Source organism: Nyctereutes procyonoides, unplaced genomic scaffold (genome assembly GCF_905146905.1).
Source record: "Nyctereutes procyonoides isolate TBG_1078 unplaced genomic scaffold, NYPRO_anot_genome, whole genome shotgun sequence".
Lineage (NCBI taxonomy): Eukaryota > Metazoa > Chordata > Mammalia > Carnivora > Canidae > Nyctereutes > Nyctereutes procyonoides.
In genome coordinates, this window is record NW_026575049.1 from 56,032,383 (window position 1) to 56,320,740 (window position 288,358).

Consider the following 288,358-nt stretch of genomic DNA (forward strand, 5'->3'; position numbering starts at 1 on the left):
AATTATCTTCCAAGGCATTTGACAACAAACAACAATCCTTACCTCTCTACTGATTTTTACTTCCCAGAAACAGCCACTTTCTACCCTTATGATGATAAATGTACTTTTAAGACTCACCTCCACATCTCAGAATCACACTCATGTTCAAATTTTTCTAGCTTTGGCTTTTAGGAGCTCTTTCAGACTGGCTCATGTGTCCCTTTTGTTGACTGAGCACTCCCTTACTTTCTGGTGCTATACTTACTTTTCTCCAAGCTCAGCTTGTATTTTACCTGCCCAGGCCCTAGAATCAGCCATCTCTCCAGGGAGCTCTGGTTCTTTCTACTGGAGAAGAGTTTTTAGAAACCAAGATCTGGGCACAGGGGTGCTTATTGCTGATGGTGGGGAGGGGAGACACTGCTTTTAGACTTTCTCAGTAGACAGAGCTAGGAAATGTATACATGTATTCCTATGTATATACTCATATCTATAATAATCTATTTCCCCATCTATCTATTCATTGTATATTAAATTAAACATGAACTCATACTAATGTCCTCAACTCTAACTTGGTATCACAGGATTTATTCTAGGCTGTCCTTTTGTTTATTTGTAACCATTTCCTTTAACTGTGAGGAAACTGGCCCCTAGTATCTATTTTTTAAAATAAATTTTCCAGCATAGACTAGCTTAGACATGAAGTACTTTCAGAATCTGTGTAAGAGATCTGTATCTGTGTAAGAGATCAATTTTCAGACTAGAGTATAGTGTTTGTATATAATTCTTTTTATCTTTAGCTTTGTAGTTTCCAGTCAAGATACCATTTTCCAAAAGTATTTTAGATCAGCTCCTTACCCACCCCTTTCAGAAAGGTTATGTCATGCATTTGTAATACAGTTAGATTCATTTCTCCCAGTCTGCACTCCATTCTAGGACCTTCTAACATCCTGGTTGATTTTTTTTTAATTTGCATACATAAAAGTTCATCCTTTGTAATATACAGTTCTATGTGTTTTTAAAATATTTATTTATTTATTTATTTATTTGATTTATTTGCTAGAGAGAGAGAGAGAGCACAATCAATGCGAGCAGCAGAAGGAGGAGAAGCAGGCTCCCTGCTAAGCCGGGAGTTGGACATGGGGCTCAATCCCAGGACCTGGGATCATGACCTGAGCAGAAGGCAGATGTTCAACCAACTGAGCCACTTAGGAGCCCCAGTTCTACATGTTTCGAAAAATGGAGTTATGTATATACCACCCCAGGGCGGTTTAGAACAATCCTGTCACTCTAAAAATTGCCTAATCTCTGATTCAACTTTTGATTGCACTGTCAAATTCCTTTAAAGAGCTGTTGTGCAATACTGTATCCCCCATCAGGGGGTTCCACTGGTTTACACTAATGAGGCAGTGGAGCTATTTCTAAATATCCCATTGAAAATGGCTGGAAGGATGGGTTGGATGAGAGTTACTGGGAAGTTGATGGAAGCAGGTGGCACATGGGGACAAAATAAATTCTAGGGGACATCAGAGAGAGCAATTACCCGTAGAGGTCTGACTGGATGGAGGTTTTCAGCCAGAGAACGTGCTGGTTATCAATTTATTGCTTGTTGGTTCCCTTCATGGGCTAATGTGTTAAAATGGGTCTGGGCCCTTTAAATATTTTTCCTTTGGCAGCTGGCACGATGTTTTATCGGTAGAGGGCGCTGGAGAGAGACATTGAAGGAGACCCGGCTTTTCTGGCTTTTCCTTCTTATGGCTCTTAGGCTTGGTGGGAGCATGCTTGCATTTTCACTGCGCTGCCCAGGGCTAAGTGCCTGTAGCTTTTGCTATGTGTTTTGTTTTTTTTAAAATTTTTATTTATTTATGATAGAGAGAGAGAGAGGCAGAGACACAGGCACAGGGAGAAGCAGGCTCCATGCACCAGGAGCCCAATGTGGGATTCGATCCTGGGTCTCCAGGATTACGCCCTGGGCCAAAGGCAGGCGCCAAACCGCTGCACCACCCAGGGATCCCTGCTCTGTGTTTTCTTGAGCTCCTCTCTTAAACAGCAGCAGTGTGGCTGGGAGCCCCAGACAGCACAGCCTTTACCCCGGGCCCTGGTGTTCTGCATGGACACGGTGGGGCCCTCTCAGGCCTGGCTGTCTAGCGAGCTGGATGTTCAGCCTTTGTCTTATTCAGTGGCCCAAGGCTGCTCTGGTCCAATCCCCATGCAGAGGCACACTAAGTTCTTAAAGAAGGAAGCCTCTGTGGGTCCCAGTCCCAGCAGTGCCCACACAGCACCCTCTCTCTGTGCACACTTCCTCCACCCCCTATTAGCTTGACCTCACCTGTGTCTCATGACTATCCTGACATGGGCACCATGCATTTCAGGCCTCATATGTGCACTGGCCTGCTCTCTGCCTCTCTCTCTCTCTCTCCCTATTTCCCTCTGCAGGCCCAGACTGCCCACCAGCTCTAGCTGGTCTGTGTCCAGAGGGTTATTTCCACTTTCCTGGCAACTCTGTGCCATCTCTGGCCTAGGCAAATTCTCTGCCATCAAGTGGGCTGTGTTCACACCTTCTTCAATGAACTTTGAAGTCTGACCTCCTCCAAGTTTCTTTTTTTTGTTCTTTCCCTTAGTTCTTCATTACCCCTTGGAGCTCTCCTTCCATCTTTATAGTTACTCTCCTATCATTGCTCAATAATTCTTTATATTAAGCTTCACCTGCTTAAATTATTCTATGGTTCTTGCTCTTGATTTGACTGTGACTAATTAAAATCTATTCTCACTCGGAGAGGGCACAGGTATTCTTGGCCTGTTGTTCAATCTCATTTAAAGAAAGAGAAGAAAGCGATTTCCTGTCAGGAAACTTGATAATACTGGCCCAGGCTCTCTGGGTAGAGCATCCAGTTGGTAGAGAAATCCCAACTGTACTCAGGCCCCAGGTCCTAGGTCCTGGCTTGTAGCTTAAAGTAGAGTTCTTCTGAGAAAGGGAGTTTCCTGCATGATGAAGGGACAACGCTGAGTACATGTCATAACCTGAGCTGTTGAAGATTCAAAATGTATGTCAGACATCTGCCTATGGTGGAATATGAGGAGGTATTCTGGGAACAATAGTACTTAGATGTAAAATACAGATTCTTTTCATTGAACTTGACTCTTAAAAATGGCATAATAACCATATAGTTACTAAGTTAGGCATGTTTTAATTTAAAAAAATGGGAGAATTCTTCCTATGCTTCTTTTTGATTCCTGCCAATAATGCATATCTAATTTTTCTTTAAAAATTTATTTATTTGTTTTATTTTTTTAAAAAAAGATTTTATTTATTTATTCATGAGAGACACAGAGAAAGAGGCAGAGACACAGGCAGAGAGAGTAGGACTCGATCCCAGGACCCCGGGATCACAACCTGAGCCAAAGGCAGGTGCTCACTCACTGAGTCACAAAGGCATCTGTAAAAAAAAAAAATATATATTTTAAAGAATTTTAAGTAGGCTCCACATGGGGCTCAAACTCATGACCCTGAGATTAAGAGTCACATACTTTACTGACCAAGCCAGCCAGGCACCTCATCTAAATTTATCTTTTAAAGAAAATTTCTGGGGGCATCTGGGTGGCTCAGTTGGTTAAGCGGTTGCCTTTGGCTCAAGTTGTGATCCCAGTGTCCTGGGATCGAGACCCATATCAAGCTCCTTATGGAGCAGGGAACCTGCTTTTCTCCCTGCCTGCCTCCTTCTCTCTCTCTCTCTCTCTCTCTCTCTCTGTTTCTCATGAATAAATAAATGAAATCTAAAAAAAAAAAAATTTCCTGGGTCTGAAAAGGAAGTTTGAAGTTTTTATAAGATTTTGCTGACAGACTGATCTTACTTTAGATTTCTTGAATGTTCTGTTTCTCTTATTCTGTATAGTTTCTGGTTTTTACCTGGTTGTGGTTTGAACAGTCTTGTTGACCTAGCAGTATTGTTTGTTAGCCATGGTCTAATTAAAGAGTCAAGCTGAGATCGTCCAATGTTCTCTATTTTTTTCAAATTTTTATTTAAATACTAGTTAGTTAGCATACAATTCAATATTGGCTTCAGGAGTAGAATTCAGCGGTTCATCACTTACGTATAACACCCAGTGCTCATCACAAGTGCCGTCCTTTTTTTTTTTTTTTAAAGCATAGTGGGTTTTTTTTTTTTTTTTTTATTTATGATAGTCACACACACAGAGAGAGAGAGAGAGGCAGAGACGCAGGCAGAGGGAGAAGCAGGCTCCATACACTGGGAGCCCGACGTGGGATTCGATCCCGGGTCTCCAGGATCGCGCCCTGGGCCAAAGGCAGGCGCCAAACCGCTGCGCCACCCAGGGATCCCCACAAGTGCCGTCCTTAATGCCCATCACTCACCCACCTCCCTCCATCCACCCTTAGTTTGCTCACTATCATTAAGAATCTCTTATGGTTTCTCTCTCATTTTCCCCCTCCCATATGTTCCTCTGTTTTGTTTCTTAAATACCACATATGGGTGGAATCATTTGGTATTTGTCTTTCTCTGACTGACTTATTTCCCTTAGCATAAATACTCTAGGTCCATCCTGTTATTGAAAATGGCAAGATTTCATTCTTTTTGATGGCTGAAAAATATTTCCTTGTACATACATATATCACATCTTCTTTATCTACTCTCAGTTGATGGACGTTTGGGCCCTTTCCATAGTTTGGCTATTGCTCATAATGCTGCTATAAACATCAGGGTGCATGTACAACCTCAAATCTTATTTTTCTATCCTTTGGGTCAAAACCTAGTAGTACAATTACTGGATTGTAGGATAGTTCTATGCTTAACTTTTTGAGGAACCTCCATATATTTTCCAGAGTGCCTGTACTAGCTTGCATTCCTACCAACAGTGCAAGAGGGTTCCCCTTTCTCCACACCCTTGCCACATCCTTGCCAACAGCTGTTGTTTCTTGTGTTGTTGATTTTAGCCATTCTGACTGGTGTGAGGTGATATCTCATTCTTTCCCTGATGATGAGTGATGCTGAGCATCTTTCATGTGTCTATTAGCCATCTGGTTATCTTTTTTGGAAAAATGTCTGTTCATGTCTTTTGTCCATTTCTGGATTGGATTTTGTTTGTTTGTTTGTTTTTGGGTGTTCAGTTTGATAAGTTCTTTATAGATCTTTGACATTAGCCCTTTATCTGATGTGTCATTTGCAAATATCTTCTCACATTCCATAGGCTCCCTTTTAGTTTTGTTGATTGTTTCCTTTGCTGTGCAGAAGCTTTTTGTTTTGATGAAGTCCCAATAGTTGATTTTTGCTTTTGTTTCCCTTGCCTCCAATCACATTTCTAATAAGAAGCTGCTATGGCCAAGGTCAAAGAGGTTGCTGCCTGTGTTCTCCTCCAGGATCTTGATGGTTCCCAGTCTCACATTTAGGTCTTTCATCCATTTTGAATTTATTTTTGTGTATGGTGTAAGGAAATGGTCCAATTTCGTTCTTCTGCATGTAGCTGTCCAGTTTTCCCAATACCATTTGTTGAAGAGACTGTCTTTTTTCCATTGGATATTCTTTCCTGCTTTGTCAAACCTTCAATGTTCCTAAAGACCTACCTCCTTGGCTAACTTGACGACATCTTATAAATCTCTGATGATTGTATCAGGTAGCAGTCTTGCTTGTAAAACAAGGTATCTAACCGAGATGAGATGATTGCTCACAACCACACACCTAAGGAAGGAAGGAACAAAAAACTCATCTGAATATGGGAGACTTGTTTAAAGGACTTGGCATCTTTCCCATTGTTTTTCTATTTTGTCCTCATAGTACTCAAGTGAGGTAAGAATTACTTTGGAGATAAGAAAGCCAAGCTAAATAAATTGGGAAGATTTGTCCAAGAAATTGTTAGTGTTCGCACTTATCTGGAAGCTGTATTCTAACTCTCTGGCTGGTATTCTTTACTTAAATATTTACTAACTTTAGCTTCTCCTCAGTATAGGAAAGAGCTGGCTATGCAATAACTCATTTTTCTTGAATGGGATAATTTCTTTTTTTCTAAATCATCTGTCAGGAAAAGTAAAAATTAAGTATTATTTATAATAATAATGATGACAATAAAGATAAAGCAGTAATACTTGCATACGCACCCACCATTGTTTATAAAGAATTCTGATCTATATTATCCTGTTTCTTTTTTTAAAAAATATTTTATTTATTTATTTGACACAGAGAGAGAGCCCAAGCAGGGGGAGCGGCAGTCTGAGGGAGAGGGAGAAGCAGAGTCCCTGATGAGGAGAGATACTGACACGGAGCCCAAACCCAGGACCTCAGGACCATGACCTGAGTGGAAGGCAGATGCTTAATGGACTGAGCCACCCAGGGGCCCCATATATATAATCCAATTTCAATACCTCGAAAATATTTGCTAGGTAGGTAGGAAAAGTACTTTTTTATTTTATAAAGGAAAATTAGAGGCTCAAAGTGGTTAATTGACTTTCTCAAGGATATATAGTTCGTGTTCTGGTAGAGGTTGAATCTGAACTCAGATCTGATTCCTATTCTCCTAGTCATACTTTCCTCCATATATTACATAATAGCCAAAGACACGTTAAGCATATCTGTTGTTCAGCAAATTATATGCAGCCAGAGGCGTAGTCTGGTTGAGAGAACAGAGCTTCTAAGTGTTCCAGGCATGAGTCTAATTCTGAAGTCAAATAGAGAAAGAGTGGGCACAAACTAAAATTAAATATGATTCTATAACATGTCTTGTGATAAACACACAGGCTTATAATATGGATATAGTACCCTCAGATATAGTACCCCCACATGTAAAATGTAGATATTATTATTTCTCTCATTTTATATACATAGAAACAGAAGCTCAGAGAAGTAAATAATCTAAATTCAGATCCCTCTGATTCCAAAATGTGTGCTTTTTTTGGATTAATGTAACTGACTTCAAGAGAGATATTCATCTGGGAAGTTTCTTCAGGGAACAGGGAGAAAGAGCTGGCCCTCTTCCACCCGCTCGACTATAGAATGAGGCCCTTCTTTGAAAAGGATTAGTATATTATTAGAGAGTGGAAACAGGGAAGCCACTGGTAGAACTAGTCTTCTGTTGATCTGAGAGGCAACAGAGAGGACATCACCACTCATGGCCTTGTAGCATGGGCAATGCTTCTGACTTCTTTGTCCATGGGCAATGATACAATGGGGGAAAACAAAACAAAGCAAAAAGCATACATTCTTTCCAAAGGTTTGTCAACATCAATAGACAAATTAAGTTAGATCATATCCATTAGCACGAGCACCTGGTCATTGAGTGTAGCAGAAGCCTAACTGGCTATACTAAATACATTTCTGTTTCTCTTTGAAAAAAATTGCCGAGAGTATGAAGTTGAATTATAGGTGGTTAAATGAGCATAAAATGGGACCTTGTATTCTTTGGTTGAGTGGTGTCTTTCCCCATGTTTATAATGGGGATATTATATATTTCAATGACACATTCTAGATTTTCTGGGACAGTTTCTGATTTCAAGTTACTTATTGTTTTTTCCCTAAAAGCATTTCTGCTTATCTGGGTCTAGATTTTTTTTATTCAGAAGGTAGTAATATATTGCATGTTGTTCCCCCAAGGCATTTTAGTTGCTGTCCTTTACCTTTACTTTCAGTTTTCTGCTATATCATCTGTTGATTCCTGCATTAAGGATACAAGGGAACAGGGACACCTGAGTGGCTCAGTTGGTTAAGTGTTGACTCTTGATTTCAGCTCAGGTCATGATCTCAGGGTCCTGGGATCAGACCCCTGAATGAGGCTACCCGCACAACAGAGAGTCTGCTTGTGGATTCTCCTTCTCCCTCTGCTGGCTTGCTCGCTCTCCCTCTCTCTCTCTCTCTCTCTCTCTCTCCCTCAAGTAAAGAAATAAATAAATAATATAAGAGAACAGTGTATGACAAGTAATTTACCAAAAACTTCCTTAAGATTAAATCAAACTTAATTAAAATTAAATGGAAATTGGAGCTATTATCCCCCAAAATCCAGCAACTAGCTTTCTAGTGAGTTCTCCCTCTCCCCCAAGTATATGAGTACTGGGGGAGGATATATGAATTTTGGCTTGAACTATAATATACACCATCTAGGTTTATTAATCTCATGAGATAACTATGCAATCTGCCCCTGAGGGTTTCCTGGTGATGAAATTTTTCTTACTGTTTTCACATTTTGCTTTGCATTGCACCTATACATTTCTCTCTCTCTCTCTCTCTCTCTCTCTCTCTCTCTCTCTCTTTTCCAAGCTAGAAATCCATAAGTACCAAAGTTTATTTTTTAAAAAGATTTTACTTATTTATTTGACAGAGAGAGAGTGTGAGAGAGCATAAGCTGGGGGAGTGGCAGAAGGAGAGGGAGAAGTAGACTCCCTAGGGATCCTGACTCAGGACTTGATCCCAAGACCCCAGAACCATGACCTGAGCTGAAGGCAGACAACCATGGGAGCCACCCAGGCACCCCAGTACTAGAGTTTATTTTTAACCAAGTCATGAATGTGAGTTGAAGAATCATGGACAGAGAGGGGCACCTGTGTTAGTTCTGATGTATTGTTAATGTAATGTATATGTATTTGTTGTTTGCAAAAATATATACGATACTCTTGTTTATAAAATACATTGACACTTTATAAGGTGAAATGTAGGAATTACTCACATAAACTAGGAACTGGAGCAGAGAAGGCCCTGAATGATAAAATGGAGTCAAAGTCTTAGAGGGGATTGAGGGAGAGCCAGGGAGGCTTTTCATTTGGTTATCAAATGCCAAACAGAGGTGTAGTCATAAATATGGAGAATAAATGAACCTTCGGAAAACAAATATTTTAAAATATTTCATGCTTTGGGATATTCTCTAATTGCACAGGAGAAATAGGAGAGAACATTTTTCCCATTGTGAGTAATTCTTTAGAAATTCAAATACTGGTCTTTGAGGGAGACAAGGCATATGGAACCATGAGCTTTTTCTAAATTCAGCAAATGTTCAATCTTTGAAGAGAATTTGAACTAAACAGAGTGTTGGCATTAGTGCACAAGCTAAAACATGAATAATCTGTGGATTTATTCTCATTGATTCTTTTCTTTAGGAGTAAAGTATAAATTTTTGGTTTAAGGATTTTATTTTAGGGGTGCCTGGGTGGCTCAATCAGTTAAGTGTCCAACTCTTGATTTTGGCTCAGGTTGTGGTCTTGGGGTCTTGAGATGGGCCCCCATGTTGACATCTGTGCTGAGCTTGGAGCCTGCTTGGGATTCTTTCTGCCTCTCCCCTACTCTTGCTCCCTCCTCCCCTAAAAGAAAAAAATAAAGATTTTATTTTCTTAGATTTTATTTTTAAGTAATCTCTATACCCAACATGGTATTCTGATTCACAACCCTGAGATCAAGAGTTGCACGCTTCACAGACTGAGTCAGTCAGGTGCCTGCAGTATAAATTTTTTATTTATTTTTAATTTTTTAAATTTATCTTTTTATTTTTTTTAAGATTTTATTTATTTGTTCATGAGAGACAGAGAGAAAGAAACAGAGAGGAAGAGACATAGGCAGAGAGAGAAGCAGACTCCATGCAGATCGATGTGGGACTCCATCCTGAGACTCCAGGATCATACCCTGGGCTGAAGGCAGGTGCTTACCACTAAGTCACCCAGGAATCCCAGTATAAATTTTTTAAAACTAAGATTAGACAAAATATTAAATAATACTACGAAGCTTATATTAAAAAAAAAAAAGCTGTGTCTTCTCCCTCCCACAGCTGAGGCTTTTAACTTTTTGGCAGTTTTCCTGATTAAATTATGCCTATAGCTAGCTGTACTGCTATTTCTTGGTTTATGAATTTTAGGCTTTATCTGTTAACTTCATACACACATATACTTCCTTTTCCTTCCCTTCTCCCCCACCCCATCCTCTTAATGTAATCTAATCTAATTTCTAGCTAATTCAGTATTTAGTATTTACATTATTATATGTAAGTGTTAGTCATTGGTAAGCCAAGTAATTGTGTTTGATTACTTTTTTTTCACTGTACAACCTTTTGTTTTCTTTAGAATTAAGAATTGCCTAGTTTTTCATCTTATCAATTTTCTGTCAATCCAATCAAATGTATCATTGGTTTTTCAGATGATTATCAATACAACATTTAACATTTCAGATAGTCTATTGATTATCTCTGTCCTCCTGCTCCTATCTGGACTGGGTAATGCCTAGTCATCTCAGGACTGACAATCTTTACTGGTTTTGTGTGACATTCCCTGTTTCCTAGCTTTTATATTTTCTTCCTTTGGTCGGGGACCTCATTTTGTTGGGACTCATCCTTCAGTAGGTTCCTGACAAAGAGCGTACAGGGCTCTTTGCATATTTACCCTCATAGGTGCTTGTTATGTAAGGATACAAATAAAATTTTAGGATGAAAATAGCTTCCCTTAGAACTGAAGAGGCATTTTCTCATTGTTTTCTGAACTCCATTGCTCTCAAGAAGCTTCATGACTATTCTGATTCCTGTCATTATGCCTTCCTGCAACTCTCTAGAAATTTTAAGTTTGTTCTTAGTATCTTGAAATTTTATTATGTGATTTGGGGTTAAGTCTTTTTTTATTCATTGGGCTGGGCATTTAGTGGACTTTTTTTATCTGAAATTGGATGGCTAAAATATCATGTTTTTCAACCCTGGGATATTTACTTGTTTGATTTATTTGATAATTTCTTCCTATCAGTTTATACTCTCATTTTTCTCTTTCCAGAAATCCTATTTACCAGATGTTGGACATTCTGAAATGATCCTTTAAGCATCTTATTTTTCTCCTCCTATTGTCCATCTTTTTTTTCCTTTTGATTTTACTTTCTAGATTTCCTTGCTTTTGTCTTCTAATACTTTTATTGGATGATTTTATTTCAAGATCATATTTTTAATTTTGTTTAATTTCCATTTAATTTTATTTTTCTTGTTCTGATTATTCTTTTCTTAAAACAACCACCCTTCTCTTGCTTCATGAATATAATACCTTCTTTTACCTCTCCGATGGTATCAGTTACAATTTTTAATAAAGATTTGTTCATCATGTTATCTTTTTCTCTGTGATTTGTTGTTGATGCTGGAAGTTTTCCTCAAATATCTTGTAGTCATTGGTTATCTACTTTTATTTTAATAATCTAACAATTTTCTTCAGAGATAAATAGTGTATACTAATTTATTTGTCCAAATATATTTTATACTTATTAGACAGATTTTATTAAATCTCTATTTGCCCACATTTAATAATGAGGTGTGAAATGCTTCTTTTTATGCACAAGAAATACTCATGCTTCTATGTCCTTGACCTTTCTGAATGTCTACAGGGTAAATTGTCTGCCTGCTTCTTGGTATCCACCTCCTTGGATATTTAGGGCTTAGCTTCTTTTGCTCAGCAATGTCTGTTACCATTCTTCCATCTGTTTCCTAGCTTTCAAAAATGTGTTGTTTTTCCCTCTGCTGATGTTCATTTCCTATTTGCCCTTCAGGTTTGTACCATTTTTGTTGTTGTTGTTGTTGGGATTCCCCTCGTTCCCAAAAGGAGACAAATACATCTAGTTTACCTGCCATATTTAACTAAAAGCTCCTTACTTGTTTTTGATTTTGGCAATCTGACTCATAGATATGAAGATGTCTTCAATGTCTCTGAAATATTAAATTAATAAAAAAATATGTCGGTTTTGACAGCCAGCATTATTTTCTTTCTTCCTCTGGTGAACACTTGGTTCATTATTTTGAGCAAACTGCCCTTTCTCTAATCCAGGGATTTTGGTGGGGCTGCCAGTCACAGGACCTCAGCCCCTGACCACAGGAATGGGCATGTGATCTAATTTGGAAAACTGGTTTTACTCTCATGGGAATATGACTCCTGAGCAGAGACAAATAGAGACAGAGTACACATGGTGCTGAGTTTTCTTTTTGGTGACCACTAGAGGGACGGCTCATGATTGGACTAGACTGGGTCCTTTGTCGGACTCAATGAAACCAACTTTGCTACAGCAGGAAAGGGATTTAATGGGAGCATATTGGTGGTTCATGAAATTTATAACATGATTTTAGAATCAGATTCAGAGAATAATCAGTTACCATTGTATTAGTCTCCCACTGTTGCTGTAACAAATTACTATAAATGTAGTGGCTTAAGGCAACACACATTTATTTTATTATAGTCTTGGATGTCCAAAGTTTAAAATCAAGATCTGTTCCTTCTTGAGTCTTCAGGGAAGAATCTGTTTTCTTAACTCTTTTCAGCTACTAGAAGCTGCCCCTTCGTTGTTGACACATTTTCTCTCTCTCTCTCTCTCTGATCTCCTGCCTTCTTTTTATAGACTCTTGTGATTCCAGATAGTCTTGGAAAATCTCCCCATCTCAAGAACCTTAATTTGATTACATCCTCAAAGTTTCTTCTACCATCTCAAGTAATGTATTCACAGGAGCCAGGGATTACAACATAGATCTCCGAGGAGCCATTTTTCAGCCCACCACATCAAGGAGACCTAAACAACCGTGAACACAGCTGGATTACACTGCAGCATGCAGCATGGTCATAAACTCTAGCTGCTGCCAACACTGAATATGCATAAACAATGCCATCAGCTGAGACGCCAGAGGTGCCTTGATTCCTCCTCCCCGCAAGCAGGTTCTGATTATTACTTTGTCATCTGATATCTGTTCTCTTCTCTTCTTTAGTAATAGAATTTTCAGACAGTCATATGACCAGTCAGAATAAACACTTTCCCAGACTTCCTGCAGGTAGGCATAGCCATATGACAAAGTTTTGGTCAATGAGTTATAAGTGGAATTGTCTTGTGGAAGCTTCTGAGAAACTTCCTAAGGAGATTGTTGGGATGTGCCTGGTTCTTTATCCCTTCTTATGTTCTGCTTTCACCTTGGACCATGAGGACCAGGGCCACATCTGAAGAATGGTAGAGAGTGAGTAAAATAAGCCTGGCTTCCAGAGAACTTCATGAAGTAGGCTGCTATGCCAACTCTGAATGTCTCACCTTCAGGATCAGTTTGTGTGAGAGAGAATTAAAATTCTATTTTGATGAAGCCACTGCTTTCTATCATGTTTAATGGAACTTAATCCTAAGTGATACACTGAGGCTTTCTTGTTCAGCCCCTTCTTCAATTGTATGAGCTGTTCCAGTATCCTTCTCATAAGCTTTAGCTTTTTTTTTTTTTTTTTTGAATTAGAAGGATATTGTTTCTGGGCCTGCTGGAAAGAATTGTACCAGCCAAAGGAAGGTTTAGAATGTCACATACTGATAACATCACAGTGATTCTATCATAGTCAGAAAACTGATTACTGAAGCCTCCAGCCTAGTAGTTGTCAACAGATGAGACACTATATGCCCTTGGGACTTTTAAAACATTTGTTGACCCATTTTGGCTTGTTAAAATGATTGGAGGATGTGCTGGTATCTTGTGGCCTGGAGCCAGAGATGTTCTGCAATGTACAAGACAAACTCACACATTAAAAAATTGTTCTTTGCATTGAATGAGACTTTTGAGTGCCCCACAGGACTTTCATGTATGTATAAAACTTAATTTATCTGTGCTAGACCCCAACTCTATTTTATTTTTTTAAAGATTTTATTTATTAAAAAAAAAAGGTGGGGGGGATCCCTGGGTGGCGCAGCGGTTTGGCGCCTGCCTTTGGCCCAGGGCGCGATCCTGGAGACCCGGGATCGAATCCCACATCGGGCTCCCGGTGCATGGAGCCTGCTTCTCCCTCTGCCTGTGTCTCTGCCTCTCTCTCTCTCTCTGTGTGACTATCATAAATTTAAAAAAAAAGGATTTTATTTATTTATTCATGAGAGACAGAGAGACACAGGGAGGAGGAGGAACAGGCTCCATGCAGGGAGCCCGATGTGGGACTCGATCCCAGGACCCCAGGAACACGCCCGGAGCTGAAGGAAGACGTTCAACTGCTGAGCCACCCAGGCATCCTGAACCCAATTCTATTTTATATGAAGCCTTATGTAGTTTTCACGTATTTCTCAAGATCATTGAATTTCCTAGGAATGCACCTGCTGTGTAAGCTGAGAGAAAATTGCACACTGTTTGCTGGGGAATGCAAGAGGTATTCTTGCATTCAATTTGAAAATGTATGTCCCTGACAACAGCACTGCTCATGGTGTTTGAGTCTCCAGTACCACATGGTATGCATTTGTGGTTGTTACATTCAGAGTGATTCTACCCATAGATGTAAGCTCTTAGTGTCTAAGAGTTTACATTCTGAGCTATAGATCAATTTATTGTAAGTGTATTTTATTTATTCTTTATTTTATAGTTGGATCATTATACTGGTTTAAAAAATGTTTCACGTAAATTATATTATCTATGAATTCCATTTCAGGAAAGTAGAGGAGGCATTACAAAATGTTTGTTATAAAAAGGGGGCATTGGGCCTGATAGAGCTCTGGCCAGTAAAAACAAGATGATGTACTAGTGAAAGTACCATCTGAGGGAAGCTGAGTCTGTTTCCCACAGCTGGTAGGTATGAGTTCTTTGGACCTGGGGACACTCTCTTGATAAGGCTCAGGGGCTTCTCTAAACATCTCTTCTAGCCCTTAACTTTGACTCTGACCATCAAGATCATGGATTACTCCTAACTCCCTCCAGTGGATTATTTTGTAACTGACCTTTCGCACCAGTCACCTCTGTTCAACTTCCACATCATTCTCTCTGTGACAGTAAAAATCAGAATTTTTAGATACTGAATCCAGATAAACCCACATAGAAAAAATAAATCTGGTTCCACTTTTACTTCCTGTATGGGATAGCATTAGCATATTTTCCATATGTGAATAGGGACTGTCGTGTACCATATGTTATTCATCATATGGCATTGTGCCTATTTCAAGGATATTTTATTTTATTTTTTATTTTTTTTTTATTTCAAGGATATTTTAATATAGCACAAAGGCAAAAGGCTTAAGCTGAAATGTGTGGTATGCATTGTGGTTTAAACTTTCTGGTTATCATGAAACCTGAGAAAGTTAGCTTTTTACATATATGCCATAGAATGAGCTCTCAGTAAATTACCTAGAAAGAATAACTGAGCAGGAGAATGTTTGGGCAAAATAAAAATAAGTTATTAGAATTTTAGTTTGATCTTGGAAGGGCCTCAGAGATTTTGTGATTATAGGCCATTTTACTAGGTAGGCAGAGCAGAAACTTGGAAAGAGCCTGGCTAACAAGGAAGTAGGAAGGCATAATTTCCCTATTGATAGTTATTAAAGGCTTAATAATCAGATTGTTGAAAGCACAATATTCCACATTGAAGATACTTTTATGAACTCAAGAAATATTTATTAAGGTCCGCTTGTGTGTCAGACACTTTGCTAGTTTCTGGGGAAACAATGCTGAGCAAAGAGAGACACAATCTCTGACCTTGAGGAGTTTAACTATAATTGTTTAATGTTCAAAATAAATTTAAAAACCACTTATGGTTATAATAGTTATAAATAGAGATAAATACTGTTAAGGAAAGGAACCTAAAAGACACTAACCACTCTGGCTTTTTTCCAGATGCACCTTCCATCTTTCTGACCCTGTTTTGTGCTCCAGGAGGTAGTTCTACAGCCTCCATCAACAGGCAACTCATCCCTCTGGGTCTCAGGTTGGTTTTGCCCAATCAGAGGCATGAGTGGGAGGTTAGAGGATGGAAGCAGAGTAGAGTCAGGCTATTTATTCTGTCTCCTTGCTAGTATAGATGGAGTTCTTTTTTTTACTGAAGGGTACAGCTATTCCCTCTGGATTTCAAACCCCCTTACCCTGCCGCCCCCAACATTTCCTTCTTTAGGTGAGGGGCCATAGGGCTTCCTGTTCTTGGTAGCCCAGGATGCTTCACCATAATTGTCTGGCTTCCTTTCACAGGACCTGTAAATGTGCCCCACCCCTCACTCCCACTGAACTCATCCTAACAGCACCTGGGCTGAAACATTAACATAGACCAAAGGGGAGTGGGGCTGTTGATGGAGTAGAGATCGCTGTTGGTAAAGGGAGGAGCTCTGGAGTGGATGTGTTGAAGAATGGACAGTGCAGCTGGAACATAGAGAGGGAAGGGGTGAGATGATGCTGGAGGGGGAGGCAAGGGCCAAATCCTAGGTCATAGGATCTATTGATCTTTCTTTCTTTCTTTCTTTCTTTCTTTCTTTCTTTCTTTCTTTCTTTCTTTCTTCTCTCTTTTGGCTACTCAAAATTTGATACTCCTTGTGTTTGGGGAATTCCCCAATTTAGGAGTATTGGTGGGGGGGCTGGATGGTTTCCCATTATAGAAGCTCACCTCCCGGTGGCTAGGTGTATTCACAGCCAATGAAGAACATCCACTCCATTTTTGGATCTGGAGCCAGAAGCAGAACAGCGAAGAATTTTCTTCTCATCTTGGCAGGTATGGCTGTGATTCCAGCAGTGCTTTCCAGGGTGTTGGCGGTGCAAGCTGTGGCATCCATTTTCTCAGCTTGGCCTTCAGCCTTCTGGGTGGTTCACATCCTTTTATTAATTTCTTTGTTGCCTGAATGGGCCAGAGTCGATTTCTTCCATGAGGCAATAGCCTTTTTTTTTTTTTTTTTTTGGCAATAGCCTTTTAATAAATTTCTTTGCTCCTTAAATTGGCCAGAATCAATTTCCATTGTTGGTAACTAAGAAACCTGATAACTAAGTACACTGTGGTAACAAGGAACTTTGTGCCTTCATGACCTCAATAAATGTTTTGACCTTTACCATAGAAACAAAGGGAAGCTATTTAAAGCTTTTAAGCGGCAGGAATAGAGCAGTAGCAGTGACAGATCAAGTTTGCATTTTGGAAAAGTGTTTTGGACTACATTGAAAAGGGTCTAGATTGGGATGCCTGGGTGACTCAGCGGTTGAGCATCTGCCTTCAGCTCAGGGCATGATCCCAGGGTCCCGGGATTAAGTCCCACATCTGGCTCCCTGCATGGAGACTGCTTCTCTCTCTGCCTGTGTCTTTGCCTCTGTGTGTGTGTCTCTCTCATGAATAAATTAAAAAACCTTAAAAAAAAAAGATGAGGGACTAGATTAAATGTAGGGATGCCACAAAACAGGTGATGTTGTTTTAGACCAAGAGGGGCTTGCAGTGGAGACAGAGAGAAGTACACGGACATGAGGATTGGTTAGCAAGCCTCTAATCATAAAGGATTAGATTACTATTAAATGTGAGGGAGTTTAAGGAAACGAGAGGCCTCAAAGGTAGTCCTCAGTTTTCTGCTTCCTGAACCAGGGTTGACTCCACAGCTTGAACTACTTTGTTTAAAGCCTTGATCCCTATCAAGGATGTAATCGTTGGTCAAAATGATTTTTTCATCCTTCTGTGCTTTATATACATGCATAAACTTGTTGGAGTTGGATAACGAATTGCACATAAATTGTCTTCAGATCCAGACTCTGAATTCAGACCATGTTTCAATGCTTGGCTATCACTGATGAGAAGAAACACAGTTGGTCTCTGAGTCACATTGTTAAGTAGTATTCAGTGCTGAGGATTCATCTGCAACACTCATATCAACATATCCTTGGGTTCTTATGAGTAGGAGGAAAACCTTTTTAGAGAAGCCAGAATTAGGCTGCCATCTGTTGTGCATGGGCTTTGCTTCTTACACATAACTGGTGAATAAAATATTTAACAGGTGGTAGCTGGAAAGTGATATGCAGCATCTTCATTCATGAGAAAACTCTAAATTTTGTTTTCTGTTTAAGGACATTGCTTAAATGCCCTTCTGGGCTTGTTTATACATCCTGAGTTGAATTAATTATAAAGTCCACTAGCATCAGCATTTACACCATGACCTGACATCTGGAAATAGAGAAACTGCTGTTTCTTACTGGTGTTCACAGCCTCCTTAATGAGGGTTAAGCCACGTTTAATACCTCTTCCAACCTGACTTTTTTGCAACTTTCCTCAACCAAAATAATAAAATTTCTTTTTATTGTGCACTTATTTTGTACCAATTACTTTGTCAACCACTAATAAATATATTTTTATACACCCCTCCCACAACATATATTTATATAATTCCCACTCTAACCATGTGAAATAGGTATTATTGCTGACCCCACTTGACATATAAAAGAATTGAGGTTCACATTTAGAAATCCTAATCTGAACCCACTAATATGTTACTGGGCCCATGCCAAATAACTATGCCACAAAATCATCTGACTTATCATTTGTTCCTCTCCTTTATTCTACATTCTCTCAACTGCTATCAATCCAGAATGTATTATATTGTTTTGAAATTGAAGACATCATGTTATGTATTCTTATATAGATAAAAGCATAGACAAGTTAATGAATAAGTAGAGTGAGGATTTAAAGAAGTAGTTAAAGGAATTGAAAATTTAACCATTTAAGGAAATCATCAGAATCTCTGATTAATCCAGAAAACTTGGTCTAACACTTTTCAATGGATTCTTCCATATGGCTCCTATAAATTGGGGTAAGAAATAGGATCAAAAGCTTTTTTTTTTTAAACTAAGTTATCTCTACCCCCAATATGGGGGTTGAACTCACAACCCCCAAATCAAGAATTGTGTGCTCTATTGACTGAGCCAATCAGATGCCCCTAGGATTAGAGGCTTTTTAAAACATCAGACAAGGGGAGCCTGGGTGGCACAGTAGGTTAAGCATCTGACTCTTGGTTTCAGCTCAGGTTGTGATCTCATGGGTCTTGGGATTGAGCCCACGTTGGGCTCTGCGTTCAGTGCAGAGTCTGCTTGAGACTTTCTCTCCCTCTCCCCAAATTTGTTCTCTCTAAAATATATAAATGCATTTTAAAGGAAAAAAAAAATGAAACATCAGACAATCTCTCCTACAATAAAGGGGAAATACTGGCCCTGGAATCAAAATACAGGATTTGAATCTCAGCTTTGAATCCTAGATTTATTTATTTATTTATTTTAATTTTTATTTATTTATGATAGTCACACAGAAAGAGAGAGAGAGAGAGAGAGGCAGAGACATAGGCAGAGGGAGAAGCAGGCTCCATGCACCGGGAGCCCGATGTGGGATTCGATCCCGGGTCTCCAGGATCGCGCCCTGGGCCAAAGGCAGGCGCCAAACTGCTGCGCCACCCAGGGATCCCTATTTATTTATTTTTGAATCCTAGATTTATTAGCAGTTGTGTAAACTTAAGCAAATCACTTGACATCTCAGAGTCTGTCTCCTCAGATGGTAGCACTTTTGTTATGTAACATTTGTGAGTATTAAATGAACAACATATACAGAAGTTATTTATCAATTATAAAGCATTATATGAATACAGATTATTAACTTACTTGAGGCCTTAAAGTTTGAATTTTTAGAAGTCAAGTCTAGGGCAGATATGTCTGTGTTCTTATAAACAGAGCAATGTTCCTAGCAGCAATACCAACCATCATGGCAATTTTAACCTTTGCTCAAGCTTCACATTTTTTTTTCTTCTTATAACAGCACTGTGAGGCATTGCCATTGTATAAAATTTACAGAACAGGAAGCAGAAATAAGTTCTCCAGTGTCAGAGAGAAAATCAGAAATAAAATCAGGATTTAATTCTGTCTTGCATTGTGCATTTCCCCTCTTTAGAATAGCTTTGCTTAAGACCATTTATGGGAAAAAAGCATCTGTGGTTAAATTTAGCAGATAATGTTGAAAAATGAGACTAGGAGAATATATTTAGAGAGATAGCCTACTTAATATGAATTGTTATCTGCTAGTAAAAAAAAAATGTTTCAGGTATTCCTAGAACTCAGCTTAGCAAATTATTCATTACTAAGGAGTCTACAGTCTGTCATAACTGTACCTAAATTTTTTTAAAGCATACCAACTTTGAATTTATATCTGAAAGTGATTTTTTTTAAATTTTTTTTTTAATTTATTTATTTATGATAGTCACAGAGAGAGAGAAAGAGAGGCAGAGACATAGGCAGAGGGAGAAGCAGGCTCCATGCACCGGGAGCCCGACGTGGGACTCGTTCCCGGGTCTCCAGAATCGCGCCCTGGGCCAAAGGCAGGCGCCAAACCGCTGCGCCACCCAGGGATCCCTAATCTCCATTTATATAACCCATAGGATTTAAACAAAACATTAAGGGAGAGGAAGCAAATGCATATTGTTTAGTGTGACATTTATTTTACAGGTATGTTTTGGCTTAGAAGTTGTTCAGTTGAATGTATTACTGAGAAGCTGGCTTAGCTTGTTCTTATACTGTTACTGATATTTCTATGTGGAGGGATATTGATTTCTTTAACGCTCTTGGGCTTTTCTATGCTTCTTTAGTCTTTTCATTCCAAGCGAAGAGGGATGACTTATTTTTTGTTGAATTTGAGAGAGGAACTGGGCTTGCATAGTCCTATCCATTTGTAGAGACACTATTTGGTATGTCTTCCTAGCTTACAAAGAACCCTTTGAATAATTCCTTACTGCCAGGAATGGGTTGCCAGGCAGCAGGATGCCCACCTCTGGCCACAGGTGGAGGTAAGGGCACTTTGGGCCAATAAGATTTTCTCCCTAGGAATTTGAATGAAGAAATAGTCAGTCTGGCCATGATACATATGTACTCAGGAGTTTTCCTCTTATAGGATCGAGAAGATGCTGTTCTGCTAGAAGGGGAGGATAAAACAGGTCCAAAGACAAGAACTACCTGCATTCTGATGGCTTTTCAGTCCTTATTTCCGGTTCTTTTCTGGGGCCTGGTTGAATTCCTGACATTAGATTCTATGAGACATCTGTGTCCTTATAATAAATCATCTCTTTTTGTTTTTGCTAAACATAGGACTAGCTCTTTTCTGTTACATGTGCCTAAAGTATCTTAAATGACACATTATTTAGTGGTCATTAATAAAATGGATAGTCTTACATAGGCTACTTGAAAAGGAGGCTGCTGGTACATGTATTTATTGATACAGCCATTTTAAGTGGTCTAACGAAATTTTATTTTATTTTATTTTATTTATTTTTTGGAAATTTTATTTTAAATATCCTTATTTAGTTTAATTGGTAACTAAAATATAAGGATCATAAGATGTAGCCTAGATGGGGCATATTTAAGCAAGCCTAGCCAGTTTTAGTAAATTAGAACATATGTCTAACAAAGGAGTGTTTTGTTATTGTTTTGTTCTGTGGAAGAAAACAATTGAATTAAATTGAAAACAATTAAATTGAAAACAATTGAATTGAATTAATGAGAACAATTAACCATGTATTGATCGATGGCACATAGTGGAGATCAGGAATAGTTAGTCTGTTCAACCTTGACAGTACTATCTACGAAATACTTAAAGTAAGCAAAATGAGGAAATAAATGTGGTATTGAAAGGTGGTTTTTCTAATTAGCTAAGGAATTATACAAAATGGCAATTCTTATCAAATCATAATATAATTTATTTTATGTTACAAACAAGTAGGTGACTTTTTGTCTCATTGTTAATTAACATGAGTTGCATTTGTGCAGGGAGTATAGGGATTACCAAAATGTAGTTCCTGCTCCAGAGTTATTTGAAGTTTCAGAAATCGGAAATCAGCTAAATTCTGATTTAGGATTCCATTTTGCTGTATTTGCCATTGCCAACTACAGATTCCCTGATAGTAACAGGTCAGCATCAAAATATGCCCATCGATAGTAGTCAGAGGGGTGAGGTATGTCTAGAACCAAAGCAAGACACAACGTGATTCAGGTTTGTCATCTATGAAAATAAGTAGCCTGACATTCCCCACTCCCCAGCTTTTCTACTTGTAGAAGTATCTCCCACTGCCCAAATGAAGCAAAATTTGGGATAAATGTAAAGATTCACATATTGCCACTATATTAGGAGCACACTAAAGGTGACCCGTTGATGAATATGCATGTAGACCACTAAGGTTTTGAATCTAGATATGTGACTGGCATTAAGTGTAGTTAGCAAGCTATATGTGTTTAAAAACAGTGATCGCTAAAATATACAGATTTTAACAAAAGATAGAGTAGATTGCGCTAGGAATAATTAATTTAGAATACTTATATGGGGATAAGTTAAAGATCAAGATGTTTTGCTTCTTGGGGATCGCTGGGTGGCTCAGCGGTTTGGCACCTGCCTTCAGCCCAGGGCGTGATTCTGGAGTCTCGGGATCAAGTCCCACGTTGGGCTCCCTGCTTGGAGCCTGTGTCCCTCTCCCTGCTTGTGCTCTCTCTCTCTCTCTCTCTCATGAATAAATAAAATCTTAAAAATAGTAATAATAATAAGGACAAATAACCCGATGGAAAAGTGGGCAAAATATCTGAATAGCCATTTCTCCAAAGAGGAAATATAGATGGCCAATAAATTACATGGAAAGATGCTCAATGTCATTAGTCTTCAGAAAAATGAAAATAAAAATTATAATGAGATATTATACCACACACGGTTGGCTACAATCAAAATGACAGACAATAGCAATAGCAATTGGTGTCAATGTGGAGAAATTGGAATTCTCATACATCGCTAGTGGGAATGTAAAATTATACAACTCTTGAAAACAATTTGACAGTTTCTCAAAAGGTTAAATGAAGAGTTACAATATGACTCAGCATTTCCACTCCTAGATATATACCCCAAAGAAATGAAACATATGTCCATATAAAACTTGTATATAAATGTTCGTAGCAGCATGATAGTAACCCCATAATAAACCCAAACTGGAAATAATCAAAACATCTATCAACTGTTGAATGGATAAATAAAATGTGGGATAGGCATCTATGGAAAATTATTCAGCAATGTAAGGAGTGGAGTATTGATATGTATGTCAACATAAATAAACCTTGAAAACATTACGAAGGGTGAAAGAAGCCAGTAACAAAAAAAACAAAAAACAAAAAACACATGTTGTGTGATTCTAGTTCTATGAATTGTTAAGAATGGGCAAAGCTATTGAGACAAAAGCTGGATTAGTAGTTGTTTAGGACTGGGAAAGGAGGGGACAAGTGGAAAGTGAGTGCTAATGTGTATGGAGTTTCTTTAAAGGTGATGAACATATTCTAAAATTGATTATGGTGATGGTTGCACAATTCTGTGAATATACTAAAAATTATTGAATTTACTTTACATCAGTGAATTGTATGATGTAAGAATTATGTACTTTTTTTATATGGGGAGAAGGGAGCTGTATTAGTGTTCTCCAAAGAAACAGAAACAATGAGATTGGTTGATTGATTGATAGATTGAACATAAGGAATTGACTCATGGTTATGGAATCTGGCAAGTCCAAAATCTGCAGGGTGGGCCAGCAGGCTGGCAATCCAGTGATAAGCAGAAATTGGAGTTCATATCTGAAAGCTGTCTGCTGCATAATTCCATCTTGCTCACAGGAGGTCAGCCATTTGTTCTATTCAGGGCTTCAGCTACGTGAATGTGTCCCACCCACATTATAAAGAATCTGCTTTACTCAAAGTTCACAAATTTAAATCTTAATTTCATCCAAAAAAACACTTTCACAGAAACATCTAGAATAATGTTTGACCACATATCTGGACACTGGCTCACACTGGCTCACGTCAAGTTGACACAGAAAATTAACACAAAGGTCTATTCTTCCCATTTTCTCACTGGTCCAGAGACTGCAAAACTTTGGGAAATGGCATTGTTAATTTGTCTAAAAAGCAGTTCTAGATATAGCTTGCTGTGTACAGGAAAAGTTCAGCAGATAGTGTATGCCTGACAGACTTATTAGGCTACTAATAGAGTAATAATGGGGTGATAAAGATAATTCTTTTTTTAAAAAAGATTTTATTTATTTATTCATAAGAGGCACAAAGAGAGAGGCAGAGACACAGGCAGAGTGAGAAGCAGGCTCCCTTCAGGGAGCCTGATGCAGGACTCAATCCCAGGATCGGGCCCTGAGCCGAAGGCAGATGCTCAACCGCCGAGCCACCCGGGCATCCCGAAAAAGATAATTCTTAATAATAAAATGATGTAGTATCTACTTCTAGAAGCTTCCTTTTTCCTAAACTTTTACACACTAAAGGTTTAAAATATGTCATTCATATTGACATTTCTCCTTTTTATTAACATATATTTTGTGAGTTCCTTGTAGCAGATATTGTGAACTTTGCATTTTAAAAAGTGTTTTTATTTTATTTTAATGATTTATTTATTTGAGAGAGAGAGAAAGCACGAGAGCAGGGGAAGGGCAGAGAGAGAGGGAGATTCCAGTCTGCTGGAATCTCAGACTCCACTCTGAGCATGGAGCCCTACTTGGGGCTCGATCCCAGGACCCTGAGATCATAACCTGAGCTGAAATCAAGAGTTGGCTGCTTAACTGGCCCAGGTGCCCCCAAAGTGTTTTGATTTTAGATGCAACAATATTTCTTAAACATTCGCCAGGGCCTAGAAATGAAAAATTTCCCATCTGGAAACTCTTACATTTATTTATTATTATTGGTATTTTTTATAAATTTATTTTTTATTGGTGTTCAATTTGCCAACATACAGAATAACACCCAGTGCTCATCCCGTCAAGTGCCCACCTCAGTGCCCACAACCCAGTCACCCCCACCCCCCGCCCTCCTCCCCTTCCACCACCCCTAGTTCGTTTCCCAGAGTTAGGAGTCTTCCATGTTCTGTCTCCCTTTCCGATATTTCCCACCCATTTCTTCTCCCTTCCCCTCTATTCTCTTTCACTATTAAACTCTTACATTTAAACACAAGTTATGCTCTTATTTCTTTGTAAAAGGCTGCTTAGTTTTCTGTATAAAATATTAAACCTGGGAGATAGCTGAAATAAATGTGAAGAAAGAGTTCTGGAAGGAGATATACTGAAGAGATAATAATGGAGAGATGAAAGGGGAATTGGGGTTGATAAAATGAGGGAAATTCAAAGTGGTCTTCAAACTTATCCATATTATATTTAAAAATGATATAAAGAATATATGCACTTATCACTTCTGTAATTAGCAGCGAAAAAATAATGTAAGTGATCTGATCCCTTATTTTGCAGATTGCAGAATGGTGGCTGGTCATTCTATTGGTAGCGACAGGACTAGAAGCGAGTTGTCCTGTTGCTTAGCCTCATGCTCTAAATCATCTACCCAGCCAATAAGGTACTACAAAGATCAAAACCAGCTTTTTTTTTCACATGTTGAATATAGAAAATATTAACTAGTCTAGAAGCTTACTAGGTTCTTTTATAGAGATTCAATTGCAAGATTTAAGTTCATGTCTTCCAGGGCCTTGGAGAAGGATCCCGAAGAACTGATGGGCCTGGAGATGAGTCAAGGAGGGAGAGAAAGAGAGTAGAGAGTCTTATGGCTATACTGGAGTGGGGCTGGTGCACAGACCAGGTCCCTTACCAGCAGTCAAATATGGCTCCCATGGAGTATGAAAAAGATAGCACTTAGCAGTTGACTTATATTATTGAGTCCTAAAAGTTTCCTTAGTGATTCTACACCTGTGAGCATGAAGATTTAACTATTTCTAGAAACCACTTCTATTTACCTCTAAACCTGAACCTGGGTCTTAAGGGCCTTCTAGCTATGTGTTATTTGGAAATAAAACAGTATTTAATTTTGAGGTGCCTGGGTGACTCAGTTAAGCATCTGACTCTTGATATCAGCTCAGGTCTTGATCTCAGGGTCATGAGTTCATGTCCCACATTGGGCTCCATGCTGGATGCTGAACCTACTTACAAAAGCAAAACAAAACAACGGTATTTAATTTTATTAAGCACACACATACACATATATAAATCTGGCTTTCAATAATGTGCTTTTCTTTGTAGACAAAGCTAATACAACCTATCCACATTTTGAGTTACTTTTTAATACATTATATTCTGTGTCTTGGTTTTCTTTCTTGTCAAAATTTAAGATGAATTTTCACAAAATAGAACAGTCAAAGCAGAATTAGAGATTTTAAGAGTTGGAGAAAGTCATAGATTCACCTAAGCTAACTTAGCTCTTCTGTAAATTTAAAGGCCAAAAGATGTAAGTTTATGACTTCCTTTTACTCTTACAAGCTTATTGGTGAATCTATCCACTGCTCCGTCAGGGCAAACTTGTTTTTTGCTTAACATTTTATCCCTAACTCTGTGCCTGGCACATAATAGGTGCTCAATAAATATTTGTGAAATGAATGATTTTAAGGCTAGTTGCAGAACCAGTAATAGAGGTTAAATAATTTTTAGTGCATGGAATATTGCAGCTTGGCCTCTGGAGGTGGGCAAATAATTATTGACAAAGGGCAAAGCCAGCCATGGAAAAGAGGCTTGTGAGCTGAGGAAATGGTAGTGACACAGAGAAATGGCCCATGAGGATACAGTGACTGTCAGAGTATGCAGCAAACTGGTCCTGCAGAGTAAGGAATACTTCAAGGAGCCTGGAAAGTATAGAACAGGGGAATGATCTGAATGATTGATCTATGTTGCAAGTAAACTAAGGTTCAGTGAGGTTCTGATTTTCCCAAGGTGTCTGGTAAATCAGTAACAGAGTTGGAAGAAACCAAGTCTTCTGTGATGCCTGGGTGACTCGGTGGTTAAGCGCCTGCCTTTGGCTCAGGGCGTGATCCTGGAGTCCTGGGATCGAGTCCCACATCAGGCTCCCTGAGTGGAGCCTGCTTCTCCCTCTGGCTATGTCTGCCTCTCTCTGTGTTGTCTTTCATGAATAAATAAATAAAATTAAAAAAATTCTTTTTTTTAATTTTATTGATTTATGATAGTCACACACACAGAGAGAGAGGCAGAGACACAGGCAGAGGGAGAAGCAGGCTCCATGCACCGGGAGCCCGACGTGGGATTCGATCCCGGGTCTCCAGGATCGCGCCCTGGGCCAAAGGCAGGCGCCAAACCGCTGCGCCACCCAGGGATCCCCCAAAAAAATTCTTATAAAAAAAAACAAAAACAAAAAACCAAGACTTCTGACTCCTTGGACTAATAGTTTTCCCCCTGTACCAGTTCACCTTCTTTAGAGACTATGAGACAAAGTCATGCAATGCTAGACTAGGCATGTGTTCTGTGTCTACTCTCTGCCCCCAGCCTACTGAAGCAATAACTATTGTGATTTCTGTCTCAGCTCTGACACCCAGAAGTATGTTGTCCTATGAGAGAACTGATACCTGAGAGCAGTCCTGCAGGTCAAAATGTATACATACTAGTACCTACTGCCTCTCACCCAGATGGGAAGTAATCACTGATAACAAACCCTGGTTGAAAGTGAAAATTCAAGGGGCACCTGGGGGGCTCAGTTGGTTAAGCTTCCAGCTTTTGATTTTGGCTCAGGTCATGTCTCAGGATTGTGAAATCGAGCCACGTGACAGCTCTGTGCTCAGCTCAGAGTCGGCTTGTCCCTCTCCTTCCTCTACCCCTCTCTGTCTTTCCTCTCCCCCTGTGCCCCTCTCTTGCTCAAGCATGGGTGCATGTGCTTTCTCAATCTCTCTCTCAAGTAAATAAATAAAATAAATCTTAAAAAAAAAGAAAGTAAAAATTCAAGTATACACTTTAGGCCCAAACCAGTCATTTACTAAAGAAGAAGTAATAGTAATTTTTAAGAACTGTAGCTTTGTACAACTCATCAGAAGCTATTCTTGCACTCTCTTGGATCACCTCTTCTGTTGCCATCTTTTTTTTTTCTTAAAGAGAGAGCATGAGGGGATCCCTGGATGGCTCAGCGGTTTGGTGCCTGCCTTCGGCCCAGGGCGTGGTCCTGGAGTCTCGGGATCGAGTCCCCCATCGGGCTCCCTGCATGGAGCCTGCTTCTCTCTGTGTGTCTCTGCCTCTCTCTCTCTCTCTCTCTCTCTCTCTCTCTCTCTCTCTCTCTCTCATGAATAAATAAACAAAATCTTAAAAAAAAAAGAGAGAGGGAGAGCATGAGCAGGGAAGAGGCAGAGGAAGAGGGAGAGAGAGAACCTTAAGCAGCTCCATGCCAGCATGGAACCTGATGCCAGGCTCCATCTCGCAACCCTGAGATCATGACCTAAACCTAAATCAGGTCAGAGGCTTAACTGACTGAGCCACCAAGTCCTCTATTTTTTTTTTTTTTTTTAGTATAGTCGACACATTCTTTTTTAAAAAATTAATTAATTAATTAATTAATTAGTTAATTTTATTTATTTAGAGAGAGAGTGGAGGTAGGGGGAGAGGGGGATAGAGAGAATCCTAAGCAGGCTCCATGCTCGACAGCCCAGTTCAGAGTCTGACATGGGGCTTGATCTCACAACCTTGAGATCATAACCTGAACTGAAATCAAGAGTCAGATACCTAACTGACTGAGCTACCTAGGCAAACTGACACACATTCTTTTGCCACCTTGAAGAGATATTTATTTATTTTAGGTATTTAAACATTTTATCATTTTAATTTCTCACTTGTTTAAGACACCTCAACAAGCTTTTCAACTCCTGAAGTCAGAAACTGCATTTTGCATCCCACTCCATAATGAGTATGCAGTATATGTATTTACTTATTAAATAAGTGGAGACTTGTGAAATTTATTGTAGTTTCATTTTTTTAAGTTTATTTGTTTATAATGTCTATACCCAGCATGGGATTCAAACTCATGACCCTGAAATCAGGATCGTATGCTCTTCCAACTGAGCCAGCCAGACGTCCCTGAAATTCATTGTAGTTTCTAAATTCACTTTATAGTAGTATCAAAATCAAATATCCCAAGCTCCAAATGGTGTTTTATTTATTTATTTTGGGGACCCAAGTTGTCTTTTAAAACAAAGAACTCACCCAATGAGGACAAGCTTGGGGAGTATCTAGTTCTTACTTAACTTTGTTTCCCTCATCTGACACTTGACATAGAGTTGAGTTCACAGTGTGTCCTAGGGAGATGACTGTGAAGCAAATGAGTCACCACCTCACTCTTCTCATGTCTTCCTTCTACTGGACATTGTATTTGTCTCTCCTCATGCTTCTCATCTTCACCATGCACCAGTCAGGAGGCTTGGGGAGGGGACTGACCCCTCCAGTACTCCTTCTTACAGTGGGTTTGTTCAGGTAATCCAAACCTTCTTACAGTGGATTTATTCAGGTAATCCAAACCTAAGTCAATCAGTGATTCAGAAAAGGGCAGGTAACCAATTCAGCTTAATAATTAGGGACTTCTGTTTTTAAAAGATTCTCATTTTTTTTGAGACAATGATGAAATCGGTCACTCTCCTTCTGATTGAAATGGAATACAGATGGGAAGTTAAAACTGCTGCAGTCATTTTGTCATAATGAAGGAAGCCAGAGTTAATATGATGCTGACACCACAGATGTCAGAGCAGAGAGGTGGAAAGACAGGAAATCCTTGATGATAGTGTTGAGACTATGTCAAATGATTCCCATCAAACTAACCTTGAAACCTGACCATGGTCAGGTATAGGTTTGAAGTGACTTCAAAGCTTATACATTGAGAGTTTAAGAGGAAGAATGCAAGATTACAAATGCAAAAGTAAGGTCAAATGTGAATATTTAATTAGAATGAGAAAAAAATCATACCAAACCATTTTGAAAATCTAAAGAATACCCCCAATCAACAGTCTTTTTGTTTTATTTCCTGCCTGACTTACCTTTATGGTACTTTTTGCTCCTACTCTTTGGGATGCATTTTTTTTTTTTGATGTCCTCTTCATAAGACAATAGCACTAGAGAGATTTTGTAGTTTTGAAGAAAGTCCAGTGTTTCCTCTTCCATGATCCAAATTTGTTTTGTTTAAACCTTAAACAAAAGTTTTTACAGCGTTTTTGTAATGTCATGCAAAGTGTACAGGTTTATCAAATTTGGGAAACCCTCTCTCATATTTCATACATAACTTACAGGATTTCAGCACATTTCAAATTTTCTTGAACAATGACAGTCTTAAATCTTACATCTCAAAGTGTAAAACTTTTTTTTTTCAAAGTGTAAAACTTAATGACTTTGAGTTGATCACATATAGTTATCAATTGTCCTCATGTCTTCTTTGTAGTGTAAGTTATGAATTTCATGTTAATGTCATTGATCTCAGGATCTTGGAGCAGCTACATATACATGGCTTCCCTTGGTTCTGTTTATTGTACTGCTGTAGTTTTTGTCCTAGAAGCACAGGAATTCTTTTTTATTTTATAAATTAATTTTTATTGGTGTTCAATTTACCAACATACAGAATAACACCCAGTGCTCATCCCGTCAAGTGTACCCCTCAGTGCCCGTCACCCATTCACCCCCACCCCCCGCCCTCCTCCCCCTCCACCACCCCTAGTTCATTTCCCAGAGTTAGAAGTCTTTATGTTCTGTCTCCCTTTCTGATATTTCTCACACATTTCTTCTCCCTTCCCTTATATTCCCTTTCACTATTATTCATATTCCCCAAATGAATGAGAACATACACTGTCCTTCTCCGGTTACTGTGGCCAAGTTCAAAAAGGGTGTTGCCTGAGTTCTCCTCTGGGATTTTGATGGAATCTTGTCTCACATTTAGATCTTTCATCCATTTTGAGTTTATCTTTGTGTATGGTGCAAGAGAGTGGTCCAGTTTCATTCTTCTGCATGTGGATGTCCAATTTTCCCAGCACCATTTATTGAAGAGACTGTCTTTCTTCCAGTGGATCGTCTTTCCTCCTTTATCGTATATTAGTTGACCATAAAGTTCAGGGTCCACTTCTGGGTTCTCTGTTCTGTTCCATTGATCTATATGTCTGTTTTTGTGCCAGTACCACACTGTCTTGATGAACACAGCTTTGTAGTACAACCTGAAATCTGGCATTGTGATGCCCCCAGATATGGTTTTCTTTTTTAAAATTCCCCTGAGAAGCACACGAATTCTAATAAGTTCTATCTCAAATCATTCCCATCATAATAGAAAGAGCCTGCTGCATTTTTATTTTATTTTATTTATTTATTTTTTAAAGATTTTATTTATTTATTCATGGGAGACACAGAGAGAGGCAGAGACGTAGGCAGAGGGAGAAGCAGGCTCCCTGTGGGGGGCCTGATACAGGACTCACTGGATTGCAGACCCTGGGATCACAACCTGAGCCAAAGGAGATGCTCAACCACTGACCCACTCAGGTGCCCCCACTGGTGTATTTTTACCTATATATATACTGCATCATCCAGTATATGTCTGACAGGAGAGAATTTCTGTTTCTGCTTACACTCACATATCTGATGATCTGATCGAGTTCCTTGAATCATGACTCAGCTCAGATGATTTCACTCACTGATGAGTATGAAGTAGCAGTCAACTGGCAGCTTGACTGGTCACTGGATGATCTGGGATGGAATCTCTGGTGACTGGTGGTTGGCTGGCCCTCAGCTAAGGCAGTGGGGAAGATTAGGCCTTGCATGTCCCATCTTATAGAAAGTGCACTTGGGCTTCTTTTTAGGGTCATCACTGTTCCAAGATCTATAAGAGAAAGCAAGCCCTAAAGCGTGACTTTTCAAGTCTCTGCTTCATGGATGGGATCACGAGTCTCACAAACCCTTCCCAATATTCAAACCCTGCCTTGGGCAGGCCTCAGGCTCTTTTCCCTGAGTCCTACCCCTGATCCAAAAGTAATTAGGTACAGGAATAGGGATATGGCCATAAAGGATCTTTAACAATGGAGCCAAATCAATTTTACTTATTCTTTTTTTTTTAAATATTTTATTTATGTATTCATGAGAGACACACAGAAAGAGAGGCAGAGGGAGAAGCAGGCTCCATGCAGGGAGCCCGATGCGGGACTCAGTCCGGGACTCCAGGATCACACCCTGAGACAAAGGCGATGCTCAACTGCTGAGCCATACAGGGGTCCCCAATTTTCCTTATTCTTGTCTTCTGTCAGAATATATAATTTGTACAATTTTTTCATAGTAAAAGTATTTTATTATTAAATTAGAATGTTTATCCCCAATAATCAAGTTTTAAACCTACTATTCTACATTATCATGGCATTTCATATTTAAGCTTATTTTATGTATTTGCAGCTTGAATGTAGATGAAATTTTCATGTACTTACAAACTTTCAGTAATTGGATTCTAGGTTACATTCTTTTTCTTGTAAGCAAAACCCATGTTCATATGTAGGACTGATAAGTAATCACTATCTTTTCAGGGAACCAGAGACTTGCATGCTGTGTTGTCAAGGCAATATCTGCCCATGTCTTCCCAGCAACAGGATCTGTTCATATGGTTATTGAAGATAATACAAATATTAGTCTGCTGCCACAGCCAGGGGTCGGTTTGTGAATGATGTCTTTCTTGAGGACTAATCAATAAGAACATTACCTTCCCAGAGACCACAGTAATGGCAAGCCATGTGAAGCTGACACATTATTTTCATTTTCCATTATATCTGAAGCTCTGATGACAGCGCACCTATATTTCTTTGTTCAATTACGTTTTTTTTGGTGAGCTGTAAAGATTTAAAACCCCATAGCTGACCCAGAATGTTCGACTGGGACAAGTCCTGATGCGTTGTTACTTTCAAGAGAAATCAAAGTCTAAGTTTATAGGGAATAGTCACTGGTAGAATGGTCAGTGGTAAATAGAGTAGTAAGAAAGAATAGTGAAGCTAGATGGATGAAAAGAAACAAACACATGTTATAGGAATGACTTTCTACATGAGCAAATTAAGTGTCTGGCCTGCTGTGAAGAGCTGACATGAGGGTCCAAAGTCCTGCGATAATCATAGGACCTCCACCTTTACAGACAAAAAAGGGCACAATCTGGACAGAATATACTCTCATACTTCCCTGAATCTTGGGCAAAAACACCTTAAAAAAAACCAACAACAATAACAAAAAAAAAAAAAAAAAACAACCCTGGGCAGCCCCGGTGGACCAGCGGTTTAGCACCGCCTTCAGCCTGGGGTGTGATCCTGGGGACCCAGGATCGAGTCCCACGTGGGGCTCCCTGCATGGAGCCTGCTTCTCCCTCTGCCTGTGTCTCTCTCTTTCTCTCTGTTTGTGTCTGTCACAAATAAATAAATAAAATCTTAAAAAAAAACAAACAAACCCAAACCAAATTGTACGTTCTAGGTGAAAGATGATTCTGATGAATAAGCCTCCCTTGCTGCAAAAATACAATAATGATTTCTATGCCAACATCCTTAAAAGCCTAGAGACCATACCCATTTAAGGACAGTCCAATGGGGAAAAAAAAAAAAGGACAGTCCAATGATTAGATTGGAATCTTAGTATTTGGTTTGTTTCTTAACTTATAAATAATGCAGATTTGATTTTCCTCTAATGGGTTTGCTGAAAGTACAAGTGAAAATCACAATCAGGGCAACCTGGGTGGCTCAGCGGTTTAGCACCTGCCTTCAGCCCAGGGTGTGATCCTGGAGATGCAGGCTCGAGTCCCATGTCGGGCTCCCTGTGTGGAGCCTGTGTCTCTGCCTCTCTCTGTCTGTGTCTCTCATGAATAAATAAATAAAAATTAAAAAAAAAGAATATCACAATAATTTAAGTGGGAAGTTTGATTATTCCTAACCATTTAGTAGGATTACTTATTAGGATAGGAATACCATGAGAATCAACAAAAATGGGCTCCAATCTCTAGGGACTTCACCATCAGTTGCTTGCCTTGCGCTGCCCCCTTCCTGCCATCCATGTCCACCCAGAGCAAGTAAGGACTTTGGAGGCTGGCGCTCAGAAAATCCCTCACTGGGAAAACTTAAATATAGACTGTATATGAAAAGATACTCTTAAGTTTATGTAAGTTTTCTTAGATGTGGTAATGGCATTGTGATTATGTAGGTGAATGTTCTTATTTTAGATGAGGCATGTGAACTATTTAGGGGTGGAATTTTCTGATGTCTGTAACTTACTTTCAAAAATATACATATGGAAAAAGAGAAAAAAAGGAGGGAGGCAGGAGGTGGGCAGATATAAGCAAATGCAACAAAAGTTAAAATGATTTGATCTCAGTAAAGAATGTATGGATGTTAATTGTACCAGTTTTATTTTCACTTTTTGGAAGTTGAAATTTTTGAAATAAAATGCTGGAAAAGAGACATATGTAAAAAGGAATTATAGTCCTGGCCTCTAGTGACTCTAGAATTTTCTTTGAATCACTTTAAAAAAAAAACCCAAAATCAAATTCTGCATGTTAAGTGAAAGGTGATCCTAATGAATAAGCCTCCCCTACTGCAAAAATATAAGATATATATATATATATATAATATATAATATAATATATAATGTCAACGTCCTTAAGACCCTAGAGACTATACTCATTTAAGGACTATCTGTCCAAGTTTCTTTGAATCAGAACTGGGAAGCTGGCACTCTATACCAGGCATCTGGGTCCAGGCATTAGTTAGTTCAGGCATTGTTCTTCCAAGAACTAGAAAGTAAGTGGGTAGGAGGGTTGCTTTGGGCAGAACTCCAGGTAGCAGAGGGAGGGCCTCGGATGCTATTTCATTGACTCACTGATCTTGTAAGATGTGGGAGGTGGGGGTGTTAAGCACAAAGTATTATCCAAAGAACAAACTAGAACAATCCTAAAATTTGTATGGAACCACAAAAGACCTGAGATAGCCAAAGCTATCTTGAAAAAGAAAAATAAAACTGGATGTGTCAAATAAAACAATTTCAGAATGCAAGTTCTATTACAGAGCTATAGTAATAAGAAAAGTATGGTACTGGCACAAAATAGACACATAGATCAATGGAACAGAATAGAAAGCCCAGAAATAAACCCACACTTATATGGTCAATTAATTTTTGACAAAGGAGGTAAGAATATGCAATGGGAAGAAGTCTCTTCAATAAATGATGTTGGGAAAATTGGACACTTACATGCAAAAGAATAAAACTGGACCACTTTCTTAAACTCAAAATGGATTAAGGACCTAAATTAGAGACCTGAAACCATAAACATCCTAGAAGAGAGTAAAGGCAGTAATCTCTTTGACATTAGTAATAACAACATCTTTCTAAATAGATTTCCTGAGATAAGGAAGACAAAAGCAAATTAAAATATTGGGACTATATCAAAATAAAAGTTTCTGCACAACAAAAGAAGCAACCAACAAAACTAAGACAACTCACCGAATGGGAGAATATATTTGCAAATGACATACCCAATAAACGGTTAATTTCCAGAATATATAAAGAGTTTATATAACTCAACACACAAAAAAACTCACTAAGACCAAATAATCCAATTTAAAAATCTGCAGAAGACACAGACATTTCTCCATAGAAGATATACAGATGGCCAACAGACATATGAAAAGGTGCTCAACATCACTCATCACCAGGGAAATGCAAATCAAAACTACAATGAGGTATGACCTCACACCTGTCAGAATGGTTAAAATAAAAAACTCAAGAAACAAGTGTTTGCCAGGATATGGAGAAAAAGGAACCCTTGTGCACTGTTAATGGGTTGTAAACTGGTGCAGCCACCGTGGAAGACAGCATGGAGGTTCCTCAAAAAATTAAAAATAGAACTACCATATGATCCAGTAATCACATTACTGCGAACTTACCCAAAGAATACAAAGACACTACTTCGGAGGGATTTATGCACCCTTATGTTTATTGCAGGATTATTTATGATAGCCAAATTATGGAAGCAACCCAAGTGTCCATCAGTAGATGAGTGGATAAAGAAGAAGTGAGTGATACATATACACGATGGAATATTATTCAGTCATAAAGAAGAATGAAATCTGGCTATTTGCAGCAACATGGATGAATATAGAGGGTATAACCCTAAGTGACATAAGCCAGTCAGAGAAAGTCAAATACCATATGGTTTCACTCATACGTGGAATTTTTTTTTAATTTTTATTTACTTAGGATAGTCAGAGAGAGAGAGGCAGAGACACAGACAGAGGGAGAAGCAGGCTCCATGCACCGGGAGCCCGATGTGGGATTCGATCCCGGGTCTCCAGGATCGCGCCCTGGGCCAAAGGCAGGCGCTAAACCGCTGAGCCACCCAGGGATCCCCTCATACGTGGAATTTAAGCAACAAAAGAAACCCACAAGAGAAAATAAAAATAAAAATAAAAAATGGGCTCTTATCTACAGAGAACAGAGGGTTACTAGAGGGGAGGCAGGAATAGAGGATACGGGAAATAGGTGAAGGAGATTAGGAGGCAGCTTGATGAGCACTGAGTAATATGTGGAGCAGTTGAATCACTGCACTGTACACCTGAAACTAATGTAGCACCGTGTGTGGTCTACACTGGAATTAAAATTTAAAAAACAGCAAAAAACATAAGGTGTTGAGATTAATATATTTCTTTTTTCTTTATTTTGCTGCATCATTTATTATGGTTTTGGGCTGAGAACTAGATCTGTTTCCCTGGTCTCAAAGAGCAACATTTTACACCAAAATGCAGGGAGTTTCTGATGTGAGCTTGTTTAGCTGACACATGCCCACGCCTATGTGAGTGCACCCATGTGCAGGCACGCAGGTGTATTTGCTAGGCATTTGAAACAATTGCAGACTGTATGTATCTGTCTATCTATCTATCTATCTATCTATCTATCTATCTATCTATCTATCTATCTAATCTTCTATCTATCTATCACAATCTCTACACCCAACATGGGGCTTGAACTCACCACCCCAACATCGAGAGTCACGTGCTCTACCAAATAAGCCAGCCAGGGGCACAGGGAGCATCACCTTTAAATCAAGTTCAGAATTTTGTTCAACATCTTGGACTGGAAATTCTAATTATGAATTAAGACTGTGACTTAAAGTGACAGTCACTTAAAGTGAGAGTGAATGATCTGTTAATTAAGATTGAGCTGAAAAGTTAAGGAGTCTGCCACTGTTCTCATTTCAGATCAGGGCAAGGGTTGTCCCTATTTAATTCATCATCAAGAGCACATGGAAGATAGAAGTAAAGTCGTGAGTCGTGTTTGATCACACATATCTCTGTTGCTCAGCTCCAGTGGTCACGACCTAACTTTCCCTCTGCCTGCGGTGGCATTATTTTGGAGTCGTGCACCTCACAAGTCGCGCATTTACCTGTCTGTTGAGTGTTAGATGATGGATAGATGAGAAAGTAAGGAAGAGAAGATAGTAACATTGATTGATAATGTTAGTTAACAGCACTTCTACTCTAACAATTCTCAGATGTTTCTAGAGGACACAAGAGATGCCCTGGAATGATGCAAAAAGGAGTTGAGAATGTTTGTCTTATCACTAGACCACGAACTCCTTGCAACAAAGGACTAGTTCTTACTCATCTTTACTTCCCAGTGTTTACTTCAATTGCCAGAACACAGAAAGAGCCGATAAACTACTCTATGTGGTTAATGTACCTTAAGTAATGTTACTAGTTAAATCAGTATTGTTGATTTATTAAATATATATTTAGGTAATATTAATGCTATTGAGTTATTACCATTTTTCAATGTGAGAATTTAATCTTACTAGCATATCATTTTAATACATTCCTCAAATCATAATTCAGCACTGTTTTTTTTTTTAACTGAATTGTAACTATAAAAAACTTTGTACATCCCTGCATCATTGCTCAGTAACTTTTAGTGGAGCCACAAGATGGGGAAATGCCAGGAATTCTCTTATTGACATTCTAGCCTGATTACACTCTGCTCTCACATGTCCTTGCCCCCTTCTCTCTTGTTGTTTCTGTCCACGAACCTCTTTTGCAGTCAAACTGAGCTACTTGGCATCCCAAAATGCACAGTGTTTCCTCCCTTCCTGTCTAATGATTTCCTTCTGCCTGGAATGCTCTCCTTAGTCCTCTTTGCCCTTTGCCCTGCCTACTCTTGCATCTTATTGGAGCCTTCATAACCCCCTCCCACCTTCTCTACAGCAATGTCCCGGGCCGGCCCAATACACAGGGATGTTCTCCTCTGACTCTTGGGGGATCTACCAGGATATATTACTTAGGAGGCATTAACTTGTTAACTTTTTGTGTGTATTTGTATAATTTGACCATCTGGATTTTGACGTTTTGAGGGTAAAGATGTTTTCTTTTTATTTTTTTAAGATTTTTTTCATTACTTAAGTAGTATCTACACCCAACATGGGGCTCAAACTCACAACTCCAATATCAAGAGTCCCATGCTCTACCTACTGAGCCAGAGAGGCACCCCAATTCTGTTTTAGACATTTTGATTTCCCTCACATTCCTTGGAGATAATAAGAACTGACATAATTTGATTGATTTAAAATGGATTTTTTTCTACTTTAAAATAGGCAGAGGAACTGTGCTAATGTTTCTCAAAAGGCAACACCCAGAAAAGGCAGCCTGGAATGATTGAAAGTGTGAGTGTTATTATATACCCTGATTAAAATTCTCAAAGCAATTCAAAGGAGTACTTATTGGGTGAATAAATGAGTAAAATAAACACTGAATATTGATTTGGTACATATGTAATATAACTATATTGGAAGATGGGGAAAGAATGTGTATATTGGCATGGGGCACAAGAAGACAGCTACATCTTCATCTTCCATAGTAGTTAGGAAATCAATATATAATTTCTAGAATGGAAACAATTCAACAAAGTAACAGTGTAAATATGTTATTTAGGATCATGGAAGTAAATAACAAAAGCTAAAAAAAATATAAAGAAATGTTTATTTCTGTAGACCTTTTATCTCTTGGGAGCACATTTCATTCTCTTGATTTTAAATAATACGTTTCCAATTCTGAATTTCCTAGTTCCTTTTTCTTTTTAAATCTTTACGATGTGTCCAGCTGAGTAAACAGCTTACAACTTTTTTTTTTAATTATTTATTTGTTTGAGAGAGAGAGAGAGAGAGAACAAGCGGCGGGAGGGAGAGGGAGAAGCAGACTCCCCACTGACATGGAGCTTGATCTCAGGACCCCAAGATCATGACCTGAGATGAAGGCAGACACTTAACTGACTGAGCCGTCCAGGTGCCCAGCTTACAACTTATTTGCTTAAAACCTGAGCTCATCTCTCTCCCTCCTACTATTCTGATGGGTTTCTACAACTTTGCATCACTCCCGGGGCATCATTTGTTATTCCTTCCTCTTCTTTCTCTAGTCATTGAACAAGTATTTATTGAATGCCTACTATGTTTCAGCCATTGTGCTAGGTCCTGGATAAGTAAGTAATTGATAAGTAAGCTCTCACGGTTGAGATGATTTTTCTCCAACGTTCTTTTAGTTTGCATGCTTTATTTTGTTTTAGTTTTTGTGGTCACTTCCCTAAAACAAAAGACAGTCATTGGTTCATCATCCAGGGAAAATAGAATTATTCATTCTTCGGCCACGAACATAAAATCTTGGCAGTCATCTTGAGGTCAGGCCAGAGAATACGGGCCAGTCAGCAAACATCAGTCAACACGGTTGGGAAACAATGTGAAGTATAAGTTCAATTGCTGGTGGTGGGTCGGGTGAATCATGTTGTAAGCAACATTTGTATATTTCACTCATTTATTCAATATATTTTTAAAGTTTTTTTTTATTTTTTAAAGATTTTATTTATTTATTCATGAGAGACACACAGGGAGAAGCAGAGACACAGGCAGAGGGAGAGGCAGGTTCCCCACCAGAAGCCTGATGCAGGACTCCATTCCAGGACTCTGGGATCACAACCTGAGCCGAAGGCAGATGCTCAACCACTGAGCCACCCAGGTGCCCTTCATTCAATGTTTTTTTGATTATCTGTTGTTTCTAGAAACTCTGAAAGTAATGCAAAACACTAGGATCACAACTGAATATAATACAAGACCATTGCAATTTTTTATATATTTCAGCCACATATATTTGTGTGTCTAAGGCAAATAATTGCACATAATGGGATGAGTGTCCTAAAAAAGGGGCAGAAGAATTGCAATGTGACCACGGGGGGAGAAGCACCTGATCCTACCTATCAGGAGAGTCATGGATGGAGTGAAGCAAATTTCCAAAGAAAAGTAGAGTCTGACAAGAGGAAAAGTGTGTGAAGGCATAAGGGTATGAAGGGGGTCTGTCATCTTTGGGCACCTGCAAGTGACAAGTGGGAGTGGGAGGGGATGCAGAGGGAGTGAATGGAGAAGGGGGAGGGACCAAGCTGTGAAAAGCCCTAAACATGAAAAGAATTTTAAGCAGTGAAATGAATGACATGCCTTTTTGAAAGATGTGGTATGATGTGGGTGGGAAGGGTGTAGGGGAGAATGGAGAAAGAGCAGTTGAGAAGTTTTTTATAAAACCAGGTGAGAAACAATGGGTCCCTGAGTAAAGCTAGTGACCGTGGGGAAGGAGAATGAGAATGACTTTAAAAGCCGTGTAGGAGGCACAATTTACAGAGCTTGGTAGATCTACAGGGGAGGGAGGTGGAGGTTATAAATCAGGTTCCCAGCACAGGAGCTGGATGGATGAAAGCAGAAGAACAGGTTTAGGAGTGAGAAAAAATTGATTTAGTTTTGAAGATGTTGAATTTGTGGTCCTAGGGGACAATGGATTGGAGCTGTATTAGAGGCACCTGTAAGTATGTGAGATGTGGAAGAGAGATGAACAGGGAAGGAAACCCCATAGGACAGGCAAGGAATAGTGAAGGGGTAATAGGTGCTGATCATCAGGAGAGGATGAGACGTCAGCTTCCTGGAGGGCACCAGGCTGATCCAGGGCATCTCTTCTTTCTCACCTGCCCAGTTTTGATGGTAAGTAGGCAATGCATCCGACCTAATCTGAGTAGAGCTGGCTTTTTTGACTTAGACCCCTCAGAAATGTAGGTCAAGGATTCTCCCCCCCCGCCCCCCCCACTCCAACTAAGCCATTTAGACCCGAAGAAGTGCTAGCTGAGGGGAGGGGAATCTGAAATTGGCAACAGAGAAGGGAAATGGAGTGTCTCAGATGGGGTTTTGAGAGCACCTGCAGAGGCAAGGGGTGTAACCTGACTCACCAACATTTTCCTACGTTTCTCCAAACAAAGGAACCAACCAGAAATCTGAGGGAGCTAATTACAAATAGAATGGACTTACTGTAAGAAGTAAATGAATCCGAGTGCTGTAGGGGTGAGTGGTGATGGATGCCATGGTGTTCTGCTCACCTCTCCAACCGCTTGAGAGCCAAGCTGTCCATTCTTCAGTTGTCAGACATATTGACTGCTGACAACCTTCCTGCAAGTCCTTTTCTGGAGAGGTTCTTAGGTGTCTAATTTTACATCGCCCAGCTCACATGTAAAGACTGCTCAATGGCGGGGTGCAGCACAGCAGGTCTCCTCTGTGGTTCAATCCTGTTACCTTCACTCCTCCAAGGGTTGTCACCAAAGCCTCCTGCACACAAATCTCTGACTCAGAGTCAGCATCCTGGGGGACCTAATCTGAGATGTTAGGGCAATGCAAATGAGCAAAAGCCTCCCTTTTCATAGGAGAAAGTCAGCAAATAATATGAAAGGGGATAAGATCAACATATAAAGGTGTGAGCATATTGTCTAGAGTTACCACAGGCAACCTCTAGAAGAACTAGAGATAGGAATGACGAACAAAGTAGCGTTCTTGTAAAGTCACTGTGGACTGCCTAGGTAGGAGGCTTGCTTTTCCTCCTCAGATTTTCTGAACTAATTCATATCACTAATTTCACGTCAAGTGCAAATAGTACTTTGATTCAAATCTAATTTGAACATTAAAAAGGACTCTTAGAAGCAACTGATTGTGGAGAGATAGTGGAGTGAGGTCAAGAAGTAACGTTTGCATTCAGAGGTCTGGAATTCAGACACTTTGTGTCTGGCTAATCTGGTTTAGAGCATTTATTCTTTCAGAGCCTTAGTTTTCTTATCTGGTAAGTGGGAATAATCATGATATTGAAATAAAAGCTATGCAAGAGTATTGTGAGGTATAAACAAAATAATGAAAGTGAAAACGCTCAGCAAAGCCAGATTAGTATGTATATATTATATGGGAGAACAGAATCCATGTTATGAGCCATGTACTAGAGAACACAAAAGAGCAGTTAATTCTGGCAGTAGATGAAAGACCTCATGAAGGCTGATCTCTTGAAGTTGTCCTGAAAAATAAAATAAGATTTTGATAGGCGCGGAAGGAAGACTGAGGAGGAGGGTGATTTGATTTGATTTTTAAGTTAATCTTCAATTCTTTTTATCAAGCTTACCCTACTTTATTCTTTCTAATAGCACTTATCCACTTCTGACATATTAAAACTTTTTTATTATGTCTATAGTTTTTTTTTTTCATTTTAAGTAATTTCTATTTCCCACGTGGTGCTCAAACTCATGAACCTGAAACCAAGTTGCATGCTTTTCTGACTGAGCCAGCCAGGAGTCCCTAAATATGAAACAATCTTGTTTGCTCCACTGCTTCCCAAACCCTATCACACTCTTCAGAGACACCTGCTTTTAAAATAAATAAATAGAAATAAAAACAAAATAGTCTGTTATTTTGGAAAATTTCAAACATATATACATACATAAAAGCAGAAAGAATGGTACAGTGAACCCCATGAACCCTGATTGTATAGTTATTAACATTTGGCCAGTCTTGTTTGTCTATCCTGCTGTATTTTGAGGGTATGGGAGGTTGGCACTGGAGTATTTTTTTTTAATTTATTTATGATAGTCACACAGAGAGAGAGAGAGAGAGGCAGAGACAGGCAGAGGGAGAAGCAGGCTCCATGCACTGGGAGCCCGATGTGGGATTCGATCCCGGGTCTCCAGGATCGCGCCCTGGGCCAAAGGCAGGCGCCAAACCGCTGCGCCACCCAGGGATCCCGGCACTGGAGTATTTTAAAGCAACGCCCAGGCATCATGTTATTTTATGTAGAAATACCTCATGATGCCTCTAACAATGAAAGTATTTAAAAATTTAACCTCCATGTCATTATTATACCTAACAGAATTAGTAATTCCTTTTATCATCATCTTATGTCCAAATCTTAATCATTTTTTTCAAATTGTTTTGAAATCATTCTAATAAGGATCCCAAATGAAATCTCCACATTGAATTTGTTTCATCTCCTAAATTTCATTTATGCTATAACTCATTTCTACCCCCATACCATCAATTTGTTAGAGAAACTAGGTCAAGTCATCTTGCGGAATGTCCCATATTCTGGGTTTGACTGATTGCTTCCTTGTGGTGTCCTTTAACTTGATCTCTGGAGGTAACTACTTATAGCAGTTTCTGTTTTTAGTTCTTTTCGTGATTACCTTGATATCTCTAGATGAGTGTTTCTTGATTTAGATATCATGATGTGTGCAAATTTAGCTTGCATGCCCTGCCTCTCTCCTCCACTACCTCTCTTCTCCCAAAATAATTTTGTCATGAATCTCCGTTTCTTCCACCTCTTTGATTTCAGATGATATTCTTGAATCTCTAGCTGACATTCCATCACCTAGGAGAGCATCTCTCATTGAGGATGTTCATGCTTGAATGGTCCTCTTCACCTGTTCTTCTTTCCTTTTACTTCCCAAACTATTGGCAGCAAATCTAGTTTTAAATTTTCTGGTTGGATAACATTCGTTTTTCTAGTCACAAGTTTATCTTCTGTGATTTGTCTATTAGTTTGTTCTAAATTGTAAAAATTAAATGTCCATTTACATTACCATGGCTTTTCAGGTTTAGTTCACTGCGGAGCCAAAAAATACCCTTTGATTTCCTCTTTATACAGTCAATGTTAGAACCTTGTACCAAAGAATGTCCTCCAGTGCCATGTTAAAATAGATTCTCCTTTTTTTATACTCCACCAATTGCACAAAATCATGCTACATGTTAACTTGCTTTGTATTTGGTACTCGACAGGAATGATATTTGAAACTGGTTTGGATTGACCATTCCATCATCGGCTTATTCATAAGGGACTATTTTTGGAACCATAATAGAGGAAAGTACCTAGTATCTTTTTAAAAAGATTTTATTTATTTATTCATGAGAGACAGAGAGAGAGGCAGAGACACAGGCAGAGGGAGAAGCAGGCCCCATGCAGGGAGCCCGATGTGGGATTGATCCCAGGATTCCAGGATCACGCCCTGGGCCAAAGGCAGGCGTTAAACCGCTGAGCCACCCAGGGATCCCAAAAGTACCTAGTATTAAAAAAAAATAGCCCCTCGTGAATGGGAAATGAGGCTGGAACAGTCAACTCAACCATGTAATGGAAGGTCAAGAATATCATGCCAGGAAGTTTGGATTTTGTAGGTTCTACGAGGCTTTAGAGGGTTTTTAAGGAGTGAAAGGTACTAGGGCTTAAGCTCTCTTGGAAGCAATTGTCCAAAGAAGGAGATCTAGCAGGGCGAGGGAATTTCCAAGTACCACTGCTGCCTTTAATAGCACTCCCTACATCAGGCAGCTTCGGGGTGACAGGGCCTCACAGGGCACCCAAAGAACCCACAAGTGGCTCCACGAGAGAGTCAGCATCTGAACCTTGCAGACCATCCTGAACTCTAGGTAAGAAGCACTGATCAAAATCAGCATTTTCTAAGACTACCTAGGAATTATGTAACCTTTAAAAACTGATGTATATTTGAATAGATTCCAGTTCTAATCTTTTACTGTAACAACTTTGCAGTGACAACTGTTGTATTCATGTCTTTGCATCCCTGTCCAATTTTTTCCTTGGGATAAATTTGTACTTGCAGAACTGCTAGGTAATGCATGTGTTAATTCTTTCTTTCCTTAAAAATTATGCACTTTACTTCTTTTTTAAAAGATTTTATTTATTTGAGACAGAGAGAGATAGAGTGAGAAAGTGAGAGTGAGAGAGAGAGAGAGAGAGAGAGAGTGCGCACAGAGGGAGAGGGAGAAGCAGGGAGCCCAACATGGGGCTCAATCCCAGGACCCCGGGATCATGACCCCAACCAAAGGCAGACACTTAACTGAGTGAGCCACCCAGGCACCCTGCACTTTACTTCTTATAGCAGTTTTAGGACAACAGAAGAATTAAGCAGAAAATATAGAGAGCTTTCCTATACCCACCTGCTCCCACCCAGTTTCCCCTATTATTAATATCTCACATCAGTGTGGTACCTTTGTTGTTAAGATAGATGAATGAATATTGATACTTTATTAGAAACTGATGTTCCTATTTTACATCAGGTTTCACTTTGTGTGTTGTGTTGTATGGGTCTCTGGGTTCTGGCAAATGTATAATGCTGTGTATTCATCATTACAGTGTCATGCAGATTAGTTCTGCTACTCTAAGGATTCCTTGCATTCCACCTGCATCATCTCTTTCTCTCTCCTCCAAGTATGTGTAATTTTTTAGGCTTTTGAGGTTGACAGCCAAATTATAAAATGTTTGTATCCAAACACTAGCTGTGTGTGAGAGTTTTTATTTTGGCACATCATCAATAATGCTGGGTATTATTATTTTTGATTTTAGGGAAATCAACATCTCAGTTATATTAGGACAAATACAAATAATATATTGGTGTGTTTGGCCTCTTGGTTACAATGACAGAGATTTAATACATGCTAGTTTAAGCAAGATATGAGATTTATTGCCTCATTCATCTGGATGTTGGTCTCAGGGCTGACCTGATTGAGGAACTCAGTTGATGTTTGAAGGGCAGGTTCTAGGTGGAGTTCTGTTCCCGGGTAATCTAGGGCAATCCATTAGATGTTCTGAGGCTATTTCCCTGTCTCTGAAATAGCCCTGCTGTGCTTAGTTCTCAGGGTTACTATAAGTGTCAAATAGGAGCTGGTATATAAAAGTGTTCTTAATAAGTGTAAATGTTACTGCAAATATAATTTAGTGTTCCATTGATTCACTCAAAGGGAAATCGTGCATATTCAATCAGCCAAATATGTTTTAAGTGCTGAATTATTGACAGTTTATTATATTCACCATAGTTATCAACCCTTTATTTTGTTATCAACCTTTTAAGACAAGATTTTATAAGTGGTAGTGAAAAATAAATCATTCTAGATGAAAAATTTCCATGTTGCAAAAAAGTTTTCTATGCTCAGGTAAATCAGCATCTTATTAGTATAACAAGATTTCCCCGACACACATGATCTTTAAAGGAAGTTAATTTAAAGGATGCAGCAGATGAGTATACTGTAAACCATGATGCCTCGTACATAGTAGTTCAATCAGCATTTACTGAAGGAATTTTGTAGTTTTGCTTTTCCTAAATGCCCATACCTAATAGTAATTCAGGGTCAAGATACTTTTGTATTTAAGTGATCTGTTGAGTAAGGAGGCCTCACAACACTTAAACTGCTTCTCATTTAAGGGTTCAGTACACACCTAAAAGTATTTTAGAAGTGTGACACTGATAGGAAGAGAACTTAGCTGCTCCTGACATTCCCGAAGGATTGTCACAACCACATGGCCTGCCTTGCCCTGGACAGATGGTAGGTGGCAGCAACAGATCAGAAATTGTAGTTAATTTAAACAATTTGGGCTTTGAAAAGGGTGCTTTTTAATTTATTATTTCATTAACTTTCTTTCAAAATAAAAACCACAGCTGCAAAGCAAGTAGACAATGAAAATAAATGAGCGTGACGTAACTCATTTACAGAATATGGATAGGGTGCCTAAATCTTTATGCTATAATCTCTCAACAGCAAGTTTTATTTTAAAACTCTAGGCTTAGTTTTATTACCATTCTTAGCTTGTTTTTTCTTACGTTTTTTTCTGCCTTCTCTTCGTAAGCACTGAAAATTTTAATGCTTCTTTATTGACAGGAGGGTGGGTGGTATTTGAACTTTCATTCTGCTTAAACTTTGATCTACGCCTATTGTGAAGATTTTGTCTCCAGGCATTGCATTGGTCATGGTTCAGTTACAGAAAAAATAATCCATTCTAGACAGTTTAAACAGAAATGGATTTAACACTGGGTATTAAATGGCTTATGGAGTTGCTGGGGGCGCTAATGAAAGAGTCTCTGGGTCAGTGGTTCTCAGCTTTAGCTTCAGACCTCAAGCATCTGGGTTGATTTTAAGAATATAGATCCTGGAATCTACTGCAGACATATTGAATCAAAACTTCTGGGGGAGCATGTGTATGTGTATAATTAGTAGGCTCCCCTGGTGATTCTAATATGCAGATAGGGTTGAGAACCACTTTGAGGCTGAGGTTTCAGAATTGACCCTCACTGCAGCACTGGACCACCAAGGGAGCTACTGATTCTTTTGCAATCAAGAAATGTGCTGAGGGGATCCCTGGGTGGCACAGTGGTTTGTCGCCTGCCTTTGGCCCAGGGCGCGATCCTGGAGACCCAGGATCGAGTCCCACGTCGGGCTCCCGGTGCATGGAGCCTGCTTCTCCCTCTGCCTGTGTCTCTCTGCCTCTCTCTCTCTCTCTGTCTGTGACTATCATAAATAAATAAATTAAATTAAAATGTAAAAAAAAAAATGTGCTGAATCGAGAAGCCGCTGGCTTTGAAATTATGTCTCCCCTGCCACCATCAAGAAGCTGCCATGGTCTAGAAACTGTCACATCCAGGGCATAGTGACTCCAGAACCTGCCACACTTGCTATGATATTCACTAGTAAGATGGATGTCCTGCAGTCTGCCTCCTGGTGCCCAAGAAGCTGCAGTCCCTGTGATCTCAGTTAACAACACCACAGAAAAACTAAACTCCTCTGTGGTTGTGCTTATCACAGAACCAGCAGCAGATGGCCTCCACCTCACTCACGTCCTCCCTCTGCATCTAGCACAGTACTTCCGATGGTTGATCCTCTATCACATAAGGAATCTGAATTGCAAGAATGTTTGTGGGATGTCGCTTAAACCTTTCCAGCTCTACAGAACAGGAAAGTAAGCTAGAAAGAGATGGGAATGGATGTTGTATACCAATCCAGTTATCTACCAAAGGCATCAGGAAATAGATTTGTTTTAAAGATAGGAGAGCGCCTTGATGTTACTAGCCCAGATCTGAGGGTAAAGGTGATTTATATCTCTCAGCGAATAAGCGTGTGCATGTGTGCACTTGTGCACATGCTTTTGTGGAGGGGTGTATATAAACTAAGGAGGAATCAGAAAGAATGTCTTGCCCAGATAGGCTCCTTGCTTCCTTCCTTAGGAAAAGCAAATCTGAGACTGGCTGAAGTCTGTGCTTGAGAAGTATTAGGAAGGGAAGGGCCTGTCCTGCCTACTTTTTTCTTTTCTTTTCTTTTCTTTTCTTTTCTTTTCTTTTCTTTTCTTTTCTTTTCTTTTCTTTTCTTCTTTTCTTTCTTTTCTTTTCTTTCTTTTCTTTTCTTTTCTTTTTTCTTTTTTTAAAATATTTTATTTATTTATTCATAGAGACACAGAGAGAGGCAGAGACACAGGCAGAGGGAGAAGCAGGCTCCATGCAGGAAGCCCGACATGGGACTCAATCCAGGGGTCTCCAGGATCACACCCTGGGCTGCAGGCGGCGCCAAACCACTGCGCCACCGGGGCTGCCCCGCGTACTTTTTTCTGAGTTAGTGTCTGTCCCCTCTCTCCCCTTCCTGATCTTGGTGCTATAGCTCAGAGCCTGGGCATACTCTGTTCAATACCTGGCTTTGCCATTTGTTGCCTCTGGAATGCGTCCAAGCAGCAGTATCTATGATTAGTTCTCTCTTAATCTAATCTTAACTGCATCCTTTCATTAGTCAAGACATACGGATGCGTATTTCCTGTTTTCTAAAGCATTCAGGGCTAAGCATAATGGCATTTTCCCAAACTGTTTCTTCACTTCTAGACATGTTCTTATGCATTTTATACATTTTCTTCTTCTGGAAGTGGACTATGTTTCTTTTCATTAATTGAGGGATTACTATATTTAATTATCTATTTGTGCTTCTTTATACCAGTTAAGATCTTATTTAGTGCTTTGAAAGTCAACTGTTTAGTCCTAGGTTAGCTTGACTTAGGAATTACAAAAATTTAAATCATGCGCCCATTTACTGAAATAGTTAAAAAAAATTTAAATTATTTTGTTCATGCACTACAGTGAGAAATTGTGTTATTATGAAATATATAACAGGATATTAAAATGGACTTTTAAAAACTAAATGTTTAGTTCTAGAACAGTTTTAGATATGTAAGTTATTATGCAGATAGTGCAGAGTTCTCCTATACCTTGCATCTAGCTTCCCCTATTATTAATATCTTGCATTGCTATGATACACTTGGCACAGTTTTGAGGAATCAATTATAGATACCTTACTGTTTCACTACAGTTCACACTTTATTCAGATGTCCTCAGTTTTTACCTAAATTCCTTTTTCTGTTTCAGAATCCCATCCAGAATACACATTACCTTTAACACAACATGCCTCCTTAGGCTCCTCTTGGTTGTTTCTCAGGCTTTCACTGTTTTTCATGACCTTGACAGTTTTGAGGATTATTGATCGGATGTTTTATAGAATATAAATGGACTCTTTTAAATTTTAAATTTTATAGGAGCACTTGGGTGGCTCAGTAGATGAGCCTTGGACTTAGTCTGATCCCAGGATCCTGGGGATCAAGTCCCACATCAGGCTCCCTGCTCAGCGGGGAGTCTGCTTCTCCCTCTGCCTCTGCCCCTTCCCCATCTCATGCGCTTGCTCTCTTTCTCTCAAATAAGATTTATTTATTTGAGAGAGAGAGAAAGAGCATGCATGCACGTGGGAGAGGGGAACAATGTAATGTAATGGTTACATTAACAATGATAATGCTATAATATTTAATAGTCAACTTGTGTTCAGATTTCCTCATTGGTCTCAAAAATGTCTTGTTGAACTTGTAATTTCAAATCAAGATCCAAACAGGTTTATATACTGAATTCTGTTGAGTTGAGAAATGAGACTTTTGTCTCAGATTTAGCTGAGACCTGAGACTAAAAACAATAGTTATACCCTCATTTCAAGATGAGGTACTGCACTATCATGCCATTTAAAAAAGGTTTTTAAAACCAGCTTTAAGATCTTTAGCCCAACTTCCACTCAGGCTTGAGAGGATTTCTTCCAGGAAAGTGATTGGAGAGCAATGGCTTTCCCTGTTCTCCCCTTTCCCACTATGGATAGAGAAATCACATGTCTACTGAGAGGGTCTTACAAGAACCCCCTTTTCTGAGAGCTTGGCATTTACTTGTTGGAGGTAGAAGGGACTGGTATTTGGCCCATACCTGCAGAAAGTAAAGAGGAAAGGCTGGTGATTCCTGAATGTTGCCTGCCAAGACCACAGAAAGAGGCAAATTCAGATCACACTGCAACTTCTCTCAGTGGTAGGGCCGAGATAGGAGTTCCCACCATTAGATGTTACTAGAACAAGGGATCTGGTCCCGTGTTCATTGTAAAAGGGATCCCACTCATGCATCCTTCTTGCTGAGGGGTAGTCTCTCAGCAGAAAGGGGTTGGAGGTATAGCATTTGATACAGAAGTTGGGATAGGGGTGTGGATGCACAGCTGAAGTGTAGGTATTGTCCATCAAGAGAGGAAAAGTCAGGAATTTCTGGTGAGGAAAAGCTCTGAGTCTCCCCCAGAAACATTCTTTCAAAAGAACTAATCAGCTGTGAATAGAATCACCAATCCTGGAGAGCCCAAACTGGATTCCAAAAGTATGAGTTCCTTCTAATTCTCATCTAGGCAGAGAGAAACTGAGGTAGGGAGGTATCAACCATGCCCTCTTAGGCAGCCCCAGTGGCAGTCTTGGTGGCTCAGCGGTTTAGCGCTGCCTTCAGCCCAGGGCCTGATCCTGGAGTCCCGGGATCGAGTCCCATGTCGGGGTCCCTGCATGGAGCCTGCTTCTCCCTCTGCCTGTGTCTCTGCCTCTCTCTGTCTCTCTGTGTCTCTCATAGATAAATAAAAATTAAAAATAAAAAAAAATGCCTTCTCCCCTCTCTAGCCTAAGCACCACCAAGCTAGGAGAGGGAAGTGATTTTAATGGCAAATGTACTTCTGAGTTTTGAATATCAAATTGGACTGTGATAAAGAAAAATTGGTTCAAACCTGGCACAGAATTTCCTTCTGAGAAGAAATATGCTTTCCTGATAAAATGCTTAAGCAATTTTCTGATAAATTGTAATGAGATTAAAGCCTCTTCTGGGAAACTAACTACTTTCTCATCTGACTAATAGTCTGGCCTCTAATGATCTTGAATCCAGTTGAGTAGTAATTGTCCAACCATTTCTTTGTCTATAAACTATTTCTTCCATGAGGGAATCATCAAGTTGTTTAGGCCTCTTTAATTGTGGTAGTTAACAGTTTGTATTGTTGACTTCTGCTCTTTTTTATTATTTTAATTAAAAATTTAAAATTTAAATTCAATTTGCCAACATATAGTATAACACCCAGTGCTCATCCCATCAAGTGCCCTCCTTAGTGCCCGACACCCAGTTACCCCAACACCCAACCCACGGCTCCTACTCTTTAAACATAACGATTATAAAACTATTTCAATGGTAGAAATATGTTGATGGATAAAGTAATTTTAAGTTGTCCCTGAAATTAGCTAGAACTTAATGTCAGATTTCTGAGAAATCACTCTAAGAATCACTCTCAACCGATCTTTTTTTTTAATCTTTTATTTTTTATTTTTATAAATTTATTTTTTATTGGTGTTTAATTTGCCAACATATAGAATAACACCCAGTGCTCATCCCGTCAAGTGCCCCCCTCAGTGCCCGTCACCCATTCACCCCCACCCCCCCCGCCCTCCTCCCCTTCCACCACCCCTAGTTCATTTCCCAGAGTTAGGAGTCTTTATGTTCTGTCTCCCTTTCTGATATTTCCCACACATTTCTTCTCCCTTCCCTTCTATTCCCTTTCATTATTATTTATATTCCCCAATGAATGAGAACATATAATGTTTGTCCTTCTCCGATTGACTTACTTCACTCAGCATAATACCCTCCAGTTCCATCCACGTTGAAGCAAATGGTAGGTATTTGTCGTTTCTAATGGCTGAGTAATATTCCATTGTATACATAAACCACATCTTCTTTATCCATTCATCTTTTCGATGGACACCGAGGCTCCTTCCACAGTTTGGCTATTGTGGACATTGCTGCTATAAACATCAACCGATCCTTTGTGATGATGAATTAGAGATATGTAGGTGGGATCTCCACAAAAGTCTCTGTTGGGGGTACAGAGACTATATTGTATCTCCCTAGGTCACAGGTTCTGGGGCTTGGTAATTTTTTACTCATATTATGCAGGCAGGATTTTCCTTTTCTGTATATTACCTAAAACATCATCCTACATCACACACAAATGGTCTCAAAGGGTTCAAGAAATGGAATGATTTTGCTAGGTTTTAACTTCACCCAGCAGTAACACAAAGCCTAGTTATTTAAAGGCTATTGCTCAGGTCACACAATGAAAACTTTTCTTCTAATTGAATCATGTATTGTATGTGAAGCACCTACTTAGATTTGTTTGCATGAGAAGCCAAAAAATCATACCCTCAGTGTTGGCAGTGGTATATTGAAATTGGTGCAGCCTTTTGAAAAACCACTTCGCAATATGTATCAAGAATAATACACATTTATACAGTTTGGGTATTCTAACTTCTATCCTGAGTAATTAAAAAATATGGGAAGGAAGCTATGTGCATGACTCTTTTCTTCACAATATTTTTTATAGTAATGAAAAATTAGAAAAAACGGTGTGTAACAACTGGGAATATGTAAACTTATGGTTATACTCAACAGAATATCATGAAATTAATAAAATATTAATTGGAAAGACTATAATATGGAAAAAGAAAGAATAAAGGTTAAGTCTATACTGATTTTAACTAATTAAAACATAAGTATAAGAATACACAAATGATGAAGATTATGTTAAGGGTATAGATGATTTTGTCCTATTTAAAAAAATTTCTCTGTGCGTAGATGTTTGTATTACTTAATATTAAAGTATTAGCAACATTTGCTAAAAATTTCTAAAGTCTTAGAATCACATAGTATTGGCGATCCATGCCGAAACAGTCCATAAAAATGTCTGTTTGCTAATGTTCTGTAGTTGGCAGACAGAAAATTTTTTAGCTAAGCAAATGTCAATTGTTGCTATAGCATTTCTAAAATTACAATAAAGCTACATAATAATTGGCAGGGTTACTCTTGGGTAAATGTGGAGAAAAATGTCAACGTCAACCTTATCAGTGATTAGATAGTGGCAGGATCTCAACCCAATTTGACTTTTACTTCTTGGGAGGCACAGTACTAGCAGGAAGCCACTAAATAATTAGGATGAAATCTGGTAAGTATTTGCAACTAAACAGGATAGAGGAAGATCTGGGAGTAGGAGGAAATATCCAAGACCAAAGAATTTTTTTTTTTTTAAGGTCAGCTTATGTTCAGAGAGCTGAATAATTCAAAGTGCCTTGACTATAGGTTACCTATAAACTATAGAATAACCTATAGATGGGGATAAGCAGGTAATAAGAGGTTAGTGGAGGGTGAAGACCTTCAGTTTTATTCAAAATGCAATGCGGAGACTGTGAAGAGATGTCACTGAAAAGAATGATGCTAAGATCTACGTGTATTCCAGAGTCTGCAGGGAATAAACTGGAAGGGAGGTAAGAAGAAGACATAAATTGTGAGGTCTCCGCAATAAATCAGGATCTTCATGACGTGAAATTACCTGGATTAGCACTTCCAGATTCTATTTTACTTTAAAATGTTTTAACCGAATTCTCATCCAAATCTTAGATGACTTTTGGTGTTCCCCAAAAGAGCTGGCACGTAATACTGAATCAGATTGCAGGGGATTATTTTATTTTATTTTTTTTAATTTTTTATTTATTTATGACAGTCACACAGAGAGAGAGAGAGAGAGAGAGGCAGAGACACAGGCAGAGGGAGAAGCAGGCTCCATGCACCGGGAGCCCGACGTGGGACTCGATCCCGGGTCTCCATGACCGCGCCCTGGGCCAAAGGCAGGCGCGGAACCGCTGCGCCACCCAGGGATCCCCAGGGGGGATTATTTTAACTCTGTGGCCAGATGCAGAGAAATACGCAAAGGTATTGAAGCCACCAAATAGGTTGAGAAATGCAAATCCTCACGAGCAAAAAGACTTGGAATTCTGGAAGGCAGCAGATTATCACGATTTGTCTCCAGATTCCTTGGAGTGACGGGCGGCTTTCCACTTGATCTTGGCCAAAAGGCCGAGAGGCGATGTGATGGGTTGCTTTTTTATTTTATTTTATTTTATTTTATTTTATTTTATTTTATTTTATTATTTTATTTATTTTATTATTTTATTTTATTTTTTTATTTATTTATTTATTTATTTATTTTTATTTATTTATTTTTTTATTTTATTTATTTTTATTTATTTATTTTATTTTATTTATTTTATTTTATTTATTTTATTTATTTTATTTTATTTTATTTTTGATGGGTTGCTTTAAACGAAGACTTCCTGACAGCTCACCAAGTGCCTGAACCTTGTAGGCAACTGGGATATTGTCGAACAATAATCAAGACCACTTGAAAAAAAAAAAAAGAAAAGAGCTATGGGAGTGAACAGCAGACAAGACTTCCTTTCCTCGCCGTTTCCACTAGCACAGAACAGGGTAGACTTTTAAAGCTTCGTCCCAGAAAATAGCACAATCCGCCTGGGAGACGGATTCAGGCCCCAAACCTTTCTGACCCCGTAGAAAAGGCGGAGAGGACGCAGCTGAGAATTGGCTTAAAACCGCCCAACAGACTTGGCAGTCGCCGAAACGCTGAGTGAGAATCCGCTCGCTGGCCCAGGACGCCCACGCCGCAGCCCGCGGGGCTTTCCTCTCACCACAGTCCCGCCGCTGAGGGGGCGCCGCCGCCGGCTCGGTTGGGCTGCGCCGAGGGCTGCGCCGCGGGGCCCACCGCAGGGGGGAGCGCGCAGCCCGCGCCCTCCGGAGCCAGCCGGTCGGCCCCGCCGCGGGGGGGGGGGGGCTGCCAGCGCCCGCGTCTCCCCCGCCGCCTCCGACGTGACCCCGGCGCGCTCGCGTCCCGGGCCGGTGACACGCGCGGGCCACGCCGAGAGGCCCCATGCGCGCCCGCCCTCCCCCGGCCGCCGCCGCCGCCGCCGCGTGCCGAGCCCCGCTCCGGCTCCTCCGCACAGGACTAGCCGCCGCCATGTCTGCCGCCAGGCCGCTCAAGTCCGTGGACTACGAGGTGTTCGGCAGAGTGCAGGGTAGGCGCCCGGCCCCGCAGCGGGCGACCCGGGACGCGTGAGGGGGGCGGGGGCACAGCGTCCAGGAGCGACCCCCGCCCCGCGACCCCCGCCCCCAGCCCGCACCGCCGCGGCCCGGACTTCCGCTCGGCCGTGACACAGCAGCCGCGGGTGGGAAGGGAGCGCAGCGCGCCTGCGCGGGAGCTCGGGGGGGAGGGGAGGGAGCGGCGACCGCAGCGGGAGGGGCGGGGCCGGGACGGGGACGCTGCGGGCGGAGGAAGCGAGGCCTTCGCCCTAGGGGTCCCCGTTTCGTGGCCCTGGAAGTCCTGCGCCCGACTTGAGTTTCAGAAAGGACATCTGGGTGATGTCTGAGGGTCGCCCTCCCGGAGGGGACAGTTCTTTTTTACGGCCCCATGTAGTTCTTAAAAGACCTAAGTTGGGGGATCCCTGGGTGGCGCCTGCCTTTGGCCCAGGGCGTGATCCTGGAGACCCGAGATCGAGTCCCACGTCGGGCTCCCTGCGTGGAGCCTGCTTCTCCCTCTGCCTGTGTCTCTGCCTCTCTCTCTCTCTCTCTCTCTCTATGTCTATCATAAATAAATAAAAATAAATTTTAAAAAAAGACCTAAGTTATCTAATTTTTGTTTCATGGTAACTTTAAGTTGCAAAGTATGTCATGTCTGGCTTATTTTTACTGTTGTTATTTCTAAATGAAAATGTTAAATCCCTCTGAAGTTTTATGCAGTGGGATATAAATATGCTAGTGATTTAATATTCACTATTATTTAAATTAAAGCTTTTTAACGTTGGGAGATTTTGCATCATGCCTTTTTCTCTTTGGGTTTGATTTCTTTTTTTTGTATATTTTTTTATTGGAGTTCAGTTTTTTTTTTTAAGATTTTATCTATTTAGTCATGATAGACATAGAGAGAGAGAGAGAGAGAGAGAGAAAGAGGCAGAGACACAGGCAGAGGGAGAAGCAGGCTCCATGCACCAGGAGCCGGACGTGGGACTCGATTCTGGGACTCCAGGATCACGCCCTGGGCCAAAAGCAGGCACCGAACTGCTGAGCCACCCAGGAATCCCCAAGGAATTAGATTTTTTGAGTCTGATTTCCATTCTACTTCCGCCACAGAATTTTATCCCATTGTTATGTGTGAGAATTTCTTATTGATCACCCTATCAAGCTGTTTTTGCAGTCCATATGGATAGTATATATGTGGACACATACACACATATACATTTAGATAGATTTTGAAAAATTCTCTTTGACTGTAAAGCTCTATTTTTTTCTCCCTTCTGGTTTGAGTTGCCACTGTCATTATTGGAACACAGTTCATGAAAATAATAAAAATACGTTTAAAGACATGATAAACATTATTCAACTTAAAAGGAAAATTTGTATTGGCGATTTATTTCTTGAGAAAAGTGGGGTGTTTATGGGACCTTGATTAAAGGAAGTGTGCTCTCTTTTGGTACTCTAGAGGTTTTTATTTTTTTTACTTTTATTTTTTAATTTTTATTTATTTATGATAGGCACACAGTGAGAGAGAGAGAGGCAGAGACACAGGCAGAGGGAGAAGCAGGCTCCATGCACCAGGAGCCCGACGTGGGATTCGATCCCAGGTCTCCAGGATCGCGCCCTGGGCCAAAGGCAGGCGTCAAACCGCTGCGCCACCCAGGGATCCCTTCTAGAGGTTTTTAGACTTTGGGGTGAGGTATAGGGTAAGCATAGAGTTGGGTAAGTGTATGCCTTTTGTAAACAGATGAGCCTTCCTTTCAAAGAATGGTTGTGAAAAAGGAGATAGGAAAGGAAAATCATTTCAGAACACAGGTGTTTTCTCAGGCCCGTGTCAGGAAAGAATACATGTGAATGTTGAAGATCTGGAAATTGATTTTCTTGAAATTATCCATGGCAGAAAGTGTTTGGGTACACCCAAGGATCTGGTATTCTGGATTGAAAACTGCCACAATAAGTCATTGGAAACACAGGACATAAAATATGGAAGTGGTGGCAGAGACCACCTGACAAAATCTTGGGACCTTTGGACAGAAATGGCAGTAGGTAAGGAGTGTGTGTCTGTGCACGTGTGCGCGCGCACATGCATATGCACATGTGTGGCGTTTATGGGGTACATTCCATGTCCTGAACATCTTATTATGGTTTTCTTAATCCTCATCACAGTTTTGTGAGGTCTATGTCTTATTCCTGTTTCCACAATCAGAAAACAGCTACAGAGAGGTTGGCTAACTTTGACAAGTCCTTAGTTGACCAATGGGATTTGATCCTGCATCTCTTAAATTCAAAAACCTGCACTTTTGGGATCCCTGGGTGGCGCAGCGGTTTGGCGCCTGCCTTTGGCCCAGGGCGCGATCCTGGAGACCCGGGATCGAATCCCACGTCGGGCTCCTGGTGCATGGAGCCTGCTTCTCCCTCTGCCTGTGTCTCTGCCTGTGTCTCTGCCTCTCTCTCTCTCTCTGTGTGTGACTGTCATAAAAAAAAAAAAAAACCTGCACTTTTCCATTATGCAGTGTTTTTCTGTTAATACATAATGTATTTCTCTTGATTTTAACAATATATTTATACTTTTGTGCATATGGTGATTATTTGCTATATGACGATCAATTTTGGGTAGCATTACAAATGTAAGAAAGAAAAATGTACTGCATATGAACAATGGGATTAAAAAGATCGGCTTTAGGGATAACTCCCAAGGTTTGCAGTTTATGAAATGGAAGAGTACATGCATACTATTCATTTATCAAGGCGTCTAAGTAGTATGTAAGACAATTTCACAATCACGTGTTTGCACACACATACAGTGACATTTGTGTCAAGCTCTGTACTCAGTGTTTAACATGTGTTGTCTCATTTAATCCTCAACCCTGCGACCTCAATATTTTCCTTATTTAACAGGTGGAGAAATTGAGGCATAGAGAAGTAACTTTCCCAGGTTACACATTGAGTTAAGTGGTGGCGCTGGGATTTGAACCTTAACAGTCTGACACCAGAGCCCATGCTTTTCATCGTTACAATCTATCGATTCTCCTTTCAGTACTTTCCCACCTTTATTTGTCTTCTTCCTAACCTATGCACCAAACACATATATACACTGCTGCAGGACATTTGGACTCAGCCATGTGGACCATTCTGGATAACCCTGAGGACATTTGTTTTTTTTTTTTTTAAAGAAATGTTTTATTTTTTTTTATTTTTTATTTTTTATTTATTTATGATAGAGAGAGAGAGAGAGGCAGAGACACAGGCAGAGGGAGAAGCAGGCTCCATGCACCGGGAGCCCGATGTGGGATTCGATCCCGGGTCTCCAGGATCGTGCCCTGGGCCAAAGGCAGGCGCCAAACCGCTGCGCCACCCAGGGATCCCCCCTGAGGACATTTGTAAGGTGCTTTTGGCTCCAGGGAAGTTTGACCTGGTCTGTAAGCAATCAGACCTCCCTATCTCTCTGTTGCTTGCTGACACTGCCACTATTTCTGTATCAGTATGTATCTCTGTCTCACAAAACTCACCATTTTCTCATGGATTACCTAAGAAATAAATACAAGCTATTAGCCTCTTGTCTGAGTCATAATGATTATGTAGACATGATTGACAATGATAACAAAATTTAGTTTTAATATAACATGGATAATAATTAGATGGAACATTGCAAATTTAACTTTTAAAAGAATGGAATAATAAAATCTTAGTGAAAACTGGCTTGCTAGAAATAATGGCTATGAAAATAAATTTACAATGGAAGTAGCTGTAGTTTTGTAGACTCACCTCATTTTCAAGGATTTCGGCAGTCTTGAGGAATACTTTGAGATTAGGTACTTTGTAGAAAGCTTCCCACTTGGGAATATTTAATGTGTACAAAACATAGATTGATAGATAAAATTGTAAGTAAAATATTTAAGTGGAAAATATTCCCAGTGAAGATCGTTTCAGTGAGATAAACATGAACATGGGAGATGTGGAAAATGATTTAATTGTCATGATGGATAATTGGTCAATGAATTAACCTGGCTTGAAGGAGCTTATGACAGAAAATATTTTCCAACCAAAAACAAGATTTGTTATATTTCTGTTTAGAATGTTTGAATTTAAGACATCCCTGGTGACAAAAGGCAGTCAGAACATTCTAGAGGCCAGGTACTACCTGCCTTATTCTCAGATACCCATGGCCTAATTTATAGATTGTATTCCAAGACTAGTTCATAATTTGGTTGTTTGAAATTCAGGAAAATACACTTATAGGAATGATATTACCAACAGTGGATTCACTTCTCAGGTGCCTCTGCAAAGTTTCCATATAGAGCCCTTGGTTGCTGTTGCTTTCCAAGGCTGCTTCTCTTCCTCTACCTTTAAAAAAATGTTTCATTTTAGAATAAGATTTATAGAAAAGTTGGAAGATGCTGTAGGGAATTCCTGTATACCCTACATTCAGTTTCTTTAATTAACATCTTACACTAGTATGGTACATTTGTCACAACTGGTGAGCCAATACTGGTACATTATTATTAACCAGAGTCTATATTTTATTCAGATTTTTTTTTTTTAGTTTTTATCTAAAGTCCTCTTTCTGTTCCAGGATTCATCTAGGATACCGCTTTACATTTAGTCGTCTGGTCTCCTTAGGCTTCTGTAAGCTGTGACAGTTTTGTAGACTCCCCTCATTTTCAGGGATTTCAGCAATCTTGAGGAATACTTTGAGATTAGGTACTTTGTAGAAAGCTCCCCACTTGGGATTTGTCTGGTATTTTTGTCACAATAAGACTGGGGTTATGGGTTATCAGGAGGAAGACCACAGAGAGAATGCCATTCCCTTTACACTGTATCAAGGGTACGTACTATCCCTGTGACTATCACTGTTGATGTTAACCTTCATCACCCGGCTGAGATAGTGTTTGTCAGGTTTCTCCCCTGTGAAGTTACTGCCCCTGCTTTCCATCCTCTACATTTTAATATCCATGTTCCCAAGAAGCTCCATGTGTTTCCCCCACCAATTTGTTAACACTGGGGGCTTTGGGATAAGGGATAGGGGAGCAGGGGACTGACCTGTGATTTTTTTTTTAATTTTTATTTATTTATGATAGTCACAGAGAGAGAGAGAGAGAGGCAGAGACACAGGCAGAGGGAGAAGCAGGCTCCATGCACCGGGAGCCCGATGTGGGACTCGATCCCGGGTCTCCAGGATCGCGCCCTGGGCCAAAGGCAGGCGCCAAACCGCTGCGCCACCCAGGGATCCCGACCTTCTGTGATTTTAGAGCAGTCATAGCCGTGGCATGGCTTAAAATGTTCCTATAAATCTTTAATTACAAAAGATCTGGAATAATCTGAAAATTTGAAAGGGAAGTTGATTAAGCTGTGTATGGATGCTTTGATGCTTTACCAGCTCTCGGGTGAATACTAATGACAGTCCTAGAAATGGATTGTGGCCATCTGTTGGTTTACCTGTGCTTTAGAAATTTAACAGTTTATTTTTGACGATATTAAGTCAGATTTAGAATAGGAGTAGCTTATTGGACTAGAGACATAAATACTTTTAAGATTGTTTACGATAAAAATCAGGATGAGTTATTAAATAGCTTTGTCAGACACCACATGATCTGAGTGTACACATTTTTTCTTATGTAGACGGGAAAAGCTGTGTTTTAGAGGTTGAAAATGTTAGTACCTAAAGTCCAGAAACATAAATATCGTTAATAAGCGAGGTCTGATTCCCTTGCTTATTTTTGTTCCTATAGCATTTCATTTCTAGTCCTGTTCTATTTCTTGTTTTTACTTCTCGTTTAATCCATTCTGCTTTCAACTACAATTATTTGTGTACATATCCGTGCCTCTTACTAGACAAAAAGGGTAGTATTTTCAAGGTCAAGCTGATGGCTTGTTTTTATAGCCTCTGCAGCTGTGCTGCTGGTGGGGACTTCAAAAGTGTCTTCAATTAAATCGAAGTGCTTGGGGATAGTTGGCTTGGAGAAGAAACAGTAGTGTGACGGCTGTTTCAACAATTTGAAAGATGCCATGGTGTGTGGCTCCAGGGGACAGACTGTGTATGGAAGGTGAAAGGTTAAAGGAAGGTCTTTCTAAAAAATAAAGATGTTCCAGGGCTGCTGTGTATGGTAGTGACTGGATGACTTCCTGCATTCAAAATTGACACATGCAGTCAGATCCCAGATGAAGGGGTACATTATAATGTAAAAATTTGATTTTACATGAAAGGATGCTGTTTAAAATTCATCATGGTTTCTTTTCTTTTAAGATTTTATTTATTTATTCATGAGAGACACAGAGAGAGAGAGGCAGAGGGAGAAGCAGGCTCCCTCCAGGGAGCCTGATGTGGGACTAGATCCCAGGACTCCAGGATCACCTCAGCCGAAGGTAGATGCTCAGCCTCTGAGCCACCCAGGCGTCCCTCATCATGATTTCTTTAAACGTCACTGTTTCTTTGTGAATTTTTTTTTCTTTGTGAATTTAAAGTAAGATTTGCTTTGCAAGTATATACCTCAGAGGTTCTCGCTGACACATCTTTACATAGTTGAGGCCAATTGAGCCTCAGCTCAGCAACATATTGTGTTTGGAACCTTTCAGAACTGAAGGGGCTGATGTCTGTCCCAGTTTCCAGGGTGGTGTGTATCTGGAAAAAACCTGCATTTGTCTTATCAGCTTCCCTTCTCTTTAACAAGTGAGGTGGAAGTGGTGCGGAGAGGCCATAAAAGCCCATAGAAGCATCTCTCCCAACACAGGCCCAATCCCAAGAAATGCTCTGTTCTAGCCAGGCCCGGTAAACTGCAGAAAATCCATCTCCATGTTTGCTTTTTTCTTTCTATACGGACTTTCCTCTCTTGCACAATGTGCTTCAAACTAGGGAAGAGGACTCTCAAGGATTCTGAGAAAATTCCTAGTGGATTATGGAGCTTTGAATGGGTAATTCTCGCACGGTTCACTGCCTCACAAAGTTAATGGGCTGGAGGTCCTGACCCGTCTTGATGCACATTCTTGGAAGGCTTTAAAATAAGGGTTGTGGTGAAGGGGCCTAAGAAATAATACCCCTCTCCATTATGTGAGCTATTGACAAGTAAGACAAAGAGGAAAGCAGAGTTTGGGGAACGTGGTATGAATCTGCAGGTAGGTGGACTTGACGATAGTCTCTGCTGCGGAATCAAACACACTCACCGGGGTACAGGAAGGGCTCCCCTAACAAGGGAGTGGGAAGGTGTGATCCTGAGAGAAACTCGCTCCCAGAAGGAAGAAGAGGGAGCACCTGGGCTGTGCTTTCTTCTCCTTGTGAACTCACCAATTAGATAAATCACTGCAGGTCCCTGAGGAGGAGTAGGGACAGGGTACGGTGGCCAGGAGTGTCACACTAATGGCTATTCTTCCTCAAAGAAGGAACTGTCATGGAGGCGAAGAAGCTTTCTCCTCTAGAAATAGGTTGTAAAGTCCAGAGAGAGCTCAACCATTTGAGTTCTTCCAGATGACCTGTTCCCCTAGAGTGTTTTTGTTGTGGGACGATAGGAAAAGTCAGAGAGGTGGTATGGTGACCGAAGTGGGAGATTGCCTGCCCCCATTCTACAGATAGAGGCAGGAGGGCCTACACCACAGGCCTGTCTTCGGCTTTCCTTCTTCTTTGCCATTTATTTATTTATTTATTTATGGTGATATTTTAAAAAATTGATATATAATTCACACACTATTAAACTTGCTCGTTCATTTAAATATTTATTTAAGAGACAGAGATAGCGACAGACAAAGCAAGAGAGAGAGCTCAAGTGGGGAGAGAGAAGGAAAAGCAGGCTCCCAGCTGAGTAAGGATCCTTGCATGGACTCAAGTCTCCATCCCAGGACCCTGAGATTATGACCTGAGCCGAAGAGAGATGCTTAACCCACTGAGCCGCACAGGCACCCCTAAACTCACCCTTTCAAAGTATTCAAAGCATACTAAATATACAGTGATTTTTTTTTCCAGTAGTCAGGTTTTTGTACCCATCACCACTATCTAATTCCAGAACATTTCCACCACCCTAAAAAGAACCCCTCTGTCACATTGCCCTTTAGCAATCATTCCTCATTCCCTTCAAGGGGATCAGGGTTGAGGCCACTGCGATGTCCTTGGCCTTTTCCTCATGGTTTCAAGAAGGCTGCTCTAGCTCCGTCATAATATTTACCCTATATGACATTCACCCTACATTCCACATATGAATACATGATATTCACCCTACAGATATACACCCTATATTCCGTTAATGAATGCATGATATTCACCCTTCAGGAAGAGGGAGGTTATTAGGATGAAACCACTGGCTGAGCCAGTCCTGTCAACAAGGTTTCCTGAAGCCCTCAACCAGTGACGTGGCTCACATCTTATGGGACGCTTTTCTTACAAGGAAGATGGGAAATCTAGAAAGGCATGTTGCTGCCCTAAGTAAAATCAGAGTCTTTTAAAAAGGTTAAAGGGAGAATGGATTTTGTGTAGGCAGCTAGCACTGTCTACCATCCATAATTCATATATTAAAGAAATTTAACAGAGTAATTATTACATTCATTCCCAGGTAGTAGGACATAGTTCAGGAAATCTTTGATCTCCATGGTTGTCAACCTCAAAACATTAGATCTGTAGCCAAGACAAGCTAAGTTTCTGTTAAGTCCGTATTGAATCTTTTCATACCTTATTTATTTCAGTCTTAGGCTTTTCATCCCTCTGTCACTGCCTACAGTCATGGGCATCACTTCCGTTTTCTACCCAGTTTGTCAAGCAGTATGCAGTTAGCCTAAAATTATATCTCTTAAATTTAAATGGTAGTCCTTTAGTTCTACTGTTTTAGGATTTGTTCAATAAATTTGTGTGTGCCCTTATCACTCATAATTATAAATAGAGCCACCAGATCCTGCTCCAGGCTTTTATCTCGAATCCTGTAAGTTCTATAAGATGACCAATTTAACCTTTTTGTTTTTCCATTCTTGTGGTTGTTCTGTCTTTATTTATAAAATATGCTGATATTAGTATTTCTGGTTTTGTCAACTTAGGCATGATCTAGTGGCTTCGTGCTATCCTTTATATTATATACTAAATATGTGTGTATACACGTACTGTTAACTTTAAAAGTAAAACTGCCAGTTATTTCACCAGCAAAAAAAGAGTTTATTTGGGAATAAAAGAGAATAAACAAGGTGGCACATAACCTTGGAAGAGTCGGGGCAACAAAGGAGAGGCATGCTTTTTTAAGGAGAAAAGGGGTATGTTGGGAAGGCTGTTATTATTATTTTTTAAATATTTTATTTACTTATTTGAGAGAGAGAGTGTGTGAGCAGGGAGGAAGGGTAGAAGGAGAAGCAGACTCCTAGCTGAGCAGGGAGCCTGATGCGGGACTCAATCCAGGACCCCGAGATCATGACCTGGGCTCAAGGCAGAAGCTTGACTGACTAAGCCACCCAGGTGCCAAGGAAGGCTGTTGTGAATAAAAGGAAAGTCCAGTAAACTGGACTCAAGTCTCCATCAAGACTTGGGATAAACTGGGAATTCCGAGTATGGTGGTTTCTCATTGGCTGAGCATTGTGGGGGTGAGGGGGACCAGGAGAGGCAGGGGGTGGAGGGAGGTAAGGAAAGCCTTTCTTCCTTAGGTTGGAGTAGTAGAGTAGGATCCATCTTCAAGGTCAAGCCGCTATAAGATCATGTCCCTCACTTCCTGTTGGGTATGCAGTGGACTGAGTCATAGGGTGTGAGAGCTCCTCCTGCTGAAACCTCCTGACTCCATTTTAGTAAAATTTCCCATTACTAATTTTTGTGACACTGTGTATTATCATTTACGTAAAGTTCTGCTAGAATCAACATAGAATTCTTGAGATTCCTTCTAGCTCTGGAATGCAATAAATTTATTATCGTTTTGAATGAGACCTAAAGTCTAATCAATATACTTATATGTATATTTGCAATATTAGTAATGAATTATTGCAGAAGAGTTAAATAGTTCACTTAAATATTTATCAGCTGGTTTATCTTTCATTCATTATTCAACAGCTATGTGCCAAGCTCTTATCTAGTTGCCAGGAACATGTGTTGAACAAGACAGAAAAAAATCATGCCCTAATGGAACTTATAGGGAAGACAGGAAATTTTAGAAAGTAAACAAATAGATACCTTGTAATGTCACATGGTAATCAGTACTTTGCATATATAGGAAACATATGGGGTGCATGGCTGTTTTAGATGAATTGGTCAGGGGACATGTTGTTACAGGATTTCTTTTCCTTTAGTGCCTACGGTTCTTGGTCATGCCACTTTGAAGAATGTAGAGGTAGACCAGAGGAAGAGTGGTGGGCAGCCGAGCAAAGCTTATGGAGCGAGACTAAAACAAAACTTACCTAGTGATAGTACAGAGCTCCTGAAGAGGGAGAGGACCCGAGAGGGTTGCCAGCAGAGTTTCTAAGTCGACGGCTTAGAGTTTATAGGCCTGTCGCAGGCTGTTTTAATCTGATTAACCTATGCGCCTGTCACCCAATCAAGTTTTTGTCATTTACCCATCACATGGGAAGGGGTGGAGGGCTCCTTCCAGGGTAGTGTAAAATCCTTTCAAGGGTGGTTTCCTCTTAGGGTGGGCCCCCTTGTCCCTGACTGGCTTTCTGCCAACTATCCATCATCAGTATTTCTAAGGAGATGACATTGTGCAGAGACATGAATAATGAAATGGAGTTAGCAGTGTGAGAAGAAGGGGAAAGAGCATTTCAGGCAGAGAGAATAGTACATGCAAAGGCTGTGAGACAGGAATATGCTTGGCATGTTGAAGAGCACGAAGCAGGCAAATTTGGCGAAATGGAGCAAGCAAAGGGCAGTCCTAAAATATGAGGTAGACTCATCAGGCGGGGTCCAGAGGCTGTGGCAAGTAGGATACCTTTTGGGTGCAATGGCCGGCCAGTGGAGGGTTTTAGGCTGGGGAAGAAGAAAGTGATAGGACATTACTTGAGAAAGGAATATCACCTTGGGTGTTTTATAGAGAGTAGACTGCAGAAGGGCAGAGCTAGAAGCAGGAAGGCTAGTTAAGGAAGCTGTTGAGAGTTCATGATAATTTGGACTAGGGCATAAAAACAGTATTACCCATTTTTCTAGAGATAGTTGAAACGGAATCAACTTCTTTTAAGTCTTAAATGAAGTTTGGGGCATTACTCATTTTTTTAGAGATAGTTGAAACGGAATCAACTTTTTTTTTTCTTTTAAGTCTTAAATGAAGTTTGGGGCTAGAAATAATTTGTAAAGTGAGTGTAGTGACACGGTTCTGAATATGTAACTAAGTGGCAAATAAGTGACCGGTTGCCTGGGCTGCTCCAGCACCAGGTCCAAGGAGGGCACAGGGGAGGGGTTTTTGCCTTTTCATTGTCTGCAGCTCCTCTCCTGTAGTGCTGCCGACTTGTAAAATAGGTGAGGGAACGTGATTTATTGCCAACATGATTGGAACGACGTCAACCGGAAATGCATGAGATCTGAGATACGCTACGAGACTTTTCCCTTTATGTTGCAATTCTTGATGGGAAATCAAGATCCTTTGCAGACCTTTCCCAGGCCTTCCATTAAGGTAACGCCACCCACTGGTTCTACACTTCAGTGGGCCTGGGAGCCACCTGGAGAGCCTGCGGAGACCAGATTCCAGGACTTCACCTGCATTTTCTTGCTCCGTAGGCCTGGGGTAGGGCCTGAGGATAAGATGAGCTGAGACCCCAGCTCTGTTGGCGCTGCCAGGCATTGGGCTACTTGTTGAATAGGAAAGAGCTGGACCAGATGTTTCCAATTTCTGTTTACTTCAGTTGCCTGGCCTGCTTTTCCTAATGCTGACATCATAGGGGGCTGCTGGCTGTTGAGGACCTCAGGGGAATGGGCACAGCTCATCCCAGGCCCAAGCCGTCCACCTTCCTGGCCAGCGTCCTTTGGGATCCTCTCAAGCTTGCACATAAAAGGCTGCACACTTTTCACAGACCTGCCTGTGTTCTCTCCTGTTCTGTCCCTCTCTCCTCCATGGTCGGCCTTAGCTGAAGTTGCTCTGGGGTTTTTCTTCCAGTTCCTTGCATATCTACAAGCTGCTGTCTTTCCTTCCATCTGTGTAACAAATTGCCTTTCTGACTCCCCTTCAGATCAATGCTTGCCACTCATCGTTTCTCCTCCTTTTACATGTATCTTTTAAAATATTTTTATAGCCCTATAAAAATTCCATTTGTGATATATCCTGTCTTTATCGCCTTACTCCTCTTTCTCTTCATATTCGTTTCATACCACAATATGCTTATCATCAGGAAACAGCTGACACCCCCTGTTATTATGGATCTGCTTACACGATGCACAACATTATCTGAGCCATCGATCCTTCTGGATCTTATTTTTAAGTAGGCTCCTCTGTTGTATGGATAGGCTCCATCTTTTGACCTCTTTGGATATTGGTTTGATCTATCACTTACGATTTCCCAATGTATTTAAACTTTTCTTTTTCAGTTGTGTAATTTAAGTTCAGTAACATTCACACTTTTTAGTGTACAGTTTAATGAGTTTTGAAAAACACATATAGTCATGTAGCAACCACCGCAGTTGAGATGCAGGGCAGTGCCTTCACTCCAGTAAGCTCTCTCTTGCCTCTCTACAGCATTCCTTCCCCCAGCCCTTGGCAACTGCTGATTCGTTTCCTGTCCCCATAGTTTGGGTTTTTCCAGAATATGGAATTAAAATAAAAACAGAAATGTTTTATTGCATTCAAATTTGAATTTAGTCCTTGCATTTAAAAAAGGAATTCTAAAAGCTGAGGATGGGTAAATTGTATGTCAAATATACTTAACTGTCCGTGGTAATAAGTATTTTGTTTTATTTATCCTTTTGAGAAAGAATGAATATGCAGTGTGGCTTTTCGTGATTCTTTGGTTTCAGAATATTACTAGGTTTCTGCAAAATTAGCCTTTTCTGTTTTTATTTTAAAACCAATCTTTTTTTTTTTTTTTAATTTTTTTTTTTAATTTTTATTTATTTATGATAGGCACACAGTGAGAGAGAGAGAGGCAGAGACACAGGCAGAGGGAGAAGCAGGCTCCATGCACCGGGAGTCTGACGTGGGATTTGATCCCGGGTCTCCAGGATCGCGCCCTGGGCCAAAGGCAGGCGCTAAACCGCTGCGCCACCCAGGGATCCCTGTTTTTATTTTAAAAGAAAATAATTTAAAAAACACTTTCTGAGTATGTACAGATATGAAAATTTTTGTTCATTTCATTTACTTACTATTTAATAAAGTAAATGAAAGTTAGGTCAGGAAATACATAATGTTTTTAAAGGTAGACAAACTGACATTTCTTTTTATTTCTTTTTTATACAGGTGTTTGCTTCAGAATGGTAAGTCAATTTTTCGCTATTTTTCCTATTTATTATTTCAATTTACAGAGATAGAGCAGTTTTCTATTTAGTGCTAGTCTACTGCTTATTTTCTATCCTTGACAGTAAATGAACTATTTGTATTCTTCCAAATTACTGCTTGAGAATTTTTTTATTAATGTTGTCTTTTAAAAGTAGTCTATCAAAAACGTTACAGCCTGCCTAGTTTGTAGTTAATGTTTTGTATGAATTTCAAAAGTACCTCTACTGGGATAATCAAATTAAACATTCTGGTTAGGTACGCTGAATATAAGATATGGGATCTGCCCCTTGTTCTGATGGAAGAAAACTGCCAGGCAAATGTCTATATCTTGAATTGCACAATGAAAAATGCTCATGTTGCATAAGGATGTGGTTCTCAGAAAAAAAAAAAAAAGAAGTGGTTCTCAGATTTTTAGAAGTTGAGACTCCTTATTGATTTTAACATTTTAATTTTGTTAATATACTCCTTTCCTGAAAGTAAAACGTCCACGTATTTTTCAGACTGAGCTGACAGTCACTAGATTAGCTCTCTGTTCCTAAACTCCGAGGATTTAGGATGTTCCCAACCATTAAAGTCTCCTCATTTTGAGATAGTCCCCTGCCTCACAGTTCAGATTGTCTCCTTTTTCGTTATTATTTTCAGAGCTAGCTCCTACATAAATCCTACATATAACCATCTCTGTTTAGTTGGGGCTATACAACGTATAGATTCTTGGTCACTCTGACCTCCAAGACCACGTTTTTAAAAATTTCCAGTAGACAGGATCCACAAGAATTTAGTATGATGTAGTTAAAATAGTTCAAAATCAAAATGTTGCTAGGTTTTTATTTGTCAGCATAATGGAATTTGGAACTGAGAAATTTTAAAAAACTGTAAAGAATAATAGGAGAACTAAACTTCCCTATAGACAATTATAACATTTGTGTGGCAAGTCCACAGCCAATGGAAGACATCAGAATCTTTTAATTGAATACTGTATATTGGTCACAACTCAATATTTTCCCTCAGTGATTGAAAATCTTGGAGTGATCATCATTTGGAACCCAGACAATGTAATTCAGTGTTAGCAGGTATAGGAGCAATGCGACTGAATTTTATGGATCCCAGAACACATTATGGAATCTGTTTTCTGAAGTAATTCCCACTAACCATTTATTTTCTCATAACGTGCTTGTCTTTGAGGAAGGAAGAATTTAATAAAAAATACCATTTAAGTGGAGGTTCTTGTAAACATAGGTATGATTATAGGTCAGCTACATAATTTTCAGCATAGACTGTAGGAAAAAAATTATCAGTTACATTTTTTTGATGCTGGACTTTGTTCCCTTATTTTCTCCTAAAACCAGTACACGGAAGACGAGGCTAAGAAAATAGGAGTGGTTGGCTGGGTGAAGAATACCAGCAAAGGCACTGTGACAGGCCAAGTGCAAGGCCCAGAAGAGAAAGTCAATTCCATGTAAGTAGCAAGACTAATAATGCACTCATGTGATTAATGAACTTATTTTAATATTTCACTGGACCAAAGAATTGTATCAATGGAACAAATTCAGTTTGTAGATTATAACTAAACCAATGTGCTTTTAGGCATACCAGCAAGGAAATCCTCAGATATGGGAATGGAATTTGTACATTTAGGATGGATTTCCCACTTGGGCAGGCCCTCCAAAAGAGCAATGGCGTCATTCTCCAATCTATTTGAATTGTGTTTGTCTCTTCTTATGTGGGGGAAACATCTGGGCTCACATATCTTTCATCCAAAGTGGTTGTGAAGAAGCATAGTGCCTTTGGATGGTTCTTGAAATTCTTTTAATTAATTAAGTTTTTTGAGAGAGAGCAATGGGAGCATGTGCGAGCAGGGGGAGGGAGGGGAACGGACGGAGGGAGAGGGAGAGAGGGAATCTCAAGGAAGCTCCACACCCAGTGTGGGGTGCAGCTCAACCTCACAATCTTGAGACTGTGACCTGAGCCGAAATCAAGAGTCTGACACTTAACCTACTGAGCCACCCAGGCGCCCTTGGTTCTTGAAGTTCCTAAAGTATACTTAAAGGCAAAGAGGCTGTCCTCTTCTTTTTATAAAGTATCTTATTTATCTCATTGTAATTTTATTTTTACTGCCAATTAAAGTGTGTTTTATGAGTTGTGTGGTTACCAAAACGAGTCCTTGCATTCCAAAGGAGACCAGGTTCAGTAGTAAGGAAAGTAGTGCCCTGTCATATTCAAAGACCTTATCTTTTCAGTTTCATATTCCACTGCTTTTGTAGCATTTTTTAAAATAAAAAATAGCTAATATTTGTTGAGTATTTGCAGCATTAGGCAATATGGTACACATTTCACATAGTTTATCTCATTTAATCTTCACAACATCTTATGGCATAGGTCCTAAGTCATACCCAATTCATTTTAACTCATTTTATTTTATTGTTTGCAATTTATCTTTGTTTTCATTACTTAATGCTTTCACATTTTAAAAGTAATACTTTTTGAAAAAAAGTAATACTTTTTGCTTATTGTAATAAGTGAAGTAATAAGATGCTGAGAGATAAAAAAGCAAAGCTATTAATCTGCCCCTTCCCCTCTGCTTCCCTCCCCTTGACAGAACCTGTGCCTCTGGCCTCTTGAATACTTTCTGAAGCTTTCTCTTTCATTTGAAAGTATTTAAGCATCTGTAGTATGGGCTTTGCTTGTTTTTGTGAAAATAGAATACTGTTTTAAAAAAAGATTTTATTTATTTATTTGAGAGAGAGAATGAGAGAGTGAGCATGTGCACACGAGCACGAGTGGGGGTGGGAGGAGAGGGAGAGGGAATAGCAGACTCCCCTCTGAGTAGGGAGCTGGATGTGGGACTAGATCCCAGGACCCTGGGATCGTGACCTGAACCAAAGGCAGACACTTAACTAACTGAGCCACCCAGGAGTCCCATATTGGATTCTTTATGCATATTTTTCTGTAACTAGTTTTTCATTTTATAGACATTCATCAATAAGTAAATTTTTAAAAATATTTTTAAATTTCTTTATAATTAAAATTTTAATTTTAAAATTAATTTTTAATTTTTTTCTAATTTCTTTACATGTAAGTACATACTTTGTGTATAAAACTGTACCCCTACTTGGAAAGTGGGATCTAAAAATTCAGTTTCATAAAATATACAGTAGCAGTTACTGAAAAACGATAATTTTCAGTAGGATTGCCACAAAATGCCAAAAAGATTATGAGACTTATGTTGTACAGAACTAAGTAGTTCAGTGGATGATAAAGTACCAAATGACTATGAAGTATTGGGAATGGGGGCTGTGAGGGAGGATAGATACTCATGCCTATCATGATATCCTAATCCATGTTGTAGCAGGTTTTTGATTAATATCCTTAACATAAATGTAATGATATCATCCATTCTGCCCATTTTTTCTGGTCAACCCCTGCACACTCCGTTTCTTCCTTCCTTTTTTTTTCTTTTTAAAGATTTATTTTTTATTTTTATTATTTTATTTTATTTTTTAAATTTTTATTTATTTATGATAGTCACACAGAGAGAGAGAGAGAGATAGGCGGAGACATAGGCCGAGGGAGAAGCAGGCTCCATGCACCAGGAGCCCAACTTGGGATTCGATCCCTCCGGGATCGCGTCCTGGGCCAAAGGCAGGTGCTAAACCGCTGCGCCACCCAGGGATCCCTAAAGATTTATTTATTTGACAGAGAGCACAAGTAGGCAGAGCAGCAGGCAAAGGGAGAGAGAGAAGCAGATTCCCTGATGAGCAGGGAGCCCAATGCAGGGCTTGATCCCAGAACTCTGGGACCATGACCTGAGCTGAAGGCAGACACTTAACCTAAGATTAAGCCACCCAGGTGCCTCCCCTCCCCTGTTCCTTCCTAGTAACACCAGTAATCTAGGATAGCAACTGAGTGGGCTTCCTCCCACATTTGTCTCCATATTCACTCCCCCCCCCCACCACATACATGCTTGGAGGCACATACAATTTTGGTTTGTGATCAGTATTTGCTTTTTTTTTTAATTTTTAATTTTTATTTATTTATTATAGTCACAGAGAGAGAGAGAGGCGCAGAGACACAGGCAGAGGGAGAAGCAGGCTCCATGCACTGGGAGCCCGATGTGGGATTCGATCCTGGGTCTCCAGGATCGCGCCCTGGGCCAAAGGCAGGTGCCAAACCGCTGCGCCACCCAGGGATCCCTGCTTTTTAAAAATGGGATCATAGTATATACACTTCTCTGCATCTCACTTTATGATTCAAAAATATATCCAGGAGACAAATGATCCAATTAGAAAATGAGCAGAAGGGATCCCTGGGTGGCGCAGCGGTTTGGCGCCTGCCTTTGGCCCAGGGCGCGATCCTGGAGACCCAGGATCGAGTCCCACATCGGGCTCCCGGTGCATGGAGCCTGCTTCTCCCTCTGCCTGTGTCTCTGCGCCTCTCTCTCTCTCTCTCTCTCTCGGTGACTATCATAAATAAATAAAAATTAAAAAAAATTTAAAAAAAAAAAAAGAAAAAAAGAAAATGAGCAGAAGACATGAATAGACATCTCTCCAAAGAAGACATCTGGATGTACAACAGACACATGAAAAGATGCTCAACATCACTCATCATCAGGGAAATGCAAATCAAAACCACACTGAGATATCACCTCATACCTGTTAGAATCGCTAAAATAAAAAAACACAAGAAATAACTGTTGGCGAGTATGTGGAGAAAAAAGAACCATTGTGCAGTATTGGTGGGAATGCTAACTGGTGCAGCCACTGTGGAAGAGATTCCTCAAAAAATTAAAAACAACTATCATATGATCCAGTAATTCCACTATTGGATATTTACCCAAAGAAAATAAGAACACTGACTCAAAGAGATATGTGCACCCCTATGTTTATTGCAGCATTATTTACAAATAGCCCAAGTATCCATCCATAGATGAATGGATAAAGAGAATGTTTTATATATAATATATATAATATATAAATATATATAAATGGAATATTACTCAGTCATAAAAAAGGATGAAATCTTGCCATTTGCAACAGTATGGCTGGGCCAAGAGAGTGTAATGCTAAGTGAAATTAGAGAAAGGCAAATGCCATATGATTTCATTCGTGTGGAATTTAAGGAACAAAACAACCGAACAAAGAAAAAAGAGACAACCCAAAAACCAGACTCTTAACTGTAGAGAACAAACAGATGATGGTTACCAGAGGGGAGGTGGGCAGGGAGATGGCTAGAATATGTGAAGGGGATTAAGGGTACAGTTACCAAGATGAACACTAAGTAGTATATAGAGTTGCTGAATCACTATATTGTACACATGAAACTAATATAACAACTCTGTATATTAATTATACTGAAATTAGAAAACAAAACAAAAATACATCCAGGAAAATCCATCAAAGTCAAATGGTAGAGCTTTAATTCATTCTTTTTAATAGCAGCTTAATATTCCACAGTATTAATGTACCATTATTTATTATCTTATTGCTGATAATTCATTTTGTTTCTCTCTTTTTTTTTTTCTCTCTCTCTTTTTTCCTAGTAAGAGCAATGCCATAATGGATATTTTACTGATGATTTTATTTTTGGGAGATAGAGTCCCAGAAGTATGGTTTGTTGGTTGACATGTCTGTGCACTATTAATTTAAAAAATATTTGTCAGACTGCTTTTCAAAACAGCTGTAAACAATTTACATTTTTTTTCCTCTTCATCTTGTGGGCAATTGGTATTATTGTCTCTAATTTTTCTTTTATCTGATTGGGTGTAGAGTGATGTATTATTTTTTCACTATAATTTGCATTTCTCTAATTACTGGTTGTTTAGAGCATCTTCATGCTTGTGGCTATGTGGATTTGTTCTCAGGAACTAATTCCCTTTCACATCCTCTCCCCATTTTTCTATGGAGATGCTTGTCTCTTGCCAATTTTTAAGAGCTCTTTTTATATTGGTAATGATTACTAACTCATTATCTGTTATCTCTTTTGCAAGTATTTTCCCAAATCTATCCTTTGCCTAGTCATTAGTTTTGTTTATTTATGATAGCTTTTGCAACATAAATTGTTTTTAATTTTTATAAGCTCAAATATGGTTATCTTTTCTTTCTCGTTAAGAAACAGATTGTAAGTGTTGCTCTAACTTTTTGATGCTTTATTTACTATATTAAGCAGTTATTCCATCTGGAAATTGTTTTTTATTTATAATATGGGATTGGGGTCTATTTTGTACCAGATGGATAGCCAGTTGTGCCAGCACTATTATTAAATAATCAATCCTTCCCCATTGAATTGAAAAACATTTTATCATGTATTGAAATATATAAACTGGATTTTATTTCTTGGTTCTCTGTTCTGGTCCCCTACTATATCTTTTTATCTATTCCTAGACTAATACTCCACATGGATTTAATTACAGCAGCTTTGTAGGGTATTTCCCTTTACTATTTTTTTCATGGATTTATTTGCTTTCTTGGACATTTATTTTCTCTCTAAACTTTAAGATAAAAAAAAACTTTAAGATACTCATCCGTTTAGTTGGAATTATGTCTGTTTTTAATTTTTATTATTTATTTAAAGATTTATTCATTTATTTATTTGAGAAAGAGAGCACACAGGTGTGTACTTGAGATCCAGCTGTGCTTTGGGCCCTCCACTCAGTGGGGAGTCTGCTTGAGATTCTCTCCCTCTCCCTTTGCCTCTTCTGTTCATGCTGTCTCTGTCTCTCTCTAAAATAAATAAATAAATACTAAAAAAATAAAATAAAATTTTAAAAAACTCCAACAACTTTATTTTTTAGAACAGTTTTAGATTTTCAGAAAAATTGTAAATGAAGATATTACCAAGAGTTTCTATATAGTTCTCACCCACTCTCCCCTATTAACATTTTACATTGGTATGATACATATTACAATTAATGAAGCAATATCAATGCATTAGGATTAACTAAAGTTTATAGTTTATTCAGATTTCTTCAGCTTTTACCTTATGTTCCTTTTCTCTTTCAGGAACCCATATTTTACTTGCTATTTAATTCCACACTTTTATGATATTAAGAGAATTGATATTAAATCTTCCCATCTAAAAATATAGATGTCCTTTCATTTGCTCAGATTTTTAAATTTATCCTTCAATATGGTTCTAGGATTATCATCATATAGATTTTGTGCTTTCTTTGCTGGCTTTATTCTTAAGTCTTTGTCTTAGTGTGGGCTGCTCTAACAAAGTCCTATAGACCGAGTGGTTTACAAACAACAGAGATTTATTTCTCATAGTTCTGGAGGCCGGAAGTCTGAGATTAGAGTGCCAGCATGGTCAGGTTCTGGTGAGAGCCCTTTGCTAGGTTGCAGACTACCAACTTCTCATTCTACCCTCATATGTCAGAAGGAAAGCTAGCTAGCTCTCTGGCCTCTTCTTACAGGGGCACTAATCCCATTCATGAGGGCTCAATACTCATGATCCAACTACCTTCCAAACACCCCACCTGCAAATACCATCACACTGAGGATAAGGCATCAATATATGAATTGGGGGGAGGTGGACACATTCATTCCATAACAATATTTTATCCTGTTTACATGATTGTGTATGGAATATTTTTCCCATTTCTATTTCTGTGTGCTTATGCTAGAATAGGGAAGCCTAATGACTTTTGTGTATTTATTATCAAATGTTCTCATTAATTCTGCTAAGGTTTTTTTTTTGGGGGGGGGGTAAACTGTAGTTATTGGATTTTTAAGTACACAAATATATAATTAGCAAAAAATAATGTATCCTTTTTTTCATGCTTGTTTCATTTGGCAGATCTACCAAGACAATTTTGAATAATAGGAAAGTGGGGATCCCTGTCTGATTATTATATTTGAAATGGTTTTGTTTCACCAAGTAGACGAGTTTGCTGTTGATTTTCATTAACTATAGTTTATCACGTTGAATTTCACTCTTGCATTCCTTGAATTAAGCTCTGATTAAGCTCTGATTGCTTAACTGGATGAGCCACCGAGGTGCCCCTGGATTTTATATTTTAAAAGTTTCTTTTGTATCTGTAGTTATATATTTTTTGAAAATTCCTAATCTTATATAATTTTATTTTCTCCTCTGTTATCTTAATCAGGTTCAGAAAGAATTTATCTATTGGTATATTTTAAAAAACAGCTTTTAGATTTATTGACCACTTCTTTTTTTTCTGTTCATTAATTTAAACCTTCATCTTTCTGATTCCCTCTTTATTTCTTTGTTGACCTTTCTCTAAGTCTTCAACATGAGTTGTAGTTTCCTTTGATTCTAGTCTTTTTAAGGTAATACTTCCTTTTTAGTATTTTCCTTCATTTGAACTGTTGGTGATGTGTTACTTCAGTTTTTGTTTCTGTCTGCACGTTTTTATTTTACCTTCACTCTTGAAAAATATCTTTGTTGCATACAGAATTCTAACATGGCAGTTATTTTTTTCAGTACCCTGTGGATACCATTACAGTGCCTAGCATCCATTGTTTTGTTGTGAAATTGGCTGCCAGTTTTACACTTTGCTTCTTTAAAGTAATTTCACCATATTTAAAATGGCAACAGTAGTAAAATTGCCAGTTTTTACAGTTTGTGATAATAAATATAACATTAAGCCTGTCAGTTGGTTTAGGTGATTTTTTCCAGTAATACTTAGTTCTCTGGGTACATAATGCGGAGGAGGCATGAAGTGGAAGTTCATCTAGGGCTGGTTGTTGCCATCTACAAGGAGCAGAAGTGAGAGAGTAGGGCTTGAGGGCATTTACAAAAGTGCATATAGAATGGTGAATCTGGGAATGTAGTTAGGACAAAATGAGAAACGAGCTGGTAGGAAATTGATGGACAGTGAGGAATGGTTGTCTTATTCAATTGTGGGTCTAAGGAATTGTGACAGCTTTTAGGAGCATTGTTGTGTTGCACAATGGAGTCTGGGAATCAGCAGAATCAGTGCAGAAAGGAAGGGCTGGAGTGGGGATGTGAGACAACTCTGATATTTCCTGCCCCACTGTGAGTGAAGTGCGAGTGTAGATGGTCTCTTTCACTGACTTCTTCTGTGCCCAATGGTTCTTTAACTGGACTTCATCTGGGTATTGCTAAATGGAATTTTCTCCAGCTGTCTGAAAAATTAATGAAATCTTGCATGTTTTGGTGTTGTCATGATTTTTCTTTCTTTACTGCTTCTTATTATGGGATTTTCAAACATATCCATGAATAGAATGAGACAATGGACCCTATGTGTCTATTACCCAGTTTCAGTAACCAAAGCTTGCATTCTTATTCCACACAGTCCTCCACCCTTTCTTTTGCGTTTCTCATTGTTAGAGTATTTAAAGCCAATTTCCTACATCATATTAGGCACCTGTAAGCTAGGTTGAACAATGTGAAACTGCCAGTGTTCTCAAAACTGCACAAGATGGCAGTTTCACATTGTTCAGTCTACAAGTTTTACTATTTTTCTCTAACAGAAACTCCATATACTATCTGTATATTTTTCTAAACCCACAACAATCTATCTCCAAATGTCAAAGTGCATGTATCCTGTCACCTGTCTGTTGCACCTTCCCTGAGGCTTGTCTTCTTCCCAGGGTAGGCCTACTGGACAGCTGTCATTCTCATCCTGATGCTCCCCTCTGTCCCTTTCCTGTCGAATGGGTTCCTGCTTTCTCAATCATATTTTTCATCATCTTTGATGTATTCCTTTTATTATTTTATTTTATTTTATTTTTATTTTTATTTATGAGAGAGGCAGAGACATAGGCAGAGGGAGAAGATGTGGGACTTGATCTCAGGACCCTAGGTTCACAACCTGAGTTGAGGCGGATGCTCAACCACTGAGCCACCCACGTGCCCTCCTTTGTTTTGTTGAAGCATAATTCTCCCTAAGCTTCCCTAGGAAAGATATGTGAGATAAAGAGTTTGTATCCTTGTCTGCCTTCATTTGTCATCATACTTGGTTGACTGACCAACTGGGGGGGCTCACTTGGTCAAGAGCTGACTCTGGATTTCCATTCAGGTCATGATCTCAGGATTGTGAGATCAAGCCCCGCTCTGGGCTCCACACTCAGTGGGTAGTCTGCTTGAGATTCTCTCTCTTCCTTTCTCTACCCCTCCCTCAGCTCTTTCTCTCTCTCAAATAAGATAAATAAATCAACCTTTAAAAAAGATTCTCTGCACCCAAATCCTCTCCCACTCAGAATTTTAAAGGCATAGCTCCATGACTTTTTGTGCTGCTGTCAAGAGAATTGATGTCATTCTCATACAAAGGAGTGGAAATTATATGTTTATTCCTCTCAGGAAGCTTTTTAGATATTCATTGTATCCCTCTTTTTCTGTGTTTCATGATCATCTGCCCTGGTGCTTGTTTTAATTTCACTTTCAATGCTGGCCTCTTGGAGAAGGAGAATTATCTGTCTCCAACAATTTCTTTCCCATTCTCCTCTTGGTTCTCCCCTGTTGAAACTTCCATGCGGGCCTGATTTTAATTTATTTTCTCACCGAGTTTCCAAACCTTTTTCTCTGGAAATTGTCTCACTTTTGTCTTCCAGCTTTCTGATTAATTTAGTTTCTGCTGCGATATTTTGTTTCTGCTTCATAGCACCCTGTTCCTGTTTTCTTTGACTCTCCCTGAGGGTCTCCTGTGTGTGTGTGTGTTTTGTTATCTTCTGCTTTTTGCATTTTCTCCTTCCTCCAAGTTCCTTTCTTTTTTCTTTCACCTTGCCTTGCCTTTCCTTGCTTTTTGTTTGCTTGTTTTGCTTCTCTGTTTATTATACTTCCCTTACAATCATGTTTTCAGTAACTTCCTCAGTAATATGGATAGACAGCCAAGAATCAACATATTTTTAAGGAAATTTTCCAACTTGTAATTTTAAACTGTTGGCTGGAGGAATGGTGGAGACTTGGGAAGAGTTGGCCTTTTTGTTGGCAAACCTCCAGAATGTTAAATCTGTAAGTCTTGTCTTTTCTTCTTCCTGGTGCCTCCAGATCCCGAGTCTTCTGTGGAGTTGGGAGGTAAGCTGACTTGCTGCTCCTTGTTTTTGGTTCTGCAGGCACTTAGACTGAAGCCTTTTGTTTTTTGTGTACCTACCCTACCTCTGCTTTCCTTCTAATTTATTTAAATCTCTTGCTCAGGTTATAGTTCTCTATCACCTGGAACTATTTTCAGCTGCAAGTTGATAGAGTGGATAAAATGGATAGACTTAGAATGGATAAAAATGAACAGGGGCTCATTTTTCTCAGTAACAAGAAGTCTGAGGTAGATGGTAACTGGCCTTGGTTCAATAACTCAGTGGTATCAGGGTCAATGTCTCTGTGATTCTCTCAGCCTTCCTTCGTGGTCAAAAAAAGGGAAAGTGCAGCTGCATAGAATATCCATAATTAAGGCTTAAAGACGGCAAGAATGGTTGTGTTGCTTTTCCCGAACTTGCCCAAACAGACATCTGCAAGTGTTTCATTGGCTTGCATATGGTTATATAAATACTGCTTGCTACAAAAAAAGACTGGGAAATTGGTTTGGCATATTGGTTCTTTGAACAAAATTGGTGTTCTCTTGGCGAGGAAGAAGGGGAGGGTAACGGGCTGTGGTAGGCAATAAACGATGTCTGCTACATTTTTTGTCTTTTGATGCTATTATTTTAATGGGGGTGTCAGATAGAAGGAGATAAATGTGCCATGTTTAATTGCACTGTGAAGATTGAGAAAATCCACATAAAGCACTTAGCACAGAGCCTGGCACAGAGTAAGTAATAAATAAGCATTTGCTATCATTATGTGACCCATGGTGCACCATCTCAGCACATGTTGCTTTAGTGGCAGTTGGACTGGCCAGGTGGAAATGCCACTAGGCTCTTGGATATATGGGTCATCCCTGCAGAGAAACTGGGCTAGAGAAATAAATTTGGTTGTCATCACTATGTGGATAGTGTTTGAAGTTATGTACATGGATGGGATTATCCGGGGAGAGCTTTTGTGGATGACAAGCAATCAGGAAGCATACATCAGAGAATGTAAATCAAGCTTAAGCAAGATTATGAATTGGGATGTCATTACAAATAAACAAATTTAGATTGTGGAGAGTGAATTTATTCCTCTAGCGTCTACTTTGTGCAATATATTGTTTAAAGTTCTGAATTTTCAAAAAATTAAATCACAGTTAAGAGAAGTTACAGAAATAGGTGGTAAGGTCAGACTAAATGTGGTATATTTATAGTTGAAGAAATATTGCCTTATTTTCTTCTAGTTATTAAAAACTTTATTATTTACTTATTTGAGAATGCTGTGGCATCAGAAAATCAGAATTAAATTGTTTTAAAAACATGAGTGTGGTTTTCTTCCTGAGTTATTGAAATGTGGAATTTAAAAGGGACCATCATTTCGAGGTGGCCTGGCTAAGACTGTAGCAGCTCTGCTCTGTTCTTGCAAAGGAGCCAGCAGCATCCCAAGACTTGCTGCAGATGTGTGTGCTTCTTTCCCCTTCTGTGTTTCATTTTCTCAGAAGAAATGACTGATGGCTTTCTTTTGCAAATTGCACTATATGATCCCAATTGTGGTGGTAAGTTCTGCCAACATTTTTGGATGTGTAGAAACCATTCGAGTCTATTGTTTTAGTAAACCTAATTTTTTTCCTCCCAAAATTCAACAAAAGTATTTTCTATTTCTTGGTAATCATTTATAATTAATGTATAAGGTTAGGATTCTGGGCATAAACTTTTGACTAAATCTATACAAAATATATTTTTCTTAAAAACTAAATGGTAGTTCTGTAAAAAACAAAATAAAACAAAAAAAAAAAAAAACAAACAATCCAAACTCTCAAAACACAAACAACTAAAAGCATTTGCATTTGGAGTCATTGAGCCAAATTCTAAAATTAAATTACATCTTGATTGCTACATATTTTTAAAAACCATATGTCATGTATCTGTACTTTCTGTACTTGAAAGCATCACTGATGGGCTGGGTATGTGCTCAAGAGAGTGATCAAACAATACGTGGTCTGGAGAACTATGTCACAATACAGGGAATGCTTGAAGGCACTGAGGATATTTAGAGTGGAGAAAAGAATACTTTGAGGGAATCATGACAGTTTACGTCAAGTATTTGAGGGGTTAACACATGGAAAAAGATGAATGTTCTCTGTTGTTCCAGAAGGTGATAATTTTGACTATAACCATGGGTTGAATTAGTTTATTTCAGTTCACCTTGACTAAGAATTTTCCCATAAAGGCATCTAATACTTCTAATGGAATTTTATCAGTAACTGGGAATCGTATACAGTAGGGATTGACATACTAGATAGCCTTTGGGCCAGATTTGGCCTATTGCTTGTTTTGTAAATAAAGGTTAATTGGAGCACAGCCTGCCCATTCATTCATGTTTTGTCTGCTGTTGATTTTGTGTTACCTTGGCAGAGTTAGCAATTTAAACAGAACTAATGACCACAAAGCCTCAAATATTTGCTATCTGTCCCTTTAGAGAGTTTGCCAACTTGTGCTGTAGATGTCAGACAAGTTAAGGGTGTTGTAGAAGATCTAATTCATTGGACGCTAAGTTAGCGTAGGTGTCCTCATAGGTCCTGTACAACTGATTCTATGGTTTTATACAGAGTTGATAATATACATATACTTAAAATTTGTTCATAATTTAAGAGAAGTAAAGTAGAGATGTATTCACCAATTTTCAGTTGTGTATATCTCTTCCATAGATATTTAGCATGTGTGTGAAATGTGAATTTTAATAGCATTCTGCTTTGACTATGAAATGCCATTGTTTTGAATTTCTAGTTGTTACAGTGGTGGATTGGAATGAAGCAATGGCTTTTGTAAACAATTAGGTAGTGTCTAATTCAAAGTTATTCAAAATTTTTGAAAATAACTTTTCTCTGGCAGACCATTAGTGACATGGATTTCTATGGAACCAGAATTGCTAGCTTTTCCTAACTTTCCATCTGAGAATGGTAAAGCACTTAGCTAACATTTTTATGCCTTATTCATCAATGTTTCTTACACAAATAGATGGGATTATTAAGAAAGTTCCTTTGGATGTTCTGTATGAGTGTGGGTGTAGGTATGTTTTCCATTGCATGTCCTACTGAAATACAGAAGACATGGACATTTTTCAGGACAAAAATTCATTGAGGAGCTGTAATTTTGGAAAAAACTTTTGGTGTGACCTGATTGATATAAATCATTCCAATGGGGAATTAGAAACATAAAAAATATCTATAGTGGAAGTGAAGTTCTTGTATCAGGTTTTAGACCTCGAATACTAAGTCGTTTATTTTCCTTTGGAATATAACATCTTTATTAAAAACTACTTAAGTTCATGGTTTTTGCTTGCAAGTTTACATTTTAGATATGTGAATTTAGTAAGATAATAATATTTAAGAAATGTATAATGGCAGCACTAATTTAAAAAATATTAGGTTTTATTTTTAAGAGAACTTTTAGGTGTACAGGGTGGCTCAGCGGTTTGGCGCCTGCCTTTGGCCCAGGGTGCGATCCTGGAGTCCCGGGATCAAGTGCCGCGTCGGGCTCCTGGCATGGAGCCTGCTTCTCCCTCTGCCTGTGTCTCTGCCTTTCTCTCTCTCTCTTTGTGTCTATCATAAATAAACAAATCTTAAAAAAAATAAATAAAAGAAAATAGAGTTCTGACACATCCCCCCTCACATCCGCTCCCACCCTAACCCCGTCCCATTTCCTTTATATTATGAACATGGTACATTAGTGTAGCTCATTTGTTATAATTTTTGAGCCAATCTTGATACACTGTTATTAGTTTATATTGGAGTTCCATTTTTGTGTTGTATATTTTGTGGGTTTTGACAAATGTATAATGACACATATCCGCTATAGTATCATACAGAATAGTTCTGATACCCTAGGAATCCCATGTTCTGCCTGTTTATACTTCTGTCCCTCTCCCTTAACCCCTGCCAACCAGTCATGTTTTTATTCTTTCCATAGTTTTACTTTTTCCATAATATCTTATAACTGGAATCCTATAGTATTCAGCCTTTTCAGATGGGCTTCTTTCACTTAGAAATATGCCTTTAAATTCTTCCATGTTTTTTCATGGATTGAGAGTTCCTCCCTTCCTACTTTTGCAGGGTGTGTGTGTGTGTGTGTTTGTGTGGTTTTGAATTTTTTTTCAAAAAATAGATTTTGGTTAGATGGTACTTGTGTACATTGAATTTTAAAAGTTATAGAAACATGGACTTTTTAAAACTTTTTTAAATTTTTAATTTTTATTCTATTTTTAAGATTTTATTTATTTATTCATGAGAGAGAGAGAGAGAGGCAGAGATGCAGGCAGAGGGAGAAGCAGGCTCCAGGCAGGGAGCCCAATGCGGGACTTGATCCTGGAATCCTGGGATCATGCCCTGAACTAAAGACCCTCAACTGCTGAGCCACCCAGGCGTTCCCAAACTTTGCTTTTTTAGAGCAGTTTTAGGTTTACAATAAAATTGAGAAGAAGACATAATGATATCCTGGGTACGCCTTCCCCCACACATGCAGAGCTTCCCTCATTATCTGTATCACTCACTAGAATGGCACCCCCCCCCTTTTATTAACCAAGGGTGACCCTGCACTGACACATTGTAACCACACAAGATCCACAGTTTGCCTTAGGGTTCACTCTCGGTGTTGTACATTTTATGGTTTGGCTCATTTCTTTTTATTGCTAAATAGTATTCCACTACAAGGATGTACCACAGTAAGTTTATCCATTCAGTTATTGAAAGACATCTTGAGGGGGAGGGGCAAGATGGCGGAAGAGCAGGGTCCCCACATCACCTGTCCCCACCAAATTACCTAGATAACCTTCAAACCATCCTGAAAATCTACGAATTCGGCCTGAGATGTAAAGAGAGACCAGCTGGAACGCTGCAGTGAGAAGAGTCCGCGCTTCTATCAAGGTAGGAAGACGGAGAAAAAGAAATAAAGGAACAAAAGGCCTCCGAGGGGGAGGGGCCCCGCGAGGAGCCGGGCTGAGGCCGGGGCGAGTGTCCCCAGGACAGGAGAGCCCCGTCCCCTCCGGAGGAGCAGGAGCTGCACCAACCTTCCCGGGCGGGCGGAAAGGGGCTCGCAGGGAGTTGGAGCAGGACCCAGGAGGGCGGGGATGCCCTCGGGCTCCCGGGGACACTAACAGACACCTGCGAGCCCAGGGGAGTGCGCCGAGCTCCCTAAGGGCTGCAGCGCGCACGGCGGGACCGACCGGAGCAGCTCGGAGGGGCTCGGGCGGCGGCTCCGCGGAGGGGGCTGCGGGGCGGGAGCGCGAATCCCACAGCGCAGGCCCCGGAGCACAGGGCGCCGGGACACAGCCCAGGATCCGGCCTCCCCCGGGACAGGCAGAGGCCGGGAGGGCCCAGGCCAGCGAGGACGCTCCTGCCCCGAGCTGAGCAGATCAGCGGCCCCGCCCCGGAGCCTCCAGGCCCTGCGGACGGAGAGCCGAGAGCCCCGAGCCCGTAGTTCCTGCGGAGGCTGAATCCAGGCTTCCAGAGTTGCCATAGCAACTGCGGCTGATCCTCCTGGGGCCTGACGGGGTAAACAACCCCCGCTGAGCCCTGCAGCAGGCAGGGGCAGAGCAGCTCCCCCAAGTGCTAACACCTGAGAGTCAGCACAGCAGGCCCCTCCCCCAGAAGACCAGCTGGACGGACCAGTGATACTCCCCCGTGTTCCAATACAACTTGTTTTTGGCCACTCTGCACTGAGCAAAATGACTAGAAGGAAAACTTCACCTCAAAAGAAAGAATCAGAAACAGCCCTCTCTCCCACAGAGTTACAAAATCTGGATTACACTTCAATGTCAGAAAGCCAGTTCAGAAGCACTATTCTACAGCTACTGGTGGCTCTAGAAAAAAGCATTAAGGACTCACGAGACTTCATGACTGCAGAATTTAGATCCAATCAGGCAGAAATTAAAAATCAATTGAATGAGATGCAATCCAAACTAGAAGTCCTAACGACGAGGGTTAACGAGGTGGAAGAACGAGTGAGTGACATAGAAGACAAGTTAATGGCAAAGAGGGAAACTGAGGAAAAAAGAGACAATCAATTAAGGGACCATGAAGACAGATTAAGGGAAATTAATGACAACCTAAGGAAGAAAAACCTACGCTTAATTGGGGTTCCCGAGGGCGCCGAAAGGGACAGAGGGCCAGAATATGTATTTGAACAAATCCTAGCTGAAAACTTTCCCAATCTGGGAAGGGAAACAGGCATTCAGATCCAGGAAATAGAGAGATCCCCCCCTAAAATCAATAAAAACCGTTCAACACCTCGACATTTAATAGTGAAGCTTGCAAATTCCAAAGATAAAGAGAAGATCCTTAAAGCAGCAAGAGACAAGAAGTCCCTGACTTTCATGGGGAGGAATATTAGGGTAACAGCAGACCTCTCCACAGAGACGTGGCAGGCCAGAAAGGGCTGGCAGGATATATTCAGGGTCCTAAATGAGAAGAACATGCAACCAAGAATACTTTATCCAGCAAGGCTCTCATTCAAAATGGAAGGAGAGATAAAGAGCTTCCGAGACAGGCAGGAACTGAAAGAATATGTGACCTCCAAACCAGCTCTGCAAGAAATTTTAAGGGGGACTCTTAAAACTCCCCTTTAAGAAGAAGTTCAGTGGAACAATCCACAAAAACAAGGACTAAATAGATATCATGATGACACTAAACTCATATCTGTCAATAGTAACTCTGAACGTGAATGGGCTTAATGACCCCATCAAAAGGCGCAGGGTTTCAGACTGGATAAAAAAGCAGGACCCATCTATTTGCTGTCTACAAGAGACTCATTTTAGACAGAAGGACACCTACAACCTGAAAATAAAAGGTTGGAGAACCATTTGCCATTCAAATGGGTCTCAAAATATACCCTAAAAACTATAGAACACTTCTGAAAGAAATTGAGGAAGACACAAAGAGATGGAAAAATATTCCATGCTCATGGAGTGGCAGAATTAATATTGTGAAAATGTCAATGTTACCCAGGGCAATTTACACGTATAATGCAATCCCTATCAAAATACCATGGACTTTCTTCAGAGACTTAGAACAAATTATTTTAAGATTTGTGTGGAATCAGAAAAGACCCCAAACAGCCAGGGGAATTTTAAAAAAGAAAACCATATCTGGGGGCATCACAATGCCAGATTTCAGGTTGTACTACAAAGCTGTGTTCATCAAGACAGTGTGGTACTGGCACAAAAACAGACATATAGATCAATGGAACAGAACAGAGAACCCAGAAGAGGACCCTGAACTTTATGGTCAACTAATATACGATAAAGGAGGAAAGACGATCCACTGGAAGAAAGACAGTCTCTTCAATAAATGGTGCTGGGAAAATTGGACATCCACATGCAGAAGAATGAAACTGGACCACTCTCTTGCACCATACACAAAGATAAACTCAAAATAGATGAAAGATCTAAATGTGAGACAAGATTCCATCAAAATCCCAGAGGAGAACTCAGGCAACACCCTTTTTGAACTTGGCCACAGTAACCGGAGAAGGACAAACAGTGTATGTTCTCATTCATTTGGGGAATATGAATAATAGTGAAAGGGAATATAAGGGAAGGGAGAAGAAATGTGTGAGAAATATCAGAAAGGGAGACAGAACATAAAGACTTCTAACTCTGGGAAATGAACTAGGGGTGGTGGAGGGGGAGGAGGGCGGGGGGTGGGGGTGAATGGGTGACGGGCACTGAGGGGTACACTTGACGGGATGAGCACTGGGTGTTATTCTGTATGTTGGTAAATTGAACAGCAATAAAAATTAATTTATAAAATTAAAAAAAATGAAAGACATCTTGATTGCTTCCATGTTTTGGCAGTTATGACATTAATTACTTTTGAAAATATAAATAAAATAAAAATATACTTAAGTATTTATTGTTATATATATTAAAGTTAACTTGTATATGAAAATGTGAGCATAAAATATTTTTAAAAAGATATCTCAATTTTTCAGCAGCTTGAAACCTAATTCAGTCTACCCACTACAAGATAAATGTGTTGCTTTTGTTTTTAATTTGCAGAAAGTTTACATGGTTGTTGCAAAAATTCAAATGATATAGAATTATATGGGCTAAAAGATGTAGGCCTTGCATGTCTTTCTAAGATCATAGTCTTACACATTTTTTCTTATGTGTATATGTTAAAAATACATATGGTATAATCCTGTTATAAAAAAACGTACAACTATATATGCCTATGTGGTTACGTTTATCTCTTTATCATTTACAAAGATGGGATCATGCTATACCTATTGTTCTGCAACTTTTATACATTTCACAGTACTGTGTATTGTGGATATTTTAAAAAAAAACTATAGTTGACATACAATGTTACATTAGTTTCAGGTATACATCATAGTGATTTGACAAGTCTGTACCTTATGCTGTGCTCACCACAAGCGTGGCTACCATCTGTCACCATACAACACTGTTTAAATACCATGAATATCTTTTCATGATAGTAAATGTTCTTTTAAATCACTGCAGAGTATTCCACTGTATGGATGAATCATAATTTAATCATTCATCTATTACTGGACATTCATACTCTTGTAATTTTTCGCTATTACGAATCTTATTGAAGGGAGGATCCATATTTACATATATATATTTCTTTTTCATTTATTCTATAATTATTTATTTGGCCTGTTATGTGTGCCAGGCAGTTCCAGGTAGGGATTCAGCAGTGAGCCAGAGATGATGTTAATTTCTTGTGTGGGGAGACCCACAATAAACAATAAATAAACGAGATGTTTTCAGATAGTGGTAAATGCTGTGAAGGGAGTAGTGGTGGTTTTCGTACTTCAAATGTGGTGGCCGGGGAGGAAGTTTGCATGGAGCTGACGTCTGAGCTGAGAGCTGCATGGCGTAGAGGAGGAGATGAGGCTGCCAGTGCATTGAGTCTGGGAGTGTGGCAGGGGCAGGAACAAGCAGCTGTGCATAAAGCAGGGTAGCGGGAGCATCTGCCTGGTACAGGCAATAAGGGTGCATGCGTGTAGGAAACCTGAAAATGAGAAAACTAGCTAAAATCAGCTTACTTTTTATTACCACTCTATGCCAGCAATTTTAACCAATAACATGGTTCTCTGCCCCTGCCCCACCACAACACTGACATTGTGTGCTTATCCCTATATCTCTATAGTTTTGAAGTATTGAATCCTAGACATGAGTCAAATGAAGGCTGTGTGCATTTTAAATGTAAATCGGCGGTTCACTTTTAATTATAAACATTAAGTATTCTTCAGAGAAATACTGAGTATAAAAACAAGGGCTCATAAATGAGGAAGTTTTGTTCTATGTATTTTTGTAAGTAAACAGTTGTATAGGCTTAGGTAATGTAAGTGAGTCAAGACTATTACAAAAATTAAGAAGTGAAAATTAAGAAATGAAATAAAGTCATCCATAAACTTGCCATTTAAAAATAAATACAAACAGGGGCGCCTGGGTGGCTCAATGGGTTAAGTGTCTGCCTTCAGTGTGGGTCATGATCCCTGGGGTCAGGCTCTCTGCTCAGCAGAATCTGCTTCTCCCTCTGCTGCCTTCCCCCCACTCTTTCTCTCCTTCTCTCTCATCTCAATAAAATCTTTAAAAAATTAATACAAACAAATATGGATGCTATTTTGATTCATAATGGAACTATTTCTATTTCTGTTTCTCTTTTGCTGGGGTATTAAAGTCAAGATCTTAATGATTTTAGAAGATACCCCAAATTAGGAAATTATAAAGCTGTTAGGCTTAGCAGAGTTTACCTAATATTTTAACCCTGTTAAGGTCCTATTGGAACAGGCATCTCAGCCAATCATGTGAAGAAGGCATACCTGCGTGGGTGGGAGGCCTCCAAAATAGTCATCAGTCAAGTCTCTTATTGGGTAATGCCTTCTGGGATAATTTTTAATAGTTAAAATAGTCTATCGTGATAATTTTTTATCCAGCAGATATGTAGTATATGTCTTCCCATGCCCCTCTGCTAGGTGCTGAGGGCACAAAGATGATTAAAGGTATCATGACAAGTCTTGTCTGACTGGGGGAAAAGAGGTGAACAAGTGGATTCAGCACAAGGTGGGGCCTGGGAATGGGTGCAGGGTGTGGGGGTAGTGCACAGTGCAAGGGTGCCCTTCCTGCTCTGGGGAGCAGTCCAGGCCATGCCTCTCTTCTGGCCTCTTGTGCCACTGTTTTTCTCATTGGCTTTTAGTCCCTCCACCACAACATGCTCTTCTACCCTTAGGACTTTTGCAGAAGCTGCTCTCTCTACCTGGAATTTTGATCTCCAAGCCTCTCTGATTATTCCCCACCCAGCCTGTTAGGTTTAACAGCCCATGCTCTGCTTCTTCATGACACTTACTACAGCTGTTAGGAAGAATTACTTGCTTAATATCCCCCCACCTCCACCCCCAGAGAACACTTGCAGCTGTAAGTAACAGGAAGCCTGATAAATAAGTGGCTTGAACTAACAGGGGTTGGGTCTTCGCAGAAATGAAGGAGGCTGGAGGTCAGGGGACGTGGGAGGTGGTTGTCTTATCCATGTCAGGGCTGTGGTGTGCAGGATTCGCTGGCTCTTTTCCCTCCTGGTTGTAAAATGACCACCTCAGCTTCTAGCCTTACTCACACCCAAGGCTGAAGGAAGGCATGGCCCTGGGTCTGTCCTTTTTTTGCCTCGGAAGCAGAATTTCATGTGTGTGCCGTTGCCACCTGTAGCTGCGATCAGTTCTTCCAGCAACTGATATGGAAAGTAAGTGTTTTGTGTTCTTTTATGAGCTGGTCAATCTGGTGCAGCCACAATAGGAGACAGAGACGCGGAAGGAAAAAAGTTTATTATACTTAGAACTCCTAGAGACAGAGGGTATGGCCTGCCATGCAGGGCCACAGGGGAATCAGGGATCCCCAAGGTGGTTAGGAGGGAGCAAAGGGAAGGTTAAGCCAGAGCCCATGTTAGGGTTTCCGAGGGAAAGGCAAGACAGGGCACGGTGGACAGTTTAGGATTGCATAGTTTGAGGCATTCCAGAGGGCTTTGGGTTTTGGTTGCCTGGTACCTGGCCCTGGGATGTTTAGGGAGAGGAATATTGCCTCCTGGGATGCGGGGTGTGATAGAAGAGGTGTGAGGCTCTGGATTGCTTAGTTTGCATATTAAAGGTGTATTCGGTGCTGAACTCTGCTATCTCTAAGAATCTAGTCCCCAGGAGAGGCAGTTTTCATGGGTCCCCCCTTGCCCCACTACACTGGCTAGAAGGTTTTTTAAGATGTCAAAACAATATACAGAAAGTAAAAGAAATAATACAATGAGAGAATAGGGGTAATTAAGACGTGTTGGGTTCACTGTTCATGTCCATCCTACCCCCCGATACTCGTCACAAGAAGGGATTGTGTGTCCTGTCCTTCCTTGAACTCCCAATGCTGAGCACAGTACCTGACACACCGACTGGTGACACGTATGTCAGGAAAAGGAGGTAGAATAAGGACGTCCCAGGGAATATTCAGTACACAGGCATTGAGCTGAAAAAGCCTCCTTTGTGTCTTTGGGGACAAGTGACGGGAGCAAGGCAGGTGATAAGGACAGTCAGAAATTGAGGCTAGAAAAGTAGAGTGGGGTCAAACCGCGAAGAGCCTCGAATGTCACGTTAATTCATCCGTTCCCTATATTAACACTGGGGAATCACAGAAGAGTCTCAGGCAAGGGAGTGGCAGTAGGATTTATGGGTTAGGAGATTGTGTTGGTGGTGAAGTGTAGGAACTGGGGGCAGAGTGATTGGAGTCAGGGGGCGCTGATCAACATCAGGCTGTGGTTTGTTAGGGTAGAGTCAGAATAATTTGGGGGAATTTGGAGAGCATCATTTTGAAGTCCTCTGCTAAAATAGTAATCCTCCAATTATAACCCTGGACCTGTAGCATCAGCAGGACGTGGCAGCTTGTTAGAAATGGAAATTCGTGGGACGCCTGGGTGGCTCAGTGGTTGAGCATCATCCAGAGGCCCAGGGCATGATCCTGGGTCCCAGGATTGAGTCCCACATCAGGCTCCCTACAGGGAGCCTGCCTCTCCCTCTGCCTGTGTCTCTGCCTCTCTGTGTCTCTCATGAATAAATAAATAAAATCTTAAAAAAAAATAAATAAGAAGAAATGGAACTTCAGGGGCCCCTACTGAATCAGAATCCCTGTGGTGGGCTTAACAGTCTGTTGTGACAAGCCCTTCAGGGGACTCTGAAGCACTAAAGCTTGAGAACTGCTACCTAGAGCAGTAGATATTTGAGGTGAAGAGCTTAGTCATCTGGTCTTATGCAACCAACCTGCATGTAGAAGCACCTGTGCAGCTTTAATATATATATTTTATGTCAGGTTGGGCCCTAGGTCAGGCCTCACATCAGATCAATTAAATAAAAATCTCTGGGGGTGGGAACCAGACACCAATTTATCTCTGTTCCTCCCAGAGAATTCCAGTGTGCAGCCAGGGCTGAGAACTACCCATCTTGTGTAGCCTTTAATGATGAGAAAACTCAGGACTTCCAGACCTTGCTCAAGGTCATACAGCAAGTTCAAGTAAGAGTGATTCTTTCTTTTCTTTCTTTTGTTTTTCTTTCTTTTGTTTTTCTTTTGTTTTTCTTTCTTTAGTTTTTCTTTCTTTTTCTTTTCTTTCCTTTTCTTCTTTCCTTTTCTTTCCTTTTTTTCTTTCCTTTTCTTCTTTCTTTCCTTTTCTTCTTTCTTTCCTTTCCTTCTTTCCTTTTCTTCCCTTTTCTTCTTCCCTTTTCTTCTTCCCTTTTCTTCTTCCCTTTTCTTCTTCCCTTTTCTTCTTCCCTTTTCTTCTTCCCTTTTCTTCTTTCCTTTTCTTCTTTCCTTTTCTTCTTTCCTTTTCTTCTTCCCTTTTCTTCTTCCCTTTTCTTCTTCCCTTTTCTTCTTCCCTTTTCTTCTTCCCTTTTCTTCTTCCCTTTTCTTCTTCCCTTTTCTTCTTCCCTTTTCTTCTTCCCTTTTCTTCTTCCCTTTTCTTCTTCCCTTTTCTTCTTCCCTTTTCTTCTTCCCTTTTCTTCTTCCCTTTTCTTCTTCCCTTTTCTTCTTCCCTTTTCTTCTTCCCTTTTCTTCTTCCCTTTCCTTCTTCCCTCCCTCTCTCTTGATTTTTCTTTCTTTTTGAAAGAGAGCATGTGTGTGCAAGTGTGGGAGGGGCAAAAGGAGAAAAAGAGACTCTTCAGTAGGCTCCACACACACTGCAGAGCTCAACTGGAGGCTGGATCTCACAATCCTGAGACCATGACCTGAGCCGAAATCAAGAGATAGATGCTTAGCCAACTGAGCTGCCCAGGTGCTGTAAGAGTTCATTTTTTTAAGCTGTCTTCTCTGTGCTATAGTGAACACTATCCCCACTTTTTATTGTTTTAAAAGATTTTATTTGTTAGAGAGTGAGAGAGCAAGCAAGGGGAGCTGCAGAGGGAGAGGGTGAAGCAGGCACCCCACTGAGCAGGTTGCTCAGTGCAGGGCTAGAACCCAGGACCCCCCCCCCCCCATCATGACCTGAGCCGAAGCCAGATGCTTAACTGGCTGAGTCACTCAGGTGTCCCATTCTCACTTTTTAATAAATTGCTTTTACAGACTGGTTTTTAAATCATTCACAATGACAAAACTGACAAATTATTAGAGGGGAAAAATAGGTTACAGGCAGGATTATAAACCTTTACTTTCTCCTTTTAGTTAACATTACTTCACACTTGAGAAAGTTACCCTTTTTGTAAAGATTTTGTAAAAATATTTTTTCAATGTTAATGAAAATTAGCGTATAGATAACATACGGGTAAATAGTGCTTTGTCATTTGTGTGTTTAAGTAATGAGAATCTGTTTTCAAACTCTAGGTGGAGCTCTTTGGTTTATATGTTCATTATTCTATTTATAATTTTGAGAGTCTGTTTAAAAAATTATTTGGGATTTTTGTTAAAAAGACATTTAAAAATTTATAAGTATTTTTTAACATTTCTAATTCTCCTTTTCTTGTTTTAGAGCCATATTGATAAAAACTTCTATTTTTGTTTCATTGCTTGATGAGAGAATCCAAATCCAGGCCTCAAAAGAGTCCTTTTCAAATCCATCTTAAATCCGTACTGTTATCTCCTAATGTTTAATGAATAGGATGTTTCCTATGGTTTTTGTTTCTGTTAAGTCTCAGTGTTGAATTTACATAAGATGGGATGCCTTTTGTTGGTGGAGAAAGACTTTGTGGAGAACACAGTTGTTGCTATAGTAATTTCTTCAGCTGTTTTTACCCCATTGTGTACAAAGGAGCATTAACGGCTACCTTCCTGTAGCAAAAATGAGCTATTTTCCTGCCACTTTTTTCTCTTCCTTGTTTACTAGCTCAGTATTCTCCCTTCTACTGAGAGTGCACTTGAAGCAAAATTCCCAGAATAGGCGGCATGTTATTTTTGGATGGCATAACTCAGTGGTTGTGGTTCCTGGACCAGCAGAATCACCACTGGTAACACCTGGAGGTTTGTTAGAAATGCCTATTCTGGGATCCCAACCCAGACCTACTGAACCAGAAACCCTGGGGTAGGGTCTAGCAATCGGTGTTGAGCCTCTGGTTTAAGCTGTTTTGAAAGGAGGTAAATCTACTCGTTCATGCCTACATCCAAAAACTCCTGTGCAGTCAATCAGCTGTGCCCATTTAGGTTCTCAGGTGCTTTTGAAATTACGTAGGGATTTTGTTTAAAGGCAGAAGTCTTGATTAAGTTTGAGGTGGAGCCTCTTACTCTGCATTTCTAACAAGCTCACAACTGATGTATTTTTCTTGCCCATGCATTAAATTTTGAGTAGGGAGGCTATTGACTAGGATATTGAATACGCTCATGCCCATAAAGGACGGTCATCTATGATCTAGTAAAATATACTTTTGATTGAGTATGCCTAAAGATTGAATATGCCTGATTGAGTCCATGAGTTTTCCCTTATCAATCACAGTGTGAAGAGGCAATTTCTAGAATGTAATGCTGCCTTGTCTAGTTTAAAGTGACTTACCCTTGTTAAATGCTACAAGAGGGTTTATTTGCCGGAATCTGTGACCCTCTATACTAAACAAGCACACTTGAGGATTGCATTATACTTTTTTAATCAAGGAAACTAGTTCATTCATGGCCTGATAAAGCTAGAGAGATGATTCTGAAGTTTGGTGTTAGCAGGCAAAATAATTTCAGCCAAAGAAGTGGTTCACAGATGTTTGAAATCAGTCATTGAGTGCTTCCTATTTATTGAGCACCTGCCATGTGAAGCATTGCACTGGGCACTTAGGGAAATCAGGAAGAAAAAAAAAAGTCCTTGACCTTGAGGAGATTATAGTCACCCTGAGGAAATAAAACCAATGCCTGTGAAAATTAATTACCAGTATAGGGAACATTCTGTTAAATGGTAAAGAAGTGTGCTGCAACCTCAGAGGACCAAAGTATAGCTATTGGCTGAGGAGGTTAAAACTATGGAGTCTGGGTTCTGGGGCTAGTAAAATTGGGATATTTAAAAGGGAATGACAGAAGGGGACTCCACAGAAGACAAGATGGTGTGGGCCAAGGTGTAGCTTCTAGGAGTGAGCCTTCGGTACACGTGGGAACAGGATACTATTTCGGACCACACAGAATTTAGACTTCTTGTTTTGGGTACGTTATGAAGGTGAGCTAGAGCTTGATTGGTAAGGATTTAAGTGCCAGGCTTATGAGTTTTGACTTTAATTCCTTGTGCACCAGGGAGCTATTGAAGAAGGCTTTGGTGGGGGGCGGGGTGTGTGAATGACCCAATCCTGATGATTTAGAAAAAGGTCATTGAGGAAATATGCAGAATGAATTGAAGTGGCAAAGACTGGAGGCAGAAACGCTTGTCGGATTGCATTGGGTGGCCTTGGCAGTAGGCCTGAGAGAACACTGCACGAAATAGGAAGAGATTTGGCAAAGGAGCAATCTTTTTTATTTTATTTTATTTTTTTATTTTTGCAAAGGAGCAATCTAAACTGAAAATACAAGTATATTAAAAAGTTAAGATAAAGTAATTTAAATGGCCAGCTAGGGACTTGGGACTATACGTCTCTCCTTTTGAGGTCCTCCTTGTAGCAAACAGGCTTATTTCCCTCATAACCATCTAGAAGACCCTGTGTAGAGTAGGTGAGTTAAGTAATACTACCTTTCTAATAGTTTGAGATTTATATCTTATTACACATTTATCTTGTCGGTTTTATATCTCCCTTTATGGTCCTCTGCCTTACTTTCTGCAATCACGAGTATGTTTTGCATACTGTCAGTCACAAATTCCCAAGCTGGAAACCCACTGTTAGGTAGTTCTTTCATCTTTTTTTTTTTTTTTAAGATTTTATTCATTTATTCATGAAAGACACAGAGAGAAAGGCAGAGACCTAGGCAGAGGGAGAAGCAGGCTCCAGGCAGGGAGCCTGATATGGGACTCGATCCAGTGACTGTGGATCACGCCCTGAGCCAGGGGCAGATGCTCAACCGCTGAGCCACCCAGGCATCCCTAGTTCTTTCATCTTAAGAAAGCAATCATCTTAAAATTTTAAATCTAGAAGGAACCTGAGTAGTAATTGAGTATAACATATACACATTCTCTTTCTCTGTCTCTTTCTCTCTTACACTTTAGAGACAGCAGAAGCCCTCCAGAACTTGAGGCAGGAGGAAACTGCACTTGAAAATAATGCCTAGTATCACCATACCTCATCCATGATAAGATGGTTTACAGAGCTGTGTCTGACCTGATCACAGGTGCCTCAGGCTGGAGGTGGGGGGGGGGCAATCTTGGTAAGAATAGAACACTCTGAATCAGTCTTCAAAGAGTCTCCTCCCTGCTTTACCCCAGGGGAAAGTCAGTGTCCCTTGGACCTTAGGTCGAGGGATCTTCTGGCAGGAAATCTAGATGGCTCTTGACAATTGATGGCCTTTTGCAGATTATCTCTGAAAAAATCCCTGGAACACTTACAAGGTTTGAGTTGGAACCACTTAGCCTAACTTATTGAAGAAAACACAATACCTTATACACCAAAACACACTAGTGTGAACTCTAAGATTGCAGCTGTGTATTTTAGTTCAGTTACTCAGCAAAATTGGAGCCTTATCCAGTGGTGCCTTGTCATCGTCTTTATATGAGTGCAGCCTCAATTATCAACATGCCGTCTGGTCAGCTAGCCAAGGAGACTAAGGAGTGTATTTTCCATATGGCTGTGATACTGTCTTGAGAGCATCCAGAGCATTATGTAAAATCTTTGATAAATGATCTGATGCATTGATGATTGTCTGTTTCCTGGAAGGTAAGCATTCATTCATTCCATGAAATACCTACTGTATATCAGGTAGGGTGATGGAACTGTGGTTACAAAGATGAGTAATGTAGTCTCTGCCCTCAAAGACTCCAGGAAAGACGGACAAATGAATTTGTATACAAGATGAAGCAAGACAAGGATTTGACATAAGAGGGTCTTTGGAGCTGTGTAAAGGACTTCACCCTTCTCAGGAACTGAGGCCCTCCTGCTTCCGTTGTCATCTATATGCCAAGGTGACAATCATTCTGACACTGTGTATTTTATTATTGCTCAATCATGTCCCCATCTTCAGTTTGGTTGATGCTTCTGTCCTTGTGAAATCTGCCAAACAGAACCAGGTAATCTCTGATTGTGGGCCAGACCAAGTGCCTGAGTTAGAAGCCTGAACAGTCAATACTCACCTTCTCACTAGCAAGGTAGTTAGGCTGCCTTGCTTCTCGTTTTGAAGTTTTTCCATAACCACAGACACATGAAGATTTTTGCAGCAGTTTGGCACTTGTACTCCTGCCTTTCATGCCACCCCTTGTCCTATTTCTTAGTTTGACATTTACCATCCTAGTATCCATGGTAATGCCGAGCTGACAGAACTCACAGGCAGAGAAGGGCAGTGGCTCCTTTTAAGAAAGGATCTGTTTTGTTTAAAAAAAAAAAAACAAATACGGGGATCCCTGGATGGTTCAGTGGTTTAGTGCCTGCCTTCGGCCTGGGGCGTGGTCCTGGAGTCCCAGGATCGAGTCCTGGGATCAAGTCCCACGTTGGGCTCCTTGCATGGAGCCTGCTTCTCTCTTTGCCTGTGTCTCTGCCTCTCTCTGTGTGTCTCTCATGAATAAATAAAATCTTTAAAAAAATAAAAATAAATTAAAAAATAAAGAAATAAATATAGGGATCCCTGGGTGGGTCAGCAGTTTAGCCCTTGCCTTCGGCCCGGGGTGTGACCCTGGAGTCCCGGGATCGAGTCCCACATCAGGCTCCCAGCGTGGAGCCTCCTTCTCCCTCTGCCTGTGTCTTTGCCTCTGTCTCTCTCTGAATAAATAAAATCTTTAAAAAAATAAAAATAAAAAAAATAAATACTTGCAATAATTACTTTTGTTGTAACCATCACAAAATGGCAAGCCCTGGATCCTTTCCTTATTACCACATCTGTTAACCTATGTCTTTCTGCTTCCAGCCCTAGCTGAACATAAAAATATATCCTACCACTCATTTCATCCAATTCTTGTTAAACTTAGCCAAAACATTTTTTGGTCTTGACTGAGTTATCCAACACATCCATTATTTCTCCCACCTCATCAACTGAGAAATTTGACAAACCTATTTCTATATCATTGTCCAAGTAAGTGGTGACAGTATTGAACAGGATAGTGCTCAGTAACATGATTGAGAAACTTCTTTCCTCTGTCGCGTATATAGACACATGTGCAAAAATATTATTTTGGACATTATAAATATTTTTAAGTGGATAGGAAGTGCAGGAATAGCATAATGAACACTTACATTTAGATTTCGTAGTTGTAATATTTTTCTAGATTTCTGTCAAAAATATAGATACTATTTTTTTTTCTTGATTTGGATAAACTGGGTGTAAAAGATACTTGAGGCACTGTTTGGGGGACATTTGAATATGGCTTGGGAACTGAAAATAGGAATAGATGTTAAATTTGTTAGGTGTGATAGTAACATCCTGGTTAGGTAGGAAAGGTCTTTGTTTTTCAAAACTGTATCATGAAGTATTTGAAGTATGAATATTATGATGTCATTATTTTACTTACAGTTCTTTAGCCTGTCATGAGGAAACCCCAGGGTACACAGTTGGGTAGAAGGTGCCTAAAGAGAGTAATGGCTAATGGTCTGATGTCAGTTTGTACTGATAGAGCTCTTTTGAATCTGGAATGTTTTGGTAAGTTCTAAATAAGCCAATTTTTAAAAAAGATTTATTTATTATATATAGAGAGGGAGAGTGTGGGGTGGGGTGGGCAGAAGGAGAGAGAGTACTAAGCAGACTGAGCATGGAGCTTGATGTGGGGCTCATCACCCTGAGTCTCATCACCCTGGGATCACGACCTGAGCCAAAACCAAGAGTTGGATGCTTAACCAACTGAGCCACCCAGGAACCCCACAAGCCAATTAAAAAAAACTTACTATACTATATGCAAAGCAGAAATCCTCCTCCTGGTCTCTGTGCCATCCCAGAGCCTTAAGCCATCTCATTTCTCCACCCTTAGTATTACTATAATTTATAATAAAGTGTTTTTTTATTTTGGTATAGATGTCTCAAAACTGTCCATTTTGCTGTTGGCTCCATCCAAACACGCCCCAGACAAAACCACTGTGTCAAATCTGCTACATCAAAATAATCCAATAAAGGAAAAAGGCAACATGAATGGTGAATTAGGGACCATAAAAAGTAATGGATATTACCGAGGAAAGAGGTATTAATATAATTTTACATGCATTACCAGGATAATATTTAGACAGGTGTAGTAGAATCAATTATTATATATCTGCAGTTACTTAAAATATATATGGTAGTCATTGAATTAAAGTAAGAAATTCCATTTAATAAGGAAGAACCGTGAAAATGAATATAAAACATCTCTTAGGAAAATGTAACATGGATGATAGGACACCAGTACTAGGGAGGATGATTATTATAGATAATACATTAGTTGTAGTCTGGCTGTATCTGTAACCATTAGAGATAAAATTCTGAGTGTTGCAGTTTTCTGGAGAGCTAAGGATGACAAAGGCAAAATATGTATTGCATGTGCTCAATTAAATGGCATACAAAATGGGCAGCCATGGTGAAACACGGCTAAGATGAGCCCAAACTTTATTTTTGGCCCCAGTTTCCATCCCTTTAAACCTGTTGGGATTTGTAAAACGATTTTGCTGCCTAAAGAGCGGATTAGGAATATTAGAGGGTTGTTTTTTTTTTTTAACCTTAATAATTTTAGATCCTCTTCTTTGTAAACTACTAAAGTATATTACATTCTTCCCTTTACCTCCCCCTTACAGTTGGAAGCTGTTTTGCAGATGTTGGCCTTTTCTGGACAACTCCAGTCTATAATTTCAGAACAAATATTCCAGGGCCAATTAACATTTGTAGTGTTATTTGTGCTAATGCCAAATGGTCACTGTGTTCTTGAGTTCTCCAGTCCTTCTATGGTATTCTTCTCGACTTTGTTGGGTCTGCTTGGATTGTATTGATTTCTGTAAATTTGGGGGCATGCCCATGAAAGCCTTTCCATCTCCCCCTAACCTTCTATTTCTAATCTATGGGCATCACTGACATAAATACACATGTACTTCTATTTGGCCCTGACATCAGAAAAATTACTAGACAGTCTTCAGCTTCTAGGAATTTGGCTTCAAACTAGCTATGGTCTACTAGCTATATCCATGTTATTCTAGACATTTTTGACAAACAGCTCACAGGAAAGGTCCACAAAAAATAATAGGTTTATTTTTCACTGAAGAAAACCACAGCCTCGTGTTTTTGTAAGTTAATTTTGTTTTTCAATAAAATAACTGCACTTGTTTTAAAAGTCAAATAGGGCTAAAAATAGCAGCAGCCTCCCCTCTCCAAACCATTCCATCCTACTCCTCAACAATTGTTTTAATGATTTCTTTAGGTGTTCCTTTGAATTTCTAATTAGTATCTTTAACGTATACTTAGAGTATACAGTATGTATGTCTCTACTGACTTTCTATTACAATAGATGAATCTGTTGACGTTCTATTACAATAGATGAAGAGGTAACTTGTTAAATTGCTTATACCACACTTACATTTCCTCATCCCCCGCCCCCCCTCCCGTGTGTCTTTATCTGACTTTGGGTTAAATGAATCAGCAGTCAGCTTTTGTATTCTGAGATCTCGGTGTTCACTGCTAGGTAGGTAGTATATCCTCCAAGAATATACTTGTGAGTGCTTGGGAGGCTACCCTTGCAGGTACCTGTAGCTTGCCTCCCCGTCTCCTCCCTCCCTCCCTCCCTTTCTAGACTTATTTATTTAGAGAGAGTGAGCACAAGCATGTGAGTGAGCAAGGGGAGGAACAGAGAGAGAGGGAGAGGAAATCTCAAGCAGACTCCCTGATGAGCACAGAGCCTAGGGTGGTCTCCATCTTCCAACCATAAGATAATGACCTGAGCCGAAATCAAGAGTCAGTTACTCAATTGACTGAGACACCCAGATGCCCCTTTTTCTTCTAGAGCCTGGGAGGGAGTACAGCTGTAATTCGTCCTCCTAAGAAGCCCCCAGGGAGGAATCTGGCTCCATTTTTTGTCTCTTTTTTATAATTTGGTAATAGTTAATGGCATTTGTCAGTTATAGACTATTGGCAAACTTTTGTCTCTGAATGCAGTTATATTTTATTAAACACTTTCTAAAAAAAATATTCTAGGGAGGGTGGAGAGGGAGAGAGAATCTCAAGCAGACTTCATGCTGAGTGCAAAGACCAACGTGAGGTTTGATCTCAGGATCCCAAAATAATGAGCTGAAATAAAGAGCCAGATGCTTAAGTGACTCAGCCATTCAGGTGCCCCAAAAACACTTTTTGTCATAAGCCAAACATAATTTCTTTGATGGATGTGAGCATGTTCGTATCTCTGGCTAGAGTTTGAAAAGTCTTGAGGGCAGGGATTCTGAATGGGGGATTTGAGAAGGAAAGGTTAGGATTTGGAGAAGCCAAAGGAAGAAGGGAATGTCTTTTTTTATTCCTGGTCTCTTGACTTTATCTGAAGCTCCTGAACTCCTGAAATGGAATATAGTTATGCAGTCAAGGGTGGCAGAAGGATTCTTGCTCATGGTTAACCTTTTACTGTTCTTCCTATCGCTTGTGAGTGGGGGGAGAGGAGTGGTTGCATGAGGCTGAGCATGCTGGTTTTTGAGGTTTATGAGCTGATCTCCTATTCCCAAGGTTTCCTGCTGACCTTCCTTCGTGTCTGCTCTGGACCAGCCCCAAATATGGACTCTTTCAGTGTCACAAAACTACTTAAAAGAACTTTAAAGATGCAGGAGCTCAGGGGCACCTGGGTGGCTCAGTCGTTGAGCGTCTGCCTTCGACTCAGATCGTGATCCCGGGGTCCTGGGATTGAGTTCCACATCGAGCTTCCCACAGGGAGCCTGCTTCTCCCTCTTCCTATGTCTCTCATAAATAAATAAACAAAATCTTAAAAGATGCAGGATCTCAGTTTGCAGTCACAAGTATCCTCACACTGAAGATAGCAATTAGAATAGGAGATATTGTAGAAGAATGAGTTCATTGTTACCTATCTATTGAGAGTTTTCACTTCTGATGACTGAATTTACAAAAAATAAGTAACTTTAGCTGCTAGGAATTTTTCTTTGCATAAATTGAGCAGACTCTATTGATGTCACTTGTGGTTATATAAGAATTGCAATGTGTTATTGGCTGCTAGATACGTTATTACCCCGCTGGAGAACAGCGGTTGCAGTTTCTTTATGAAGGTCAGTTTAAGTGAATAGAAGAATTACAAACAAAATTAACTGGGGAACTTAATTTTATTTCATGTAAGAGATTTCTTCACCCCATAAGTTAATGATTCTAAAAATCTGAACTGGAAAACTTAATAATAGACTAAGTAGATCTAAGCTTCTTTGGAAGTTATACTTGTCAATTCTATTTTTGGTTTCTTAGGAAACAAGCTAAAAACCGCTTTTTAGGACTTAATACATTTCTAATTACATTTCTTCTCTTTACAGAAGCTTGTTTTTCTTAAAAAGAGGTGCTGAGTTCTTTAACAGGGATATTGGTTTTAAAAATTCATATTCCCTCCAACCATACTCATTAAAAATCTATGTATATGTTTGCAAAGGGATCACATGAAAGTCCTGTGTTTTATTTTTTTGAAAGTCCTGTGTTTTAAGTAAACTTTTCACACTGAAGTCATTGAGTATGATCACATGCTTTCATTTGGGAACACATTTGTAGCAACTGAAATGATGGCCTGGGTTAAATTACTTTGATCTCCCCAAATCTGCAACACACAGCATTGTATATAACCCAGGATAGTGAATGGTTATGGAGACAAAGTTACCTTCCACTCCCGGGTCAGGAACAGTGAGCCTGAGTGGTGAGGACGTGGACTGCACTGTAGGCAGCCCTCCGCTCCTCTGTCTCTACTTGGTAGCTAGTGGACCTAGCACGTTGCAAGGTTTACATGTTACCTTGATGGATTTCCACTGAATTGCTCACATCTTTTCCAGACACTTTAAAGATGAAAAGTGAAGGAAAAGAATAATTTTTCAGATGACTTGCTGCTCCTTCTGGGAGTGTGAGTAGAGGGAAATGGCGCAAACTCTCAGCCTGTCTGCCATTTTGATGATGTGGTGTCTTTGACATTGGCCATGTGGTGGTTACTAATGACTATTCACCTACACTCACCAAGTTCCAGGGAGATTGCTACTGTCCCTGACAATCTGTAGAGCCATGGGGAGTACATAAACTTTTCTGTCACCCTCTCTCCATTGGCCATGCACCTGTTCCATTGGCCATCTTTGTGCTCCGCCTAATACTGCAAGTTTGGAGGGCCCCCATCATCACATGGTTATCCCCTTGTCATTTAGTTCTCCAATCAAATAGCCCTTCCTCAGAGAGGTTTGTGGGAGACTCCCATCTAGGTATGCTTGGTGTCCCTCTCTGTCACCCTAGCCTTGTTTTCACCATGGCACTTAGTGCCATTGGGTATTTTTGTGTTTTTCTCTATCTCCTTTCAGAATCGAAGCTCCAAGAGAATTGAGCCTGGTTCAGTTCATTCTGACTGGTTCAATGGTATAACCCCATCATCAAGGGAAGGGGTTCAAATTGGTTTTTCTTGTCATGGACCAGATAAGTACTTTAGGCTTCATGGGCTAAATAGTCTATGTCACAACTACCCAACTCTATTCTCAAAGCTCAAAAGCAGCCATAGACAATATGTAAACAAATGAATGAAATTGTGTTTCAGTAAAGCTTTATGGACACTGAAACCTGAATTTCACATAATTTTTATATGTCATTATTAGTCTTTTTTCTTAACCTTTTTTTGGGGGAGATAGCTTTATGGTCTTATTTTTTAAATGTAGGCACTAACAAAATACTCAAGCGCTTGGTTTCCCAATATAATATATATGTATATATATATAAATATATAATATGTATATATATATATAAATATATAATATGTATATATAAATATATACGTGTGTGTAAATATATATAAATAAAATGCCCATATACTTAACATATGGTGTTATATTAGTTTCCGGTGTACAATATAATGATTCGACAATTCTTTTTTTTTTTTTTAAGGATTTAATTTATGTATTCATGAGAGACACAGAGAGAGTGGGAGAGGCACAGAGAGGCAGAGACACAGGCAGAGGGAGAAGCAGGCTCCATGCAGGGAGCCTGACGTGGGACTCGATCCTGGGTCTCTAGGATCATGCCCTGGGCTGAAGATGGTGCTAAACCGCTGGGCCACCCGGGCTGCCCAGGTTTCAACAATTCTGTACATTCCTCGGTGCTCATCATGATAAATGAAATCTTAATCCCCTTCACCTATTTCATCCAATCCTCCACCCACCTCCCCTCAGGTAACCATAATTTGTTCTCTGTAGACAAGAGTCTGTTTTTTGGTGTCTCTATCTCTCTCATTTCTTTTTGTTCATTTGCTTGGTTTCTTAAATTCCACATAGAATTGAAATCACATGATAATTGTCTTTCTCTGACTTATTTCACTTAGCAGTAGATCAGTCCATGTTGTTGCAAATAGCAAGATTTCATTCTTTTATATGGCTTAGTAATATTGTTACATATATATACAATATTTTATATATGTGTGTATATGTATGTATATATCTCTATCACATATCTTCTTTATTCATTCATCTAGCAATGGGCACTTGGGCTGCTTTCATAATTTGCCTATTATAAATAATACTGCAGCCACAACCTCTTAAATTCATTAAAACCATTCTTGCTTGTGGGCAAAATCTGACCTACCATCTGTATCTAGCCAACACTTAATACAATTTATTATAATGCATTAATTAGTAAAGTAGAATGGAAGGGAGGAATTTTTATATGAAGAAATCATAGATTTACTCTAAAAAATAGAATGTGAAAATACTCTTGTAAATCGATTCTGAATAAATAGATGGTTCTGGAAGGATAAGGATAATAATGACTCTTTCCATGTCCTCTGGATTTGGCCTGGCTAACAGAATACATATTGCAAATTGAGTCTCATGTCAGTTTAGACATGCACAACTCTTGTGTTCTTTCCGGTGAATAATGACAGCCATCAAAAAGGTGGTATGGTTAGCTACTCTCATAAACTTTGCTACTACTTATAATAATAACAGCAGGTTTCAGGCAAAATTCAGGCACACACATAGGTTTTTATTAAGCATTCATTAGCATGTAGCCCAAAGCAGTCCATTCAAACTTACTATAAACCCAGTGGAATTCTAGTGCTCTGTTCTTATAAGTACTTTGACTGTATCTCATGTGCCAAGTTTATTAGAGACAGACATAGGTTCTCAGGGCAAAAAAGATCATGGAGTCAGAACTCCTCTGAAACCAGTAGCTCATATGGGACCAGTTACAGAATCAAACCCCTCATGTCATCCCTAACTGTGTATATTATAAGTCATTGTTTTTATACTATATTTGTGCAAAGATAGAGGAGTGTTTCTAAGCCATTTGAGGTAATCAACATATTTTGAATACCTTTAATTTCACCAGTGATAATTCATTTTAAACATTTGTGCCAATTAACAGGTTGCTAATTCAGTAAAAACTTGTTTTTGATAAAATAGCAGCTAAGTAGCAAAGTGTCATTTACTGGTGCAAACAGCAGAAGGATTTGTAGAGGCTGCCTCCGGAATATTATTTTTTTATAACATCAAGTGACCACTCTGGACTGTGATTCTTGATAGCAAGCCACCTGACCAGCCCCAGGATTTAAAGTTAAACTAACTGGCATCTACTTATTATCACACTGATTACACTGAAGTGGTAACAGACTTGGTAACAATAGCCTGTGACCTCAGTCCTTATGCCATCCAATGGACTGTGTAGCCCAGGGCACCAACCTTCTTTCTTGTATGTACATCTGCATCCCAGTAGGGATTACAAGGGAAGAGAAATATTTCTTCTAAGTTTCTCTTGGCAGTATGTAGATGACCACAAAACAGCAGCTCTCCAGCGTTGCCAGTGCTGGGGTCCTTTACCTTCTCTCGCTGGTTTCTTTTATCCCTGCCCAGTCCTTTGAAAGCAGTCATTTAGCTTGGTCACCTGGTTTGAGTGTGCCGTCTCTTCCCTGGAAGGACCATGACTGATACAAAGATGAGCAGAAAGCATTTCCCACTTCTTATTCTTCTAAAATAAGATTTTTATTGACCATGTGAAATTCTCATAGATGAACCCGTGTTTCTTGAACTAGTTCCCTGATTTTGAAGTGTGTATACAGTGTTATACTGATTTTTATCACGATACATCAAAGCATTTATGGTAACCATGAAAAACTCCTAATAAACATCTTTTTAAATGTTTACTTTGTTATGGATAAAGCATAAAGCTTGAGTTGTTTATTGAATAGTGACAAGGGATTTGCTCTAATCCATCTGGTTTATTTTATGTAGTGTTTATAATGACAAAAGAAGTGTATTTTCAAGATGGTTGGCTGGCTGTACTCTGTACTCTACAGCTACTACAGAATAACGCAAGGCTGTGGCCTAAACCCACAACTTCAAGTTCTTTAATTCTGGGGTCTTAAAACAGTTGGGCTGGAAGAAATAACACTTTTCCTTGAATCTGAGATTTTTTTCTGTCTTCTGGGCCAGATTTTGGATGCTGGGTAATGGACCAGTGACCTTTTTGTTGTTGTTGTTCTTTGTGTGCTCATAATTCTAGAAAAAATAAAAAGCATTCAGTGGAAAAGATTAGAAAGAGAATATAGTTTGATAATGATGTAGCTACTATAGGAATAGTACCATATTTGAAAACAGTAAGAGTAGGGTTTAATCAAGGAGTAGGAGACAAAGCCCACCATATGCTCTTAAATTCGGGGCTGCTAGTTCTCTATCTTACTAGCTTACCCTCTGTAAATTCTCTTTACTTAGGTTAACTTTCCCCTAGTTTTACAAAAATCACTTGAGCCCACTCATTCATTGACTCATTCAGTGCTTTCAAAAAATATTTATTGAGCACCTACCAAGTTGCAGGCACTAGGATATGACAGTGAACAAGCTGGATAAATCGCTTAATTGCATACCCTGACATCTTTCAAGGGTGCTGAGTAATGAATAAGTAAATAAGATAATCATGAATGATGACAAGAAGGAGATATATAGGATGATGGAGAGTAAATGAGGTAGGACACTTTAGATTGGGAGATCAGGGATAAGTCCAAAGTCCTCTTGTCACAGAATTAGCACCCTAGAATGGAATGAGGGAGTCCAATGGAGATCTGGCTTCAGGACCTTTGGCAAATTGCTTAACCTCTTGGAATGCCTTGACATCCTGAAGATAATGATGCCTACCGTAGTTGGAGAATTAGAGAAAATTCCTGACACTACGAGCATTATTTTCTGTCACATAGGCCCAAATAAATATTAGTTTCCTTGTTAAACTCTTTAAATTATATATAGTCTGAATTCCGTAATACCCATTTCCCAATGATCTAACTTCGAAAAACTCTTCTATACATCTATCAATCAATTTAATTCATCAAATATTTACTGAGCACTTACTGTGCACCTGTCCATGGTGATACATTATGGTAAATCAAATAGATACCATCCCTGCCTTGTCAGAGGTCATCTGATGAGCTTCTTTGTGACTGACAAAGCATTTTCTCACCACTGGTTCTCCTGACTAGTAGTGACAGCGCTTTACCCCACTGGTAGCACATTTTATGTTAAAATTTTGTTGTGGTTGTGAAATGAAATAGATATGTACAAAAATCGCATAAATAATAGGCTATAAATCTCAAAATCTGATGAGCCCTGTCGTATAAAATGCTTATTATGTGCCAGCCATAAACTTTTGTTCCTCCACTAAAAATAAGAAAGGAGACAGAAAAGCAGAGATAGCATATATGACCATCATTTGCTGCCTCGACAGCCTTGCTTCTGGATCGTGTCAGGCTTGGAGGAATAGGAACAGGGTGCAGTCATGCAAAGTCATACAACTGGAAGTGATTTGAATTTTGAGCAGTTTATCCAATTGGCAGTTGTGGGGTTTTTTTGTGTGTATTTTTTTGTTTGCTCTGGATTATCATTTATATATAGCGGTGGTGTCCACATTGGTGCAGACCAAGCAAGTTCTCCCCAGAACTTGCTAGGGAGAACTGGCCATAGAGTTCTGGAAGGACGTCCTATTTCCATAGGATGTGGAAAGGACAAAGAATATATTAAACTAACATGAAAATAATGTTTAATGATGAAATGCTAAAGGTAAATACAATTCAAGATATGAAGAAGATAGGGATATCTGCTCTCAGCGTCGTTGAGTCCCTATTTGAGAGTTTAAGGTAATATAATAAAAACAAAAGATATAATAAATTTGTGAAGCAGGAGATAGGATTGTCACTATTGCCCTTTTATATCATTGCTTACTTGGAAAATTCACAAGAACAAATAGAAAAATATTGGAATTTGGAATTAGCTCATTAAGAGAAAAGATACAGGGGCACCTGGGTGGCTCATTTGGTTAAGCATCTGCTTTTGGTTCAGGTCATGATCCTGGGATCGAGTCCCATAATTTAGCATAATTTTATTTTTTCAAAGATTTTATTTATTTATTTTTATTTATTTAGGGGGGAGAGAGAACACACAAGTGAGGGGAGATGCAGAGGGAGAGGGAGAAGCAGACTCCCCACTGAGCAGGGAGCCCCACATGGAGCTTGGTGCTAGGACCCTGAGATCATGAAGGCAGATGCTTAACTGAGCCACTCAGGCGCCCCCTCTAATATATTCTTTAAAAATGTTATTTATTCCCTAAAATATTTAGAATTATGTTAATATTCAAAGATATAGTACAAATTATAATATCTAAAAATTAAGTCATTTAAATAAATGAAGATTTAACATTCAATCTTTTGAAAACTTAATCTTGTTATAATTTTATCTTGTATTTAATGAAAATAGAACTATTCTTAATTAGGAGTAGAGTCTGTCTCAAAAGTCACAGTTGGAGAATATTTAGAAAAAGTTGTTCAATTTTGAGGATACAGGGCAAGAAATGTGGAGAAATATTTTCCAGAGGCCTGAATAGTCACAAGAGTTGATGTTCAGCATTGTGGGTTGCATTTGTCACCTCGGGGTATCACTTCCTGAGTAACAGAGGCACTCGTGCATTGTTTAATAAATATATTTATTAGTGTCTTTTTTTTTTTTTTTTTTTTTGTCGGGGGCTATAGTGTGTGAGGCCAGGGCAGGAGCCCTCTCGCTTGTGTGGAAGGGCAGTACTCTCTAGGTCTTCGTGGTTATGTAAACCAGTCAACTTTCACACAACAAAATAAGGTCCCATTCATGATAGAACCTTAAATAAAAATTATCTGGAATTAAGTAGACTTATGAAATAGATATGTATAGTATGTATAGGAATAAAACTGTAAGTCCTTACTAAAATAAATGTTAGAAAAGCAGAAAATTTGAATAAATGGGGAGAGGTGCTATGTCTTTGGACAAAAAGTCTCAAAATTATAAAGATATCAATGTATTTAAAATTAATGCATTTAAACAATTCTAATTGTAGTGAAAGTTGTGACTGTCTCCTCAAGACCCATTCCATGTCAGATTTATGGGTGCCCCCACATTAATCGTGGGAAATAATTTTAATACTGTTTTTCTTAATTGAGATTGATTTAGGAAAAAAAAAAAAGGATGGGTTGGTGACACGATTTAGGCTAATGGCACGCAGCAAACAATTACTGGTGGTTCCTGGTCTTCAGCTGGCTGTGAATGAGGATGCGATGGTCCAGGTTGCTTCTGGCAGCCATCCTATATCCACTAGGAAACATAGCTGTAAGATGAACTTGACATAATGGGTAGCAGAGCTGGAGGCTGAGAGATGGAGACACATGGGTTGTTAATGATGTAGATGGGCCATTGTTTCAAGCAATGCTGAAATGTGATCTGTTTTTGGATTCATGGTTATGAAAGCCAAACAACTCCTTTATTGTTTTAACCTCCTTGAATTGGCCTTTCCGGGTTTTGCATCCCGAAGCATCTTAACTAATAGAGTAATCGTTATCTCCCATGGATGTTTTTTTAATGAAATGAGAAAAGGCTTTTCAAACTTATTTGGAATAATGACAGATTTAAAATCCTACAGTAATCTTAGCAGTGTAATACTAATCCAAATACATTACTTAGGTCAGTGAAAGAGAATAGGAAATACAGAAACAGGCCCTAATGCATGCACTTATCATATGATGAAGATGGATTATTTAATAAACAATGCTGAGACCATGGGTAACTATTGAGAAGAATGTTAGGATTTACGTGGTAGGAGGAAGGAAGCTATCTAGATTAAGTGCTGAAGATAAAAGATTAAATCGTTAAAGAACTAAAAGAATATATAGATACCAAGTATCTACATTGGAGTTAGCGAGGGCCTTATAAAGTGAAAGGCAAATAAAATTTGAAGGATATATAGGGAGGACTTGAAGTGTTTAGAACTTTATATGGTAGGGGACATTATGAACAAAACTTATGGTCAAAAGGTAAATTGTTAAAATATAGATGATTGATGTATGTTGTAAGTATAAAATAACAGTAAATATTTGAACAAAACATTGCCTGAAAAAATCCAAATAGAAAAAAAAAATGGCCAGGTGGTTCACAAGAAATTATGGATTAGCTAATGCATACAAAAGGTTTAATATCCCTAGTAGTTACGGAAATTCAATTCAATTTCCCCCACCATCAAATTGGCAAAGATTAAAAAGAATACTAGCACAGTATCCGGATGAGCATGTATAGGTATCTATAGAGTGGCCAGCTATTCTTGCTTGGGAAAGTACTTTTTTCCTTATTCTGGAAGTATGTTCTTCCTCTTACAGTGTCAAAATATCCTTTATGTAATTAAATATTCTAGATAGTAGATAATAGTTTTAAATGTTTTCCTAGTATCCTTATTTTTATTACTCTATTTAACAAAATACTCCTATTACCCCTGTTTTTTTTATCTTTAAAAAATTTGAAGGATGAAAAGTTGTCAACATTATGGTACTTTTCAAAATTAAAAAAAAAAAAACTGGTCTGTGAAATCCAAAATTCTGAGCACTACTCAGAATACAAATGCAGATAACATTCAATTTTATGGATGTAAGGTTCTGACTCCAGCAAAAGACCTGGGATGTTGTGTTATTAGTAGACTTTGATGCAGCTTAATTAGATTTTCCCTTTTACAAAGAATGGAAAATTGGAATATTTTTAAAATAATAGCAAGTTGGTTTTCAAATAGTCCTTATTTTGAATAATATTAGAGATTTAATTTAAACATGACAGCAAACCTGATCAAAGCCTTTTCCATATCCTACATTTGGATGTGGGTTGAGGGCTTGGTTTAAATTGTTTTAAGACCTGTTGAGGTCTTTGCTGTCCTTTAAAGGAGGAAAAGTCTTGTTTATCAAGGTGTACTTGATAAAGCTTTATTATAACAATATAGAAATAACAGGTACTCTTTGCTGAATGCTTTTGAATCTGTTGTCACACGAATATATTATCTCATTTAATTCTTAGATTAGTCCTGTAAAACGATAATTATTAACAAACTTTTTTAAAAAAGGTTTTAGTTATTTATTCTTGAGAGACACAGAGGCAGAGACACAAGCAGAGGGAGAAGCAGGCTCCACGCAGGGGGCCTGATGTGAGACTCGATCCCCAGACCCTGGGATCACGCCCTGAGCTGAAGGCAGATGCTCAACTGCTGAGCCACCCAGGCATCCTGGTGACAAACTTTTTTAACTGTTGAGGAAAGGGAAGTTTAGGGAAGGTGAAGGAGCTTGTTCACCTTGATGCCTTTTATAGGTGGTAGGGCTGGGAAGGGCCCCCACGGAGGACTCCACTATGAGTTTGAATCATGAACTTAGTTCCTGACAACTAGCACACTCAGGATAAGTGCTCAAATATAAAATATATGAAATAAAACTTCATTTTCTGTTTGTTTCCTGGAAGGTGTGTTATTATTTTCTCAAAAGGCCGATTTTCCATCTAATGATAATTATGTGAACTTTCACTACCATAAAAATTAACCTCATATTTTTTAGCCTATAATATAGGCTGGGATACAACCTGGAATGATCGAAAACTGTTATTACACAAATAGCACATTCTGGTAGAACAATGGAAGCAATTTGTGTGTTTTATAATTGCGTTATTGTTGTCTATCTGAAAGTGATAGTCATAAATTAGAAAATAGCTGGCATTATGAATTTGCAGAAAATAGAAACATTCCCATTTACAATACAGTTAAGGCTTGCTTTAAAATTACAGAGTAAAGGGAGCCGGGTGGCTCAGTTGGTCAAGCATCTGACTCTTGGTTTCCACTCAAGTCTCGATTTTAGGGTAGTGAGATTAAGCCCCACGTGGAGCTCCATGCTGAGTGTGGAGCCTGCTTAAGATTCTCTCTCTCCCTCTGCCACCCTCCTCAAGTAAAATATTTCTTTTGTTTTTATTTGTACTATGCTCAGAAAGAGAGGCACCTTGGGTAGCTTGATCAGTTAGGTGTGGGACTCTTGATTTCAGCTCAGGTCACGATCTCAGGGTCATGAGATTGAGCTCGGCCTCATTTCAGTGATGCTGGGCATGGAACCTGCTGAAGATTCTCTCTCTCCCTCTGTCCTCCTGCTCACCCCCCTCACACTCACTCTTTCTCTCTCTCTCAAAAAAAAAAACCCCACTAAAAACTGGAGTTTAAATAGGCATGATATATGAAACCTTAAGACTGATCATCTTTCACTCCATTGGCACTTTCTTTTGGGAACACTCTATAATGGATTTTGGTCAGTTCTACAGGAAGACATCAATAATTGGAGATGAAAAAAAATTAACTCTGCATTTTTATTGAATTAAATCTTTTGTTCAACCCAGCCTCTTCATCCTTGAAGCATTTGAATCAAATCTTAAATGCACTGATTTTTTTTCTCTCATCAGGAAGTCCATATTATAATTATATATAAAGATAGAATATATATCATATCTATTGAGTAGTACTATTAACATCAATGACTCTTATTTTCCTCAACATTTAATTTTGTTATTTTCTTTCCTATATTTAATCTTTTTACAAGTTCTGTTAACATTTTTTCTTTTCCTGGGCACCTGGGTGGCTCAGTCAGTTAAGCGTCTGCCTTTGGCTCAGGTCATGATCTCAGGGTCCTGGGATCAAGCCCCGTCGTCGGACTCTCTTCTCACTGGGGTGCCTGCTTCTCTCTCCCTCTGCCCCTCCCCTGCTTGTGCTCTCTCTCAGTCAAATAAATAGATAAAATCTTTAAAAAATTTTTTTCTTTTCCTTTTGCTTTGTAATTTACAATTGATTTCTTTTTAAGTATAATGTTTTATATTCCTACCTAGATATTAAACATATTTAGGTTAGAAATGAATTATTTTCTTTTATAAACCTTTATGCCTTATTAAAATGCTATCCCCACAGTGGGTGCTCACTCAACTGTGATATTACTTAAAGTGTAAATATTCAGAGTCAGTATCACTTGTGAAAACCCTAGGAGCTATTTTTAGGAGGTTGTATTTTCTAATAATGAATATTCAAGTGGAAATAGAAAGAACTATATATGCATTTGCTTGTTTGAGGGACCTCCCCAAACTAGGTCAGAATAGAGACCTCAAAACTCCGGCTGAACAGCATCACTTTTTTCTCTTTAGTTAGATTTTCAGTAGCAGATTGTGATTTTCACTGAACATGTCACACAGCTCTCTGCAGGTTGACAATTCTCTTAACCTTATTAACTCCTTCGGGAATGTTGTTGTCAGGGGTGGAATGTCTGTTCTTGCAGCACTTCCACCGTGGAGGGCTACACTAGCCACAGATGGATTCAGTCAGCCTCTTGCCCTGCAGCAGACCTTCTCAGGTTCTTAGACTTCATTGGCATAATTATCACCTGAGAGATGATATTTTACATACAGTTCCTTTGACAGTCAGTTATCTTTAATAAGATCTTTAAAAAAAGATTGGGATTCTGTTACTAAGGAAGAAGGGCGAAATGTGTATTATATGGGTATTTAGCAACAACTGCTACTTTTTGATATTTAACCTATTTTTAAGATTTGTCCTTTATTACCAAGTGAGCCATGGAGATATGTTTCATATGGTTTTGTTTCTGTGGTCAACATAAACATTCTGTCAACACTTAATTTTCTTCTTCTGATAGGATTATTTTTTTTTTTAAAAGATTTTGTTTGTTTATTCATGAGAGACACAGAGAGAGGTAGAGATACATACAGGCAGAGGGATAAGCAGGCTCCATGCAGGGAGCCCGATGTGGGACTTGATCCCAGGACCCTGGGGGAAATGACCTGAGCCAAAGGTAGGTAGGTGCTCAACCACAGAGCCACCCAGGTGCCCCCTGATAGGATTATTAAAAAAAAAATTTTTAGAGGTTTGATGAATTATATTAAATATTCATGAGGCTCCTATTGTAATCAGGAAGCTGCGCTAGACAGTATTTCTTAACATTGGCACTGTTGACATTTTGGCCAGATAATTCTTTATTGTGAGGGGATTGTCCTGTGCTAGAGGGTGTTAGGCAGCGTCCCTGGCCTCTACCCACTAGATGCCAGTAACAGCTCCTAGTTGTGACAATCCACACACGTTGCTGCGAGTTCCCTGTGGGGCAAAATTGTTCCCATTGAAAACTGCTGTGCCAGAAGATAGCCCCACATTTATTTAAATTGCCTGTTTGGTTTCCTGTAAAAGCATGTCACTGTAGATTTTACTTCGTAGCTGTTTGTTAAGAACAAAGTAGTATTGGCCGAATTTTTATCGTGTGTCAGGCACCAGGATGAGAAACTACATAAATTACCTGATGTATTTCTCTTAACAGCACTGCCTTAAAAGTATTGATGACATTAGATAGTATTACCCCCACATTACAGATGAGAAAAGTGAGTTTTGGAGGTTATTTTAGCTTCGATTCCCCTGAGACCCAGGTTTGGGTGTGGCTGGTTGATTTGGGAGGCAGTCCCAGAGAGCAGTGATGGAAGAGAAGGAGTGAACAGGGAAGGAAAAACGGCCAATCAGCAACTGATGTTTTTGAGTTGGGATCTGGTTACCCCAGGGTTACCCCATGAACATTCTTAATACATTTTTATGGTTTCTTCTATTAACCTGGCATTGGTAGAAGCCTACTCTGTCCATTCTGGTTTCCCTAGCTTGACCTGCTAAGTCCCTGAGCTGTCTGCGCAGGTTTTTTTTTTTTTCTTTCTTTCTTACATCAGGGGAGTATTCTCTCCCAAGCACCTTATAGGTGTGGTGGGTGATGTCTCTTGGCCATGGTAGATATTGCCGATGACCTGTGGGAGCTGATCTCACAAACTGTGGGCCTGGAGAGGCCACTTTGGTCAAAGGCAAGTTGAAGAACCAAAGGAAACTGGTTTGCATCGAAGAGATAATGCCTAGAGAGAAGCAGATAGGTTATCGGTGAGAAAGGGAAGGCTTGGTTCTTGATAGGGAGGCCTTTTTTTTTTCCTTTTTTAAATCATTGGTTTCTCACAAAACCTTTGCATATCCCCTTAGGATGCTGGTTACATACGTCCTCTTCCCATCCACTCCTACCTTTCCCTCCACCCCTTTCTTGAGATGGTTTGAGTTGATTTCTCTTCCCAGATGAGGCAGCAGTCATATCACTGTTGCCTGCGATGCCTTCGTCTCCACACAGGGCTCAGGAGATGGTGGGGACCCATCTCTTCAATATTCTTTCCATAGTGGCTTAGATTTACCTCACCGGGTATCTCCTTTTTAGTTATCTCTTCCAATAATTTCATTCTGTGCCTAAAACCCTTCTCCTAAAATCCTCTTCTCCCCAAAGTTTAATTTTCCTCCTTGTGCCTTTAATCTGTATAGATTTACCAAAGTGATTCAGATAATTGAGTCAGGGGTACTTATCTGCAGCTAATTTTTCACTTTTCCTGTGACACAGGCTTTGATTTAGGGTTAAATAGATAACAATAATCATGAATAATTCACTTAGCGAATAGACACCCCTTTTTAGAGTATATTTTCTAAAGATTTAGGGCTGTATTCTCTATCACTAATGCACGGATTTACTGTTCTAATGTACTTCTGTTGTCTAATTCAAGGATCACAAAATGGGAGCTGTTTGTTGAATTCCACCTGGGGCTGATGCATTTTGTTGGGAAGGAATAAAGGTGGTCTTGTGTCATTTTAACATAAACTTTTCGATGGGGCATGCACACCCTGTATCCTTGCTCCTCTCTTACACCTCACCTTCCCACCCTACATTTCTGTTCACCCCCTTATTCTTGAAGGCATTGGGTTTTAAGTTGAGGAACTTGGGCTCAAGATGTCACTATAATTTGTTTGCCAGTCGTTTTCTTAAATACTTGCAATGGAGGATACTGGGAATTAGAGGCATGTGTCATGAATTGCAATTTAGATCTGTTATTTATTGTCATTGCTGGCTGTACCCAGAGGATGGCTTGGCATTGTTTTCTAGTCAATTAAAAAGTTCTTTCCCGCAAGTCCTGTGGTGTTTATAAAATGTTTCTACCCAAAGCCTGTTGTATGTTTTCACTTAATTAGGTTGCCTGTCACTTTGCTAAAGGTATAATTAGTGATACCTCTATTGTGTTTGATTCAAAACTAATATACTAAAAGGTGCTCTGAAAACAAGATAATTAATTTATCCTTATGCTTTGACAGACCTAAGACTCTTCTAGTTTTCAGAGATGACATCCTTTATTGATACCGGGTGCCTATGAGCATTATATAAATTCTGGATGGTACTGTACTGACGTCTCTTCCTTGTTTCCCTGAAACAGGTTTATCAAGCCATTTCACTTTGGTCTAATCAAATCGTCTTTGTCATCTTTTCCGGCTGTTAGTTGTTCCAAAATATAATTTACAAACGCAAACTAAATGTCCCCCTGTAGGGGGTGCAGTCTGTTGTAAACTCTTAATAAGTGTAATAAAAGCTATAAACCAGAGAGGGAACATTTGTAGGCTCTCTCCATATTAACACAGGTTCTCTGAGTGCTTTGAAAACCATGAAAATTTGATGATAGGCTATGTTTGCTGCTAGTTATAAAATTGGAATTAGGATAAATGAAATAATCACTTTTTGGTTAGGGTTTTGGGCACTGTATTCATCAGAGTTCTCCAGGGAAGCAGAGCCAATGGGATGTGTCTAAGTGGTATACTAGTATACTATCAGACACACACACACTGCATATAAATATAGAATCGATTTACTGTCACCGGAAGTAGCAAGTCTGAAATCTGTAGACTATGCTGCCGGGCTAGAAATTCAGGTGTGAACTGATATTGCAGTGTTTAGTCTGAAGACTGGAAACTCAGGAAGAATTTCCAAGTTGCAGCCTGGAGACAGAATTCCTTCTTCTCTTGGAAACCTCAGGTTTTGCTCTGAAGGTCTTCAGCTGATTGGATGGTGCCCACCCACATTATGGAGCATAATCTGCTTTACCTAAAATCTGATTATAAATGCTAATTACATCCTTAAAATACCTTTACAGCAACATCTAGCCCCGTATTTGACTGAACAACTGAGCACTGTAGAGTCTAACCAAGTTGACACATAAAATTAATCATCACTGGCATCTTGCATACATTTTTATCAATGTAGGGATGAACCTAAATTAAAGATAATGCTAGCTAGGTTTTTTGGTAGCTTGGATTCAATATTTGGCACAACTCTGCAGTAGTAAAGATATCCATTTGTACCTTAGTACTCTAAAGTTAAGTGGGGGGCATGAAACATATACATCATAAGCCATTCTTCTTAATTTGGATTTTTTCCCCTTTTTGGGAGGAGGGGTGAACCTCCTATAGTAGTATTGTTCCAGTTTGTTCTTTGAGACTTAGCTTTCAAGTTCTTTGTGTGAATTCACTATGAGGCAGTCTTGAACACATAATTAGAATACTAGCCAAAAGGTACATTAAAGAGAAAAGGCTGATCAACTGGCTATCCTGTAGAATTTCTGAAATCCTAAAATTGTTACAACACAGGATGTTCCAAGACCTCCCACAGATCCATAAAGTGTATCTTCTGGGTTATGTTCCTCATGTGGTTTGTATATGCTTCCAGCTTTTTCAGCTCAAGGACATGAGGAGTTTGCTTTTCCTTTGACCTAACATGACCCAGTCGGAGGTTGCACTCCACCCTCTAATTTTTATTTTTGTCTCCAAGTTAAAAAAATTTTTTTTTGTATTTCTCTTTTTCTCTAGAATCCTAAAGTGCTTCTCCTCTCTCCTCTTCTTCCTCTCTTTCCCTCCCTCCTTTTGCCCCTTCAGTTCTGATCCTGCTGTTAATAATATACTATCCTTAATCTTAGATTTATTCTCAACTTATGTGACAGTCTTCAACTATATTGTTTCCCTAAGGTGATCACAGTTTACTCTTTAAATCTTAGAATAGTGACTGGAAGTTTACTGTGTGTGTGTCTTTTTAATTGTTGGAGCTCGATCTCTACATGACTTTCCATTAACTGGTATCATGTGACCCCTAGGGTTGGGCAGGAAATTAATTTTTGTACAGAATAGCAGGATACAACAGAAATGATTTTCTTAGTCCAAAGCCTCTTTGCTGTAGAAGCACAAACTAAAATAGTTGCTTAGTGATTGACTTAACTCATTAGACAGTCTGCTAAAAATTTAGTTTGAGACTTTGATAGGAAAGGGAGGTGTGTGTGTGTGTGTGTGTGTGTGTGTGTGTGTGTTTTCAAGGCTTAGTATAGGTCCTGGTTATAAAAAAAATTAGGGAGAAAAATTGTTACTTGCATATGGTCCTGAGCAATATTCTTTGTCATAAATCAAATTTTATGAGATTAGTTATCAGATTGTGTTCTCACACTTTATTGTGTGACTGTGTGTGTGTGGAGGGCATATATGTTCACTGAGGCAATCCCTAATATAAAGTTTATTAGCCTTTCCTTTGATTTCTCCTTTCTGAAAGAAAAGTATTGAGGAAATGACAAAAACTTCTTTTTTTTTTTTTGGCAAGCTCAGCTTTTTCAAGCTGTTTATTTTTGCAGATGTATTTCATCAGTTCTTAAGAATGAAGCTAGGAACGTTTGCTGGCTTCTAGGTTAGTACCACCCGAAAGGGTTTTTTTTTTTTTTTTAAATCTGTTTTCTTAAAATATATTTGAGGGGAGGTAGGAAGTCTTTTCATTTTTGTGAGCCAGTAAATTAAGAAAATATTTTACAGCATTTTGAATACTGCCTTTATATACATAGCTTATTTTAATTCACTCCTGGCTTTTGGACTCTTGTTCTGGGTTGATGTATTCATTACTTCCTAGTTAATGATTGTTATGGAAAGCAGATAAAGGTCTCATGTTTATTTTCTTCAGAAAATTTGAATATGCTGTTCATGTCATGTTAGGACTGTTGATGATTTGGAAAGCCACCTACAGAGGTTAGTGTTCAAGGATATTGATACTTACTAATCAATTGTGGCTGTTTGGCCAGTCAACATCAAATTCTCTTCTTGTGGAGTATTTCTTATAGAGTTAAAATAAAAGACATTGTTCTGATGCATTTTCTTGGAACTAGACTGGAGTAAGAGGAATTGAGAGAATAACCTGGAATGGTTCATTCCTTTATTTGGCAAAAATTTATTAAGCCTCCCAGTTGTGACAGGCTTTGACGCTGCTCTGTCCCTGCAGAGACTGACAGTTGAGATAAAAATGAAAGCAATTAAAATTCTTTATAATGACTGTTACAAAAGGAGTTCCTTTTCCTGATCATGTCCAACCATTTCTGGTCATCTCTGAATGGCCTCCTACTTTGGTCCTTGAAGTTGAGGAATAAAGCAGAAGCAAGGACACAGAGCAACTAAACTTACTTTGAAATAGACAAGTAAAATTTAAGCTGCCAACAGAGAACCATAGTAATATGCTTCCTTTTCTCTTAAATCTTAGATAAGATTAATGTGCCATAAAGCAGAGTTCCTCAAACTGAGGGATTTGTCCCACCTTGCTGAAGAAAAGTAAAATCCCTGCGAACTCCAGTGTTGACTGAAATTATTATATTACTTAAATTACTTATTTTACTTCAGTTGTTCATTCTGTTACTTAATATGTGTAAACTTAAAACTACAATATAGTCTTTTATACTTTATAACTCCTAGACTAAATAAAACCAAAACAAGTTTTCATATTACATATAAATAGGACTATGAAAGCCATAGAGTTCAAATAAGTATTACAATTAAAGGCACATCCACGTGGATTTGATGGGATGAGAGATGGCGTTTTGCTAAAATAGCTGTTGATATGGGGGCTCACAGCAGAAAGATGTCACCCCAGGTCTAGTTGTGTCATTCATCCGTTTCTGTATTTGGATTCTGATAAGACTAAACAAATGCCTTGTTTACGTAAGTATGTTATTCGAAGAATGTTACTACCCTGAAATAACTGGAAGTTAGGCTAATCAAGCCTCATCTGTAGTGAAACTCTGACAGTCTTGGAACAGCACATGAAAGCTACAATACGGGAAATTCTGTAAAGCCTCATCACTTGATAAAGTTAGCCTAACTGACATCTTCATTAAATAGGCATCTTGGGACGCATGGGTGGCTCAGCGGTTGAGCGTCTGCCTTTGGCTTGGGCACGATCCCGGGGTCCCGGGATGGAGTCCCATATCGGGATCCCTGCATGGAGCCTGCTTCTCTCTCCCTGTGTCTCTGCCCCTCTCTCTGTGTCTCTCATGAATAAGTAAATAAAATCTTTTTTTTTTTTTAAAAGCATCTGATGTAATTGTTGTGTTAGTAATAGAAAAGTTATTTCTTGTACTTGCAGTGAAAGGATACATGGTTGGCACAAAGATGATATGGGCTCTTCCACCACTCTGCTTATTTGGACCCCAGACCTTTCAGGCATACAGCTTTTCCTGATGTCAACTGGCATAAACCCACTAGTACATACAAACTACTGCATAAAAATCTCGTGGCAGTACGCAGTTGCATGGGGGATCATCCAAAAGATGCAGACTATCTTTATATTCCTTTTTAAAAAGTTATAAAAACCAAAATGCATGTATTTTTCTTTAATCCATCATCCAGAATCTGAAGACCTCTAATACCATATCCATAGATTTCAGTTTGAGAAATACTGCCACAGAGTTCTCAGTAGCTTACTGATACTAAAAACAAGACTTTGGGCTCTGAATACAAATTTCTATCTCTTTAAATAGATTTGTGAATAGGGTCTCAATTCTAGATACACTATTTAAATCCACTAGATCCCTATTTAAACCTGTCTAGGACCTGACAATGGAATATCTTTTAAATTTATTTATGGAATACATATTATAAAGAATTTGGATAGGTCTTAGGTTTTAACAGACAACCCTAACTGCTGTTAGCATATGTTCTTCTGAGGCTATGAACATTCGGATATACTTAGCTGGGCTGAAAGATTGACCACAAAGCTTAGCTTTGGTGTCATCATCACCTTTCTTTTGTTAAAGTTTTTATTTACTTACTGTGTGTGTGTGTGTGTGTGTGTGTGTGTGAGAGAGAGAGAGAGAGAGAGAGAGAGAGAGAGAGACAGCGCATGCAGATGTGCAAATAAGGGAAGTTACAGTGGGGAAGGTTAGAGAAAAGAGAATCACAAGCAGACTTGGAGCTGAGTGTGGAGCCTGATACGGGGGCCTAGTCTCACAACCCTGAGGTCTGACCTTAACCAAAACTGAGAGTCTGTTGCTTAACCGACTCAGCAACCCAGGTGCCCCAACTCTGCTTCTGCGTCTGTATCTAATCCTGGCTTTGGGCACTGTTGTTGGTTTTGTGTTTGATATTATAGTTTTATTTTACTTTGAAAACTATGATATTCACATTTTCATGTGCTACTGGTTATATTTCTAAATAATAGAGGTGATTCATTTACCAAAGAATAAATTTACCTCTAGTCTCACCAGGTTTGTCCCCCACCTTTTTTGCGTTTTAGATGTCTGATGTCTGCAATTTCTCTGTGGTTTGCATAGAGTGGCTTCTTTCTTGTACAATTAATTTCAAGACTTTTTATTTCCATCTCTAATTGACCAAAAGGGTAAGACAGGATCAATGCCTGAAAATTTGAGCAGAGCAGACCTGTATTCTTCATGATACCAGAATCTCTGCTTTGCTTGCTTTCTTTTTTGAATATATTTTTAGTAATTTAGATCTAACATGATTTCAATCGGGCATAACATGGTTACATTTGATAAGGGGCTGATTGTAAGCTCCCCCCACTGCCTGCCATGGTGTTTGGCACATAGGTATTCATTGGAGGTGAATGAAGGAACAAATGAGTGAAGAATGGATGGATGAATTTGGTATAGTAGTAGTGGTGATGGTGTGGCCATCCATATTTTTCAGGAGAGGCATGTTTTAGATTGTTTATCACTTGAAGCTTGAGGCTTTGTCTTACTGATTTTTGTATTGCTTGAACTTTTAGTTTTGGAGATTCAGGAATCTTGTGGAAAATTTGCTAGTTCCTCTAGCTAATGTATTTAGAGGGACCATGATCTTTGGATAACCAAGTGGATGGATTGCCTTTCACATAACAGGAAACAGTTATCATAGATCATACATCAAATTGCACGTAGAATTTCTACTTTGTTTTGCTTTTCAATTTTAGTTTGTATTCAACTGTCTTCCTAGATCTTTGGATGTAATTTCCTATTCCCTGCACTATTGACGGAGAGTGCATTTCTCTGTGCCTTACTGGGGCTGGAATAACCCAGTTTGATCATATGAGTAGTAATCTGTCTTGTAGGCCTTTAGCATCTGCTTTCCTGTTCCCAGCATCTGTATTTAGTGAGGACACTAAAAGAATATAAAGAAAATGGCTTAATTTCTGACCTTGAACATATAGCTTATTATATGTGACCCAGGCAATAAATGTGAAGCAGAGAAGGTCATGTGCATTCCTCATTGATTAGTTTGCCCATTGGGTCAGCAAGTTTCCTTTTATAAAGTGGTTGTGTAATCACTAGCTGCACAGTAGCCAGAGGTACTTGATAAATCAAGTTTATTTTGACTGAAAGAGTAAATATATTCTTCTGCAAAAATATTCAAAAGGTCTATGTGAAGAAGAAAATAATCAACTATATATATTTAAATATATAAAATAAATACATTATTTAACAAAATTCATGATGATTAAAAAAAATTCTCTTATAATTGTTTATGGTAAGGTTTGTACCATACATAAGTTGTCCATTTTTAGGAGTATAATCTCTGTTGTTATGGTTTCTGTTTTTGGGATCTTGCTTAGGAATTCCTTCTCAATACAAATTTTAAAAAATTATTCAGCTCTGTTTTTTTCCCTAGTACTTTGTTGGTTTCTAATTTACCACTAAAAACTTTAACCAATATGAGACAGAAAACTAAGTTTATTTTTTTCTAAAACCCTTTGTTAAATAATTTATCCCTCCACCAATATGAGATGCCGTTTGGTCATAAGCACTGATCCCTATAAATAATTAGATATGTTCCTAGACATTTAAAATTTATTTCATTGATGTATTCTCTTTCTGTGTAAGATCTGGGTTTATTGTTTTAATTTTTGTTTATAATATTCTTCATTTGATGTCCGTTTGAGCCAAACCTCTTAAAGTTTCTTGGCTAGGCTAACAGCCTGTCATCTTCCAGATAAATCTGAGAATAATTTGTCAAGTTACAATTTATTTTGCAACTTGATTTTTTTATTGGTAGTATGTTAAATGTAAAGATTAATTTGGGGAGATTAACATATTTATAATATTTTCTACCAATTCTAAACTATGGTGACTATAGTTAATGGTACTATAGTCTATAATTGAAAGTTACTAAAAGAGTAGATCTTAGATGTTTTCATCACACAATGTAATTATGTGAGGTAACTATGTGAGGTAGTGGATGTATTAATTAACCTTATTGTGGTAATATCTCAATATTTGTATATTATGTCATCACATCGTATGCCTTAAACATACACAATATGTCAATTATTTCTCAATAAATGTGGAAAAATATCATATAAAACATACCTATATCTATTCATCTTTATTTTACTTCCAAATGACATTTTTTTAGTTTTATTCATACAGTTATTGTGTATTTTTAAGTTTATTGCAATATATTTTATTCTTTGTTGATATTGTAAATAGGACCTTTTTCTCTATTTTTTTAAAGATTTATTTATTTATTTATTTATTTATTTATTTATTTATTTATTTATTTATTTGACACAGAGAGCCCAAGCAGGAGGAATGGCAGAGGGAGAGGGAGAAGCAGACTCCCTGCTGAGCAGGGAGCCTGACTTGGGGCTGGATCCCAGGACCCTGGAATCATGACCTGAGCCAAAGGCAGACCTCCAACCAACTGAGGCACCTGGGTGCTCCTCTCTTTGTGATTGTTGTTAATACAAATCTATGTGAATTTGATTATATTTGTTTTATATCCTAGTTTTTAAACTTTTATTCCAATAGATTTTTATTTTATTTTTCTGGCTTTTTTTGTGGAGACTATCATTTTTTTTCCATTAGATCTCATTTCCTTTTCTTGACCCATTGTGCTAGGTTCAAACCTGTTGTAGCAAAGTGTTGAAATAACTGGGCTTCCTCGTTTAATTCCTTACTTGAGAGAGAAAGATTCTAGGTTGTCACTGTTCAGTAGAACTTCTGTAGCTATGGGTATTTTCCCAAAGTCCCATACATGTGGCTATTTGACAACTTGAAATGTGGCTAATGAGAAAACTGAAATTTAAAAACTAAATTTAAATTTTACTTGATTTTGAATACCTTAAATTTCAACAGCCAAGAGTTTAATTATGTTGGGTATTTATTTTTATTGTATTTATTTGAGAGAAAGCAAGAGAGAGCACAGGAAGAGGAGGGAGCACTGAACAGGGAGCCTGATGCAGGGCTCTATCCCAGGACTCCAAGATCATGACCCAAGGAGAAGGCAGATGCCCAACCCACTGATCCACCCAGGCACCCTTTGAGTATTTATTTTATATGCAGTTTTAAAGATAGTAAAATCAGCTTAGAATAAAGATGATGATGTAAAAGTGAAACGCCTTTAGCAGAATGTGGAAAGGAGTAGAGAGTAGAATAACTGGATAAGGGTTGAAGGAAAGCCTGTTTTTCAGCTATTTATTTTGTACTAAGTGTTGTCCTAAACTCAACCCCTTATATATCCACCCAAACATGTATCTTCTGTGTTCCTTATTTCTGTAATTCCTATTATTCCATTATCCTAGCCCAAAACCTTATCAATTTTTCTTCCTTCTTTCTTGTCCCCTAATACCCAGACACTCCTCCACTAACCCCTGTTTCCACAGACCTACATCTTACCCATTCTTCAAAGTGCTTCACAAATATACCCTCTGTATAAAAGAGCCCTTTTTTGATGTCATTGATTAAAAGTAGTTTTGTCTTCCTTGAAACTCGATTTCAATTGTACTTTGTTTTTATAGTGTTTAGTCCTGCACATTGTCTTATAGGTATTTATGAACACATATCAGATACCTATCTATATTGATAGATTTTACAAAAGATGTTATAAATATTACAATAGATATACGTATCTATTATAGTTTCTTTTTTTAAAAAAATTTATTCATGATAGACATAAAGAATGGCAGAGACACAGGAGGAGGGAGAAGCAGGCTCCATGCTGGGAGCCTGACGCGGGATTCGATCCCGGGACTCCAGGATTGTGCCCTGGGTCAAAGGCAGGTGCCAAACCGCTGAGCCACCCAGGGATCCCCTCTATTATAGTTTCTTTGAGGGAATAATTCTTGACTGATTTACTTTTCTCTCCTCTGCTGGTGTGCTGTGTATGTGTGTGTGTAGGTGTTATATATATATTGAGATATATATATGTATACAGATATATAAGTATATACATACACATATACACGTGCTCAGTAAATATTAAATGACTCACATACAATTTGAATTGATCATTTATGTCTTGTATGTCTTCAATTAATAACTTTTGAAGAGCAGAGATCGTATGTGTTTTTGTATTTTCTCTGTATTAGCACAATGCTAAGCATTGAACAGTTGTTTGGTAATTATTTAAATATTTGTAAAAAGTATTAAGACCTATCACTTAGGATCGATATGTTGCTCTATGTGGTGGAAATCCAATTAGACTAGCTTAATGAAACATGAGTTATTTTTCTCAAATAGAAGTCTGGAGATACATAGTCTAGGGGTGGTACAGTGGTGCCATGATGTCCTGAATGTCCCAGGTTATTTTGGTCCCCTATAAAACATGTCACATTTTGTCCTTATCATGGGAGGTCTTCCACCTTCAGGCATCATATTCATATTTTTGTTCCTTTCTATCAGGAGAGTAGTAGCTTTTCTAGAGGTCTCTAAGAATAGACTTCTGCTCTTATATCTTTAGTCAAAACTAGGGCCACAAGGACATTTCCATCTGTCAGGAATTCTGGAGGGTGAGTGTTTTTAACTGGGTACATTGTTGCCCAGCAAAATTTGGATTCTATTCATAAGGAAGAAAAGGAGAATGAATCTTGGATGGGCCATCTGGAGTATGTATCTTGGGTATGGAATGTACACTTAAAGCCATTAAAATCTGCAAGAGGTTAAGATACACGTGAGAAGTTCAACAAGTCAAGACAATTATATGATAAATTTCATATGCACAGTCAGTACTGCTACTAAAGATTTGACATACAAGAGCTCTCTGAAAGATGGAGTTGACCAGGAAATCTTCAGTACAAGAGGTAGGACTTCAGCAGAGCCTTAAAAGACTGGTCAAGTATTATACAGGGGTACTGGATGCCTGTTTTGCAAGTGAGGAATAACATGATTAAACTATGTTTTTGAATCATTAGACCAGTATAGCAAAAGTAATGAACTCCTATTATGGGGCAAGAGAAAATAAGCTGGGACAACACAATGGAGGATTTTGTATGCCACCATGAGAAGTTTGGATTTGAGACTTGTTCAGATCAGATCTATTGGAAGTTGCTGAAAGGAGGAATAGTCGGGGGAAGTAGAAAAGAAATAACAAGTAAATATGATAATGGACATGTTAATATTAGAGAAAGTTTAAAAGAATAATTCACAGATTCATTCATTTGAATTAATATCTAACGTAGTACCTCCTATCCAGTAGTTAAGATGGTTCATAATACTTTTGACCAAAGCAGTTGGTTTTAAGGAGTCTCCAATACTTAAAATAGATATCCAATATTGTTATATTTGAAGTCTCCAATTACAGACTAATGGAACTCTAGAAATCAAATTTTCTGTTAAACTTATTTTTTATATTGCTAAGGAATTCTTTGTTTTTGTTATCACCACATAGATTTTTAATATCGTGTCAGCATGTTGTATCATATTAACACCCAAGTGTAATCTTTCTTAATTAAAATCATTTCTCTAACCTTGCACTGAATAATTTATAAAAAGATGATTGAAAACAGATTGGTGCTCTTTTGACTAAATGTACTTTGGATATCTATTTTCTCAACCTAGAATTTTAAGTTTGTTGCAAATGCTTAAACTTCAAAGTACTTAAGTTGACCTAATGTTTCATTATCCTTTTAAAGTCAATCTTAGTACATTTTGCAGAGTTTCTTTTAAATAAGTGGGGTATGTTAGAGCTTTCCCCAATACACTTAAGAATTTTACAAAATGACAGATATTTATTCAACTGTAAATCTCTAAATAGTAAAGATTTATCTTCTATTTTAATAGTGACATCAATTACTTTTGATGATTTGACATAGTTTGAATAAGAAGACAGTTTGATTTGATTAAAACACATAAAACATGCTTGAAATTATTTCCTACTTAATTATAAGTGAACATCTGAAGCCCGAGTTACATCATTTATTTAGTAATTGGAGTATCAGAAATTTTCATCTTCATTAGTTCTTTCTGTCTCCAAAATTTCCTCTTAATTACCATAAGATCTTTCCTTTCAGAGGTTCCTTAGTATAAATTTAACTCCATGTAGGAATAGATATATAATGCGATTATACTCAACTACTTAGAATTTTATTGTTCACTGTTGACTACTCTGATTGTTCAGGTCCCATCCCACTGATAATTAGTTTGGTCATTGCTTTGGTCAATGAAATGTTGGTGCCCCTTCTTCCACTATTCCCAGAGTGAACACAGGTGGAAGGAGCCTGAGCCCAACCACAGTCTGAAGCAGAGCTACTCAACCAAGGCTTGCCTAGACCAGCCAAACTTCAGTCAACATACAGAAGCATAAGCATGAGAGTAAATGCTTGTTATAAGCCATTGAGTTTGGGATATAGGATTATTGTGGCAATAGCTGTCTAGTATAGTCTATTAAAAAAATCAGTCTATATTTTCATTAAGAAAAAGCATAATTATACATGGCTAAACTATCAACTCTCTTCTTTATTAGTTGAAAAGTAATAGCACATAACACTAATTGTGTATATCTCTTGGCTAGTGGCTATTGTAAATGTTGAGTAAAATGCCTGAAATGCAATTTGATGAATTCTTTGTTGAATTCCCTCACTTGCTCTCCCAACCCACCCCCTCCCCTTCTTTTTAAACATGACTGGTACATTAAATAATCACAAAATGGAATGACATAGGAACCATGGCTAACATTTGTTCAGGGCTTGGCCATAAATATCACATCTTATTCTCCTAGCAAACCTGTCACTCAGTAAACAGATATTTATTGAGCCACAAATTATATGCCATATTGAAAGTTGTGTCTTAAATTCATTTTTGTGGAATGAAGAAACTGAAGTTCAGAAAAGTTAGGTGACTAGTTCAAGTTTCACCAGAAGGGACAGAATTAGGATTTGACTTAAGGTCTGACTTCAAAGATCAAACTACTCTCATCATTGTATTGTTCCTGCTCGGAAGGGTGGAAGTCGGAGAGAAGATAGAATTCACAAACTGATTTACCTAACATTTGTTGGTGTGCTGTCCCTAACCATCATTTGCTATATAAACCAGGTATCACCTGGAAGCATCGTAGCATTCAGAAATCAGTAATTAGCTTAGACCCCAGTTGTGTTACAGCCTTTGAAAGTCTGAAGCTCTCCCCACTATTGCTAATCTCCAAGTTCACGTTCTTAGGAACCCCCTCCCATGATGTGTCTGGAGACCACCTTGATCTGCCCCGTTAGTCTGGGTGTAGAGAGCTCTGTCCTTCCTGGTTCCCGTAGCACACACCTTCACCAAGTAATTTATGAACATTAGTAAGGATCCCCATGCAACCCCCAAAGTCTTACACCATTCTCTCCCTCTCTCTTTTTTTTTAATTTTTTTTTTCATTCTCTCCCTCTCTCTCTTGCCTCTAATTGCAATGCCCTCTCCAAATTCTCCTCCTGTTCTGCAGAATATCTTTCTATTCTTTTGCACCCTCAATATTCCAGGCACCTGGCAACTCTGGGAATCCTCTCTCTCCCCAGACTGGAGCATCACGGTGTGCCTGCCTTGTCTCTATCTCATTAAAGGCAAAAATAGATTCTCCTGGGAAAACAGCAAAAGTTGGAATTAGTTCCATCAGTGTGACAGCCCCCAGTTAGCTTGATTTTGACTTGAATTTCATTGCATTTTCAACATCAACAATTTTGTTCAACCTTAAATGGTGAGAATTGAAAACTAATATAAGAAAGAGCTACTCTTCTTAGATTAGAAATAAAATATTTTACATAACTAAGAAAAAGCCTATATTTAGAATTTTACTTCCTACCTCTTTCCAAAAATGTGATTTACAAAAATTACAGAATAAATCCAAATATAAGCTTTTTCTGTTCTTTTTTCAGACCACTTTTTCTATTAGCTATTCAGAGTGAATTTTAGGAGGTTGAGAGCTTGGTTTGTTTATGATCCTAGAATTTTGCTATTGGTATAACTTCAAAGAGTCTAAAGCCCTTGCTTCTACAACACTGTATGAGACATGGTTGAAGAACTGCTTTCTGCTTCTGGAGAAGCCCAGACTACTGTCTTGTATGGTATGATTGGCCACTAAAATTTTAATTCCTGTCAGAATTGTTCTTAATAGGAGAAATCTAAAAACCAGTTGACTAAAAACACTTTCTCACTCATTTCTAATACAATATTCATTGGTTCATTTTAATTTATGAAGCAATTTTCCTAGTAATTTTGCAGACGTTAGTTCCTTTAAATAAAACCTTACCAAAGTTGCTGGCCTTAAGAATTTTTTTGAGGAACTCAGGTTTTTTTTTTTTTAATTGTATAAACAATATATTTTTTAAAAATTTAAGTTCAATTTGCCAACATATAGTATAACACCCAGTGCTCATCATGTTTTTTTTTAATATTTCATGGTTATAGTGGTACTGTTTTTGTTTTGTTTTACTTAAACATTATTTTCTTAATTAAAGTGTTGTATTGGGGCATGTTTCAAACATGTAAGGAGTAATAAAAGGGAGTGAATGAAAGATGGAGTAGATCCCAGAAGTGAGATGCATTTGAAAGTGGGATGTGTCTCAAGATTCGCCATTGGAACACTGGTGTTAGTGAGGTCTTAATTCTAAGATTGCAAAAATAACATTTTACCTTTGTGTGTCCTTGACCAAATTCTTTGACCTTTCTTAAACTTCTTATTCCCTGTGTGTTACAGAGGGATTGTATTTGCCTTGCCTACCTCGAAAGGTTGTAAGGAAGGATCAGATAAAAACAGTAAATGGGAAAGTACTTTGTATTACACAGTATCTATAGACATTAGTTTATATGATTATATTTGTGGAGCACATATATACATTTGTGGAGTAAGGATGGAGAAGAAGGAAGGTTTCTCTTAAATTCATTTCCGCAGTGTGGTTGAAAAAAGAATCTTCAAATCCTAAATTGAAATTGAAAGGTGGCAGGGAGGGTACCACCAACGTGGGGCACAGCAATGACAGGGCTCTTTCACTGGCCCTAGTGAATGCCAATTCCAGTCATTTCAGTAATGTTGAGTGTTTACAATGGGCCGGGTGCCATGATAGTCGCTAGGGATACCCACAATGACAGAATACAGATCTTGCCCTCCAGCAGTTTCCAGTCCAGTGATGGACAACACTACTGTGCATCCCTAGCAGGGGTGAGCTGGGGAAGGGCTGGGCAGCATGTGATCAGAACAGAAAAGAACTGGTTATTGTGACTGGGTCTTGCATATTTTTTCCATCATTGAATAGGGTAATTTAATCTACACTTGTGGTCAAGCATAGCATATGTTTTAAACTCATGGAAATCATGTTATACACCTGAAACTAATGTAACATTGTGTGCAAATTGTACCTAAATAAAAAAATAATAATCCACCATATTTTTAACTGTTTAAATAAAACAGAAAATAAATTAAGGGTGTTTAAAAAGGTTGGTTACAACCAAAATTCTATAATCATACTTTTTTTTTAATCATACTTTTTTCTTTGAAAATTTTCTTTTAAATTCGAGTATCCATTATCTCAAATAGTTTCTTTATCCAGTATCTTAATGTCTTCCTTATCCATTCATCTGTTCATGGACCTTCAGGTTCCTTCCATATCTTGGCTATTGTAAATAATACTGCAGTAAACATAGGAGTGCATGTATCTTTTCAAATAAGTGTTTTCATTTTCTTTGGGTAGATAGATACCTACTAGTGGAATTAGTGAACCATATGGTAATTCTTTTTAATTTTTTGAGGAACCTCCACTGTGTTCTCCACAGTGGCTGTACCAGTTTGCATTCCCACCAACAGTACATGAGCATTCCCTTTTCTCCACATCCTAACACATGTCATTTATTGTCTTCTTGAATTCAGCCATTCTGAGAGGTGTCAGGTGGTATCTCACTGTGGTTTTGATTTGTGCTTTTTGGGCAGCACATACACTAAAACTGGAATGATACAGAGATTAGCCTGGTCCCTGAGTATACTTTGTTTTTAATTTTAATAGATGAGGAGTGGCAGGACTAGTGTCTTCTTTACAGTTTTGTCATATTTCATGTTTCTCATATGCTCTTTTCAGTTTGCAAGGACACTGTCAGGATGAGATTCTATTCTATTGCTTGTGTTCCTGCTGGACACTAAATCTTTCTTTTGTATTCACAAGTTCAATTGCTGGTGAACTTTATCTTTGACCATTTTTAAAAGAAATGATTGGATAATTATTCATATTAACGAGGCCCCAATGACAAAGATTACTTCCAGTTAATGGTAATCATTTTTTTACTCTAAAATGCCTTAAGGATTTCTTACCAATTTACTACTTTCTTGGAAGAATAATTTAAAAGCAGTTCGTTTTCTGGGTATACAACAACAGAGAGTGGAGACATTCCAGAAAATGCCAAGTAATGTAAGGAAGCTAATCTAGTATTAAAAACTACAGAAAATCCGGGGAGTTGGGGAGTTATCTGGTATTAAATCAGATTCTTTACTGTATCTAACTGCTGTCTTACTCCAGTAGAATTTCTACTTTGGTGCCTACTTTAACCTAAATATTTAGAGGAAATATGGGAAAGTTTGTCTGAAGATGAAGTCTTGTGTAAACATGCTGGTCTTTGTACTTACGGTATAAATCCCACAGTGGCACCAGTATGGCCCAAATACTCAGTGTTACCATTAAGTCACACAACGCACTGGATTCTTTGGGAGATGGTAGCCAACCGCACGATCAGAATTCAAAACAAAAAATATTTAAATACCCAAGTGAGCAAAAATGGATTCTCTTGGCTGAGTCTGGACCCATCTTTTAAAGATGTTGAGCATCTGGAATTGTTATGTGCCTTTGTGAGTCCCCTGTTTTGCTCTGATAGACAGTCTGTTATTACTGGCTGCAGGCAGTAAGAAAGGGCAGGGTCAGGAAGGACAAAGAATTTACAGTATTGAACTTTCAATAATATGTTGATGTCAGGAAGAGTTGAGCCATTTCTGGTAAGAAAGAAGGGTTCATTTCAAACACAGGTGTGATGTACTTCTGTGATCTATTCCTGAAAAGTAACAGGGGAATTCATAGGCCGTGGGTCACAAGATGCATAGGGGTAATCAATCCCTAAGTGAAACCACAGAGAGGAGAAGTAAATGCTAGAAGAGATGATAGAGTTCAGCCCTAGGAATGGAACACAGAGTCTTCTCTGATTGATGTTCTTACCCCAGCTTTAGATTTGGCAGTGGCTACTTCCCTCACCACTCCCTTACCATGAATCAACACTTATCAGCAAGCACAAGCACAGAGTAAAACATAATTTCAGATTAGAGGTTCAGAACAGACTGAGTCTTAGTAGCACACTCATTTTGATGCTTAAAGAAATAGGATCACATTTTTCTAAACAGATTTAGGATTTGTATCAATACATTTGGCTGGAGTAATGGAAAAGCTGCATAAGTCTATGAATTGGGTAAGAGTTTATTTTGGTGAAGGTACATAGAATCTGAAGCTCAGTCTGTAAGCCATTAGGTATAAATATTGAAAGTGAGTTGAATTTGATAGTTGACTGCTTTAGCATTCCAAATTGGACAGTTAGTGTTAGGATGTATTCAGTTTGAAATCCAACCTTAGTACCTGTATATATTTAGAGTTTCTTTTTACATAGAGTGAGCAACAAGTTTTTCTTTTTCCAAAGGCAGTTTAGCTGAGAATTAGATGTTTAAGGACTGGGTTTCTTATTTAACTCTTCCTTATAAGAGTTTGGAGTAAATCACTTTTTATTTCCTTTATTTTACTCGCTTTATAAAATATGTTCACTAATTCTGGCTTCCCTGTGTCTATAGGTGTCACACGTATACCACTTTCATAAAATATCAGAAGTAGTGATATTTTAAGACTATCAATCCAAGGTATTGTTATGTGGTTGGATAACCAACATTGCATAGAATAATAGCAGAATCATGTAAATGAATGCTATATTATTTAACCTTTATTATTATTCATAGTTAATAAATATGTTCATATTTTATAAAAATTCCACAAATATTTGGAACAGTGAAATTAGATGCAAAGGTTCATACATGTCTATTTTCAGATTCCATCTTTCAGGTCACAGCTCAACAATTCTAGGGTTGGGACGCTTGGGTGGCTCAGTGGTTAAGCATCTGTCTTTGGCTCCAGTTGTGATCCCGGGGTCTTGGGAAGTGGCCCAAATAGCAAGGAAATTCCTAAAAACAAAACAAAAGGTCCAGCCCAACAGGCACTGTGTATTGTGGGAATCTCCCATGAAGTATTAAAGACCTATTACAAGAAAATTGAGACTTTAGAAACCCAGGCATGGGAAACTGGAATATAAGGCAAGGAACCAAGATAACAGGGGACTGGAGTAAAATCAGAGGAATAATAATTCAGTACAGAGGCAGAAAGATCTTGACAAAGAAGGTCTTACCATATCTTACCTGCTGGAGTTGGCCCCAGAGAGGATGCATAACTGAAGGTCCGGTTAATTTCATAGATTGAGCTCAGAGGGAAAAAGAAGCAAGGACACCTGGTGGGTAAGCCATGACAGCCTAACCAGAGTGGGTTGGAGTTCCAGGGAAGAGGCTGGTGCTGCTCATTTCACTAACCTCATTTTTCCCCATGGCAGCTCCTCCTTCTGTGGGAGATAATGGGAGATCACGTGGCAGTGACAGGAGATACACAAAGACTGTGGAGCAATGAACTTTCATAGCACAGTTACAAACTTAAATAGCATCTTTCACATATATCTTAGGGCCCAATCTATTGGGCTATAGAGTTGCTATTATTATTATTTTTAGAAACATAGTATGTTATGTAATATATTGAATGTGGAGTTTGCTAAGACATTTGGAAGTTTATTAGAACAAGTAGATAGGAAATTGTTCTTTAATAACTCGTCACTTGTTTTTTCTGACTTATAATAACTTATAATGATTTGTACCCTTAAAAGATAGAGTAAACATTCAAGATAGCACGACTTGGGAGAGTCATTTAAATAGTTTACATTTGCTATTCTCATCCTCTATTCTGTGGAAGAAAAGAGCAATTTTATTTTTTCTTTCATGTGGTGTTTATCCACTGCTCTCAAATTTTATCTTATAACCGCTCTAAAGACTGTACAATGATCTATTCTTTCTAAAGTTCATGATTTCCTAGATCTAGTTGTAAGGGCTGTTAAAAGTCTCCCCCAAATGTTTTTAAGAACCCAGTTTATTTAGCTTCATTTGTGTTAGGAAGCTGTTTTCTAGATGACTGCCGTAATATGAGGTGGTTTCTATTTAAAAATCTTTCTCTTCATCTGTATCTTTGTCCTGATCTCAGTAAATAGCTTTGTTATTATGAACCAAGTCTGAGATGTACAAAAGCACTTACAGGACGCATCCAGGAATTACAGTGACTTTCTGTGATGTCCATTCTGTAAGTTGTTACAATTCATGGGCATTTTGGAGTCTTGTTCCCCATTAGAGAGCCAGACTGAGAGGGAGCATGAGAGGGGCTTGAGTTGGGACCTGTGGTGAAAGCAAGTTTCGCTATTTAATGAGCTTCTTAGTCCATTCACTTCTCTGAATTTGTTCCTTGATGTGTCCATGGGAATAGTACCCGTCTTGCAGGGTCCTTATGAAAAAACAAATGTATGTGAAGTTGCAAATGTAGGTTTTCAGTAAAAGCTGTTATCACTCATTGGCACCTGAACTTTAAGACTAACCAGTCAAATTATTTCAAATTGTAAGAAAATACTTTTATTTATTTTTTTTTTTAAATTTTTTTTTTATTTATTTATGATAGTCACACAGAGAGAGAGAGAGAGAGAGGCAGAGACACAGGCAGAGGGAGAAGCAGGCCCCATGCACCGGGAGCCCGACGTGGGACTCGATCCAGGGTCTCCAGGATCGCGCCCTGGGCCAAAGGCAGGCGCTAAACCGCTGCGCCACCCAGGGATCCAGAAAATACTTTTAATATAAAAGACTGTTACCTGCCTCTCTGGGCACTCCGTGCAGTCCGCTGTATCATTAACTGTTTGGAGTTAATGGTGATGGCTTGGTGGGCATCTGACACTGTGCCAAGTGATGTCCATGTATGATGTCATTTAATCAGAACAGTCATTCTTTGAAGAAAGTTTTGGTTTCTGATTTTGTACCATGACTTTGAACTGCGTGTATTTTCTTTTAGGGCATATATTCTTTTGACTTCTATCTGCCTTATTCTTTCTATTGGATTGAACTAATTATGGTACTTTTATGTAACCAAACTGTATCAGGAGGCTTTGGGATACAAATAACAGAAAAGCAGAACCAGTCTGGCTCAAAAAATAAAGAGAATTTTTCACAAACATATACTGAATAATTCTTCACTGGGCTGTGTTTCTCTGTGATTCCTTTCACTCTCTCCGCCTCCAATGGCTCCCTTTATTATATTTGAAATTGTTGCAGCAGCTCCTGACAGGACATCTTTATACTACACTCTCCACTGGAATGAGAGCTTCTGTTCCCTCAGACAGAAACTCTTGTCTTCCTTTGACTGAATCAATTTAGATCTTGTGTTGTCTTTGACACAGTCCCTGGGAGCAGGGGGTTGGAGCGCATTGACTAACTTATCCCTGCCCTTTCCTGGATTAATCACTGAACAAGAGGAATCTGTTCAGCTGCTTAGCTCAGACCCACCTATACCTGCGACTGTGGTCCGTGTCACCCAAATCAAGGAGGGGCGTAATGGAGCAAGGAGTGAAGTGGTACTGAGAAGGCATCTTTGTCTGTTCTCAGTCTCACATGGAGAGCTTTCCACACTTTAATTTGAGCTATGATGTATTACTATAGGAGGGTTTTCTTTTTTCTAGACTTTCACTGTTAGCTAAGAGTTGTTTTTTAAAGTCATGAATGCAAGTTGACTTTTATCAAATGTTTCTTCATTTCTGTTGAGATGATCATGTGGATTCTTTATTAATGTGATACATTACTGATCGACTTTTTTTCTAAGTTGGCCAACTGATTTTTATTTAAAAAAATTGTTTTTAACATTTTTTTTTTCCATGAGAGAGAGAGGCAGAGACATAGGCAGAGGGAGAAGCAGGCTCCAAGCAGGAGCCTGATGTGGGACATAATCTGGGACTCCAGGATCACTCCTTGAGCCAAAGGCAGACACTCAACCACTGAGCCACCCAGGTATCCCTCCAAATTTTTAACAATACCTTGTACTCATCACAAGTGCCCTCCTTAATACCCATCACCCATCTAATCCATCCCCCTGCCCACCTCCCCTCCAGCAGCCCTCTTTTTCCGTCTAGTTAGGAGTCTGTCTTACTGTTTGCCTCTCTTTCTTTCCCCTCTATGTTCATCTGTTTCATTTTTAAATTCCGTATATGAGTGAAATCGTATGGTATTTATCTTTCTCTGACCTATTTCGCTTAGCCTTATATTCTGTAGCTCCATTCATGTCACTGCAAATGGCAAGATTTCATTCTTTTTTACGGGTGAGTAATATTCTATTGTATATCTATACCATAACTCCTTTTCCTTTTTATTTTTTTTATTTTTTTTTAATTAATTTTATTGGTGTTCAATTTACCAACATACAGAATAACACCCAGTGCTCATCCCGTCAAGTGTACCCCTCAGTGCCCGTCACCCATTCACCCCCACCCCCCGCCCTCCTCCCCCTCCACCACCCCTAGTTCATTTCCCAGAGTTAGAAGTCTTTATGTTCTGTCTCCCTTTCTGATATTTCTCACACATTTCTTCTCCCTTCCCTTATATTCCCTTTCACTATTATTCATATTCCCCAAATGAATGAGAACATACACTGTCCTTCTCCGGTTACTGTGGCCAAGTTCAAAAAGGGTGTTGCCTGAGTTCTCCTCTGGGATTTTGATGGAATCTTGTCTCACATTTAGATCTTTCATCTATTTTGAGTTTATCTTTGTGTATGGTGCAAGAGAGTGGTCCAGTTTCATTCTTCTGCATGTGGATGTCCAATTTTCCCAGCACCATTTATTGAAGAGACTGTCTTTCTTCCAGTGGATCGTCTTTCCTCCTTTATCGTATATTAGTTGACCATAAAGTTCAGGGTCCTCTTCTGGGTTCTCTGTTCTGTTCCATTGATCTATATGTCTGTTTTTGTGCCAGTACCACACTGTCTTGATGAACACAGCTTTGTAGTACAACCTGAAATCTGGCATTGTGATGCCCCCAGATATGGTTTTCTTTTTTAAAATTCCCCTGGCCGTTTGGGGTCTTTTCTGATTCCACACAAATCTTAAAATAATTTGTTCTAAGTCTCTGAAGAAAGTCCATGGTATTTTGATAGGGATTGCATTATACGTGTAAATTGCCCTGGGTAACATTGACATTTTCACAATATTAATTCTGCCACTCCATGAGCATGGAATATTTTTCCATCTCTTGTGTCTTCCTCAATTTCTTTCAGAAGTGTTCTATAGTTTTTAGGGTATATTTTGAGACCCATTTGAATGGTAAATGGTTCTCCACCCTTTTATTTTCAGGTTGTAGGTGTCCTTCTGTCTAAAATGAGTCTCTTGTAGACAGCAAATAGATGGGTCCTGCTTTTTTATCCAGTCTGAAACCCTGCGCCTTTTGATGGGGTCATTAAGCCCATTCACGTTCAGAGTTACTATTGACAGATATGAGTTTAGTGTCATCATGATATCTATTTAGTCCTTGTTTTTGTGGATTGTTCCACTGAACTTCTTCTTAAAGGGGAATTTTAAGAGTCCCCCTTAAAATTTCTTGCAGAGCTGGTTTGGAGGTCACATATTCTTTCAGTTCCTGCCTGTCTTGGAAGCTCTTTATCTCTCCTTCCATTTTGAATGAGAGCCTTGCTGGATAAAGTATTCTTGGTTGCATGTTCTTCTCATTTAGGACCCTGAATATATCCTGCCAGCCCTTTCTGGCCTGCCAGGTCTCTGTGGAGAGGTCTGCTGTTACCCTAATATTCCTCCCCATGAAAGTCCGGGACTTCTTGTCTCTTGCTGCTTTAAGGATCTTCTCTTTATCTTTGGAATTTGCAAGCTTCACTATTAAATGTCGAGGTGTTGAACGGTTTTTATTGATTTTAGGGGGGGATCTCTCTATTTCCTGGATCTGAATGCCTGTTTCCCTTCCCAGATTGGGAAAGTTTTCAGCTAGGATTTGTTCAAATACATATTCTGGCCCTCTGTCCCTTTCGGCGCCCTCGGGAACCCCAATTAAACGTAGGTTTTTCTTCCTTAGAGTGTCATTTATTTGCCTTAATCTGTCTTCATGGTCCCTTAATTGATTGTCTCTTTTTTCCTCAGTTTCCCTCTTTGCCATTAACTTGTCTTCTATGTCACTCACTCGTTCTTCCACCTCGTTAACCCTCGTCGTTAGGACTTCTAGTTTGGATTGCATCTCATTCAATTGATTTTTAATTTCTGCCTGATTGGATCTAAATTCTGCAGTCATGAAGTCTCGTGAGTCCTTAATGCTTTTTTCTAGAGCCACCAGTAGCTGTAGAATAGTGCTTCTGAATTGGCTTTCTGACATTGAAGTGTAATCCAGATTTTGTAACTCTGTGGGAGCGAGGGCTGTTTCTGATTCTTTCTTTTGAGGTGAGGTTTTCCTTCTAGTCATTTTGCTCAGTGCAGAGTGGCCAAAAACAAGTTGTATTGGAACACGGGGGAGTATCACTGGTCCGTCCAGCTGGTCTTCTGGGGGAGGGGCCTGCTGTGCTGATTTTCAGGTGTTAGCACTTGGGGGAGCTGCTCTGCCCCTGCCTGCTGCAGGGCTCAGCGGGGGTTGTTTACCCCGTCAGGCCCCAGGAGGAACAGCCCCAGTTGCTATGGCAGCTCTGGAAGCCTGGATTCAGCCTCCGCAGGAACTACAGGGCTCGGGGCTCTCGGCTCTCCGTCTGCAGGGCCTGGAGGCTCCGGGGCGGGGCCACTGATCTGCTCAGCTCGGGGCAGGAGCGTCCTCGCTGTCCTGGGCCCTCCCGGCCTCTGCCTGTCCCGGGGGAGGCCGGATCCTGGGCTGTGTCCCGGCGCCCTTTGCTCCGGGGCCTGCGCTGTGGGATTCGCGCTCCCGCCCCGCAGCCCCCTCCGCGGAGCCGCCGCCCGAGCCCCTCCGAGCTGCTCCGGCCCCGCCATGCGCGCTGCAGCCCTTAGGGAGCTCGGCGCCCTCTCCCGGGGCGCAGGTGCCTGTTAGTGTCCCCGGGAGCCCGAGGGCATCCCCGCCCTCCTGGGTCCTGCTCCAACTCCCTGCGAGCCCCTTTCCGCCCGCCCGGGAAGGTTGGTGCAGCTCCTGCTCCTCCGGGACGGGGACGGGGCTCTCCTGTCCTGGGGACACTCGCCCCGGCCTCAGCCCGGCTCCTCGCGGGGCCCCTCCCCCTCGGAGGCCTTTTGTTCCTTTATTTCTTTTTCCCCCGTCTTCCTACCTTGATAGAAGCGCGGACTCTTCTCACTGTAGCGTTCCAGCTGGTCTCTCTTTACATCTCAGGCCGAATTCGTAGATTTTCAGGATGGTTTGAAGGTTATCTAGGTAATTTGGTGGGGACAGGTGATGTGGGGACCCTGCTCTTCCGCCATCTTGCCCCTCCCCTCCTCCTTTTCCTTTTTAAAAGCAACTTTAACAACTGCAAAAAATAAACTATTTCTTTATATAGTGGGACCATTCTTCACATATGTATCTGCCTGTGAAACTACCACTGAAATCAAATAATGAACATATTTATCACCCCTCTCCAAACAAAAGTACCCTCATGACCCTCATAATCCATCTCCATTCCTTTCCTTCACATCCGCCCCTACCCATGCGGTCCCAGACAACCACTGATCTATTGTTATCACGTTAGATGACCATCTGCTGTCACTATAAATGAGCTGCATCACTCATTGAATTTTTTTTTCTCATTGAATTTTTGAATGTTAAACTGACCTACCATTTTTGAAACCCAATTGAATCATTATGTATTAGCTGTCTTTCTGATGTATTTCTGTATTCGTGTAATTTCATGTTCAGCTTGGATGCAAAAATCCTGTGTTTATAACTGCAATTGGACTCTAATTTTTCTTTCTACTAATGCCCTTGTTGTACTTTGGCATTAAGGTTATGCTGGCCTCATAAAATGAGCCAGAGGGTATTTTCTATTCTGTTGGCTAGAGGAACCTGTATAAAAGAAATATTATTTTTTCCTTAAATATTTAGCTTGAGCCAACCAGGGAAAACAACTGGACCTAGGGTTTTCTTTGTGGAAGAGTTTTAAATTACTGATTCATTGTCAAAACAGATACAGTTGATAATGATATGGATGAAACTAGAGATTATAATGCTAAGTGAAGTAAGTTAATCACAGAAAGACAAATACCATATTTCACTCATGTGGGAATTTAAGAAGCAAAACAAATGTGCAAAGGGAAAAAGACTAATCAAGAGGCACACAAACTCTTAGTAACAGAGAACTGATGGTTATCAGAGGGGAGGAGGTAGGGGGATGGGTGAAATAGGCGATGGAGATTAAGGAGGGCAGTTGTGATAAGCACTGGGTGATTTATGGAAGTGTTGAAGCACTATATTGAGTACCTGTAACTAATATAACACTATATGTTAATAACTGGACTTAATAAATTTTAAAAATAGATGGAAAAATTAAATGAACAGAATAAAATAGATACAGAACTGTTCACACTTTGTTTCTTTTCTTGCTGTCAGTTTTTATAAGATGCATGTTTTCTTGACTTTTATGAAATATACATAACAGTGTGCATAATATAGGTTCAAAGGTTGATTTTTTTTTTACAAATGCTCACTTTATTGGTTCATAATATTTTATCTTTTAATATCTGTAGGCTCTGTACTGATATCCCCACTTTTATTTCTGATATTGGTTATTTAAGCTCACTCTGTGTTTCTATTCATTATTCTCCTTGATAGTAGGAGGAGGGCTGGTTTATAAGCTTCTCTGTCATTTCAAAAAACCAGTTTTTATTTTTGCTGATCTTCTCTCTGTATGTGTGTGTGTGTGTGTTTTACTTGTTGCTGTGTTTACCTTTTTTTTTTTGTCCTTTTATTTTCTTTAAGTTCCTTCTATAAATTCTTTTTATGGGTGTCTAGCTTAATGCCTTTCAGCTTTCCTTTTTCTAATATATGTATTTGGGAACATAAATTTTTCTTTCAAAATACTTGGAATGCATCTTATAAATGTTCATGAACATGGACTTAAAAGTATGTTCTGATTTCCATTATGATTTCTTCTTTAACCTATGAGTTATTAGGAATTATATTTCTTAATTTACAAACATTATAAATTTTCTAAGTATATTTTTGTCAGCGATTTCTAGTTTAACTTCTTAGTGTTCAAAAAATTTGCTTTTGCGATTTCAATTTGTTAGAATTTGTAGCAGTTTCCTTTCACATATGACTGATTTTTATAATGATCTGTGGATATTTGAAAGCAATGTATATTCTGTGGTTTTGAGGGCCTGTGTTGTATGTGTGATTATTAGGTCAAATAAGTAAATTTTGTTAAAATCTTATATATTTGTATACACTATTTTGTCTGATGTACATGAAAGAAGTATCTTCAAACTGCTCTGTTTTTTTTAGTTCTCTGTTTTGTCAATATTTGTTTAATATATCATTTTTGGGATGTTATTAGGTGCATACAAATATAGAATAATTATCTTTTACTGAAAAACCTTTATAATTTTGAAGTATATGTATTTCTAGTAATGGCTTTTGACTTAGTCCCTTATTTCTGATACAAATATGATTTTAATATTTTCATTTTATATGTACTTAAAATTCCCTAATACATTATGATTATTGCTATCTTCAGTTAAAATTCATTTGAATTTATTCACAGGTTTGTCCTTCATATTATTTTTAGATTCCTTCCAGCACCTTTGAGCTCCCATCTGTGAGCTAAGTACACCCTTTAGTACTTTCTTTAAAGTAGCCTGTTGGTGGTGTTGGGGTACCTGGCTGGTTCAGTTGGTAGAGCGTGCAACTCTTTTTTTTTTTTTTAGGATTTATTTATTTATTTTAGAGAGCAACAGCACAGGAGCTGGGGGGAGAGGTCAGAAGGAAAAGGAGAGAAAAACTTAAGCAGACTATGTGCTGAATGTGGAGCCCTACACGCGGTTCGATTTCATGACCACGACCTGAGCCAAAACCAAGAGTCATATTCTTAACTGACTGGGCCACCCAGGCGCCCGTAGAGCATGCAACTGTTGATCTGAGGGTCATAAGTTTGAGCCACACATTGGGTTTAGAGCTTTAAAAAAAAAAAAAGTAGCCTGTTGGTGAAAAATTCTCCACATTTCTTCCCTGAAAAATGTCTGTTTTTCACTGCATTATTGAGGATTAACTTCACTATTCTTTTAGCACTTTGAAGGTCCCATTCTCTTCTGTGTTTCCTTGATTCTTTTGAGAAATCAAGTATCAGTCAATATTTGCTTCTTTGAAGTTCATCTTTTTTCTTTCAGTTTTATTTTAATATTCTCTCTCTGACTTTTAGCAGTTTTAATGTGTCATGTATGTTTTTCTTTTTATCTTGCTTTATGTTCAGAGAGCTACTTTATGACTTTTTTTGTCTACTTTGGGGGAAATCTTAGCCATTATCTTCTCAAATATTGCTTCTTTCCTATTCTTTCTCCGCCCCCCCCCCCCCGCCCTCAGGGACTTTCTTATTATCTATCTAACTTTCTGGGCATACATGCATGGATCCCTGGCAACCTATTTAACCCCATCCCCAGCATACTCTGTCTTATTTCCATAATTATTTTTAACCACCTTGCTGTTTCTCTAACAAGCCAAGCATCCTCCTGCCTTGAGACTTTTGAAAATACCACTTCCTTAGCCTGGAACACTGCTTTCCCTATATGCTCAAGACTCCTTCCATGATTCAGGCCCCTGTTCAAATGTGGACTTATCAGCTGCTAACCCTGATCACTTTTTCAAAATGATTACTCTGATTCTTCCTACCCTACATGGCACTCTTACCCTTTAACTGGTTTTGTTTCTTTACAGTGCTTATTACAATAGGACACATTTTGTTTTTAATATTTGTTTGCTTATTTTGTGTCTCCCTCCATTAGAATATAAACTCCATGAAAAAGAGACTTTTTTGCTCATGGCTCTATCCCAATCCTGGAACTCTGCCTGGAGCAGAGCTAGGTGCTCAATAAATGCTTGTGGGATGGATGAATGCATGAATGAGTAATAGATAATACATAAAAAATAGATAATACATATAGGAAGATAAAGTTCTCTACAGAAGGGGAGGAAAGCAGATGAAGAAAACTAAAGCAAGGCATTTAAATTTCATTATATCTATGCTTTATTTTTTTGTAAATATGGTATCAATTGTATTTCTATCATTGTTACCTAAAAATAGCAAAATGAAATGTCAGTGTTTGAAAACATTGCTTTCATTAATTTAAATTAATTGGCATCTCATCATTTAGTTTACACATGTGCCTCATGAGCTTTAGTTTTAAAAATATTTTAATTAAAAATAATTAAACCTGTATTAGCCTGGACTGCCATAATAGAATACCATAGAATAGGTGGCTTAACCAACAGAGATTTAAATTATCATAGTTCTGGAGGCTAGAAATTTGAGATCTGGGTACCAACATGGTCAGGTTCCAGTGAGGACCATCTTCCTGGCTTGCCAATGGCTGAATTCTTGCTGTGTCCTCATGTGTCAGAGAGTGAGTATATTGGTATATTTTTCAGTTAAGGGAACTAATCCCATCAGTTGAGCCTCACACTCATTACCTCATGTAAGCCTAATTATCTCCTAAATTCCCCATCCCAAATACTATCACATTTGGAGTTAGGGCTTCAACATATAAATTTAGGGGGTATACGCTTCAGTTTACAGCAACCACCAAATATGATTATTTTCCAGCAAAATAATGAATATGTACATTCAAGACTACTTGAGTGTTTTTCATAGTGTGAAATTGTGATTGCACAGAAAAATTTATTGATATATTTTTGCAAAATACTGTGTGAATGCTTATGAGTAACAAAGCTAAGTTGATTAGCACTTGGGTATTGTCTATTTCATTTGTTTATTTTGTAGCTATTTAGGGAGTCATGAATAGATCATTTTTATGGGCAAAATAACTAACTCTGATTTATAAGTGTCTTCATAAATTTCTTCCCCAAATAAACCATAAGTCTACCTATAATGCCTAGACTTACACATGATGTGTTGTCATGATAGCTACTCAGAAAGAATCTATAGTGCAGGTCAAAACTAGTTGTCTAGAGAGATTGGACTCCCCTAATAGTAAGGCTTTTTTTTTTTTTTTTTGGTCTCACTGCTGCCCACTGTAGTTTGCCAGGTTGCCTGAGGTCAGCAGGCCTTCCTGATGTTCATGGACTGTGCTGCTTTTTCAGGAATGTCTCAGAGGGATCCTGCCTGAGAGAAAGATGCCACACTATAACATTTCACTGATATAAAGACAGCAAGAATGGTCTCTGTCTTGTTCTTTTAGCCAGCTTAAAACCAGATATGGAACTGATAAAGGCATCAACTCAGAACCTCTCTGGACAGCCCATGTATTTTTCTAGTCTAGAATGGAGCTAATGATATAAATAAGCACTTCCTACAAAGGTTAGGAGGGAAAGCATCCACCATCCCACAGCTCCTCCCATTCCTCATCCTTGAAATAGGATTGTTAGCATCTGATAGGAACTAGAGGAGGATGAGGACTATGCCATATGTCCCTGTTAGAAACACTGATCTCATAATGACTAAGAAACACCAGGGGGTTGTCTAAGCCACCAAGGTTATAGGGGGCACAGCATTATTGCAGCTGCACTAAAATTTAATGTAATTCTTAGTTTACCACCCATGGTGACCTAAGAGGGTGGTATGGCAGAGAAACTCTAAATAGAGGGGCTTAGTCACAGCCTACTGAAAGGCCAAATACACTGTTTTCATGGTGGAAGAGGGAAGAAGAGACTGGTAAATATTTCTAAATGTCATACGTTTACATATGAATTTATTCATTTCTGTATTTTTAGGATTTTTCTCTTGTGAAAAGTACTCTAAAATCAATCCCTTAATAAAAAGTATTTGTAAAAAAAATTATACATATACTCAGCAATTTAAAATTAAGAGTTTTTCTAGAAGGAAGTGTGACTCTAGTGGTTAGAGGCTGAGAGTTCTCTGGTTAGTGGTGGGAATTTCTTCTCAGAATGAAGTTCAAGGTGTGTGCTTGCCTATGTGACCAAGTGGACGGTAGAGAGGTCTCTGGGGTTACTTTAATGCAGATGGGTGGGATTGAGACTGCCCACAAAGGTGGCTGGGCTGGGACTAGGGAGCATCACTGTGACCTAAATTTTAGAAACTAAATTTGAGGTGAAGAATGAAGTCACAGTCTCATAGCTAAGAAGAGAATGATGAATGTATTAACTTAGAGTAGAAAACACACCTCATTCAGGAATCCGTCTGCATGTGTACTGAACCCTTTTTGGCAGGCAAACACCAAAAAAAAAAAAAAAAAAAGCCTTTTCTATAAAGTAATACATCAAACTATTGTGGCCCAGAGAACTCTCTTCTTCTCTATTCTGGAGATGTTTCTTTCTCTAATAACTTGGAAATGTCTATAATCAGAGCTCTTGTACCATGCCCAAAGACATCTAGAACTTTCTTCTTCACCACCTTCTAGCTTTCCTGTTTTCATGGGTGGTCAGAACTTTGCCATTGCAGCATCCCCTGCCTCCTTGTATCCATGGCAGGTTAAAATTCCCAGGCTCAGACTTGTATCACGAAGGGTGCTATAGCCATGTGTGGCTTCCCTGCGGATGGGGTGAGGAAAAACATGATGTTTGGTACAGAAAACCTGGGGGCTGGGTCTAGGGCTCCTGTTCCCTCACAGCCTCACCTTGACTATGTTTTTCTGGCTCAGTGGCTTAGGCTTTCACCTTTGACATGTAACTTAGACCTGGCCCTTGACTTTATTTTAGTAATTCTAGAAAGAAGATATTTAGGCGGAGGGATGAATCTGTGTTCTCATTGAAGCTAAGAGTTTTGTCTCATTCTTTCTTGGTAAAAATCTTCATTTTTAATCTGTTTATCTTGATTTGTATTCTTTTCTCTTCTTTGGCTAGCTGGAGAGCAAGGGCCATTGACATGGTCCAAAGAATATATTCTTTTCACCCTTGGATCAAGGAGTACTAAAATGGAGCACCCTCATCCCCTCCCCAAATGCCTATGAATGGCAAGTCAGGAAAATTTTTGTTAATTAATTCAATTATTATAAGTTGAATTGATTTCTAATTTAGGCATAGCGTGGGAAACTATTTATAATATATGCCGGTTGACCTTATCCAAATTTCCATGGAAATAGCATTCTTATGACACAGTATGTTCTTGGACTGTTTTGAAATATCCAGCTGCTTTCTGTGATACTGAACTTAAAAAAGAAATCCTTCTAACAGAACATTTTTCAAGTATGTACTCAGGTGCTCAGGAAGTAGGCTGAATTAAAAAAAACTCACTGAAAAGATTCTAGGTGTGTTTACTCTGGACATTCCCTCAAACCTCTTTAATTGAAACCTGTAATGTTGGGTTGTTTCTATCTGAAGTCAAACACTGGAAGAGTCTGCAAAAAAGTTTGGTGGTTTTATTTTTTTTCCTTCTATAAGATAGAGATTTATGTCAGGAGACCCAGAGGTAATCATATTCTTCCCTTGAATGATCAAATAAAGTTCTTGTCCAGGAGAGAAACCATATTTCAGTAGTACCAGATTTTCTCCTCTAATGCTAAGATGCTAAGATGAAATAATAGTATATGGGAAAATTGGCTGTGTATTTATAATAGGCCTAATAAAAGTGTAGAGGCCATGAGTACATTGCATACTTGGTGAAAGTAACAGCTTGACTGTGTTTATAACATTCGAGTAAATATGTGCAAACGCATGCACACCACTACAGAAGTGACTTTCACGGTGCAGTCACTGCAGTCTGCAGCAGTTAAAACATAGCATCAAACAAGATGGGAATGACCGGGCTTGTCAAATGGAATATCCTTCCTGAATTTAGTAATCCCAAAATGACCTTGCCCATCACTGATGTCCTGTGAGACAGGTGCAGGCTTGTGTTACTCATTTTACCCTGGTCGCATTGTGGCTATTGGTTTCTCCCATTAAAATGAAAAATAGAATTATGTTTGACAGAAGAAAAATTTATTTGGCACCTTAGGTGAAATAAATACAAAAACTGAAGTTAGCATCCTTTTTTGGCAAGTCCCTGGATCAGTGATTTGCAGCCTTTCAGTGTAAACCTTTCTCACCATTCTAGAAATTTGGTGATACAAAATTATGCATTCCCAGTTGGTCATTTTTTCTTTTGACTTGCTTGTGGATTTTTTTTATCACGTAGATTTTTTAAAATCTTTCTCCCCAGTTTTACTGAGAAAAAATTGACATACATCACTGTAAGTTTAAGGCGTACAGCATGATGGTTTGCAAACATACACTGTGGAGTGACTACCATGGTAGTCAGCTCAGCTCCATTCTTTCCTAGAGATATGATAAAAATGAAAGCATGAGAAAAAGAATAAAGGGGAAAATTTTTCTCCTTGAGATGAGAACTTTCAGGATTTACTCTTTTCACAGCTTTCTTATATATCACATGGCTGTGTTAGCTGTAGTCATCATGCCGTGTGTTACATCTCTGGTACTTATCTTAAAACTGGAAATTTGTACTTCTGACCAGTTTCCTCCAATCAACCCCTATCTCTAGTAACCACAAGTCTCATCTCTTTTTATGTGGGTTTGGGATTTTTTTATTTTGCTTTTTAGATTTCACATTAATGTGAGATTATACAGATTTTGGCTTTCTCTTATTTCACTTAGTATAAGGCTTCAAGGTCCATCGATGTTGTCACAAATGGTAGGCTGTCCTCATGTTTTTTTTTTTTTATGGCTGAATAATGTTCTGTTGTATCTGTATAACACAACCTCTTTATTCATCCATCAGTGGTCACTTGGGTTGTTTCTATGTCTTGGCTATTGTAAGTAATACTGATAGGAACATGGGGGTACAGACATATTCTCAAGTGTTATTGTTACCTTTGAATTTATTCATCAAAGGGGAATTGCCTCGGTGTCCATCGAATGGATAAAGAAGATGTGGTTTATGTATACAATGGAATATTACTCAGCCATTAGAAATGACAAATACCCACCATTTGCTTGGACGTGGATGGAACTGGAGGGTATGATGCTGAGTGAAGTAAGTCAATTGGAGAAGGACAAACATTATATGGTCTCATTCATTTGGGGAATATAAATAATAGTGAAAGGGAATAGAAGGGAAGGGAGAAGAAATGGGTAGGAAATATCAGAAAGGGAGACAGAACATGAAGACTCCTAACTCTGGGAAATGAACTAGGGGTGGTGGAAAGGGAGGAGGGAGGAGGGTAGGGGTGAATGGGTGACGGGCACTGAGGGGGGCACTTGACGGTATGAGCACTGGGTGTTATTCTGTATGTTGGCAAATTGAACACCAATAAAAAATAAATTTATTAAAAAAAATAAAAAACAAAACAAACAAAAAACAAAGGGGAATTGCCGGATCATATGGTACTCATATATCTAATTTTTAGAGCATCCTCCGTATTGTTTCCCATAGTGGCTGAACCAATCTGCAGTCCCACCGACAGTGCTTGAGGATGGCCCTTTTTCTAGATCCACACCAGCATTTGTGTTATCTCTTATCTCTTTATCTTTTCCATGATCGCCATTCTAACAGGCATGAAGTGATACCTCATCATGGTTTTAATTTGCTATCCCTAATGACTAGTGATGCATCATCTCATGTACCTGTTTATCATCTTTGGATTTGGAGAAATGTCTATTTAGGTCCTTTACCCATTTTTTAATAGTCCTTTTTGGTATTGAATTGTAGGATTTCTTTGTTTTGGACATTAACCCCTTATCACATACATGGCTTGCAAATACTTTTTCCCATGTCATAGGTTGTCTTTTCACTTTGTCGATGGTTTCTTTTGCTGTGTAGAAGCTTTTTGGCTTGATGTAGTCCCACTTTTATTTTGTTGTTGTTATTGTTGCTTATGCTTTAGGTATCATGTCTAAAAAAATCATCAACAAGACCTATGCTAAGGAGCTTTGTCTCTATTTTCTTTTAGGAGTTTTATCATTTCCGGTCTTACACTTAAGTCTTTAATCCATTTTGAGTTAATTTTTTGAGTTAATTTTTTTGTGAGTTGTATAAGATATGGGTCCAGTTTTATTCTTTTACATGTGAATATCCAGTGATCCCAACACCATTTATTGAAGAGACTGTCTTTTCTCCATTGAGTATTTTTGGCTTCCTTGCCAAATATTAGTTGAGAGAATATGCTTGGGTTTGTTTTTATGCCAGTAGCATACTGTCTTAATGACTGTAGCTTTATAATATAGCTTGAAATCAGGAGTGTGATGCTTCCTGCTTTTTCTTTCTCAGGATTTCTTTGGCTATTTGGGGGTCTTTTGTGGTTCCATACAAATCTTAAGAGTTTTTTTATTGTTTTTTAGCTCTGTAAAAACTGCCATGCGACTCATGGTAGAGACTGCATTGAATCTTTAGATTGCTCTTGGTAGCATTGATGTTATAACAATTTTCTTCCAGTCCATGAACACAAGATACCTTTCCATTTATTCATGTTTTCTTTCATCAGTGTCTTATAATTTTCAGCATTGAGATCTTTCACCTCCTTAAATTTGTTCCTAAGTATTTTATTGTTTTTGATGCTGTTGTAAATGGATTAATTTCTTTTTTCAGAAATTTTGTGGTTAGTATAGAGAAATGCTACTGATTTTTGTTGGTTAATTTTGTATCCTGCAACTTTACTGAATTCATTGATTAGATCTAAGTTTTTTAGTTGAGTCTTTAGGATTTTCTAAAATAAAATCATGCCATCTGCAAATAGAGATATTTTTACTTCCTCTCTCCCAATTCTGATACCTTTTATTTCTTTTTCTTCTCTTCTTCCCCACTCCCTGCGCTGCCCCCCCTCCCCCGCCCCGGATGCTCTCGTTAGGACTTCTAGTACTGTGCTGAATGGGAGTTGTGAGAGTCCATACCTTTGTCTTGTTTCTGATTTTAGAATAAAAGCTTTCATCCCTTTCACCATTGAGTATGGTGTTAGCTGTGGGCTTGTTACATATGGCCTCTATTATGTTGCAATATGTTCTTTTGTGCCTAATTGGTTAAGGGTTTTTGCCACACATGGATGTTGACCATGTAGATTTTACATTTTTTTCATGAACTATATTTATCACTTTATGTACATATCAGTCTTTTCCTTAATATCTCCAGATTTTAAATAATGGAAAGGCCTCCCCACTCCAAGTTAATCAATTCCCTCTTGTGTTCTAGTTTTTTTTTATGATTTCATTTTTAAAAATTTAAATCTTCTTTTAAATTTACCCAATATATATCATGAGGCATAAATTCAAATTAATTTTATTAAAAACATCTCTCCAGTTTTTAAAGACAGTTTTTTGAGTTGTCTATCTTTTCCCCCATGAGTTTAGCTACTATGTTTATCCTACACCAAATTCTGTATGCAGTATGGTCTATTTCTAGATTTGTTTTTGCATTTCATTGATTCATCTGTCTATTATTGTCTCAAGACTTTTAATTATTGCAGCTATATGTTAATTTATAAAAAGTATTCGGGAGTACATCCCCTCATTTCTACTATTTTTTTAAAAGTAACCTCTACCCCCAATGTGGGGCTTGAATTCACAACTCCCAGATCAAGTCACATGCTCTACTGACTGAACCAGCCAGGCACACCTTCATTTCTACTCTTTTTTGTCCTTGAAATTGTTGTTTTTTTAACATACTTTAGAATTTGTCTCTCACCCTTCCTCAGGAGTTTCTGGCCTTGTTTATTGTAATTATGATAACTTTTTAAAAGTTTGCTTAGGAAGAACTAATCACTTTGAGACTTCTTATCTAAGAACTATGCCATTCTTTTTCTACGTATCTTTGTGGCCTTCAGGAATGCTTTAAAATTGTATTTATAAATCTTAGATATTTCTAAGTCTTGTTTTTGGATACTTCATTTCATCCTTTACTGTTTCTATAAATGTAGTCTTCTTCCATTTCGTCTTCTAATTTGCTGTTTGATCATCTTAAATTTACTAATATCCCTTTAGTAATTCTATGTCATGTTACCTTATTAATTTTTCTTGTTTATAGTACTTTACAGTTGAATATCTCAGGTTTCCCACAACAATAACAAATGCTGATATTTTTATTTCCTTCTCTACACTTCTGCACCTCTACTTATTTTTTCTTATTAATTGTATTGTCTGACATCAGTACTGTTAAATAATAGTGGTGACAAGTGAATGTGAATGCCCTTCTTTGTTCCTAACTTGAGTGGGAATATCCCTACTGTTGCCCCAGTAAGCACGGTGGTGACTTTGGGGCCAAGGTATATTCTATCGAGTTAAGAAGATACCCATTTATTTCTGCTTTATTAAGTTCAATCATATTTCCAAGTAGTAGTAAAGTCCCAGGGATATGTATCTGCAGCCTCCCTAGCATGAGAGGATCAAAGCTCTAAAAGGAAACATAAAGACTTTCTACTCCACCTTCCTCTCATCATGAGTAATAAATTCCAACCACAGGGAGATGACACTTCCCCCGAGAAGTCCCAAAATTAGATTGGAAAACAAGCTGGAACTAAAAAATCACTGTCTCTTAGGTCTCACACTAGTATTCCTTTGGGTATACACAACTAACATTGAAAATTTCTCTTATGACTATTTTTCTCTTCCATTGTACTTTCTCCTTGAGATTTTTCCATTTTACCCTTCTCTTTCCATATTTCTGGGACCTCACATGTATTGCTTGGCTGTGGATTCTTTCCCCAGCCTGCCATTGCTGAGGAGCCAAGTTTATCAAAGATTTCTAGACAGTGACATAATCCCTTCCCCACCCAAAAAGACCTCTGTTATTTGGTCTTCCTGGACAAAGTGAATTGTCTTCCAAATCCTGCTGGTTACTTTGGGACAGAAAGCTTGGTGGAGCCCCCTGAACACCTAAAAATATGCTTCAGCTGTGACTGTGCCTGCAGCAAAGTGATTTGAACCAACAGTAGATGTGCCATGAATGCCACTGTATCTTAAAGTCACTTGTGGGCGGTATTCAGATTTCAAAAGACATTAGGTCATACTATGTTGATAATTGTTAAAGGAAAAACAAACAATTATGTATTATCAGTACTGTGCTTCTGATTTTGCACTTAACCTTTGTTGTTGGAACTTTCATTAATTATCAAAATTAGTAAAGTGTTTTATATGCTAAGAATTTTTGTGCACAAATGGGAAAAATCTAAGCCATTGGCAGACTATCTTGATAATTTTCTACTATAAAACAAAAGATAATATTTCTATCCATATACAGTTAGGAGACTCTGGAGCCAGACTTGGGTTTGAATTCTGGCTTTACTACTGCCTTATCTGAGTGACCAAAAACAGGTATCTCAATGGAGTCCCATTTTCCTCATTTGCAAAATGAGGACAGGAATACCTTGTAGAGTTGTATGAGAATTAAAAGAATAATGCACATAAGTGCTGCTTAGCATAGTGGTGCCATGATGTAGGGACTTAATAAATGAGAACTATTATATTGTTTAGGGCTTAATATATTGCTTAATATCTTATTGAAGGATATTTAATATATATTATATTTAATAACAATTTTAATTAATATGTTATAAATATATTTAATATAATTTTAAAATTATATTAATACATAAATCAATTATATTTAATAAATATATATACTTAATATATATGTAATATATTGTTAAGGGCTGTAATAAAGCCTGTTTTTCTTTTTAACTGAGATGAATTTAGAGATTAAGGAGCAAGTATCACAGTTTTGGCACATTTTGGATCTGTAATTTCAAAACAGCTCATTTGTCCACATATATTCCTTTCTGAGACTTGGAATTAAGGTATTTATAAGGATTTGACTGAAGTTTCTGCTCCGGCTATTTTTTCTTAGGAATTTTTTGGGTAACTATGCCAGGTAATACCTAAAACCTCAAGCCTAAAAATAGGTTCTTAACTTTTTTTGAGGTTTTCATTAGTCAATTATTATTTATATTATTTATTGACCATCTGATAAGTAGGATAAAAAAGTACAAAAGACTAATATGATTTGCTCTACACATTTAGAACTATAAATGAACGTCTTGGGCATCTTTTATTTACACATTCATTAAGTAACCTTAGAGGGTCTATTTTATGTTGTGCTAGACATAAGATATGTATTCCTAGGGATTCAGAGATGAAAAGATAAATCTCTACTCTGAAAAAGCTTACAGTCAAGTATGGTATCTACAAAGGAACTTGAAAGCCACTTATAATAATAGAAGCCTTCCCTGACACCCTGTAGCCTCAGCTTGAGGAAACACTGTTCTCATGTGGTCCCATAACATTCTGTGCTTGCTCTTTTTTTTTTTTTTTGAAAGATTTTATTTATTTATCCATGACAGACACAGAGAGAGAGGCAGAGAGAGAAGCAGGCTCCCTGGGGGGAGCCTAATGTGGGACTCGATCCCAGGAGCTGGGATCACACCCTGAGCCAAAAGCAGATGTTCAACCGCTGAGCCTCTAGGCATCCCTGTGCTTGCTCTTATTTTAGCACTTCTCACACTGTAAATTGTCTTCTGTGCTAGACTCCAGGCGACTTGAGGATGGGACTGTGTCTTATCCCTTACAGATGAAAAAGATAACTACTAAAACATGATCTTGGCCTTTAACATTGAGTAACAAAGACCTACAACCAAGTAACATATATAAAGAACTACAGTATAAGTTTGTATGAAATAGATGCCTACAAAGTGTATGCTACAGGAGGTAGGGGGTTGGGGGTGTTATTTAGAAAAGATGGCATTTGAATTTAGAAAGAATGATAGGATTTCCGTAGGTAAGAAGGTTGGGAAGAAAATGGAAGATGAAGGAAAGGCACAGAAGCCAGGACAGTGTTTGGGCTGCTTGAGGTATAGCACAGAGTCTCATGTGAGTGGGCTCCAGCAAGATTTTGGGGCAGGGTTTTCATTGTAATTGAGTGCAGTAGCAGGGTGTTGGGAATTTGTTCTGTAGGCAGTGGTGGACTGATATGGATATCTGGGTATAAGGGACTTGATCACTTTGTCAACAGGGTGAATGTTGGGAAAAGAAAGATCAGATTTAGGAGATACAATCTGGAGATTTTCAGTAACATAGCAAGAGATGTTGTAGTGAAACATAACAATGTGTAGTCAAACACAAGGGGGAATAGAGCAATTCTGAAGATGTTATGTAAATGGAGTTGTCAGACCTTGATCAAGAGTAAGGGTTGGAAATTCCAATTTCAGGGTCCTTTTGTCAAAGGTGATGGCAGACACTATGACAGTGGCTAAAGTCACCCAGAAAAAGTACAGAGAAAGCAAGCCAGGCAAAGGCACAGAACTTTGTGGAAAACTTATTTTTAAGGGGTAAGTAAACCTTCAGATTTTGAAGATGAATTAAACTGTATCTTTGGAATTAAGTGACTTGCCTTCAATTTAAAGAAGAACCCCCTAAAACCCAGGTGCCCCCACCTGTAACTAAGTGCACTATTAGTTTAATGTTCTGGACTCTCATTTAATGCTAAGTTTAAAAATCCCACCTACCACCTTTACCATCTCTATATATCTTGGTAAGAGAGACTAAACTTGAATTTTTGGACCCCTTTACATGAATCAAAGTAACCTATATGTCCTATGCTTCTGGCTACCAATAGCCAAGAGAAAATTTTGCCATTGGAAAACACAGGACAAGCCATCCAAATGGATGCCATTTAAAATTATAATGTGTAATATGAATTGATAGTCGGAATTGTAAAAAGCCTAAGTAAGTCCACCTTATGCTTCAAAGGCAAAAAGCTAATCTTGTGCATTATTAAATGTTTTTATATCCCTTATGTAAAAAAGAAGCCTGCTACATTTCCAACACTGAATTATTTTTATTATCCCCTAATACACTTACGGTATACAGAAATGGACAGATTTTTGCTTAATTAAGACAAACCAATTTTTTCCTTACATTTTTTAAAGATTTTTATTTTTATCTATTCATGAGAGAGAGGGAGGGAGAGAGAGAGAGAGAGAGAGAGAGAGAGAGAGAGAGAGAGAGGCAGAGACACAGGCAGAGACAGAAGCAGGTTCCATGAAGGGAGCCCGACGTGGGACTCAATCCCAGGTCTCCTGGATCAGGCCCTGCGCCGAAGGCGGCACTAAACCGCTGAGCCACCTGGGCTGCCCTTTTCTTTACATTTTTAACAGAAGATTGTGTTGTTATTAATGACAGTCTTCTGTGGCATATGCCAAAGTTGTGGCTTGAAATTGTTTTTAACTATTAATTATCAAGTGAAATATTTATACCTCAAAGAGGGAGGCCTGAAAAGATAGGCTACAGAACTTTTGATCAAGACTGTCTTAATGAGCAAGTATATAATGGGGCCCATCCTCGGAATAGCATCATCCTTGCTGATCAATAGAACTAAATTATACATGGATATTATTAATTTGGCTGGCAGAGCTGAACTTTGAAACGAACTATCACCTCATCAAAAAAAAGACCCAAAAAAACAAAATCACACACACGAAAACAAAAACAAAAGCAAAAAAGAGGAGAAATAACAACCAACACCAGAAATAGAAACAACTGTAAGAGAATATTATGAAAAAATTATATGCCAACAAATTGGACAACTTCAAAGAAGTGGATAAATTCCTAGAAACATATAATCTTCCAAATACTGAATCAGGAAGAAATAGAAAATTTAAACAGACTGATTATCAGTAATTAAATTGAATCAGTAATCAAAAAACTCCCAACAAATGAAAGTCCAGGATCTGATGGCTTAACAGACAAATTTTACCAAATATTTAAAGAAGAGTTAATATGTATTCTTCTCAAACTATTCCAAAAAGTACAAGAGGAAGGAAAATTTCTAAATTCATCCTATGAGACTAGTATCACCCTGATAGCAAAACCAGATAGATGCCAAAAAAAGAACTATAGGCCAATATCTCTGATGAACATGGATGCAAAAATGCTCAACAAGATACTACCAAACTGAAAACAACAATACATTCAGAAAATCATTCACCATGATCAATTGGGACGTATTCCTACGATGCAAATGTGCCTCAGTATCTCAAATCAATGTGATCCATCTCTTCAAAAAAAAAAAAGATAAAAACTATATGATCATTTCAATAGATGTAGAAAAAGCATGTGACAAAGTACAACATCCATTCATGATAAAATCCCTCAACAAAGTAGCTCTAGAGGGAATATACCTCAACATAATAAAGTCCTTATATGCAAAACTCACAGAGAACCTCATGCTTAGTGGGGACTACCTGAGAGCTTTTCTCCAAAGATCAAGAAAAAGACAAGGATGTCAACTCTTATGGCTTTTATTCCACATAGTGCTAGAAGTCCTAGCTACAGCAATAGACCAAAAAAGAAAAAAAAAAAAAAGCATCCAAACTGGTAAGGAAGAAATAAAACTTTAACTATTTGCAGATCACATGATACCATAAATAGAAAACCGTAAAGACCCTGTCAAAAAAACTACTAGAACTGACGAATTCAGTAAAATCACAGGATACAAAATCAGTGTACAGAAATCTGTTGCATTCCTATACGCTAATAATGAAGCAGCAGAAAGTTAAGAAAACAATGCCATTTAAAATTGCACCAAAACCAATAAAATATCTAGGGATAAATTTAACCTAAGAGATGAAAGATCTGTACTCTGAAAACTTTAAAACACTTATGAAAGAAATTGAAGATGACACAAAGAAATGGAAAGACATTCCATGCTTATGGATTGGAAGAATGAATAGTGTTCAAATGCCTTTACTACCCAAAACTATAAACAGATTTAATACAACCCCTACCAAAATGCCAACAACACTTTTCACAAGACAGATAATCATATATAGAAAAGTGTGTTCCACAGATGTACAACTCAATGAAGTTTCACAGAACTAGAACAAATAATCCTAAAATTTGTATGGAACCACAAAAGACCCTGAAAAAAATATAAGATTGCCAAAGCAATCTTGAAAAAGAAAAACAAAACTGGAGGTATCCCAATTACAGATTTCAAGTTACAGTACAAAGTGGTAATAATTAAAACAGAATGGTACTGGCATAAAAATAGACACACAGATCAATGGCACAGAATGGAAAACCCAGAAATAAACACATAATTTTGTGGTCAATTAATCTTTGACAAAGGAGGCAACAGTAAATAATGGGAAAAAGACATCTCTTCAACAAATGGCGTTGGGAAAACTGGATAGCTAGATGCAAAAGAAGAAAACTGGACCACTTTCTTATGCCATACACAAAAATGAACTAAAAATGGAATAAAGACCTAAATGTGAGACCTGAAGCCATAAAAATCCTTGAAGAGAGCATAGGCAGTAATGCCTCTGACGTTGACTGCAGCAACATCTTTCTAGGTATATCCCCCAAGGTAAGGAAAATAAAAGCAAAAATAAACTATTGGGATGACATCAAAGTAAAAAGCTTCTTCACAGTGAAGGAAACAATCAATAAAAGTAAAAGGCAGCCTATGGAATGGGAGAAGATATTTGCAAATGACAAATCCAATAAAGAGTTAATATCCAAAATACATAAAGAATTCAACACCCCAAAAATGAATAATCTGATTAAAAACTGGGCAGAAGACATGAACAGACATTTCCCCAAAGAAGATATCCAGATGGCCAACAGACCCAGGAAAAGATGCTCAATATCACTGATCATCAGGGAAATGCAAATCAAAACTACAATGTGGTATTACCTCACATCTGTCAGAATGGCTAGAAAAAAAACCCAAAACAAACAAAAAAACCCCCAAGAAACAACAATGGTTGGTGAGGATGTGGAGAAAAAGGAATCCCTTGCACTGTTGGTGGGAATGCAGACATTAGTGACCACTGTAGAAAACAGTAAGGAGGTTCCTTAATAAATTAAAACAGAACTACCCTGCAATCCACTAAGTGGACTGCTGGGTATTTAGCCCCAAAATCCAAAAACTCTAATTCAAAGGGATACATGCACCCCTGTGTTTATTGCAGCATTATTGACAATAGCCAAATTATGGAAGCAGCAAGATGCGGTGTGTGTGTGTGTGTGTGTGTATGAATATTATATATATTATATTTAATATATATAAGAATATAAGAATAATATAAGAATATATATAATATATATAAGAGAGTATTATTCAGCCATAAAAAAGAATGAATCTTGCCATTTGCAATGACATGGATGGAGTTAGAGTATAATCCTAAGCAAAATAAGTCAGAGAAAGACAAATACCATATGATTTCACTCATCTGTAGAATTTAAGAAACAAAACAAATGGACAAAGGGAAAAAAAGACAAACCAAGAAATAGACTCTTGATTATAGAGAACAAACTGATGGGTTACCAGAAGGGAAATGGATGAAATAGGTGACGGGGATTAAAGAGTACATTTATCATGATGGAAAAAGAAATGAACTATCTCACAAGCCATGGTTAATGAACTGTTTATAGCTGAAAAACTCTGATAAAGGTCAGTTGACAAAATGAACAGCTACAGTAAAAATACTAAAAGTTGATGGCCTGTACCTAGATAATTGAATACTTTTATTCTTAGAAAATGGATTTTAGCCATTTGAATTGTGACACAGTAAATGACTCCGTTAGAATTCACATATATGGAATCATTGCCTACCCAGAAAGATCTGAAACATACTCTAGAACTGGCCAGTTATTTTCTAGCATAGAGGTTCGAGAAATGATGAGGTTTGTTTTTTTGTTGTTGTTGGGTTTTGTTTCATGGTTTTATTTTCCTTAGTTTTCTTTGGACTTCTATTTTTGTTTTTCTCAAGTGTATTTTATTAAAGGATAATTACATATAGAAAAGTGTGTTTCACACATGTACAACTCAGTGAAGCTTCACAAATTGAATACACCCAGGTATCTAGTACCCAAATCAAGACACAGAACATCCTCTGTCCTATAGAGTCGGGTTCATAGTCCCTTCCAGTCACTAGGTACCCACCCCCTAGAACATTTGGGAGATAATCATCATGGGTCGCTGATGTTTCTGAACTCTTGGAAGCAGAAACCCTAACTGCCTTTGTTCAGAGTATCTCTCCAAGGATATCCATGAATAGCTTTGGAACACAGAAATAGTGTTTCCCTCCAGAGCAAAGGGCAGGTTTGCTTACAGCCTTGAAAAAGTAGACATTGTGTCCCCTATGGAGCAAAGTGCAGGTTTACTTGCTGTTCAGTATAATAAAGATAATGTCTGCCTTCAAAAGCAAAGGGCAGACATGCTTAATTCCCATTATAAGGGATTCACTTTTCCTGAGCCCAGGGTTCCTTTCCTCTAACACAACCCACTGTGTGTGCAGGTGTCATGGGGCCTTCTTCATGCTACAGAATAAGAATTAGAGCCCAAGAGACTGCTGCAAGTACCGATGCTGGCTATTGAGTTGTAAGGTCCTTTGTCTTGGACTCAGCAACTGTTAACTAGGCAGGCTAACACGCTAAGTTTGTAAGGAGGGTCAGATGCCAGAGTCTTCACTGTTCTTGGTAGTGATTACTGTTCTGGCTTCTACCCCCGTCGATAAAGTTTACCTGTTCTTAAACTTCATATATAAATGGAATTATATCGCACATTGTCTTGAGTCTGGCTTCTTTTATCCAACATCATGTTTGTGAGAATCATTCATATTACTGCATGCAGGCATAATTCTTTATTTCTCACAGTATTACATTGTGTGAATATTGAAAACTTGGGTGGTGGGTTTTGTTTTTTGTTTTTTTGGGGGGTTTTTACCAGTGGTGAATATAGAGGCAGTTCCCAATGTTAGGTATTCAGTTGTGCTAGTATCAACACTTTTATGCATGTCTTTGTGAATACATATATGCATTTCTGTTGGGTATGTTCCCAGAGCTGGATCAGAGGGTGTGCATAGATACTGCCAAACAATTGTCTAGAGTATTTGTGTCGGGCTACTCTCCTGCCATTCTGGTTTCTCTGTGTACTTTTCCACCTTGTTATTTTCCATCTTTTTAGTCTGTTTTTTTTTTCAGGCTGACATGCTTTTATTTTGCCATAATGTGGATAAATAAAGATAAATATGCCAATGGTGCCCTTCCAATTTTACAGAGCAATCTCACAAGTAATTTTGCTATTTATGGAAAGAGACACTCAATTACTAAGTTGTTACCAGGGTAAATTGTCAAGACAATCAGAGCCACAAGTTTTTCGTTAGGTAACTTTTCCATGAAGACAACAATTTCTGAAGTCTTGAGCTTCTGACAAGACCAAGTTATGCAAGTTGTATTTCTAAAGATAGTTTTAACAGAAACAGGTGAAAACTGTTAGTAATATTGAGAGAATTCTCTATTACAGGAAACAGGAAAGAGATGGATATTCTTTCAAATGTTCCCAATTGAAAATAAAACAAAATCTATACCTCCAAGTCTTCCCAGTAAGCAGAGAAAGGAGTAAGACTTCCCAGAAGCAGAGAAAGGAATAGGATTTTATGAAATACAAGTGAACTTCGGGGCACAGTAGTACTGTATTCATCTTCCACATACATAAGGTCACATGAAAACAGGAGGGAAAACAGCCAACATGGCACTATTTTTCTTTAAAGAACCCTTTGTGAGGTATCAGAGTTAAGGCTTTGGCTACCTGCAGTTCTACTGTGCCAGTCCCAAGAAAAATATTCTCCTCCCATCACTACTCCCAGAGCAAGTCTGCCTTCCTTGCAGGCTCTCGGTTGACCCAGTCTTAATTCTAGGCCCTGCATTTCCCTGGCTCATTTCTGCATCTGGCCTTTGGTTCAGTTTTCCCTGCTTAGGGCACCCACCTGAATCTCTTTGGTTCCTTTCATCCATTCTGAACTGGAAACACCTTTCCTTCCCTGTGGACTAGTCTTCCGGTAAGCCCTGTAGGCATTGCTAAGGGAGGGGAGGGGCTGGGAGAGCATGGAGGGGTAATAAGAGCTCCAGGAGTTTCCTTGACAGGACACCCGCTCTGCCTCTGGAGATGGAAAGAGAGCTAGATTAAACTGAAGAGCTTGCTCTTGCAGATGTATCTGGGCTACCACTTTTTTTTCCTTTATTTTTTTTAAGGAGGGGTGGCTACCACTTTTTAAAAAGAGGTAGAAAAGAGATGCCTGGGTGGTTTAGCAGTTGAGCATCTGCCTTCAGCTCAGGGCATGATCCTGGGGTCCCAGGATAGAGCCCCACATCAGGCTCCCTGCATGGAGCCTGCTTCTCCCTCTGCCTGTGTTTCTGCTTCTCTCTCTCTCTCTCATAAATAAATAAAATCTTTAAAAAAAAAAAAAAGGCAGAAGAGAGATGAGAGACAAAGAGAAGGAGATGAAGAGGAAGAGAAAAGGTACACCACCCTGGCACCTTTGACACTTCATCATGTTGAGGATGAAGAAGGGAGGCAAATCAAAGTCTCTAAATTTTGTATGAATTCACTGGGTGAGGCTGAGAAAGCCTTGTGCTTTGTCATCAAGGACCCTACCATTATCCTTGCCATGTGAATAGGGTCTAACTTGTCACTTCAGCCACTTGCCTGACAGCCAGTAGGGTTCCTAAGTGAAATGTGTTTTATGGGCCGGCAGGGAACCTGGGCCTACCATCACTTCTGGAGATCATTGTGCATCAAAACCCAGAAAGTGAAGCTGGCAGTGGTCTGGACGATGTACATCCATCAGGCAGCAGCCTAAGGGGTGGGTGTAGCCAGTAGCAGGTAGCACTCAGTGCCTGGAAGGGCAGAAAGATCAATGGAATTGCATGAATCACATAGGCCAAGTAGCACACTGATGTTTTCCCTGGGCCTTATTAATGCCCAGCAATTTTTCACAGGTGATGAGCAGAGTGAGTAAAACAGGCTTCTGAACATAGCTAGACATCCAGGGGGTAGTAACCAGACTAGAGGCCCTGGGAAGAAACAGGGTCCAAACAGTGTAGGTAAAGGCAGTGCAATTTACAGCATCATTTGTTTGGCTGAAAAGAGTGTACACCATGCCACGTAGCACGTGATGTTAATGCAGAAAAGCCATGAAGGTCTCAATCCTGCGGTTGAGAGTATGAGTGTTTGAAGGAAGGTCAGTACAAAAGCAGCAATAGGCACACCCAGTGCTGTTGCCAAGGCACTTCCAGCAGGAAGAGGTAAGAGATCTTGTATGGGAGTATTTCCGAGGGCAAAGGTTAACGAGATTGGAACCAAGGGATCTCCATTGGCTTCCTTATCTGGCAAAATCTAGCTCTGGAGGCCCCTTCATGCAACAGGTAGTATTGGAATAGATTTGGCCAGAGGTCCTCTTTGATAATCTCAGCAATTCTTTCACACTCTGGAAGGTTGTGGTCTGAAAACCGGGTGAAGAAGCTGCAGGTGATGCCTTGATTCCTATGAATGAAGGTCTAGAGTTCATGGCTTGGGTGCCATATGATTGGAGTGGCAAGAGACTCCACTTGGCTGGATGATCTGACCTCCTATTCCTCGACAATCAGCTTGTTTCTGCACAAGGGGTTTCTTTGAAACAGGAATTTGAACTTGGAGCCTATCCTAGGGTGTCTGAAGTCTTTCACCTCCAAGTTGGCTGTGTACCTTAACGTGTCTGCTTCTTGGCCTCTACTCAAGGTGGATAGCTGTGGCTAGTTCCAAAAGGCACTGACCCAGAAGCTGGGAATATTCCGAATGATGTAGCTCTTCTGCTCTAAGTAGTGTTGATGTACTTGACCAAACTTGCACCACAACTGTAGAACGGCTCTGTCAGCCTAAACGTTTACGGTGTCCACTTCCAGCTGGATGGCCTCCAGGGAGCTCACGTAGAGATCCACGTTCAGGAACCAGGGACCTGCCTTGACCTTCACCTCATTTACCACTTTTTTCCCTCCCCCACTTCCATTTCTACATCTCCTGGCTTCTGCTCCACCACTTCAGCGCCCTCCTCCTCAGCCACAGGTCCTGAGAAGATGGCACAACTTTCAGTCCTTGATTCCTTGGCTTTTGCCCCAGCCATCCCTTCAGACCCCAGCTTCCCCATTTCTAGGCGCCTTTCCCACCAGGGCCATGTGGCTCTTCACAGTGCAAGCCATTTTTCAGGCTGTTGTCAGTTGACCAAGATGCTGCTTCTAGGCCCTCCAAGGGTCAGCCTCCTGACAGTCCATTTCCATACACTGTGTCATCCTTTTTATTTCTGCATTACCAGCGGGTGTGGTATCACATGGTGGTTTTAAGTTGGCATTACCTAAAGTGTAATAAAATGGGAATTTTTTTGTGTTTTGGGGCCATTTGGATATCCTCTCTTTACACAGTGAGTCTTCTTCCCATTTTTCTATTGATAATTCTGTATTTTTTCATACTGATTTGTAGGAATCCTTTGTACCTGCTAGATACAAATCTTCTTTCAGATAGATGTCTTGCAAGTATCTTCTCCCTTTCTGAGTTACTTTTCTCTATGTTAATGATGTCTTTGGATGAACAAAAGTTGTAAATTGTAATATATTCGAATTTATCATTTTCCCCTTTAGATTAGTGTTTTTCTGTGCTCTGTTTAAGAAATATCCCCTCTCAAAAAAAAAAAAAAAAGAAAAGAAAAAAAGAAAAAGAAAAAAAAGAAATCTCCCCTCTCCAAGATCTTTCACTTTTATGTCTACAATCGATCTCAAACTGGTTTTTGTGAACGGTGTGATAAGAGTCAAGATTTGTTTTTTCCATATGAATACTGAGTTGACCAGACACTGCTTATTGAAAAGACCATCATTCCCCATGAATTAAATGTTTCTATCAAAAATGTCATGTGTCATTGGCCAGAGCCAGTCAGTTGGCCTTACCTAGCTTCAGAGGTCAGGTAGTAAGTATTATCGTTCCCTGAGCCTGGAAGAAGGAAATTCTGAGTACTGGTGAGCACTGTATCACCCATCAAAGAGTGTAACTTGAGCAATGTGTAAAAGATCAGCTGAGTTAGGCCAGAGAAAGTAGAGAAAAGGTAATGAGGAACATAAGGAAAATGAATGACAATAGAGTAACCCCCAAAGATTAACAATAAAAGGGGAGAGAGAATAAGTAAACAGTGTTTGGAATGAAAAATATAGACACAGTAGTGATCTAAAGAAATATCAGGGAGCACATTAACTTTATGCCAGTGCATTTTCAAACCTGGATGAAATGTATTACTTCATGGACTGTATAACTCATCAACACTGACTGAAATACAGTAGAAAACCTAAACAGACATAGAAACAAGAAGTAGATTGAATCAATAGTTTGAAAAGAATCTTCCCACAAGAATAGCATGAGGCTGAAATGGTTCTGAGGCAGATACTACCTTTAAGGAATACATACCTTTAAGGAGTACATAATCTATTGAACATTAAATATTTATTGTGTGCTTATGTTATACCTAGCACTATTCTAGGCCTTTTAGGATATATTGGCAAATCGAACAAAGATTTCTTCCCTCAGAGTACTCAAGTAGAGCAACAGGCAGAGGCAGAGGGAGAGAAGGAGAGACAGGCTCCCCGCTGAACAGAGAGCCCAATGTGGGGCTTGATGCCATGGCCCTGGGATCACAACCTGAGCCTAAGGCAGCCACTTAACCAACTAAGCCACCCAGGTTGCCCCTATTTCAGGATTTAGAACAAAGAACTCAGAATCTGACTTAGGTTCTGCATGGATTGCTCCTGGGTGAAGAATAGACTGGATGGGGGCAGTAGTATATGTCAGGAGATCTTTTAGAAAGCTGCAAAAGTAATCCAAGTGGAAGAAATTTCTCAGATCAAGTGTAGCAATGGAGGTGGGCAGTGGATATAGTATGATGGTATAGCTAGCATGGTTTCATGATGAATTGGGTAGGGGAAATAAGAAAAAGAAGTCAAGGATGACTCCCTGGATTTTGACCCGAGCGGCTGGTGAGATGGAGTTGCCAGAAGGAGAGACAGGGAAGGTTGTGATGGAGCAAATCTCTATGGGAGAATCAGAAGGTTACTTTTAGATGAGCTAAATTTAAAATTACTATTGGACAACAGAGTTAAGACAGTAGGCATTGGGAATTTGGAGCACAGAAGAGGTCTGGGACAGGGATACATATTTGTGAATAATCAACATACATGATATTTAAAGCCAGAGAGCTGGATGAAATCACCAAGGGTGTGAGTATTGACAGACTGAGCCCCGAGGCTTCCAAAATTACAAAGTCAAGGAGAATAAGAAGACCAAGGAGAGACCAGTAAAGTAGGAGGGAATATGAGAGTGTGCAATGTACTGGCAGCCAGATGTGGAAGGGAAAGTGCTCACCTGGGTGACATGGTGCTGACAGGTGAAGTAAAATGAAGTCTGAGAACTCATTATTGGGCTTTACAACAAAAAGAGTTACTGGTGACTCAGAGCACTTCCAGTGGAGTGGTGGGGGTTGGATTGGGGTTTGAAAGGAATGAGAGGAAAGAAACTGGAGACAGTGAATATTGACAATTTTTTTTGAGGAATTTGCTCCAAAAGGAAATAAATGGGGTCATCATTTGACAAGAACAGTTTTAGAAGAGTGGGAGGGTGACAGCTCAGCTATAATGGGTTTAAGAGGAAATGGGAAGGGAGAAGAAGGAGAAAGTTAAAGCAGCAAGTATTCACGACTCTTGAGGAGTTTTACTTCAGAGAAGTGGGATGATGGCTGGTGGAGAAAGTGGATCAAAGAAAATGATTTTAAAATGGGACAAAAAGAAGTATGTGTACATGCTGATGTCAGTGATTCAGCAGGGAGGAAAAATTCATGATGTAAGGGAGAGGAAGGAGAATCAGTGGATGGATGTCTTGAATAGATAAGAGCAGATGGAATCTGGTGCCTTGGTGGAGGAAGGGGCTGAAAGCATGCCAAGTTCACTCGTGTGAACCAGCAGGATGGTAAAGGATGAGGATATGTGTGCTGGTCAGTGGGTTGAAGTGGTGGTATCTATGAAATTCTCTTCTGATTGCTTCAGTGTTCCCAGTAAAGTAGAAAGCAAGATTGCCAAGTAAGTATGAGGCAAGAGGCAGTGGGACTCTAAGGAGAGATCAACAAGGTCATGAATTTGAAGTGAGGCCCTTCAGCCTGATTGTGAATTTTTCTTCAGCCACAGTCAGTATAAAGGCACAGCATGAGTAAGCAGAGTCAGATTTAGAGCTGAAGCAAGATGGGCAAGAGAATGATGATCATAATCGATCTTAGAATTTAAGCCTGGAGGAGTAGAGGACATACAGGGATGAGGGGCAGTGAAAAGGTGGCCTGATCCATACACTGGAAGACCCAGGGAATTGAAGGTCACTGGGGCCAAGAACCAGAGTGAGCTAGAAGGATGCCATAGCAGTCTGGGAGCGGACTGCAAGGGGTGGGTCAGAATCTTCCTACTCCTCCTCAGAGGGGAGCTGAGATGAGGCAGACTGGGGGTGAGGCCTTTCCGGGGAGGAGGTCAATGAATCAGGAGGCCAGGGTGGGAAGGATCACTGATGTCTGTATTGAAAACACTGAAAGCTAAAAGTCCAGAGCAGTGAGAATGAGCCAGGAGCCAAAATCATTAAGAAATGTGGGGGGGATGAAGTAGGAGGGGCATGAATGCAGGACATTAGGCCATCTAGACTGAGGTCAGGACATTTTAAAGCTCATTCTATAGTCTAGGGCCATGGTTAATGATACAGTAATGCCACCCTTAGCTGAAATCAGTTTGTGGGAAAGTAGGCATCTTTAAAATTGCATATTAACATCACAGACCCTGTATTTTACTGTTTTTCTTTTTTCTCAAAGTGCCTAGACGACAGTTACACATACATTAGCTGGTCAAAAATAAGGAAAGTATATGTTGTTTTTTTAAATCAGAAACTGAGAGGTGATAAAACTGAGTTTAGTGTGAAATGTAATTTTCTCTCTGGGGTCTTTCATTCCGTTTGTGTCCTAGACAGACCAGAAACTATTGAAAAGAACAAAATAAGGTCTTAAGTTGGGGCTTAAAACATTCTAGGGAGACACACACACATACATTTTTTTTAAAGGGGGAATAAAGAGAGATGATGGAAAACATTTGAGCCATCTAGTCAACCAGAGAAAAACGATGTGAACAGAGAGGAAGAGGGAGCGGGGAGGGATAGAAAGAGAAAGAAAAAAGGAAGGAAGAAGAGAAAAGAAAAATGAGGAAAGAAGGAAGGAGGGCTTCTCAGGAGAAGTGCAGTGTGGTCACAGATCTTCACACTGTAGAACTGTGGCATGTTTAAATTCCTGGGAAACAGAAAAAGCATGCTTTTTCAATGGATAAACCTAATATAAGGTGAATGAAGAGAGCCTGTGAATTGTATGGTCTTATTTCTCTTGGATTCTTCAAATCTTGTTGAGCAGTTCTTCCTTGCTTTGAAAGGGATCTCTCACTCTTGACTTAATTCTTTAAACAAGTGTATTTGTCTAGTGACTTGCAGAGCCATGGTTCCTTGGGCGAGGCCACCCAGCGTAGAATGCTGAGGGCCTCAATACCATGTTATTCGGTGAAGACAGGAAAGAATGTGGGCAGGTGAGAGGAGGAGATGCACACTATGTTCATTTCCTCAGTTTCCCATAAAAAGCTCACGAAACTCTGTGTGTCTAGGGGATGATGAGAAAGAGGCTTTACATGATTAAAAGTAGCTTCACAGTGGCAGTCATCTCTCTGTGGCCTCTTAGAAAAAGTATATAAATAGAAGTGGAGTGAAAATATTTTAGTTACCAGAATGTGGGTAATGATTTACTCCAGAAAAGTCAATAATTGTGATTTAATCATTTTCTAGTAATGCAGCACTCAGAGCAAATATGCATGACGATGCTTGATGAATCTGTGAGGTTGAAGGTCTGTGTTGGGTGCTGGCCGGGCAGACAGGCCCCAGGGTCTGACCAAGGTCAGCCCAGGGGTATACAGAGCCATTATAAAATTGGAAAAATATAGTATAAAACATCACATCAAATACATTTGCAATCTCTAAATGTTAAACATAATTATTGTGTGATTGCAATACAATTAATGGTTAAAAATAAAGAAGTTGGTACTTTAGCAAATCAATAAATTTATGAAAATTTGAAATATTGCGGGATCTTTTAAAACATAGCGTGACCTTAAAAAACAAAGTGCATCAATGGTGTCATCATTACAAGAGCATATTTTTTGAGCAAATTCTTCCAGCTGCTTTAAAAACTCTTTTATCTCTACAGTAGATACAGAATGGTAAATAGAATTTTGTTCTAATGCCTAGTGAGTTCTTCTCAGCTGTCATTTTTAAATCTCTTTTTGATCTTTTTTTTCTTTAGAAACAACAATATTTTTGTGTTTTGGTGCATTACATCCTCACTGAACCCTGTGAACTAGGTACTATCATTTAGCCCCATTTTATAGATAGGAAAACTGAGGTGCAGAAATAATAAGTAATTTATTCGGGGACACATAGTAAATGACAAAGTCAAGGTATGAATCTAGGCCCTCAGACCCCACAACTCTTCCTCTTAAACACTGCAGGGTACACTCTGACCCTTTCTCCGCCTCAATTTTCTTCTAGTGGTTGTGACAGTTAAAGATAGGGAGCTCAGGCAGGGGAGGCATTGATTCTGTCTTTGTCTGTTTCTGTATTGCTTGATTTGTTATAAAGAATATGAATTATTCATATATTTTTATAATCAAGAAAAAAAATTGAGGAGTGCCTGAATGGCTCAGACATACTCTTGATTTTGGCTCTGGTCATGATCTCAGGGTTGTGAGACCAAGCCCCCCCCCCTCCACCCCCGTTGGCTCCATGCTGGGCATGCTGCCTGCTTGAGATTCTCTTTCCACCCAGTGCACCTGAGTGGCTCAGTGGTTGAGCATCTGCCTTCAGCTCAGGTCATGATCCTGAGGTCCTGGGATCGAGTCCCGCATTAGGCTCCCCTTAGGGAGCCTGCTTCTCCCTCTGCCTATGTCTCTGCCTCTCTCTGTGTCTCTCATGAATAAATAAATCTTTAAAAAAATAGATATTCTCTCTACCTCTCTGTCCCTCCCCCACCTCTCTCTCTCTCTCATAGATAGATGATAGATAGATAGATAGATAGATAGATAGATAGATAGATAGATTCATTCTAAGGCCTATAAGAGTACCTGGCTCTCACAGAGAGGCACCTAATAAAGTCGTTGCCATTATGTCTGAAAGCAAAGTCCTAGAGTTTCCATCTGATTTACTAGGGATTTATTACCTCTGGGAGCTGGGTTATGAAGGGAAGAAATAAGATATGCCAATAGGCAGAGAAGAATTCAGGTTAGAGGTTTGTATTTTCCAATGGGAAGGGCTTGTATATCCTAAAGAGAGGGGTGGGAGGGAGAGCAAATCGTTTTAGGTGAGTTTGAAAACCAATGGAGTTAAGTCCCAAGGAACAGGCCAGAAGGAGGGATGGTCCTAGAACCTTGGATAAAATAACTTACCTTAAAAAGGTTCATGTGACTTAACTGTTAGTAGATAAGCCCCATTTTATGAGCTCACCAAGGTAACAAAAATAACAAGATCGTTTTGGAAAATGAGACGAGAATGAAAAGCACTCTATGGTTTTATTTATCTGCCTGGTTCTGGGCAATGTGGGAACAGGTTTTCTGAAGAGGAGCCAACAGTTTATTTTTCCATTTGTGGGTTACAATGGTAAAATGATTGTTGGCAGAGGAACATCTTTTCAAGCGGCTTCCCTTGGTGTAGGTCAGGGGGGCAACAAGAGGAGGTATTTCTGCAGCTGGGAGAAAGGTTCAGAACTGTCTTTCTGGAATGGGCTCTCATTTCAGAGTCTAAAATAGATTTGAAATACTGTGCTATTTGGGAATTGGGGCCTATTGCTTCTAAGCACATCTGTTGGTAGCTGTTGAAATTCAAATAAATTCAAATAAGGTCCACGTAATGCTCATATTACTTACCGATTTCAAGGAGCATTTAAAAAATACACATCCAGAAAACCTACACTAGTCACTGACAATACTGAAGACACAATATGGAAAGCCTTGATTTCCTGCCAGCTGTAGTTATTTTGAGCCTGAGCCATAACATTTAATTCTTTAAAACACCCCTTTCTCCCTGCCTGAACTTTCCGACTGAGATTCATTTTCATTTTCAAAAGTTTAAATATGAACTCCGTCACATAGTCCTATATTTCGGTTTTGATCATTCTGCAGCCTTCAGTAGTTGAAATGAGGTTGATGGACTATTAAAGTCAGAAAGCCAGGCTTGAACAGACGCATTTCCCTCTGTCTTTTCTTCAGTTTTAGTAAATGAAAGTTTTCATTTGGGTGTTGTGCTTAAAAGAACTTGGTATACCTATTTATTTACACACGATTACATTTTGGAAAGAAAGGGCATCTTTAAAAAGGTAATGACAGGGGGCACCTGGGTGGCTCAGTTGGTTAGCCTTCTGACTTTGGCTCAGGACGTGATCTCAGGGTCCTGGTATTGGCCCATATCAGGCTCCCCAGGAGCGATCAGTGGAGTATTATGATTTCCATCTTATAAATGAAGATACTGAAAGATTAAAAATAAGCAATTTGCTTAACATCACACAACCAAGTCAGGATTTAAGCCCATGTCTGTTATTCCTGGTTATTAACTCCTAAATTATGTCTGTTATATGTGATGTAGTAAAGGAGAAGATGAAAGACCATAAAAAGAAATTGAAATGTATTAGGAATTGTAAGAAATAAATTAAGGTATAAATGATGAAGACATTTGTCTAAAGCCAGGCAAACTTTTAAAACAAGTATTATGGTAAAAATAAAGCGTCAGGAAAGGGGAAAACAAACAGGATACCACCAGCCCAGAAAAGGGCTTCAAAGACAAAGGTGTGGCAAAAATCAAATACACTTGTTTCTCAAGGTGTGTTCCTTGCATTCTCTGGTGTCTTTTGGAAACATTGGGGTCTATGTAAGGTTTTGGCACAGTGAACGATCCTTCCTCTACGAAAGCTAATAACTCGCCATTTGACACTGATATTCTTATTTTCTTCTCTTTACTTTCCTCTAAAATACCATAAGTGTGGGGGCATCTAGGGGGCTCAGTCGGTTAAGTGTCTGCCTTCAGCTCAGGTCATGATCTTGGGGTTCTAGGATTGAGCCCTCATCAGTTCCCTGCTCACCCCTCCCCTCACTTGTGCTCTCTGTCTCTCAAATAAATAAAAGCTTTTTAAAAATAATAAATATGACAGGTGTTGAAAAATATTTTGGGTGTTAGAGTCCATAAGGTTTAACAACTAGTATTGTTCAATGACTGGTATAGCTGGTTCCTCCTTCCTCTCCAGATTTATATGCAGAAAAAATATTATCCATGATTCCACTATTCTATGTCATTAGTGACTTTCTTTTTTGTCTTCTTCAGTATACACAGTAAGAGGAATTATTACTGGCTCCCTTCCACCATTAAATAAGAACAGTTTTTTCCAGTTTTTGTAATTATAACTCTAATACCTATATCATAGTTAAGTTGATATAGTACAATTATATTGGGCATTTTACTTGTTTCCAGTTTTTGCTGTTATAAATGTACAAGAATGTTAGTTATATAATGATAATGCAAATATATTATTTACTTGATTATATATTACATATTTATTAATATATATAATTTACATACATTTCTTCATAAGTGAATTATATGTTTGTATCCTTTGACCATTTCTTGAGGTTTTATTTTTTCTAAAGATTTTATTTATTTATTCATGAGAGACCGGGGGTGTGGGGGGCAGAGACACAGGCAGAGGGAGAAGCAGGCTCCACGCAGGGAGCCCAATGCAGGACTCGACCCCGGATCTCCAGGATCACGTCCTGGGCTGAAGGCAGCGCTAAACTGCTGAGCCATCCAGGCTGCACCTTCTTGAGGTTTTAATATTTTTGTAGGTTTAAATAAATTCTGCATGTGTTCTATATACCAGCTTCTTTTTTATTATAATCCATACCAATGTTTCCCAATTGTGTTTCTTTTAATTTCGGGAGTTTTTTATGTTAGTCATTTTCTTGCTTGATTTTTTTGGGAGCCATTTATTTTTTTCCTTTGCTGTAAGCTTTTCAAAGATACTATCCCTCTAAAGATTTCATAAATATCTGATTCTTTTTTCTCTAGCTTTGCAAAGAGTTAAATGAAATATTTAACTCTTTAATTCACTAGGGGCTTACTCTGGTATGTAGTATGAGAGCTGATCCAAATCATATTTTGTTTTGTGTTTGTTAGCCAGTTATCTTGGGAGTTAATAAAGTATAATTAGGCAATTATTAAATAATTATGTTCCCTAATTTTATGATATATGTAAATTATCTCTCTGATCCACACTGCCTTGGTTACTTATTTATTCATTTATTTATTTTCAAAGATTTATTTATTTGGAGAGGGAGAAGGAGACAGAAACTCATGCAGACTCCACACTGAATGCAGAGCCTGCTGTGGGGCTCTATCCCACAAGCCTGAGATCATGACCTGAGCTGAAGCCAAAAGTCAGGTGCTTAACTGACTAAGCCACTCAAGCACCCCCTTTTTAATAATTAATACGCTTTGTTTTAGGATTTCCTAGGAACTAGTTCAGCGTTATACTCATGGTTTCATTGTTAGTGTAGAACTTTAATATTTAACAAATAGTAAATAACTGTACTTGCTGAAGTTTGTTTTCCTATATGATACCATAGTATATATCTCAATTTGTTTATCTTGTTTTGTTTATTCCAATACAGCTTTGTAGTTTTCTTTACATATGGTCCATAAAATTCTTTGTAATTCTCTTTATAAATATTATAGACAATTCTGAGTTTATCCTCCCTCCTGTTTGTTTTGTTTCACTTTGCTATTCTGAATAGAATTTCTTCCCTTTTCATTATATTTTTGAGCTTATACTTAACCATCATAAAAAAGCTCCTACTTATGGTAACTTCATTATAAACCCAGTCACTTTAATAAATGCATATAGGCTAATAAGTTTAAACAGATTCTTAGGATTTCTAGATCTGCAGTGCTTTCTGCAAATAATCATAGTTTTATGTCACTCTTTAATATATCACATTCCATCGGCGCAAAATGAGTACCCACTAAATGAAGTCACCATTACTTGCATATTGAAAAGAACAACAGGCTTGAGAGTCAGGAAATTTGAATCCCACTTTCATATCCTCAACTGAGAAAGCCACCTGTGAAGCACTTTGTCTGGATGAGGCATCCTGCTAGGCACTTGACGTGCACCATCTTGCCCAAGGCTTAGAATAAGCCTACAGAGAGAGAGAGAGAGAGACAGACAGAGAGAGAGAGAGGGAATCACTAAATATCATAAGTGAGGAAAGTAAAGTTGAGCAAGTGCAGTGGACCAAGGCTGGCCCATGCTAGGCCCAAAGAAGCAGTAAAAAATGGAGCACCCTCATGCCCAACTGTGGCAATATGAAAGGCCGTGAGCCCACAGCCTGGAGTCAGTGACCTGGCAGGTTTATCACTCCCTGGGGGCTGCATTGACCACTGGACTTTAGCCAACGTTCTGTGAGGAAGTCGGGAGAAATATAGAAGCTGCACCAGCTCGCTTTCATCCTTATCTTGTAAATACACTTCATACTTCCTGCCTCTGGGTCACAGTAAGTCTGTGTGAAACAGTCCTGTAGGAAGTCCGTGTTCCCTTTCTCAGCCAGTCTTCCAACCCACGTCAACCCTTCAAGGCCTGGCTTAGCTCATTGGGTTAAGTAATTTGTCCAAAATCATATAAATAGTGAGTGATGGAATAAGTGACTTGCTCGATGCCAAGTGGTTTCTCCATTCTCCCAGTGATGTCTACACTGGTGATATGGTTCGTGCAGTTCATGTCACCTCTCTGTACTGTGATTTCCTCATCTGTACAATGAAAGAGTCAGATAAATGGTTCAGTTTTGACAGGCTGGATAGCAACTCTGCTGTTAAATACATGTTATATACTTATTTTCTTCGAGATTGCAAATTTCTCCAAGTCAGAGACTGTACTTTCCATAATCTTGAATCACTCCTATTGCTTTGCATGAACAAGTGTCAAGTGAATATTGAGCAGAATGAATCAATCAAAGAAAATAGGGCTTTTCTCACAAGACATTTTCAATGCTAGGACACAGGGGCCCCTAAAATATTTCACATTTCAACTCTGGAGTCTTATTTTATAAAGACTACATTTGTCAAGAGCCTATCACAAGAAGATGCTTATTTAGCAAGGGTCAGCTTGTTTTCATCTGAAAAGAACAAAGAATTGAGCTTAGGGACAGGAAGTCTGGGAAGAATCAAGGTGGGAGCTGTGGTAGGTAGACTTTAATAAAGCTGTTTGGGCTCTTTCTATCTCTGGGCTGCAGTTACAGCAACAATATGAAAAACTGTGACTGTTCAGATTTAACAAAACTAGAGCCTATCCAAACCCAATTTTGAATAAATGACAAACTACGGGGGAGCATGCCTTAACCTCTCTGTTTGGGCATGTGCTAGAGAGCTAGGAAGTCTTAAGCTTCTGTCTAAAACTGAAACACACAGTGTGTTCAATGTACCCTCAGAAGATGGAGTACAATCACTTCTGCATTATTTAATATTCTCTTTTATGGCAAAAAATCAGAAGGGAGATACACAGCCCTTGGGAAACATAGAATCTGTGGGTTCTGGTTTTAAATGTAAAATCTCACTGAATCTCATCAGTTAACATTTCTCAACCTTTATGTCCAAGGCCTTCTGAGCAGATATTCCCAACAACCTTCCTGCTCCTTCCACCATCCCCAGCCAAAGAGGGTAGGGAGGGAAGACCAACCTGCACTGCCACTAGTCACAAAGGTTATTTTTGGCATAAAAACAGGAATTTGCAGCATGCACAAGTGGCTGGCTTTGTCTCCTGAGCTTCACAAAGCTTCTTCACAAAGACCAGCATCATATCAAGACAATAAAATTATTGTTCTCTAAAACCAAAAGACAGATCTGGGAAAAATTAAACATTTTTTTTGAAGATTACTTAGCATGTCAAACAATTTTTAACTAACTTTTGATAAAAAAGGAAGCCCAGGGAGGAAGCTCTGTTTGCCATAATGAGTCAAACTGTTTTTTTAATGAGCCGCAGCGTCTACAGGACAAGAAAATATTACATAAAACCAAGAAGAACTTGGCCTAATGTGATTACAAAGGAGAAGGATGCGAACCACAGTGGCAAGTTGGTGCTGCCATGGTAAACACCCACGGGGTGCTTTCCTTATCCTTTATTTCCTTACTCTTTATTATCCAAAACATCTGCATTCGATTGCAACCTGAGAGATAGGCAATAAATTCACATGTCATTCTTTCAGGATTTTGTTGTTTTTTTGACCACTTTGTAACAGTGCTTAGTGTTATTGTCCCAGAATTGGAAACGGTAAACATCATGTTAATTAAATTTCGGTAATAACTTATTCATAGCATAGATGTTTTTCACATGCTCAGTGTTATTTTAGTTTGCAAGGGAAGGCACAAGGCTCAGTCGTAGAAAATGCCATGGCAACCTGAGCTGAGGTGGTCCTGAATGCTCTAGACTGTGTTTCAGGCATCCTGGTTGTATTTTACAGTTCTGTGCAAGGTGAGGTATGAACAAAGAAGAAGGAGACCTTCTTACCTAAATAACCTTGGTCTTTAAAAAATGCTCCAATAAAGTTTATTTTGACCTTGAGTTAAAATGCTCCAGCTCCACTGGCTGACTATAATGGGGCCGCCCCTCTGATTTATTCGAGCTACATTTCATTTCATAGAGGCCTTTAAATTATAGGAGTTCAACTATATTCTCTGAAAGAGAGCCTATAACAATGAACCTAAATCCAAGTATACTTTTCCAGGAACATCTGACTCCTTGGACCTCCTGACCTGTCACATGTCACGCCCACCCACAGGAGCCTGAGCATTAGCTCTGTGGGACTATTGGCTAAAGATGAAAAATTTCATGTTTTCATCAGTTTTTAATTTTGAAAGGAAACTAGTGCCACTTGAATATTTCTGGCTTCTGGTATTAGATCAGGAAAGAAAACCATTTTTTAACGTTTCCCTAAAATCTTGAAAAAAAATAAGGTGGAATGGGGAAATTTTCTAGTACTTTCTTTTGGCAACTGTAGGGATGTGCTTCCTGAGGGTCTCACGGGGGAGAAACTGATAGCTCACAAAGTAGAGATCGGCATCGTATTTAACACTTCTCTAAGGAATATTAATTTCTGAGAATGATTAAGTAGATGTAAAGAATCTAACATCTTAAGTGAATTCCATTTAAGTGAACTTGGAACGTCAGCATGTACTGATCTATAATGACCATCTAAGCTGTACTTGATTTGCCTAATGCTGCTGTATTTGGTAAGGACAAAGGAGGTTCCAATTTAATATAATTTCTTATTATTTAGTCAAACAATAAAATGCAAAATTAAGCATATCCCTATTATTTTCCTGAGCTAAATAGCTTTTAGTGTGCCTTTTCTATCCTTGTAGGGGAGATTAAAGAAATTGCCATAAAAAGTGCCCCAGGTGTACTCTATTTTTAATTTTTACTCCCCCTCTGGGCACCTTGAGTTTTCATTCTGAAATACAACTCAGTCTGTGTCTTTATAGAAAAAGTCTAGGAGCATCTGGCTTGGTTGGTTAAGTGTCTGCCTTCAGCTCAGGTCATGATCCCAGGGTCCTGGGATCAAGCCCCACCTTGGGCTCCCTGCTCATGGGGAGCCTGCTTCTCCCTCTTCCTATACCCCCTTTTCCCCACTTGTGCTTTCTCTCTGTCAAATAAATAAAATCTAAAAAAAAAAAAAAAAAAGTCAAATCCCAAGCAAGTTGTACAGATCCTTCACTATCCAGCCATGGCTGCAATAACCTATTTAATCCATACGAGTCTTCTACTCAAAATGTTTGGTATTTCAGCCATCATTCTCTCTCTTTTTTTTAAAGATTTTATTTATTCATGAGAGACACAGAGAGGCAGAGACACAAGCAGAGGGAGAAGCAGGCTCCATGCAGGGAGCCTGATGCGGGACTTGATCCCTTGACTCCAGGATCATGACCTAGCCCTAAGGCAAGTGCTAAACCACTGAGCCACCCAGAGATCCCCATTCTCATTTGTTAATTACATTCTATATATGTTAGTCTAACATTTTTCAATATTACAAAATTTATTTTTCACACAGGGGGAAAATCATTCCTCACATTACCACGTTAGAGTTACTAAATCTTTTTTTTTTTTAAGATTTTATTTATTTATTCATGAGACAGAGAGAGAGAGGCAGAGACATAGAGGGAGAAGCAGGCTCCTCACCCGGAGCCCAATGCAGGACTCAATCCCTGGACCAGGGAGCACGACCTGAGCAGAAGGCAGACACTCAACCACTGAGCCACCCAGGTGTCCCTGGAATTACTAAATGTTGAAAAGAATTGATATCATTTGTAAAATATTAGGTAGTATCTAGCTCTGGATGTCACTACCCCCCTGCAAGAGACATTACAAATAAAATTTCAGCATTTTTTTGTAATGACCTTGATCAGAAAAGCCAAATTTTATATTTCTGTGTTCAGATTGCTCTTTCATACAGGAAAAAAAGAAAATTTTTTATTCCCTTAGGCATTTTCTCAATAATCTTTTATTAATTTAAAATTAATAATATTTACTGGGGAAATTTGAAAGCGCAGAAGAAAGGAAAGAAAACTATTCATATTTCAGGAGATGATTACTCTTTAACACTTTGATATATATCTTTCAAATATTTTTCTGTCTATATATTTTATAAAACTAATGTCATACTATATATACATTACATATAACCTGCTTTTATAAAGCTTAACACCATATTACAACATCTTTATAAGTAAAAATTCATCTTCTATATTCCTTTGTATGAAAATATAGTAATTTAATCAGTTCCTAATTATTAGATATTTAAATTACTTGAAATATTTTCTTGTATACAGTGAACATCCTTGAGGTAGTACCTTTACTCAATTATTACTTTAGGATAAATTTTTGGGAGTGGAATCATGGAGTCACAATCTATATAATTAGGCAGTAAATGCAAGATATACAAAAATTCAAAAGGAACAATAGAATATTCAGTGAGAAGTCTCCATTCTTCCTCCTGGGAAGCAGCTGCTTATGGTGGTTTCCATTTATTTTTTCAGAAATATTTTATGCATTTATAAGCCTGTATAAATCCTTTAGTGTGCCTGTTAAGAAATTAGTAAAATGATTTCAGTAGTAGAATTTGTTTTGTAGTTTTATATGCTAAATAATTACAGTACAAAACTTTCTACAGTGAGGCAACATTGAATTATCTCAGTTCTGTACGATTACTTAATTCAGATTTTACTTCTATATAATATGTCACTTATCAACTACCATGACATTTTTATCTTCATTAAACACTTTAAAAAACTTTTATGTGGATAAGTTTGAACACACTCAAAAGCAGAAAGAATAATATAAGGAAGCCCCAAGTGCCCAACTAGTACGCACATTTTAAGACTTAATAAACAATGCCGAGTTTTTCTCCATAAAATGTTTTTACTGATTTATACTCCTATCTGCTATATGAGATTTACACTATCTTTAGTTTTGTATTGTTGAACTTTAGAGCTGCTATATTCAATGCTGTATGTCTATCTTTTTAAATTTTTATGTGTATCTTTTCTAACAAGAGTAACTTGGTGGTAGGAGGGAACATGATAGGAAAAATTAGGGCCTAACTTATGCTTCCATATAGACTTATTAATCTAGTGCAGTGATGCCAGTCAACTTGGAGTAGCTTCCTGGTTCAGTGTGTTGGGATGAATCCTGAGAAACACATCTAAGGCTCTGTGGGGAAAAGTACTAGAATTTAGTAGTAATGTCTACCAAAGGAAAGGGAGGCAGCAGGGAGGATTGCCGGTATCCATGCCCTGTAGTTTCCTGATTCTGCTTTAGCTTAGGTGCATAACAACATGCTTTTGTACCATTCTTTTGTTTAGCAGCCATAAAAACAAATCTGGTTTAATGAAAAGGTGATGAGACATTCCTATTGACCTATAGATGCCCAAAGCCTGCTTTTACATTGATAATTTTTCTTGAAAGTAAGTTGCTCTTTTGAAATGAACTCACTGGTGCTGATATACATGTAAAGTGGAGTTTTGCACAATCACTAGTGGAGCAGATGTTGGGGGTGGGTATTCTTAGAAGCAGGAAAGGATGACATTTGCCTTGTCATTCTTGCCTTACTGGACTCCAGGCAGGACCATGAATCTGTTAAAGTTCCCAGTATGGTTTGTGGTCATGGAATAGAGAAGCTAATTGACCCACAATAAGTTGAACTTCGAATCCTATTTTTAATATACTTTATTTTTATTTTATTTTTATTTTATTTTTTATTATTTATTCATGAGAGACACAGAGAGAGGGGCAGAGACACACGCAGAGGGAGAAGCAGGCTTCATGCAGGGAGCCCGATGCGGGACTCGATCCCAGGACTCCAGGATCACGCCCTGGGTGGAAGGCAGGTGCTAAACCACTGAGCCACCCAGGGATCCCTGATTTAAACTTACTGACCTAACCAGTCACAACAAAAGTATATTTAAAAAATATCAAGTATATCAAGTTTTTGAGAACTACCATTTCACGAACCAATAGAATGGTAAATTTAGAAGGCATCTTAAAGATAATTGAGACAGAGCATAGGCAAACTACATTCCATAGGCCAAATCCAGCCCACTGCCTGTTTTTGTAAATCAAGTTGTATTGGAAAGCAGCCAGGCCCATCTGTTTATGTAACGTCCATGGCTGCTTTTGCATTACAAGAGCAGAGTTGAGTAGTTGTGACAGACTATATGGACCACAAAACCTGAAACGTTTACTATCCGGCCCTTTATAGAAAATGTTTGCCAACCTCTGATTCAAACCAGCCTTTTCATTTTAGAGATGTAGAGATTGGGAATCACCTAGGTTGTGTAACTTGAGAAAACAGCTGGCTGTCAGTTTGCAGAGCTACAGTCCCCTAAGGTTTCTGTGAGAGAGAACATTTTTACATCTTCTGGAAGCCCTACTCTTTCTCCTCAGACAGGATGTCACTCCCTCCTCCACCACCTTATGTGCTTACTGCAATCAGGGCAGAATGAGAACTCTCCTGCGCTCATGCAATGCTTCATACATTCCTTGGTTATCACATTTATCATGCTGAATTCTAATTATTTGCTTTTCCCACTAGACTGTGAGTCTGTTGGGTAGAGAAACCATGCCATATTTGTCTTTGTAACCCAGATACCTAATACAGGTGACGGAAGAGATCTCTAACTATTTGTTCATTGGTTTGTACTTGACACCGCATCCTCTTTTGTGGCTATTTGAAGATAAACTTCAACGGTTGTGAAGATGAAATGCAAACATTGTGGTTTATAATTTTCTATTCCTGAGCAAGCGCCTCCCCGCCCCTAATCTTCCAGCAATAGTTGTTGTTCAGAGCCAAACACTGTAATAGGAAGGTAACAAATATCGAATCTTTTCACTGCACCTGCTGAGTAATGGTCCCAAGCCTCAGAGCCAATCTTCACCTGTATACCTGGCAAGTAGACAAGAGCCTGATGTAAGTCAAGTCATGTGTCTCTCATGAATAAATAATAAAAATGAGCAGGAGAGATGAAAGACTGCTAGAGTCAACAGGACACAGCTGACTGACTATGCAGGAATGTTGAGAGTCTTTGACTCCCCAGGTTCTGTCAAGTTTCACAATGTGGGAGGAAGAGCATTTTGGGTGAGGGAGGTGTGAGTGGAGGTAGATATGGTGCAATCGAGTGGTGACACTCAGCAGGCAGAGGAGTATATGAATCTGGAACTTTTGTATTAAATCTAAGTTTAGATGAAATCATTCAAAGAGTGGATAGAGATTAAGAGAACATAAGATTAGGAGAGGAAGCCTAAGGATCAGAAGTAAGGATTTAGCAAAGTTAAGAGGATCTCTCCCTGGGAAGGATCACCTGGAGATGTGGGAGGAAGACAAAAGTGTGCTGTCCTAGAAGCCTAGGCCTGAGAGGAGGAGAAATTGTCAAGTAAGGAAACAGCAAAAAAATGTATGATGCTTTGGATTTAGTGATACGCAGGACTCTGATAACTTTGCTGAGAACAGCTTTAGTGGAGGGTACCCTACTTAAAAACCACTTTCTATGGGTTGAAGAGTTAATGAGAAGTAGGGAAGAGGCACTGAACAGATTTTACTCTTAAGACACAAAAGAGAAAATTGAGAGAAAAACAGAAATGAGATGGTAACTGGAAAGTGGGTTTATGTTTCATTAAATGGTTAGCATGATTGATTGATTGATTGAAGGGGATCTACCAGGTGTCAGGATCATAGGGGGAAAGTATTATTTTTTTTTCAAGCGCACGGGGGTTTATTAGCAAGCTCGAGCTTGGGTCCAAGCTCCCCAAGACACATTGGAGCAGAGACTTGGCCTGGGGGAAAGTGTTTAAAAGTCAAGTGGAAAAGGAGACATCACCAAGAGGGAGAGGAATTTATCTCTCTGAGCCCAGGTCTCTTCATATGTAAATAGAAATAATATCTTACTGAGAGAGAAGTTGGAGGTTTAAATGAAATAACATAACCAAAAACATTTAAAAAATAGAGCACTTTTCTAAAGTACATTACTGTCTATGTTATTGACTCCAGTTTATTACCTCGACTCAATGACTGATTAGTCTCTGTTGCAGTGACTTAGTATTAGAATCTAATTATAATTAACCTTGTCACTGCAGCTCAGAAATCAGGGCACAAGTCCCTTCTCCTGACATTTGGATATATTCTGATGCTTTGGATGCCAGATTACTTTTGTGTGTGTGTAAGAACACTTAACATGAGAGGTACCCCCTTAAATCTATTAAGAGTGTGATACAGTATTATTGAAGATGGGTACAATGCTGTACGGCAGATCTCTAAAATGTATTCATCTTGCCTGAAATGTTATGGCAACTGATTAGCAACTCCCCATTCCCTACTCCCTTCAGATCCTAACAATTATCATTCTACTTTTTGATTCTATGAGTTTAGCTATATTTTAGACCCCTCATATGAATGGAATGGTGCAGTATTAGTCTGTGACTGATTCATTTCACTTAGTACAATGTACTCAAGGTCTATCCATGTTATAGGTGGCATAATTTCCTTCTTTTTAAGGCTGAGTAATATTCCATTGTATGTGTATACCACATCTTCTTTACCCATTCATCCAACTTTCTTCATCCATTCATTTGTCAACAGACATTTAGGTTGTTTCCATATCCTGACTCCTGTGAAGAGTGCTTCAGTGAAGGTGGGAATGCTAATATCTCTTTGAGATCTCTATTTCAAACATTTAGGAGAGACACCCAGGAATGGGATTGCTAAATCCTATCCAGATACCTTATTTGATTCAGTTCATTAAATTAAGCACCATGGGCAGCCCGGGTGGCTCAGCGGTTTAGCACTGCCTTCAGCCCAGGGTGTGATCCTGGGAACCCGGGATCGTGTCCCATGTCGGGCTCCCTACATGGAGCCTGCTTCTTCCTCTGCCTATGTCTCTGCGCCTCTCTCTCTCTCTCTCTCTGAATAAATAAATAAAATCTTTTTTAAAAAAAATAAGCACCAAAAAAAAAAAAATTAAGCACCATGTGCGAAGTAAAACAGGGGTGCTACGATAGTGCACATGGATAGGACACTGTCAGTGGATCTTATGTGGATACCAGTGTCTCAATCAATAGGCTGAGAAGTACCTTATTAGCCTAATAATGCCCAGGAAAACTAAGAATGGGCCGAGTTTGGGGACTAGACCAAACTTCACTTTTTTAGGATTCCCCGTCTCCTCGGAACTAGATGGTGAAGAAATCACATAACAAAAGTCATCAGAGCTTGGGTTGGTGAGACCCGTGTGCTCAATTTTGTGTGTGTGTGTGTTTGTGTGTGTGTGATGTAGAAGTTGGTTCTAGGCTCTGGTATCCTGAAGGAAAATTAAAAAGACAAAATCAGAACCATATTCTTTTTTTTTTTGAAAGATTTTATTTAAAAAAAAATATTTTATTTATTCATGAGAGAAACAGAGAGAGGCAGAGGGAGAAGCAGGATCCTTGCAGGAAGCCCGATGTGGGACTCGGTCCTGGAACTCCAAGATCAAGCCCTGAACCGAAGGCAGACGCTCATTGGCTGAGCCACCCAGGCGTCCCCATATTTTTTTAAATGACAGTGGCTTAACTCCTGGTGAGAGAATCCACCTTGACTGTGGAACCATTTCCTGAGGAGTTAAATACAGATCCAAGTGACATAGAACCTATATGATTAATAGAACATGCTTTACTGAGTTCAGCTTTTTCCTAATTATACAAATTCAGTTTGAACAAAAATATGTCTGAACAAAAAAGAGTTATAAAAATAGTAATTGTAGCCTACCCACTAATTATTTCCTTCTTTAGGATGAATGACTTACAACAGAAGCAAGCATCATAATTAGCAAACTTCATTACTGTTTATTTTCATTTTTTCATTTATATGTTAACTTATTTCTATCCTATCTCCTTCGACAAAGGAGCTGAAGTGACTGTTGCTATTCATTTTATGTGGTTTTATTCATAATTCATTATGCAGGAGACCCCAGTTCCCTTGGAAATGAAATTCATGTTAATTTGAGTATTTTTGCCTCAAAAATTTGACTTATATAGTAAATCAAAATCTCTTATGAAAGAACAACAGAAGAATATCCAAGTTCTCCAAATCCTTCACAATTTCCTTTAGAATACAACTCTAAATCCCAAGATGAGTTACACTCCCCTGTCTGTTGGGGGTGGGGATCAGGGGCTTTAAATAAAACAACTCCAGCAATAAATGACTAGCAAATCCTACTAGCAGGGATGATGAGAAACTAAAAATCAGTGTTCGTGTTGGGAATTTCAGCAGTTCCCAACCTGGCTCACAATCCTCCTTTGTGTCCTTTGCCTGCTCCGGACTTGCCTTCACTCTGTGGCAGGCAGATCACCCTGTTTCTGGTTAATTTTCAAGATCCTGGAAATTAATTCTGAACTGGAGCATAGTTCTCCCTGATTTGTTCTTAGTTCTGGTCTTGAGTCTCCACACCCACCCCCGCCCCCTTGCCCCATATATTCCTATGAATGTCTAAGGAAAAGCACTTCCTTATTAACAGAACAAAAACATTTGACTTGTTTTTAAGAGATTAACTAACTGTACTGAGTTGGTCACTCCCAGGCATAGACACCACTAGAAATGAAAACACCAGACTGGTGATAATCTTTTCTGATAAAAATCATTTAGAAGCTGGTTTTGTTTTGTTTTTAATAAGAAAGTAGAGGGCCCCTGGCTGGCTCAGTTGGTTGAGCATCTGCCTTGGGCTAGGGCCCTGATTCCAGGGTCCTAGGATGGAGTCCTGTGGCCGGGCTCAAGGAGCCTGCTTCTCTCTCTCCCTCTGCCTGCCACTCCCCTTGCTTGTGTTCTTTCTGTCAAATAAATAAATAAAATCTTAAAGAACATCATTTTGTGACTTAAGATCAGATGATGATGATTCTGTGTATGGGTATCTGCACATCAAGTTTTGTGTATACTTGAATTTCTATATGCACAAGAATGGGGTGCATACCCCCCCTCAGACTGTACCTCAGAGGGTGGCAACATCTAAGAGTGGGGCTGGGAGGTGATGAAGGGGAGCTTTCACTTTCTGCTTCATATACTTGTATCTTGTAAATCTGAGATTTTTTTGATAAGCAGGTATTACTGTTTTAATTAACAGCTTAGGAATTAAAATATTATTTCTAACAACCATTCACATATTTAAGACGACAGCATTGTGAAATAATAGCACCTCTACTGATGTGCAGTCTTTATATTTTTCAAAATGGTGTTTTCAATTCAGTGATGTATATTTTAGGTTTTATCCTGATGAATGAATGAAAATAAATAAGAAAAATTATCCAAATAATTCTTATACATAAACCCTCTATTAACTTCATATATCTTGGCTCAGGATTCTACAATCAACCCTGGTTTTCCTTATCTCTGTGACTAGGATCATAACCTTTTACCTTTTAATACTGTTACTTAAGATCTTGTGGACAAATCACTCATTCAGCAGGGTTATTGAACATCTTCTCCTTGTTAGCCCCTGGGCTGGGCTCCGAGGATAGAGGTAGACAGACATGAATCTCCTTCATTTATTTTTTTTAAAGATTTTATTTATCTATTCATCAGAGACACAGAGAGAGAGGCAGAGACACAGGCAGAGGGAGAAGCAGGCTCCATGCAGGGACCCTGACGTGGGACTCGATCCCGGGACTCCAGGATCACGCCCTGGACTGAAGGCAGCACTAAACTGCTGAGCCACCTGGGCTGCCCCACATCTCCTTCACTCCTTCATTTACACAAGCTAACCTTTATTGCATGCTTTCCATGCCCTAAGCGTGGTATTTAGTGCTTTATATGTATTATCTCCTTTCATCTTCGTATCGCTGTATATGGTAGAGGTATCATTAACCCCGTTCTACAGATGAAGACACTGAGACACAGATAAGTAATTTACCCAAGGCTGCACAGCTAGGAACTAAGGCAGTCATTTGAATCCCAGGGGACTGAATCAGGCTCCAGCTCAACAGCCCATCCTTTTAAACCACTACTCCACAGTGCCTTCCAGATCACAAAGTCAGTGTAATCTAGTAGAAGGAGTTTTAGAAGTAGGTATTTATTTTTGAAATGGGAACAATTTGAATCTCCAATAGGATGTAAGTATGATAGCATCCGCCCATATAATGCAAGACTTGAGGGACATTTAAAAAGATGATATAGAGGGGTGCCTGGGGCGGGGGCTTGGTCAGCTAAGCATCTGCCTTTGGCTCAGGTCATGATCCTGGGGTCCTGAGATTGAGCCCCCATATCAAGCTCCCTGCTCAGAGGGGAGTCTGCTTCTCTCTCTGTTCCAACCCCCTTCTCTCCTCAAATAAATTATCTTAAGAAAGAAAAAATTGATGTAGGTATTGATCCATTGACATAAAACCAAATTCTCTTCATATTATTAAGCAGAAAAGATTACAACAGTACTTATAGTATGATTGAACTTTGTGAAAAAGTATCAGTGTGAAAAGTAGGCTACTCAGGGGTGCCTGGCTGGCTCTGTGGAGCATGTGGCTCTTGATCTTGGGGTCATGAGTTTGAGCCCCATGTAGGGCATAGAGATTACTTTAAAAAATAAAAGAAACACACTTTCAAAAGTAGGCTACTACGCATTTCAGGTCAGAATATTGGGGAGCACATGCACTGCCCCTCCAACCCCGAGGTGGATAAGGCTTCTCCGGGTCTGCTCAACACAGAGCCCCAGGCAGCCACCACCAGTCAATCCTGGGTGGCCCTTAAGATGAATCATCTTTGTCTTTTGAGTATTTGCTCTTTGATTCCACTGTCAGAATCCATTCCCCACATATTTTGCCTTGATTTCTCTGTCTCTTCCCTTACTCTCTTGTCTCAGCTGGCCTATAGTCGTCTTGTCTCTTGATGTGTACACTGGACCCTGGTTTTCTACTGCAATTATCCCTTTCTTCCACATCATCACCTTTTGCTTTCCTGTTAGTTCATTTCCATAAGCAAATATGTTCTGTTACGTACAATCCTGCTTTTAAAAGGCTTCTCTAGATCCCATGTTCCTCTCCAGCTATTGCCCTTTACAGCCCATCTCCTGGAGAAAGCTCTAGATACTGATGGCTTGTACTCCCTCCCCCTCCTAGCTCCCATTCGCCCCTCCCAGAAGGCTTTGCTCTCCACTTCTGCCCTGTAACCAGCCACATCTGGGCTCCGGGATATCCTTCTTGCCAAATTCAGTCATCCGTTCTCAGGCCTTGTGTTACTTAAACTCCTCGCAGCCTGTGAGACTGTGGGGACTCCAGTCTGCTTGAGCTCCTTTCTTCCCCAGGATTCCGTGATGCCAGTCTCCTGGTTCTTCTCCTGTCTCTCACCGTGTTCTCTCAGCCTCTTCTGCTGGCAGCCACTTCTCTCCCCTGTCTCCACTCATTCCCCATGTGTTGCCATCTGGCCCCATGGTACTATCATTTGTAGGCCAACAAGTACCCAATTTTTTACCCTGATTCAGTCTTTCCCCTAAATTCCCGATTTGTAGATACTATTGTTTACTCAAGTGTCTAAGTGGCATCTCATGCTTAACATGCACAAAAGAGAGCACTTGATTTCCTCCCTGTGTCTGGGACTGCTAGCTGCCCTCCAGGAAGCATCCTTCCCTTCTTCTACTATGATGCTAGTGACTTTGACTGGGCCCATGGCCACTCAGGATAAAGCCAACAATATTTACGTTTCTGTCTCTCTTGTAGCTGAGTTCTAGCCAATAAAATGTAATCAGAAGTATTGTGTGGCTGCTTCTAGAAAACATTCACTTATTGTACCATATTTACAAACCATATCTTAAGACAATTTACCTTAAGACACCAGTTCTCTTTCCCTTTGTTTGCCCTTTCTCCCATTCTGCTGCCTAGAATATAAATATGATGGTTGGAGCTCTAGTGTCCGTCTTGGCTGAGGAAGATGAGGACATCATCCCAGAGCTAGCTGAGTGGAAACCTGAAAAGGCTCTGAGGGTCCTTGAGCTGTCACAGCAATGCCGGACTACCTGCCTCCAGGCTCCCATGATGGAGAAGTGAAGATCTCCCTTGTTAAGCCACTGTCACTGTGCCTCGTAGCCGAATCTATTCCTGTTCAATACATTCACCAGTGTATTTCATATTTTATCTTTTATAAAACTATCAGAGAACAACCTTCCTTTCACATACTAGGTGATTTGGAATTTTTGGAATGTCAAGGAAAACTTTTCTTATATGTTAATCACAAAATGATAAAGTTAGTAGAAAAGATGATTTGCTTTTACACAAATGTGTTCAAGAAATACATTTTCTAGAATATATTTGTGTCTGATGAAGATTTGTACTCTCACTTTCTCGGGTTTTTAATGAGTTCTAATAAAAACCCATTTATGCTGAGATTACACCCCTCCCCAAATGGATGATTTTCATCATCTGATATTTTGTGCTGGTTTGAATACTTTCATATGACAGGCCTGAAATAAAATACATCCATCCTGATGCATAAATCATGTCCGAATAGAAGTTGTCTCAGGTTAGAATATTTAGGATCTTTTAAGAAGGCCAAGTTAAGTTAGTTTATGGTAAAAGTTCTATACTATAAGTTATTTGTTGAATGAATGAGTAAAAAATGGTATATTTTCCTGTAATTCTTCAGCTATACAAAGTTATTGTGGTAATTTTAAAACAAGCTTACAGATTCTTTGCCTTTCCTCTCACTGAGATTGGGGCCTAATTCCTCTCCCCCTGAATATGGACAAGCCTTGGTGATTGGCTTCTATCAGAGAATGCGGCGGAGGTGACACAGAGGGTCTACGGAGGCGAGGTTAGAGCAGACCGTGCAGCTTCCACTTGGCACTCTCTCTGACATGTTGCTTTTGGATTCCTGAGCTGACATGAGTGTATGAAATCTGGCTGCTCTGAAGCCACCCTGCTGGAGAGCCTGAGGAGCCCCGGCTTTTCCAGACTGTAGCTGATTTGAGTTTTCCCAGGATCACCTGCCACGCCTTTGAGTGACTGAGCCTTCCAGTGATTCCCATCCTCCGCTTTTGAGCTTTGTTCCCCATGAAGTGAGGTAGAGATGAGCTCTCTCTGCCCAAAACTTCAGATTAATAGCAGGATACATACTGTTTCAAGCCTCTAGGTTTGAGGGTAGTTTGAGTAGCAACCATGATAATGGAAACATTCCCTGACACAGCACGCTGACCTTCTATGTTGCCATGAGAGTAGTATTGCTTGATTACCATGGAGACCATTAGGACCCTTCAGTGCATTCCCTTTCTGAATAATTCTCTGTGACAAAGGGGCATTGCAGTCACCTACAACTTCTGTGACCACTGGTTAGAAAGGGCTCCAGGTCTCTTCCCTTTTCCAGACCTAGAGAAAATAGCAGAAATGCTGCCTTCCAAAATGGAAACTAAATCGGCTCTTTCAAAACAAACTGTCTTATGATGTAGTTTGCAAATATGGTACAGTAGGTGATTGGTTTTTTCTTGTCTTTGCCCTAAAAACAAGAACAGCCTGGAATGTGTTTCAGTATAACTCAGGTGACCAGAGAATGTGCTCAGGACAGGAACAAAGTAGGCATAAAGAAAACCGTAGCCTCATTAACCTGTCTGGGGCAATGATGGGCTAAGTGAAAAGCAGCAGGTGATGCAGAGTTTGTAAAAAGGCGGTCTGCATTATCACTTGTTCAGTGTTTCCTAGGGAAGAAGGGACTCTCAGTATAGATTCTCGAGGCCGAAATCTGCCTAGCCTGGAGAAAACCTAATGTAATTCCATTTCAGCACACTTCCTCAGTTGAAAAATTCTTGCACAAATGGATGATCTATTTGACAAATACAGCACCCAATATAAATCAATACATGGTATTTTGTTTTATAAATTGATCTGTGAATTTGGTTAGCATTTACTTGTGCCCTTAAACCTGGCCATTTCAGAGAAAGCTTTTAGGATCAATTTCCTAGACCACTGAAGACTGTTGGCGTCTCCACCAAGGTAATGATGCCTCATAGGATTCTAGAGGAAGCTGCTAATTTCTATCTGTGATCCAAGTTTCACTGTAGCAGGAAAGAGTGTCTAATTAGAAGAGGCTCTCAAACATTAGTCTTCATCTGGCTGATTGCCAGGCCCAAAGAGCACTTTCTAGATCCAATGTCAGGGAGGCCAATTTCTTCCACAGTAGGACCTATCTTCTGACTTTAGCTTCATGATTGTAACTTCTGAAACCTCAGACTTTTAGTTCTCTTTAAATGCAAGCATATCACTCTGGAAAGTGTGGCTTTATATGCCCAGTTTGAGCAGCTTCATCTAAAAGTCATTTGGAAAACTAAATAAGACAGCCATCTACTCTCTAAGAAGCTTTCGATTCAACAGAGGAAGATGTAATATAATTAATTAAATCGCATTTTGATCCTGGTGACTAGACGTTCTTTGATCATTTTATTAATGGTGTCAGAGGAATGGAGCACATCTTAGAATGCAATAGTAAAATGATGAAGAATTTTACTTTAGAGAGGGATCATTACCTGTCTCTGAGCATCTTCCATTACATTTTCTTCTCCCTTCCCCCTCTCAGCCTATAATCTGTTCTTTCCGCTTGTCACCTCCCACTAGATAAGCAACTTGAATATATGGATGATGTCCTTTTATTTGTCTAAGATTCATCAAGCTATTCATAAGATTTCTTTATGAAAAATACCACAGCGTAAAGTCCTTTAACAAGCACACACCATTTAAAATTTTTGCTGGGATCCCTGGGTGGCGCAGAGGTTTAGCGCCTGCCTTTGGCCCAGGCGCGATCCTGGAGACCCGGAATCGAATCCCACGTCGGGCTCCCGGTGCATGGAGCCTGCTTCTCCCTCTGCCTATGTCTCTGCCCCCCCCCTCTCTCTGTGACTATCATAAATAAATAAAAAAAATTTAAAAAAAATAAAATAAAATTTTTGTTATTAGGGTGACACTAATACATGCAATTTTAGTTTTAAAATTTAGGCCAAAGTATTCGTTGGGATTTAGCAATGGCTGTGTTTTTACTATCAGCCAAAAATCATTGTTAGGATACATACATTTTTTTCCTTCATCTTCTATTTTGCTCTTTATTTTTGTAAAAGGAAGGAATAAACTGGCATATATCTTTATGAATACAAAAAGGAAAACATTTTTGAGAGGAAATGGCTACTTTCTGAAGCTCTTAAAACAGATTAAAATTCATTTGCAAAGAATACATTAGTGCTGAAAAATACTCAGAGTATAATATCCGAGGACCACTTACAGGTGGCCACGTATGAACTGAGACACTTCAATGACGTTCTTACATCCTATCATGAGCCTCCCTATGAACTGAGTCACATACTTGAACTTAGAATAAAAACTCTTCTAGGGGAAAATGAGAATCTAAAAAGATTTTTTTTTTTAACCCTGAGAGGTTAAAAAGATAAGCCATTTCCCTAATTATGAAACATCCCAATAAAGAAGAGTTTCAGGATTTTGACTTCTTGGCAAATATTTAAAGACCTTCTGGAAGCCCCCATCTTCAGGGTTTACAACATATAGTGCAATATGCTGTCACAGATGATACCCTTAAAAGACACCCCAGCAGTCTCCTTTCCATTAAAATTTTTGTTTCTCATTTTCCACCCATCAAATTTCTTGTTTTTCTAGTGGTTTCTGTGTTATTACCTGCTTCTCCGTTCTCCTTCAAACTATTCTTTAGATGGAGTTTTGCACAACTTATTTTCAGTGACTGTCAGATGCTTCATGAATTGTCTTTAAAGCCTGTGCACACACCTCTCTGTGAGGCTTCCACTGGACTTGGCATTGGCCTCCCCTAGAAGAGCTGGTGCTCCTCCACAGCAGCCCCAGGAAAGCAGTGGGGGTGGGGGGTGCTCTCACCCAGCACCCTGCTCAAAGTCACTGCTGTGCCCAGCTACCCTCCGCTCAGGGGATCCACCCAGCCCCAAGCTTCCCATCCCCTGGGGCCAAGGCTGAGAGCTCTTAGTACCCAAGTTTGAGCCATTAGCAGACTGGCAGCCAGCTCCAGAGACTGTTACCCTAAAGATACATGTCTTTATGGCCTTGGAACATCGCATGCCTTGCTTTAATGGAAAAAGTATCTAGTAAAGTCGATTGTAAAGCAAAACTCCATAAATAAATCTCTACCCTCTTTTCCAAAAATTTCCTTTATAAAATCAAGGAAATAGTATTAGCAAGGAAAAAGAAACCCTCAGTTTTATGTGTTTATACTTCACTGTGTTCCCACATGATTTAAAGTGATTTGTCACAATATGTAAAATTATAATGAGAGTGTGTACATTTAAGAATGAAAGAGGACCAAAAAAACCAAGATGGGGACCTAAAATAGGGCCAGGAACAAGGCTTTAAAAAATGTATAAAATAATGACCTCTGCTCTGAGTGGGTCAGTGTTTGCCTCTAAACTATCCAGTAGCCCTCTATCAGCTAATGACATCACCCCAAAAACTCAGTTTGCTGGTGAGCATTTTTGGGGGAGAAAGGAGATGGAAACGTAGGGTGAGGGGTGAAAATACAGGGGAGACTGGGCAACTCGCTTTTCATTTGGCTTCACATAGTAGATTTTAACATATCTGGAATAAAAAATGCCCTAGACTGTGTGTTAAAACAATCCTCCTCAAATATTGTTCTTCTGGGACAAAGCACTCGTACATATTGGAAGGCACTGAATTCATAATCAAGGCAGGCTTGCTTGCCAACAACAGAACCTTAAAGATGTATAAAGCTTCTCTGTGTGTCTCCTCACCCTCAGAGGCAGACAGCTCAAAAGATTGATCTATTCTTGCTGTCTGCATGTCTTCACTGCCTCCTCACTCCAAAAGCATTTTAATCTGGCTTCCACCCCTACCGCGTCACTGAAGCTAATCCTGCTAAGGTCCCCAAAGCACTTTTCAGCTCATATTTTACTTAGGTCTCAGCAGCATCTGGAAGTTGACTTCTCTCCCCTTCTTAAAATATTCTATACCCTTAGGTTTCCTTAATCCCGCATTTTGTGGGTATCTCCCCATTCTCTGGTCATTCCTCCTTCCTGTCCTTTGCCTGCTTCTCCTTTTCCACCTGACTCTTCAATGTCGGTAGGTTCCTTGGAATTCTGTCCTCATGCTGAGAAGAACTCTAGCTCTGAAAGAGCCCACAGAAGTATTGCTATTATACAAACCAGTAAAAACATACGTCTAATCTTCTGTATCCCATAATGTAGAAATTCATCAAGTTCTTATTCACTGAATAATAGTAATGGTAGACACGGGACATTGCCTTGCTTAGTCGCGGTTCCTAACTCCTCATCGTGCCTTTTCCTTATTGCCAAGAAGAGGTAGGAACCGTGTTTTTCTGACTCCCTTGCAGCTAGAGTCTCAAACGTGATGTAGGTTTCATCCATCAGAGGTCCTCATGTGAAATTTGAATTTGAAACTGGTCTAGGTGGAAAGAGAAGCAGAAGTGCCCAAGTCATCCGTTTAGCTGGTGTGAGAATCTAGGAGATTCTGGAGCCAAAAATCCTGGTGGGATGGATATCTGATGCCTGGAACACAGCTTAGCACGTTCATCAATACAGTGATTTTGGTGACAGTCTCCTGATGCCCAGCAGCTCTCCCCATGGGCTTGTCACACAGAAAATTGTTCAAGGCTTAGCAATGGAGATTAGGGAGTGTCTTTCAGGGAAGTTCTGAGTATTGTCTAGGGGAACTTTAAGGAATTTTCTGAATCTATACAGATGTGGACCTTTGATTATCTACTAACTAGGCTATTTTACAACTCTAAGGAAGAAATTTACTTGTAGCAAACCAAAGAAATGCAAATACTTCTTGTTCGTAGCAAAGCAAATTACTTTTTTTCTGGTAGATATAGAATTGACTTTTGCCGTAAAGAAAAGATTATCCCAAACATATTTTTTATTGCTCTAAAACTACCCTCATATGGGAGCCCCTAGTCATATGTGGTAATTGAGCACCTGTAAGGTGGCAAGTTTGAATTGAGAGATGTTTTAAATATACACTTCAGAATTTAAAGTCTCAATATAAAAATATATGTAAAAGATCTCACCTTATTCATCAATTATATGGATTATAAGAGTAATATTTTGGATATATTGGACTAAAAAATATACTTTCAAAATTAATTTCACCATTTTTACTTTAATGTGGCTCCTAGAGGATGCTCAATGACAGCACTGTTGGACGGTCCTACCCTATAGAATTTCAACCAGTTTTGCTTCTATTAGCCCATTAGCATCCCTGATTGTGTGTGTGTATATACACATACATGTATGCACATATATGTCTCTGAATTCTCTTTTGAACCAGAACATCTTCCAGGTTCTGTCATTAATTAATGCATTGAATAGAAATCTTTGACACAAGTCGCTTTATATTTGCAGGAGAACCACCGTTTTAACATTTTATACTTTACCAACCAGTTTTACAGAACTGCTCCAACAAGCCCCATCTATGACACAGTATATTAACTAATTGGAATTTAAATAAAAACATATAAAAGGAAATGGAGAGGTGATATGTACCAAAGAAAACATTTCAAATACATACTTCCAACAATGTTCATATTTTAAAAATATATTAAAATATGTACTACTCATAATGTTAAAAAAAAAACAAGCCCCATCTAAATATGTTTCTCCGGCCCTCATAGTGATTTTGTAAAGACCTAATTCCCTACATTAAATTCCTTTGTAAAATAGCTACGGTGGTTTCCATGACCTGCTACTGCTGATCCAATAGCTAAAAATGGAGTGTTTACTATGTTCTGCATGCTGTCTTAAACACTTTCCACATTATCTCATTGAATCTTCAGTAACAACTCTTAGGCAGGCAGCACACTGCCCATTTCACAGATGAGGCACTGAGTGTTTAAGAAGCTCACCCAGTGTGACTAGTGGGGAAGTGGTAGCTAACTCGCACTCAAGCAGAATTGATCCCAGAGTCCACTTCCATTACCACTGCTACTCTTTTCCTCCCCCCTCCAAAAAAACCCCACAAAAAACAGAAAAGAGAGGGTATATGTCGCTTTGTTGACCCCAAAACCATGGTATGGAGGAGAAGCCAGGGATTCCAATCATGCCTTCACTATTTCTGCCTCTTCTGCTCCCAGGCCCTGTGATCCAGTTGTCTGGCTTTCAGAATCCTGGGCAGAGCTCGTGCCTGGGTAGTTCTAGACTCTCCCAACTGAGGAGGTCAATGACCTTCTAGACTCTCCCAGTTGAGGAGGTGAATGACATGCCCTTTCCCACTACAGCTGAGCAGGAACCTAACAGGTTTTCCCAGTGGAATTGCACTAGAAGTATGTGACACTGACTGTCACAGAGCTTGCTGAAGAGACTCCTACCATCCTCGGCAAAGACAGAACAATTACCCTGGAATAACTGCTGTTGAGGGCTCACTGTGTGTCAGATGTTGCACTGGGCAGTTTCTAATCATTTTTTTAAACTCATTCAGTAAGGTGAGGGTTTATCACCATTTTAAAGAGGAGCAATCTGGTTTCAGGTTAATTATGGAAGTGCTGGGATTCCCTTGAAAAATCACTTAACTCTTCACTGCTCATGTGACAGAAATTTTAGACCTGATAGTTGACATTTAATGCCGGGGTTAGGGGTGCCAACCCTCTAGACAGTTGGAAATCCATGTATGACTTTGGATTCCCCCAAATCTTAACTGCTAAATCTCCACTATTGACTGGAAGGAAGCCTTCCTGATAATATAAACAGTTAACACATATTTTGTATGTTAGATTATATACTATATTTTTTTAAAAAAAAGACTTGGAGCGTGAGAGAGCATGAGCAGGGAGAGGGGCAGACTCCCATGCTGCACAGGGGACCTGATGCAGGGCTCAATCCCAGGACTCTGGGACCATGACCCAAGCCAAAAGCAGATGCTTAACTGAGCCACCAAGCCCCCCTGATTATATACTATATTCTTAAAATAAGCTAGAAAGGTTATTAAAATAAGACAAATTACATTTACTGTGCTGTACAAAATCTGCATTTAAGTGGACCTGTGCAGTTCAAATTCATGTTTTTCAAGAGTCAATTGTATAGTAAAATACCATTAAAAAACTTGTATTGATAATGAAGAAGTCTATGGTATTAGTTGTTCACATTGAACTGAATAAGAAACGTGCTTAAGAAAGGAGAATAGCAAAAATACCATGTACTCTCCTTCCATTATTAATGCTAGTTTAAAAGCTTGAAATGGGCAGGCAACTCAATATTTTCCAGCATGCACCACATTTGCTTTTAATTCATTAGCTGTCTCTTCTTACTGTCTTTCTTGCTATGGTCTACATTTTACACCAGTGCTGCAGAGATATCCAAAAGGATTTTTCTGTCCCACTTCAGACCCAGGAAATAGAACTGGTATGAATTATTAATACTGTTGGCTTTCTAGTGCTTTAATTCCACCTCTTTGTTTCAAGAAGGATATTAGTTAAATGGAGTTTTTCATTTCATGCCAGGAGCTTACTACATTTTGTAGGAAACACTAAATGACCTGAGTAATAGAAGAGACAGTCCTGTGTTGATTCCCACTTCTACTTATGACAGATTCTGCGTACATTCCACTCCCTATATCCTCGTCCGTGATAGGTTAATAGGGCAGTTTTTACACTGGGCTCTTCAGAGCCCTTGGAATTCCCCAGATGTGCTGGAGGTAGAGCTGGGAAACAGGCCTAGGGCGGAGGTTCTGCACCTCACCCCTGCCATCCCCCTTGCTTCAGAGAAGCACTTCATTTCTACAGGCATCAAGCTTTCATGCAAGATTATGAGAGAAGAAAGGGCTTTTCTTTTTAAAAATCTTGAATTAATACACCTACGACAATAGGTGTTTTACATCTTTGGAATACTAAGAACAGGGTCTAAAGATTTTTGGTAAGTACAGTATCTGAGGATGTACAACCAACTGTGCCCTGAACATAAATGGTGGTGGGTCAGGTGACTGGGCTTGCAGGATGGACTTGGCCCCCTGGTGTTCTAATAGTCCCTCTGCCCTCTGGGTGAAGTCAGTTACTGTGCTTATAGAATGGGTAAACTTAAGAATTGCAGTAACATATGGGGGCTGGCAAAAATAAGTGAACAGATTCTGGAAATAAACGTAGTTCGCATGCTTACATTCAGGTTATTAGGTCAGACCCACAGACCTCCAGCTTCCTCTAAGAGGATGAATATAGTCATTACTTGTATTATTTCATTGGGACTGCCATGAATTTTATCAGTTTTCTGTAATAAGAGCAACTATGTTTACCTTTCAAAGTGTATAAAAAAATGGGAGTGTTTGGTTTCATGTGAGATAAAATCAAAGTGTTAAAAGGTCATGCCCAGGGCTCCCTTTTGTGCGTGGACTATGGACGACCCTGGGAATGCCCCTTTTCTCTTGCACTGAAGCCATAAACCTGAAGAAGGGCGGCAGATGACAAAAATGGGTTCACTCAGTATGTATCGTTTTTTATTGAGTGCCCATTGTCATCAGGCACCATGCTAGATGTTGGGGAGGCAGTAGTGAGTCACACTCCTCTGCCTTCTTAGAATTTGCATTCTAATGCGGAGGAGGCGCGTAGTGAACACATCAAGAATTACATAAACATAGCAGTTGCAGAATGTAGTAATTCCCATGATGCACTCAATAGTTGGGGGCCAGGTCCTTTTTAGATAGGGGCAATCAGGGAAGGGACTCTAGGAGGGTAAATCCCTGAGTGCATTTTAAAAGGCCACAGCTGGCCTCTTTGCTGGCTGCTGAGGCCATAAATGTGTAGCGTTTACTATACTTGATAGCTAAATATGTGCCATCTGCACGGAAGAATCAGAGTGCTGTGGAAACCCAAGGGGACCCGTAGTTGGTGCCTGCCTGAGTCGGAATGGAAAAACACAACACAGTTAATTTATTAAATGAATAGATTTTTTTTTCTTGCTCACTTAACATTTATCAGCACTGTTTTATTTCCTTTCAGACAAAGATGGCCTCAAAAATACTTAACATGCATGCAAGATCATGGTCTTTTGCCATTCTATACAAAAATTATCTTTACAACAATATATAATCCTCATCAAACATGCAAAGGATAGATCTATAATGAAATTTCCTCTTATGATTACTCTGTTAAGGACAACATGATTTTGGTAAAAGAATTAAACTTTACAGAAATTAGTTTTATTTTCAAAATCTCTACATACAGCGTTTAAAATATACTACAGTGACGGGAGAACACGATCAAATAACATGACTCCTGTTAATAGAATTTTCCACTTTACATTTGTATCCTTCCATTTTTATTAGTTGAACCTTCTTATTGTTTTTTAAAGCCTATCAGTGGATCATATTCCTTAAATAAAAATACCTGAAAGATATATACACACAGACTGAGATTTACAGCAGAACTATTAGACTTCAGTGTTGCTCGGGCAAATATAATTCACTCATCCATCCAACCATCCATTCAGTATTTATTGAGTCTACTAACCTAATAGGTAAAATATGCTGAAGCCAGAGCCATGAATGCTGGCCCCCTGACTGAGTGAACACTTTTATGATTCTTTCTTGATGTACTAAGGCAATTCTCTCAAAGGCACTGAAGTCACCAAAATGTGGTTCCATAACCTACAATAAAGAATAATTTAAATTATTCAGTCAATGGATTAACAGAACAAATTCTGGAGAGCTACATCGGGTGGTTTACCTCGGAACCCCAAGAAAAGAAAACTATTCTAGTAAGAAACTTCAATAAGGCATCTGATGACAATGAAGATGTCACTAGTTCCCTATGTGCCGGTTTAAAACCATGAGGATTAAAAAGCATCTTGTTCAAAACAGCAAGAAAAATAGAATATATTTACATATTAATTTAGCAGGAAAGAGGACTGGAATTAAGTAAACTACAAAATTTTGATAAGGAACATAAAGACTTGAACAAAAGCAGGGAAGATTGTTACTCTTCCTGACAAGATTAAATGTTAGAATGCCAGTTCTGAATTATTTTAAGATTTTTTTTAAAAGGGGATTTGAGGGATCCCTGGGTGGCTCAGTGGTTTGGCGCCTGCCTTTGGCCCAGGGCGCGATCCTGGAGACCCGGGATCGAATCCCACGTCGGGCTCCCTGCATGGAGCCTGCTTCTCCCTTTGCCTGTGTCTCTGCCTCTCTCTCCCTCTCTGTGACTATCATAAATAAATAAAAATAAAAAAATAAAGGGGATTTGAAGGGATTGGGCAAAATTATGCTAAAATCTTGTAGACCTCGAGATAAACAAGGACAATTAGAAATAGAATTATTAAGTTAGGGGTTGGGGTAGTATAGGGGCTGCTGAGCATTAATAAATATTCTAAGGCTATAAGAATTAAAATAGTTTGGTCCTGGTTTACAGATTAACCAAAGGAATCAATGGAGTCAAATAGGTCTAGAAAAAGATTCAAACATAAACACAGATTTAGTCTATGATAATAGTTGTGCTGGGGAACATGTCTAAGCATTCAAAATTAAGACCTTTTTTGTATCATGCAATCACGTAATTCCAGATGGATTAAAGATTTAAATATAAAGGGTAAAGCCATACTTCCAGTTAAAGATGTCACATTGGGAACATATGCATTTAACTTCTGTTCCCACCTAAACTCCACTTAAGTATGAGTAAAATAGATTTTTTTAAAAAGGTTTAAACACCCACTAGAACAAAGAACTGGAAGAAAGCTATAAAACTTTGGAAAACAAGGCAACAAAACTTGGGAAATGAGAAAGCAGATGAGCTGGTGGTCACACTGACCTGAATGGTAAGCATCCGGTGGGGAAAGCAGAGACATGGCCCTTTTAACAGCGGAAATCCCCCAAGTCAAGCCCCTGGAAGTGGGCAGAAAGGTGGGGATTTAAAATTTGTTTAATAAGCTATTCTCTCCCTCCCTCACTCTGCAGAGCAGCTTCCCTGCCCAGCCAGGCGGAAGCCAGAGTTTCATGCTCTGGAGAGGGTCTTCTAGGCACCGCTGGAGAAAAAAAAAAAAAAAAACAAAACAAAAGTGCTGAAAACAAGGTATTCAGTGAAAGTTGCACAGTGAATCTTGAGGCCTTACCCTTCTTCCCAGAACACAGCCAAATGGATAGACTCTAGGCAGGACATTGGACAAGGCTTCCCTGGAGGAAATGGCCAATCCAAGAGAAGAGATAAAAAGATACCAAAATCGGAGACTCTGCAATGAGATGGCTTATTCACCTCCCTCTAGTAAACCTAAGACCACAGCTCTGCAGCTGGCTAAAGGGAAGTCCATTCCAGATTGGGGGATGGGGCGTCCTGCCTTCCATTGTTCACTCTAGGAAACATCTGATTGAACTGTTAACTCTGCCCCTGGGAAGGGATGTCTCTGTGGAGAAGCCTGTGGCCCCATTGGTCCCACCATGCTTGTAGGAAGCACAGTGTGGTGTAGGCAGGTGTGTGTGCCACTCCTGGCCCTCGAGCCCCTCCAAGGGCTGTCCCTACTCCTCAACAATGAACTCCCAGAGCAGTTATCAACACCCTTGTCACTCTGATTCCTCAACCCTACCTCATCTCCCTTCATTCTCAGTAAATTACCTTACCCCTTACTTTCCTAAGAAAAGGGAATCTATCGTATGCCAGTCTCTCTCATTTTTTTTTTTTTTTGGACCCTTTCTCTTCTGTACAGAGAAGAGTGTCCTCTTTTCTAACCCTAATGAATCTACTTAGTGATCCTGTTTCCTCCATTCTACCCTGGGGTCTTGTCCCCTCAGCGACCACTTCTTTGTCTTACATCTTCAGTTCATTCCTTCTTCCCACTTGTGAGGCTCTCTGCTGTAGGGCTGAGATGTGCTGCTCAGGCTCCCTTTCAGGACTGAAGGCCTCTTCTTCAGATGCCGGGACTACTGATCCTCAGCCATCAGCCTGCTTCTGGAGCTGCCTCAGAAGAAGGAAATCACCACACTAATTGTCTCACTTCCTTCTCTGGGCAGCTCTACTCTAATGACTGGCTCCTGCCAGGGGGTGTAAAGACTCAGCCCTCTCACTGTAAATTGGGACCACTCTGAAAGGTCTTCCCAGCTTCAGAGCTCCTCCTGAAGACCTGTCTGAGGTCTTCAATGAAACTACCTCTCACCCAACTTCTCCCTCAGTCCAATCCTGTCTACTTTCCTTGCCTCCCATAGTTCTTAACCTGAGAGCATCCCTACAGACTTATCTCCACCTCAGAGTCTGTATCCCAGGCTCCCCTCTCTATGACAGCTTGTCTGTAAGTCATGGATATTTACAAATTTGAGAAGTGGCTCCAAATTGCCCTTTTAAAAGGCTGTACAAATTTGCATTCCCATCAACAATCCAGAAAAGTGCCTCTTTTCCCACACCTTAACCATCACTATTAGATATTATCACATTTTCACATATTTCCATAAGTAACAGATGGTGTCTCCTTCTTGCTTGATTGGTATTTTTAAAATTATGAGTAAGAGAATATTTTCTCATTTATTGGCCATTTACATTTCTTTCCCTTTCATCTGTTTATTTTCTTTGCCCATTTTTCTATTGGATGGCTGTCTTTTACGTATTGATTTTTAAGTGTTCTTTGTATAGTAAGAAAACTGCAAATAAGTTTTCCAGTTTGCTGTTTGCTTTGGCTTTGCTTAAAACATTCAAAAGTTTCATAGCTTTAATTAACATTTTTTCCTCTACGCTTCTTGGTTTTCTGTCATGTTTAAGGTGGCATTCTTTATTCTAAGATTTGGAAATTTCTCTAGTATTATTTTTAAAACTTAGCTTCAGTGCCACTGCTATCACAAAGATGTCCCTGAGTACCTTGTCCGGAAATTAACCCCATCCGGTTCCTTTCGCTTTATGTTAAAGTCACATTGCATTTCACATTCTGAATTATAGTTATTTTTAACATTCTCCAAACTCTTCCATTAGCTTGTGAGTTACTGAGGGGAAAAAAAAAAAAAACCACTTCATTTTAGATATCCATGTATGCATTCGAATATCAAGGATATGCCTTGCATACAGTGCTACTTAAATATTTATTGAATCAAAATGAATTAATTGGTACTGTTTGATTATATGGTTCTTAACTAATACCTTCCTTGGACCAAAGAGGTGAAACTAGAGCACTTTAGCTAGCAGAACTCCTGGAACTGTCATCTCCAGACCCGAGCCACATCTATAAAGGGCTGATTACAGGAGCAGCACACAAGTGAAGTCTTAGGGATTGCAAAGTGGCAGGTGACCAGAGCACTCCAAGGTAAGTAGACAGGTCAGGCAAGATGGTTCCTAGCAACAGGGACCATCTTGGAGCCTTGGTACAAACTGGCCCTCCATCTGCTATACAGTGTGAACACAGCTGAATCATGTAACAGCACAACCATTCTGCTCCTACCAGGGGCATCATTTCTCCTTGGCCATACTTATAGCTGATGAAGTTCTTAAATAGCGTTGAAGACCAGCTTCAAGTAGGTAGCTAGGCTCTCCACTAGCTAAATACATTGAGTTATCATCCTAGGTGGATTAGTCATTGCAACTCATAGGGCCATTAGTCCTGGTCTCAGATTCGCCGTTTCCAGCTGCTCTCTTCTCATTCTCTCTTGAGCTCAAATATAGCTTTCACTCCACCAAAACTGTTCTTCTCAAGGTCATCAGTGACCAGTGTGTTGCCAAATGCAATGGTTAGTTCTCAGTCCTCACTTTACTTGAACCTTCCTACTCGTGGAGGGCTTCATTGGACTCCTGGTCCAGGATGCCCTCCCAGCTTTTCTGGACACTTTTCTTTCCTGGTTCTTTCTCTGCTTTCCGAGCTCTTAACTTTGGGATGCCCTAACCAAAGACACAGTCCTTGAAACTCTTCCCTTTTCTATATTCATTCTCTTAGTGATGGCATCCAATCTTATGACTTTCAGTACTGGCTACCTTTAGACAAATTCAAACTTCATCTTCTCCAGCCAGACCCAAAGATCCAACTGCCTGTTCAACATCTCACATAGATGTCTACTAGATAGCTCAAAGTCAACATTCTAATTTCCCCTCATCTGCTCTTCTCATAGTCCCTCCACTTCAGTGAATCACAACCACCACCAAGTAGTTTTTCACCAGTAACTCTGGTGTCATCCTTTAGTTCTTTTTTCCTCACATCATGTCCAATCTGTCAGCAAATCTATTGACTGTACCTTCAAAACACATCCAGAATCTGACCATCTGTCACCACCATCACTGTTACCCTAAGCACATTACATAACTATTCTGCTTTCTTTCCTTATCTGTAACTTGAGAGCATAGTCCAGGACTATAATGTACAGGGCTAATGTTTGGCTCAGGGTTGAGTGTCTATCTAAAGAACTTAATACAGGGATGCCTGGGTGCTCAGCGGTTCAGTGGTTGAGCATTTACTTTCAGCTCAGGGAGTGTTCCCTGCAGGGAGCCTGCTTCTCCTTTGCCTAGGTCTCTGCCTCCCTCTCTGTCTCTCATGAATAAATAAAATTTAAAAAAAAAAAAAAACTTAATACAATGCTGAGCAAATGGTGCTCAGTACATTTTCGCTTTTATTATTTCCAGTCTCTGTCTCAGAGAAGATTTCAAAAAAATATATTAAAATTGAAGCCATTGGCTCCTTTTCATAATAACTGAAATGAAATTCATCAATATGTGCAACTTCAAGATTGAGTTGAAGAAAATAAGATGTGTTATTGGGCTTAGCTTCCAAAAGGGAGAAACATGGAAATTTCCCTTACCTAGTAAACTGTCACGAGAGCCAAAGAAACGGAAAAATAGCACAATTCCAATTTGAGTGATTGGAATTCTTGTCTAACCTGATGAAGAGTAATTTTCAGCAAATCAGACTTTAGCCTACAAAACATTTTTAATTCAAGGTTATATGAGATTGTTACTTATGACATTACACAGCTGTGCATGGCACCAGCTTCGTAACTTGCAAGAACTTTGGGGATACCAGTCAACTTGTCGACTACTTCTACAACAACGCTGGCATAACAGCCATCACTTGTATAAAACTGATTTTATTGTTTACCCATCGTCCCACTTAATGTGTCATCTCAACTAATTATTAATAGATAGATTCTGGAAGATCTTTAACAGTAATATCTGAAATGTCAATATTAAAATAAGCCTGAATTGTATAGGAAGCATCTCAGAGAAGTATCCAAATGCATTAAATGAGACACACAAAGATTGCTACTAAAGAAAACCATGGAGATCCCTGGGTGGCTCAGCGGTTTAGCACCTGCCTTTGGGCCAGGGCGTGATCCTGGAGTCCCGGGATTGAGTCCCACGTCGGGCTCCCTGCAGGGAGCCTGCTTCTCCCTCTGCCTGTGTCTCTGCCTATCATGAATAAATAAAATTTTTTTTAAAAAATCACACTACAGAAGCAGAAAAATAGTTTCAGAGCATTTAACTTGTCCCTTTAAATATAGTCACTTTGATAATATATGTAGTAAGAAATGACTTTTGTATAGATAAGAAAATATGTTCATCTAATTTCATTTTAATGTTTGCAGAAAATCACTTTTATACATTTTTTTCATTTTATTTCAGTCTACACAAATATATATGTATATATACACCATCTACCATGTGCTGAGTATTGAGAAAAAAATGGTGAATTGTTTTTATTACCACTTTGTATGCTTACAATCCTTTTATGTATAAGAGCTAGATTGTAATGGCTTTGGATGTTTGGGAGGGAATAATATGAAGTCATCAGTTTACTGTGCTTAATTTGATACTAGCTTTTCTTTGTCCATATTTAATTATGTATTAAACTCTGGTACTCTGATACAGGATGTATACAACAAAAAAATTGTATTTCACATTAAATGCAAAAATTACTTAGTAAACCCCCATTGTGACCTAGAGTGGGATTGTTTCAGCTAGTCCATGTGTATGCTGTATGCTAAGTTTTATTTGTTTATTTTTTGTAGGATGTCCTGGCTGAGCAAGGTTGGAAGTCCCAGTTCTCGCATTGACCGCACGAACTTTTCTAATGAAAAAACCATCTCTAAACTTGAATACTCGAATTTTAGTATCCGATACTAATAGAAGTAAAAATTTTAATGCTTACATTGCACAACAAACTCTATATATTCTTAAGTCTATGTACTAGAATATTAGTAGCAGAGTAAGTTAAAAAAGGAACTGTTCTGAAAGCTACAACACAGTATGTGTTACTAAAAATGTCTGACACTGAAATAGTTTTACTCAACTATGTTTTTAAAAAGTAAAAACGTAACATTATAAATGTCATTACAAAACATTTAATATGAATATTTAAACTTGTGTCTCATGAAATCTTTGATGAATGTCCTAGCAAACATGTCATTTGGCTAGGCATAAAATAAAGCTCATAATTTAAAAATTAAGTATTGTTGTCTGAAATGAATTCTAAAACCTTCTGCATAATAATTTATTTTAGTTGAGTAATTTTAATATGAAGAACCAATAGATATAAATGCATGATGATCAATATAACCATAAAATAGTATAAATAAAGAGTTAATTTTTAAAATCCTGGTTGAGACACAATTCAGTATATAGGCTAACACTAGTTAATGTTTTCTATGAACCGTATTTTTCTGTATAGGGAGCAGGTGAGTGATGGAACTGATAAGAACGATTTCATTATAACAAGCAGCAAGATTTATGCCAACAACTATCTACAATGGATGTCCTATAAACCAGAAAAGGAACTGAGAGTCTAAATTATACTATCCCCTAACCTTAAGCTATCATTTGGGAATTTTCACATGTAAATAGTAATTAATTCATCAACAGAATAGTTTAAGGGGAATGTTCATTTCTACACCATAAAATTATACTATTGAAAAAGGAAGATCTTTAACTCCAAGTGCTGGGGAGTTTCAAATGTTATAGGTACATACATGCATATATCCTTCAATGATTTCCTAATTTTTATAGCAATGGAATCCTTCATTTAAACAAAGTATTACATGGAATACAAAAAGTAAGTAAAAAAGCACAACGGGGATGTTGGGAAATAGGCATGGAGATCCCAGGATCCCTACACAGCTGGTCTCACTTGTTCTCCTGCATCTTGTCTGCCTTGCACAATTGCACATCCCCTAGGAATACACATTAGAAACCACCATTCTGGCTATGCAGCCAATCTCCATTGCTCCTTTCCATGGCATGGAGAATGACTTCAGGCCTTTCTCCTTCACCTACTGCAAGATTAGAATTGAGAAAAAGGAAATAAAATGGGGCTTACATTCCTTTGAAAGGTTAACTCTATGGATAACGGTAATGTTGATACCAAATATATGTAAGGCAACACAACATCAGCGAATGACAAATATTTTTTAAACTTTCAAAACATACTTAAAGGAATAAAGAACTTTCCTATTACTCTAATATCATCATGTAAATTATTATACGTGTCAAATATTATATAGGAGACTCTATTGTGATACTCATTTGAATTTTGCTCTTATTTCCCTACTCTTTGTTGAAGGAAGATAGAAAAGCCTTTGTGTTCCCTAAGCTCAGGGAAGGCTTTGGTGCTAGTCTCCTGAAAACAACTTTTTTTTTTTCTGAAAACAACTTCTCTTCCAAGATCTTATTTTAAAGAGGGCATGATGCTATGAGTTGAGGACAAAGATAAACCCTAGGCCTTTAGCAGGTAAAAGAGAAGTAGAAGTGTTAAGAGCCAAGAGGAGGAGGAGATTATCCAAGATTTTGAAAAGGGACCAAAGGCTATAGGTTTCTAAAGAAATGGGAGACCTGCATCTTTTTTCCCCCCAGTGGTGCCTTTATGGGATGGGTCCATTTGAAGAGGAAGCAGCTAGAGCATCCAGAGAAATGGGATCCCAGGCCCAGGGAGTCCCAGTACCAGGTGAAATTCCTGTCCCAAAAAGTGCTACAAAATATCCTGCTACAAGGGACGGTGGCTTGGACAGCAGTCCTGGTAACTGGAATTGACTAGAAATCAGGGAAGTCTTTCCTGAATCCTCTCCTTGCATGAGATCCTTTATGTGGTCCTTCAGGACAAGGATAGAAATCCCCAGGGAAGACTGAGAATGAACTTTCCACCTCTCAGGATAGGACTTGAAACAGGCTTGATTTGATTTACAGAAAACAAAATAGACATTTCTTGCACACTCAAGTCAAACAAAATATGTATCTCTTTACACATAAGAGAAAGGCTAAGTGATTTTAGAATAATACCATCTCAGAAGTGACACCAATATGTCACTTTTTATTACCTCGATATCCTCCTTATAAGAAAATCGTACTTTGCTGGTACAATCTTTTTTTTTTTTTTTTTCTGGCACAATCTTCTAAATGCACTAAGTGAATCACATTAGTCAAGGTTGCTTAGTGATTAACATAACTAATTCTGTTACTGGACGAAAAATGTAAATAATGATTAAAAGTAGGTGTTCACGAATGGGTAGAAAGCAAGAGGGGAAAAAAGGTAAAACAATTTTATTTTTTTTAAAAGATTTATTTATTTATTCATGAGAGACAGAAGGAGACACAGGCAGAGGGAGATGCAGGCTCCATGCAGGGAGCCCGACATGGGACTTGATCCCAGGCTGAAGGTGGCACTAAACTGCTGAGCCACCCGGGCTGCCCAGTAAAACAATTTTAAAAAGGGGTTCTTGAGACCAGGTGACTGGTCCAGGTGACATCTTACCGGTAAACTTGATATGACAGTTGCCACCGTGAACTCATACAAAGGATTTTGAATGTACATATTTTAGATAATAAGCCTCGACAGGTTTAGTTTGTCAGATTAGACATTTTAAAAACCAAGGAAAAAAATTAAGCAAAAGCTGATTATCAACCAAGTGTCCTAACACCCCACATGCCCATATCCTCAGATTTGGGGGTATGATTTGTAGAAACCTATTAAACACTATTTATTATAGTCATATAAAGATGCCTGTCTTTTAAAATGCTAGCTCAGGAACTAAAGCTCAGTACAGTCTTCTTGGCTGGAGGATATATGCTTAAGAGAGACTATAAGCACCCAGGTAGGGCCCTTAGAAGCAACTTGGGTGTGGGAGAGACATCAGATTTTCCCATTAGGAAGGGTAAAGGTTTCTGAGCTGGAGAAGAAACACAGAATGTGTCATTTGACCCTGGGAATCTCTAAATTCAGGGATTTACTCTGCAGCCTGAAGGATCCTTGTGCTTCAGGGTAGCTACTTTCTTCAACAAAGGGCAGGGAAGCACTGAAGGAAGACAACTTGGGTGGGTAGGGGAGTTGGGCAGGGGACACGGCCACACACACTAATCTGTGCTGGAAGCGGGGCACTATTTTTGACTAAATATTTTTAACTTTGTCTACTGAAGGCATTTTTGAGAAGCCCCACCTATCTCTAAGCTCATAATTAGAGACAACAGAATACCAAAATCTACTTCCAAAAATGAGCCTGTGTTTGGAAGGTATATAGTTCACAAATACATTTCATATGATAGCTCTCTCTGGCCTCCATTAATTTAAATATCAAAAAATGTCTACTATTTAGTTAAAGGGAAGAGATTTTTCTATCCAGAACTAATTTCAGGAGCTGCAAACAGGCAACTTTGTGCAGTAGAAAATAGGAATTCATTCTGGGCCCAACCCCATCCATTAATTAGCTGTAATGTCTAGATATATTTGCAAAGTCAAGAATTTCAACTACATTGAGACTTTTTGTGGGATTCCAGTAAGCCAGAGGCCTCCCAAAAGGTGGTGCCAGGAGAGGTAGAAAAGGGTGATGTGAAAGATGGACAGCTGAGGGTCCCAATATCTGCTCCAACCAGAGCAGCCCTGTGCGTAGAAAAGAGCCCTCTCCTTTTCTATGCATTAGGATTCTCCCTAAGACATCTAAGAAGAATCTTTTTCCAAAGAAACAAAAATAAACAACAAGATGACATGGAATTTAGTATCTGGGGTCTTCTTTTCTAAGTGACCCACCACATATGTTAACCTTAAATTCATTGTCAAGCCAGTGTGGCATGATACTCTACCTTTAGCCACTTTCACTGAAGCATGCATAATTTATGAAAAGTACTATTGGAAATAATTTCTTTTTTTCACAGTGGCCTCCATAAAGGTCCTTGGTAGCTAAAATATTTCTGAAATTGATTTCTGTGGTTTTTTGTTTCTATGTTACCAAACTGAAAAACATGCAAGAAGAACTACAAATATATAATTAGAGGCTTAATTAAAATGTTTTTTATAAACATACCTTAGAGATCTTTAACTGGACATTTAGACTTACGTGTAAGAGGTCATTTCCTTTTCTTTCTTCACTTATTCAAATTGTTTTGAATAAAAGCAAAGTCTGATAAAAATTTTAAACCTTAGAATTAAAAAGTCTAGTTACTGTGTGATCTCATTAGCAGGTTTTTCTCCAGAAGGTGGGCTTTCCCCCTCTTAGAGACATGATTTATGCTCTCTCTGCTGCTAAAAGGTCTGTATACATTATTGGTTGTATGTCCAAGATACTTCTTTTATCCTCAAACTATGTTTTACTTGTATTAGTCTTATATCCCATGGTGGCACAATGGACTCTGCAAGCAGCAGTGAATACAAGCCTCTGATCTGACAGCTGCTGCCCCCACCCCCTGCTTCTCATTTTTTACAAATACTAGCAATGCATAGGGAAAGAGAAGATTCCAAGAGATTAACTGTATTGGAAATAGAATTTCTGTTTCAAAACAAGTATTAAGAGCAAGGATTATAGTCATTTGGTCATTTTCAAGCATCAAGACAATTTCTAACTGAATTCAATGCACATTAATCTGGATTACCAACATGCTTCCAATGCTTCACCAAGAAACTGGCATAAACAGGTAGACACGATATACCACTGTTTTTGAGATGCAATATCTACAACACCCAGAATAAATGGACTAGAAATCCTACTTTTGGGGTACTATTTTTTAAGATAACAAAAGAATTATCAACCCTTCTGTTTTCTGATCCCAACTACCATTCTTTCTCCATGACCTGAGATAATCTAACTTCTCAACCATAATCCACAGGAAAGAGAAGGATATAGGTAGTGGCACTCTGGGTGGTCCCTTTACTTACAGCATGGAACCGAGGCCAGGTAGCTTCTGATGCATTCATTTGCTAATGATTTCAACTTAATAAATTATTTTAAATATTCTTTCAAATGTGTATTTCATAATTTAAAAAATTTCAGTCTCCTTGAAATCTCATAGCAAAACAACAAAATACTGGATGGGGAGAGATTGACCATTGTAGGGCTTTAGACTTGAGAGGGATACCCACCCTCTGTTGGCAAATACCAGTATATAGTCAAACTCTTTGTTTTTTTAAAGATCTTATTTATTTATTCATGAGAGAGACAGAGAGGCAGAGACACAGGCAGAGGGAGAAGCAGGCTCCTTGTGGGGAGCGTAATGTGGGACTTGATCTCAGAACCCCTGGATCACACCCTGAGCCAAAGGCAGACACTCAACCGCTGAGCCACCCAGGTGCCCCCAAACTCTCATTAAAAGATAAACAGTAAACAAAACTACCCTTAAACTTTACCAAAAAAGCTGGGACGCCTGGGTGGCTCAGCAGTTTAGTGCCTGCCTTCAGCCCTGGGCCTGATCCATGGATGGAGCCTCCTTCTCTCTCTCTCTCTCTCTCTGTCTCTCATGAATAAATAAGTAAAATCTTTAAAGAAAAAAAAATTTACCAAAAAAGCACCACAGCCAAGGTAAATGGAACATGGTCCTTTAGAGCCAGGCGAAGTACACACCTCAAAAAGTTATTTTAGGAAAAGAAATTTCAGGGAACATGTGCTTTCATCCTCGACAGCTTGTAATGAAAGTTGATCTTTGAGAGAAGAGCAGGGAGCTGCTGAGGGGGAGGGGGACAAGCGCAGAGTAAAATAAAATAAATGGATTAAGGGAAATTGGCGGAGATGTAAAAATCATGTTCTGAAGAGCAGGCAATAACATACAGAAACACACTGAGGCCGTGGACAGACTGTAGGAGACCCAGAAGGGAACGGGAATTGCAATCCTTTCTAGAATTAGTAACTGGCAAATTTCATCAGTGACTAGAGCTGTGATCACTAATCCCAGCTGATTATCAGAATTACCCAGAAAGCCTTTTAAACACACATACTACCAGGCCCCAACCCAGGCCTTTTCATTCAGAATCTTCCATGGCTTTTTTCCCTGAATCTGCCTGTTTAAAAATACCCGCAGGTGATTTTGACAACCAGGCAGGCTTTGGAAACACTGGTGTAGAGAATTAAATCTGAAAAGGTCATCAGGAAACAAAGAACAATGAAAAGAAAATGTGAGAGTGAAAAATGAGTGGGATACAGGAGAGAGAGCACCTACTTGACCCACTGGTAAATCAAAAGAAGTTTAGGGTTTTTAAAAAAAAAAAAAAAAAAAAAAGGCCAGAAATCATTGAAACAAGGAAAAATCAGTTATGATAGAAGAAAATGTTCTTGAGTTGAAGGAGCTAGCTACCAAGTATACAGTATAAGGTTATACTAGGAAGGACTTAAGTGTTGTTGTTTTTTTTAAGATTTATTTATTTATTCATGATAGACACAGAGAGAGAGAGAGAGAGAGAGAGAGAGAGGCAGAGACACAGGCAGAGGGAGAAGCAGGCTCCATGCCGAGAGCCCAATGTGGGACTCGATCCCAGGACTCCAGGTTTGCACCCTGGGCCAAAGGCAGGTGCTAAACCGCTGAGCCACCCAGGGATCCCCAAGGACTTAAGTTTTAAGCAAAATTTACTGTAAGGAGACCCAGACGTGAAGTCTGGCTAAAAAATTAAGACAAACCAGAGCCCTTGGCATTCACCTCCCAAAGAACCTAATTGCTGCCCAGCAACTGTTCGGGTTCTCTCATCCCCACCCTCCTAAACGATGATGTCATACTTAGTCCTTTCCATACCAGCTGTGGCTTTGCCTGTTTCCATCAGAAGCTCCCACTGTTCCAGGTCCCACTACCCACACCGGTACCCAGGTACTTCCTCTACCTTCCAGCTGATTACTGTAGACAAACCATCTACCACCCCAGAAGGCAATGCCGGATCCCATACCCTCAAGGAAGCTGCTCTTGCAATTCTCACACCTCACCACCAATTTGTGTTTTCTACTGAATATTCAATCTTTGCCATCAGTCTACAGACATGCTATTATTTCTCCTGCTCTTGACCCCTCCCTCTGCCACCACATAGCTCTTCCTTTTACTCCTCCAAGAAAGTCGTCTATACTTGCTGTAATCCAGTCTCTCCATTCTGGAATCTGTTTCCAACATGCTTTTGCTCCTCCTCCCTTCTACCAGCACTCCTCTTGTTATTCTGAATGATTTTGTTCATTGTTGTTAACTCCACTGCTCAATTCTCTAGTCTTCTCTTACTTAAGCCCATCAGCAGTTTTTTCCATTTGGCTTCCTGGACATCACACTTTTTTGATTTCCCTCTGACCTTGTTATTTACACCTTTTCAATCTTCGTTGGTGATTTCTCTTCCTCTCTCTGACCTTGTACCATTCAATGGAGAACCCAAGAGCTTAGGAGATCTTTTCTTCTTAATCTGTACCCATTCCTTTGGCAATATTATCTAATCTCATAACTTTAAAGATTTTATTAATTTGACAGAGACACAGAGAGAAATAGAGCACAGAAGCAGAGGGAGCAGCAAAGGGAGAAGCAGGCTCCCCACCGAGCAGGGAGCCACATGTGAGACCCTGAGATCATGACCTGAACTGAAGGCAAATGTTTAACCAACTGAGCCACCCAGGTGTCCCTCTAATCTCGTAACTTTAAATATCATGTGCATGCAGACAACTCCAAAATTTACATTTCCTTCTTGGGCTTATTCTCTTGATTTCGGGTTCATGCAACAGCCTACTCAACATTGCCAACTGAACTTTTTAGACATCTCAAATTTTCATATCCCAAATTGAGTTCCAAATTTACTCCTCCAACAGGCTCCTTACTTCACCCAGTGCTCCTATAGACGATTTCATCTCTGTTGAGGATGACAACACCACATTTTGAGATGCTCAAGGGCAAAGACTTAGAAAAAGACAGTCATTCTTGACTTTTCTCTTTCATTCCTCTGATGTGTCTTCAAATGTCTTTAATTTGCTTAAAATAATCCAGTAGGAGGAAAGGAGGGGCAGAAAGTGACTAGAGGTATAGATGAAACAAGATTAAACATGAGCTGACAACTACGAAAGTAGTCACATCGGAGATCATTAGCCCATTCCTTACTTTTTCCTATGTTTATATTTTCCATACTAAAAAGCTAAAAAAGGGATGCCTGGGTGGCTCAGCGCTTGAGCATCTGCCTCTGGCTCAGGGTGTGATCCCAGAGGTCCAGGATCGAGTCCCACATCAGGCTCCTGTGTGGAGCCTGCTTCCCCCTCTGCCTGTGCCTCTGCCTCTCTGTCTCTCATAAATAAATAAAATATATTTTTTTTAAAAAGCTAAAAAATATGTTCAAATCCAACCACATCTCACTAACTCCAGGGTGACACCCCTGATCCCAGTGCCCATGATTGCTCTAATAGCCTCCTATCTGAACTCCCCACTCCTGCCTTTGTCTCTCAGCCTATTGCTCAACATAGCATTGAGTGACACCGTTAAAACAGAAGTTAGGTCATGTCACTCTTTGACTTAAAATCTTCTGATTCCAATCTATTTTACTTTAAGTAAAAGCCACAACTGTTACAATGTATTTCAAACATATACAATCTGCCCCCCTCCTAGGTCTTTGGCCTCATCTCCTACTGCTCTTCCCCTTGCTCACCTGCTCCAGCCTCATGATCTTCTCACTATTCCTTGCCAGTTCCAGGCATCCTCTGCATCCTTTCCACTTACGATCTTCTCTGACTTAAATGCTCTTCTCCCAGACATCCACAGATATCACTCTGGGTCTTTGGGTAAATGTCACTTTGTTAACCAGCCCTTCCCTGAACATCTATTTAAATTGTCACTCATTCCCTTAACTTCCTATCTTTGTCTTTTTCCATGGTGCCTATCACCATCTAACTATTATTCCATATTTTATTTATTGTCTTTATCCCAATGTAAGCTACCTTAGGGCAGGAATTTATCTAAGTTTGTACCCTGCCATATCTGTAGCACCTAGAATAGCACATGGCCATAGTAAGTGCTCCAGAGTGTTTGTTGAATTAAATATAGAAAAAAAAAAAAAAAGGGGCAGCCTGGGTGGCTCACTGGTTTAGCGCCGCCTTCAGCCCAGGGCCTGATCCTGGAGACCCGGGATCAAGTCACTTGTCGGGCTCCCTGCATGGAGCCTGCTTCTCCCTCTGCCTGTGTCTCTGCCTCTCTCTCTCTCTGTCTCCCTCATGAATAAATAAAAATATTTTTTTAAAAAAAGAAAGAAATATTCCCCCCAAGGCTTAAACTAAGACGACAGACGACTCTGTCTTCATGAAAATATATTTTAAAATGTTTCAAATTCCCCTATAAATACTTTTCCCTATAATCTAACCATATATGAGGAGACACATAAAATAAGGTGACAAAAACTTCCACCATCATTCATGATATAATGATAACCTCCCATGGAAAACAACCAGAACACTGCACAAAATAAAAACAACTGTTTCTAGACATTGGACAACATGCCTTACAGAACAGTGATCTCCGAGGAAAGGGAAACAATTGAGGTGAGCCCTGTAGTTGCCATTATTTTCTGCCTAGAGGCAATTTCCAGACTGCAAGAGCAGGAAGAGGGAATGCAAACCGTGCCTGGAGGCATTGCTGAAGAGGAGACCAAATGGGGTTTGGGAGGCCCAGCGACGAGGGGCTAGTGGCTACGGTCTGAGACAGCACAGCTCTAGGTTGAATGAAGGAAAAATGGAAACAAATTCACAGAAGGTGAACAGTTGTTGTCTTTAGCAGGTCAAATTGCACTTTTTATCTGTGTTTACCAAAATTTTCTATAATGAGCATGTATTCTTTTATAATATGAAAAAAAAAAACCCTACTGAAAACATGTACATCAAATTCCTAATCCCGAATTTGGAATTATATAAGTGGTGATTTCACTAGAAAATTTTTAGAACTAACAGTAGGGAAAGAAAGTTAGCACTTAATCCTTAAAAGTAGTGTTCAACTCTGGAGAGGGATTTCTAAGCCAATGAAGAGTCGAGTAAATGGAAGTCTCATTTGAATTTAACTGTTCAAGTTTTCATGTGCAAGTGAAATGAATCGTTTTTTTACAACAGTATTTCCTCTGTTCTGTGATGGATCTAGATTGGATTATTTGTAAGACGTACAAGAAAGGCATTCTGTCTCAGAGACATAATGGATTACCCTGACAATATCAAAATCAGCGAGATTTTGAAAACTTCATTTGTCTAACTGTAAAACACAGTTAAAAGGGAAAGAGCTTTGTGTTTATGGTTGTGTAGAATTTAACAAATATTTTAATAAAGTAGAAAATACAATCAGTTTAATGGACTTAAATTGAGATGGACAAAAGATTTCATATTAGATTTTTAGAAAATTGAGGGGATATATTGTAAATTATTTCAATCTGTCTGCAACCTCCTCACATTTCCTTCTTCACACCAATTTGCTTCAATTTAGCAACAATAAGACCTCTTAATGGGCCCCATTAGTGCCTAAAATACGCAGCCTGAATAATACATTTGAGACCTCAGCATTCTGGTATTTAGGCCTTAGCTTAACTCTGATTTTAAAAAGAATGCCCATGTTCCGTTCATTTTATTGTTTTACCCATTGTTTGAAAACAGAGTGGAAAGAAAACACATTAGCTCTTCTCGAATGTCAGCAAACGTGGGTAAGTCTAAATGTGTAGAGCTGTCAATCCGTGGCACATCACAGGGCTTTAATCAGCAGGATGAGGATGGTAAGTGGGCAACGGTGCCAGCCATGAGTTCAAACTCTTCACCGATACAAGTTTAAATTCTACCCAGCACAGCCTTTAGGCCTAAAGGTTTGGCTACATTTAAAAAACTAACCACACCCAAGAACAAAACTGGAGTGTATTAAATGGTCTTCGTAAGACTAAATTTGAAAATATCACTTCGACATAGGACAGAACAGGTTATTTTAATGCCAATCATGTCTTTCCAAACCATAGAGTGCTTGGTCTTGGAAGTGCTGGCTGTCCCCGCGTAGCCCACAATTTTAGGGTAAGACCTTCACAAACACCCATCTAGAGTAACATTCCAAAGTGATGAGCAAATGATGTTATGTTAGGATGGCCTGTATGGTGTTAATCCTAAAAAAATTAAGGCCCAATATTACATGCTGCCTTGACATTTGATGAAATCAGGAGGAGCTCAAATGGCCTGTGAATTTGCTTTCCCAGCCTGCTCTTACGGAAGAGGACGTCTGGCCAAAAACCTTGCTTCCAAGGGACCAGATGCACTTCCTGCTTATCTCTGAGTATCAAGTTTTAGTTCCCTGCCAGCCTGCGAGATCATTCAAACAACCCAATCACATTCCCCAGTGGAAACCAGGGGTGACCTCATCCTCTTGACACTACAAAGCCTGCCTCCCCACAGCCTCTGGATGTTTGTTCCATTCTTTTTTTTTTTTTTTTTTTTTTAAGATTTTATTTATTCGAGAGAGAGAGAGAGAGAGGCAGAGACACAGGCAGAGGGAGAAGCAGGCTCCATGCAGGGAGCCCGACGTGGGACTCGATCCCGGGTCTCCAGGATCACGCCCTGGGCTGAAGGCAGCGCCCAACTGCTGGGCCACCGGGGCTGCCCTCATTCCGTTCTTGGTGGAACTCCCATGTGGCCCTGTAGCACATGATGTCTATCTCTGTGGCTGTGAGCAAAAGTGACTAGTAAACCATTGACAGTGTCAGCTGTCCGGTGTCAGGTGTCATGTGTTCAACCATCCCCATAACTGAAGGGCAGGAATCTCTCCCTCATCAACAGGGTGAATAGGACAAGATTAGAATAGGCTACCTCTCTTAATCTGCAAAAGGTCCAGCTTTAGAAAAAGATGCTTACAGTTGCTGTCTAAAAAGTTTTTGTGAACTAGTTTGGACTGGATGGAGAATGATGTTAAGGATTTGGTTTTGCACACGGCTTTGGACATATCTCTGGGAGTCTTTGCCAAAGAAGTATATAGACAAGAAATGATAGCCAAATAGTAAACAAAGTAGTGATTTCATTAACTGGACAAGGACCCAGTTCAACAACGGACTAAAAGTAGACTACAAATAAAAGCTAGATTACAGAAACTGATTTAGAGTGGGAGGTGAAAGCAAGCCCTCTTACTTCCCAATGTGCTTTCCCTTGAGTTCTATTCTCTAAGTAGCTGCATGATCATGGATGACTGCTCCATCAGCTCCCTCCAGCTGCAGGTAGAACAGATATTGAAATGGCCAGACCAGCTGACACAGACTCTGGTTTGTCCAAATCCTGGCGACAGGAAGTACACCATTCCTGAGCCATGACCTTTAATGCAATGATCCCACCCGTTGGTAAAAGTAAAGCAGAAATGAGGGTGGTTTATGGTAAAACACACTGTTTGGACCAGATGATCTAAACTGTGGAGCTGTGGTGGGACGCCTGGGTGGCTCAGCAGTTAAGTGTCTGCCTTCAGCCCAGGGCGTGATCCTGGAGCCCTGGGATCGAGTCCCACGTTGGGCTCCCTGCATGGAGCCTGCTTCTCCCTCTGCCTATGTCTCTGCCTCTCTGTGTCTCTCATGAATAAATAAAATCTTTAAAACAAACAAAAAACCCCAAAACTGTGGAGCTGTGAGATCAGCAGAGCCAGTGTAAAGACAGAGATCCAGGACTTGTGAGAGTGTCAAGTCCAAAGCCAAAAGAGCACTGAAAAATACACCCCAGAATATGCAGTCTGATTTAAAAAATGCAACCTTTCTTGCATAAACACCAAGATTTCAGTACATTCCAGGAGTCCAATCTCTGGTATCCATAACTCTCAGTGAAAAATTCCAGAAGCAGGGATAAACCAGTGGGCTGGCAAACAAAGAATGGGGACTACATAAAACTTACTGGATATTTTTGCCATTTATTCAGGAAATAACTACTGAGAATCTGTCAGATGCCAAGCACTGTACATGGGGTTTGGTGCAAAGAGAGGAATATGAGACAATCTCAACTTTTAAGATATTTATTTTTTAATAGTGAGGCTGACAGATGGTAAGTAGCTGAGCCAAACATGTGCCAGACAGTACATATGGGTCATCTCATTTTAGCCTCACAAAAACACTATGAGGAAGACAGGGACAATAATTATTACCACTTTTTGATGAGGAAATTAAGGTTCAGAAAGGTAAAACTTGCTCAAAGTCATGTCATTAAGAAGTGGTCCCAACTTTAGGGCACAGTTTGTGACCGCTTTGCTATATTCCTGCAAATACTGAATGAAAAAAGAATATTAAATATAAGAAGTAGAATTTCAGTTCTATTCAGTTCAGAAGAAAAGATCATAATGGATGGCGCAGCTGGGTGGTTCAGTCAATTAAGTGTATGACTCTTGATTTTGGCTCAGATCATGATCTCAGGGTTGTGAGATTGAGCCCCAGTCAGGTTGACCTTGGAGCCTACTTAAGATTCTCTGTCTCTCTCTCTGCCCTTCACCACCTCTCCCTGCCTCTCTCTCTCTCTCTCCCCCTCTCTGAAATCAACAACAAAAACCATAATGGATCCAAGTTAAAAAGTATAAAAAATTTCCTTAGAGAAGGTAAAAAGTTTAAAGAGAGTAATTCTAAGGGAAAAAACACAACACCTGCATATATGAATAGAAAATGATTTTAGAAAATAGTAACTTCAGAATATAACCCCATGAAGTATGGCCAACATGAAATTATATAGCTTCTATATATTTTATATACATCAAGCCTTCATTAGGGAAATAACATAATTAAAATCATTGTATTTTCCCATTCACGAGGTTTCTTTTCTGATCCATTCTAATCAAAGTATATTCCAGTCAAAGCAAAAGTCTAATTGCTTGGTCCTATCTTCTACTCAATTCAGACCCATCTTCAGAGAGAGAAATAGGAGTTTGGAGCACATTATCTTATGGATGAGCTTCTCACTCCAATGGGCTTAACACAGATGAAAAACAGCTTAAAATGAGAACTCAACAAGTGAGCAGAAGCTAAAATGTAAACAAAAAAGCAAAAGCAGATTCAAGTTTTGCAGGACAGTCTGCTACCAAAGTGCATTTGGATGCAAACTGTACTGAACATTTGGGGAGCTGCATTTTCCCTTGCAAGGGATAACCTAACCTAACCCGAGAAAGTGAGGTTAGGACACTACAAGGCCCAACCAATGTATTCAATGAAGAGTGGTTTAACAAAGCCTTTTGGTGTGCAACTGCTCCCTTAGCCTTGCCAGGGCAGATAGGGTAGATGTTCGCATCCCAGTGCATGGACAAAGGCACAGAAGCTCAGAGAGGTCAGATGTGCCCTCTTGGTTTTCATCAGGGGAGCTCATTATGGCCTCTGAGGCTTCCATGTGGTCCCCCCATGCTGACTAGCCATCATAAACTAAGGACTATGGTGTTTCCCTCTCTCTCCTCTGCATGGCAAAAAAACTGCAGAAATACTAGCTTTCTTTCTAATGCTGCCTCCCTTCTTTTAAAATATAGGAAAATCCTGTAAGATTTCTTTTTCCTGAATCTTTCAACCCATTATTAAAGCCTTAGAGCAATGTTGGCAGAGAAAGCCAAAAAAAGAAAAAAAAAAAAAAAAAAAAAAGGAAATTTAAATCAGGAAGTTTACTCCTGGCTTACCTTAAGATGATTTTAAAAAAAAGAAAGTTTCCAAACTCTTGAAAAGCTTATAAACACTGAAAATAATTATAACTTGAAGCATATAATACCATTATAATTTACATAAGGGAAAAGGAATAGGTTAGAATAATAGTTTAAAGGAAATGACCTCTGAAATGTTGACTTGCCATGTCAGATTGAAAAGCTGGGCCTAGGAGGTATTTGAATAAACCACCCCTTATTAATTAAAAGTGTTGCATTTTTCTATTTAAAGCTTCACCTGTGATTTTTTTTTTTTTTTTTTTAGGTATTCCAACTTTTAGGTCAAAACCCTCATTTTTCTTTCAATGGAAGCTTACCTCCTAACTTTCCACTTGTACTAAAGAAAAAAAAAAAGAAGAAAAACATTTTAACATAGGTCTACCCATCCATATAAAAATATTTACCATCACTGACCAGCTTATCACCACAATCTGTCACTGTGGCACAGGAGCTCTGGTGACTGGCGATTGTGTGCTGCTCTTTCTGTTTTACCAACCATGGCACCTCAACATCAGCTCTAACTACACGTTTGCGATAATGCACTGGATACGGTGATATTTTACAAGTAGACAGTGCAAACTTTCACTTTTAGCATACCCCATCCCCCCATCCCTGATAGTTATTATGTTCTCCTCCCCTATCAGAGCCTTCCTGTTTTGAAGGCTTCCACTCCTGAGACACTGGCCGGGTTTACTCTTTCTAGTTATTTTTACCTATTCTCACACCATAGTGACATTAGGAAGACCCTATTTTGAATTTTACGTTCCATTTTATTGTCATGATTTCAATAAGAGTTAGAGAAACATTAGGTAAAGGCAATGAGGTATAAAAGAGAGAGACTGGGGATCCCTGAGTGGCGCAGCGGTTTGGCGTCTGCCTTTGGCCCAGGGCGCGATCCTGGAGACCCGGGATCGAATCCCACATTGGGCTCCCGGTGGATGGAGCCTGCTTCTCCCTCTGCCTGTGTCTCTGCCTCTCTGTCTCTGTCTCTCTCTCTCTCTCTCTCTCTGTGACTATCATAAATAAATAAAAAATTTTAAAAAAATAAATAAAAGAGAGAGACTGATCTAAAAAACAAATCCTAGCTGTACCACTTTCCAGCTGGGAGAGCATCCACCATGGGTAAGGCTAGGGCAGGGTGGTGGGAAATGATTCTTTTTAGGTGCCTACTTTGTGTAAGGTGCCTTACACTTGCCTTATATTTATTCCAATAACCCTACAAGGTAAGTTCCCTTACCCCTACTCTTTTGGGGTCTTATTTATTTTTAAAAGAAATTTAAATATATAAATATAAATTTAATAGTCCAAATAAATTAAATAAATTTAATAGTCCAAATCTAAAGCTCAAAGAATTTAAATCACTTACCTAGAGTCAAAGAGCTTTAAAAACATAGCTAAGACTTAAATTCAGCTCTAACCCTGAATTTCAACAAACATTAGTTCTCCTCTCCTAGGGCAAGTACAATTTATATCATCAAAGAGATGAAAGGTAGATCTTATTGGGCAGAAGCGGAGGACTTAAGTTGCTTAGTTTACAAGGTAGTTTTAATTACAATTTTTTAAATTCAGAGATTCTCTAAGGAGTTGTTGAACAATTACTACCTATGGCCGTTAAAAAGACTGAAAAGCTCAAAGTAGCACAATGTATTTTGTAGGATATAGGAAGAATTTTTCTGGATCAATTTCATTTGATAGGACCTGTTGTTTACAAGGTACTGAGAACTTTAAATGAATCAACTACGAATTTCATGGTCCACCGAGAGCAGGCCAGAAAATACACGATGCAGAATATGTGTTGGATTCCTCAATAATTAGATGTAGAAATGACTTCCAAGGAAGATGATCACATCTCTGGAGTTCTTCATAAAGAGCAAGGAAAGCAGCCCAAGAAAGAAGCTAGAAGATAGAAAACCATCAAAACTAGACAGCTTAGACTAGGGATTCCTAACTTTGTGAGAATGGTAACCACCTCAACCATATTTCATTTTGCATTCCTTTCTCAAGAAGTAATATGTCCATAGCTATTCATTCAACAAATCTTTACCTTGTGATCACGCTACTGAGGACATCGGCCATCACTCTAGCACCAACATGTCCTTTTACTACAGGCTCCCTAGGAACAGCTCTTCACTCATCCTTTTGTTATACAGTTTCTATGTAAGATACCATAGGTGGATTATTTCAAAATAAACCTTTAGTCATGAAATTATAGAGAGGACTAGAACACTCCAAATTCATAAAAATATAGATTTCTTCCTTCAATGAAGTGAATTTCCAAACACATGATTTCCAACAATGATCTTGGAGTAACCCGGGCTGTCTGTAATTGCTTTAGTTATTTCAAGACTTCATTAAGTTTCTAAGATTTTAAATGTATACATCACCTGAATATAAACATATTCGTGCATATATCCAGGATCACTTAGAGTGATTTATGTGATTTAATCTAGAGACTTCTACCATTTAAGAGATGTAACACCTCCTACTTATTTTATAATCTCTCTTTCTTAAAAGTACAATTAACTTAGACCAGAGGAAAACTCGGGGTTCTATTCCTATATGTAATTCATCTGAACTTACTCATTTTCAAAGATAGGCAAACCTAGCACTAACATTTCTCATTCCCATTGCCCTCAAAATAATGTGTGTTTTAGTTTGATAAAATTCTTAGTTTAAGGGGTACCTGGGTGGCTCAGTTATTTATGTGTCGACTCTTGATTTCAGCTCAGGTCATGATCTCAGGGTCGTGGGATAGAGTCCTGTGTTAGGGCTCCCTCTCCTTCTGCCCCTTCCCTTCCTCCCTCCTCCTCTCTCTCAAATAAAATCTTTTAAAAAATTCTTAGTCTAAGGCAATGAAATAAAGACAATGTAAAAAAGAATGTATTGCATATACTTGGTGAATTATCTACCCTACTAATTATAAAAATAGGAAGAATACTAAGAGCCAACTTTTAATGAGCGCTTACTATGTGCCAGGATAAATTCTCTGTATTTTCTCATTTAACCATTACAGTACATACAAATGAGGCAAACAAACTATCTTTAAAAAAAAATAAAAGTAGAGATAGCTTTGGTTTGATGCCATACTCTTGAGTTCCTCACCGGTATCATATTACTGAAGAAAGAACTGAGAGGAAGCTGGACTCTCCTATGAGGTTATACAACTGTACCTTCATTATTTTTGGCATCTTCCTATGGCTTGAAAAAAGTGTTGACGATTTTCTGCATCTATAACATTTTGGATGAGCAATTTCTATCCTATTGTGTTTCCTCACATATGGTGTTCTAGCTCAAATAGCACTGGTATTTTTAACTTGCACAATATTAGTAAGCCACTTTGAATTATTCTTCCCTGACAAGAATCCAAACTACCTAACATAAATGAGAAAACTACATGTATTATTGAGGCTAGTGTGTTCACGGATTTTCAAACATAAATTTCCCAGTAAAATCACTGTATTTTACAGCTGGAAGGGATCATAAAGATTAGATAATTACTTTTTTTTTTTTTTTACAAGTAAGAATCTACAGCAGATAAGTTCAAGTGTCTCCTAGGTCGGAGTAGCTAGTTAGCAGTAGAAAAAACTAACATCCCAGTGCTTTTTCTACATTAAAAAGTGAGTATAAGATCCACATTATTTTGCAGTGCCCTGCTGAGGATGTACCAATCATAATTGGCATTTTTAAATAATTGGCCCATTTTTACAATACTGTATTATCCTTAGTACTGAAATTTGACCCTTGTGACTATCCGTTACAAACTATTATTATGTATCATTGTTCACAAATTTTTCCAGTATGTATGTCTTTTCTTCGTAACCAGATTGTGACCTCTGTGGTAGGCATAATTATTTTAATGTTTCTTACATCCTTCAATAAATCTATGTATGAACTGTTTAACAATTGGAAAGAGACTGACAAATATATTTAGATTTTAGACTTCTACTACATGACTCAGAATCAAACAACTGTCATTTTGTATGGATGCAGGTGTTTATTGTTTTGAAAGGGACAAAGCTGAGAAATGCTTCAATTCTTCACAGATAGCAGTTGGGATTGTCTCTGAAGGTGAGAGCTTTTAGGAGCTTGAAGAGATTGGTGAAGATGGAATATTAGAGGGAACAATGAGTTGACTGAGTCCTAAAGACGTGAGGTAGCATACTCACATCAAATTGCTCAAACCAAACCTGAGCTAATTATGATGAAAGACTGATCAGAAGTGTGGCCCTACTATGCCCGTATTAAAAATTATCCATACCAGGCAGCCCGGGTGGCTCAGCGGTTTGGCACCTGCCTTCAACCCAGGGCCTGATCCTGGAGGCCCAGGATCCAGTCCCACACTGGGCTCCTTGCATGGAGCCTGCTTCTCCCTCTGCCTGCGTCTCTCCTTCCCTCTGTGTTTCTCATGAATAAATAAATCTTAAAAAAAAAAAAAAAAAAAAAGTATCCACACCTGAGAACGGCCTTAAGAATATTTTCATTTTGTGGACAAAGAAATTGAGGCTCAGAGATACTGGATCATTTGTCCAACTGAAGCAGCTCCTAAATGGTAGAACCAGGATTCGAACACTGACTGCCCCCAAGGCCAACGCTCCCAGAGTGTGAAGACTAGGACAAAACCGGGTAAGCAGGTGGTGGTTGACAAGCTGCAGAGAAATGCCTGGCTCCCAAGCAGGAGCTCAAAGGATTTTCAACCCACTCCCTATTTATTTGCCCATCGAATCCTTACTGCCCATGCACACAGGTGTTTACACATGCCCCGTTCTTTTTACCAACTTAGGTGTGTGGGTACCTACATACCAAACTTCCATTCACATATTCCTCTGCCTCATAGGAAGGCCTTAAGCTCACATACGTGCAAGGAGTCCAGGGCCCACACTCGGCTCTGCTAAATCCGTACCCCTTAATACCGGCTCTAGGTCACAAAACCTACGCACCTGCATAGGTTGGTTATACAGCAGAACTCCGCTCAATAAGGATTTTTTTCCCCCATTATTCAGGCAAATAAATCCAAGAGTTACCACGACTGATGCCAAAGACATTTGGCCCTGGTAGTGGAAACTGGGAAGCAATGGCTGAAATGAGGTAAGAAAATCCGGGGCCAGAAGGTGGACGCAGAGTCACCAGCCGCTTCTCGCAGGAACCTGCTCTCTTGGGGTCCGCGCCGCACCAGCCCACCCCGCCCCCGGCCCCCGCCCCCGCCCGCCGAGCCCCGCGGGGCCGGAGCAGATGCACACACCGCGGGGAGCTCGCTGGCAGGAGAGGAGTGTTCCCTCGCTCTGGTTTAACGCCCGCTGCCGGGCTGGGGAAGGCAGATGGGCCAGAAGCCGGGGAGAACAGCGACAGCCAAGCTCTTTCAAGCAAAGACTGGTCAGGCCAGCGGCAGCGACCCCCGACTTGCGCGGTTCTCCAGCGGCTACACTCGATCCCCTCCCGCCCGCGCGCGCGCACGCTCGGAGCCAGCTCCCGCCGACGTGGGCGCCGCCGCGGGGGGCTCCGGGGCCGCCCCCTGCGGGGCCCCAAGGCCACCGCGGGCCTTCCTAAGGGCTCCGCCCGGCCCGACCGGAAAGGCCCAGCGCAGCCGCGCAGCCTCCAGCCCCGAGCGCCTCCGGGGAGGCCGCCCCGATCCCCCCGCCCGCGGCCCCGCCCCCTCCGCGCGACTGCGACTGCGCCTGCGCGCCCCGGCTCCGCCCCGCCCCCCCACGCCGCTCTCCGAGGCCGCGCGCCGGGAGCCGCCGTCGCTTAGCAACGCGCGCGTCCCTCTCCGGGGGGCCTGGTCCCTCGTCTTCCCGCCGCCTCGGGTCGGGCCGGGCCGGGGGTGCCCATGGAGCGGAAGGAGGACGAGCAGCCGTAAGTGCTGGGGCTTGGTCCTCTATTTCCCCTTGTGAAAAATAGTTCCCTCCTTCGGGGACGGTGAAGGGAGACCCGAGGGGCGGCCCGGCCATCCTGCAGCCAGTAGTTGAGCGCTCACCCGAACACTTACTTTGGGTTGTTGTTATATTTTTTTTTATTTTTTTAAGATTTTCTGTTTGTTTGCTGAGCATAGAGCCCGACTTCTGGCTTGATCCCTAGACCTCCAGGTCATGATCTGAAATCAAGAGTCAGTCGCTCAACTACCGAAGCCACCGAGGCACCCCCTAAATAGCTTTTAAAAAACACGAGTTCAGATTAGCATGAAACTTAGCTATGTGCATAAACGCTACGAACAGGATCCATAACCATGATCAAATCACTACTCTTTCTTTACTCCAGTTCTGTTTGTTTATTCATGAGAGACCCAGAGAGAGAGGCAGAGGGAGAAGCAGGCTCCCTGAGGAGCCGGGTGCGGGACTCGATCCCAGCACCCCGAGGTCACGCCCTGAGCCCCCCAGGCGTCCCCGTACTTCTTAAAACACCCTGTTTACGGGGCACCCACTGTATGTCAGGCACTTTACCTGCATCGCCTGGCCCGACATTCAGGTCCCACGGAATCATCCGCTGCTTCTCACACCCCACACTTCGATTACTAGCAAATTCTGTAGGCTGTACCTTTAAAATACATCCAGAATTCCACTATCGACCCCACCCTGGCCCAACAACCAGCCTCTCTTACCTGGGTGTTGTAACAGTCTGGACTGCTCCGCTCGCCTCAATACAGCAGTCTGAGTGGTCTTCTTTTTTATTTATTTATTTATTTTTATTTTTTGCCAAGTTCGAGTTAGATCACTCCTCTATGGGCCATTGCAGAGTGAGAGCTAAGGTCCTTACAAAGGCCTGTGGGATTTTCACAACTGCTTCTCCTCCTTTATCTAGTCTTATCACAGCTGCTTGTCCTGGGCTCCACTCTGCTCCAGTGCACAGGCCTCCATCCTTAACAGTAATTCTCAAAGTGTGCCGCCCCCACCCCCATCCAACATCACCTGACAACTTATTAGAAATGCATATTCTGGGGATCCCTGGGTGGCTGAGCGGTTTAGCGCCTGCCTTCATCCCAGGGCATGATCCTGGAGACCCGGATCGAGTCCCACATGGGACTCCCTGCATGGAGCCTGCTTCTCCCTCTGCCTGTGTCTCTGCCTCTCTCTCTGTGTCTCTCATGAACAAATAAAATCTTTAAAAAAAATGCATATTCTTGCGCTCACCACAGATAAACTGAATCAGAAATTTGGAGTTGAGCACAAATCTGAGTTTTAACAAGCCCCCAGGTGATTCTGATGTATACTAAATTTTGAGAACTATCAATCAAGGTGTTACAGCTAAATATAAGGTGGCCAGGGGTATCTGCCTCCAAAGCCTGTATTTTTGTAGAACAAGTTGTTCATAACATACATAAGAATCACCTGAAGAGCTGGTTGAAACAGTTTCCTGGGAACCTGCCTCAGGTTGGGATGAGGCCAGGGAATTTGTGCTTCTAACAAGTAACAATTGATGCCAGTGCAGCTACTTCCGGGGCCACTCTTTGAGAAGCACCTAAGGACAGGTGCTTCTGTGCAATGCTTCGGCAGTTACAGTTCACTCTGCTAGAATGCGCTTCCTCAGATATCCTCTTAGCCGCTCCCCTCTTTCCTTTTTTCAGTTGCCACCTTCATAATGCAGCCTCCACCCTGTCTAAAAATGCAGCCTCTCTCCCACATACATGCATTCCTTTTTCCCATTCCCTGCTTTATTGTTGTCCTTAGCACTTAACACCATCCAAAAGACTGCATGTTTTACTTATTATTTGATTTCTCATCTGCCTTCCCTCCTTAGAATGTGAGCTCTGCGAGGGCAGGAATTTGTGTTTCATCACTCCTGTTTCCTCAGTGCTTTGAGCAGCACCAGGCACATTAGTCAATAAATACCTGTTGAAAGAATTATTCAACGTTATTGTCACATCTCTCTCAATAGCATTCTTGCCCTTACAGTGCAAAGGAGGAAACCAAGGCTCAGATACTAAATGACAGAGTTGGGATTCCAACCCAGGTCAAGTCAGCCCCAGGTCAAGTCTTCACTGCCCATTAGTGTTTTTGTGTTTCCTTCTGGTAAAAAATTTCTATAGAATCATATAGTTCACATTTATGTGTTAATCTGTAGCTGCTCACACCCCAAATACTTAATTGAACGAATGCATACGTATGTATGCAAGCGAATAGCCACAGTCCCTTCTTCAAGGACCTGACGCCAGTACAAAGGCATTGCTGAGTTACAACCATAAAAGGCAGATGGGAAAACGCTGATGTCAGAAGTCTATAATAAATCGATCATGACCTTTAAATAAACACTTATATCTCTGGAAAGGTAGTAGAAAAAGCCTTAGAAGTTATTCACACTTGACCAGTAATCAGTTTTTCCAAACCTTTTACAGAGAGCAGTTCTGGTTGGGATGCAGGAAACCAGAATCCAAGGGTGCTGAATGTTGTTTGTAGGTGTATTGGGAGTATACAGCTCTCCTAGGCCAGACTAAAATAACAATCCCAGCAGATTCATGAGAAATATGCAAATATTGTCATGGGAGTCCATTGACCTGTGAGGAACAGGACACTTCCGGGGGGGGGGGGGAGGCTACATAATGATGAAAGAAACACAGTCTTCACCTTCATGGAGCGTACTGACTAGTAGAGGGTATTTGTAGTGCTTACCAAAAAACTAGGTACATAAATTATAAATCGTGGTGTTAGGAAAGAAAGTGCTCAAATAGAGACCACATGGGAAAAGAAGGGGGGAAATCTAGGAAAAGCTTTTGAGGAAACAGCTTTTAAGCTGAGACCTAAATGATAATGGACCAGCCTGTGCAGGGAGCTGGGGAAGAGCTGCCCAGGCAGAGGGGACAGTGTGTGTAAATGCCCTGAAGGGAAAAACTGGTGTGTCTGGGAAACTGAAAGCACACGTGCTGTCTGGGGAAGTGCAGGGAGGGAGGTCTCAGTGCATTTGAAGAGATTAGCTGGAGCTGGGTCAGGTGGCCTCAGTGTGATAAGGAAGCAGTATTCACTGTAAATGCAACACAAAGCCATTTGGGGGTTTTCAGCAAAAAATGATGTAATAGAAAAGATGGACCTGGCTTTGGTTTGAAGTAATGTAGGGGTTATGTTTTAAGGGCCAAGACTAAGCAGAACTACTCACTTTATATATAAATTTGGAATCTTATTTACTCACCTTCTATGGCTCAGGGCTTTAATTTTAAAAGCTTCCATGTTAGGGACGCCTGGGTGGCTCAGCGGTTGAGCGTCTGCCTTCTGCTCCAGGTGTGATCCTGGGGTCCCAGATGGAGTCCTGCATCTGGCTCCCTGCATGGAGCCTGCTTCACCCTCTGCCTGTGTCTGTGCCCCCCCCCCCTGTGTCTGTCATGAATAAGTAAATAAAAAATCTTTTAAAAAATTTAAGTAAAAAATAAAAGCTTCTATGTAAAAATATTCACATTCATCTATTTTTCTTTATTTTCCAAGTATGTAAGATTTTTTTTGTAAGATTTTGAAACACTGCCTTTTATAATGTCTATCACTATTTAAAAGGAGAAAATTTCCATAAATTCTTTCTAAACATTTTTTAACATTAACAAAATCAATAATGTTCATTTTTGTACCAGTTTAGTTATTAAAAGCCAAAGTGATGAGATTGAATTGATTATTCTCAGACCGACACAGTGGTCTTTTCCTAAAAAGATAAATAATAGTGGTCATTTGGTAGCTTTTATTAGTTTGCCAAGTGAACTTTTAAAATTAAATAGCCATACTTGTCCTGGTAACTGAATTTACTAACTTTTTTGTTTTTAAGATTCATTCATTTAGGGCAGCCCAGGTGGCTCAGTGGCTTAGCGCCGCCTTCAGCCCAGGGTGTGATCCTGGAGACCCAGGATCGAGTCCCACATTGGGCTCCCTGCATGGAGCCTGCTTCTCCCTCTGCCTATGTCCCTGCCCCTCTCTCTCTCTCTCTGTCTCATGAATAAATAGATAAAATCTTTTTTTAAAAAAAAAGATTCACTCATTTATTTTAGAGAGAAAGTGTGTGTGTTTATGTGAGCAGGGGGATGGACAGGGAGAGAGCTCAAGCAGACTTCCTGCTGAGCATAGAGCCTGACTTCTGGCTTGATCCCTAGACTTCCAGCTCATGATCTGAAATCGAGTCAGTCACTCAACTACCGAAGCCACCTAGGCACACCCTAAGTAACTTTTAAAAAACATGAGTTCAGATTAGCATGAAACTTAGCTATGTGAATAAACCCTACGAACAGGATCCATAACCATGATCAAATCACTACTCTTTCTTTACTCCAGCAAATGAAAGTCTGTACACTGCAGTGGTATATCATTATGAATAATCATTATTAACACAAATCCTTTTATCTTTTAAATGACTTAAAATGAGAAGATATCCTTCCATATTTTAATAGCACAAGTCTCTTATAATTATTAACAAAGCCTAAATTGTCTTGACTGATACTTGAAATATATTTAAATTTTGTTTTATACAATTATGACAGTCCCATTAAATAAATTTACTATTCTATTTTTCAGAGAGCTTAAAATAGAAGATGCTGGTATAGTGTATGTAGCTGAAAAAAAAGAAGAAATCAAACATGACAGCAAACCTGGAAAAAGTATACAACATTCAAAACCATGTATTGGGAGAGGACGTGTATATTATGCGAAATTCATTCATACAAATGCAAGAACACTTAATGAACCAGTTCCCTACATAGATCCCAAAAAAGGGCCAGAAAAGCAGGTTGGATGGATGTTTCTTATATACAAATACAGATTTAGATTCAGAAGCTGGTCTGCGGGATAATTTGGTCACAGACTATGTAAAGGATATGACATATCTCAGACTACAACTTTTTATAATCCAATACTTAAAAGCAGTAACCTGACACTACTGTCCCAGATAACCACTGCATACAAACAATCCAAATAATCATTTTTCTAGATTGGGTCAGATTATAGCCACTCAGTAGTGCTTGGCAGATACTGAAGAAATCTATAATATTGTATTTGTGTCACATATTCTAATATAAAAATTTCCCATGATACTCTCTGTAAAATAATAGCTACCATTTATTTAAAATATATGAAGTACTAGTGATGAGCTAAGTGTTTTATATAAATTATATCCTTTAATCTGTACAACAGTTTCTAGGAGGTAGTATTAGAATATTTTACAGATGGTAACATACCACAAAGTAAATGAACATATCTGAGATTACATAGTAAGCAAATGTCACAATTATGATTCTGACCCAGGATGGTTGGTTTAGTCAAACTGCACTTTTATTCACTATCATATTAAATATATTTCATTATCTTGTTTATTTTTTTATCTTATTTCTTTAAAGTTAGGTTTATTGAGGTATAATTTATTCTATTAGCTTCCTATTCCTGATGTTACAAATTTAAAGAGTAACTTATAGCCACACCAATTTATTCTCCACATTTCTTGAGCTCAGGAATCCAAAATCAGTCTCATTGCCTATTAGCAAGGCTGGTTTCCTTCTGCAGGATGTAAGGGAAAATCCAGTTCCTTGTCTTTTCCTGCTTCTAGACGCTGCCTGCCTACCTTGTCTCCTGGCGTCTTCCTCTTCAAAGCCAGCAGCTTGGCATCCTCAAATCTCTGACTCTCCTGCATTCCTTTTCTAAGGACTGGTGTGATTACTTTGGGCCCACCCAGATAATTCTGACTAATGTCCTCTTCCCAAAATGTTTACCTTAATCTCAGTGGCAAAATTTCTTTTGTCCTGTAAATTTATGTGTGGTTGTGATTTAACTTAACATTTAAATGGAGATCGCAGTGACTATCATTAAATAAATAAATAAATAAATAAATAAATAAATAAATAAATAAAGTAAATGGAGATTGCTTTTAGCAACCTGCTTTCATATAGGTAACATCCAATGTTCTTGTCATAAAAGAGATAGCATACCAGGGCACTGTGTGTGAATGGGAGATCTTCTTTGGGCAGGAATTAATGCAGTCAAATATGCTTTAAGATTTTATTTATTTATTCATGAAAGACACAGAGAGAGAGAGGCAGAGACATAGGCAGAGGGAGAAGCAGGCTCCATGCAGGGAGCCCGATGTGGGACTCAATCCCAGGACTCCAGGATCACGCCCTGGGCCGAAGGCAGGTGCTAAACCATTGAGCCATCCAGATGTCCCTCAAATATGCTTTAATGTCATGTAGTAAAACCTGATGTGGGCACTTTTAAGGCTATTTTGTTTTATAAACAGGCAATTATTTGAGATTTAAAAGAAATTGATAGTCCAAGCCTTTACTGGGGAAATAAGTCTGGTCCATAAACCCAGGTTTGTGAAGTTCCCATGTTTCTTACAAAAGTTAATGAATGACTCTCTCTGCTGAGCTCTAATTCCGGGCTGAATTAAAACCGAACTATTAATTGAACCCATCCTTATCTTGGAGATACTAAGGAAAAGAAGTGGGTTTGAGAATGGAGGTGCAAAATGTAAAAAAAAGTCTCAAAAACTAATCAACTAATTTTCTCGTATTCCTAGTTTATAGATGTCTTGAGAAAATGTTAGGAGCTGCTGTTGAGGTGGGGCGACATAGTAGCAGTAGGATCCTTGTTTATTGGTGCTAAAAGCTAACTGAGTCAGAGACCTTTAAGAGTTTGAGATGAAGTAAGAGAATAGGGAAGAGAGGCTACTGGTAGATAGGAGTGAGGAGGTACAAAGAAAGACTGAAGATGCATCAGAGTTAAGAGTGTATCTGTTTGGGCATGGAGTGAAGGTACTGTTCATATTTAAAAAACAAAAAGTGTACTCATTTCCATGTACCCGAGGATTAATAAAGAATACTCATTTCGCATATCTGTACCGTTTGTTCCTTTATTTAAGATGACAAGTTTCTTCTTAAAGGTTTAGGTTGGTTGTTTTGAAAAATTAACTGTATAATAGTGCTAGCTTTAATGCATGAGTGAAGAAAATAAAGTTACCTAATATTTAAATAACATATTTGCTCTCTTATGTATTTTGCTAAGATAATATCTTAAGAACCTAACACCAGATTGGTTGATTTTTCTTATTTACAAGGTGTTTAAATGAGACAATCACTTACACGGTTCTACCTAGAGCCATAAAATTGGGGGTGCCAGAAAAAGTAAAAAGGAGCTGTAGCTCAGTCACTTCCAGTCACAACAGTTTGGGGGTCCTGTGTGTTTAAATATTGGTATTTTTTTAAAATTTTTTTTTAATTTACTTATGATAGTCACAGAGAGAGAGAGAGAGAGGCAGAGACACAGGCAGAGGGAGAAGCAGGCTCCATGCACCGGGAGCCCGACGTGGGATTCGATCCCGGGTCTCCAGGATCGCGCCCCGGGCCAAAGACAGGCGCCAAACCGCTGCGCCACCCAGGGATCCCTAAATATTGGTATTTTAAAAGAGATTATACTAGATCATTATGTTCCAAAGTGTATGTTTCAGAGCATTGCCCCTGCCTATGTGCTCAATAAAATAACATTCCAAAGTCAGATACATTTTGGAAAAGCTATATATTTAGATCTTAAAATTTCACAAATCACATTTGTATGTAAAGGTGCTAAGAAATCCTGTGATAAACTTATTTAACTTATCTCAATATTTTCCAAATTTATTTAACTTTGGAAACCTCTTTTATATAACACCTTATTTAATATGCCACAGGACTAGCATTCCACAGAGCACAATTTAGGAATAACTGTTATCAGGAACATTATGAGTTGCTTAAAAAGAGGTATTTTCAGCATTCCTGGTATCCTTAGCAAAGTAGAGATGAGCATAGATACAATGTAACTCTAGTGTTTCCCATAACACTTCAATGTTTAAAGCCATTGAGCTCTACTAAACCGTGATTCTCTGTAAGGTGTTGAAAGTCCATATTTCCCTAGGGATCCCTGAAGTATGATTTTGTGTCCCACAGATGACCAGGGCCAGCAGCAGCCATCTTTGCCAGGCTGCTGTGGACTTCTACCTACCACCTCTTGCATTCTCTTAACTGTCTTCTCCAGAATGCCCCAAGTGCTTTTACTACCTCTCCCAGGACTTTCCCTAATGTCCCAAAGAATGAAAACTAATGAATGTCTCCTAATGCATTTCCAAAGGCTTAGAGATAGCAGAAGTATCACAAAGACGGTCTCACAGTGGTTTCCAAATGCAGCTAAGGGGTTCACAGTATAATGGCCATGAGGTCTTCCAGGGGTGGGGGGTAATGGGAGCCTCTTCTTCAGGAATCTCCAGATGTGTCCATACTATGGAGCTCCAATGACTGTTACCCTGAAGCAGGAAAGAAAACTAGCCTTGGGCTAGAAGGGAAGATCTCCTGCTTTCTCTGGGTCCAAAGTTTTGAACTGAGAGCAACTATCTGTTCAGGCAAAAACCCTTCCACAATCTGTACGAGGTAGGCTGATCCCTGAAGCCTAGACAAAGCAGTCACAGTACAACTTTTCCCTGTTTGGCTTATTTCATCATACATAACTCATGTCAACCCCTCACAATCCACTTCAAGTGATGGTGGACAGCACAATAAATTTTTCTTCGATTTTCCCTTCAGCGTGAGGTGAAGGAAAAACAAGTTTCCACCTATCTCTTTAGTCTTATAATCTTTTATGAGCACATGCTTGGACCAAAATGGCACGCACATGTGCACAGACCCATATACATTCTCACTCTTCCAGGAACAAACCAGACTCTTCAGGCAAAGGGCAGACTATCCAGAAATAGAACACATAAAAACAGCATTTTTTGAACTGTGGGATTTCATTCCGCCCAAGCGAAGCTTCATCCAATTTACAACACTAATCAGAATACTTCCACTAACTCTGAGGACTTAAAAGTTATCAGTCACACGTGAGGAAACATTGTTCATTATTTCCTTTATGTTTTGTGAAACTCAAGAGACCATTTTGGTAAAATTCTAAATCCACAAGAAACCTTTTTTTTTTTTAAGATTTTATTTATTCATGAGAGACACAGAGAGAAAGAGAGAGAGGTAGAGACACAGGCAGAGGGAGAAGAAGGCTCCATGCAGGGAGCCCCATGCGGGACTCGATCCCGGCACTCCCGGATCAGGCCCTGAGCCCAAGGCAGGCGCCAAACCGCGGAGCCACCCAGGGTTCTCTCATAAGAAATCTTGAGAGATGAACTGATACCTCTGCTTTTCAGATAACTTTTGTTCAAGAAATAATTGAATGCTGCCGGGCATTTCCTAGCAGTTTGCTCATCCCAGAGTCACTTACCCAGTAACTTGGGTGTTGGCAAAATAAGTTTTCTGATCAACAAGAGAAGATAATACACAGTGTACTCCTTAAAACCTTTTCATCAAAGATCTTTCTCATGATACCTAAAATCTCTTCATTGTTACTTCTGAAATTAAGTAGGTTTGTGCTTATCTGGCTTTCATTCTACAGCAGATTTGCTAAAGCCATGTAGCACGGAATGAGGCTTGCACAGATGGGGGCAGGGCTCTGACTGGGACAGTTAATTTCCCAGCAGTTTTCTCATCTGTGAAGTGGGTGTATCTATCTACTTGCAGATTCGTGGTGAGGGTAAGTGAGAAAAGGCCTGTAAATCTGAGACCTTGGGGCATAATAAGAACTCTCATAACCGTGCAGTGGAGGAGGCCTGCAAGAAGCAGGCATTCTGACAACAGTTAGATGTGACTATTTTCAGCCAGATAGTGAGAAGACACCATCTGTTTAGTAATCTGTTCTAGAATTCCCAGGATCGACATCAAGTAGTCTTAGTTTTTGTAATTCACCTTTCAGCTCATTCTGAAAAAATGAGGTATTAGCCCATCTCTCCTATTCTCCAAAATTCCCTAGTTCCTAAATTTCTTCGATCGCTGCACATGTATTTAGTACCCCAGGTTTCAATTTGCCATTGGCCTGAAGACTGGCACTCATTTCAAGTTGACAAGTGAGGTCTAACTCTCTCCTCAATCAGTCAGGGCTCAGTTAGTTCCCTCTTAGGTTCATGTTCATCCTATCTTTGTTCAGTTTGAAGATAATTTCCCTTAACGAAGAACCTAAAGTTGAGTAGCTCTTTCAGCTCTGAATTGTGTAACTCTTCTCCAAATTTTTAGCCTTTCTGTGATTTCTTGATATAACAGAATTTTTTCTCCCAGAAAACCCTATTTTTGCTGCCTTTGGCATATTTCATGAATTTCTTCTAAGCTTCTTGACAATCTGACAAGGTGACTCCATGAAATTATTTTTTTAATTTGACATTGTACACTTCTTTTATATACATGCCTGTCTTTTTAGAAGGTAAGCCACTTTGGGAGCTGACTCCCTGTGGAGTCAGATAGATGTCTTCAAATGCCTTCTTACTTTTCTTACCCCTATAGCTTCAATTGCACTGTCAGGGTTTTACTTATGTAATCTAGTCTTCATCACCCTTGAATCATATTTTTCAAGTTTCTGGCTACAATATCATGGTTGATTTTTAGAAGCCTGATTTCCCTCCTCAAAGTCCAAAGTAGATGTTAGATTATACCCAAAGTTACCTTCATTGTCTTAATAATATCCAGGAACTTCTAGGTGTCACAGTTCCCCCTTCCCAAGGTTGTCTTAGGTCTACCTAATGATCCAGATTTTTAAAAAAATGCTTACTTAGAATTGAGTAAGTTTCCCTCGCTGTTTTCACAACTTCTGAGAGATCAGATTCTAATATGTGCTAATGGAGAGTATATCAATTCTCCCTTGCCTGGGTCCTTAAGTCAGGTTTCTCTACTCAAAATTCTGTAACATTGGAGATATCTTTCCAAAACAAAGTTTTTCAAACTGAGGCACTAGTGGGTTATAAAGCAATGTGGGTTGCAACTAGCATTGTAAAATGGAATAGAAGAGATAAAGGATAAAATAGAAAAATAGTCAAGTGCACTTAATGGAGTAAGAATAAACATTGTCTTGTGAAACTTTTCATTTTATGTATGTGTATACATTGTGTCTTCTTGCATGACAAAATATTTCGTGGTGTGGATCATGGACTGAAAACTATGAAAACCACCATCTTAGATGATAATACATTATTTATATTTACCTGAAAGTATAGAACCTGATTTTTTAGATTAAATCATATATATATATACACACACATGTGTATACATATATATAAATACAATGGTAGTACAAAACATAGAACTATAAGTACTTGGTTGATTTTTACCACTCCATCTGTAGTTTAAGAATTTAGAAGCTATGTTTTAGCTAAAAAAATATGTGATAATTCACTTTTAAGTACCTTTTAAAAATTCAGTCTTTGTAAAACTATTCCTAGATTTCAGAATTCCATTTTATACTAGAATATCCAATAACTTATTGAATCAACTTACTGAACATTTACAGTCATCAAGCAGCTCATGAAAATGCCCTACAGTATCCAATTTTGTGTTTCCAATTTTTTCCCCATAAAGGGTGACTGGTGGTCACATGGTAAAGGACTGGAACATCCCTTCCAACCATCTTACGACACTACGAGCACCCAGAGGAGTGACTTTCGAAAACCAACATGTCCATTGGTTTTGCCAGTCAAACACAGCAAGCTGCAAAAGGCTTCTTGTGGAATAGGTAAGGTTAGCTGTGATAAAACCTCCTTCGCATTTTCTCAGGTTACTGCTATCAAATTAAGATGGATTAGATATACTGGTACCTCCTGAGAAAATTACCTCTCTATAGGAGTTGAAAATATACATACAGCAAATGCAGCCCTTGACAAGTTTGTTCTTTATCCCTTCTTGGTGGACAGCTTATTTCCAAATGTATTTACTGCAACATAATACAAATTGGCTTGATCATTGATAACAACAGCCTCCAAGTCATACAACCTAGTAGCATTCTGCTCATTACTGCCACCAAATTTTAAAAAGTGTAACTACAATTGTAGGCAATACTATATGGCAGCATTTTTCTAAGTGTACTCTGAGGGACATTAGTTCCTTATGTTTATAGATGCTGCTCAGAAAAAGGGGAAGTGGTCAAATGAGATTTGTAAAAACTGAATTTATAAAGTTAAACAGATTTAAGCCACAGAACTCTTAAAACTCTTACTGTAAGCACAAGCATAATGCATTCCAAGACGAGGAATAAAGAATATTATGTTTTCCCCACTTATTAACCACCTCATCCTTTTTCTAGGAGAGTATTTCACATAACTGGTATCCCACAAACCAATGTTACATGGACTATTAAAACATTATTATATCTATTTAGTTAAGTCTTAAAGAAGTGCACAATCAAGTCAAAACAAAAATGTATTTACCGAGTACGTAGCCTGGTCATCACTCCATGTAAAAGTTCATAAGCTAAACTTCACATAATTTTCTGAACATGACAGTATGTCCACTGAATGGTACACAAGTAAACAAAGGGTTACTTTTATCATTCAACAGTCCCTTACTTAATTTGAACCTTCAGGCCTCTGTGATCTGGCCAGTCTAGTTAAGGATACAAGGGTAGGGGGGTAGATTGAAGATCAGAACATTAGAAAATGGTCATAGTCAGCATGATTTCCACCTCAAGGGCAGGAGTTAATGGAGAGGATGGTTAGATAAACTGTAACATGGTCTCTTCTTCAGAAAGGTAATGATGTTTGCACTTCCGATTCCGGATGGTAGACTGAACACAGACATCTAAATGCCCCTCCTCCCAAGACTCTATTAAGTGATAGTAAAACCATCAACCCATAAAGATGAAGAGAGTGGAAAGAAGAATTTCCTGTAATGTGGAAAGGAATGAAAACTTGTTGATGGATTAGCAAGCAAAGAAGCAAGAGCCTAGAAAAGACAGAGGGAAAAGCAGCAAAGAGCCAGTCTGCCTGACAAAACCCCAAAGTAGCTGGAGACTCAGCCAGCAGGCAAAGCAGAAGGCATGAATGAATCCAAGGGGAGAATCCAAAGGGCAACCTGAAAGTCTGTCTTTTAAAAACCACCCCAGGGACGCCTGAGTGGCTCAGCGCTTGGGCGTCTACCTTTGGCTCAGGGCCTGATCCCAGATTCCCGGAATCGAGTCCCACACCGGGCTCCCTGCATGGAGCCTGCTTCTCCTACCTCTGCCTGTGTCTCTGCCTCTCTTTCTGTGTCTCTCATAAATAAATATTATCTTAAAACAACAAAAACAAAAAACCCACCCCAGTCAGGAACACTACTCTATGCCAACATTAAAACTAGTTGAGCCCAATGTCCCGGCCAGATAGTCAACTACCACACCAGTTACTTTTTTTGTCATACAAGTTGATCTCTTGTCCTATTCTTAGTTTATGAATGGACAGCCAAAGATTACAATTATGCCAAATTATCTTTTTTAATGTATGGCGGTTAAAGTTAAGGAAACATCACGGAATATAAAGCAACAACGACAAAAAAAAAAAAAAAACCTAAAAAGTGTAAGAGAATAAAAGCAAAGTGGAGAATCCATCTGGGAGGTCCAACTTTTCTGAAGCTCTAGAAGAGCAAAGAATAAAATTGAAAGTGCAGATAGTTATCAACAAAACATTTATTGAGCACATACTATTTGCTGGGCACTTTATGGAACTTCCTAAATATTTACTTATTCAATTCTCATACCAACTCTAAGGAATATATTAGTATGGTAATGTTATTAATACTCTCATTTTTCATATAAGAAAGCAAGCATGGAGTTTAAATAATTTGCTCAAGGTTACAGAGCAAATAACTGATATTTGAACTCAATCTACCTGTAATTAAAACCAGTGCTCTACACAGCCTCTGGAATAATAAGAACGTTTCCCAATATAAAAGAGAGGCATTAATGGAGCCTACTGAGCACTTCCAAGTATGAAGGGATAAAAGATACAACCTATACATCATTATGAAATTGCAAAGCTACAATTATAAAAAGAAGGTTCTATAAGTTTCCAAAAAGAGAAAGAAAAATGTCACTATCTAAAAAACAAGAATCAGTATGGAATTAAGCAGCACCGATACAAAAACACAATGGAGTTAATGTCTTTAAAGTTTCCAAGGGAAAATTTTTTTTACTTACAAAAGAGGATTTAACAGAAATACTAGAACCAGTCTTTTTCAAGTGGCACCAGGCTTTGGACCCAGTGAGAAAGAAATGTAGTCCTAGCACGATATTTGGCCCTTAAATGAATAAAACGCATATAATTATATTGTAAATGCTATTTCATAATTTTCAGCTTTTAGCATTATCTTGACACAGTATGGAAATTTTAAATGTTGTTACAGAACAGAATTATTTCATTAGCCTTAACAAGAAAAGCACAGTTGACAGAAGATGGGAAGTAGAAGAGAAAGGTGCTAATATCTTTATTTAACTTGAGTACTCAAGAAAAACTACTCAAAGTAGATGAAACAAAGAATAGAAGTTTAAGGTTGAAGTCAAAGGAACTAATATGAGAACCAATTTATCTCTTTAGCCCTATCCTCTTTGCTGAACTTCAAACTCCTATCCAGCCACCTACCTAACAATCTTTGCTTGGATAGTTAATGTCCTTTCAAACTCAACATGGCTGGCATAGAACAGTTCATCTCTGCCATTCAAACATATCCCCTGCTGGTTTATGTCTTTTCCATAAATGCCACTTCTAATCCCCTTAAGTTTTGATCACCTAGAAGCCATTCCAAAACTCCCTACCCTCTATATCCAATCCATCAGCAAATCTTGACACCCCTATCTCCAAAATATACTCCAAATCTTTTTACTAGTGTTGTACAGCTCCTGTTACCCTGCTTCCTCTCTTTCTCCTTCAAAAAATGTTTTCCACACCATTGTTAGAAGGATCTTCTAAAAACACAAATGATACTGCGTTCCTCCATTAGATGAGTTACTTCTCATTGTGTGTAGAATCAATTTGAAATTTCTCACCATGGCCTACATGGGCCCATTTAATCTATGGACTCTATCTCCTATTGCTCATGATATCATGATAGGGCCATTTCAAGAGTGGCATGTAACTTAGGCCAAGGAGGTAGAGAATGTTTTCTGACAGTCATAGTTATTTCCAAACCAATTTATGCCTGTGTACTTATTACTGTATTTCCATAATTTACATATTCTTGTAAATTAAAATCTGAGTACTAAGAGAGTTTCTGTAATACATTCAAAGTCGAATACTTTGGAAAGGCTTGCCAAAAGGTCACTAACTTTTTTTTTTTAAAGATTTTATTTATTTACTTACTTACTTGAGAGAGATAGAGACAGAGACAGAGAAGGTGAGCAGAGGGAGAGCCAGAGGGATAGGGACAAGTAGATGCAGGGTTTGATCTCATGACCCTGAGAACATGACCTGAGCTGAAATCAAGAGTTAGATGCTTAACCAACTGAACCACCCAGGTGCCCTAAAATATTATTAATTTTTAAAAGTGGTAATTAGGTGTGGACAAAATCACCATAAAAGAGGAGGTGGAGTGAATTTCTTAAATCTTAAAGGTTTCTGCATTCATTTTATTTCAAATATGTCTTTAAGTTTCCATTCTGTTTTAAAGAAACAAACTAGGAAAGATACATTAGGGGTGTGGTTTGCACAGAAACACAAAGTGCAATTCCAATCCATGGATACTTCCACAAAGGAAATGCATTGGCATTCCAATAAAAATTTGGTGAATGAACTGGTTAAAATAAAGTATCTAAGTTTAGTATATATAATTCTCTATGATTCTTTAATTTTTTGGGTAAGTAACCAGTCAGATCCCAGTTCTTTCCCATAAGGAGTAGTTGCTTCTACTTCTACCATGGGACACAGTAGATGATAAGAGCAGAGAGCTAGGTTTTGTTCTAGGATGACCAGGCAAGGCCCAGCCATTTCATAGAGACACAAGCCCCCCTGCCCCACCCAGATCAATGCCTATAAGTCTGTTCTATTGAACCAGTTGGTTTTTTTCCCAGAGTGAAATCTTCCAAACCTCTATCTGGATCAGGGATCAAAAAGTATGGAATTTCTCAAATAAGTCCCCTGTTGGCAGGTTCTCCTTGTCCCATGCTCCCTGCCCCAGATGTGTCAGATACCTCCATTTTCTGAGCCTTACTGGGTGGGACCCCACCCCATCCCCACAAGCACTTATCTTCCAGTTTTTTTGTGGTCTACTCAAGTTCATTGCCATTTAATCATCTGCTTTTCAGTTTCCAAATTTGCTAGTATCTTTGCTCTCATTTAGTTCCCTTTTTTCCTAAAGATTTAAGCTTTTTAACATCTTTACTATCATTGTACTAGTGTTTTGGGATGGAACGGGAGGAAATGCACATGTTGAAATTGTTATGTTTAACTGGAAATCATGGTCCCCTTATCACCATCAATATTCACTCACCTTAGAATTTAATATTGGTTTAGCATTTAATAGTGGTTTGCTCCTAGGCTCGTTACTTAAATTTCATCATTTTATTCACTCAATTCAAGAAGTGGGAATAATAATCCCTACTTAGGAGGATTATTAGGAGAAATAAGAGATATGTAAAGTGTCTACCACAGTGCTTAGTACATAGTAGACAACAAATGGAAACTATTTCTATTATTAATTATTGTATTGTATTACATTAGGTGTTTAATTGGAATTTAGCTTTGGAAACCAGGTGTAGAAGTCTCACTTTTTCCTTCCTCACCTTCCCTCCCCCTTCACCCAACCCTCTTCCTGTTCCGCCTCCTCCTCTCTCTGCCTCTGTCTCTCTGTTCTTTTATTGATGTTCCTCATTGCCAAAGTCATTGTTGTGTCCCAGATGATGCCCAGACTCAACAAAAAATTTATTGATTAGTGTAATAATTACATATTATTCAACAGATTAAAAACATAATGTAATTTAAACTAAAACACATCACAATATACACCTGCAATTTATTCACATTTTGAATAGTGCTTGGATACTAGTGAAAAGAATTTAAAAAATATTTTAGTGTAACATTTAAAAATATGTATATTCCAGATTTTACATATATGTGTATATATTTATATATGTATGTATATATATACATATGTGAGTGCATATACATACAGATACAGAAAATGTGTATGTAAACATGCATCATACCAATTAAAAGTCATCTCCTGGTCATTCTGTTCCATCAGCCCACTTAATTACGCCTGGTCTTTGGCATTTCAGCAATGTCATCTTGTGCTGATAATGAAAGTGCCCTTTATTCTTGTACCACCACCCAATTTCCTGGCTTCCATCCATAGTCACTTCAACAAATGGCTGTGCTCCATCATATCTGAATCACTACAAGAATAAGTGTTCACTTTGGGTTTTATATAATAAAACTTTATAAATTGAAAGGCTGATCTAATTTGTGAGGAACGTCATACTTAAACAAAACTTTGACTCTTTATCAACAACCTGATATTTTATTGCTTTTGTTTTGAATTGCAAAATCAGATTGTCAAAAAAAATCAATTATCATCAAAAATATATTTTTTAAGATTTTATTTATTTATTCATGAGACACACACATACACACACACACACACACACACACACACACACACAGAGGCAGAGGCACAGGCAGAGGGAGAAGCAGGCTCCATGCAGGGAGCCCAATATGGGGCTCGATCCCGGGTCCCCAGGATCAGGGCCTGGGCCGAAGGCGGCGCTAAACTGCTGAGCCACTGGGACTGCCCCAAAAATAATGTTCTAAAGTGGATTTTAGTTTGTGTTCTGCTTTTGCACCAACATGTAGCTTAATGATTTCTTTCTAGAGTTATGTTCAAGCTTTTTCACTATATTTTGAAAATTTATAACAGTATCTTTTTCATTAATAATACTTCTCTATAAGATCAAAATAAATACTATTTAGAAGAATGGAGTTTCTGATAGAAAAATATGATTGATGAATGTTTTTTAAGTAGACCCAAACAGTTAAGAAAATTTCCCAAAGTAAAAGTTGCTGAATTCCCACCAATACAAGGATCAAGTTGTGTGTTTGAATAAATCCTGGCTTTGTTGATAAAATATAGATGGCTGGACCCCAACTTGTTTGGCGTATCCTTGCTTAGAAAATTTCTATTTTAATTAGATCAAGTTTCCAAGAAACAGAGAGTGGATTTCAAACATTCTTCATAGGCTTTGCTTTATGTTTTGTAATCCTTGTGTAACAAGGCTTCTTTTAAGTAATTACTTTGGGTTCAATTTGAATTCTGAAGTAGAATAACCACTAACGACTTGAATATCTTCTTTGATGTTTTCCTACTTAGATGTTCTTCACTACTATGGCCTTCTTTAAAAGTCCCATATACTTGAATAAATGAATATGGTAGTTATGTCTAATTTTAATAGATATAATGTCCGGGTAAGGAATTTCTCTAATAGCTCAGATTTGTTTTCTTTCCCTTTATTCTTCCCCATAAAGAAGTGGGTTTTTTTTAAGTTGTTATTTTTGAGATTCTAGGAGGTTCTAGATCACTATTTTAAAAATATTTTAATTGATTTAATTGACTTCTGAAGTATTTGTTTCTTTTTATTTTTTTAAGATTTTATTTATTTATTCATGAGAGACATGAGAGAGAAAGAGAGAGAGACAGAGACACAGGCAGAGGGAGAAGCAGGCTCCATGCAGAGAGCCTGACCTGGGACTCAATCCCAGGACTACAAGATTGCCCTGGGCTGAAGGTGGCACTAAACTGCTGAGCCACCCAGGCTGCACATTTTTGTTTCTTTCTTCTTTCTTTCTCTTTCTTTCTTTCTTTTTTTTTTTTTAAGATTACTTATTTATTTATTCATGAGAAACAGAGAGAGAGAAAGAGAGGCAGAGACACAAGCAGGCTCCATGCAGGGAGCCCGACGCGAGACTCAATCCCAGGTCTCCAGGATCAGGCTCTGGGCCGAAGGCAGTGCTAAACCGCTGAGCCACCCGAGCTGGCCACATTTGCTTCTTAATTGCATAACAAGTCACCCCAAAATTTAGTTGCTTAAACAACCATCATTTTATTTCCTCTTGATTCTGTAATTTGGGCTGGGCTCAGCCGGGCAGTTCTTTGGCTGGTCTTGGTGGTGGGCACTTGTGTGGCTACATTCACTTGGCAGATCACCTGAAGACTGGACTTGACTTGGAGGCTGGAATGACATGTGGTCAACATGTGGTCCCTCTATGTGGGCTTTCCAGTAGGGTTGCTGAACTTCTTAGGTAGCATCTCAGGGCTCCCCAAAATGCAGAAACCACAAACTGAAAGGTTTTATCAAGGTTTATGCCTGGAACTGGCAGAGTGTTACTTTTTCCACATCTTGTTGGTTAAAGCTAATCACAAAACCACCCCCCATTCACAAGGAGGGGACTGTGCACAGATGAATAGTGGGAGACCAATAAACTAGGTCCACTACTGTCATAGACTACCACAGTGTCCTTAAATTGTTCTCCCCATGAGAGTTTAGGAGTAGCCAACTCTTATATTTTGTCTGAAAATGTCTTTAAATTGCCCTTACTCAAATGAATGAAAGTAGAGCTGGGTATAGAATTCTGGGCTCATAGTTATTTACCTTTTACATTTGAAAGATATCATTCCATTGTCTCCTGGATCCTACTGTTACATCAAGTCTGCAGGAAGCCCAATTGTTAATCTTTTGAGAGTAATATGTTTCAGTGTAAGATTTTTAATGTGGAAAGGGGGGCTTTTTTTTATTTTTTTTAATTTTTATTTTTTTTATTTTTTTTGAAAGGGGGGCTTTGTATATAGAAGAGTTATTTATAGTTACTTATGATTTAAATTAATATCACAGATTGAATATTATAAATGAAAATTTATTCCTTAAGCCCTTAATTTTTAAATACAGTTTCACTGTAATTGCAGGGCTGTTGGTTTTCAAGGATTCTGTACAGGTGTGGGGAAAGAGACATGAAAACTGGGCAAATTAAAATGCCACAAAGTTTGCTTTCACTTCTGAGATTAAACCATTTTTCTTGAATAAATGTCCCTTGGATAGTTGTAAGCTTTTGGTTAATTTCCAGAGTTCTGAAAAAGTTGATTTTGATTATTTTTTTCCAAGTGTTCTCATCATTATTACAGAGGAGCACTTTTCACAGGTTCTTACTCCACTGTTCCTACTAATGTTCTATCCCTTTTAGTTTTCAGGTTAAAAATGTCTCCTCACAATCTCACTATTATCTTTGTGGCACAGACACTTCATTGAACAGGAGTCCTAAACGTTAATGTAAACAAGTTTATCGACTTTTCACCTATGGATTGTGCATTGGGTGTTTATGGAGAGTTTGTCTACCTTAAAGTCACAAAAACATTCTCCTATATTTTCTTCCTTGCATTTATAATGTTGTTGCTGTGGATTTTGATATAAATCTGCTTTTTCCTCCTTTGTAAGTAACCTACATTCTCTCTCTTTTTTAAAAATATTTTATTTATTTATTCATGATATACATAGAGAGAGAGAGAGAAAGAGAGAGAGGCAGAGACACAGGCAGGGGAGAAGCAGGCTCCATGCCGGGAGTCCCACGCAGAACTTGATCCCAGGACTCTAGGATCATGCCCTGGGCCAAAGGCAGGCGCTAAACCACTGAGCCACCCAGGGATCCCCACTACCTTCTCTTTTTGAAAGCATTTAAAGGGACACCTGGGTGGCTCAGCAGTTGAGCATCTGCCTTTGGCTCAGAGAAAATCCTGAGGTCCTGGAATCCCATTTCAGGCTTCCTGCATGGAACCTGCTTCTCTCTGCCTCTCTCTCTGTGTGTGTGTGTCTCTCATGAATAAATAAAATCTTAAAAAAAAAAAAGGCTTTATTAAGTTAAAAAAAAAAGCTAGCATTTAGAATTTTCTTTGCCCCAGATGACCTTAAATTTCTCTATAAAGTGTCTCGGATGTGAGTTTTCCCTTACATACCCTGCAAGATAGGGAGGAGAGTGAGGCAAGAGAGTGACTCAGGATGCAAAACAAGGAGGCATTCACTCCCTATGTAAATGCCTCCTTAAACTGTAAGCATATGAGTTTCACTTGTCTTATTCCTGGACCTGCCACCCTACGTGGTAATCTGTGAGCCCTTTCAATCTGAGGTCTTTGATCTTTGTCTAATTCTTGGATATTTATCATCATTCTTTCCTTTTCTTTTCCTTTTAAGTAGGCTCTACACCTAACATGAGGCTTGAACTCATGACCATGAGATCAAAAGTCATGTGCTCCACCAAATGAGCCACTCAGGCACCCCATCACTATTTCTTCAGCTATTTTCTTCCCTCTGTTTCTTTATCTAGGTCTCCTAAATTCTACCATCCATGTCTTTTAGCTTTTCTATTATATTTTAATTTCTTTATCCTTTATTGCTGCCTTTTGGGAGTTTCTCAGTCTGCCTCATTCATGAATCTTTTTGTTTATCTCATCTTTTTCAATTCAGCTATTATATTTTGTTTGATTTCTGACATTTATGTGATTCTTTTTTAATGGCCTCTTCTTGCTTCATATTAAAAATGCCTTCTGTGTCTTTCAGGGTATTATGCTTACGTTAAATTCTTGGAGTACCAGTTCTGATTATTCTACTTCACATAGTATATGTTTTAAATTTTGTTGTCTTTCTTTACAATGTCTTTCTTAACAGTATCTTAGGTTATGTTCCCCAAGAGGAATCAACAGGCCTGTGGGGGGAAAATGTAAGGACGAGGGTCTGGCTTTTGTGCCTCTCAGTCAATTTAAAGGAAAGAAAATGAGGGTCAGACTGGAGAGTGTCAGACCCCATAAAACTGACCTTGACCATTTCCATCTGCTGTCACTGTCCTAGGCCAGTCCTCTAGTCAGAACACCATCCCTCCTCTCCACTTTAAACTCTTAAAAAGAGGCATCATAAGAAAAGACAATCTCTTGATATTTTCAATCTACCAGCACTAATGGTTGCTGGGGGAATGGTAGCAGAGCAAATGCCCAAGGGGGCAGCATGCACCCATTTTCACCAGTTCCCTACTCTAGAGGGACTTCTGTGCTGTTTGAAAGTTACTAAGTTAACAACAGATGGCTAGCCAGTTGCTGCCAGTTTCTTGCCCCTGAGGCAAGCAATAATCTTCCCAAGGCAATGTGTGGGCAGAGGCTGTCAGGAGGAGATTTAAAACCTCTCCCCCACCTATTCTCTCTTGGCCGTATCTGACCCTCCTACCCTCCAGCCCACACTGACACTAACCCTTCACACCAGTCCACTAAAGTCTTTGGGTTTCTCACAGTCGATAGTTCCTCAGATTCATGCCTCTTCTCACTTCTACAGTTTTCCCTTTCATTAGGATACAAAAGAACTGGCCCCTTGCCTAGTTTTAAAGACCCTCTCTAATTTGATCCCAGCATCTTTCAATTCTCAAAGCAAATCATTATCCCCATTTTAGAGAGGAGGAAATTGAATCTCAATGAAATTAAGTGATTTGTCCAAAGTCACACCACTAGGAAATGTGGTAGAGCTAGAATTTGAAAAACATGTCTATCTTATCCCAAAGCGCATGCTTCTGTTACTCCATTAATTCCCTCTGATTAATGACCGAATTTAGAGCTGTTTGATTTTATTCAAGAATCTATCAAACCATGTTTCTAAAAACACTAATGTTCTGTGAGCTGGACAATGGCATTCACCCAAAACCCAGTTAGTCTTTTCTCAAATGGTAGAAAAAATATGTATAAGTTATGGTTAGATTTTTCTCAATGTCAGTTGCCCATTCATTTTTAGTAAATCTTTGGCACCTGCTGTTCTTTTGTGCATTAGCAAATCCTTAAAAAAGGTAATCATTACATAGAAAATGCATTTTGAGTAAATGATCTCAATTAGAATTCAAAAATATGTTATCAGTTAGGGAGAATATATAAGGAGAAATATGTTAGTAAATACGTACTTATTAAGTGTTCATGAATTCAATTCAATATTCAGACATTGATATAAACTAATTTTACCAGCAGGAATGATGAGTCTTTAAGTATTTGTATATTACATGATATGAAATGGCAATCTTTTTTTCCCTGATAGCAGGGGAAAAATGCTGACATAACCTTGCAAGTTAAAAGTAAAAATAAAGTGAGTTTTAAAAGTCATTAAAAATGTGAAACAGAGAAGAACCAATAGAATGAATCCCTATATACTCATCACCTAGCTTGAAAGATTATTTAAAAGTGATTTTTTAAAGGGTTTAATAGTCTTGCAAATTTTCAGAATGTCTGTAAATGAGAACTGAAAAGAATCACATGTTCAACTACAACTACAGCAGCCCTGGAGTCTTCCAGTTCATTCTATTAGTGCCATTTGGGAGCACCTTATGCATAAATTTGTCACAACCTTTCTAGTAGTGAATAATAGGTTGACAAATGAATTATACTTATATCTTTCCTAAGATTTTGGTTGGTATCTATGCAAGAGACCTATCTAACATACTTTTGAAGCCATTGTTGCACATTAATATTAGTTTTAGAAATTACTAGTTATTTCCATATATGGGGCTAGTTCAATTGTTTTCCTTTGGTTCCTTTCATGGAGAAAGGATGATGTATCCATTATATTTACCCATACTTTTAAAAATTTAGTTTTATTAGAATTTTTGATAAAGCATGATTCTGAATATTGATTACATTTTCATATACAAATCTAATTTTTGCCCTGACTTCACAAAATCTTTTTCCTCAGTTCCACTTGCCTCTCCTGATGTATCAGCAGAACTTCAAAAGAATTTTATAGAACACATCTCTTTTTTACATCAATATGATGCTAGGAAAATTCCCAATGAGCCCATCCGGGGAAAGGTGAGAGTCTTCAGAATCAATTATTTAATACTTTAGGCTGGGACAGATTTATGGTAGTACATTAAGCCTTTCCAGGTCATAGCCATCTTTCTAGAGGTCTATTTCAACAAACTAACATGGTTGTTAGGGGGATAAAGCCTCAACGACATAGGTAAAATTAAGGAATGATATCATAATTTTGGATCAAGTCTTTGGAGTTTGGTTTCAATTATTACAATCATTCACTTAAGGTAATATCAAAGCAGTTTTATAAACTGTTGAATATGCTCATGTGGGTGTGGCAGGGAAATGCATCTAAGATTTACAAAGCCAAACATAAATCTAATAGTTGCTGGATTTTTTTTTTTCCCAACTGCAAATGTCTGTTTTCACATTTTTCACTTTAATTCTTTCATTGAAACTAATTGACAAAATAAAAAATAAAAATAAATAAAAAAAGAAACTAATTGACATTTGGGATACAATCACAAATCCTTAGGTCTGTGAACTGTAGTTGCTATTGTATCCATGGCAACCTATAGAGTAAGAAATGAAATTTGATAAGAATAGTCTTATACATCCCAGCTGATTGATAGAAATGTTGAGAATGAGAGATAAGATGCTGCTTTTTTGATTTTCTGCTTTTCTCTCTTCGTTTATTTTCTGGCACACCCTATTTTATCATTGATTTAAAAGTTTCACTAATAATTATTATGCTGCTGTCTTCAGTTTTAGACTAAGGTGACAGTCAGTGATGTGGCAGAGAAATAAGTGCCTGCCTCGCCAGAACTTGAACTAACACATGAACTGAGTTCACAGCTGCATCTTCCAGCAACTAGTGTGCCCTGGTTAATGTCAACTTTGTTTTTTTCCTTTCCAGCGACACGGAGCTTTTGTGCAGGCAGAGATAAAACCAGGGAGTAGGCCAATAGTTCCTAAGGGAACAGAGGTATTACGGAATGCTCCGGGGTCATGCTCATCAGAACAGTCCAAAAAAACAGAGAAAGGAAACTCAGCGGAAAGCAAAATGATCTCACCAGGTCTCTGCCGACAAAATTCCCCAGAGCTGCTAGAGACTGAAACTCACTTATCAGAAACAGACGTCAGAGAGGCAGCCAAGGCATGCCCCAGAAGTCCTGAGAGAAGGGAGAAGGTTGCAGACATCTTCCAAATAACTGCAGTAAATGCTCTTCTCCCCAGGCATGATCGTTTAAATCCACCAATAAAAAGTCAGGATAAATCAGGATAAATTACCTTCTTCAAGACAAAAATCTAATCCTTGGAATGGAGAGAAATTTCAGAATCATACAAACCCTCACAGGTTGCTTTCTCTTATATCAATAACCTCAAAAATTCTATTTACATAAATGGGAAAATGAAAAAAGACAATTAAAAGGCACCAAAAATTTAAGAGTGGTCTCTAATGAGTGGTGGATTATGAGACGTATTTTTTTTTTAAGATTTTATTTATTTATTCATGAGAGACACACACACACACACCCAGAGAGGCACAGACACAGGCAGAGGGAGAAGCAGGCTCCATGCAGGGAGCCCAATGTGGAACTCCATCCCGGGTCTCCAGGATCAGGCCCTGGGCTGAAGGCGACGCTAAACCACTGAGCCACCCGGGCTGCCCGAGACATATTTCTATATTATTTATAAACAAAACAATTTTGTTTTGCACAAAAATGAACATAATTAACAAATATAAAACTTTTAGAGGAGAGGTCCTATGAGAGTCATTCTCTGGAATCAAAGAAGGGTTGGAATTTTGGCTCTACCACATATGAGCCGTGTGACCTTGGGTAAAGTACTTAACCTCTCTATATTTCAGTTTCCTCATCTCTAAAATCAGGATAATAGCAACTTCCCAAGGTTAGTGAGCAGGAGGTCATGTACATTGATCAGTATGTAACCAATGTAATTACATTATCACTATTACTATAATGAAAGTTTCGAGTAAAGGATAATGTTCTCTTATAACCTTAAATTTTCTCCTTATTCTAAAACTTTAGTCCCTCTGTATACAATTAAGAGTGTGGGGGATCCCTGGGTGGCGCAGCGGTTTGGCACCTGCCTTTGGCCCAGGGCGCGATCCTGGAAACCCAGGATCGAGTTGCACGTCGGGCTCCTGGTACATGGAGCCTGCTTCTCCCTCTGCCTATGTCTCTGCCTCTCTCTCTCTCTGTGTGTGTAACTGTCATTAAAAAAAAAAAAAAAAGAGTGTGAAAAGTCTGAAAGCATTTCTTGTGGTAGTTACACAAATGTGTGCGTGAGCAGACATACACACACTTAATTCAAGAACATATGGGTACCTAGAATATAAAAATATTTCCTAAGTTGTTTTCTATTTTACTTAGATCACTTCTAGCACTAACTCAATCTTTGCTTTTTGGATGAGTTTGGTGTGCTTAATTCTATCAGCCATTCTATTTGGCACATTTGGTGTGCCAAAATGTATCTATCAGAAGCTATGTTCTGTTGTACACAAGTGGAAGTAGGTGGAATATCTCTCTGCTGCCAAAAGAGTATTTATATGCTCAGCAAATTTCCATGGCAATATATCAGTTGCACACTATTATCTGTAGTGTTGATAAGACAATAGGTGTATCTTTATTGCTTTCTTTTCCACTAAAGAAATTTTAATAGATTGCAAATGAATGTATGCCATTATTATATATTTGTGTATCGAGGACTTTCAGTTCTTACAACACACCATATTAAGCAACTAGCAAACCCCTTTCATTACAAACACCTCGAAATGCTGAATAAAATGAACTAACCAATAAACAAATATATAGCCAAGCTCACAAGACAGAGAAACCCTCATGTTCCAAAACAGAGAACTTGCTTATTTGTGTGTCAATATATATTTTAAAGATCTTTTGTCAACACAAGTAGATTACTTCATTATTTTCAGAGCTGCATAGTCTTTCAGAGTATAGATATACAACAGAACTGGAGCAAAAAAGAATGCAAGCTTCAGTGTATGTGTGGGAAAGGCGGTGGGGTGTGTGTGTGTGTGTGCATTTGATAGCAAATGTGGAGAGACGTCTGAAAAGCTAAAGATTTGAATTTTAATCCATAACAGAACAGAGATGGAACTTTACGGCTTCCAAAGTAGAGTTGAGATTAAAACCTGTATAAAGCTAGAACCCTCTATTTACCCCCAAAACACAGATGTAGTGAAACAACAGGACACCTGCACCCCGATGTTCATAGCAGCAATGTCCACAGTAGCCAAACTGTGGAAAGAGCCGAGATGTCCTTAGACAGATGAATAGATAAAGACATGATACACACACACACACACACACACCACACACACAATGGAATATTACATCAGGAAGGGTAAATACCTACCACTTATATTGACATGGATGGGACTGTAGGGTATTATGCTGAGTGAAATAAGGCAGTTGGAGAAAGACAATTACCATATGGTCTCACTCATATGCGGAAAATAAGAAATAGTCAAATGGACCACAAGGGAAGGGGAGACACTGAGTGGGGAAAAATTAGGAAGACAAACCATGAGAGACTCTTGAATCTGGGAAACAAATGGAGGGTTGAAGAAGGGGAGATAAGTAGGGGGTTGGGGTAACTGAGTGACGGGCATTAAGAAGGGCATGTGATGCAATAAACCCTGGGTGTTATACTAGATGATGGCAAATTGAATTTAAATCTTAAAAAAAGCTAGAACCCTCAAAGAGCTGGCCTATCAGTACACGGCGGACTAGAAGAACTTCGCTTGTATAACCAGGTAGACAGCAAGCAAGTTTGCCTCTTCCTACAGCTATACATAGCAGTTAAAATCTTTGTCAAGAAGTAAAACCTCAAGCTTGTGCCACATTCCAGTTTGGAATGTGAATTTACATACAGAATGTCTCATAGGACACAAAATTCACACAAAAATTAGTCCTGCTGGTGAGATCACTGAGGTGCCTGACTAAAGCAGATACAAACCCCGCGGAAGGAGATTTCCACAATCCACAAAGAAACAGTCCCTGCTAAAGGTAAGGTCACAAACAAAAATTACAAATCACAAAAAAAGAAAACCAAACTGAGTGAGAGTCAGCAGTATAACAAAGCGAATGGTTAAGCCTCAAAACTAGAGGTCATAGAATGAAAACACTATTTGAGGGTACTTGTCTTTCACTCTGGAAAATTTTACTCTGTAGCCTTTATTATTTCCATTCCCTCCATTCTCTCTCTTGCCTCCTGGAACAGCTACCAGCTGAATGATGGAACACTCGGCTTTATCTTCTATGTGCTCTAACTTTTCTCTCATTGTGGTACTTTACCACTAAGTAATGCAAGAATCCCTTGACGTTAATTTTCCACTAACTAATTTGCTTTTCAACCATGTCAATTGTTATACCAGGCCGTCTATTGAAAACAATTTTTAATTGGTATTTTATTTTTAATTTATAAGATCTATAAATGCTTCCTTAAGACATAAAACTCTCTCCCGGGGCACCTGGGTGACTCAGTAGTTGAGTTGCCTTTGGCTTAGGTCGTGATCCTGGGGTCCTGGGATGGAGTCCCCCATCAGGCTCCCTGCTCAGCTGGGGGCGTGTTTCTCCCTATACCTGTGTCTCTGCCTCTGTGTCTCTCATGAATGAATGAATAAATAAATACTTTTTAGAAATACATAAGACTCTTCCTATATTTTGGATATAATAGCTCTTCTTATCACTGTTAGAATATTGTAATGAAGCTTAACATCTTAACATCTTTTTCTGCTCTCTTAATTCTGTTAGTTTTTGTTTGTTGAGCATGATGCCTCACCTTATTGGTATTGTACTTTTTTTTTTTCCTCAAATGTTTGGTGACTCTTTCTCATGTTTGTATACTCTTCTCCAATTATATGGTTTTCAGATCCCTATCTGTGTAAACTGTTTCTGTCTGCTGCACCTGACTTTGGGACAGGGTTGGGATATGAGTCAGACAGGATCAGAAGATTTGTGTAATGGGATTTATGACCCTCCTAGAGGTCAGTAGTTGCTTGAGCACTGGCCTGCTTTTCTGGGCCTCGTGTATGAGTCACTTCATCCACAGCTGCCAGTGCCTAGCGCATGCAGAACACGGAGAGGTTACTGATTTGCTGCTCCACATGCAATTCTCTCATTTTCCAAGTTGATAAATGCCCCAAGGCCCCTTCCATATCTTAATATCCTTTAGCTTTAAGCTCGTAGTTCTATCCCCTCCTCCCTCTACAGCAGTCATCTCCACATGTTGGGTTTTTTCCTCACTTTTTTTTTTTTAAGATTTTATCTATTCTAGAGAAAGTATACAAGTGGAGGGAGGAACAGATGGAGAAGGAAAATGAGAGAACCCCAAGCAGACTCCATTCTGAGCACAGAGCCCCACGAGAGGCTTGATCCCATGACACCCTGAGATCACAACTAGAGACTAGGAGTCAGAAGCTCAACCGACTGAGTCACACAGGGTGCCTCTGGATCTGTCTTCTTCCTTTCTTCCTTCCTTCCTTTCTTTCTTTTCCTTCCTTCCTTCCTTCCTTCCTTCCTTCCTTCCTTCCTTCCTTCCTTCCCTCCTTCCTCTCTTCCTTCCTTCTTTTCTTTTTAAGATTTTATTTATTTGAGGGGAAGAGCAAAAGCAGGAGAGAGGAAGAAGCAGGCCCCCCACCCAGTAAGGAGCCTGGGGTCCCAGGACCCCAGGATCATGACCCAAGCTGAAGGCAGATACCCAACCAACTGAGCCACCCAGGCACCCCTGGGTTTTGCTTTCATTTAATTTTGTTCCTCCAAACATTTGTCCTCTGGTAATATCTTTCAAACTTAATAAAAATCTATTTCTTCTGATAGTAGGTTTCCCTGGTTTCCAATGCTATTAAATTATATTTTATCATCAATATCTATTTACATGTATTTTTGTGAGATTTAGTGGTAGATGTGTATGATCAGTCTGCCATCTTGAATCATTCTCTGATCTTCTTTTAAGTAAATCATTTGCAAACTTAGTACTTTGGCCATTAGTAAATCATGAATTTTCAGCAATAGACCTCACAATTGACTAGTAAACATTATTGAGGATTGTAATAGTCCTTCTGTCTTAGGGAATGTGCTTTAGTGAGAGATGGAGGGTCTGGGTCAAATAGGCCAGTTCGGGGACTATTACCATAGGCTAGATTGGTGGTTCTCAACGTTTTCAAGTATTAAGGACATATTTTCTGCATTTTAAAAAAGTTTATGGTTCCTTACAAAATAGTAATTGAACTTTTAGTAGCCATTGTTTGAGAAAACACATAATAACAAAATGCAATGATGATTTCCAGGTTTAATGCCCTGTTTTTTAACTGCTAAGGGTGTGTCTGTCCACAATGAATTCCATAGTCTATTAAAGTTATAACTGCCTATTGGTACAAATGGTGCCCTTAAATTTCACAAGAGTATTTGAATGGTTTCAAGTAGTTCCTTTATTAGGTAGTTTCATAGAATTATAGCTTTTACCAGGATAGAGGATTTTTTTCTGTTTACCAAAGAAAACCAAACAAAAAAACATGGACCTTCATAAAATTTAATATTTTAAAAAATATCTTAATGAATGCACTGATGGTTTTCAGTCCTTAACATTGCTATTAATAATAACATAAACCTTTGTGTGCTTTAAGGTTTAAAGCATTTTCCACTCTATTATCTCACTGGATCTTTACAATAGTCCTCTGAAGAAGGGCAAATAATACTGTGTATGTCAATCTTTCAGTTAATCATAGACTCAGGGGGGATCCCTGGGTGGCTCGGCGGTTTGGCGCTGGCCTTTGGCCCAGGGCGCGATCCTGGAGTTCCAGGATCGAGTCCCACGTCAGGCTCCTGGCATGGAGCCTGCTTCTCTCTCCTCCTATGTCTCTGCCTGCCTCTCTCTCTCTCTCTCAATCTATCATAAGTAAATGAATAAATAAATCTTAAAAAAAAAATCATAGACTCAGAGAACTTAAGTAATTTCCCCGTGTTAGCAGTTAGCAAGCAACAAAGCCAGGGCTAAAACCTAAATTTCTCAGTGCTCTCTGTCCTTTCATTCCTGAATGTCAATGCACAGGACAATACTGGCCCATTGCAAATGAAAACACAAGGATGGTGTAAGGAATATCAAAGCAAATAATTTTAAAACTTTTATTAAGAGATTGTCGGGATCCCTGGGTGGCGCAGCGGTTTGGCGCCTGCCTTTGGCCCAGGGCGCGATCCTGGAGACCCAGGATTGAATCCCACATCGGGCTCCCGGTGCATGGAGCCTGCTTCTCCCTCTGCCTGTGTCTCTGCCTCTCTCTCTCTCTCTCTCTCTCTCTCTCTGTGTGTGTGTGTGTGTGTGTGTAACTATCATAAATAAATAAAAATTTTAAAAAAATAAGAGATTGTCACTTTATGACCACTGGGATTTAAAATGCTCTTTGTTAGACTTCTTATCACTATGATGGACTAAGTTGATGTGGGAAGCACCTATCATTCCTACACAGACAAAGGCTCAATAAACAAAAACATTTGAAATACACAACTAAGCACTAAAACAAGAAAGTGAAATGCTCAAGTGCCAGAAATAAAGAGAACACTACAAAGTAGTGATCGAGAGGTAAGGTTAAATAGGCAACTGGTGAAGTGGCATCAGAAGTTGAGCTTAGGAGCTGTAATGGGAGTTGAAACCCCATGTACAGTGGAGAATCTCTCTGCCATCGGCCTGAGAATTAGGAGGTAAAGCAAACTGATTACTTCCCAGACAGCACACCTCCCAAAATAAGCTGTGCACCAAGTGGGAGCCCTATGTGTATTCCTGTGTTGTGCAGAAAACTCAAACCAAGGTAGCAACAGAAAAACCTAAACCAAGGATGCAGAAGAATCAGGGAAAATTGAAGGACCTTAATATAGACAAAAGATAAATACAATGCTGCCCCATAGTCAAACTTTACAATCCTGGGGACATGAGACATCATGGAAAGAAATACCTAAGATGAGATGGAAAATACCTATCTTCCAGGAGTGCCTGCCTGGCTCAGGTGGTTAAAGGTCTGCTTTTGGCTCAGGTCATGATCAAGCCCCATCAGGTGCTCTGCTCGTCAGGGAGTCTGCTTCTCCCTCTGCCCCTCCGCCCACTCATGCTTGCTCTCGCACTCTCTCCCTCTAAAATGCATTTTAAATTTTTTTTTTTATTTTTTTTTTTATTTATTTATGATAGTCACAGAGAGAGAGAGAGAGAGAGAGGCAGAGACATAGGCAGAGGGAGAAGCAGGCTCCATGCACCGGGAGCCCGACGTGGGATTCGATCCCGGGTCTCCAGGATCGCGCCCTGGGCCAAAGGCAGGCGCCAAATCGCTGCGCCACCCAGGGATCCCTAAAATGCATTTTAAAAAAAAGAAAAGAAAAGAAAATACATATCTTCCAGGGGAAGAGGTTAGTAGAATTCATTCCCCGAGAATTACAGACAACAGAGCAAAGAGACTATAAAGTAAGTAAGCATAAATGATACTGGACATAAAAGAATAAATCCATACAGAAAAACCAGAACAGCATAAAAAAATAAGAGGCGTATTTCGGGGGGGGGGGGAGTTATAGAAATTCAAAAGATAAAAAAATGCATCATTTTTTTTCAAAACTTAACTCAATAGATTAAAAAAATAGAAAAACTTAACTCAATAGACTAAACATAGCTTAAAAGAAAATATGTTGGAAGACAGAGTTGAAGAAATCTCATAGAATGAAACACAAAAAGATAAAAAAGAAATATTAAAAAGAGGCACAGAGAACAGAACATTACTAAGTGTTCCAGAAGGACATGATACAGGGAATATGAGAGAAATCTGCAATAAAAATGACTATGATAGAGACTGCTACCTGTTCCCAATAGCCAATCTTCCCTCTACCATTTTCACAGAATCACCCATTTTTAGCTGAGAACTCAGCTGCCCAGAATAAAGACAGTATTTCCCAGTTTCCTTTTTACCTGGATTGGCCATCTTGACTGTGTTCTGGGATGTAACCAAAACGGGATGTACAACTTCAAGAAATGTCCTTTAACGGAAGAGGTAGAGTTTTTCTCTCTACTCTTTCTTTCCTAGTAGGTGAAATGCAGATGGTATGATTTAAGTTTGTTTAAAGAATCTACTTTCTGAGAATGAATTGTGGAACAATAAAACAGAAGGGTCCTTGAGCCCCTGACACCATCAGACACTGCCTGGAGAGCCTAATCTATGTGAAAAACAAAATTCTATCTGATATGAACCACTTTGATTTAGAGTTGTTTTTATTTTTTTTAAGATTTTATTTATTTTATTTATTCATGAGAGAGACACACACACACAGAGGCAGAGACACAGGCAGAGAGAGAAGCAGGGAGCTTCTCCCCATGTGGGGAGCTCGACATGGGACTCGATCCCGGGTCTCCAGGATCATGCCCTGGGCTGAAGGCAGGTGCTAAACCGCTGAGCCACCCAGGCTGCCCTAGAGTTGTTTTTTTATAACTACTTGCATCAGAATCTAATTGTAACTTATGATTGAAAATTTTCTACGATTTTTTAAAAGAATTTTCTACAATTAAAGAAAGTTCTGAGTCTTCAATTTGAAGAAGCAAAATGAGTTTTGAGCTAGAAAAAATGAAATTCACACATGGGTGCAGAATTATAAAACCACACAACATCAAATGTGTGGAGAAAAACTTAAAAGCAAATCAGAGAGAAAAAGAGATTGCTGCCCCTAAGGACAGAAGAACTTCTCAGCCACAATGTGAGATGCAAGAAGAAAATGGAATAATATCTTGAAAATGCTGAAAGGCATTAATGCTCAACATAGAATTCCATGCTTAGCGGAACTATAATTCAAGAATAAGAACAAAATATGGACTTTGCCAGACATACGCAGGTTAGCAATAATAGCAAGCACCTATACAACTTTACAAGGCACTGTTCTAAATGGTTTATATGTTTTAACTCATAATCTGTACAACAACCCTCTGAAGTAGATACCACTAATATTACTATATTAGAGATGATGAAACTAAGATACAAGGAGGTTAAGTAACTGGCCAAGGTCACACAACTAGTAAACGGCAAAACTGGGATTCAAGCACAGGCATCCTGCTTCAGATTCTATGGGTTTAATCACTCACAGGAATAGAGTTCATGACTCACAGACCTTCAGTGAAATTACTACAGAAAGATGTCATTTTAAAGGTTGGTCTGGTTGGTACTTGCTTTGGCAGTTCATTTGCTAAAATTGGAATGATACAGGGAAAATGAGCACAGTCCCTGTGCAGGGATCATGTGCAAAAGGCTAGGTTGGAACCTGGACAGAAAAAGTAAGATGTAAGCAGAAAAACAAGAAAAATAAATCAGCAAAACATATTGATCAACTTATGTATTAACTCCAAAAATGTTCGTTCATGAAATAATCCTGCTATTAGGTACTAGGGAACTTTTTTCCTCTCATAGTGTCTTTATTTGGCAAAAGAAAATACTTGGCAACTCTATGTCAATTCCTCCCAAAATTTTGGTAATTTTCCTAGTCTGTGAAATCATAGTCTGGCAACTATTGATCTATTGTGTAACAAAGGTTATTTTTCTTTCTTTCTTTCTTTCTTTTTTGAAGAGCAAATTTGCAAAGTTAATTACTGGCATGCCATACAAAAAATATTTATTGGTATTAATATATCTTGTTATTTGTCTTCACACTGTGAGAGGGAGAAGCTGCATGTAACCATTAGTGAGAATCACTATTTTCCTCAAACATGGCTCCTGTGAAGGACAGGCTATCAATCAAAAGGTAACAAAAGAGAAAAAAACCCTTTCCACTACAGAAACTCATTGCTAATTTATTAAGATTTATGGGGAAAATGCTTTTTGTTGATAAATTATATCAAGGTGATCTACAATATTTCAGCTCAGAATGCAGAACCCAGGTCTGTTACATGCTCATCAAAATCAAAGATGGGTAACTACATAGAACACTTCTGAAGGAGTAAATTTTGTGAGAAATAGAGAAAACATGTTGCATTTTACTTGTAATAAAAACTGTTATAAAGTTTTCTTCAAATTACTTTGTAAACTTTCTAATTCTGTAGATTAAGAAAGTCAAATGTTTTATTCTTAAGTAATTTTATAGGACACATAATTTCCCCATTCTCTAGTCAACTTTACATCAGAAAGAGATACCCCAAAAATGGTAACCAGAGTTCCCAGCAATTTGTTTCACAATCATAAGCAAATTAATTGAAAAAATGTACAACTTAGCACATTTTCATGGCTAGTATCTTAACTGCAGCACTAACAGAAACCAAATTTCCAGATTAAATTCTTCTGTAAAAACAATTTAATTTTTTTAGGGTACTATTGTATGTTGCTTTGCTTTTTTTTTTTTTTTATGGCAGCAAGAGTCTATGTGTCTCACTCTGCAAGGAGTTGGGAATATTGAGAAGGTATTTTTAAGAGTCAGCCTGTAAAGTCAAAATTCCCTTAAAATATAGTCCATGATGTCCAGTATTCAAAATTTTGTATCAAGTAATTCTTATATACACTAAAAAATATCACTGAGCTAAAGGACAAAAGGAAAATCCCTATCAATGTCTGCCTGCCTCTGGGTTTCCTCCATTCTGTTTTCATATTAGGCTTCTATAACCTCAGTGCATGCTTGTATAGTGAAGAGAAGTCTGGCTTTTGCCCTTGATTTCTGTGAGTTAACGTCTAAGACTTTGGAATACCCTGCTTGATAAGGGTGTCTTTGTTTATCTGAGGACCCTGGGCCATTACCAGAAAGTCTACACTGACAATGCAATTTTTGGTGAGGGGGAAGAGTCTTGGGCCACACAGTAGTGGTTTGACCTCTGGAGGGGCTGGAGACTCAGGTCAGCCAGGTGAATGGCCAACTATGGCTATATGACCAAGCTCACTGAAAAACTCTGGACATGGAATGCCTGGGTGGCTCAGTGGTTGAGCATCTGCCTTTGGCTTAGGGCGTGATCCTGGGGTCCTGGGATCAAGTCCTGCATCAGACACACCACAGGGAGCCTGCTTCTGTCTCTGCCTCTCTCTCTGTCTCTCATGAATAAATAAATAAAATCTTTAAAAAACAACCAACTCTGGACACCAAAACTCAAGCATCTTAATTGGCAATAGTCCATGTATATCATCACACATTACTGAGAGGAGTTAGCACTACTCACAACTTCACTGGGAGAAGACAAATGGAAGTTCATGCTTGGAATTCCCCTGGACCCTGCCCCATGTGCCTCTTTTCTCCACTGATTTTTATGTGTATCCTCCTTTCACTGTAATAAACCATAACTGTGAGTATAAGAGCTTTTCATGAGTTCTGAGAGTCCTTCCAGCAAATTATTGAATGTGAGGGTTGTCTTGACAACCCCCAAGCTTGATGTCAGAAGTCAGGATGGGCTTGGGGACTCTCAAACCTTGCAATAGGGTTTTATTTATTGTGAAAATTGAGCAAGATCATGACATCTATAGTGAAAATCCTTGGTAATGTGGAATCTCACTGTATTAGATAAAGTTGAAATGTTTGATAAAAGCTAATAATAAATTGTATTTGTTTTGCTCTAAAAATGTTGCCGAGCCTTTTTAGTTAAGAACTTCTGAACTTCTGGGCACCTGGGTGACTCAGTGGTTGAGTGTCTGCCTTTGGCTCAGGTCATGATCCTGGGGTCCTGGGATTGAGTCCTGCAATGGGCTCCCTGCAGGGAGGCTGCTACTACCTCTGTCTGTGTCTCTGCCTCTCTCTCTCTCTCTCTTATGAATAAATAAATGAAATATTAAAAAAAAAGAACTTCTGAACTTTTTAAGGACAAAGTATTGATTTTACTACAGGAAATCTATATTCAGTACTAAAAAATGGCCAAAAGAAGAACTCTGGATTAAGCACTAAAACTCTCATTTCTTCAATCAATCCTATTAAAGATCCTTTAGGCCTGGGAGTAGGAATCACAGTTTCTGTCCTATGTTTAGCACCACTCCCTTACAGACTTCCTTTAGCTCTGCTCACAGCTTCCCTTTATTAAATTCTCCTCATTCACCCAATTTGAGTGGCCACTATTTCCTGGCTGGACTTGATCAATACTGTGATTGGCACTAAGGCCACATATGATCACAGAATTTTCTTAACACTGAGCTCCAGATTAGTATTATGAATTAATTAAAGTTGACACTTGAAATGCATTTGTCATTCCTAGATTTGGGATTTAATAATAGTCTTTCTGGTGTGAGCTTCCTCCAAGAAACATGAAAAATGTGCCTTATTATTAGACACTCATTGCCCTCTCACTTCTAATTCACTGAGGAACAACTTCTAAGACCTCAGTTTTACCACTCTGTTTGTGACCTCAGTGATGAGAATTTGGGCCCAATATACCTGTTAATATCCGACATCCACCAAGACGCCCTGTGGTACAATGAATTTCTGTATCATACCTCCTTATTTGCCAGTCACTTGCTTCTGTATCTGTAGTATCCTCAGAGACCAGACAGGTAATCTAAGAAAGGCAGTGGTATAAACAATGGATAATTCTGATTTCTAGCACATCAGAGAAAAGAATTATAAAAATCCATTTCTCTGTAAAAGAAATGAGAACACTAACAAAAATTCTCAAAATCAACTGTTTCAAAACTCTGGAAATTAACCAAAGGCTTACAACAATTAGAAGAGCACTTATTCAATAAAAATGACTGAATCTCTGTGAGAACAGTAAGCTCTGTGGTATTTTAACTTGCCCTGTTCCCATCCCATTCTCAAAAACAATAAAATGATTAGAAATAAGTATAGCGAAAAATATAAGACTTTTACACTGAAAACCACAAAATGTTGTTGAAAGAAATTAAAGAAGATCTAAACAAATAAAAAGACAGTGCATGTTCATGGATTGGAACAAATCATTTTAAACTGGCTGGCAACACTCCCGCAACTGGTTGACAATGTCAACACAGTACATTTCAAAATCCCAAATGCCTTTTTTGCCAAAACTGAACTGATCCTAAAACTCATATGGAAATGCCAGGGGCCCAGAAGAGCCAAACAAGCTTGAGAAAGAACAAAGCTGGAGGCCTCCAACTTGCTGGTTTCAAAATTTACTATAAGACTACAGTGAATTAAAATAGGGTAGTACTGGCAAAAAATAGACATAAAGATCAGTGGAGAATGGAGAGTTCAGAAATAAACTCATACATCTATGGTCAACTGATTTTCAACAAGGGTGCCAAGACAATTCAATGGGGAAAGAATAGTCTTTTCAACAAACAGCTCTAGACAACTCCATAACCACATCCAAAAGGATAAAGCTGGACCCTTTCTTTACATTTAACAAAAAATTAACTCAAAATGGATCAGCAACCTAAATGTCAGAGTGAAAACTACAAATCCCTTACAAATAAAACAAAGGTGTAAATCTTTACCACCTTGGATTAGGCAATGATTTGTATGATACCAAAACCACAAGAAACTAAAGAAAACTTATGTAAGTTGGACTTTCAAATTTGTGCTCCAGAGAGCACCATCAAAAAAAGAGAAGTCAACCCAATGGAGAAAATATTTGCAAATCATTTAAGAGACTTGTATCCAAAACATAAACCACTCAGAAACTCAACAATTAAAATAACACCCAATTAAAAATGGGAAAGGATTTGAATAAACTTTTCTCTAAGGAAGCTATACAAATGGCCAATAAACACACAAAGGATTCTCAACATCAAGGGACATTAGGGAAATGCAAATGAAGACCACAAAGAAAAACCAAAAAAAAAAAAAATGCTTTAGACCCCTTAGGATGGCCAAAAAAAAAAAAAAAAGAAAAAAGAAAAAAGATTGGTTAAGTGTCAACCAGGATGTGGAGAATTAAAACCCTCATTCATTGCTGGTAGGATTATAGAATGCTGCAGCCACTGTAAAAACAGTTTGGTAGTTCTTCAAAAAGTTAAACACAGAGTTACCATACAGTAATCCCAGTAATCCCACTTTTAGGAATATTACCCAGGAAAATGGAAAACATATGTCTACACAAAAACTTATACACAAATATTCATAATATGTAAAAAGCAGACACAAGCCAAATGTCTACCAATTTATAGATCAACAAAATGCAGTGCACCCATACAGTGGAAGCTTATGCAGCTGTATGGACAAACGTTGGAAATACGTTATGCCAAGTGAAAGATGCCAGACATAAAAGGCCTCAAGTTGTATGATTCCAAGTATAGAAAATGTCCAAAATAGGCAAATCCATAGAAACAAAAGATTTGTGGTTGCCAGGGGCTGGGAGTGGCAGAGGGAGAAATGGGATTGACTGCTAATGGGTACAAAGTTTCTTTCTGAGGTGATGAAAGGGTTCTGCAATCCCACAGCAGTGATCAACACACAACCCTGCGATAAAAACCACTGAATTCTACATTTTTTATTTATTTATTTTTTGAATTCTACACTCTAAAACAGTACATTTTTTACTGCATGTTGATTACAGTTGACCTTTGAACAATGCGGGGGTTTGGGGTGCTGAACCCGCCATGCAGTCTAAAATCCAAACTTATATCCAAAAGGCATAACTTTTGACGTCCCCAAGTCTTAACCAATGGCCCCGTTGATGGAAGCCTTACTGATAACAAACAGATTAACGCACATTTGTATATTATGGGTATTATATATTGTATCCTTACAATAAAGTAAGCTAGAGAAAAGAAAATGTTAAGAAATCATAGGGAAAAGAATTACAGTACAGCCCTGTATTTACCCAAAAAACTCTGCATAAAGGTGGACCCACACAGTTCAAACTCATGCCAACTGTACATCTCAGTGAAGTTATTAAAAATGAGACAATAGGCAGTGCTTGAACCTGTAGTAAACTATGGAGTCCAGGCCCCTTCTAAAGGGAGGAATCATAATTCAGAAACATTTTAAGTACACAGCTGGTCAGATAAAATACCAATGCTGCTGCCAGACCCAGGTTAGGCCCCAAGTACGCATCCTCTTAAGAAGCTCTTCATCTCTTCACACCAGCCCTCTTAGAGACATGGTCCTCCAGACCGCGAAGGGGACCAGGGCGAGGGGGTTCCCCTCTGGGTCATTACTTCCTGGCTACCACGTCCATGGTCTCCCACATGTAGGACCTGGTCAGCAGAGCACCAAGATCCAACCCAGATGTTTCCTTAGCCGTGGGGCCCCCTTCTCTGGTGCATCTTGCCTCACCTCTACCCCAGTGGGGAGCTTCAATCACATCCAGCCCACCTGTCCTTCCAATCTTTCAGAAAATCTTGAATCCTCTCAGAACCGAGTCCCAGCTTCCCCAGGAGCTACTCATTCATCCTAACGGCCCTTGCTCACCTGTGGCGCTGCGCAGCTTACACACAGGACACACACCTGGCCACGAGAACCTTTCGCCATCCTCCTGGGTCATGGTATGATATCCCTCTCACAGTAACAACTTAAATCCTCAGTTTACCAAAAAGTACAATGAAATTGACATAGATAAAACTTTCAAAAATTTGTGTAGCTTGTGTGTCTGTACGACTGTCTGTCTGAAGTGATTTAGACAGACTAGATTTATACAGGCATTTGCAATCTTATCATCTACCAGTAATCCCTTCTCGGGAAGCTAAAAAAAAAAAAATCCTGGAAATCTCTAAGGAGGCAGCTGGGACCAAACCTAAGCCAAAGGCTGAAAAATCTGGTTTCTAACCCCAAGGCAGGTTTTGGAACAGGTCACCTCATCCACATCAATATCAGTTTTGTAATCCAGGAAAAATTATATTCATTCTGCCTAAGTCACAGGTGATCTGAAGGGTCATCACATTGGAAACAAAAATTTATTTGAAAGTGCTTTAAGACGTGTAAAACAGCAGACAGATGTGGAGTTCCTTTATCTTATCTTTGAAGTCTGATCCTGTGAAAATTTTAATAGGCAAATAAAAATGGTTGTTTCAAATAACTAGAACAATTCCTTGGTTAGAGTGAAGCACTGTTCGGAAGGGAGGAAAAAGAATACTGCTGAGTGCATTTATTTTCATAAATATACATGTGCATATATATATACATACATGTGTGTATATATATATATATATATATATATATATATATACATACATACGTATATTATGGGGCGCTTGGGTGACTTAGTCGGTTAAGCATCCAACTCTTGATTTCAGCTCAGGTCTTGATCTCAAGGTTTTGGGTTCAAGCCCTCAAGTAGCATTGAAACTACTTAAAAAAAAAAAAAAGTTTTCTTCTTAGGCCACAGAGTAGTTTGTAAGTCAATGCGATGCTGACATTTCTCATCACCCTGCTATAAAGAAAACTACCACCTCAAGATGGAGTCACTTATGTTAAAGTCCATGTCAGCAAACCAAGGCTCAATACCTAACCTAACTACAGTTTCAATCCCCTACGAAATGTGATTTCTAACCGGCCAACCTGGAGTTCCCTGGTCAGCTCGAGGAGGTAAACCACTGAGAGACACTCTGTTCCCCTTACCAGGGTGACCTTGCCTGAAACAAGGCATTCTTTGCTAATAATTTGCTTTTTCCTGTTCTCTCTCTGCCTTTTAAAACTTTTTCTGCAGTTCAAAAGAGTTTCTTTCTATCTGCTGGATGGGATGATGCCCAATTCATGAATTATTGAATAAAGCCAATTTGATCTTTAAATTTACGTGGATGAGTTTTGTTTTTTAACAACATCAATGTTGCCAGAGTTGTTGAAGGAACCCATGGATAGGAATGAAGGGCATCCCGCTGCAGGGCAGTTCCCTTCTTCATCTTGCTTTTCTTTTCTTTTTTTTTTTTTTTAAGATTTTGTTAATTTATTCATGAGAGACACAGAGAGAGAGGTAGAGACACAGGCAGAGGGAGAAGCAGGCCCCACACAGGGAGCCCGATGTGGGACTCGATCCTGGGACTCCAGGATCACACCCTGGGCCGAAGGCAGGTACTTAACCGCTGAGCCAACCAAGCGTCCCCTTCATCTTGCTTCTTGTCGTCAGTACATTCACACAGTACAAAACACTGAGTAATTCCATCCTACTTTAGTCCTGTATTATTTTTCAGTGGTGCCAGCCATCCAAAAAAAGAGTGAAAATTACATTTTCAGAGAAAGAAGAGGCAAAGGAAATAAAATTCCGTACCACCTCTGTAAGAATGTTATGGGCAATCATGAGATGTTAATTATAAAAAGTATGTATTCCTTTAACAGTACATTACAAATATTAGCTGTTATTTTGCTGCTTTAAAAAAAAAAACCTATAAAAAGGAGTAGCAAGTTTGTTAACTCAGACTTGTTGCTGCAGAGCTGATGTGATGTTTTTCGGGTTTTCCACCCAGGATTCCGCCCCTAGAATCTTTGGGCAGGAACCCAGACAACTGGTGGGATACACACTCTGGATCTGTGGGTGGCTCGGCCTAGGGACTCTCCAACACTGACCCTGCTCAGCTTGAGCTGTGGGAAAAGGTGAAGGAGCCTGGCCAGGCTTCAGGAGAAGAAAGTTCGGTGAAGGAGGCGCCTTCTCTTGTGACTCGGGTGGAGAGGAAGCCTGGGTGGGCGTGGGCTGGGACCCACCACGGCCAGACGGGGTTCCTGACATTCTTGGGAATTTCCTGGAAGCCTTGAGAGGTGAGCCCCAATCCGTGGAGGGACAGCTTGGGCCATACTCGGGCTGCCTGCCCAGTGAACTGCTTTTATTGTTACCAAATGTCACTCCACCCAAGACAGGATTTTCAAAGATTCCGTAGATGAATGGGAACTTCTGGTTGCTCCTTGTTTGCTGAAGTGTGTTATGACAAGCATCCGAGCCGGGCCTCCTTTGTAATTCAGGAAAAAACGCCTCGGGGCCTAGCGGGTGCCCTTTAGCAGAGAGCCGGGGACATAGTTTCGCCTTTCCAGCCCGATTCAGGGTCCCTGAGGAGTAGATAAATTCATTTTCTCACAGATGCGCCAGGGTTTTAGGGGGTTCAGGGAGGAATAGGAAGCCCGTCACTGTGCTGAATGTTTTCTTGCTGTTGTTGAGCACCCCAGATGGGAAGGTGGGAAGGCTGAGATGGGGAGAAGTAGTGATCCCCGCCTGAGCAGCCCGGGACTGAGAAGCACCACCCGGCAGGTTCCGCCACTGGGGGCTGATGGCCTTCACCAGGGTGCTGGCTCCCCTCGGATTTTTTTTTTTGGGGGGGGGGGAAGCAAGCCTGCCTGTATTCGACTCTCCCTCCAGTGCTGTCTGGGCCTCTGCCTCCGGCCAGGAAAGGGGGCTGGAACCTCTGGGCCTTAGGACGAGCTCTGGAGCACAGGGTGCACTAGGGGGTCCAATCCCGGGTGCCCACCCCCACCCCCACCCCCACCCCAGAGCAAGTGCAAGCGGCTGCGCATTTCAAGCAGGGAGGCGGGTGCCCGCGGGATCACACCTGCTGTCACAGTTGCAGGAATCCGGCTTCTAGTAAATTTCAGACGTGCCGAGGGGGGAGGGGGGCCCAGCGGCTCCCGGAGGGGGACACCCGCGCCAGGAACAGCCGCTGACCCTGAACCCTCGGGGCGGGGGGGGGGGGCGGGGCTCAGAGGCCCTGAGAACGCTCCCTCCCCTCTCCGGGTCACGGTCCTCCAGCCGTGATTGGGGGGGGGGGCACGCACTCAGCTAGGACCCCGCTGGCCGGGAGGCGGGGACTCTGCAAGGGCGGGGCTCGCGTCCCGGGGCGCCGGGGGCGGGCGCGGCGTGGGGGTCCCCGAGCCTGCAGCCGCCGCAGTAGACAAGGGGGGGGGGAGTTGCCAGACTATGATGTAACTTGCCTGTGCCCACGCTGTTAGGAAGCAGGGGAACTGGGACCCCCGGGGGGCTCAGCGGTTGAGCACCCACCTTCGGCCTGGGGCGTGACCCCGGGGTCCCGGGATCGAGTCCCGCTTCGGGCTCCCTGCATGGAGCCTGCTTCTCCCTCTGCCTCTCTCTCTGCCTCTCTGCCTGTCTCTCATGAATAAATAAAATATTGAAAGAAAAGAAAGGAAAGAAAGAAAGAAAAGAAAGAAGAAAGAAAGGGAAACAGTGGAGCTGTTTTCAAACCCACCGAGCCCCCCAGCCCAGCCAGCGCACGATAACGGGGAGACTCCGGTGCATTCACCCCTGACCTGACACTTGAGCAGTTGCTGAGGTCTGTATCATGCATTTGTGTCATGTATTCGTCCTCTTGTTTCTATTCTAACTCATTTTGGCGGTTTTCAAACAGCACCTCCAACTTCCTCGCCCTTGGAGGGGAGCCTGGGTGGCCTCCCCTTGAATCTGGGGGGCGTCCTGACTGGCGGGCCCAAGAGACCAAGGCAGGGGCCGCGGCTCGGGCCTTCCCAGGCCAGGTCGTAGGAGGCGGTGGTTCAGGGGCCCCGCGAGGCGGCAGGCCAGGAAGGAGGCCTTCCCGGGGACACCCCACGGGGTCCGGCTGAGCCCGGCGGGTGGGGCTGGACCCGGGGTGAGAGTCCCCGGGGAAGCAGCTCCTGCAGCTCGGGCTGGTGTAGCGCTGGCCGTCTGTCTGTCTTTGCAGCAGCAGAGGCCCCAGACTGGAGAGGAGAGGTGAGCCACACCCACTGCATCATAAAATGGTTATTGTCGTTGGCCACTAAGTTTAGGGTGGTTTATGGTCTTGCAGTAGATAACCAGAACACTCATTAGGCCCCAAATGAGACCCTAATGTGTCTCCCATGTCCCCCCTTGCAAATTCCTGCCTTTAAGCTCACAGCATCACAGGTCACCCCATAGGTCAGAAACCTCTGTGTTCCATCTCCAGTCAGTCACCGAATTCTAGCTCTGACGTCTGTTTCCTAGCTCCAGGCCTCTGCCTGCCCTAGTTGACCACCGCGTCGCTCCGCTCATGTCCAGGCCACGTCTCCCCACTGACTTGTCAGCCTCAGCTTCTCAGACCCTGTTCCTTCCCTGGTCCGCTGCTGGCACTGGTCTCTGCAGGCTCACCTCAGTCTCGGCCTGGTGGAAAATTCTCTAAAGGCTCCTCCTTGCCGTCAGAAGGACTTACAAGACCTCCGCAGTCAGGCAGCCTCCCTCCAGCAAGCCATGCCTCCAGCCCAAGGCCCCGTGCTCACACCTGAAGTGACTCATTCTTTCCAGAACATTCCAGACACGTTCGTGCTTCTGTGCCTTTAACCATGTTCTTCCCTCTGTATGGACTTCCCACACCTTCACGTGTCCCCTATTTCACACTCTCTGAAGCTCCACCTCCACCAAGCCGAACAAAGTGCTGCTGACTATCCCATTATTCCCCAGCCTACAGGTCGCTTTTGTGGCACTTCCTTGTCTGTCTCTCTACTCTGCATCTCTGGGGGCTGCTGTGTAGCCTGCCTGGCATACGAGCTGTCGTCCATCAATGCTTCTAGGGTTTCCACCGCTGCTACCCTAATTCAGAGAATAATCTTCACCCTAATATGTCTTCTTAAAGTACAGCTGCCAACAGGCCATCACCCGCCCCCCTCAAAAAAGTAGGGGTCTCCCCACTGAATGAAGACAAAACTTAACACAGCATCTGTGATCTATGCCTTTAGACTGAAGGAGACTTGAAGTAAGGATCAAAGAGTTGAAGTCACCCAGCAAGTAGGATGGATTAGTTATTACCCACCTCTGTGCTGCTTCTGACCCCGTCTCCCCATCTGTACCCAGATCTTCTCCGGCATGGCACATGGTCTTCAGTTTTTTAATTTCTACTCCTAGATTTCTCTTCCTCATAGTCTCTTTCTCTTAGATAAAGTTTATTCTTGGGACACTGGAATACCTCAGTGGTTGAGCATCTGCCTTCTGCTCAGGGCCTGATCCCAGAGTCCCGGGATCGAGTCCCACACCGGGCTCCCCGCAGGAAGCCTGCTTCGCCCTCTGACTGTGTCTCTTTCTCACTCTTGGTGTCTCTCATGAACAAATAAAAATCTTTAAAAATAAATAAAGTTTGTTCTTCTATTTTGCCTTTGAGTCTCCACATTAAGTTCAGGAATGGCCAGCAGGTCATATTTATTTCTGGGTGTTAGCAAGTTTCCTTTCTTTCTTGCCCATTGCCAAAGCAATGGGATATAGACACGGAAGGCCAGAGATACAGTTTCTGGTCTCCTTTCCAGTCACTGTAATCTGTATTTTACTGAGCAACATCTTCCTGCAATGGTGCCTTCTCTCTCATACTCCGGACTCTCCAAAGTAACTGGTGTTTCAGTTTTAGCTGACCACTCTTTGCCCTACAGTTATTCTTACAGACGGAACCCTAAAATGCTGAAAATGGAGGTCTTTTTTTTCTTTTCTCTTGTTCCATTATGAGATATTTCAAGCAACTATATACCCATGTACTGGAAGTCCTATTCAAAACAAGCTATTCTAAGCAATTAAATTAGTTATCTGGTTGAAGAATGATATTTAAGAATTGTTTGGACATTCATAGTTCTTTTGCTTATTGGTGGCATTTAAAGTTAAAAAAAAAACGATCTCAGGGTAAAAGGAGCATAAAGATTTTGATATTTTAAGTAAAGGTAATATAATGCTTACAGAACCAGTAAACATGCCCTCAATTTCTTAGGGAATAACTAATTCCTTTCAAAATCACAGCCTAATTCATCTCCATGTTTCAAGAACTTAAACATCAACCAGTTGTTCACATTTTGGCCCCTTTTCAGGAATATTATACATGTTACCCAAAAATGTGTGTTACAAAGAGAAGGCTGGATACGCCTGAGCTTGAAAGTAGTGGTCACTTCTCAAACACAGAGCACTTGGCAGTTTTCTAATCCTTTCTTTTCTTTTTACTTGGAAAATAAAAACAGAGTGATTTTGAGTGTTGAATTTCGGCTCCAGAGCAAATGATGAAATTTACATGTCAAGACTTTTTCCCCATTTCCTGTCGGGGCTGCTTTATTCCAGGCTTGTGTGTTTGCTGAGCACAGATGTCCTTGCTGCTTTCTATTCTTTCCTTGGTCTGTAAAAAGCATTTAGTAAACTTGTTGGAAAAATATTTTATTTTGCTTTGCTCCTGTACATAATAGAATTCATAGTAAAGTATCTAAAAAATGCTGGCTTTTTATGACATCAATCAGTCAAACTTTCAAGACTTCTTTTTCTCCTTAAGGCTTTCTAGTTACCTTGTCTTCATCTCAGCATATCCAAAACAACACTCCTTGCCCAGAAGCTATGAGGGAACAGATCAGATTTATCTACAAAGGAATGCAAATTGTAAATATGGCCCCAAATAGAACTTTAATGAAGTTCAAAAATAAATGGACAAGTGAGAAAATATTCGTAGCACTACAAATAGTAATATCCCTCATATATAAAGCTACCAAATGTTCTATATGAAGAGCTCATATAAGTCAAATAGAGTCAATACAAATTAATAGGAAAATGGACAAAGGGCAGAAACAGGCAATTCAAAGAAAAAACACAGAACAGGTAAACAATGTCCTATAATTGCACAATAAGAGCAACATATACCTGAGATGGAACAAAATTTAAGATTGTTTATATAAAATATTGGTAAGAATCAGTGGGGGTAATAGGTCTTTACTGTACTGTAATACTGTGGGAGTATAAATAAGTACTACTTTTGAAGGGCAATTTGACAGAACTTTCCAAATTGCAAATCCACATACATTTTTACCCTACAGTTTTATTCCTAGTTATCCTATAGAAATAACAGTACAAGTAGGCAAGAACATACTTATGTGGATGTTTATTTACTGTAATTTTTTTTAAAACAATTGAAGAAAAGTTCTATTTTCTTGAATGGGGAGCTCTTGAGACTATCACCTTGATGGTACATCTGCACAATAGAATTCTCTATTATACATGCAAAACATGGTCTAGATCTTCTCTAAGATACACTATGAGCAGAGCAAGGCACAGAACTACTTATATAGTTGGTATATTCCTTTTTTTTTTTTTACCAAAAATTTTCAAATCATGTGGAGGGGTGTGTGTTTAGAAAAAGTTCTAGAAGAATACAAATCATAGTGCAATTATCCCGGGAGAACAGGTGTACACAAGCAATTTCCTTTTTAGCTTTATATTCTTGAATATTGTTTAAAATTTTCAGTGAAATGAATTGTTTTCTAAATTCTTAATGAAGACAACTGAAGACAAGAAATAAGATCCAAAGAAATCTTAACTATATCTCTGTCATGAGTATCAACCTACCAAGTTTTAAAGATCCCTGAAAGACCATCTTTACCATAAAATTTCAAGTTTACTTTACAGCTCCTCCTCTTGACATTGGAATAGAGATATGTGATTTTACATGCGAGGCTAGGAGTTTCATTTCTGACCCTCTCCCAATTATTCTGTCTTATGTATTTCCAGATGCCTTTACCCACAGAGGTAAATCTGACCTTTGGTGAAGGTCACCTGACATAAACTAGTATACACTCACTGGGCCAGTATGCTGGTAGCACCCAGAAACAGGAGTTGTACTAAGTAAATTAAAGCAAGCCATCCAGAAACCACATCCTGAAGTCTGCTGTGAATGGGTGATCGCACAGCTCACCAGCCAGGGCTGTCATTGCTTGGCCATTAGCACTGAGGCCCAGGAAGCAAGTCCTCTGGAAGAAGCATCAGCCACACTCCAGGGCTTCTGTCAGCTGAGCATTGCAAGGACAACAAATTAGACTTGCTCTTCTTTGATGGCAGAGGAACCACCTTCCAGAACCAGTGTGAAGCTCACCCAAGAGCCTGTGTGTCACAGTTTTGCGAATGCCCAAGTGTTGTGATGTAGGGAGTCTATACTACTCACCTTACTAATACTCCCAACAGATTTTTTTGTTTTCCTGACTTCCACTCTCCTGGCCAAGTCTCTGCTGGGTGGATACCACACTGGGCTGACAGAAGGCATTCGTTAGTCTTTGCAGACTGTTTATTTCCGATAAAGGTAATTCATGACAACACCTGTATGGATACTGCCCGGTGGTGTGTTGGTAAATGTTTAACAACCAGCTTTCCTGGACAAACTACCCCTAGGCTAGTAATATTTATCAATTTCCTTAGCGTAATGGCAACTTCCAAGACTGAGGTCAAGATACCAACAAAATGTCACTGAATGTTGGAAACACACGCACATACTAGCATTACTATTTCTATCTTAAGAGCAGAGGTAATGGGGAAGTGTAATAAAATCATTAGGAAGTGAGTTGCATTACTATTTCTATCTTAAGAGCAGAGGTAATGGGGAAGTGTAATAAAATCATTAGGAAGTGAGTTGTTTTTAATATAAGTTATTTAATCATAAATGTACATAGTTTAGCATCTAAAAATGGTTGAGTTTAAGAATGGTCTCACAAAATTCCTGAAAATTTAGCAACTGGCTCATGCAAGCCAGTACAAACTGGCTCCAGCACACCCCAAGATTCCCACAGTGCAAGATGTTACAGATATTCTTTTGCCTGGAAAAGTCACAGTCATTTATTTCCTTAACAGATACCTAGATCTCCCTATGTTTTGGACAACCCATGTGCCTGTCTATATGTTGACAGGCAGGGCCTATGTTGACGCAGATGTCCTGGATTCACAGCTCCTTGGGCTTGGTGTCGGGCCTGGACAGCGCAGTAGATAAGGAAAGTCATGGACACCGGAGTCAAATAAACCAGTACCATTCTGCATTAATGTACCATTTAGTAATTCCTTAACTCTTAATTTAATGATTTAATAAATATTGCCTATGTTATATTAAAAAAAGAGATAAAACAGGTAGAGAATATTCTTAAAACAGATGTGATGTTTAAGGACATCTGTACAACACTCAGCATTTGAGAGGAGCTTAGTACGTATCAGCACCATTTCTCTTGAACCAGCACCTCCACAGATCCCATGTAATCGATTGGGGCTATTTAAAGAGGCCTGCAGAGCCAGGCAGTGTCAGGACACGGCAGGCTGAACCTGACTCCTTTTCTTTTTACCTGATTTGGAAATCAGGTTGGGAGCAACCCTGACTTTGTCATTCCGGTGCCTGGCAACAGTCTGCCGTTTAATCTCCTAGGCGAGCTGCCCTTGTGTGGCAGGTTCTACAGACAGAACTGTCCTGGGTCTGTGGTGATAATATTCTTCTGGGTCACCCAGGTTGGATGGATAATCGGTTGCCTTCATTCTTGGGAACCATCCCAGCCTCCCAAGGCTCTGCAGCCACATGAGCTTACCCAGGGTGCTAGGCCTCTCCGAGGTGAGCCTCAACAGAGTTTGTAAAAAGGTATTCAACAGGAAAACTATGTATAACAGCAATTTGAACTCTTCTCTAGTTAACTGATCAAATCACATGCTTTGTACATGCGAATGGATTTTTTGGGAACATCAAAAATTTACTTTAAAATATCCTTCAGAAAATATGGAGGTGAATTTACCAAAAAATTGTCTAGGGTACAAGAATTACAAGAGTGCTCAGTTTCCCCAGGAAACAGAGTATCACAAACAATAAAGGACAGAGGTACTGGTCTGAACAATGATGACAAAACTTAGTAACACATCTAAAAACAGAGGATATGTGGTAGGATATGTAATGGATATGTAATGATTCACTAAATAATACATTTTTAAAAAGTACTCAATGAAGGGAGAAAGCTGGAATGCCTTCCGCTCACTCTAGCTGTCCAAATCAAATTCTCTTTTCAAGCCCCAGCCCAGTTCTCAAAGGCTCCAGTAAACCGTTCTTGGATGCCCATCCACTGAACTCCCACGGCTATGCAATGTGTTATCTCTACTGCTTGGTTTCTACTTTCATCACATTCCGTACTGTTGTCTTTGCAGATAGTCAAATTGTCCTTTTTTTAAAAAAAAAAAAAAGATTTTGTTTATTTGACAGAGAGTGAGAGAGAGAGCGTGTGTGCACAAGCAGGAGGAGTGGCAGAGGGAGAGGGAGAAGCAGACTCCTCCCTGAGCAGGGAACCCAATGTGGGGCTCCACCCCAGGACCCTGGGATCATGACCTGAGCCAAAGGCCAACACTTAACCAACTGAGCCCCCCGGGCACCCCTCAAATTGTCCTATTTTAACATCTTCTGTTTTTGGTAGCAGAGAGCAGGTCCTGTACTTCTATGTAAGCTTCATATAATAGACAGTAATTCATGAAAGAAGAAGTGAAGCAATGACACAACCAATGAACGAACGCTATGGATTTGGCCAAAGCACAGCTTCTGCAGTGCCCCGTTTCCTCAACTGGCCTTTACACAAGGAGCTGATAGGGATTCGACTTAAAAATGAAGCTTCCACTGTTAATGTGGCTGATTGGTCTGGGGTCAGGGTGACAGGCATCTCTAGAAAGCGATGTGACTTTCCCTCACAATCCCTCCTCATCCCCAGCATAATAAAAATAGCCAGGAAGGAACCCTTGAGGTTCACTTAGAGATCTTTTCCTTTGGCATCTAGCTTTCTCTGGTTTGTATCTCCTCTAGGACAGTGTTTGCAGATATAGGCTTGTTGGATCACCTCCTCAAATCTCCTGTGGCTCAGGGGAAATATGCAGATTTCTGGACATCCCCCCTCCCCTGGAAGGCCATTGGATCAGATTCTTGGGTGGGAGGTGAGGGCTGCATCTCCCACATGATTATTACACACTATAAAGTTTAAGAATCTCTTATTCAGAAGAGAAGGGAGAGAGGAGAAAGAAGTGTTAGATGGCTCCCATATGCCAGGTACTGGTATTTAAGATGCCTCCTTGGATTCTCACACCACTAAAGGTCGATTTCATCATTTTCTCTCAGGACTCTCAGAGAGGACTCTCAGATGCTCATGTACTGATAAGACAAGTTGCCAAAGGCCCCACAGTGAGTTAGTACAAAGACTGGATCCTGATCCAGTCCATCTGGCCCCGTGTCTTTAGTTCTGTCCATGACATTACACTATTCACCCCACTACTACAGAGGGTGCCTCTCTATTTGCATACATATGAGATCCCAGGTTCCAGTCCATACTTTCCATGTCGACAAAAGGACTTCTGAGATGCTACTCCTACTCCACAGATCATATTTCAGAAGACTGAAAAGCTCACAAAGCTCCTGGAAATTTCTCATCCACCTGTAGATGCCACAGGGGGACCATGTGCTTAAACCCTCTCCCCCAACTGCAGCATCACATGGGTTATGAATCCTCCACATTTTCCCTTCACTTACACACACACACACACACACACACACACACACACACACACAATTATACCCATGCTTTATGGGACAGGCACTCCATACAGACACATGCTGCCATGGGAACATGGGTTCAGAATATGTAGCTGGCTTTCCTTTGTCTTGTATAGATATTTTCAAAACAGTTTCTTTGGTGATATCTTTTTTAGTCTCCTTGTTTCCTTGACTACATGATGAAAGCCGCCGGGTGCTTTTTAGTAGCGCTTTCTCTACTGACCTTGGTGGCTGAATGAATATTCCTATTCTCGATTCAAAGTCTATTGTATTAATTATATCATTCATCTATTTGCAACTGAATTTCAGAATATGTTTGCATAAAACACCTCCCTGCCCAAGAATTTATGATCACATCTTTCTCTCTAGTACATCAGCTTAAGTTCCTCTCTTGCTTTCAAGGGCTGGTGCTGTCCTGTCTCTGCTCAAACCTTCCACAGCCACCTCTATCCCAGACCCAGGTGTTATTTTGGATCTCTAGGCCAATGTTCATACTGGTTCTAATGTGAGGTTCTAATCAAGCCTCTATCTTATTTTGAGCAAGTTATTAAAACTCTCTAGGACTATTTCTTTATTCATTATAAAGAGCTTCCATTGATCACTGGAGCTACCATTTACTGCCTTAAGTATCTTATACATGTTAAACCTTCCTCACACCTGTTAAAAGAGGTATTATTGTTCCCACTGTCCAGGTGAAGAAACCAAGACCTGATAGAGACTGAGTAAACCACCCGAAGGTACACAGCTAATGAGGATCCAAGAAGGAATTGGAACCTATGAAAGGCAAAGTCCTTTCCTTTGTTCAGTGAAGTTTTCCTCCACTGTTCCACTCACTTCTGTGACCAGCTGTGTGTGTGTGTGTGTGAGGGGGGGGGATTCTCCATATCAACCAATTCTCCAACACCAGCTGGGCATACTGTCCATTCCAGTATGATCCTGACATGATCCACCTGGAGTTAGCATTCAGCTCTCACAAGTTAAGGGCTCTGTTCCAGAAGACCATTCCCCCAATCCAGATGCTAATTGCACACCCCACATTATCACCTACACTTCTAACCAACTGGCTATAAATTGGGGTCCCCACAATCCCCTCCTCTGGTTTGGTAATTTGCTAGAATGGCTCCCAGAACACAGGGAAACACTCGTTTACATTTACCAGTTTATTATAAAGGCTGGTAAAGCGTACAGACTAACAGCCAGATGAAGAGATACACAGCAAAAAGTCTGGAAGGGTCCTTAGCACAAGAGCTTCTGTCCCCATGGAGCTAGGGTCCACTACTCTCCCAGCCCATAGAGAAGGGCTCACCAGCTAAGAAGTGCTATGAATTGATACTTTAGGGATTTTTATGGAAGCCTTATGGTATAGGCATGATAGGTAATGAACTCAACCTTCAGCTCCCCACTCAAAGTTGTTGGAATGGGGCTGAAAATGCCAATCTTCAAATCACAAGCCTGGTTCTCCTAACCCTTGGGTCTTTCCAAAAGTCACTTCCTCAAAATAAACTGAGGAGTGGTTAAAGGGGGCTTCTTTTAAATAACCAAAGATATTCCTTTCACTTTTATCTCCTCTTATCACTTAGGAAATTCCCTGGGCTTCAGGACGTTTGTGCTCAGTATGTATGTGTTCCACAAATTCTGTGATACCCCCTCCTTTCAAGAATTGCAGCTCAATTCCACTTTCCTTGACGTGGTTGAACTTAATGACCCTCTTCTAATGACCGAACATAGCAGGAATGGCAGCATATGGCTTCTAAGACTAGATCTTTTTTTTTTTTTCTAAGACTAGATCATAAAAGGCATTAGAGCTTTCTCCTTGTTCTTCCTCTCAGATCATCGGCTCTGGGGGAAGCCAGCTGCCATGTTGTAGTAACACACAAACAGCCCAGTGGGGAGGTCCACATGGCAAGAAACAGGCATCATGCCAAGAGCCAGCAAAGAACAGACCTTCTGTCAACAGTCATGTGAATGAGCTCTCTTGGAAGAGGATCCTCCTATCTCATTCAAGCCTTCAGATGACTACAGCCCAGCCAAATCTGAATTCCAGCCTCACAAGAGACCCAAAGCTAGAACCCTCCAGCTAAGCCGCTGTGGAATTCTTGACCTGCAGAAACTGAGTTGTTTTAAGCTGCTAAATTTGAGGCCCTTTGTTTCACAACAATAGGTGACTAATAGGCCTTGCTACAAGACATCACAAGCACTATTTCACACATACGCTCTTTTTTCCTACTCATGTTCTTTTGTCCTACCCACGTACCTTGAAGTGAATGATTCTGAAGCTGAAGAAAGGCACAGACAGGAGGAGCCAGGATCTGGGAATCACTTGGAGCAGAGGTAGCCTAGAAAGCCATCCCTATTGTGTTACCCCACAGGCACGGGGCTTGTTACAGTAGCTAATGTTCCTTTCTCTGTGACTATACCCTCCTTTCATTCTTTTGTTCTTTACCACACAGGATATAATTATTTGCATAAATGCCTTTTTTTCATGAACATCAAACAAGTGGCTAGAAGGTGCTTGGCAGTATGTGCTTTGCAAGCATGTTAATGATTAATCCTCATGATAATTTTTCAGATGTGGAATCTGAGACAGAGAGGTGAAGTGACTTGCTCCAGAGCACATGGCCCAGATGAGGGAAAGCCACCGAGGGTTCTGCTTCCAACCCAGAGCTCTCAGCCACTCTGATCTGCTCCCTCCCTTGGTCCCTGTATCCCACACAGCACCCACACAGTCTCTTGCATACAGTTGTTGTTTAATAAATGTCTGTGACTGCAGGAAAATGTGAATGAACAAATGGCAATATACTAAGAGGGAAAATGTCATGAAAGTTCACAGTCAAAAAAACCTGTTGTCCTGAAATCTTGTTTTCCTCATACAAATGCCCCCTTTTACTTGTATGCGTCTGAACTTTAGGGTGTTAGAGGCTAGAACACATAAAGAGATTCATTCACTGGATGAAAAGCTTGCTTAGAGAATACTAAGAAATTCTTCATAAAGTCTGTAGTTTTAGATCAAGAGCCCCAAGTGCTTCAGAACATCAAACCAATTCAGGACTTTCTGAAGAGCCGACCTCATTAAGGGAAGTCACTGCACTCCACCAGCACGTTGAGGGAGAAGACAGTAGCTACTGTACCGATGGGTGCCCATCTCTCTAGAAACCTGTGTCCATTCACGGGGCCTGGCGGGGGAACCTCAGCGTGACCACAAAGGCCCAATTGTTCTCTTCTGATCAACACGCTAATGCAGTGAAAGAGTGGGTGCCCTGTGTACCAAGGCAGAAAGGCCGTCAACGAGTCCCTGGCACAAACACAGCCGGTCAGCCTTAACAAAGATGCGGTCCGAACTCCCTGCCAAAGACCGTCTCCGCGAGCTCGCTCTAGGAGTGAAAACCCTATCAGATTTAAACTAAAACAGCTTAATTTCTAAAGTACGCAGCCAGGGCAGCCTGGGAGAAAGAAGACTATCCCTTCCTAGGGAGGGTAGATAAGTAATGAATAGTCTCAAAGCCCAGGTCTCTCTGATTTATTCAGAATTAGTATTAGCTTCAAGTCACTGCCCTGTTGCCAAGGTCACACCTGTATCTATTCCCATCTCCCCAAGGACAGCTTCAACCTGCCTTATTATAAACGTTCATTTTCCTGAAATAAAAAAAAATTTGTAAAGTGGTTAGCTTTGGGGAGAGTTAGGGGGGATCCGGAAAGGGGGAGACATTTGTTTTCCATTTTTCCCTTCTTGGATTAATTTTTTATTGCGCGTATGTACTCATTTTACCTCTTTAAACGTTTAAGTCCACCAAGGTGAGGATTCGACTATTTGGGTCTTCATTTTTCCATTACTCTGTTTCAAAGAAACAAAATATTATTTTCGTAGGTTTTTAAACTCTAAATCTCTGCCCTAAAACAGCACTTATTGTTCCCATCAACAAAAGCCTTGCTTCTCAGAGAAGAGTCCACTCAGTGTGAGTTCCTTGGAGCAGAATATTATAGAACACCTTCACTGGATAACAGAAAAGTGGGTTACTGGGTTTTTCTGTCATTTCAGTATTGCTTAGGATGGTGTAACCACGTGCTACTCTTTTTTGGAGAGCTGGGGTTTCTAACTCAGGGTGATTTCCTCCTCAAAGGACATTTGGCACCACCTTGAAGCATTTTTGGTTGTCATACATGGGGGGGTGGGCCCTACCAGCATCCAGAGAGGCTGCTAAATACCCCACAGGGCACAGGGCAGTCCCCAAAGTGAAATATTATTTAGTCCAAAATGCCAATTGTGTCCAGATTGGGAAAACCTCATTTGCTGACTCTGTTGCATAACACATAGAAATTCACCTTAAACTCACTTTCAGGGAGTAAGTAGGGGGGGGATTGTCTCGTCATTATTTGTATGACATATCAAGGGCGAAGTCGAGATTGGCCAGATTTGGGAGCAGGTGTTTGTGTCCATTCTTCTTGGACATACCAGATAGTTGATAAATGCTTCGAAATGGAACTGAAAGCATCCTTTATTCTTTATTCATTTATGTATTAAGTATTTGTCGAATCTCTGTCATTAGGTAGACACAGTAAGGGAAAAGATGGTCCAACCATCAGCACCTCTGTTCTTAATAAAAACAGAAGTGCCCAGGCCATTTCTAAATATTACAATCAACATTTTGACCAGCATAGATCTTGGGAGAACTGAAATGAGAATGAACCTGAACGATTTAGTTATTCCAGGTGTTCAACATGCATACGATTCACTTCTAGTAAGGCTGATTTCATCACATAGTAATTATAAAAAAACTCCTACCCTTTGGGGAAAGTCAGGTTCTCAGAGGGCACTGATTCAGGGGGTTAATGTAGGCTAAATGAATCAAGAAATTCGGCCTGGGACATGGACAGAGACAGCTCCTGGCACTTTTGCTTTCTATTTCTGACTGGTCCCCACCCTAAGCAGTTGTCTCAGGACAGGAGGTACTCATGGACTTCCCTCCAGAGCTAAAATAGCCGGAAGGATGTGAGTGTGTGATCCCAGGGCTGGACTTGGCTCCTCACTCGAAATGGGGTCATTAGGAAAGTTCCCAAACTGTCCCTCCCTAAGCAATCACGAATCCACAATTAACCCCCCCCCCCATCAAAGTGAGCCTTATAAAAATATTTTCTCTTAAACCTAAAGACACTCCAACAGGATGAATTCTCTCAGAAGTTTAAGTAGTTGTAGCATTATTGATCCATCAACAATTCCTTGAATCAGTGCCTAAGAACACAAAGAAGCCCCTGTACTTTTTCACAAGTCCCCGTGGAACTTTCCATGCCAATGAAAACAAGTTACACTTTCAAAAAATATTTACCAAAAACATCATTTCCAACTACCAATGTAACCATGTAATACAGCTTTTTGTTTGCTTCTTTAGGCTTCAGACATTTTTTTTTCTAACAACAACAACAAAAAAGAAGTGCAGCTACAAAGTACAATGATCAAGAAGACATATCTGCAAAAAAAATATATTGCAAATGTAATTGTCTCCTATTTTTGGTTGCTTTCATGGAAAACTGTAAGTTGGAAGAGCAGCATTGCCACCAGTGCAATGGGGCCCAAACCAAAGCTGATCCAGGGTTGGCTGAACCCGTGGAGCTGAGGTCAGAACACGTCCAATCCAACTTCCCTGCCAGGCAGGGGTCTGATGATGATTCTGTCTCAGGCCATCTCAGGCTGTGACTGCCCCTGGTTGACCTTGTGTCCCACTCCCACTGGAACTTAGCTTACAGCCCAACCCTAGTTGTGTGGATGATCAAAGCCCTGGTCAGTACCCAGAGCCTCCTGTCAGTCTCCGGGTTTGGGTGCCCTGGTCTGGCATGCAAACGGCCTCAACTCCTTGGGGTCCTAGCAGTGGGTGCTGGGTCCAGGACCATCCAACTAGTCCTGGGTCAATCTCACAACTACTCAAATCCAAGGGCTTTGACTGGAGCCAGAAAAATTATGGGAATGCAGTAAAGCATCTGCCTGGCTGCATTGAGCCCTGGGTCAGGCACAATGGGTGTTCGAACCCCTGGTCCTGTGTAATTAATCACAGGTGACTTCCACTAAGAACCAAAAACCTGGGCAAGCTGTCTGGCTCTAAATCATGCCTTGTATCACTCTGGAACTATGGAAGGGGTTAAAGCTCAGCATGCTCCTTGACTTTAACTCATTCCAGTTTCTCTGATGAGAATTAAAAAAAAAACACCAGGACTTGCCCATGAGCTGCGCAGAGCTCTCCACGCTGTATCCTCACCCCCAACCAGGCATTCCCTGCGGCCTGCCCGTTCCCCACAAATCCTTTGTTCTGCTGCATGATGGCACATCTATTTGTTTTTGTTCATTTACTAGGTGCTCAACGGTGTCTTTAGTGCTTTATATACACTCAGGTATTTATATTTATGTATTTGTACATGTACCTCCATAGAATATATAAATTTATCACAACATGTACACATTATGGGGTTGCATAAATTCCAACAAAGGGTGCACGTTTTTTAGTTTTATGTGTCACTAAATGTACTTTTTAATATTTTTAACTGAAGCCACACATGCCTATTTTGTCTTTTTTTTTTAAGATTTTATTTATTTATTCATGATAGACATAGAGAGAGAAAGAGAGAGAGGCAGAGACACAGGCAGAGAGAGAAGCAGGCTCCACGCCAGGAGCCCGACGAGGGACTCTATCCCAGGACTCCAGGATCACGCCCTGGGCCAAAGGCAGGCGCTAAACCACTGAGCCACTCGGGGTCCCCTATTTTAAATCTTATAAAGAAAAAGCTAATTACCTTGTTGTCCCTTTCCAGGCCCGGCCTCCTGAGGTCACATGGAAAGTTAGACAGTGGGGTACACTTTCTGATGAAAGTACTAAAGAAAGGTTTTAGAAGAAACCCAAGCCTCCAAGCAAGCAATTAGCATGAGAAAAAGCCTAACATTCTTTCAAGAAAAAAATTAAGAGATGCGGTACAAAACAAGATAAAGGGAAAGACCCACATCCTTGGCATGGAAACGCTAAAATGCATAGCTGTCATTGAATGTTGAGGCGAAAGTGAGCAAGAATGAAGCTGAGGTCAGTGTAGACCTGGGGGTAGTAGAGAGAGGGGACAATGCGAAGTGTTGGGCCTTCCATGGTTCATCAGTGAGTTTCTAATCAGTAGAGAAAAGGAGCGTCTAGTAGTTCCTTTCAGCAGACATTTCCTTTGGAGTTTAGACATGTGCCCTCTTGAAAATAGCCCAGTTCTTCTGCTCATATACCCCGGGACTGCATCTGAACAGTCTGTCGATGTCAAAAGGAAATCCTGTCCCTCTTCCCTGGAGAAAAGAATAGGGCAGGCTCAAAGGGAAATCTGGAAACATTTGTCTTCCAGGAACCCAGCATCTTCCAAGAAGCTCTGTTCTTCTGTGTGATGTATGCTAGAGATTTTTGGTCCTACCTCCAAGAAGGCTTCGAAGCCGAGGGAAGCTCCCAGATGCCCTGGAGAATAGGATCTAGGGTGATTAGTGCCAATGGGGTCCTTTGTGGAACCAAAATGTAGCACAACATAGCAGAGAAGATTCTGAGTACAAGAATTAACCGGAGGGTGTTATTCTGTATGTTGGTAAATTGAACACCAATAAAAATTTATTAAAAAAAAAAAAAAAAGAATTAACCGGAAAATAGAGAAGGGAGTTACCAGGACAGAAAAATACTGTAAATCCTGCAGCGTCACTATCACAACCCTTAGAATAAAATGAAGGCTTCAGGCTCTAGGGACTATAGTTCCAGCTGCAAAAATATAATAGACTGAGCATTTTTGTCTTCCAAGGAGACAAAAACAAAGATCAGATAATGGAGGGGGTAGGAAAAGAGAATATAGAACTCCCTAGCTTGTTGACCTCAACACTGCATGTGATTTAGAAGCTTTGTTGTATCACATAGTCAGTCTCTTGGCCTTTTAAAAATACATGTATTACTAGTTCTTCCCTATCTTCATAGAGAACTCTTAATTAATTGATTCTTTTTTAAAAAATAAATTTATTTTTTATTGGTGTTCAATTTACCAACATATAGAATAACACCCAGTGCTCATCCCATCAAGTACCCCCCTCAGTGCCCGTCACCCAGTCACCCCCACCCCCCTAATTAATAATTTTTAATGAGGGATCCCTGGGTGGTGCAGCGGTTTGGCGCCTGCCTTTGGCACAGGGCGCGATCCTGGAGACCCGGGATCGAATCCCACGTCGGGCTCCCGGTGCATGGAGCCTGCTTCTCCCTCTGCTTGTGTCTCTGCCTCTCTCTCTCTCTGTGTGACTATCACAAAATAAATTAAAAAAATAATTTTTAATGAGAGCAGGCGTCTTGACTCAAACATCAAAGTGTGGAAAGTTACAACAGGGTGTGGTGAAGATGCTACTTGTTGCAGGCAGTGGTTCAGCACCCTGGCTGCATGTTAAAACCACCTGGAAAGTTCTAAAATATTGATGTCTGGAATCCATCCTCAGAAATTCTGATTTAATTGTTTTGGGGGTAAGGCCAGGTTGTCCATACTGTTTTTGGAAGTTCCCCAGGAGATTTGAATGTGCAGATCACCATGGGAAACCCGGGTCTAAGATCACTGGGGTCCTAAGCCCTTCCTAAATAACCATCCATTCCTATGAGATGCACAGAGAAGAGAACCAAACAAGTAACCCTTTCCGAGGAGCTTCAGCCCCAGTCTCACTGCAGTACTGTAGCGAACTAGGCTGGACCTAATCAATGCTTTTGTCTGCACCTGAATAGCCAGAAAACCAAAGCCAAATGAGAAGCTAACTCGTCCTCTCCATCCCCAAGTCCAAACCCAGGTGTCCGTTGTTAGCACTCTAACAAGAGACAGCCGCGTCTACCCGCAAAAAGCAGAACGACTCCTACTTTGCAACTCCTAATTCCAACCAAGAAAGGATTACTATCTATCTCAAAACAGAAGGAAATACAAGCCAACAAGAAAGAGGCAACAACCCAATGGAAAAAGGAGCAAAGAATATATACGGTTAATAAAAGAGAAGCCTCTCAAGTCCAACAAACAGGGAAAAAAACTTCATCTCTAGTGATCAGGAAAATGCCAGTTATGATCACAAATGAGATAGATACCATTTCACACTTAGCAGACTGACTAAAATCCAAATTTGGTAATACCAAATGTGACCAAGCATGTTGAGCAACAAGAACTCACATATTACTAATGTGGTGTCAATGTGCAGAGCCACTTAGGAAAACAATTCCGCAACCTCTGCTAATGTAGGAGGTGCTCACAACCTTCAAGGAATCAATTTTTCCTTATTTGCCAATCGGATAGGTACAGGTTTGTCCACTGCTTGTCATGTGACTCGATTAGAAGGGTTAATATCCTCCAATACTGGAACAGATAATTATGGGTTTTTTTTATAATTATGGTTTCAACATCGTACAAGGAAATAGTACATTCAGTTAAAATGAATAAGCACCTATTTCAGCATGGATTCATCTAAAATGTAATGTTAAAAGTGCAAGTTGCAAAATGTCACTTTCAGTGAGATAGCCTTTACGTAAAATATTAAAACACACATATATATACCTATGAATAAATATGTAGAAAAAGTATAAAAACATGAGCAGCAAAAAGGCACACGAATAAAAAAGTTATTACCTTGGGGGAGAGGCAGTACGTCCTCAGTTGAGATTAGGGAGGCATTTTGATTCCAACTAAAATGTTTTTTTCCTTCCTTCCTTCCTTCTTGTGATTTTTTAATCTAAGTACATGTGGTCAAATGTTAATGATCTTAAAACCTGGGTAAGGAAAAAAAAACAAACCTGGGTAAGGTAAAGGTGTACTGTTTTATATTTTTATCTGTATCTTCTTGTACAATTGAAATATTTGATAAATAATTTTTTAAAAACTTTTTCAGGGAAAGAAAAAAAAAGCCACAAATACCTCCTTCCCTAGGAGCTCTGGTGTATTTTGCTTCTTCCTTTAATACTGAGATGGCAAAACGGCTGCTCTGAAGGAGCCTGCGCTAGGCGGCTGCCTGGCTGCACTTGCGGATGGGGGTGGAGACCTCGAGGTCCCAGGTGGTCCATCTCGCAGCGACCACGTCAGGCGCAGGCTGCATCACCGATGTCCACTTAATAACTGCGCTTCGGAACGTGGGGGAGATTTAGCCTGACTTCCAGAGCAACACACAAACCCTGGTGTGAAGGAATGAATCTCTGTACGTCTGTAATTGGTGTTCTATGTGGCTTAACTGTTTGAATTGCATTTAACCTATATTTGATGTGTTTCAAATGCTCTGGCCCCTATAAAAACATCAGGTTATGAGTCATCCACAAGCAAGTCGAGGGGAAATTGGAAGCACCCGGGGAGCCAGTGCTGCAGGGTATTTGATGGATGAGAAAACCGAGACTCAGAGGCAGTGGGGTCGTCTGGGCCTGCGGCTTTGCCACTGCTGGATCTGGGGCTCTGGTCTCTTGACTCTGCCCAGGGCTCAGAGCCCAGGCTGCCACAGGGTTCCTCTTCATGGACAAGTGAAATACCCTCAAGGGAGAGAAAATTAGAAAAACCTGAAGCTTTCTGCTCTGGGATCATGACCTGAGCGGGAAGGCAGACACTCAACCAGTGGCCCACCCAGGTGCCCCCAGAAACTAAGTTT

At 39.5% G+C, this 288,358-nt stretch overlaps 3 protein-coding genes across 4 annotated transcripts; 2 read left to right on the top strand and 1 right to left on the bottom strand.

The window, feature by feature from the left end:
* The first annotated feature begins 54,056 nt into the window (after window positions 1-54,056).
* Window positions 54,057-205,659, top strand: ACYP2 (acylphosphatase 2). Of its 2 annotated transcripts, XM_055329320.1 has the most exons (5): window positions 54,057-54,865; window positions 68,183-68,199; window positions 69,568-69,677; window positions 155,005-155,124; window positions 205,222-205,659. In XM_055329320.1, the coding sequence occupies exons 1-5, from the start codon at window positions 54,721-54,723 to the stop codon at window positions 205,334-205,336; spliced, it is 507 nt and encodes a 168-aa protein (XP_055185295.1). In that variant the 5' UTR covers window positions 54,057-54,720; the 3' UTR covers window positions 205,337-205,659. The 2 variants fall into 2 exon arrangements, with proteins under 2 accessions (XP_055185295.1, XP_055185297.1); XM_055329322.1 differs by lacking the exon at window positions 155,005-155,124 and having other exon boundaries at window positions 54,065-54,865.
* On the bottom strand, window positions 162,929-166,070 carry TSPYL6 (TSPY like 6). Its single transcript, XM_055328332.1, is given in 4 exon segments — window positions 162,929-163,614; window positions 163,617-163,772; window positions 163,775-163,862; window positions 166,020-166,070. Coding segments are annotated over 4 exon segments (981 nt in total).
* Window positions 205,660-225,113: 19,454 nt separating the features above from the next.
* On the top strand, window positions 225,114-251,018 carry CUNH2orf73 (chromosome unknown C2orf73 homolog). Its single transcript, XM_055329448.1, has 5 exons — window positions 225,114-225,127; window positions 225,613-225,892; window positions 237,399-237,552; window positions 249,535-249,650; window positions 250,510-251,018. The coding sequence occupies exons 1-5, from the start codon at window positions 225,114-225,116 to the stop codon at window positions 250,876-250,878; spliced, it is 933 nt and encodes a 310-aa protein (XP_055185423.1). The 3' UTR covers window positions 250,879-251,018.
* Window positions 251,019-288,358: the final 37,340 nt, after the last annotated feature.

Coding starts and splice junctions, on each gene's coding strand:
- ACYP2 (XM_055329320.1), top strand. CDS start 54,721: ATGCGCGCCCGCCCTCCCCCGGCCGCCGCCGCCGCCGCCGCGTGCCGA. Junction 69,678..155,004: donor GAAGAGAAAGTCAATTCCAT/GTAAGTAGCAAG, acceptor TTCCAATTTCAG/GGTCCTTTTGTCAAAGGTGA. Junction 155,125..205,221: donor GGAAAACTTATTTTTAAGGG/GTAAGTAAACCT, acceptor TATTTTTTGTAG/GATGTCCTGGCTGAGCAAGG.
- CUNH2orf73 (XM_055329448.1), top strand. Junction 225,893..237,398: donor CGGAAGGAGGACGAGCAGCC/GTAAGTGCTGGG, acceptor TTCCCCATAAAG/GGTGACTGGTGGTCACATGG. Junction 249,651..250,509: donor ATGAGCCCATCCGGGGAAAG/GTGAGAGTCTTC, acceptor TTTCCTTTCCAG/CGACACGGAGCTTTTGTGCA.